The 243,567-nt window shown below is 35.9% G+C and overlaps 13 protein-coding genes, 2 long non-coding RNA genes and 1 other non-coding gene across 86 annotated transcripts; 9 read left to right on the top strand and 7 right to left on the bottom strand.

Annotated features, from left to right (window-relative positions):
* The first annotated feature begins 3,764 nt into the window (after positions 1-3,764).
* On the top strand, positions 3,765-15,011 carry LOC18437419 (beta-glucosidase 13). 6 transcript variants are annotated; one of them, XR_016047839.1, is made up of 12 exons: positions 3,765-4,002; positions 4,098-4,156; positions 4,386-4,461; positions 9,104-9,181; positions 9,324-9,411; positions 10,106-10,358; positions 11,173-11,284; positions 11,372-11,592; positions 13,186-13,217; positions 13,318-13,420; positions 13,982-14,090; positions 14,679-15,011. XR_016047839.1 is itself a non-coding variant. In XM_006847629.4 (12 exons), the coding sequence occupies exons 1-12, from the start codon at positions 3,792-3,794 to the stop codon at positions 14,908-14,910; spliced, it is 1,578 nt and encodes a 525-aa protein (XP_006847692.1). In that variant the 5' UTR covers positions 3,765-3,791; the 3' UTR covers positions 14,911-15,011. The 6 variants fall into 6 exon arrangements, 4 of the variants coding, with proteins under 4 accessions (XP_006847692.1, XP_020524843.1, XP_088712210.1 ...); XM_006847629.4 differs by having other exon boundaries at positions 11,173-11,288; XM_020669184.2 differs by having other exon boundaries at positions 9,101-9,181; positions 11,173-11,288.
* Positions 15,012-15,110: 99 nt separating this feature from the next.
* Positions 15,111-34,411, bottom strand: KU80 (Ku80 family protein). Of its 8 annotated transcripts, none has more exons than XR_016047834.1 (12): positions 34,044-34,406; positions 26,256-26,348; positions 25,969-26,020; positions 25,021-25,152; positions 22,580-22,983; positions 19,661-19,947; positions 18,947-19,142; positions 18,521-18,727; positions 17,155-17,322; positions 16,682-17,023; positions 16,380-16,532; positions 15,111-15,496 (listed from the first exon to the last, which is right to left on the bottom strand). XR_016047834.1 is itself a non-coding variant. In XM_088856075.1 (12 exons), exons 1-12 carry the CDS (start codon positions 34,056-34,058, stop codon positions 15,267-15,269), a joined length of 2,220 nt encoding a protein of 739 aa, XP_088712201.1. In that variant the 5' UTR covers positions 34,059-34,411; the 3' UTR covers positions 15,111-15,266. The 8 variants fall into 8 exon arrangements, 4 of the variants coding, with proteins under 4 accessions (XP_088712201.1, XP_088712203.1, XP_088712204.1 ...); XR_016047835.1 differs by having other exon boundaries at positions 16,417-16,532; XR_016047836.1 differs by having other exon boundaries at positions 16,682-17,020.
* Positions 34,412-37,182: 2,771 nt separating this feature from the next.
* On the top strand, positions 37,183-64,272 carry LOC18437417 (zinc finger CCCH domain-containing protein 14). Of its 3 annotated transcripts, none has more exons than XM_011626261.3 (5): positions 37,183-37,638; positions 38,032-38,127; positions 39,085-39,139; positions 62,401-63,165; positions 64,016-64,272. In XM_011626261.3, exons 2-4 carry the CDS (start codon positions 38,040-38,042, stop codon positions 63,110-63,112), a joined length of 855 nt encoding a protein of 284 aa, XP_011624563.1. In that variant the 5' UTR covers positions 37,183-37,638; positions 38,032-38,039; the 3' UTR covers positions 63,113-63,165; positions 64,016-64,272. The 3 variants fall into 3 exon arrangements, with proteins under 3 accessions (XP_011624563.1, XP_011624564.1, XP_088712200.1); XM_011626262.3 differs by having other exon boundaries at positions 37,316-37,638; positions 38,032-38,094; XM_088856074.1 differs by lacking the exon at positions 39,085-39,139 and having other exon boundaries at positions 37,371-37,638.
* Positions 64,273-66,431: 2,159 nt separating this feature from the next.
* Positions 66,432-69,477, top strand: LOC18437416 (glycine cleavage system H protein, mitochondrial). Its single transcript, XM_006847626.4, has 4 exons — positions 66,432-66,555; positions 67,335-67,423; positions 67,623-67,793; positions 69,108-69,477. Exons 1-4 carry the CDS (start codon positions 66,456-66,458, stop codon positions 69,234-69,236), a joined length of 489 nt encoding a protein of 162 aa, XP_006847689.1. The 5' UTR covers positions 66,432-66,455; the 3' UTR covers positions 69,237-69,477.
* Positions 69,478-70,223: 746 nt separating this feature from the next.
* On the bottom strand, positions 70,224-78,887 carry LOC18437415 (ent-kaurenoic acid oxidase 2). Of its 2 annotated transcripts, XM_006847625.4 has the most exons (8): positions 78,200-78,887; positions 75,783-76,260; positions 74,840-75,112; positions 74,435-74,524; positions 73,425-73,503; positions 72,158-72,264; positions 71,692-71,813; positions 70,224-70,586 (listed from the first exon to the last, which is right to left on the bottom strand). In XM_006847625.4, the coding sequence occupies exons 1-8, from the start codon at positions 78,430-78,432 to the stop codon at positions 70,484-70,486; spliced, it is 1,485 nt and encodes a 494-aa protein (XP_006847688.1). In that variant the 5' UTR covers positions 78,433-78,887; the 3' UTR covers positions 70,224-70,483. The 2 variants fall into 2 exon arrangements, 1 of the variants encoding a protein (XP_006847688.1); XR_002281516.2 differs by lacking the exon at positions 72,158-72,264.
* Positions 78,888-87,199: 8,312 nt separating this feature from the next.
* Positions 87,200-91,564, top strand: LOC148778927 (uncharacterized). Its single transcript, XR_016047833.1, has 2 exons — positions 87,200-87,323; positions 91,502-91,564. It is a non-coding gene; the product is annotated as an uncharacterized LOC148778927 (long non-coding RNA).
* On the bottom strand, positions 89,484-94,361 carry LOC110007568 (uncharacterized). The gene is made up of 2 exons (XR_002281515.2): positions 94,030-94,361; positions 89,484-90,228 (listed from the first exon to the last, which is right to left on the bottom strand). It is a non-coding gene; the product is annotated as an uncharacterized LOC110007568 (long non-coding RNA).
* A 1,288-nt stretch (positions 94,362-95,649) lies between these two features.
* LOC18437413 (serine/threonine-protein kinase BSK2) lies at positions 95,650-106,869 on the bottom strand. 4 transcript variants are annotated; one of them, XR_016047832.1, is made up of 11 exons: positions 106,677-106,866; positions 106,220-106,553; positions 105,540-105,760; positions 105,197-105,332; positions 101,670-101,803; positions 98,461-98,566; positions 98,099-98,184; positions 97,734-97,951; positions 97,090-97,248; positions 96,411-96,524; positions 95,650-96,253 (listed from the first exon to the last, which is right to left on the bottom strand). XR_016047832.1 is itself a non-coding variant. In XM_006847623.4 (11 exons), exons 2-11 carry the CDS (start codon positions 106,296-106,298, stop codon positions 95,975-95,977), a joined length of 1,503 nt encoding a protein of 500 aa, XP_006847686.1. In that variant the 5' UTR covers positions 106,299-106,553; positions 106,677-106,869; the 3' UTR covers positions 95,650-95,974. The 4 variants fall into 4 exon arrangements, 3 of the variants coding, with proteins under 3 accessions (XP_006847686.1, XP_088712198.1, XP_088712199.1); XM_006847623.4 differs by having other exon boundaries at positions 97,734-97,922; positions 106,677-106,869; XM_088856072.1 differs by having other exon boundaries at positions 97,734-97,922; positions 101,670-101,822; positions 106,677-106,864.
* A 28,678-nt stretch (positions 106,870-135,547) lies between these two features.
* NRT1.5 (nitrate transporter 1.5) lies at positions 135,548-140,801 on the top strand. Its single transcript, XM_006847622.4, has 6 exons — positions 135,548-135,620; positions 135,720-135,784; positions 135,986-136,118; positions 136,770-136,987; positions 138,638-139,200; positions 139,651-140,801. Exons 2-6 carry the CDS (start codon positions 135,731-135,733, stop codon positions 140,504-140,506), a joined length of 1,824 nt encoding a protein of 607 aa, XP_006847685.1. The 5' UTR covers positions 135,548-135,620; positions 135,720-135,730; the 3' UTR covers positions 140,507-140,801.
* LOC18437411 (pyruvate kinase isozyme G, chloroplastic) lies at positions 140,499-186,939 on the bottom strand. Of its 15 annotated transcripts, none has more exons than XR_016047830.1 (14): positions 186,408-186,939; positions 176,608-176,889; positions 165,542-165,707; positions 164,929-165,063; positions 164,675-164,785; positions 164,136-164,224; positions 157,049-157,111; positions 152,223-152,398; positions 151,566-151,668; positions 151,244-151,392; positions 150,843-150,951; positions 150,581-150,713; positions 140,955-141,151; positions 140,499-140,847 (listed from the first exon to the last, which is right to left on the bottom strand). XR_016047830.1 is itself a non-coding variant. In XM_020669171.2 (13 exons), the coding sequence occupies exons 1-12, from the start codon at positions 186,660-186,662 to the stop codon at positions 150,600-150,602; spliced, it is 1,752 nt and encodes a 583-aa protein (XP_020524830.2). In that variant the 5' UTR covers positions 186,663-186,939; the 3' UTR covers positions 140,499-140,847; positions 150,581-150,599. The 15 variants fall into 15 exon arrangements, 13 of the variants coding, with proteins under 13 accessions (XP_020524830.2, XP_088712194.1, XP_020524828.2 ...); XR_016047831.1 differs by having other exon boundaries at positions 176,608-176,886; XM_020669171.2 differs by lacking the exon at positions 140,955-141,151.
* Positions 186,940-188,530: 1,591 nt separating this feature from the next.
* On the top strand, positions 188,531-198,948 carry LOC18437408 (Pentatricopeptide repeat (PPR-like) superfamily protein). Of its 2 annotated transcripts, XM_020669175.2 has the most exons (3): positions 188,531-191,760; positions 192,797-193,371; positions 197,690-198,948. In XM_020669175.2, the coding sequence occupies exon 1, from the start codon at positions 189,193-189,195 to the stop codon at positions 191,302-191,304; it is 2,112 nt and encodes a 703-aa protein (XP_020524834.2). In that variant the 5' UTR covers positions 188,531-189,192; the 3' UTR covers positions 191,305-191,760; positions 192,797-193,371; positions 197,690-198,948. The 2 variants fall into 2 exon arrangements, with proteins under 2 accessions (XP_020524834.2, XP_020524835.2); XM_020669176.2 differs by lacking the exon at positions 192,797-193,371 and having other exon boundaries at positions 188,573-191,760.
* LOC148778926 (uncharacterized) lies at positions 196,785-198,948 on the top strand. Its single transcript, XM_088856064.1, has one exon. It carries the CDS (start codon positions 197,759-197,761, stop codon positions 198,767-198,769), a length of 1,011 nt encoding a protein of 336 aa, XP_088712190.1. The 5' UTR covers positions 196,785-197,758; the 3' UTR covers positions 198,770-198,948.
* A 9,497-nt stretch (positions 198,949-208,445) lies between these two features.
* LOC18437405 (tobamovirus multiplication protein 2B) lies at positions 208,446-220,728 on the top strand. Of its 7 annotated transcripts, XR_016047828.1 has the most exons (10): positions 208,446-208,745; positions 208,849-208,920; positions 211,782-211,898; positions 212,624-212,658; positions 213,239-213,339; positions 218,846-218,911; positions 219,025-219,089; positions 219,489-219,581; positions 220,004-220,079; positions 220,263-220,728. XR_016047828.1 is itself a non-coding variant. In XM_088856061.1 (9 exons), the coding sequence occupies exons 1-9, from the start codon at positions 208,633-208,635 to the stop codon at positions 220,023-220,025; spliced, it is 684 nt and encodes a 227-aa protein (XP_088712187.1). In that variant the 5' UTR covers positions 208,446-208,632; the 3' UTR covers positions 220,026-220,244. The 7 variants fall into 7 exon arrangements, 4 of the variants coding, with proteins under 4 accessions (XP_088712187.1, XP_088712189.1, XP_088712188.1 ...); XM_088856061.1 differs by lacking the exon at positions 220,263-220,728 and having other exon boundaries at positions 220,004-220,244; XM_088856063.1 differs by lacking the exon at positions 220,263-220,728 and having other exon boundaries at positions 213,199-213,339; positions 220,004-220,244.
* Positions 220,729-227,092: 6,364 nt separating this feature from the next.
* On the top strand, positions 227,093-233,668 carry LOC18437403 (ribose-phosphate pyrophosphokinase 1). Of its 26 annotated transcripts, none has more exons than XM_020669154.2 (11): positions 227,093-227,212; positions 227,620-227,739; positions 229,492-229,665; positions 229,800-230,048; positions 230,515-230,658; positions 230,859-231,026; positions 231,306-231,375; positions 231,662-231,743; positions 232,435-232,594; positions 232,956-233,102; positions 233,185-233,668. In XM_020669154.2, the coding sequence occupies exons 2-10, from the start codon at positions 227,635-227,637 to the stop codon at positions 233,055-233,057; spliced, it is 1,254 nt and encodes a 417-aa protein (XP_020524813.1). In that variant the 5' UTR covers positions 227,093-227,212; positions 227,620-227,634; the 3' UTR covers positions 233,058-233,102; positions 233,185-233,668. The 26 variants fall into 26 exon arrangements, 23 of the variants coding, with proteins under 23 accessions (XP_020524813.1, XP_088712173.1, XP_088712175.1 ...); XM_088856044.1 differs by having other exon boundaries at positions 227,124-227,175; positions 227,623-227,739; XM_088856042.1 differs by having other exon boundaries at positions 227,132-227,175.
* A 1,268-nt stretch (positions 233,669-234,936) lies between these two features.
* ENA (DnaJ/Hsp40 cysteine-rich domain superfamily protein) lies at positions 234,937-243,284 on the bottom strand. 7 transcript variants are annotated; one of them, XM_020669207.2, is made up of 5 exons: positions 242,754-243,282; positions 239,599-239,695; positions 239,459-239,513; positions 239,194-239,352; positions 234,937-235,037 (listed from the first exon to the last, which is right to left on the bottom strand). In XM_020669207.2, the coding sequence occupies exons 1-4, from the start codon at positions 242,937-242,939 to the stop codon at positions 239,226-239,228; spliced, it is 465 nt and encodes a 154-aa protein (XP_020524866.1). In that variant the 5' UTR covers positions 242,940-243,282; the 3' UTR covers positions 234,937-235,037; positions 239,194-239,225. The 7 variants fall into 7 exon arrangements, with proteins under 7 accessions (XP_020524866.1, XP_020524867.1, XP_020524864.1 ...); XM_020669208.2 differs by having other exon boundaries at positions 234,937-235,034; XM_020669205.2 differs by lacking the exon at positions 234,937-235,037 and adding an exon at positions 238,415-238,703 and having other exon boundaries at positions 242,754-243,284.
* On the bottom strand, positions 236,081-236,163 carry LOC148778925 (small nucleolar RNA snoR14). Its single transcript, XR_016048697.1, has one exon. It is a non-coding gene; the product is annotated as a small nucleolar RNA snoR14 (small nucleolar RNA).
* Positions 243,285-243,567: the final 283 nt, after the last annotated feature.

The following is a 243,567-nucleotide window of genomic DNA, read 5'->3' as shown; positions in this document are numbered from 1 at the left end:
AGCACACCATTACAATGCCAGATCGCACAAGTGCGAAACTGCCCTAAGACAACTACCGGACCGAAACTGAGTACTACCGGACCACCTTTTACATAATGTTGGATCCTTAAAATCCAGTAACATCTACTGCCAGACCACCCTTTACAACTATCTGACCATCCTTTTCAATTGTTGAACCACAATTTACACACTACCGGAGTCTTACTGTCGGACCGTACTTTACAGAGTACTGAAGCACTACTACCGGACTGTACTTTACACAGTACTGAAGCGTTACTGTCGAACCGCATTTGTACAGTATCGAAGCCCCTATTTTGGCTTGATAGAAGAGAGAGAGGTACGGATAATGTAAAAATAAGGAACGGTAGCTTAGATATTTTTTTATTTTTTATTTTAATTGGAAGGGTAGTTGCAGTTTTGGAAAAAACATAATGAGAGAAAAAGTTACATAGAGAGCGTAGTCTTGGAGGGTTTTTTTTTTTTTTTTATTGTAATTTCACCAAAACGAAAAGTAACAGTTGCTGATGTGAGGGAAAAGTGACAAAAGAACCAATGAGAAAAACAAGATCTCTGACTATTTCTCCGATTACGGATTAGAGGACTTTAAAGTGAGGGGACCACATGGAGCGACAGTGGCTTCGTCTTTTGAATAGTTCAAGCCTGCTCTTTGAAATTTGAAAACCTTAATAAAAAAAGTAAATTATTGTTAATATATTTATATTTTATTATAATTGAAAAAAAAATATTAATTTTTAAAACCTCACCTACTTGTTTTTTACAATTTTGAGTTTTTTTTCGAACCAAAATAACCTTCACAATAGTCTTTTTACTCTAATAGATTTTAAGCTTTACGGTAATTGAAATACCGTAATAAATTGAAAGAGTATGACAATAATTAAAATACTATAATACTTAGAGTATTACGGTAATTAGAATACTGTAATACTTTAAAATAATATTACAGTACTTTAATTACCGTAATAGTCCAAAATCTTCAAATCGAAATTAATATCAAGGTTACCACTCTCCTCCCACCCTCTCCGTGAATTTGAAAATTGTCCCTGTGAACTTGGAAATTGTCAAGCTGTGGTGGTGAAGTCGCTGGAAAATCAGCAGTAATTGAGGCTACTGGCATTGTGGCGGCCGTGGCTTGGTTTTTCCAGCATATGAGGTGAGGAGCTCCTTAATTGTCTCTGATAACGTTCACTGGATAAGTCGCCGGAAATTGAACTTACGGCATTTTCTTCCTGGAATCGTTTTCTCCACCATAGAACGTAAGTGAGGAAAAATATTGTGAAAAACCCTGTTATAGCAGCTGCCAGCGTGCTCATGGAGCTCATGGTTTTGAGTTTCTCTCTCTAAAAATTCATAAAATAATAATAATAGATTCTCTCTCTAATCTGATGAAGATGGTTCTGAAAATGTCTTTGAATAATCATCAAAAGCGAGCTTGTCTCTGCTAAAACTTTTTGGTTCTTTGGGGAGGGGCTTTGAACTATTGTAAAGAGAGAAACTCAAGAGAGAGAGAGAGTACACAAACATGTGGAAGACATTACGGTATTTTGAGTATCGTAATTTTATGTTAATACATTATGATAATTAAATTATTATATAAAATGTTTAAGAATTATGGTATATAAATTACCGTATGTATTTTTTTATAAATTACGGTATTTAAATTATCATAATGTTCTTTATGGTATTTAAATTACCGTAATACTCTTTATAGTAAAAAGACTACCGTGAAAGTCATTTTGATCCAAAAAAGGTCAACAATAGTGAAAAATGGTGTAGATGAGGTTTTTAAAATTTAAGAGTTCTTTTTTTTCATTTTTACTGAAATATAGATATATTTACGATAATTTTCTTAATAAAAGTTTCAAAACCTGACGTATGGAATACGTAATACAATTGAATGGCTCAAGACGATATAGACAAACAACATTTACCAATGGACCCGGTTTTTATGAGGCCAAGCCCTCATATGTAGAAATGCGGGCCTATTAATAAATCTGTTTTTTAGATGGATTTTTTTATTTAATTTTTAAGAACATGTAATCTCTAATATGGAGATCATGATTATAAAAAAAAATAAGTAAATTTTAAAAACTACAAATAATAATTCTTGTAATAAAACATTTGGATCGTTAGTTTTTATTGTTTTTAGATGGACCACCTACTTGCATATAGGGGTGGCAATGGATCCGGACCCAACTCGTACCCACCGGGTATACCCAACACAGGTCCGGCTATGGGTCCAAGTTTTGGACCAGCGGGCGGGTCAAAGGATAATCGAAAAGTCTTGGGTCCGAGTACAAGTCTTGCTATACCCGACTCGACGAGTACCTAGATGCGAATTTTTAGTTTACACAAGTATCAAAGCGCCAACCTTAAAATCGTTTCAATACTTTTATTCTTCTCCTAGTTCCCCAAAAGACCAAACCCCATCACCTTCCTCCCTCTCTATGATTCTCTCTCTCTCTCTTTCTTGGAGACATAGCTCTCTCTCTCTCTCTCATTGCCCACCCCTCAAAAAATCAGTTCTCTATTGTTCACTATCGTAGGCTATAAGAAAGGAAGCTCATAGTGAAGTGGAAATGGACCCGTCCAGACCCAGGACTTGACGTATACGGGTCCAACTTTTTGACCCGACAGGTCGAGTTCAGATCCAAAACCTAGACCTGAATACGCTTAGGTCTGGGTCCGGATCCAACCGGACCCAACCCATATCCGTCCCACTGCCACCCCTACTTGCATCCATCTTTAAGATCGATGCTTTACACTTTTTGGACCATATATGTAGTCATGCGGTGCAGCCCACATGAAACAATTTTCTTTTAAGAATAGTGGTGGACATATTTTGGCCCTCTATACATTTTTAATCGTTTCATGGGGACTGGACTGCATTTCTATAATATGCGGTCTTGGTCCCGGTCCTTGACCCATTGCCACCCCTATCTACTCCCTTAGTTAGATGACCTGGGAGATTTTCTCAATATCAAATTTTGGTATCCACCTTAGAACCGTTAGAAGATTGTTCTCAAAATAAATAAATAAATAAGTATTTGAAATTTGAGTTTTCTAATACAAGTACTTAGAGAGTGCAATTAGGAAAAATATTATTGAGGTTAATCTATATCCCCAAATTTTCGGGTCCTAAAACTAATCCTAGGTGGAGTTTTAGTCGAGAAAGTAAATGAATAGCATACTCCCGAGGGAGTAGAATATCTTCTAGCCCTTGAAATTACTCGAGAAGGTATTTGAGTGAATTGATTTGACTAAAGAAACCCCTATATTGGTAAACCGGTTGAGTTAATCACCATGGCTACTTTTTGAGGTGATTTGATTATTTTAAATGATATTTTAAGCACGTCCTTGCATTACATAAGAGTTATGATTTCGGAGAAACCAATGAAATGATCCACGATACAGTTAGAGATTGTTTAGGAAGATAATTGCTAGCCCGCACCTGTTATTATGCGGGTTTCGACATCTACACCATCCACCAAAGAAAGTTTATTGGTAGAAACATAAATAATAGTTTTCGAAAGAAAAAGTAAAATCAACAGTTTAAATATTTTCAATAAGAAATGTCATTTTTGGTTTTTAAAATTTATTTTGTTGTACTGATCAATAATTTACATAGATTATATATTTCCTAAAATTTACTATTAAATTATGTTTCCCCATTTCTACACGCGAGTCCGTGAAGTCATAGAGACCGCGTCCTTGGTATAAAATCGTGTCACTCCATAAACTCCACCATTGAAAGAGAGAGACTTGCAACGAATATGCAGATGAACAGTTTCTGGTGGATCATTTCATCGCTCATATGCTCGCTGTTTTTGGCAGGAACTATTGCCGAAAATCCTCCCGAAAGGTCAGATTTTCCGTCGGATTTTGTATTTGGAGTGTCAACTTCATCTTATCAGGTGGAAGGAGCGGTGAAAGAAGGAGGAAGAGGACCGAGCATCTGGGACAGTTTTACCCATGATCATCCTGGTATTTTTCATGGATTTCTCTCTAGAAAAAGGAAATAAAGGTTGTAAAGAATTGGTTTTGTCAGTTGAGCATAAGTTAATATTGGGTTTTTGCAGAGAAGATAGATGATAGAAGCAATGGGGATTTTTCCGCGGATTCTTATCACCAATACAAGGTTCCCCTCTCTAACATATGAGGAAAAAGAAGGGAGAGGCAAAACAAGAAAACAGAGAGATGGGGGCATAACATTTATCTTATATATGCTTGCATGATCATATCAGGAAAATTCTCTCTGCATAAATTAGAAACAAGTTTCATTTATGCAATCTGCTCCTCCATAATTACATGCTCTCTCTCCTGATTTGTTTTTACCATGATCTTATTAAGGAATTTGGTGTTTTCAGGAGGATGTAAGGATGGTTACAGAGGTGGGTTTGAATGCCTACAGATTCTCCCTCTCCTGGTCCAGGATTCTACCAAGTATGTTGCTATACCACTTCATCCTTGGGGTTCAGGGTGTAATAGTCATTTAATTACAATCTTAATTTGCAAACCATTAGAGGTAGGGGTGGCAATGGACCCGGACCCACCCGGGCCGGAGGGGTAGACTTGATCCGGCTCCAAATATGGGTCTTGGTATAAATTTTGGACCTTATTTGAATTTGGGTATGAATTCCAATATAAAAATATATTTTATTATATAGATTAAATATAGTTAAATACATCAATATTTTAATTTTTAAGTTGGCCGATCAAGTCCAAATCCGAGTCCCGATCGATATCTTTTGATCCATGTCAGGATCTGGGTCATTGTCACCACTAATTTTGGAGGGGTAATATGGTAAATTCAGTGTTAAGCAAGGGCTATTTTGGTCATTTGATTTCCTTTTTCTAATCATATATAATAATCGAAGTTCCCACTAACCTAACTACGTTTTTAATTGTTTATCAAAACTAAATTTAATAAAATATACAATTTTCTCTTGTTTTCTTCAAAAAAAAATCACGATTCCCAATAACCGGTGCTACGCTTTTCACGTGATCTCCATTGTTTTCCTTGTCGTTAAACCTCTTTCTCTTGTGCACCCTTTTTAATTCCTTTCAACTCTGGATCATGGGGGCGGATGAAAGCAATGTATCTTTCTTTTCAATATAAAAAGTAAAAATAGCCAAACTATTTAGTGGTCAAACCAATTTTGATTGTACCATATCCCTCATGAGCGTTTGTAAAATTGGCCATATTGACTAGTGTCCATTGTGGTTCCCAGAATTGGTCACTGTTGGGTGAGTGTGGCCATAAAAGCCTTATAAATGTTTGTAATAAACATTTTGATACAAAAGCAAATGATGTTTACCGATACCGGACTGAACTTGACGAGTTAGGCTAGTCAGTTAGAAAAAACCTATATTACTTGAGCATAAAAAACTATCTAATAAGGGTTCTAATAGATCATTCGTTGATGATGTTTGAGTATGCCCGGATGAATGAGCGGAGGGACTTGTGACCCTTGTGTATGATGGTGGCTTTCAAAGACAGGGGCAACATTTAAAGACAGGGGTCAAAGCATCATCCACGGTCGTTTCGAGAAAGTAAATCACCTTTCATAATAAAGCATATGCATGTGCAAGAGATACCCATTGCGCCATATGAGTTGTTGTCGCATCAAGTCTAGATGACCTTGGTACGCCTCCAGGGGAGAACCTGAAATCCACAAACTGAGATTACGACCCCTTGACTCATCAACCAAACTTTGGTGACCCACTAATGTGTCTCTGCCTGAACTATGGGTCATGAAAAACACTGGGTCGGTTTGATAAAACAAGTGTGAACCGTAGTCCACAGTTGAAGGTGGAGTGTCCCAATATTTATTTATTTAATTCTTAGACTATATAGATCCTTTTCCCATCTGATGAATTTAGTTATGTGAGTTTTATTGATATATGATTTTTAGAATTGTTATTTGAATTTTTTCTAAATCTCTGGATATTTTATTTATTAAATTTGGATTTATAAAAATAGATATATTTTTTTAAATATTCAAATTTGATTTTATAAATTTCTAAAAAATCATATAATTAATTTTAATATTGTATGGGAGGCTCAATATGTTAATAAGCCTACCATTGCATGTGGGTGCACCTATGAAGTACCACCTAAGGTGGCATTCCCCACCCTAATGAAACTTTCCTTGTGTTAATTCAAGTTTTGGCTTGAAGATAAATATTTGAAGTGTTTTGGAAAGATTTTGCCTTGAAGAAGCTTTCAAATGATGTTTGGAAAGCATGAGGAGGATTGTGCATTATTTTGGTAAGCACTATATTATGAATGAAGTTATTTTATTTAATTTCTATTAATGAGAAAATGGTTTATGAATGGGGATAAAAGTTTTAGCGCCTTCCATAATGGTAATGGTCCATCTATAGAATGATGGGCTCAAATCTCTCACCCTATAAGTCACCCAAGATCAATTGTTCATATTCAATCTCACGAAAAGAAGCAAGTCAAAGAAAACCCTAATCACCTTATCTCTTGCACCTAATTCATATCTCACTCTCTCACATCCCATAGAGGGGGCACGCCCCACTTAGTTTATCTCTCTTTTAAGAAAGATTCTCTCTCTCAAGAGACCCAAAAGTGCACACCCCACTCTCTCATCTTTAATATCTCTTTCATTATGGTTCTCTCAACTCTCTCATAATCTCTCATCTCTTATTGGGGTTTTAGGCTATAGGGTTGTAGCAGAAAAGTGAAACATCTCTCTCAAACTAAGTTGGTAAGGGGATTCGCCTAAGGGTTTGAGATTTGTGATAAAGGAGCTCATTGTTCCATTAAAAGGTTTAGCCTAAGCTTGCTTTCCCTGTTGAGATTGAAGAATGATCGTTGATCCCAAACAATCAAATGTGGTGACTCGGTATGTGGTGTAATAAGCCAGGTTGAGGTAATCTCCAGTACTCTCTTTTTATTTTTTGCTATATTTAATTATATTGTCTTTATATTCCCAAGCATAAGAATTGTGAATATTTTTTTTGTTCAAATAAAATTAATTTAGTGGCATCAAGGTATTTAAGATATTGGATTTGTTAGTTTTATTTTTTTTGAAACAAGAGTTATTATAATATGACTACTTGTAAGTGATTTTTGCCAAAAAAAAAAAAAAGGTGAAAAGAAGAAAAATTTAAAAAAATATATTCCCTAACAAGATCACATTAGTCTTTCTTTCAAGAGTGCAGTTTTCCATAAGGTTGCAACCTTAAACAATCCATCTAAACTGAACATTCAAATTTTATCATAATATATAATTTTGATATAAAATAGTCTTAGGATTATCTCAAAATCTATTTTTATATCTAATTATAAAATTTTAAATTTAAAAAATGGTTAAAATTAAGTAGATCTATAAACATATGGAAATTTTGAAAATGGACAGTATAGATAATATGTTGTAAGATGCACTATTTCTGAAATGCAAAATCTTTTTATTTTTCGTAGTCATACATCTCGATGTCGAGATGTTCGATCACAGGGTTTTTCAACATTAAAACAACCTTTTTGGATGGATCCGTAGTTCTATATTTTAAGGTTGCAACCTTATGTAAACTTTTCCCTTCACTGGCCATGGCCGGTTCTGGCTAGTTAGGGTGGACGAGCCATGACCTTAAAATATATATATATATATTGTAGTAGATTTTTAATGTTTTTTATTGTTTTGAAAAAGATTGCAAAATATTTTAGCCATGAATACTTATTTTAAAAAAAAATTCTTTTTTTTAGATTAGTTTTAAAATACCCATAGCACAAATTGATTTTTTAAAATCCATTTTTTCACAATTTTTTTAATTCCATTTGGATGCATTTTGTTTAATTATAATTTAAACATACTTACATATTTTTGAAGAATTTCTTTTTGTTTTTAACCCTTTTTAGCATGGGTTTTTGGGTGGGATACCCAGACCAATTCTAGATGACCTGGACCGTATGTATCTATGGCTCCCAGGTATGTTTTCTAGCACTGCCCCACACCAGATCGGTAGCGGGAGGATTTTGATGACTATGGATGACCTCTTTAAACCTTCTTTACGAAACTTACTTCATATGCACCTAGAATTGGAATGGAAGCTCTCAAGTCCCATCAAAGTTATATGGAAAAGGATTAGGTCATGGTGATAGCATCCCCACACCTAATTGACAAAGAAACAAACAGATAGAGGCCTGTATTTTTCATTGAAATGTCCAATAATAATAATAATAATAAAGTCCCATAAAGTTAGAGGCCTATCTTCCCCATTGAAATAACCAATAAAAAAAAAAAAATCCCCATCAAAGTTTGACGTGCACGAAACCGACCACGTAACATTGGACCCTCTACATAAAATATTTGTCTCTCTCTCTCTCTCTGTCAACTCTTACCCTCTCTGTCAAGTCTTACCAAATTTTCACGTACACCTAACCCACATGCATGCCGTTACTTTTGTTTGTCATAAAATTGAAAATTCCCAAATAGGGCTATTAAAGGGCCCCGACCGGTCGATGGACTTTTGGGTCGGGCTAGATTGGACCACTTTTTCCGGCCCAAACATTGTAAGCCCAAAATATTTTCAGGTTAATATTGGCCTGGCCTGGCCCGGCCTACAAAACTTTTAGTACATATTGGATTCTTGAAATATACTATTTTTCGTAAGCCCAAGCCCAGCCCGCTCTTTGTGGTCTGGACTAGGCTCGGACCATTTCATGAATTCAAAACAAGTCTAGGTAAATCCCAAATAAAAAATAAAAAACAAAGAAGAAAATAAAACTTGAGAATAATAAAAAATAGAATCTCGAGCTAGATTGGCAGGTTTTTGATAGAACCAGTAAGTTTCCGATATATGTTAGGAATCGGATCTCGCTTTTCCAATCCATATTGACATTTTTTAAAACCCTGCTTTTTCATTTATGACCATAAAGATTTTCCAATCCACATCGACATTTTTTAAAACCCTGCTTTTTCATTCTGACCATAAACATTTTCCAATCAACATCGACATTTTTTAAAACCCTGCTTTTTCATTTATGACCATAAAGAACATAATGATGTCATTGTATACAATAATCCACTTGATGCCATTATCTTTTGAAAAGTAGGAGGACATCTGAAAGGAGGAGTGAACAAGGAGGGCATCAAATACTACAACGACCTCATCAATGACTTGGTCCTTCATGGTAATAATATCAAGCACCCCTTTTTTCACATTTTATTCCCTTCAATTGCCCCTTTATTTATTTACTATTTTGTTGCTCCCCTTGGACACATATGAAACATTAAAATGTCCTTTAAAATGATTTATGAAAATTAATTGAACAGGGATCGAGCCTTTTGTGACATTGTTTCATTGGGATGTACCCCAAGCCCTTGAGGAAGAATATGGAGGATTCTTGAGTTCTAAAATTGTGTATGTATCTCTTCACAAGCCTAGTTTATTTAACTAAATAAGTATCTCAATTTAAGTATCAATAATATTAATCAATCATCATCATGGTCGGATCATCAACCTATAAAATTTTGGATCTCAATTCCATCTCTAAGATAGATTGTTGGAAGTGGACTAAACTTTTCTTCAATATTTTAGGCTTATTTTTATTGCATCTCTTCTAGGTTTAAAGGGAGAAAACAAAAAATCAAAAATGAAAAAGCCTTTACTGTGCATTAAGAAATTAACCAGAATCACTCTGCAACAAGAAACATGGAAGAAATATTGTGTTTTATATTAACATTGAAGACTAATGATCATAATCCAATCATCCACGTCGATATTGAGGCAAGGGGGACCCACCAAAACATGGCAGCATCCAAGTGATAGGTTCCACTCTCTCACCATCCACCCATTTATTGGAAAATAATGACCTTCTTGACCATATATTTATTATTTTTAGTTGCTTGAATCAATTTTTCAAAGATAATCAGATCTGCATTATTTTTAAAGATCAAATATGTTGACCTAAGGCAGCAATAGATTTGCATTGATTTAAAATGCACGTCAAGTCCGACATCCCTCGAGAATAAAACGGACAGGTGAGTCGAATCAAGTACTTCTCCTAAGGCCTAAACCTAATCAAACACTAACAGAAATGTAATGTGCTTTGCAGGGATGACTTTCGAGACTACTCTGATATTTGTTTTAAAGAATTTGGAGATAGAGTGAAATATTGGATCACCATAAATGAGCCCTTGACTGTGGCTGCAGACGGCTATGATTTGGGCATCAAAGCCCCAGGGCGTTGTTCGGTAGGCTTGGGGGATTGTAGGGAAGGGAATTCAGCAATAGAGCCATACCAAGTTGCCCATAACTTCATCCTAGCTCATGCAAATGCTGTCCAACTCTATAGAAACAATTACAAGGTATCTCTCTCTCTCAAATCACTTCTGAAAATGAATGTATCTCTCTTGGCACATAAAGATTCCGTAAAGGAAAATTGTTTCATCCGGGCTGGACTGCATTTCTACAATAATATGCAGTCCTGAGGAATACTAGGTGGTCCATCTAAAAACAAGTGTAACTAACGGTCCAAATGTTTTTTTAATATAATTAGTATTTTTAGTTTTCAATTTTATTTTATTTTTATATTCAAGATATTCATGTTCTAGATTATATATTCTCTAAAAATCAAGATCCAATTATATTTAAAAAATATATTTGTTGCCAAGCTCGTATTTCTACAGTATGCGGGCTGGACGCATAGAAACCGTGTCTTTTAATAAAAGGCTCCTATTTCTTTTGGATTCCAAACCCAAAACACATATCCTAATCATATATATATATATCCCAAGCTTGGGCCTTGATAATGAAAGGATAGCATCGTCAAGTGATGTAAATACCCATGACGTTTAGGTATAAGAGGCATGATGAAAAACCGTATTCCAGGTTTGGAACCTAAGACAAGGGGATGTGTTTATGTTCTTTTAGCTCAGCCCCATAATCAATTTTAAATTATTAAAATACTTTTACTTGTTCAGGCTCTTAACAGATAAAAACATGTATTAAAAAGATGGCTACGAATGTATTTAATTAAATCATCTTTTAAAAGTAAGCATTTCATTGACAAATCATTTACTTGACAACCTATGTGATTTTTTGAGGTGATCCAACCCGTTTATTTACCCATAGAATCCAAATGTTGCAAAACACCATTGAATCTTGAGGTTGCATGCCCAGGAAGTACAAAATGGAGAGATTGGGATGTCAGCTTCGTGCAGGTGGCTCCTGCCGCTCACTAACTCGACTGAGGATCAAGAAGCTGCCATTAGAGAGCTGGACTTCACCCTTGGTTGGTATGGACAATCGATTGGCTTATACACAGAGAGAGAGTGTGTGTGTTATGTAGCTTATGAGTGTCATTTTGTTGGGTGGATAGGTTTGTGGAGCCACTGGTTCGGGGAGATTATCCGATAACTATGAGAGAATACGTGGGAGAAAGACTACCCAAATTCACCCAAGAGCAAAGTGATATTGTGAGGGGGTCATATGACTTCATTGGGCTCAATTACTATACAGCAAGATATGCGTCTAATATTCCACATCTGCTGCCCACACCACCAATTCGCTACTCTCTCGACGCTTATGTTTCTAAATCTTGTAAGACCTACCCCCCCTCTCTCTTTTTCTCTCTCTCACCCCCTAGAAGTTTTTAAGGAATAATTAATCAGAGGGCTTTCTATGTGACTCCAACCACATATATGCTATATGTGACTCCAACCACATATATGCTATATGTGACCCCTGGTCTCAGCTATAGTAGATGGTTGAGATGACTTGAGTCACAATTCACAAGCTAGCGCTTAACTTGATCAGATGGCTCATAGTGCTTTATTTTTTATTTTCATATTACACATAATTTTCAAACAAAATTTGGGACATGCATAAATCTGACAGGAGCGCACATGACTAAAATATTAAAAAAAAAAAATTCCTGTTATGAATCATTATCATAATACCTTTGAAAATTGCAAAAGCATTTTGGTCATTTATTTTTTTATAAAAAAAAATTTATTTTTTCCAGATTTGGAAAGCCCAAAATTTCATCCAAAAATGTTTTGTAGAAAAATAATAAAAATAAAACAGTGTTTGACGTGGCATTATGGTATAAACAATTGTAGCCGTTCAATTAAAATCAAACAGATAAGAAGTGGGGTCACATATAATTTATATGTTGTTAAGGTCACATAGAAACATTTCCCATTATGAGGAAAAAGGATTGCTATAAAGAGAACAATTTATCTTTTGTACATAGAAATCACAATCATTCTTATTCCTAAAATTTTTAAATGGGTGGTTATAAAAGTGTCATTGGATAAATACAAAGTCCCCAAAAAAAAAAAACTTCTTAGACTTGGGTGACTCACCCCAAGACATCCAACTTGACATAAAAAAAAAAACAAGGTGGTTGTAAGAGTGACATTGAATAGACACAAAATTCTCAAAAAAAATTATGAGACTTTGTGACTTATCTCGAACAATCCAACTTGACATCTATTGAGTGAGAATGATTATGACTTCCATGTACAAAAAATAAATGTTCTCTTTACAAGCAATCCCCACATATTAAGGTAAAAAAAAGTAAAAAGCCCAAATTTTGACCTTGTAGTTTTGGTGAAATCAAAGTTTTGATATTAAAAAATCCGTTAAGGCTATCGTAGATGATCAAAATGGTACAAATTTGGGGGAAGAAAAAATCAAAAGAAAAAACTAAAGAGAAATCAAAAAAAAAAATACTCGCCAAAGTAGAGCAATCAGCCCCACTGAAGTTCAGCTAATTACTTTCTGTCGCTGTAATACCAAAGGCGAAGAATCAATCAATTTTTTGATGATCAGAATGATCGGTAGTGCTTCTGATAGTATCGCCTTCTTATAAACCCAAACAATTTTGAAAATACACAACCGAGTCCCGTTCCCATAAAGGAGACAGAATGGTCCGGCCAAGTCCAAAGCAATCCAATCTAAATCGGCTATTTTTCTAATGGAAATTTTGTCAAAATGCACGTAAGAGATGAGGCATATTCTTATCTTTTCTCATAAATCTGAGTCGAAATGGCTAAACAAATTAAAATGTTAAATATTTGATAAATTAGGATATTTCAATAAATTTCCCTAATCCTCCTTCAGACCTTATGCCATTTTCTTAAAAAATTTCAGTAATTTTTTGTTTCTAATTAATAAGACATTTTGCAGATGAAAGGAATGGCCTCCCCATTGGCCCAAAGGTAGGAATCCACAATCTCTCTCTTCTCTCTAAGTCCATTTCTCTTCTATATGGATCCAAATGTAAGATTCTCTCTCTCTCATGAATGTTGGTGTATGAAGGCTGCTTCTTCTTGGCTATACGTGTACCCACAAGGTCTGAAGGAGCTGCTGGTGTACGTAAATAAGCGTTATGACAACCCCATCATTTACATCACAGAGAATGGTAACACAATCTTAAACATTAAACATGATGTTCCACTCTTAACTCTATAATTTACTTGCACTAATGCATGCTTGAAGTTCTAGCCACGTCAAATTTTACAAAATTTATAAAATTATACTTCATCGCAAAATTGGGATCCAACCTTTGTCATGGCCTGTAAATCTGTTACTCCTATGGCTCTGGAATTTGAAGCGTCAAAATTGAAGCATTGATATGTGAAGATATGGACTACACAAAAATAACATCACAATATGGCCAATTTTTTCGGCTCAAAATCCTCCCTTTTTTCTGCTCTATGATTATTGAATTAGACAACAATTTTTCATGCGTCACAACTGCATTTTCCATTGACATTTGAACAACATTACAAAATACTTTTTCTTTGTATATTAGAAGGAAAAAAATCATACAATAGAAATGGCATGTATAATCACATGTAGTTCCATTGTGCAACTCTCTCCATGATGCTTTAGCAAAAGAATTCGAATTTAGTATTTTTTTTCTTTTTTGACAAAATTTGAACTCGAGACTTAAAGGAGTGAAACTTTTTGGTTTTTCCAGGTGTGGATGAATACAACAACCATACCATCTCCCTCAAACAATGCCTCAATGACACTTGGAGAGTGGACTACCATCGCTGGCACATGCCATCCATCCTAGAAGCCTTGAGGTATGAATGAGAGAGACATGAAAATCAATTATAGTCAATGAAGTACTACACGCATATACACATATACAGAGGTTGAAAGAAGTTTAGATAAGGATGCAACCTTACTTATAAAATGTCGTACTCGTACATGCCAATGTCAAGATGAACAATTAGAGTATTCTCCAACACCAAAAAAACCTTTTTTCGATGGATTTTTGAAGTGCAGCTTAATTTTAAGGTTGCAACCTTATATGAACTTTCTCCTTAGAAAAATTAGCAAGTGCTAAATTAAGGGCATAAGAACCTAGTGTGCATATAATTATCTCCACCATCATAAGAATTATCATCCAATAATGTTTAAAAGACTGCTAGTCCAACCTGTGGGAACCAAGCGATTCCAACCAAAGAATCTCAACCACCTGGATCAACCACTTTTTTAAACTTCTTTGTATTTCTCAGTATGTATCCGAGTCGGACTCACACCAATCAGATTGGCAGGCCTCGGGCTCAGGTGCCCAGCAAGTCAGAGCACAAGTCGTACTTTTTTAACATTGTTAAAATCACTACTTTTAAATCAAGACTCCCTTACTTGTGTATTTATGTGTGTAGGGAAGGAGTGAGGGTTAAGGGTTACATTATATGGTCCCTCCTTGACAATTTTGAATGGGAGAATGGGTACACTGTTCGCTTTGGTGTCTACTACGTTGACTTCCTGGACAATGCAAAGAGATATCCCAAATATTCTGCCTATTGGCTATCAAGCTTTCTTGGAGGAAAAATTCCAAATCCTAAATATAACAGGCATGACTTGAAGAATTTCATTACCCATGATACTATGTAATTTGTAATGAGAATGTATTAATAATGGACCTAAGTATATATTATGCCATATCCTTGTGTATTTTTTTGAGTATTTATAATGGACCTAGGTATATTATCCCATATCCTTCTTTGTTTATTGTGCTATTGACTAGAGAACCAAGGATGCATCATTATATGCAAGGGTGTAATTATCACACCATAGACTGGATGCATTCAAGCTGGATACAAAAATAACGTATATATTATACACACAAGCATAAGTACATATATCCCCATTCTTTTTACCCTTTTTTCTTTACCCTTTTTTCTTTGTTTTTGCTTCATATTCTTTATACACATTTTCGGAGTTTTTCATATCATTTATAAACCAAAATACTAGAGAACGCCAAAAAATAACAACAGGGTTTCTCCATGATAGAAAAGAGACCTAATTACTAAATCAAAAAGATCAGAAAACAAAAGCATCAAATTAGGTACCTCTGTCCTAGCCAGCCACAAGATCTTAATTGGCCTTAGCATCAGAGGAATAGGCATCTTACAGGTGATTCTATTGAAGCATCTCATCTTTAACAAGGAAATCTTTTGCATCTTCTTCGGACACATCACTATGTAAACAAAGATCATTATAAAACAAAATCTGGGCATCAGTTTCGTTAGTTGCACAATATATATGATTTATAAGAAGAAACGGGGTACAAAATACAGATGTAAATAACAAAAAGTTTCTGGTGAGTCCACTATCTCATGCCTCCAGCCTGGTTGTCAAGGGATTTAGGACCCAAAACACATTCTAAATCACTGCAAATTCATTTGTCTCAAACCATGAATTTGGAGCTCCAAAAATAGTGTAAATCTAATAATCTTTCAAGAATCGAAATGAACAATCCAAAAACGGTGCGGTTTGTATAGAGCCGAGGCTCTAAACAATCAAAGTAAAGCACAACTTCAAATAGTGTTGAGAAATGTGGTTTCCATACTGGAAATCTTTATGATAGCCTTAAAATATATTTTCATCTTTGATTATAAAATTTAACGCTTCAAAAATAGTGTAGATCGACCAGATCTATGAAAATCTTGAAAATTGACGATCCAAAAATGCATTACAAGATACACTATTTCAAAAACTTGAAATCCATTTTTTTCTCTTGTCCATGCATCTTGATGTTGAGATGGTCAATTTAAGGATATTTGGACATCAAAACAACCTCTTCTAGTGAAATTTTTGAGGTGGGCTCTAATTTGATTGTTTAGAGCCTCAGCTCTATATAAACTTTTTCCATCCAGAAAAGCTTACAAGAACTATTTTTAAGGCTCAAAATTCATTATTCTTTTCTACATTCATGAAGTATTGGATACTCAAGTCATCTCCAAAATAGATGTTGGAAGTCACTAGAATAGGTGTCCTAAAAACATACCCAACAATAACAACAACAACAACAACAACAATAATAATAATAAAGATCAAACAACACCAAATTTTATCTTTACCTATCAAAAGACTCTTTTTTGCTGATCAAAGTGATACCTTCAGACATGACATGCTCCCAAAAAGGCTTCAGACATTCCTCCTTGCATGCTCCCTTTAGTTCACGTAATAATTCATTGAAATCCCTTGATTTCTATACATGACACCAGCTAAATCTGAGTAAATTTTAAGAATAGAATATCATGTATGCATATAAAATATGTATACATGCACGTGTTAGTAGATGTGTATAACAGGACATTCAACTCTCTCTCTCTCTCTCTCTCTCTCTCTCTCTCTCTCTCTCTCTGCACTTGAAGTGTACCTGAGCATCTACACAACCTTTGCGGAAAACTACTAAAGCTTCCCTCTCCGTCGTATATTTACTCCCAGACCTCGAAATTTTAACCAAGGTGGAGATATAATTCTTCATCTCTCGAGTAGCTTTAAGGATCCATATCTCACCATCAGTGCGCGCCATCATAGCCTTAAAGTCTTCAATGCCATTCCCATACCCAATCGCATTCACTACCCTTCCAGGCAATTCCGTCGGTTGTTTGGCGTTAAAAAGAGGTTCATCATCTTTAATAGATGTAGCGGTAGTGGTTATACCCTTTGAAGTTGAAGACAAAGGTTTACCCCCCCATATCAGTTTTGCTGACTTCTTCTGTTTCAAACACAAGAAAGAAATAAATAACTTGATCAAAGAACTAGAGAGAGTGCACTAATGAAGAGATGGCCCACATGAAAACGGAAATGATTAAGATATAGAAGGAAGAAGATCATTGGGAGTTTAACCTTTGGGTTTGGCTTCAACTGGAATTGTGAACGAAAAGATGAGATCACTGACTTGTTCTGAGAAATAAGCTCTGGATCGGTTTTAACTATGGCCACAAGAGATTCATCAAGTGGAGGCACAGCTGCATCTGGTTGTTTTGTTTTCAGCTCAACAAATCTATAAAACCGCTGCAGAGGATATTAAGTTCAAAATATCACTATGTTGGGGGACTTGGGTCTAGCCATATTTGTTCATAAAACCATGAGAAAGTGGTGTACCTTGCCCCCTCCCTCCCTCCCTCCCTCTCTCTCTCTCTCTCTCTCCTGCCCCTCCCTCTCCCTTTCCAACCCCTCTTTTGTACTTCTCGTTTTCCTTACGAACTGCTTTGCTGGAGCAATTTGAAGTCAATCAGGCCCTTTTAGGCAGTTTTATTTGTTTGTTTTTTATTTCATTCCATACATATAGATGGTTATGGGTGTTTCTTGTTTGTAGGCCCCTGTTCTTGGTTAATAGTTTTAGACCAAATTGAGAATGAGGCTGGGATAATGGTGGTAGTACCACTTGGGCCCCAATTAAAGGTCACGACCTCCATTCTCACCAACACTTTCCAAAAACAAAAATGGGTAGGGGCCTGTAATGCCCACTGATCTACCCCAAAAAGAAAAAAAATAGTTTTAGGCCAAAGAGGTTTCCTTTTTTTTTTCCCATCACAAGTTTCTTTATTAGTTGGGCCTACTTTTGTATGGAGCTCCGAGTCTGTGGGATGCCATTTTTGTCTTGTAGTTACCAAACTTTTAAGTATTACAGTCAAATATTCCACCAAAAAGAAAGAAAACAAAAAAGAGTGGTCTAACTTGGTTATTCACAGATCTTCTTCACAAGCCCTACACTGTGGGTTTGAATCCTACACTTACGATTCAAAAGTAGTTCTTATATAATGCCTACCCATTCCCTTGAAATGTCCTAAACCATGTATACATCTACTATGTGAAATCTTAACAGCACAATGATGCCTATTTATTTTTATGTGCAAAGCAGTTGTATAAAAAGAGAAGTGATAGAAAGTGATGTCTATCTCAACAAAGTACATGCATTCAGACTTTAGAGAACAGGAAAGTATACTGCATCTAATGGACTGCGTAAAACAATAAGCCACTGGGTTCATCACCATCCAATGAGATGATGCACAGTGACATGCAGAGAAGCAGAGAGAGTGAGTGGGACCCACTGCTCTCTCCAACACCATCCATTTTATCAGATTGTAGCTGCACCACGATCCATCATTTCAATGGAATACAACTATACCAGAGTCCACTGAATTGTAGTTTATTCCCTAAGAGGAACCATCAACTATCGTAAATAGTAAAGAGTGAAAAGGTCATGCACCTCCAAGACAGGATTTGGTGTGACTTCAGGTCTCAAGGCTTCCCCTTTACCCGATGGCACAAGGTCAAGCATTTTGACCAAATTGTCTGCTGCCCCCTGTTGTTTCTCATTTGGCTGCCGTGATAAAGGAAGTTTGTTGAAAGAAGGGAAATGGAACTCCCTCACATCCTCAGCAAAAGGAAGTATATTAAAGTAAAACGAATCTGGCTGATCAAATAAAATAATTGTATGTTAACTTCCAAACAAGGACAATTTTAGTTAAATTTAACAAATCATTAAAATGGTATGATGAACTAACTCCATGGGGAATGAGAAGATCAAATTCAAGCTATAACAACCAAAACTTCATACATTGTATGTGTTTGTAGTTGGATACTCTAATAGGGGCACACATTCTTAATGCAGCCAATAGATGGCAGAACTTACAATATTATCAGAGGATGATAGATTCGGTGTCAAGACACCAACAACAACATTGCCTTGCCCTTGTCTCCATACACAACGAAGAATTGAAACTTTATTTGCATTTTTCATTGCTCGTGCCATTGTAGAAACAGCGAGAATGGCCTTTCTATTGCCCGGTTCAGGAATAAAGACATATGTGTCCCTCATGTATTGGTGCCTTAATGAATACAAAAAATTAGAGGCACAGATGACACCAACAACGGATGCAGAATTAACATCTATAAGAAAAAATTCCATAGGCAATAACATAAATTCCTGTTGAAGCTAACAATTTGATCTTCGATCACAAAAGGCAGTGTAATCGAAAGGACTAGGAACACTTCTCTATAAGAAGCATAGTACGCTGAAAATACATTTGATAAATGTAATGTAGCTGTTGAATTATCTAACTGTTCCCAAACTTGAAAGTTTAGAATAAAATGATATAGAAAAGGTGTTTGTGCCATTAGGCATAAATAGTAAAGATGTAATTTCTTTCTTGTAAATCATAACCAAAAGTGACAGCTCTGAAAGAGAATTTCCTCAAAGAAGCATAAATTTCCTAGTTGCCCAATACAAAATTGTTAGTGAATGAAGAAAAACCAACCTTGTCAGTGATGAAGTTCACTTTACAACGAAAAAGAGAATGATAAACACAAGAAGTTTTGACAAACTTATGTAAATTTAGTATTTTACCTCCTGATGTTGGAAGCATTAGTAAATCCCAAAAGCTTAATGCCCTTTTCAGGTTTGAATTTCAGAGCTTCCAGTTCTGCTGAAGATATAGGAACCACTTGAGGTCCATAACGGTAACCTCTAATTCTCTGCTCTGGAGGTACAATATTATTAGGATTGTCCTTGCTCTTGTACTCAAAGTCAACCTTGACCTCATGGGTGGAAAATTTGGAATTAGGTGGTGCTTTATCAGAATATTTCTTCAGAGTAGGAAACCTTTCTACAACACTTTTCTTGTAAACCCATACCTGAATCAGAAATACAATGACCCTTAACCTTTGTTCTTCTAAGAGATCAGGGAGACTATAGTTCAGCAAAAATATGCATCAAATATTTCAAGTGTGAAAAGTCTTTCCGTTTTTTTTTTTCGACTATGTGCATGGATTCAGTAGTGAGCACATATCAAACAAATTGCTACCGGTTAGTGAGCATGGCTTTCAGCGCTGACTACTAATGTTGTGCTTAAGTTAGTTGGAATGTGATTTCCCAATCTTAGCTATTATAAATTTGAAAAAATGTCAATGAAATAAAAGAAGTTCAAATTCCAACTCATAAAGGTTAACACTACATAAAATTCCTTTTTTTCTTTTTTTGTAAGCAAGTGCTAACAACTGTATTAAGCAGAACTCATATACATACAGCTTACACTATATACAATTATCTATGAGTTCTGTTAATAATGTGTATGATATGCATGTGCTACATTATGTATGGACAAGATATGATAGAATAGCCTATTAGACTGTATATAGATACAATATAATCCCTAAGCACAATATACACATGCAGTACACAGTATATTACACCATATTCAGGATAAGGAAGAATAGTACATTACAGATGCACATATAGTAATTGCTTGATAACATGAAGTTGCATAATACATGTGGCAATAGCATTGTGTCGATTAAAAAAAAAAAATTAAAAGTCAAAATTTGGTCTGGTTCTTAGCCATGTCAATTTGCCGAATCGTAAGCCAGGTCATGATCGCCCCAAAATTGGCAACAATCATGACATTTTATGAAATCAAGAAATAAGAATTTATGCATTCTGAAAGTGCAAAGGCTCTCTTTGCCTTTTCAGATGGGTGTGGTTTGAATAAGGTTGCAACCTAAAACAATAAAGGTAAGGTGCATCTCCAAACTCTGTCACAAGATATAATTTTGTTATCGAATTATTAGGATGGCCCAATATTCTATTTTCATCTCTAATTATAAATTTTAAACACCAAAAATGGTTCAGATCAAGCACATCTATAAATGTTGAAAATTTTGAAAATGGACAGTCCAGATAATTGTATTGCAAGATGTATTATTTCTTGGTACAATAGTACCAAATTGTACAATTGTTTCCCAAGCCAAAAGACCATGTTACGAAGATTTGTTTCAAACAAAAAAACGAAAATCATTTTCATTCATCTCTGAAAAATGATTTGGGGTTCAAAAGAAGCTCCAAATCAATTCCCCCTTCAAGATAAACTCTAGACCGTCCATTATATGGATGATTATACCGCGGTTTTAAGAACTTGAAATCATTTTTTTTATTTTTTCCACAAGACAATCAAAGATGATATGAAAAAATTCAGGTCAAAAAGATCCAGATGTATATGGTACTTTTTTCCACACAACTTGCATACATTGTAGTACCAAGGGACTAAGGTAGGAGAGCCTTAGTTGTGAGGATACTCATCCTTAACAACAAAAAGATGAAAAGGGTAATCTTTTTCCTTTTCTCTCTACTCCACTTTTGATTTACATAATCTCCCTCCTCCAGTGTAACTTGTGAGGGCATCTCCAATTAGACAATCTTGGTCTATCAAAGCTCAAGGAGTTCGTCAATACACATTTGAGTACTGGAAGATTTTTATCTCCACTTTTTATAATCCTTTCAGGTTATATTGAAACACAAAACTATTTCAGAGACCTTGAAAACCTGTCAAAGGGATTCTTTGGCCATTTTGTAAACCTCCACTCTTTGAAAAAGCCATGACAACTTTCCCTACCATTTTGTAAGCCAATATTCTTCAAGGAAAGCTTGTTCATCGTCATGCACCACATTTTGTGCCTTGTCAGCCTCGGCCTTCCGGTCAACCCAAGGCTTGCACACCCCTCTCAACTAGGGGTGTAGATGTAAAGAATTGGGTGACCAAGAGTAGCTCTTCCCACCAATATGGCACACGTGCAATATGAGCACCATGGAGAAGCCACATCCTTAGGCTGTTGGCCCAAAGGGGGTTCCCTGGCTCTCCCCTTCAACCAACACACATGCACCAAGCTAGGGGTCTAACACAAGGATGCAATGGATATTTCCTTGTAACGAGAGTCAAAAGCTTAGCCAGTAAACAATATCACAATGAAGCCAGCATCTAAGTGGAAACTCTTGCAAAAGAACATAAAGGAACAACCAGAGGAAGCAATTTTAAACTGAAAAAAAACTTGATTCACTATCCCTACTGAGTAATATTCTCAAATATAAGGATAAAAGGGACAAGAGATCTCTGATGCAGAACATAAATGCAGAAGCTTAAAATACAGCTATTCTGCTGGCAGAAGGAAAAATCTGTCATGTGATGAATCATAAAATCCAAATAAAAGAAGCCAAACCACAGTCCATATACCTTAATGCTAAAGAATATATCATTACTGAGGTCATGTTTTCTACAATCTACAATTCTAAAAGATCGCTTAACCTAATGTTAATCTGATAAAAGAGTATACTCTCAAAGGTTTACCTTAAAATGAGATCTTTAAAAGCAGGGCAATAACAAGTAACAAAACTGCAGGAGGCAACAAGAGTGTGACGGCAACCGACAACCCGCACACTTAAAAACTCTATTATAACTTCAGAAAGAAAGAAAAAAAGCGAGATTACATTTCTCACCTTGATCTTCATTACATTGCTTAATTCTAGGTCACCCCTGAATATGGTGACAGGAGATACAGTCCGGGTTTGGATGGCACCTAATAAGGAAGCCCGGTCCTCAACAAATACTGTTCTCGCAATTCCTTTCCCTGAAAATCTACTCAAAAGGTAGTCATTCTCATTTACTATCCTTTTGTCTGCAACCCCAGTAAATTTTCCTCTCGCAACAATACACTCCAGCTTCATCCCATGAGCTTTGAGCTGTTCACATAGGGCGTCAATCTGATCGTCTTTGGTTCCTTCATCTGGCTCTTTAATGGGGTGTTGTGCATTAGTTACAAGACAAAGCCGCTTCTTTCCCTTGTTTGTTGGGCCAAACTTCTTTATCAACAAATCCATCCCCACCACAATAGCATCCAAAACTATGACAGTCAAGGACATGGATATGTACCAAGAAGCAAAAACAGATACATCTTTGAGACTAATTGAGCACATAGAAAACACCCAAAAAATTTAGAAGTATTCTGAGTAGGAGAAATATAGTGTTTACTTACAAAATCTTTACCATATAAGAAATGACAAACGTCAAACTCAAAAACCAGGTAGCCTGAAAACTTCACAACTATCCAAGAAAAAATCCACAACCATCAAACTAACTCAGTGTCTCAGTCTCAAACATTGTTGCAAAATCTGGGCTGGCTAATCCAACCAAGCTGGATCAGTCCAGATCAGCGGTTCCGAGATCAGCTGGTTCATCCTTACAGAGCCCGTAAAATAAAACAAAAAAGTGAAAATGTGAACATGAGATTTAAACTGAATTTTCAGTTCTTTCTGTCAAAACATATTTCTTGATCAGATTTTGTGAAAGAATTCAAAAAAATCCGACTCTTAAAACCCATATTTTGATTTAATCAAATTTTATGAAAAAAATTTCTTTAAATTTTTTTTTGAAAAAGCCTCAAATTTCTGATTTCTAATTTTATCGAGCCGGGGTTTAGATGATTTAATCAGATTTTATGAAACAAAAAAATTTCTTTAAAAAAAGAAATTTGAAAAAAGCCCCAAATTTCTGATTTCTAATTTTATCGAGTCAAGGTTTAGATCCAAAAGTTTTCGTTATGGAAATGGTAGAGCAGTGAAAGAGGATCAAAACAAATCAATTTCTACACAAAATGGATACAAATCAATAGAAAATAAGGGAAACAGGCTGATCAGGGCAGAAAAAAAGGTGAAAAAGCCTAAAATTCATGGCTCACATTTCTTCAATTATTGGTCAGATCTAAAAAAATTTAACAGATATCAGATAGACGACTGAGAACAAATGAAATTGCACTAAATTTCAGAGAAAATGGATGGGAAATGCAAGGGAATGATGAAAAATGGTGAACCAGGCAACAGAAAAATGGATTGATTTCTTCGATTTGGAGTTTTGTTCCCAAAATATTTCACAGATATCTAACAGAGCAGTGAAATATAAACCAAATGCCTCAAATTTGAGCAAAAACTGATAAAAAAAGAGAGATTCATGAAATTTTCGAACATGGCATTTTTTATAGGTTCAAACATGGGTGATTTCCCCATTTCTTGTCAAATAAGTGGACCAATTCTGACAAAACCAAGTTAGTCAATCTAAATTGAACCAATTCTCGATTCCATAAAGGAACCTGGATGGTCCCCTGCTGATCCAGATCAACAATTCCTGATCCAAATTGGCGATTTTAAAACCCTGATTTCAAAACTTTCAATCCAACATCAATCTGGGTCTACCTACCGTCGAGAAGAGTAAAAATGCAATACACTATTGATGCAACAAGCAAACAAGAGAAACTTTAAATAAAATAACTTTATATGCAAATTTTGAGGTCCAACAATTGCTACATTGACAGGAACAAATAAATGGCCATAAGAAGGTTTATTCCAAGCGCTAGTAAAGTACCAACTTAAGATCATATCCTTCTTCTGTTAGAAAACATAAGTTTTGAAGCCACAACAGCAGGTTGAGAGAAAGAGATCATACCAATAGCTAGAGGATCCCAAATTAAAATCACTGAATATGATGCCTTTCAAGATGCCCAGAAAGAAATTTTATATCAAACATCAAGATCTCACAAACCAGTCAGACTCACTATTTGTTTTTTAAAATAGTTATTTAAAGAAAACAAAAGATAGCTAAATTCACCATAATATTCACACTGGTTTACATAGGACATAGTACAACCAAACCAATTTTTAAATCGGTTGGGACCAGATAGATGCAGTTTGGATTGCATTATTGACATTAGGACTGATTCAGCCTGGCTTTGGCCTAACCTTGGTAGAATGATAGGAGAAACCAGTTTGGATCCATGCCGGTAAATTAGAATATATATCCTACAAAATGGCTTCAGTTAACAAACACCGAACATGTCAAATGTGAACACAGGAAACCAATATGTCTAATCAGAAATGATCCAGGATACAATCCCCAGGCGTAGTTCCTCTAGGAAGATCGCTTAAAACTTCAAATATATCATCAGCAATAACTTTGATAGCCCGCACAACCACCACATGTTCATATCCACCCACTTCTTTTTCCAGCTCGTTATTCGTATCTAAAGATTCCAGAAATGAAGCTTCAGCGCTTTGTAAATTAATCAAACGCAGAGGATTAAAAAACCTCATAAAACCAAAAGAAAGAATCAAAGCATTCTAGTAGAGCAAAAAAAGCAGTTGTTCTGATGAAGAAATAAGAAAACATGCTCCATTATAACAAGAAAGATGTACAATATTGAACAAAATATCGTGACTATATTTTAACATTGTTAGAAAGTTTGAAGATTGTGGTTATTTATATTTATCCAAAGAAAAACATTCATGAATTAACTGAAAGAGTATTTAGGCCAAGTTCATATTTCATAAACAACTTGACAAGGAGTTCAATCTAACTACAAAATATAAAATTAAAGGGAGATTGCGGCTCACGGATTGATGGAGACCTTCAAATATGAGAAAGAAACGAAATTGCAATCACCTTCAGCCTAAACTAAAAAACCTGAGACTCCCCTTTCTATAATCAGACCCAATTAACATACAGATGTTGAAATAAACAAGTACAATGGTTAGCCATGCGGGTGACTGAAGCAAGTCTAGCAAAGTCATATCTTCATATATAAAATAAATAATTTGTTCTCTTTGAGTTAGCTAATATTTATTGCATGCCTTTAACAAGAAAAATTTTAATCGTCTGGTGACAAGGATTAGGCTTGAGCCATCAAGTATGCGGATATCTTCTACAAGGATGACAATCTACTTTAGAGGCATCCTAAATTCAAACAGTAAGAATACCAGTGAACCTACAGTGGATTTTCAACTAGTATGATAATATAAGCATGGATTCCAGAACTTCGTATTTTTGAGACAAACTGTACCTTGGGTACCAAAAAGAACAACTGCCACTTCATCACTCTTGTTGTCAAAAAACTGCACAAACAGAAAAGGTATGAGATAACCCTCGCTAGATTGCCAGCAGGCGACTCCTCTATCATATGAAGAGACTGAGCAATTATTCAGGTTACTTTACCGAATAAATAGTGCATAGAATTCAAGGCAATCAAGAAAAGGCTAACAAGTGGATCCTAAGGGACTTTTGTACATGCAACATGACTAAAAATATGCAGTTCTTAGGGAAATATGGATGTTCAATAAAATTGCGTACCTTCCTTTCAATAATCATGTGGCACAGTTTACTAACATCAGGAAGAAGATTGTGCATAGATGGGCTAACATCTAACAAAAAAACCAAAGCCTCCTGCAACATATTCCAAAATAAATAGTTCTATGAGAGAAAGCAACATTGATTAGAACACTAGCACTTATAATTTTAAATAAAACCCCACAATACTTAATTCATTTCCAACATTCCATATCAACCGAATGACCAGTTTTGCTCCTATAAAACATATGCTCATTAGTAAAACAAAAGGAATTACATGACAATTTTTTAAAGCACGTAACAATTCTACATTTGGCATATAGGGTCAACACGACTATAACAAAATCATCATTGAAGTGAGTAGCCGCCAACGAGTGAAAATAACCATTACCATGATATGAAAAAGATACCAAGCTCCTATAGGCGAAGTGCTACAGTATTTTACCCTATATGTTCCCAAATCCCAACCGTCCAAGCCAATGTCGTTGGTTATAATCGAGGGACACTATTAATTTTATTTTATTAAGCTGAAACTTTAAGGATGTGTGCATCTCAATTTCGCATACTATAAAAATAAATACGTAATTCTAAAAAGTAAAATGGCAAAAATTCCCTAGCAATGTTGCCGAAAATTTAAGAATTATTTATTTATATTTTAAACTGCACGAGGGTGAAAAGTATCATCATCATCAAAGCCGTATCCTAATTATATGGGGGTCTACTACATGAATCATGTTCTTCTTAGGATTCATGATAAGATGTGACAAAATTTTATACTGGTTGTTATACCTAACACAACCCACCTCCTTTACCCGGGCTTGGGATGGATTAAGGGAAAGTTACCAACGAGGGTGCAAAGTATGTGTACCCAAAATTTCAACTCATTCAGATTTATGTTAAGTATATTTGTAATTAACTCTGCCATTGCCGGTCCCTAGCTCTAATGAGAAGAAAGGAGGGTTGTGTTGGATTGGTAGTCAACGTAAAACGTTTGCCATATCGATATCATGAATCCTTATCCAGTATTACAAGCACATGTTAAGGCATTGCCTATAAGTGTTTTACCGACATCTGAGTTTAATAAAAAATGAGCGAGGCTTAGCTAGGCCGTTCCCTAGAAGCAATGCGCAGCAAAGGCAAAGGCACCCGGTTGCAGTGATATGTAGGCAGAAATTCCTATACCATTTTGGACAAGCTTTGGTAAAAAAGCTAGTCTATGCTGATAGAATTCGCCTAGCCACATAAAATATAGGAACTCTGATTGGTAAGAGTAGAGAGTTAATGGATACAATGAGATAATGAAAGTTAACATAGCTTGCTTACCTGAAAATAAGTGGAAAGGGGCAAAATCTAAAGAAATTGATGAATATAAACTTTTGTACATACGAAAAGATAATAATAAAAATGGCATAGGTATAATGGTAGACAAAGATTTAATTGATATAAACTTTCGTGTATAGGACAAGAGATTAATAGAAATTGCACAAGTATAATGGTAGACAAAGATTTAAAGGATAAACTAATGGATGTTAATAGCATAGGTGACACGCTCCTATTAACTAAACTTGTCTAGGGGATGAGATAATGTGATAAGTGTGTATGCGCTATAGGTAGGATTAGATGGTAGCAAGGTTTAAAAAAATGGATCGATGACCCAGATTGGCCACCTGAAAAACCGTGTCGGATTGGTGGATCGGCGATCCAGATCGAAGAATCAGTCAAATTCTGTATATTTAAAAATATTCTGTAAATTTTTTGGCCTAAAAAAAATTTTCAAAAATTATTATTTTTGAGTTTTGAAAAACTTTTGAGGGTGTTGCATTATGTACTTTCATTATTTGTAAAAATACATAAATATTGAGACGTTATTTCTTGTTTGGATGTCGGTATAACTATTAATTATGTTATAATATTGCATCAAAATAATTCAAAAAATATTAAAAAACGCTTCCATGTTATGAGATGAAAAAAAATACCCCTTATAAAATGAAATTAGTATCACATCAAATATTTATTTATTTTCTTTAGATATTAAGATTGTAATATTATCTTATTATCATATTATATAACTATAATAAGATTTTTTAACTATAATAAAAAAAATAACTATAATAAAAAAAGTTAAATTATATTTGGGACTTATATTGTGGACTATTGTTTTATGGTATAACTATTATAAGATGTCACATCGTAGTCCCACATTGTAGCCTTTTAAAATATAATAAGATTTACCTTAAAAATCTAACTACTATATTGTCTTATAATATCATCTAACATATGACATTTGTCATAATAAGAAGTTTCGCAATGGTAAAACTTCGGTAAAAATGGCATCTAACAGCTTATGGAATGGACATTCCATTATTAATTTACCATTTTACCGTAAAACTATTAGTCTCACATCGTTGCCAATAAGAAGTAAAGTTCGGTATAAAAAAGAGAGAACCCAACTCCTTGTAAACAAGCCACACGTGAGGCATGAAATAGGTGTGTGATGTGACATGCATTGGTACGTGGGGCCAATACTGACGTGTGCCATTTTGATAGTAATGATCCACCTAGGGGACAGGCTAGTGGAGGCCATGATGTGCCTAGGGGACATGCATAGTATTGGGCCGCCACAAGCTTTTTAAGTAATAAAAAATTGAAAACTATAAGAACCGGTTCAAGCGTCCAGTTCACTCTGATAGAACTGGGTACAAACCAATCCGACTAGCTGGTTTTGGGGGGACACGGCCGGTTCCTGATATATTGAGGGAACCAGATCGCCCAAAACGATTTTTTATCTGGATCGTGAATTTTAAAACACTGGATGGCAGATTAAAAACCGATTTTGGGATGACGTCGATGGACTTATCCCAGGCATACAAAATGGATAGATGACATTTTAAAAAAGGGACTTAGATGGTCATGTAAGAAAAGACAGCAGAGGATATACACAGATACATAAAGGATATGGATTTTGGGAAAGAAACGAGATGGGTGATGCTATTCTTGATTTTGCTCTAGCTTACGAAGTAGCAATAGCAAATACTACTTTAAAAAGCAAGATGAACATCGAATAACTTACAATAGTAGATAACATGAAAGCTAGATTAACTTGTTTCTAATTAAGAAGGCAAAAAGACCATGCAGAGACTGTGAGGTCATCCTAGGAGAGAGTTTAACCATGCAACACAGGCTCATGGTTATGGACATTAACATAAAAAGATTGAAGAATAGGAGCGAAATTAATTGGTGTCCAAGTACTATAGGTGGTGGAACTTAAAAAGGGATAAAATAGACTTATTTAGAAAATTGATAAAAGAAAGAAAATGGAACTCTGAGGATGAAGCTAACGTTATGAAATGGTTGATTGTATTAAGAAAGTGGCAAATGAAATTTTAGGAAAATCTAAAGGGAAAAGATATTCAAATCAAGTTTTCAAAAGACGCTAGGCGGCTGGCCTGCTGCAAGCACCCAATGCCTAGGTGGCCGCCCAAAACCTTGGGCTTCCTGTAGTAAAAATTATGCAAATATATGCATCTGTGTGCTTTCCAAACGCAGACATATGCATATATTTATGTTACTTTTGCAATGTTTAGCATTTTTATAAGTAACGTATTTCATACAAACAGATCACGTGTCTTAAGAATAAACATGTTCAAAACTTCAAATCATAGAAACTTTAGTGAAAAAACTCAAAACCGTATAAAGTGTATTACGGTATTAGTCTCCAACTATCCAAATTCCATAATCATATGGATTCCAAGTCTTCAACAGTACAAAACCAATAGTCCATAAAGGCAAAACTCCAAAATCCAAATGTTCAAACCAAGATGGTGCAATAAAGATGAAATACAAAAGTAGAGAGAGGACATCTTCATTTCTCCTCCAATCGTCATCCTTCAATAGATTTGGGCTTAGATTCTAATATTTTTTTGACTTTGGGAGTTTAGAATAACCTCAAATGCCTCTTAAGAAAAAAATGTGAGTAAAAAATGACCCCACTTTCTTCACAAAAAAGAGCGCAGGTCCTAGGCCTTTCCTATGATTGGGGGCCGGACACCCGCCTAGGCTGCTTGGGCGACATCAAGTACTGGCTCCTAAGCCTGGGCATGCACCTTGGGGTCTCGCATGTGCCTATGCAAGCGCTTAGGTGCCGGAAACGGACCATTTTTTGAAAATACTGATTCAAATAAAGAAACTTGGTGGAGTAATAAAGTTCAAAAGGCTATTAGTGAGCTTTGCAATAGAATAAAAAATCAAAACTTTTTCTCAAACAAAGAATGATGAAAATCAAAACTTGGAAGAATATAAAAATACCAAGAAAAATACAAAGAAAATAGTAACACTAAGCTTAAGGTATATGATGATCTATACAATAAATTGTGGATGAGAGGGGCGATGGGCACCCGCCTAGACCACCTGGGCGGGCACCCAAGTACTGAGGCCCCAGCCTAGGCATGCACCCTGGGGCCTCGCCAGTGCGTAGGCAGGCGTCAAGAGCGGACGATTTTTTAAAACACTAATTCATATAAAGCAACTTTGTGGTGGAGTGATATAGTTCAAAAGGCTATTAGCAAACAATTGAACATGTTACAAAGCTTCGTAATAGAATAAAAATTATCTAAACTTGGAAGAATATAAAAAAACTAAGAAAAACACTAACAAAATAGTAACACTAAGCTTATCGTATATGATAATCTATACAATAAATTGGGGACGAGAGAAGGTGAAAAATATGTTTTTAAACTAGCAAAATGAGAGGAAGTGTAGGGCTGTAGATCATGTTGAATGCATTAAAAGTGAGAATCAGAGGATCTTGATGCAGGATAAAGAGGTTAATGAAGGTGGAGAATTTATTTTAAAAAATTGTTAGATGAAAACTCTTGGAGCACAGCGCTAGGAGGAACTTTGACATAAATGAGATCAGAGGTCATGGACACATTCATAGGATTAGGATATCTGAAATGAAAGAAGCTTTAATAAAGATGAAGGTAGGAAAGGCTTTAGGACCAAATGGTATACCAATAGTGGTTCGGAAATGCATGGGAGATATCAGCGTATTGTGGTTGACCAAGTTATTCAACGAGATTTTGAGAACAAAGAAAATGCTAGACGAATGAAATTAAAGTATTGTGGTACCTATTTACAAGAACAAATAAGATATACAAAGCTGTGCGAACTATCGATAGATCAAAACAATGAGCCCATGCTATGAAGTTGTGGGAGAGAGTCATTGAGCAACGACTAAGATATAAAACGAGTATATCAGAAAATCAGTTCATGTTTATGCAAAGGTGGTCAATCATGAGGCTATTTTCCTACATAGGTAATTGATTGAGAAGTTTAAGGAAAAGAAAGACAAAAGACTTGGCCTTTATTGAGATAGAGAAAACAAATAGTAGAGTACCCAGAGAGTTAATTTGTTAGGTATGGTAGGGTACCTAGAGAATTAATTTGGTGGATGCTAGAAAAGAAATGAGTCTCTAAAGGATATATTGACATGGTGAAGGTTATATATGCGGGAGCCCTAACCAGTGTTAGGATAACTAGTGGAGAGACAAGTGAGTTTTCAGTGACAGTAGACCTACATTAGGGGCCAACGTTGGTCCATATCTCTTTGTGTTGATTATAAACAGCTTAACTAGATATGTATAAGATGAGGTACCATAGTATACATTATTTGCAAATGCCATAGCTTTGATTGATGAGACTAGAGACAATGTCAATGCAAATTTTGAACTTTATAGGGACGTTTTAGATTTTAAAAGTTTCAAATTTGTTGGACTAAGATAAAACATATAGAATGCAAGTTTAGTAATAATAAGAATAGAAACAAGGATAAGAATAGAAACGAGGAATTAGTTAAGATTGATGGCCCATAAGTACCTAAAAAAGTTATTTTTAATATATTAGATCGATAATCCATGAGAGTTGAGCGACTGAGGAAGACATCGCGAATAGAATTAGAGTTGGGAAGAGGAAGTGGATATGTGCTTCTGGAGTCTTATGTGGTTGTTGCATACCAATGAAATTACAAGGGAAGTTCTATAGGACAATTGTAAGACCAATCGTACTTTTTTTGACATAATGTTGGGCAGTCAAAAAACAAGATATCTATAGAATGAGTGTAGCTGAGTGAGGATGTCCAAACAGATGAATAGAAAGACAAGAAAGGATAACATTCGGAATGAATACATATGAAGGAACTTAGGGGTTGCTCCAATAGGTGTTGAGCTGAGGGAAAGTAGACTTAGGTGTTCTGGCCATGTGCAGTGTTGACCTAGAACAGCACTGGTTAAGAGGGGTGACTCGGTTCAAGTGGAAGGCTCTAAAAGAGCAAAGGGAAGCCCAAAAGGGCATTGATGGAAGTAGTAAGAAGATATATGCTGACTTATAGTCAAATTGATGATATGGCCCTTGAAAGAGCGAAATGGCAACGCAGGATTCAACTAGCGGACCCCAAATAGTTGGGATAAGCCTCGGATGATGATGGTGATGATGAAGGTATAATTATAATTCCAAATGTCAAAGGGCTTTTTAAAATTTAAAGCTAATTTTCGAAAGGACACAAAATAACCTTACCTATTAAAATTGCATAATACATTGTTTGGAAATTACAGAAAATGGGAAATTTGTAATATTAAATTGTTTCCAAAATTCAAACTCAGTTAAAAAGGGCAAGGTAATCTTCTTGAATTTGGAAGTTGAAACTTTTAGGGATTTGAAATGACAAAAATACCCTTCCTATAAAATACATGAACTTATTACAGTCAATAGTCATTTTTTAACATATCAAGGTATTTTAAGGTAGAAAACCGGAGTAGGGAATTCTACGTTCCTCACTAGATATCATAGAACAACCCCCACACACAAACACACACACAATCTTTTCATTTAATACATATGAACAAGTGATTTTATGTCCAATAGTGACAAGAATCCATAATTCGCAATGGGGACAACATAGTAATCACGTAAAAATTTGTATGGCATTGCGACAAATGATCAAATTTGTACTCCAAGACAATGAGCATCCATACTCCTAAATTAGTTGAGGGAAGAATTGGCTAATCCTAACTCTCGATAGGAGTATATAAATTCTTCAAATCAAAATCAAACATGTACATTATAGTCCACCTAAAGATGAACCGCTTAATCTAATTCTCAAGCATTTGAACCGTCATTTCCCACCAGTGTGAGAAGACAAGGACTTGAGTCAGGACTCGCTAGGGTACCAAGCCCCAGTCAGGTCTAGCAGACTTGGCAGAGTCTGTCAAAGACTAGGCAACTGTAAAAAATAATAGAAGAATATTAGGAACCAGCGGCTGGTACACATGTGTTTGCTTCTCGGATCAACGGGGTGCAAAGCCGAAGTGACTCATGAGTGTCCGAGTATGCCCACCTGAGACTCGCCTGAGTTTTCAGGTACCGTTTCCCATTCTTTGGGTTTGAAATTTAAACTCTCAAATACATAGCGTGTACAGTTTTCAAATGTTTTGATTTTGTGAATTTCATTACAAAGATAAAAAAAAAAAATCCATTCACTGTTTTCAGGAACTGTGTTCAGTTGAAATCAGTAAATGGCCACAAATCTTAACAAATGGAACCATATTGATAACAAACCAAACCTCGTTCCACAATATGAAAAATCATCTCCCAAAAAAAAGGTTAGTCTCCATTTGAAACTGGTTACATGTTGTTAGAAAAATGACATGGTGATATATTTAGACAAGGGGGTAGAGAGATGGGTTATTCTTCATTCAAAATTAGTGAAATATAAAGGAAAAAATAGTAGAAATATACCCTGTTTCGGGCCATTCTGAGACTCTGAAGCAGTGATAGTGGCTGGTACAAATCGTCGATAAAGGGAGACGTTGAAGCAGTTATCGTGGCTGAGAATGGGGACGAACAGTAGAGCGAGAAGGACTACAGAGAGTAGACTCAGTCGCAAGTAGTGAGAGAGAGAGAGAGAGAGAGAGAGAGAGAGAGGGAGTTTCAGAGAGTGGTTCGCCAAATAAAACCCTCCGCTCAAACTTTGACGGTGAAATGCAACTTCCCGCCTACGCATTGGGACATGGGAGGAAGCGGAATGAGCTGAGATTATGCAGTGCGCTCCGCACGTGCCAGTGAGATTCTAGAAGCTCTGCCTTATGCATACAATTTCTGGCGGATCGTTGACTCGGACCGGCTAGCCTGAAAATCGGGTTAAATTGATGGATTAGCTATCCGATTTGGATAATTTGCCGGGTGAGTCGGTTTAAATTCGATAAATTAACCGGATAAGTTGGTTCTGGTTTCAAAAAAAAACAAATTAAAAAAGATCAGTCGAATTTTTTAAAAACTTAGTTTTTTAGATTTTCAAAAAAGAGATCTTGTATTACAGATTTTTATTATTTTTAATAAAAATATGTAAATATTGAAAACTTATCTCATTTATGAGTATTTGTCAATTACAAACATTTTGCAAGCAAAATAAACTTTTAAAATGCTATAAATTGCTATAAAAAATAAATTCAAATTATTTATTTTTAGTATCTTTAATGTCACTTGTGCTTATGAGTATTAGGGGTCTTGCCTACTCATTTTTTTATTTTTCTTTTTTCATATAACTTATTTTATTTAATTAATTATCTATTTTCATTTAAGATAGAAAAAAAACAAAACCATTCCGAAGTTCAAAATAAGAGAGAGCATGTTAGAGTGAGATTTAATCAATAGCTCTTATTGCATGACAATGACATAAATACATGCAACCCAATAAATTTAATGTATGTGATATAAGTTAATCCACGGCCTGATCATATTATATATCGAACATTGTACCCATGTTTTTAAAGGGGTGCGGTTTGTATAGAGCTTAGGCTCTAAACAATCAAATTAGAGCCTACCATCAAATAGTATCGAGAAATGTGGTTTTACTACTAAAAATCTTTGTGATAGCCTTAAAATATATTTTCATATTTATTTATAAAGTGCAAAGCTTAAAAAATAGTGTAGATTGACAAATCTATGAAAATTTGAAAATCTTGAAAATTGGCAGTCTAAAAATGCATTACAAAATATACTATTTCTAAAACTTGAAATCAATTTTTTTCTGATGTCCATGCACCTTGATGTCGAGATGATCAATTTTAAGATATTTAGGCATCAAAACAACCTTTTCTAATGAACTTTTTGAGGTAGGCTCAAATTTGATTGTTTAGAGCCTCGACTCTATATAAACTTTTCCCTTTATAAAGTAAGACTTATGAATTAAAAATAAAATTTTATGTTTTCCTTGTTTTCACTCACAATAAAAAATTAAAAATAATCAACCACTAAACAAGCCTTCTCCGTTACAAGTCTAGTGCGTTTTTGAGAGGAACAAATAAAAAACTGCATTTGAAAATAGCAGATAAATATTTGAATTTTTTTTTTTGTTTTTTGTGAATTTTTGAATTTTTAGTTTTTCACGTCAAAAAATATTAAAAGGGAGATGGCCAAAACTCGGCATCGTGGACAACATATCTCTCGTGGTAACAATTTTTCTCAAATAATTCAAGGTTTCCGGGCACTAATGTGAAATATATTCCATGTTTTGTGCCATATTTCAACAAGATGTTTATGCTTTTTTATAACAAATGACACCACCCCACCTCAGCCAAAAAATAAAAAATAAATACAATTGTGGAAGATAAACTATATAGGTTAAGTTTGAGAAAAAACTAGAAATATGAAGGAGTACCAACCTAGTTAAAACATGGAGCGCACATTAAGGTTATATGCTATTGGTGTAAGAAATGTCACAATTTCTTCTCGCCATTAGATAAGTAATAATTTACGACAGAGGTGTGCCATTAACTACTTCAAGTTTGTAGCTACTTAGATTTTATATCTAATGATTAGGGTTGATTGTGAAAAAAAATGTACAATCCCATTACATGGAAAACTGTACCATAATACCAATATGCAAGAACTTAACTCGAGCTCAGGACTCAATCCTGGCCCAAGTTGAGCAACTCAGGCAAGTCCATTTACCCAAGTCATATATAAGCTCAAAGAAGGATTAAAAAATAAAAAATATATACAATATACTTGTTAGAAAAAATACAAAAAAAAACCGAGATCTCTAAACAACCGTAAAGGTTAAAAGGACTAAAATATATATATATAAAATACATGAGTTGCAAAAAATGTTTTATATCATAAACAAATCAAAGAATCCAAAAAAGGGGAAAATATAGCATATGAAAAGAAAATCTCACGTAGTATGGAAGCATATTTTTATGTCAATCAAGTAAAAAAGTATACTCTTCTAGTGTTTTTTGTATTTGGTTTGTGCATGCTTGGGAAGGTGCAAGTCCATTTAAGATTTTAAAACTCGTACAAGACTATTTACTTCTAATATAAAGTCAAAATAATTTTAAGTTGTTTGCTTGTTCAAGCAGTTAGGATGTCACATTGCAGCACAAAATACAAAAAAATGTACTCGAACTTCTGGCTAAATAGTAAGACAACCACAATTAGCTTGATTTCACATTCAATGAGTCGAGGCAATTGTGATTGTGAAACACAATAACTAAACAAACTTGTAGCACACATTCTCATTATATGAAATATGTACAAATTAAGTTTATTAACATCTGGTATAAAAAAGCCACAATCACTTGAACTTCTCATTTATAAAAGTATTGATTATCAAGATCTTAATATTTGTCTTAAATTTCGTGTAAAAAATATACATATTTGGTTACTTAATCTTACATATAAAATTGGGGTGATTGTGACATACCAAATGCTCGTAGTCATGACGAAGTTTTACTGAACTTTATGTTGAAAAGTAAGACACAATAAAATTATATCTCAAATTTAATTCCTACAACTGAATTATAAAAAAAATAAAATAAAATACAAGAATATTCATATTTGCATCGGATAACCAGAGGTGATTGAGATTCAATCGTACAATTCAATCCTTAATTAGATACATGTTATTTTTACTTTAACACAAAAATAACTAAGATATTCCCTCCATTGAAATTTTTATTTTTGGAAATATCCCGGACTTCAAATTTGCAACAAGCCAAAATGAAACCGACGCACAGAAATCCACAGATATTGGATTTTCTCGCCGAAAATATTTATAGAACTAGAACTAGGTTTTATTTTTTCTCCCACCCACGACCCGTGATAAACCCTAGAGCTTTCATTTTCTGTTTTCCCGCCTCCATGCCTGTTTATAGATAACCCTTTTGTCTTTCGAAACCCCATTCGCTCTCTCCGAATCCATCTTCTCTCTCTTCTAGTTTCGAGGCCCTAATTCCTGCTTCCTTTCTCTTTATAATTCTCCCCTCCATTTGAGGCCGTCTCGAAACTCTTGATTCATCGTCCAGAGGTCGAGTTTCACGCTTTGTTACAGGTAAGTCCGAAATCCTAATTCCAGTTTTATCTTTCGTCATTTGGTTTATGGTCTTTCATTCTGATTTCGGGTGATCGTTCTATTTTATTTTTTTTATTCTTTGGTCATGTTGAACGATTTATTTCCTTTCCCCCAGAGATTCACAAAGATTACCTTTGTTACTAGCTTCTGGAAATCATAATCTGGTCTCTTTTTTCTTTTTGTGTGGTATTGGTAGCCATCGTCGATAGATATCTGCAAAAGTCTGGTTGCGACTGTTTCATTTCATGTGCATTGCTTATCCATTTAATGTACATTTGTTATCTCTGGTTTTCTGCTTATAAATTATCACGAGTCGATCTCTTTTTGATATTGGTATTTTTCCTCTTTATTAACTTTTTGTTACTTTGCCAGTGCGATCCATGGATCCATTGGTACCCTATCGCAAGAAAGCAAAAGGAGATGCTGTTGCTAGTGGTAATGGATTTAATCATAACTCATCTTTTGGAGGTACTTTTTGTTGGTTTTGAACCTTTTGGTTGCCATGTGTTTTTTCCCAACATTATTGATATTGCATGAATGAATACCAAATTCATTATTTGGAACAAGTTATTTTTATGATCAGAGCAAGGATTCCATATCCCTCATTTTCTTGCTTAGCTTAACATAAATAGTTGATGAAATTTGGATTACGATGCCCATTCTAATGTTATAATCCGTGATAATTTATTCATGTGGTCACTATGTATGGTTCTAATGGGTGCCTACTCCATCATTAATTCAAGTATTATGGAGTGTACATTTCTTTGGTTAAAATGACCCTTTCAAGGAGCTGGGAGAAAGGCACCTAGTGTGTATTGGCCATCCCCACAAGTTCCGTTGTAGAAATTTTTATCCGCAAAAAAGGTGTTACATATGATTATGTTCTCAATTAACTGTCGCCCAGGACTGTTTTCTCCACCGCTGCATGCCCATCTCTGTTTACTATGCATTTTAATGGCTCTCTCTTTCTCATCCTCTCTCTTTCCCTCCCTCCCTGCCTCCTTCTCTCTCTCTCTCTCTCTCTCTCTCTCCTTGAGGAACTGATCTGTAGGTTCTGTACTGGCCATTACTGCGATTAAGTAAACTCGTTTGTTAGTTTTATAATTTTAAATAACAGTTGGAAGAAGCATTATTAAATTGCAGCTTTTAGACAATCTAGTCCCATGTCACTTGATCTTTAAAATTAATTACGACTAGGGAACATAAGCATAATTGCTCTGGATAGAATTACCATGGAGTTGAAATTTCTCTCTTTTTCGTATGTCTTTGACCAATATAATATCTAGTTAAAAGTATCATGCATTAATATATTTGCTAAAAGCCTTTGCTTATAACATGGAATTTTATTTTATTTTATCGATAATTGAAGATTTAATAAATTATCTAATGGTATTCTGAAATAAAGAACTTAATGTGCTGTAACAGAATTGGGTTTGGCTGGGTTAGGAAGCAAATCAAAGCCGTGTACGAAGTTTTTCAGGTTATAATCTAAACTGATCCAATTCAAATATGTAAAGTATGGTATCTTCTATGGATATGAAAACTTTGACATCATACTTTATTATTTATTTATACACTCAATAGCGATTTTTTGTTCCTAATTATCGATTTTTTAGTTTTTTACAGGATTATACCATCCTCATAATGAAGTCCATGAAGAAAATAATCAAAACCTTGTATCAAGTTGTTAGTCATTAATTTAGAACCATTCCTCATTCAAAATATAGCAAAGTGATCTAAACATTTTCCATGGACAATGGCCATATTTTAAGAAGCTATTCATCGTTCCATGTGTAATGTGGAAGTGGAGCTGTTGTTGGTTTATGTTTTTCCTTTAATTTTGATAGGGGCTTAGGTTATTCAGCCACCCTCTTGGCAAATAAACACTTCTTGTCAACTCCATAGTCACTTTGAGTAGTATCTTTGGCAAATAGACTTTGAAATACCCTAAGGTTGTCAAGTTTTAGACTTATTGAGTTCCTTTAATCAAAGGGAATACATTGGTCCTTTCATTCTCATACCTTCTAATATTTGGCTGAATATGGAGTGGATGAACAAGCCGGATTGCTTTTCCTAATCCAAAATCACAATACAAATTCTCTCTTTCTCTCGCTCTTTCAAAACTACTATCTCTCTATCTAGGACACAAAATCCTAGTCTTCCGCAAGTCTTCTCCTAGTTGGGGTTGGAGTTTGCAGTATATTTTCTTCCCTTAACTGTATTCCCCCATCTTTGCATCAGATTGGGGTATTTTTCACAATTGCCTCATGTGAGACTTTGAAGGCAAGGATTTAACTGTATGGAGGCTGCCTTTACGAGAATTTTTTTCAATGTGAATCAAAATGGGATTCTTTTCTCTTTTTGGGCTATGGCTGGAATTCCAGCACCAAGTGGTGCTACATGCCAAATGGTGCTCAATCCATATTTAAATTAGATTGCCGTCATTACTTTTGCTACTTTTCATTAATTATACCCTATTTTTCATTTTCACTATTTTGTTGAGGTTCCATTTTAGTAGACTAAAAGAGATAAGGATACTGTTTATAGCAGTTTATAAAGTCACTTCTCGAGCTAAAAGGCCATGCAGCTCCAATATTTATTTATTTTCCCAAAATAGGTTCTAATGAGAAGCTTGTAGATAAGTTGAATATTTGAAGGTTTAAGGCGAAGCTTGCCAAAAGCACTTAGATATTAGGAAGAGTGTGATATATGAAAGGGCCATCCCATTAAAACTATTGAGATTTTTGCCTAGAGCATCAAATGACGGGTGAGTTAGCATGGCGGGTGTAGTTACAAATAAAATGGGTGTAAAAACTAGCTCCCTCAACATCCTCCCACACACACACCCACCCACACCCACACCCACACCCACACCCACACCCACACCCACACCCACACCCACACCCACACCCACACCCACACCCACACCCACACCCACACCCACACCCACACCCACACCCACACCCACATACACGACCAAAAAAAATCCCTCTTTGGATATTATCTTTTTTCTCTTTGGGAAATGGCTATGTATATGCCTTATTAGTTCCCATTAGAACAAGACTAGGTGCAATTGGAATTGCTATACAAGAGTTTTAAGCATCAACTTTGCACTAGTGGTATATAATGCTATAGTATTTGTTCATTATTATGTTTCATGTTCATTGATATTGTGCAACTTGTTCCTCACAAAAGATCGACTATACTGGGTTCTGTCATGTATGTTATTAATTTTGTTGTAAACTCCATAAATCAGTGATTTAAAAAGTGGACTGTCCAATGCCTAGGTGTTCCAGAAGGCCTGGGCACATCGCCCAAGCGTAGGAAGGATATCCCTGGGCGCCTAGCAGCTGCCTAGGGAAGGAAATGCCCCTTGTTGCGGTCATTTTTTGTTCATTGTTTTAATACTAAAGAGCAAAATTGTGGGTTTTAGGTTCATTTGAAATCTAAAACCCATTAGAGCCTATTTTAGAGAGCGACAAACCCCAAAAATCTAGTTTTTGGTGATTTCCATAGGATCAAAGGGTTTCTCAAAGTTATGGTTGTCAAGAATTTATTTCATTTTTGTTTTCCTCCTCGTGGTTGTGTATTGTGGATTTGTAGTTCACTGGTTTGGTAACTTTGGTAATTTGGTTGGTAAATTTTAAGTTTTAATTATGTGTGGACTGTTGAGTATGGACTATCAGATTATGGATAATTAACATGGACTTATAGTTTTGGAGTATGGAGTGTGTGCTATGTGGAGTTGTGTACTATACATTGATGTGCCCTAAATCCTTAATTCTTATTTGTTATACAGTTATACTTATACTGTTAGACTATAGAGACATGTTTCTTTCTACTAGGCCACCTAGCTTCTCGGCGCCCGCCTTGGCGTTGGGCGGCTTGGAAACCCCCCGCAACCTAGGCGCTGCCCAACGCTTTTTGAAACATTGCCGTAACTTAAGCTTGGCATGGTGGCATCTTACTAACCCTTAGGCAAATATTTTAGGGTTATCAAAACATGTTTTGAATTGTCCACTCGAAGTTCGTACCAAATTTTCTACCTGCATTCATGTTTATGATTTTAAATATAGACAATATGGTTATATTGACTGTATCAGGTATCATCCTTCCTTTTGATTATAGTAGGTGTTTGGCTGCTTTGTATATCATCATCATCTTCCGAGCCTTATCCCAACTATTTGGGGTCGGCTACAAGAATGCTTTTTTGCCATTTTGCTCTATTAAGGACTATGCCCTCAGTAACACCATAAGCAATGCTGAAAAATTTGGCCGCCTAGGCAGTCTGGCTTTAAAAATGCTTAGGTGTGCTCCTTGGTAACCACCTAGCCGCCCAAAGGCGGCGGCTAGGCACTTGCATTAAGGTGGGTGCCTAGATGCAACTTGTGGGAGGGAAGAAAAATGCCCTTGGCCGAGGTAAAAAAGTAACTTTTTCCTCTTAAAAGGGGGGAAAAGGTTTTTTTTTCTTCCATTTTTTGGGTCTAGGCATTTGCATTAAGGTGGGTGCTTAGATGCAACATGTGGGAGGGAAAATAAATGCCCTTGGCCAAGGTAAAAAAGTAATTTTCCCCCTAAAAAGGGGCAAAAGGTAATTTTTTTGTGCCGTTTTTTTAGGGGGGGTGATTCTAGCTCACCAAAACTATACACGCCTAATGCCATCTCTTAGAAAAAAAGAGAAAAAAAAACAAAAGAAAGAAAAACATAAGTACCTCAAAAAAAAAAAAATTTCTCCAAAAAAAAGAATAAAAAAATAGTTGATGCATATAAATATGGTTGCGGCCCATATCTATCTTGCTAAATGGGCTCATTTTCTCTCTCACATATAAGAAAAAGAAGATAGCTTCCAAGTGATCGTTGGGAGTCCCCTTTCTCTCTCTCACACACACAAACACACACACTGGCCCATATGCTCTCTATACATACAATACATAATAAAATAAGGAGATACGAACTATATTGGGGGGGGGGGGGGGGGGTGCATTACAAAATAGGATCATGTTTGTCCCAAATTACGGGCGGCACCTCACCCCCCTCGCAACATTTTTTTCCCCAAAGTTACCCCCCTATAGGGTAATGCGAACACCGAAAAGATGAGATTTGTACCGTGCAAAGCAAAACAACTGTCCAGTGTTTGACCCTTCTCTCTCTTAAGCTCTCTTCCCCCCCCCCTCCTCAAACCATCTCTCTCTCCCGTAACCCCATCTCTCTCCCCTATATAAATTTAGACTAAAACAGTGCCCATATTGGCATTAGATCAAAAGACCCAACATCGTAACAAGAGAGAACTCACCGTAACTTCTAAATCTGGATTTGATACGATCCCATTAATTTAAAAGAACAATATAAATCTAATTGTTGTACACTAGGTAGGCCCTTTTGCAATGATAAGAAACTTCATAAAAACCCATGAATTAAAGAGCATACAAATTTCATGAAACATCAAAAGATGCCATCTTTATCTGATATCATACCATTTGTGGAAAAGAATTGTAGAATAAATCACCATTAAACCCCAAGAGAGAACTGACATATATATACTTTTTACCATTAAGTTTCACTCTATTCTTGTGAGAAAAGTGCAGAGTTGCAGCTACGGTCCTCACATTCCTTGCTTCATGAGAAGAAGCTTTTCAGCAAGGAAAATGGCGGCTGTCCAACCCTAAAGAACCATAGTGGCCACCATATTCCACGATGTTAAAATTCAAAAAACAGGGAATCTATTAGCCTATTGTAAGGTTTTGGGGGGGGGGGGAGAGAGAGAGAGAGAGAGATGGTTTGAGTGGAGAGAGAGCATGAGAGATAGAAGGGTTGAGAGAAATTATTTTTTTAAAAATTCAGAGTCACGATATTTGGAGAGAGAGGGCTTGCTGGTTTTGGTGATAGCAGATAGCTGTCCGGTATTTTAAATACCAGACAACTATTTTGCTTTGCACGGTATGAACTCCATCTGTCCGGTGTTTGCATTATTGGACCAAGGGGTGGGGGGTAACTTGGGGAAAAAAAATGCCGTGAGGGGGGGTTGTCGCTCGTAATTTTGGACAAACGTCCCATTTTGTATTTGACCCCCCCAATATGGTCTGTATGTAAATTTCTCTAAAATAAGAGGATGATCTCCAAGTGTTCCATGTGAGGCCCTCTCTCACAAACTCATATTCTCTCTCCACATATAAGAAGAAGAGAAATATATGAACGTGTCCACCAAGTGTTCAATGTGAGACCTCTCTCCTACATGCTCGGACCCATTTGCTGGCCCCTCCAAGGTGCACAAGTATCTAGGCGCCCGCCTAGGCAGTTGAATCCGCTTTTTTGACCACTGACTATAAGTCATCATTTATCTTCTTACTACTTTTACCCATGTTGATGCAAAGTTTCAAGAATGGTTTTTAGGAAAGGTGGCGTGAGATAGTTTTCTTTTAAACTTATCTTATTTTAAAGTTGCTTAACAGATTTAGTTAGATTTAGTGAGATATTTAAGGGGTATTCAAATAGGAAAAAGATAAGAGAGTTAGATTTGGGTAAGATCATGATAAATATTGAGAAATAGGGGTGGTACGTGGGAGAGAGAAAAGTGTGAGAAGAGAGAAATTAGGGAGGAGAGAGAAAATAGGGCAAAGCTCGTGGAAGTTAGAGAGAGGTCATTTTTTTTAGTTATCTGTTTTAAAGTCTATTTAAAAGGAAGAGGTTCCTCATTGTAAACAGATCAGAGAATGATCATAGAGAGTTGAATAAAGTTGATCTTGTGATAAGATCTTTTTGGGGTAGATTCGCATGCAGACCTTGTTTTTGGGGTGGATTCCCTTGCATACTTTGAGAGAGGGTATATTCTCTTAACTGTTTTTTTTTTTATTATTATTATTTTGGTTGTTATTTTCTCCCTGCATCACATGTCATTTTGGTCTTCCCTCCTCCCAGTCCCTCCCCTTTTTAGATACTTCTACTTGAACCAAATCACTTGTCTTATCTGGTGTTGTTCTAGGTCGACATTGTACATGGCCAGACCACCTAAGTCTAGTTTCCTCATCTTATCACTCATTAGAGTTACCCCTAAGTTTTCTTGAATATATTCATTCCAAATTCTATCCCTTCTTGTCCTACTACCCATCCATTTTAACATCCTTATCTCAGTCACACTCATTCTATGGATATGTTATTTCTTGACGCCCACTGTTCCTTCGCGTAAAGCATGGCTGGTCTTACAACCATCCTATTTCTCTGTTAGTTTCATTGGTATACGACGATCGCATAAGACTTTAGAAGCATATCTCTACATTCTCTACCTAGCTCGAATTCTATGCGCGACATTTTCTTTAATCTTTCCATTCTCATGGATTATCAATCCAATACATAAATTCTTGGCCATCAATCTTGACTAATTCTTCATTTCTATTCTTAGTATTACTAAAAGGGAAAAAGGATAAAAGAAACAAACATAAGGAAAAATGAGAAAAAAACATTCATGCTATTTCTTTGTTTCACTTAGATAAGCTCTCTCTGTCTCCCCCCTTGCTTCTCGTTCTCTAGTATCTGAACCCCCCCACCCCCTTTCTTTTTTCTCTTCTCTCAACCTACCTTCTACCCTCTCACCCCTTCAACCCCGTTTTATTTTTAATCATGAGAACTTTTTTCCCCTAAAAAATGGAGAATACATACACACACACGCATACACACACACACACATATATATATATATATATATATATATATGACATCACTGAGGATATGCCCTTTTAATAGAGTAGAATGGAGAACCGGGATTCGCGTTGCCGACCCCAATTAATTGGGAAAAGGCTAAAGGGGAAAAAGCAAAACGAAAAAAAAAAAGAAAAAAAATTTCCTTTGCCCTTTTCCCCCCATTTTTCTCTTCTTATCTCCTTTCCCTTTTTCTAGATCCTCGTTTCCTTTCCGCTACTCTAGATCCTTGCCTTTCTTCTTCCCTTTCTCTCCTCTTTGCCCCTTCACCCCTAGTCTTCCAACAATGAACTAGTAATGCCCTCCGACTATTCCTAGTTGGAACCCCCTTATCCTCTCTGAATCCCTCAAAGGGTTAGCCCTTGATGTAGCGAAGGCAGGGAGACAACCCCTAGATGCAGGAAAATAAAGCTTGACTATTACTGGCGTAGCGAAGGAAATCTGGCATCCAACGGCCTAGCCATTATCTTCTGTGCCTTCTGGCCCTTGAGATCATCCCATGTTTTGTAGCCACCCTTTCACCGTTCGGATCATCTCAGCCTTGGGATCTCGTCAGTGGATAATCTATTACAAACCTCTCTTACATTAGGCTCCTCTTATCCCATCTTTTCATCTAGGCCCTGTTCTTCTCTTTCTTATCTTTGTTTTTCTATGAAGTTTTTTTTAGATTTCACACTGTTTCGTCTTCTTTTCTAATTTTGTATATTCTCTCTCCCCCCTTGTAGTTTGAACACGCAATTTGTGGGATGCCATTCTTTTCTTCTTCCTTACCTAATGTATTCCAATGTTTCTCTTTCAATAAAGTTAACCAGCGTCAAGAAAAAGTATTACTAAACTTGCATTCCATATATTATGTCTTAGTCCGGCCAATTTTAAACCTTTAGATTTGAGAGCATCCCTCCAAAGTTCAAACTTTGCGTTGATATTGTCTCTAGTCTCATCAATCAAAGCTATATTATCTGCAAACAACACACGGTACGTCATCTGTAGATGCTTAATTAACTCGTCCATAACCAAAGCAAAGTGATATGGGTTCAACGCTAACCCTTGATGTAAACCTACTGTCATGATGCAAACCTACTGTCATTGAAAACTCACTTCCCTTCACTAGTTATCCGCAAACTAGTTAGCGCACGTTCATACATATCCTTCACCATGTTAATATATCCTTAGAAACTTCTTTATATTCCAACACCTAGCATACTCTCTGGGTACCTTACACGTATGGTTTCTGTGAATCAAGAAAGGCCATGTGGAGGTCTTTCCTCTTCTCCTTAAACTTCTTAATCAGTTACCTAAGTAGGAAAATCGCCTCCATGGTTCACCACCTTGGCATAACTGAACTAATTTTTTCATAAACTCGTTTCATATCGTAGTCGTTTAATCACTCTCCCCCACATCTTTATTGTGGCTCATAAATTTGATACCTTGATACTTCGTACAAAGTTTTATGTCTCCTTCATTCTTGTAATTAGATATCATGATACTTTTAATCTATTCATTTGGTAGTTTCTCTATTCTCAAAATCTTGTTGAACAACTTGATCAACTGGACCATGCCAATCTCTTCCATGCAGTTCCAGACCTCCAGTGGTATATCATTTGGTCTTAAAGTCTTTCATATCTTGATCTTTCTTAAAGCTTCTTTCACTTTAGATATCATAATCCTAGGAATGTATTTATGACCTCGTACAAGGGCTAAGAATAGATTGGATTAGGTTGGGATCCACTTGGATCAGGATTCGGATCCAAAAAGTACACGTGGGATCCAGATCTGTATTTGGACCCGATTGGAACAAGAATATTTGCATTTGGTTTTGGATCTAAAAAGTATACATGGGATCCAGACCTGATGGGATCCAAAAAACTATTTTATATGTTATTATTTTTCTATAAAATAATTTGTATAACAAAAAAGTACTATATAAAATATGTATATAAAATAAAATAAAATATTTTAATAATTGAGTTGAATCCAGATCAGACCCACCTGTACGTCGATCGGATCAGCATTACTATTCAGATCCACATTTTGGATCTGGATTCGACTTGTCGGATCCAAATCTTGGATCCATACCCGGATCCGGATAGGGTCCGAAATTCAGGTTTCAAATCTAAACTGTAAATTGTCAACCCTACCCAAGACCTCATACTATGTCAAAGGTTCCTCCTAACATGTTCTTAGAGCAGCCGTCATTTAACAAGTTTTGAAAATAAATTATCCACTTTTCATTGCCCTTGTCATTTGTCATTAAGAAAGACCCTTCCGTCCTCACTTTTAATGCATTTAACATGACCTAGATTCGTATACTTCCCCCCTATCATTGTTCTGGTAGAGGCATATATTTATTATGTTCAAGAGATGGTATTTGCTGCGTAAATTATTGTATTGTGGATCGATTCATACATCTTAAGATGCATGCGCACGCGTAAATTACTTGTTGATGCAAGGGAGTAGAGGAAAGAAAATAAATATATCAGGAATATAACAAATTAAAATAAAGAGATGAGAGATTATACCCTCTCTTAGGGTTTACGAGGGAGTCCTCCTTAAAAAGATCTCTTCACAAGATCTAAGATAAACTCTTATTCTTTTTACTTCATCCTATTCTGATCTTAGAGTTACTTATCTATAAAAGAAAACAGCCCTAGAGCCTAACTTGTTCCCTAGGGAAGTCTAACCAACCCATCATCTCCAAAAAAATAAAATAAGGTTCCAATTCCACACCTCAATTCTTTATAAATTAGAGAAAAAGACAAACACTCCTAAAGAAGATTAAAAATACAATATAATCCTAAATATGAATTTTAATCTCCTAAAAAGAATATATAATAAAAATAAAAAACCCTAATTACATTATTCTCTCGGGGTTGGGAGACGCTCTACCTCTAGGTTGTTTATTTATCATATCCTTGAGAGGCCTTTCTCATAGTTGGTGATGTATTCCCACCGTTTGCCTTGGTACTTTATCTTCTTCAATAAACCAATTGATCAAACACTTAATGTGCAACTTGTAAGGGAACTCTTGGATGTCAATCATAATGTCTGATTTCTTTTTTGAGCTCATCCTACTTGAAAAGATTGACTTGAATATCGAGATCTCGTGGATGCTCTACAATACATGGTCTTGCTTGCTAATTTGTACATTACGTTCAAGATCAATTTAACTAGACGCCTACAAGATGAGGTACTGTGGGGCATGTTGTTCGCAGATGACATAGTTTTGATCGATGAGACCTGAATCGGCGTCCATACAAAGAACTTTGGAGGGATGCTCTAGAATCCAAAGGTTTTAAATTAGCCGGACTAAGACAGAGGATATGGAATGCAAGCATAGTAATAAACTAATAATAGAAGTAGAGATAAGGAAGTAGTTAAGATTGACAGCCAGGAAGTACAAAGAAGACCTCACTTTCGATATCTTGGGTCAATAATATAGGAAAATGGAGAGATTGAGGAAGATGTCGCACATAGAATTAGAGCTGGGTGAGCGAAATGGAGATGTGAAATTGGAATTTTATGTGATTGCCGCATGCCAATGAAGCTGAAGGGCAAGTTCTATAAGACAATTGTGAGACCAGCTTTGCTCTATGAGGATGTTGGGCGTACAAATAACAATATACCCATAGAATGAGTGTAGCGGATATGAGGATGTTGAGATGGATGAGTAGCAAGACAAGCAGGGAGAGAATTCGAAATGAATCCATTTGGGATAATTTAGGTGTGGCACCAATAGGCGAAAAGATAAGAGAGAGTAGACTTAGGTGGATTGACCATGTATGGTGCCACTAAGTACAATACCTGTTAGGAGGTGTGAGTTAGTTTAAGTGGAAGGACTTAAAAAGGCAAGGGGTAGGCTCAAAAGGATGTGGTTGGAAGTAGTTTGGAAAGATATGGGGACTTATTGCCTTATTGAGGGTATGACTTGTAATAGAGCAAAATGGCATACTAGAATTCACGTTCCGACCTTAATTAATTGGGAAAAGATTCGTCTCTAAGATGAAATTTGGCACTAGATCTACATGGTTGTGAACACCCTCTCTTTCCAACTGTTGCAACTGCTAATTCATTATGCTGATCTCTCGTCGAATACCTTGCATGGATTGGTTAATGCTTTCGTCAAATGTTGTTTCACAGCTTCTATAATTTGTGGCAATAGATCATCATTAACAATAGTAGGTTTAGGTGGCATTATGATGGTTGGATCTTGTAAAGCTCTTATACCACTTGATGCTTGGAACACAAGAAATAAAATAAATAAATAAAAAATAAAAGACAAAAATTAAAGGGGTGAGAGATTATACCCTCTCTTAGGGTCTGTGATGGAGCCACCCTAAAAATATCTCTTCATAAGATCCAAACTAAACTCTTATTTTTTTTACTCCATCTTTTAGTAACATATTTATAAAAGAAAACAACCCTAAAACCTAACTTGTTTCATAAGAAATTCGAATTAAATCCGAACCCTTCGTCCAAAAGAAAGTTCCAATTCTACCCCTCGGTTTCTAAAACTAAAAAAAAAGGACTTAAACACCCAAAGAAGATTAAAAACCTAATATAACCCCAAATCTAAATTTTTATCTCTTAAAGATAACAATAAGATGAAAAAAAAAAAAAAAACCTAGAACAGGAATTTAAATTTTAAAAATTAATACATATAAGAAAATGAATTCTAATCTAATTAATTATGTAAAATGTAAAAAATAAAAAAGATGAAAAATGAGATTTTAGAGGTTTTCTTTTCTTTTATAGTTTTCTATTTTCTTGTATAGTTATAGTTTTTATAGTTAGTATAGTAAAGAAATAAAATATATAATTCTAATATAAGTGAGAATGAGTAAAGCGCAGCTGGTAGTATGTAGGATTTTTACTGTCTGTTTAACACAACCCCATACTCATCATCCCATTACATATTAAGGCAATGTAGGAGCACCTATTTAGGTAGTGTTTTGGAAGATGTGAAGGCATGGTAAGTTGGTAACAAATGGGTGAAAGAGGTTCTTGGCAACCATGTTATGCAGAGTTGTGGATAGAGAAAGCAAGGCAGCTCACGGGGTTGGGGGGGGCGGGGGGGGGGGTGGGGGGTGAAATATGACTATGGCTCCATTATGGGTAAAGGGTCCTATTATTTTAGTTGTTTATTAATACTTCTTTTGATGTTGTAAAAAGGGGAAGCTTTGAAAATTAATACGTTTTTATGAGTTTCTTTATCAGGTTTTTGCATTGTTGGGCTAGAGGCAGTATTTTCTAAAATATGCAATTGAATGTGGGTAGAGGATTGAATAGTGATGGCTTAAGAATATTATTTGGTAAATCTATAAATGAATGGGTCATTAATAATATCATATAAGATCTGTTATAATAGAAGTATTTAGACAAAGTAAAATTGATAGTGGGAATCCCCGTTAGTTAGGTATTTCAACAAGATCATGAAGTTGGAGCCGTCCATATTTTTCGAGAAGTTAGATGCCATAAGCATATCTCATTGGTATGGTTTTAACAAGTAATTTATCTTGCTATAATTAAAAGGACCCAGTTTCTATGCGGCCAAGCCCGCATATGTAGAAATGCGGGCCTCTTAATAAATCTATTTTTGAGATGGATTTTAAGACTCAGTTTTTAAGGACATGTAATCTCTAACATGGAAATCATGAATATGAAAAAATAAATAAATTTTAAAAACTAAAAACAATAATTCTTATAAGAAAACATTTGGACTATTAGTTTCCATTGTTTGTAGATGGAACACCTACTTGCATCCATCTTTAAGATGAATGCTTTACACTTTTTGGACCGCATATATAGAACTGCGATCCAGCCCCAATGAAACGATTTTCCTAAATAAAATAAATGAAGTTTTTGTTTGAAATCAAATCCACCTTTTTTTTTAGCTAGGTAAAGATGAGTAGGAAGAGAGAGCAATTGTATCCTTTGGGTTAAGACTGTTAGATTATTAGGCAAATACGGTTGTTCATTATATTAAAGTGACATTTTATGAATAGGAGTATTAGCCTAATAATCTAACTGACAAGCCAGGATCTGGCGTCCTTAGTCTTCTTAAAATATAGTCCTTTCAGTCAACGCTTTCCAAAAAAAAGAGTAAAAAATCCAACAGACAAGCTGCTTCGTTATCTAATATGAAGTTTAGGTTTATAAATTTTTTTACTACACCCTTCTGAAGATGCATTATCAATTTACAGTCAATAGCCATTTTTGAACATATAAAGGTATTTTATCATAAAAAATCGGGAGCGGGAAACTATAAATTCACCACTGGAGTGGTGTAACCTACAGTAGCCCTTTATTATTTTAATTCAATTATTATAGATTGTCATATAATATGTGCAAGTTTCAAAGTGTTAATGCTATAAAGTTAACATTCTCCAAAAAAAAAGCCAAAGTGTGAATGCTACTTTCTCTTGATTTATTTTAATGTGTTGTTGAATGTAATAGATCCTTGCTATGTTTTGGACACACGCACACACCTCTCTCTCTCTCTGTCGTTGCCTCCCCCAGCCTCCCTTCTTTTCTGTGCCTTCAGTAAAGTGGTCAATATCGGTGTGTGTGTGTGTGTGTGCGTGCGTGCATGCATGCGTGTGTGTGTGTGCGTGCGTGCATGCATGCGTGTGTGTTCATGTCCCCTCTTCTTCATGTCATGAGGAATCCAACACCCGTTGCCCCTGTCAGACTCTAACACACATAGCACTGTAAGACATTATTGGCTGAGTTGTGTGTGGTTGTATGCGTGCATGTGTTTCCTAGAATTCACCAAGATGACTGGGGAATCACCTGTGTTTTGTAGAACTTGTAAATACTTAATTCTTTTTAGAGTTTCAAACCTTGCTAGGTGGTTGAGTTGTATCAACTCAACTATAGCTGATTTTTTATCCACAAGGTGGCTGAGTCGTGTCTCTTACGTAGAGGTGACTCATACTTTTTAGAGGTGACTCAGACTTTTTAGTTCATATGGTAGCTAAGTTGTGCTCGTGCTGACTTTTTATTCCCTCATGGTCGGGAAGGCTACGGAATTACTGGAGGGGTAAACTCCGTGATTGCATTATAGAATTCTAAAAATGATAATGTGGTTAGGGATGGGCAGGATAGATAGATTCCTACTAGTTCGATTGTAGTATACGAGTAGGCCGTCTATCCTAGTGAAGTTGGTAAGGTGCGTTTTAATTTCACCTGTGATAGAGATCTTGCTTGTGTGTTTTTTGTTTTGGAAATAAATTATCTTAATTGTGTCAGTTTCATATAGATTCTCCAAATATTTTTTTTGTTTGCTCTATTATTTAAACAGAGCATATAAATTAATCACACCAAACTACTCCTCCATTTGTACAAAGTGTGGAAAATGAAGACATATGGTGGCACGACAAAGCATATACAGAGGGGAAAACAGGAATCGAAGAACAAAGTTTCCCTGGATTGAATGACTCGCAAGGAAAGGGTACTTTGGGGCCAGAAGTTTCCTTTTTCACACTTTTATCTGCTTGAGAGTTCGCCAAAGTATTAGCTTTCTTAAACTCTTACTGAAAAGTGACAGAATCTGTGATTGGCTTAAAGAATACCCTCCAAAATGGTTCTTTATTCTCCTAAGAAAAGCTTGCTTGAATTCGAACTGTATATTACCTTTAAAATAAACTTGCTCCACCATGGATGGGGCAGAGGAGGAATGAAACATGAACTTGTGACCGGGGTGGTGTGTGTCTCCAATTCCTGTTGGTCCCTAGAATACCCAATGAACCAACCCACAATGAATTCTGAATGGCATAAACCCCTCTTGGCTTCTCAGTTTATCTAAGAATCTAAATTGAGCCTCCCAAACCCAATTGATGGGGGTTGCCCCCGATTAAAATGTCTTTTTTGGTGTGGTGGTCTAGTCTATTACTTTGAGCACCTTGGGTAGTCCACTACTTTGAGCACCTTGGGTAGTCCAACAACAAAGGACCTATTCCATGGGCTGCTGGACAGATTGCAAAGGAGGCCATGGCACAAGCTGTGAAACCACAATGAAACAAAAGATAATTCGTTGTCCTTTTTGCTTGTCACTTCATAGGAATCTTTGGAAGTGGAGATAACAGTAGTATAATTTTTGTTTTTTTTGAAGTGGTAATGGTGGGAATGGAGCCTAAGACGTAATGTTGACGCACGTCCCCATTGGTTGGCCTTCTGTTAAATTGGCTGGCTTTCTCAAGTGAAACTTTATACAGTTTGGTTGATGTTTTGGTTGATGCCCAGTTACACACTAGGATGCTGACATGGATCATATGTTCCTATTTCATCTGTATTGAATTAGCCTGAGCTGCCCTATACAGAAGGCCATGGTGGGACCTCAATGATTGCTAGGCTGGCATTCATTTCTTAAAGGTATCAATCTAATACTTCACCATTCGAGGTGCGCCTCGAATGCATAGTCAATCATTTGCTGATGTAACTAGCAAGCAAGTTTTTGAAGTTTGTTAGTGAGAAGGCCAATGCATGCACACTACAATTGTGTGAAACTGGCGTATAAACCGTGTTTCGGACATGATGCAAGTCAACATTCATCTCGTCATATATAATTGCCACTTGTATGTGGAAAGTTGTTGGGGTAAATTCGAACTTATGCGTTGAATCACTAAAATCAAATTTCTTTTAGGTAGAGGGACTTGGATCTCATTAGATTAGCATTTGATTTGTAGTTGATATGATTGCCCCCCTTGTGGCTGTAACTTCCCATCCTGCAAATATTATACATGAGTGTGGATTGCACTTGTGAATTTAATAAAATAGTTCATGTCTTTCATCTTCAGGTTTTTCCTTAGAAATTGTAGTACACTAACTCCTGTACCAAAAAAAAAAGTTGCAATGACCCTTACATAATTCTCATTCTTTCTTTTGTTTTTTTAAATAATGCCCTATATATAAATTTTCTTCTTTCTTGTAATTTTTTGACACAAGATTTGTTAAGTCTAAATAAGAAACTTCTCTAAAAAGAAAAGTATGTCAGATACTTGAGGTGCAGGGACCATCATGATCATCATCATAGCCTTTTTCCCAATTAATTGGGGTTGGCTACACTTTATGCGCAGGGATAACGAATATAAAAGTCTTTCCTCCAAAATGTTGATCGTTATGAAGATTAGTATACTTTGTGCAGATGGGCCTTGTTTTCTAGTTTGCTTTTCTGCTTCAGTCTATATCGATTAGTTTTAGTTGATTTTAGATTTGGTAAGTTGTTTGCGGGCTAGCTTGCTGGCTCTCATAAAAACTGTCCCCCTTAGATTTTCCATGATGATGTTTCATAGAGAAATGAAATATGAGGAGACAGTGATATATAACATATATCAGGGTTTAAAAAATTACCGATCCAGATCGGAAATCATCCAACCCGAACTGGTTCGTGCAAATATTGGGAACTAGCTGTGTCGATTCGCTGCAGTGGAATCGCCGATAAAACTTGCTTTTGGATTTTTTGATCCGCTTTCTCACCTTTTTCAGTCTAGTATTGGTTGAGAAATGGCTATACAAACAGTTTTGTTGATTGAAACACTGATATGCAAATTTCTGCCCTCGATTTGGCGATTGAAATTGGGGGTTTGCCGGTTTTGAAAGGATCCACCTTTTTTGAGATTTGGCTTCAATTTCTATCCAAATTTTATGTATTTTGGTTTGAGTTGAAGATCCTCGAATCCTCCACAAAATTGTTTCTTTGATTTGTCTGATTAAACTACGATAGTGTATCGATTTTGCTTCGAAAGCCTAGGGTTCATGTGTTCTTCATAGTCAACGAAAATTAAAGAAAATGGTGTTGATGTGGGTCGATTTCTATCAAATTTGAGTGGGGTTTTTGATCCACAGAGCTTTAATTTTAATATAAATTAGGTAAGTTTGTTTTTCATTTCCTATATCTTTTTCTACATTTTTTCCCCTTGAATTCTACGAATTTTAGGGTTTATATATTTACACCCTGTCGAAGTAAGGAACCATGGCATATATGTTTAGATCATATTCCATTTTGAGAGATTTGAAAAAGCACTATCTTGTTGAAAGGTTCTATACATCTTTCGTTACTCAACGCATTTATTTAGACAAATATTCCTTTTTTCCTCTTTCTTGTGTTCTTCATAGTCAATGAAAATTAAACGAAGTGGTGTTGATGTGGGTCGACTTCTATCAAATTTGAGTGGGGTTTTTGATCCACAGAGCCTTAATTTTAATATAAATTAGGTAAGTTTGTTTTTCATTTCCTATGTCTTTTTCTACATTTTTTCCCCCTCCCCTTGAATTCTACGAATTTTAGGGTTCTGCCATTTTGTTTGGTTCTTCCTCAAATTTGAATCAAATTACTTGAAATTTGATTCAAAATGATCTTAAGGAAACTATCTTCAATATTTTAGAGTCAATTTAATGGATATAAATGGAAAAAACCATGAATTTTGGCTATTTTGAGGATTGGTTAAAGGGTTTGTGAGAAATCTTTTTTTCTTTTAAATTATTGTTTTAAAAGGATTGGTTAAAGGGTTTGTGAGATCTTTTTTTCTTTTAAATTATTGTTTTTAGAAGGATTGGTTACAGGGTTTTGATGCATTGTTTTCCAATTTTCTTGGAAAAGTCGTTTTTCTAATGAATTTTTTTAATGTTATAAACTGAAAATTTATAGGTTTTTTTTTTAAAATCTCATAATATGGATTTTTATTATTATTTTGGATAATGTTTAATTTAATATTATAATTATACATTAATAATATTGGTTGATTGAATAGCTCAATTTTCTCCACAAAACCAGTAGTAGCTCAAAATCCTACAGATCTGATCAGGAATTGATTTGGGCTTTCGATGGAGCGGGTCACCTAGGCAAAGGAGGATGTGGTGGTACCTGTTAATAAGTTCAGTAGGCGTCGCTACTTGTTCACTTATAATAATAGCTATAGTGACTTATGAGATTCGTTGAAGGAAGTGTCAGAGCAATTTGACTCTAGACAAATTCCTACGTGATGGATTGAATAGCTCAATTTTTTTTAATATAATTAAATTCATGAGACGAAATTCTAATATGAATTTGGGGTTTTAAATTCCTTTATCTTTGTTTAGAGAAATCAGGAATTTGGTCTAGAACTTCTGTTGTTGAAGTCCTTTTGTACTTCTATCTCTTTATGATCAAAATTAATTTACATACACAACAAGAACGAGTCGCTCAAATGGACCAGCGTTAGAGAGTTTTGTAGAATTGTATTCTTCTGTTCCCTCCTTAGCAAGAGCATCTACCTCAATGTTGTGCAAGAAAATTAAACTATAGCTTTCCTCTCCTTCAAAAGTTCCCATATTTTCTCCAAATTGTTGCATAAGTGTTCATGTGGCTTATTTTTGTGAGCAGCACCAATACGATGATGAGGAAGGAACAACACCGTATTTCATTTTGGTAATAGGTTGTATTTCATTTGTTGCATGCTCTATTTTGGACCATGTATTCATATTCATGATGAATGTAATGGTCAACGAACAGCAAGGGGAACGACGTCTCAACATTCACGTACTTGTGCAAAATAATGAAAGTACATAATGCACCACCCCCAATTTTTTTGGGAACTCAAAAAACACTATTTTTAGTATCTTTTGACATTTCTTTTGAGTTCGAAGCCTGACGATTTTCCCGATTCTCCAATCCAGATCGCCGATCCAGCGATCCAACCTGGTTTTCAGGGTGGCCGATCTGAGTCACAAATCCATTTTTAAACCTTGGTTTATATAAACAAATAGAACATCCATACTTCCTCAAATTTTATTCATGAAAGATGGTATATTTGATACATCAATATAAACACCTGTGTGTCAGTGAAGTTGATGTTTTATACGTGTCTCATAGTTTTTTTTATCTTTTCAAAGTTGACTTTATATAATTAACTTTATGTGGTTTACATGTTTCAATACCAGGCTGTCCAAAATTGTGGGGGGAGCAATTTGCTGTTTTGTACAAATTTTTGAAAAACAAAGGAGCTGAAAAAATATAAACTGCCTGATTAGTACTCTGGAAGCCACCTCCTTGGCTTGTTAATCTGCCACTGCATTGGATTCCCTCTGTCTGTTTGAATGTGATTTGTAAGGGACTTTATAGCTCAGCAATTTTATCAAACACTTACTTTAGAATCCAGGGGGCACTCCTAGACTCATCTCGGTTACCTACATCCATTGAGCCATCGTTGATGGTTAGCGAAGAGCCCCAGCTTCTCCCAAACAATTTGACATTTTCCAATTATGCCTTTGTCGCAGACGAGGTAGGTGAATTAACTCCTATGGGCCTTAAAAAGTGAGCTGCACAGTGGCTGAGCTATCTCTGATAATGCCCATGGTTCCTCATTTCCTCTTGGTCCTGGGTTGCCCTTGGAGCACCCATCAAAATTAAGTTTCATGGTGCCCACTTCCAGAGCCATCTAGCAGGGGGATTAACATGGGGATAGCTCAAGAGATGGATTTCCTTTTTGCTGCAAAATCCGAGGAAGAAGGCCCTAAACTCCTTTCGATTAGTAGTACAGAATATGACCATGGCCTTGATCCAGTCTTTACAGCCTTTACATGTGGCTCATGACTCTCAAAGGTCCTCTTGTTATGTTCCAACCTTATGGTTCATACTATGGCCAAGGTGGATACAAGCCAAAGAAACAAGCCCGTGGCAGTGAAGGGTCTGAGAAGTGGGTTGCAAACAATTGCTGCACAAACACAGATATAAGCCAATACACATTGAGTAGTTCCAGGAGTGAACAACAGCCCTGACTGGCAAAGGAATGGTTCAAACATAGATAGTTTATGGTCTACATTCTTCTTTGCACATATTACACCAGTTTGTTAAGCATGTTTCCCTCTGCTGGATGTTATAAACTTTGAGCACTCTTTTGCTTATAGGAAGCCGGTTAAAAAATTGGATTTTCGATGGTATGGATAAGTTTTGCATCTGAGTTACTGGTCATTGTAAAGCGATGCGACAAAGAAACAACCTGAAGGTCTAGGTTCCCGAGGTTTCCGCACCATTTTATCCCTTCTTGCTGGGGAATGAAATTGGCAATTAGTAGGGAAAACAATGTGTAATTCATGGATCACATCTTCTGTTAGGTTTCTAAAGCTCGGGGAACCAAACCAATTGGCCGCAGAGGATATCATAATCCACTATTAGAGTAAAAAGGGACGGGAAATTACTATCCAAGGAACTACTTGCATTCCACATTCTGCTTGGATTCTTGGTTTTTTATTCAAGAATCTCACTGCACTTGAAAAACATTAGTATCAAGAAAGAATACCTTTCTGGCGAGTGATATTTTGGGAAGCTGCAGCTCTGAAACTATAGGACTTCCATGTTTGATTTTAGGACTTGCTATGGTATTTTGGAAGCTAATAATGCTCCCTGTGGCTTCCAAAATACAATGAGAAATGGGAATTGGCTTCCATGGCCCTCCTTCCCCATGGAAGTCGCCACATCTGAAAATTTGGGATGATGCGGCTTCTGGCTACATCTTCCTAAAATCAAATGCACCCCTCAAGACCCCTGAAACTCAAGCATAGGAGATCTATTTGGCAGACACCTTGAGTTGTCAAGTCCGTATTTAAGTCACATGGAATCTTGCAATAGAAGACCTTGTGTGATGAAACACCATTACCAATTTCCTGTAGTGTTGAGTTCATGTACTCAAGTTTCCGTGTATCGAAACCACCTGCTTTTTTGGTCTTACAAATTGTCCCTGAATTTGCAAGATGGAATTTCCAAGTCCCACTGTTGTTGGCCCATAGAAAGTCTCTCATGAGGCGCTCAACTCTTTTGACCACATTTTGTCTCCGAATTTGCAAGATGGAATTTGTGATTGCCAGCGCCATTTGCCCATACAAAGATACTCTCATGAGGTGCTCGACCCTGACCGCAGTTGTGGGCAAGTTAAAAAGTGACATTTGATGGACATAATATTTGACAAAGTAACTTTTAACATTGCAAGCCTTCCTCTTACGAGGGGACATTCCTTTTCAAGCTGACAATCTCTGCTCCACCCACTCAACAAAACCATCCTCTTGCGCCTGACTTGGTTGGCTTATACATAGCAGCATAACTAAATGTTTTTTACGGATGAAGTTAGTCCAACACCACCCTATCCTTTTAGCGAGTTAGGTTCATGATCCAGATCAAGACTGGATGGATTCAATATTTTTATTTTGCTCAATTTTTGGGGGACTTGATTATTTCTTTATTTTTTTTGTGTATGTTTATTAGGGGTAATTGTTAGAAATAGGATCATTCTTGGGTTTTAGATTAGTTTGATAAAGTCCATTTTTTCTGTAAATTTTTTAAGATAAGTTGAGTCCATGGTTTTCGTTTGGAAGGATAAGTTTTTTTCTTTTTGGTAGGTCCTTTTTACTTTCTTTTGCATGGTTTACTTTTTAGGAAGATTCATCTTTAATAGGAGGTTACCATTTTTATCTTTAAAGAGGCTTATCTCTTGTATTAGCTTGGGGGTACAAGGGGAGGAAAAAGTGGAATAAATTAAGGGTTTGAGTATGATGTGTTTAGAAAATAAGAGCTCTTATTAAAGAGAAAAGAACATCAATTGTATGGGTAGTTAATTTTTATGTAATGAAATAAAATTTATTGGAGAGAGAGAGAGAGAGAGAGAGAGAGAGAGAGAGAGAGAGAGAGAGAGAGAGCTTCTTCTCTTTCTTTATAGTCTCTTATTTACTCTTGATGGGTGTGTGACGAGCTCTCGACTCCCTGTGTTCATTCTTCCTCTTGCTGATTTCTTTTTAGTTTTATTATTTCTCTCTAAATCACGTGGATTTGCCGGTTGTTAGCGGCCGGTAATTCAGTTGTGTTTGTACAAGCCCAGGGTCCATACACCCATGATAGTCTTGGCGATAACAATTTTGATTTTGTAGCTAGCTCGATACATCTTAAGAACAACTAGAGATTGTCCACATGGTGTGATGTGGTGTCGTAGAGCACCAGGCTGTCGTGTTCGTACTGAAGATGTGAGATTGACCTACCTCTTCTCGAGCTTTTGAAGCCCTGAATGAGATTATGGCTGTAGATGTTCGAGATGGACTTGCTGAATAGCTTGGAAACAATAGTAAGCAAGAAGGGGCATATGGTGTAGAGATACAGCCTGGTATAAAAAATGTCCTTATCTACATGATCTTAAGCATAGATGTTGGAACCTTGGGGCTCACGGTCCCACCTTATGAACTTGATCCCGTAGTTCCTCCATGGGATCTTAAAGGGAGCTGGGTTTTAGAGAAATAGGGATCTCACTCCCTATAAAATGGGATCTTGGTCTTCATGCTTGTAGAATCCCTCCAAGGAGAGGAGCTATACTATTAATTGAACTACTGGTCCTCTCCTTGGTATTATATATCTATGTCTTTAGAAATGTTAAACTGTGGTTCAAATCACATCTTGGGTATAGTAGGATTATGGTTTTAAAAACCTATATTTTACTATCATAGTAAACCAATTTATGATATTATTAAATTGTGTTATTGTAGTAAATTAGAGTACTATAACTATGGCTGTGGTAATAATCTAAGGTGTATGATAATGGATCGAGCTGGCATTGGCTCTATCCTAATTTTATCATATACTATCAATTAGTCTCGTTTTATATATAATGGAACCCAGAATCTCCAAGTCAAGACCTTGATCCCATTGACATGAGATCTCGCTCCCGGGTATCCTAGGATGATCCTAGTTCCTAACTAAATGAATGTACAGATGCCGATCCTAACCCTAGGGAGCTTCCACTCTATGGAAGTTCAGCGTTCCTCTAACCAATCCTTCTCCTGCCTCCAACAACTATGAACTTAAGCCTTCTCTCAATCCAATTTGAGAACAAGGCCAGGGACATTCGAGATGGTCCTAGTATGCATACACTCATTGGCCATGTCCATCTAATATTTTACAGTATTTGACAAAGCCACCTTGGTTTGGAGAAATGACACTGCTTCAGACCTGCATAAGTCAGGTAGCTAGCTCTTCTTGTTTCAGGATGTTATTGACTATCCCCCTCCTTGTGCCGCTGGACTCTTGGTACGAGAACACTTTTCCTTGTTTCAGGACCTTATTGAACTCAGCCTTGCCATTACTCTCCTGTTCGTCCCATCAGCTTTCAGGTCCATTGACTCGTCGAGTGAATTTAAGCCCTCAATGTCCCGCGGAACATTGTTCTTCTCACAGAGATGACCAAAATGATGGTATCTGAAGTCAGCGATTTACTTTTTAAAGTTAGACAGAGAAAAGGTCATAACTGAAAACCACAAAATGCTTTCCATTTTGAACAGTCTCTTGCAACTTCTGGTAACATCTTGGAATAATTTCGCAGAGATTTTACTTCAATCAAACTTGACTCCTACATTGTTGGCTCGTCATGGACATGTTACTAATGCTGCCTGGATATTTATCTTGTGTTTGTGTATTTCTATGGAGTGAAACTTTGTATGGTGAATCAGCATGAGATAGTTTTATATAACATAGTTATACTTAATGTTTTTTTCTGGGAAACATTTGATATTTTTAATGTATTTACATCTTTATTACTTGTTTGTCTATGCTCTGCTGTTCCCCATTTTGTGGATTAAGCTTTTGATTTGTTCAATTGTTTCTTTGATTCTTGTTTGTTCCTAAATGGGGCATAGAGGTCAGCACTGCATCCATAAGTTTAATGTTATTGTGGCTGGAATCCACACCCAGTTTGTCTGAAATCTGACTGAAAGCCAGGCTTCTTTGGTTAGTTTTCTTTTTCTAAATAATGATGCTCTTCTACTTCACTTCAGCCTGCCATTTTTTTAACTAAAAAATACAATATCTGGTAGATATTGTAGATGGTTTCAGCCTTTCAGGTAAGACCCGATTGAAATTCTAAGACCTGGACACTTGTCAAATGTAATCTTTTCTTAATAGAAAGATTTATCTTAAAAATAAAAGTATAAACTCCATTAAAATATAATCTTTCTATAAAAGAAAATGTTCTATTTGATGTTGCTACGATTTTCCTTCATTGCACAACTGGTCTTGAACTCGTTTCTCTGCTCATGGTGCAGCATGGTCGGATGCCCATTTGGTGAGGGATGCCACTTCTCTCACTATGTGCCTGGAGGCATCCATGCCGTATCCCAAGTGCAAGGTTTAGCATCTGCCACTAGAAGGCCAAACTCCATCACCAGCACTGCTACCCCTACTTCCGCCTCTCTTGTCAAAACCCGACTGTGCAACAAATACAACACCCCTGAGGGCTGCACCTTTGGTGAAAAGTGTCACTTTGCACATGGCGAGAAAGAACTCGGAATGTCACTCTCCTCCGACCGTACACGCGATCCGGCAATGGCTGTCGGTGGGCCCACTCGTGCAGTTCCCACAAGCTTTGGGGCATCAGCCACTGCTAAAATAAGTGTTGAGGCTTCATTGGCAGGGGCTATCATAGGGAAGGGCGGGGCCCACTCGAAGCACATATGCAGGGTCACTGGTGCTAAGCTCTCAATAAAAGACCACGAGACTGATAAGAACTTGAAGAACATTGAGTTGGAGGGGACCTTTGATCAAATCAATCAGGCAAGCGCAATGGTGAGGGAGATCATCATGCAAAACTCGGTGGGCAATGTGGCAACAAGGCCAGGCTTGGGGCCTGCTGTGGCTGCAGGGTCGGGGAAGGTGTCAAATTACAAGACAAAGATGTGTGAGAACTTCCCAAAGGGCTTGTGCACATATGGTGAGAAGTGCAGCTTTGCTCATGGCGCAGCGGAGCTGCGCGCCTAGTTTGTTGGTGATGACATGTGTTCTCTATCTCTCACACTATCCTTTCATTGCAGGTAAGATCTTGGTTTCTATCTTGTTTGTCTGGTTTTGTTTCATCTGTGTACCTAGTTGTATGCATATTCTTTCTCCAATTTTTGGCCCAGGCGAAAGCTGATGTTTATTTTCAAATGCTTGATTAGAGATTGATCTGATTTTTTGAGTGGCAGGGGGTTTTCCCCCTTTCTATATCTATTTGATTTTTAATTTAGGTACCTAGTTGGCCTAGTTGCATTCTTGGGCGTTATCTATTTTTATCACATGCTAGAATTTGGTTTATATTTCTTTTTTTGGCCAACCACGCTCCTAGTTTTTATTCATGGGTTGGAAATTTCTTTAGGTGGTCTGGGACTTTCCTCGTTTTCCTCATTTCATGTAAGATTTTCAGACATACCTGCATTTGTTCTGTGTTTTGTTAGTTTAAATCTCAGTTTTGTTATTATGAGTCTTTTTTCCTTGTTTCCTTTTTTGTCAGCCTTTTTCTTAGGTGATTTGGGATTTCCCTGTCTGGATATGTATATATGCACTGCAGCTTCCTCGAAGCTACAGATAGTTTTAATTTTGCATCCTCAAAGCTACATATAGTTTTAATTTTGCATGACCTTCCCATTTCCCTTCTGGAAATATTTATTTCCACTATGTGCTACTAGTTCTTGGCTTGGTGTGGTCTTTACTAAGTTACCGATTCCACTGCTATTTTCCTGATTTCATTTCGATTTTTGACCTTATTGGACTTACTTAGTATTAAACGAGCTGGACTATGCGTTCATAGAACACTGACTTCTTTGACAGTACTAGCTTGTGCTTTCGTTTTAGCTGGCGGACCGATTTTTCCCTTTCCTGAACTGTATTTCCTTGAAAATGCAGGGGCTACTGTAGATGGGGACTGGACGAGTGAATGAGGTAATTGAGGTCCTCAATTTTGATTTAGGCAGGACAGTTTTCTATTAATCACATTAAGGAAGAGTTTATTTTAAGACTGGTGTGACTCTCGATCCTGACCATGGCAATTACATCTTTGACTTATACACGAACAATTACCATACTGGAAAGCAACTATCAAATTAATTGGGTATTTGCCATCTTATGAGAATGTATTAGTATTAATATATTTGGTGTGCTCATTCATGGGTTTTTCTCTTACGGATTGCAGCTGTTTATTTTGAAGTAAAATAAGTGCAACCTATTATATATTTAGCTTCGAAAACCCATGGCCTTTAGTCGTTGATTTTATTGGATTAACAATGTTGTTTTCAGCTGTAAGATTGTAGTATGCAAAAGTATGCAATTAATGGGAATTTATGATTAAACCTTCTTTTTTTTTTTTGGGTGAAAAAATTGCATGCTCTCTTCGAATATCGTGGGCCTGTGTGCGTGTGTGAGAGAGAAATTGCCTGGTTGTTTCCAGCATTTGGAAATCTCATTGGCCCTCTGATGAAGTGATCCCGATAGACTGAATCGCAATCCAACACAAAATTGAAAATATTGTTGAACAAAATCAAGGAAAGAAAGAAAAGGTTATACAGAACTTGAAATGTTTCCTTGATGGTTTAAACTTCAAACCATCATACAATACAAAGGAAACATGGATTATTTGATACGTCAGTGCGATTCGGGCCAATACCAATTCAGGAGGGAATTGGCCTGATCAGCTTTCCTTCCTTTTTTACGGATTGGTTATATTTGAAACTTTGGTCTAAACAATGAAGAATGGATGCATAATTAAAAGAAATCTTTCTAAAAAAAATATGAAGAAATGATGCATATATGGCGTTAGCTGGGGTGAAACTCGTGTTGACATGAACATTTGCAAAATGTCTTTGATTTACCATTTGAATATATTCAAGGGAAAAGAAAAGAAACCATTCAAAATACAAATAATTCCTTGATAATTGAACAATTTACTCTTTTCAAATATTTCATATCGCGTCGTGTTTTTCTATGGTTAGTTTAACTAAAAAATTTGGGTTCTGTGGTTAGTTTAATTAAAAAAAAATTTGGTAAAACTTTTAAAACGGTCGATATCTTATGTGGGTTTTGATAAATTTTTAAAAATGGTTCATTTTATAGGTATCACAAAAAAAAAAAGAAAAAAAAAGAAAAGAAGAGATTTTGAGGTCCCAAGATCTGAATCAAGCAGGCCTTCAAATGGAAGGCAGGCCTTCAAATGGAAGGTCTAGCGGCTAGAGTCAGTTCTGGTGTGCGCATTCATTTAGAGCATATGCAGTTCTCCAAATCTTACGGTCATTTCTGGAGTTATTGGTGCTAAATAAAAGATAATCACAAAGTTTTTGGGACAATCAAATCTCTAAACCCGTAGATCTCCCGTTGGAGTACGCCTACAGTTTGCTATGTGGGCGCCACTAAACTCTTTTCATTGAATAGAGTTCACAAATGTTACTATTGTAAGTGACTCGCATGAACTAAATAAGAGAAACACATTACTTTCCCCTTATTTACGTACTATTCTAACTCAAAATTATGTTTATTTTGATGGGCATCTTGAAATTAAATCAAAACAGAAAAACAAAATGCTTAATTGTTGATATCTTTAAGTGCCTTCTCACAAATTTCCTATTTCAAGGGATTTTGTTCTTTTTTCAAATAGCCCATTTCTTTTCATCGAATTTTAAAGTTCCAATGGGGTATGGGTCCGGACTAGACCTGGACCTGACTCCAAAAAAAAAAAAAAAAAAAAAAAATATTAAGTTAAATATATCCATGTATTATTTATATATTATAATAAAAATATACAATTGTTTTTAATTAAATATTATTAAACTATTATATATGAAATATTATTTAAATAATAACATTAGACCCAAACCCGACTCGTTGGGTCTAATTTTTGGACCCATAGCTGGACCCGGGACATGTCCGGTTGTCTGGTTTGGGTGCATTGCCACCCCTACTTCTAAGTGGTTTTGATAAGTTCTTTTGATCCGCTAAGTGAGAGAGAGGAGAGTAGAGCAATGTTCAAAAAAAAGAAAAAAAAAAATAAGAAAAAAAAAGAAAGAAAAACAGAAAAAGAAAAGAGAGAGAGAGAGAGAGAGTAGAGCAAGATGGAAAGCAAAGGAGTAGCTACCCTAGTTCTACGAAATTTAGGAAGGGTATATATGCGAATTAACTAAATGGAATATAAAAATGGAATATCAGAAAAAATAAAGTAAAGGGATATTTTGCAGGGTATTAGGATATGGAGATATGATGAGACTTTGAACGTGAGCCAATCATCCTGTCTATCATCCACGTAAAATAGCAGACGAATTACAAAACAACTCCCACATCAGAGAGCAAAGCAGAAGCAATGGCGCTGAGATTGTGGGCGTCTTCAACTGCCAATGCACTAAGAATTTCCTGTGGCACCAACTCCACTGCCTTTTATCTCTCTAGAAGTTTCTCATCTGGTACTCTCTCTCTCTCTCTCTGGCCTTCTCTCTCTCTCTCTCTCTCTGGCCTTTCCTTTTGAATTTTGATTGAGCGAATTCATAGAGTTCGGTTTATTCCCTCTCTCTCTCTAGGGGACTCTGAACTTGGATATTGTGCACATGGGAAGGTTCATGCGAAGTGCTTGTTTTAATTTTCTCCATTTTAAAAAACTATTCTACTATATTTATGATATTATATTTCTCATCGTTTCAATTGGTTGTTGCTATTTAGACTTATCATAGTACTTACCTTTTCTTCATATATATTTTTTTCCTTTTGCAATTTTCTTCCCCCCCTTGATTGCTAATTTGCAATTAATTTTGCATTTATAGTTAGATTGGTTTATTTTATAACGCTCTTGCATTAGTAATGAAATTGAAAGTAAATTAGTCATTAAATCTTTTCTCTGTTACTAGACATGATTTAAGTGCTTGATCCAATTTCAAGCAAATGAACTTTTGAGATTTGTAAATGTAATTGCACTGGTTTACCATTTTTGCATCATAGCTCAGATTTAGTTCTTTCCTGCTTAAATGGCCCTGCTTCTGTTATCTCATTTCTTCCTCAATTACTTTCCTATGAAGCATGAATGGTTTTTCTCACTGGTATTTTCCTGCATTATTCAGAAGTTATTTCAGCACAATATGTAAAAATTTGTGCTTGTTGTGCTTCTTTGATTCATATTTTTTAGGTCATTTTTGGTGATGTAATATAGTTTGTTTTATATTGTTGTTCTTTTCTCTTAATGTTTCTACAGTTTTAGATGGGTTGAAATACTCTGAATCACATGAGTGGGTAAAGCATGAAGGACCGGTTGCTACAATCGGCATAACTGATCATGCTCAGGTTTTGTTTCTCTTTATTTGTTCCTAATCTCAATGTGTCAGAGAGATAAAGAGAGTTTATTGACTCCTAATTTCAAATATGAGAGAGAGAGAGAGAGAGAGAGAGAGAGAGAGAGAGAGAGAGAGAGAGAGAGAGAGAGAGAGAGATTTATCAAATAGTTGTCAAATGGCGTTTTATTTACATCGTGATTTTGTTGCAGGACCATCTTGGAGAGGTTGTGTTTGTGGACCTTCCGGAAACCGGCGTCTCTGTGTCAAAAGGGGGTGGCTTTGGAGCAGTTGAGAGTGTGAAAGCAACGAGTGATGTGAATTCACCCATTTCGGGAGAAGTTGTTGAGGTCAACACAAAGCTAAGTGGAGCTCCTGGTTTGGTAAATTCTCCCCTACTCACCCAATTTAAGTTCCCCTTCTCGCCATAAGTTAGTTGAATATTGCAGTTAGCCTTTCTTATTATCTTGCTGTCTGAAATCTTTGGGGGCTTTTCTTGGGATATTCCATTTTCGTTCAAAAGTTCTCGTTTCTTATTTGGTTGAATTGTGCAGGGTTTCTTTTGTTTGAACTATGTTACTTGGACCACCTTTAACTGCAAGTTATCTGCAATTTGAAGGGACTCATACATCTTTAAAATACTCTCATCGCTTCTATTACTGACCTCATTTCTTAAACTGGAAACTAGAGCTATCTAATATTGGTAGATGGATTTCTTGGATGGTTATAGTCCTCAACTTAGAAGCATCTTTCACTCGGTCTTGCTCTGTTCAGTTAATTTTTGTCTTTAATTTTGATAACTTGTACCATGTGGTATCCATTTGCAGGTCTTAGCAATCCTTGGTTCTGTATCTTTTTTTGATGGACTTGCATTAGGCTTTTCTATTTTACTTTTTCTACACAAGTATTCCCAAATTGTGGTTTGTGCTTATATATAATTAACATAAAATAGATTGAAATCTGAAGCTGTCACATATATGATGTCCTTGGAGTCCTAAGATATTTGGGGGGCTGCAAGAGCTTTTTTTTTTTTGAACCGTAACGGGGGGCTGCAAGAGCATTACATGAATCAAATTGATAAGGGGGGAAGGAAAAAAAAAAGAAAACAAAGAAGTATTGCATGATTCCATAATCTTGTAAAACTAACGGAGTAAGACTTCCAAGTTGAGATACACAGCACAAATCCATCAGATCTTCTTGTTACTTAAGGCACATTTGGTACCTGTGAAAATACTTTCTTCATGTGATTAGGTGTGATAATTTTTTCACACCAATTGGTTCTAGTGCATTTTTTCACTTTTAAGTTTGCTTTGTTCGAACTTGTTCTGGATTCAGTCTCTTTTTTATAATTTGCTTATATTACGTTTCAATTATTTGACCTAGTAAGATCATAATAATATAGTAAAATGCAAATGGATGCCACTGATGCTGGAATGGAGCAAATGGATGGGTGATAGGTTATTCGATTCTGGACCATGTGTAGACCATGATGTGCTTTGATAAATTGACTTCTGTTTTCATTCCCAAAATATTGGGCTTGGCTATAGCATAATGAGAAAGAGAATGGATATGTTTACAGTTGGATAATTAGTGTAGTATGTAAACTGTTAATGCTTATGGGGACTACAACTTATTTGGAGTACTCTGGCTTGCCTCCTCTGCTCCTTGTTTCGCTCCTTTTCCCTTTCTATCTCTAGATCAACTCGAGCCCGTATGAAGAGGGATGGATGATAAAAGTGAAGCCAAGCAACCCATCAGAGCTCGAGTCTTTGATGGGCTCTAAAGAGTACACAAAGTTCTGTGAGGACGAGAATGCCGCTCACTAAGGAATACTCGAGGTTCTGAATTCATGTATATGGATACTAGCAGTCGACTTTTCTTTTGGTTGTCATGTTTGTGTCATGTTTGTCAATAACCGGTCAAGTGTGATACCGACTCTCTCCCTCCATGTTCAAAATTTGTTATCAAAGGTCAATATAATCGTATCTGGGTTGCATATCTCAGCATTTGCATTATCTTGTACCTCATTAATTCCGAAGCTCATGAATGTATACATTTTCTACAAAACGATTACATTGTATGCTTAAATTTTTGAATTTCACATGGGGCCACCAGATACATGCTATGTATTCATTAATGGCCTCAATGGTTCTGATGATATAATCGACTTAAGATAATGCCCTTAGTGATGCGTGCTTGTCTCCCCCCTAATTGTGTGTATCCTAGGCTTTTTGACTAGTCTGGGGGAGTTCATGGATGAATCATTCTTTAGGCTTTATGAGTCTATGTCACAAGGACATAGGTGTTCACAGGTTTTGGCTTGTATCATTACACCATGGACATGATACTCCTGATGCCTTTGAAATTTTAGACACCAATTAACCTTTCATATTGAAATCTTCTTGAAAAATACCTTTGTCACCAAAATGTGCACCTTTCCCCTTATGTAGACCTTTTGTTTTCACCAAGTAAAGACATCATTGAAGTCGTCATCATTATTATCACAAATGATGTATGGATTTGTGTGTGAAATGCCAATTTTAGGGATGGCGTTTCGGACACTTTTACTCATACCGAACACGTACGCACGTATAGTCTTTGTAGCAACGAATATTGAACTCACTGTATCTCTCTCTCTGATTAACTGTTTTTGTGTGTTATTGTTTACTATAGATTAGGAGCATGCTTCCATAACATGGATCCATCTTAATAGGTCCACTTTTTTAGCAATGAGATGATTTTAAGAACCAGGCCTTCCACTACTAGTTTATGTTTAGGCCTTGGTGAATGAATGAAAATACCCTGCTCAAGAATTTGCATGGAATTTAGTGTCTATATTCTTGGTGTGTATTAATATAGTTCACACTTCACAGTGTGGGATACATGGTGAACCCATAAAAGAGCAAAACAAATCGGGAAGTGATAGAAAAACAAAACAATGTGTATATTTTCAAGAGCTCTCTGCGTTTTAGGTATTACATTTTCAAGAACAGATACTTTATTAGTAATGACTAGAAAACAGCCATTTTTATTGACCTTGAACATATTTCAAGAGAAGGGTGGACAATTTGCACTATGGCGACCTCCGTATTTTCTGGATTCTAGCAAGACAATTGTCCTTGGGTCGAGGATGTGGAAGATAATTCACTGCACAATCGGGATTAACACGCTCAAGCCTGCAAATTTCGATGAAAAATTATTAGAGAGAGAGAGAGAGAGAGAGAGATTTGCTTGTGGTGTACATGTAAATTTGAAACAAAATAGAATGTACCACGTATACACATCCATGGGAGCACATTGTACATTTACTCCCTCGGTCAACAGAACCAGTTATGAGAATTGAGCTCCAAATCACCTAGATCTGACTGTCCTAATATGGGACAGTCTCTGTTTAAGACACATTATTTTATCAGGGCACAAATGGATTCGAAGTTCTTTTTTTTTATACCTTTTTTGGTGGTCACTAGATGGACTTATACATCTCTAAATTTGGGGTCCTAAAAATACTTCTAAATATGTTTTTATCGGATAGAGTAAATGTAGTTTATGCTTCTTTGGGAACATAATTTTTTCCTTTTAGGTGTTTTTTTTTTGGTGAAACTTCTGTAGAACCACATGATCTTTTGGCTCACAAAAAAAATATGGATTATTTAATTTTAATTTTACTTTATGATGGGAGCAAAATTTTATCCCTGCATTTGTTGGTCAATTGAGTTTTACTCTTTGGAGACTCCCTACGACCCCAAAGGACCAAAAACAGGAAAAATTTGTTCGAGGACAAAATTCTGAAATTCTGGCAAATCTTTTGAGGAAATGACAATCCAAATAGTGTTCAAGGACTAGGCTGAGTAACTCGGTCTCGGCCTGTGCCCGATGTGAGATCAAAGACTTGCCTTTGTTTAAAATTATTTAGAAGTCCTAATTTTTGTTATTACATGCTTCAATTTTTATCACACGGTTTTTATCATGATTTGGGAACTTTTGTTATTACATGCTTCAATTTTTTTTTTTTTATGTCTCTGAATATTTCAAGGTATGAATCAAAATTTATAATCATCTATCTTTTATATAGACTCTTAATGATTTCTATTACTTATTTCACTTTTTGCTGATTTTTAATTATTTTTAACAAATTTGTTAGATTGCTCCTACGATTGGTCATTTCTACTGGAGCTGCCTAGAGATAAATTATGCCCAAAATTATTTTTTATTAGTTTAAATTTTTTTTGTTTAGAGGTTATTTGTGTGACTCTCTCGCGGTTAAAGAAGAGGAAGTCTTACTGATAATCGAGTAGAAAATAGTGGAGGAAAACAGAGATCTCTAGCTTGGCAAGATCATTTCCAGGGCACAACCTGCTTCCTGCACTGAAGGGAATGAAACTCCCTGCCTTTGGAGTATAATCCTACAAAAAATTTAATTAGAAACAATTATTCATACAAACAAATAATGGGGATTATATGCTATAAGACTATTTATCTTTGAGACAAGGAGGTCACAATTAGTAATATCTATTATATATCAACTTGGATTTCGGGATATGACACAAAGTTTGAGAAATTTTTTTTGAACTTTTAGTCATTGGCGCACACACAAACAGCCGATTTGAAATCTGACAGACAAAAGTAATTTTGACCTTCTTGTATTAAAAGTAAATGATCTCTTTATATATTTTGCCATATAAAAGTGTAAGTAATACATCTCCCGCTTTAGAGAGAGAGAGAGTGTGTGTAAGGGAGAGATGCTTACGTCCCATCTACTTGGATTAAAAGTCCCGGGCTCATGGTAGACCTTTGGATCCATGTGAACATTTCTTAACCACACTTGGGTTTTCCAGCCCTTGGGCACAATATAACCTGGAAAGAGTAAGGGCTTCATCATTTTCTCATATAACTTCTATAATTTAAACCCATAATTGGGGATTCCCGCTTCTATAGGAGCATTTCCTAAGGTAAAAAAAGCCAACGTAAAAGTGATATTAGGACCCCAATTTTAGGGATGTAACCCCCTGAACCTAGAGACCAATTTTTGAAATTACTTTAAAAAAGTACAAATCAATGTAATCACACATGTTATGGGCCTGTAAAAACAATGTCCCTGTCCAATGATTGAACATGGACAATCCAATTTTTAGAGAGCAAAGATCCTAGTGTTGATAGAAACTCAAAATCCATTTTCTTTTTTAAAACAATCACCTGGTGATTCTTAGATTGATCTCAGAATTTCAGATAGAAAAAACTCTCCCATGTAGATAGATCATCCGTTTTTTCATACATTTTTTATAAGGTTGACCTTTCTAAAATTGTGAAAGCCAGAAGAACAAATAGAGAAAGTCATTTAAGAAATAAATGGAATAGATTTAAAACATGTAGTTTGACCTGTCTATGAGTCTTTATACTCAAATAATTTATGTGTTCTAGAAATGACATTGTAGTCTCTTGATTAGATGGTCGACAATGACTTCAAAAAAAGTTAAAAACTAAGGCCGAAATTAATGTGTAGTAGTATTGTATGATTATTAGACACCTACAAGATGAGCTCATACTTTTGTCCTACTCATAGACGGTTTAATTAGGCACCTACAAGATGAGATACCGTGATGTATGTTGTTTGCAAACAGTATAGTTTTGATCGATAAGACCCGAAACAATGTCAACATAAAGGTAGAACTTTGGAAGGATGCTCTAAAATCTAAATGTTTTAAAAATAGCTGAACTTTGGAGGGATAGACCCAAAATGACATGGTTGAAAGTTTTGAGAAAAAATATGGGGACTTATGGCCTCACTAAGGGTAAGGCCCTTGATAAAGCATAATGATAGACCATGATTCGTGCAGCCAACCTTAATTAGTTGAAAACAAGTTATGATGATGATAATTATTGTGTGATTATTGCTAGCCGTTTGGACAAAAATTGACAATATTGGTCCCTAGACACTTGAGAACAAATGTATCAAACCCAATAGAAATCTTGCCCATGAAAATAAATGGAAAGTAAAAAAAGGAAATAAAACTGACCGTTGATCATAACATCGTTGACGGCTTGTCGGAAGACCACAAAGGAGATATTCACCACTCGTAGGGTCTCATCAATCACCTGCAGCATGCCAAAGCTCATCTTAATGGAAAATTAGATAAGAGGAAAAGGAAAAAGTTTATATAAGGTTGCAACCTTAAAATATAGAATTAAAGATGCACCTAAAAAGTCTATCGGAAAGAGGTTGTTTTAAACCCTCTAATTGATCATCTCAACATTGAGATATATGAATATGAAAAAAAACAGAAAAACAAAAAGATTTTGAGTCCCAGAAATAGTGCATCTTGCAACATATTATCTAGACCGTCGATTTTTAAGATTTTCATATGTTTATAAATCCAATTGGTTTTAACCATTTTTAGAGTTTTAAATTTTATAATTAGATATGAAAATATGCAAATAGATTTTAAGATAATCCTAAGAATGCTTTACACCAAAATTACATGTTACGATAAAATTTGGAGGTGTGCCTTAATTGGAATGTTTAAGGTTGTAACCTTATCGAAACCACACCCAAAGAAAAAAGCAAAATTCATAAGTTTTGTTTTTGATGAGTAGAAAGCATGGTCATTTTGACTAATAAAAAGATATTAGATATTATCACTTAAAAAAGAAATCACAATGCATTTTGTTTTAGTAGTGCAAGGGAAAGGGTGAACAAGCAGAATTCCCATGAGTCTCTACACTTATAATTTATGTATTTGTGGAGTGACAATTAATTGATCTGATCGAGTATTTTTTATTTGTTATGTTGAAAAGCAAAACATGCACAAATTCTGATTTATTTTGTCAATTACTTTAGAAGCTTGGAATTCGGATAGATTTGAACTAGGATTGAATTTCGAAAACTAAAAAAAAATACTAGGCTCTAAAAAATTTGACGTAGTGTTTTATTCATTTAAAATTAGAACAATGGCGTCTTTTTCTTTAAAGACAAGATGAAACTTTTAGCAATGAGGATTGAGTACAAATTGGTTGCAAAACAACTAACCTTTGATAGATAGACCATCTCTCTAGTCTCTTGCAGGCTCAAGCCCTTTTGGTTTGGTGGCCTCCTCCTCAATATCTCTTCTTGCTCCTCCTAAACAAAACCACCTTCTCATTATTCATAAGGTTGACATTAAGGGTGGCAATAGGCCGGCCGGCCTTGCCAGGCCCATTGCCGGCCCTAGTTGATAATGTTGGGCCGAACCGACCACGGTCCAGGTTGAGCTGGAGCCGATGATCTAGGTCTGGGCCCGATCCTGATCTTTATACAATATAACATATTATATTTCGAACTTAGACTCAAGACTCATTTGGTTGGGTCTGGTTGCAGGTCCAATCAAGCTGAAAACAACCGAACTCCTTATTATTCCGAAGATTTATGAAAGACGAGAGGAGTGCACCATCTTACCTTGGCTTTTTGAAAGGCGAGAGGATTTTGTTGAAGCAAAAGGGTTGCCCACATTGTGATATGGCCTGAAGATTCATGGCCAGCATTCAAATACATGATGAGGGTGTCTATGATCTCATCGTCCGCCAGATGCCGTCCGTTTTCGTCTTGGACGTCCATTAGAGAATCCAACATGTCTTTTCGTAATGTAGAAGATTCGTGACCTCTGCTTCTCCTTACCTCTTTCCTTTCATCAATGGTCCGTTGCATTACGGCCACTAACGTTTTCCTAGCCTGAAAACTCATTTGTGAGGAACTTCTTCTACTCTACTCTACTCACTTTGTGTGCTACATTCAAGTATGAAGGCTTGACCGTCTGATCGGTTTAAAAAGTGTTAAAAAAAATGTAATCGAAAACTAGTGAGGTATTTTTAAACCTTTTCAAAAAAAAAAAAGATGGAAAAATGTTAAAGTAAGTATTCTTTGCACGAACAATTTTCGATCTTTGCCAAAATGATAAAAAAAACATTAAAAAACACATTACAAACAAATCTTTTATTTTTTGAGATTTTATATAAAGTTTTTTTATTTATTTATTTATTTTTTTAAATACCTTGTCGAACAACCAAAATTGATCGGCTGGTTCGAGTTTGTGAACACTTATATGAAAAATAACATAGCAGGTTCCTAGAAATTATATTTTTAAAATAACAGCTTCCGCCTGATTTTAGTTACGTCACTTACCACGTTGTAAGGTTTAAAAAATAAACTGTTATGGACTTTGTGAGGGAAAATGTCACATTAAGCCATCTAATTTTGTATTTGATGGCAATTGTGACCTTATTGTATTAAAAGTAAAAAGTAAATAATGCTATTTTTTTCTTTAATAAAATATACAATTAGTTAAAAAATGTCATAACCATTTATAGTTGTCGGATGTGCAGTGAGAGAAAGAGATGCAGACCTTGAGCGCGTAATAGTAAGCGAATCCAGGGAAATTGATGGCCATGGCTCTTATCCCTTTGTTCAGTGCTGTGTAAACTTTCTCCAGTGCCACCATCGTCGTCTCCCCCTCTAAGCTGAGGAAAATATGCATTATTATCCTGAATGTCAACCTCCTTAACTCTGTCAAGAACTCGATCTCACCCAACTGTGCCCAGCTCTCTAGACTCGAAATCACCGAAGCTTCGATAAATTTCAAGTAATTCGAGAGCATTTCGTGCCCATTCACAGGAGCTGCAGTGACCTTTCGGAGCCATCGGTGCTCCTCAGGAGTAATTAAGAGAAATGATTTCTTTCCTATCAGTTCTTCAGTTGCCTTCGGCCAACCGGGAACAAAATTAGAGTCATCCATTAGTACTTGCTTGCAAGTTTCAGGGATGGTGACCAGGATCGTCGGGCTTCCAAACATAAATGCGCGATAAATTCCAGTGCGACCGAATCTGTGGCCAAAAGGAATTCATCTGTTTTCGTTAGAACTGAGGCATATAATTGCAAATTTTTGATAAAAAAAATCAGTTTATACCATTGCTTCGAACTGCCTCTCTCTCTTCGTTAGAACTGAGGCATATAATTGCAAATTTTTGATAAAAAAATCAGTTCATACCATTTCTTCGAACTGCCTTTCTCTCTTGCTGCCTAAATTTTGTGAAAATTATCCCACACGCGCACACACATGCACTGGTAACATACTCACTATGTAACAAACTGTAAATAGTCCAAGAAGAATTGGATAGCCCTGTAGAACTATGCTCACTAAGAACATGGATGTATATACTCACTGGGTAGCATACCGTAACAATGTTCCTTAGTAGTATGCATCAATTGTCAAGCAGGTAATGGATGGTGGAGATGAGATTATGGCCATTTGAAGGATCTGTACGTTTACCATGGTGATGGGCTTCCTCTAAGTCTAAACTCTACTGTTGTTTTAAGATTCACTGCGTAACATACTGTAACAATATGTTGACATTTTATGTTAGCATGGCCTGCATTTTTTATTTATTTTTACCGATTAATTTGAATTTTTTAACTTAATTATCAAACTCAATTCCAATAACCCATGATTGGTAAAATAATTATTCAAATTTTTAGGGTTAATTAATGACTTTTTGAAGACTTATTTTAGTTGAATGTCACCTGTTTCACCCCTTAATTGGTGTTTGTGTATTTCTTTTGAAAAATATTAAATCCCTTTTCTAGTTCGGACATTACGAATGTACATATACATCCACATTTTAGATGTCACTAAAATGTGAAACATTTTAGATGCCACTTGGTATGGACATTTTTAAATGAGCTGTGGCGCATATAATTTTCCTACACACAATAATGCTGTGAATTTGATCGTGATATTAATGGAGGCTCGCTCCAAGCATTCTACTCGATCTTGAACAATTGTGGGTATGGGAAAAGATATAAATTATGCTAACTCAAAGTTCTAAGAATTTTTTTTTTCTCGAATGGTGTAGGGTATTATTGAAAGTAGTATTGTCGAGCTTCATGATGATATCTTTGACTCATTCTCACCAAAATGGTAGAGGTTCAAATCGCTACTGACTTTACCACTTGTTTAGAAAAAGAGCGATCCCTGGCTTAATTGGTTAGAGCTTTGATTTACAAAGCTATGTCTTAGGCTCAATTCCTTTACAAAGCTACGTCTTAGGCTCAATTCCTACCGAGGGTGGGAGCCTTTTGCCCATCGACTCACCCACAAACACAGAAAAAGAAAAAAGAGTTTTAAACTAGGATAATATCTTTTATTTGAAAAATTCGATGAATAAGAATAATATATTTTATTTGAAAAATTCGATGAATAAGAATGATCTTTAAAGTGGTATTCTTTTGAATATTTATTTCAAATAAAGTGGTCTGAAAATAAGACAAAGGGTCCCCCAAAACTTAGCAGACATTTTGAAATAAAGCTTAACATTAAAAAAAGGGAAAGAAATAAAGCAACAAATCGGTACTGGGAAATACGATACGTACGCATCAAGGTAGGCAAATATTTCTTAAGAACAATTTTTTGTTTTTTCTCATCTAAATTTACTAGCACCCTCTGCTTCTCATTTTTTATTTTATTTTTAATTTTTTCTTCCTAGAAAAAAAGAGATAATATCCAGGACATCTTCCCTTGTTCCCGATGAAGGGTATTTAGGTCATTTGTAAAATAATATTCTCTTGGAGTATGATGGTACATTATTTATTTCATGAAGCATGTCTCTGTGGAATTGCAGGAGTTTCCCATTCATAAGTTAGAGAGAGAGAGAGAGAGTACCTTGTGGATGTGATTGTTTAGAGAGAGAGAGAGAGAGAGATGAATCTTATGGGGGGGAGGAGAGAGAGAGAGAGAGAGAGAGAGAGAGGGTTTTGCATACCCACCTCTTAACAAAGCTTGATAGGAAGGAATCAGGATTCCCAGACTTGAAAGCTCTCAAGAAATGGAACATATTTCCCATTAGAGGCCACCCCATGTCTCCAGGTGGAAGGAGAAACCGCCTTTCCCCAACTTTCCATTCACAAAACCACCCATTCACCTTCCTCAACAGCTGAAACAGAGCCCCAAAACCGCTCAGCAGAACCAGCGAAACGGCCATGAAAACCTCAACCCCCATCTCTCTCTAGAAAAACCCTAATACCCACAAGAAAGGTTTGTGTTTAAGACAAATGTAGGGTCGGGACTCTTTATAAATGCAGAAGTCCTCCCGTGCGCTGTCTATGAATAGGAACTTCTTTGGCCAATTTTAGGGGGTGGAAGTCGAGAGTAATTTAGAGAGAGAAAGAGAGGGATTATGCCGGCAGGAGTTGAGTGGGTTTGTCGTGTTGGGTGTTGGTTGATTCTCTGCGAGAATATGCAGGGAGATGGACAGACCTTAAATGTAATGCTTGTAATTGCATGGCCATGACACTCACTTCTTGTCTCTCTCCTGTCTAGAGAGAGAAAGTGGGGGGTTTTAGAATAGAGCGCAGCTCTTTGTTTGTATATGCTTGGACCAGGGTTGGGGCCAAAAGATTAGTTGGAGCTTTTACTTTTAAGCTTAGCCTTACATTTGTCTCGGCTCTCAGTGATGAGTTGTTAAGGGTTTCTCTCTCTCTCTCTCTCTCTTTTGTCTTTCTCTCTGGCTCACTTTGACTCTCATCAGCTTTTTTTTTTTATTTTCCTCCTAAAAGAAAATAAAAAGTACAAGTCGCAATGGATCGGTATATATAAATATATATTTATTGGATGCGGTTTCTATATGGTTCCAACCTTAAACAACTGCACCTTATATATATATATATCTTAGGCGCGGTTTTTATAAGGTTACAATTTTAAACAAGTATACCTTAAATTTTTATTATAACATCTAATTTTGTTATAAACAATTCTTAGCATTATCTTAAAATCTATTTTTATACCTAATTAGAAAATTTTAAATTCTGTAAATAGTTAAAATCAACTAGATCTATAAATATATAAGAATCTTAAAAATAAACGGTCTAGATAATGTGTTGCAAGATGCACTATTTAAATATATAAAAGTTTTCGGAAAGTATAGAATGAAATCATTTATAAGGTAGTCACATTAATCTTGATCATTCGATGTGAAATTGGATTGTTGCAAGTATTCTATTGACGAAGCTCAAATTTCAAATTTTTTTTTTTTTCAAACTTTGACACCTCTAAACTATCAAACATCACATCAAATAGTTATAAAGAATTGTGGACCACCTTGTATCAAAGATTAAAAGTCTCGTTGTTGTATATACTCTCATAAGTTTTATATTTTCCTTCACTTTTTCACTCCTTTCTAAACCCTATTTCTATTTCTCTTCACTCTCTCTTTTCTAAACCCTATTTCTCTTTCCCAACAAAAGTCCTTTTTCTATTCTCTCTTCCCTTGCAAAAGCCCCACTTTCTCACTCTTTTCTAAACCCCTATTTTTCTTTCTCAGCAAAAGTCCTATTTCTATTCTCTCTCTTCCCTTGCAAAAGCCCCACTCTCTCTCTCTAAAATGTGATTGCTATAGCCCAACTCTCTCTCCCCCCTTTATTTCTCTTCCTATGCGAAACCATGTTTCTCTTCCAAGTAGGATTTTTTATCAACAAAAATGACAAGTTTTTATTGGATTTTAGTGCTTTTTTTTTTATGCATCTTGATGTTCGATGGAAGATCAGAAAAATGACAAGTTATAATTTGATTTTCATGCATTCTTTTTTTGCATCTTGATGCCTGATGGAAGATCATCAAATCATTTTTTGCATCTTGATGCTCGATGGAAGATCATCAAATCTTTTTTGCATCTTGATGGAAGATAAGCAAAACTAGCAAGTTTTTGTTTGCATTCAGTGCATTATTTCTGTCGATCTTGATACTAGGTGGAAAATCAGCAAAAGTGGCAAGTTTTTGTTTGATTTTCGTGCTTTTTATTTTTGCATCTTGATGCTCGGCACAAGATAAGAAAAACTGGCAAGTTTTTATTTGATTTTCGTGCATTTATTTTTTTGCATTTTAATGCGGGTTTTTTTAGAAAGCTTCTCTCCATGAAAGAAGCTTCCTAAAGCATTAACAAAATTTGGGGGATCTTTTACATAATCATATAATAAAAAGGGGATCTGTGCATTTTTGTTCGGGATTCCACTTAAGATTGTGTACTTGATTAGTCACATGCGAAGTAGATGAATACAACTATAAATCGAGTGTGAGAAATAAAACAAACATAAAAATCACGCCACAACAATATACGATTTATGTGGTTCACCCTACATCCACAGCCTCGGCAAGTAGAAATCCATTATAACATCCACAACCTCGACAAGTAGAAATCCACTATTACAATGAAGAGTACATTTTTTTTGTTATAAGAGATAATACCTATATCTAAACATCGGTAAAAGATCATCACCGATATTCCCTTCTAAACTTGTTAGGACAACACCGCTGATTTATATATTCTTTTCCACGACAATACCACTATTGGAATGATAACATCAAGAGTAACCGAGAGACTCTCTCTCTAAAAGTGGAAACTTAACTAGCCCAAAACCCATGAGAATGTCGTCTCTCTCTCTTGGAGATACATTTCCATAACCCCCAAAGGGGTGACCCCAAAAACGATGAGTATTATGCTTTCATTGAGTCTCTTATATATATATATATATATATATATATATATATGAAAAAATGTTCCTAATGCTTATAGGTGAAAATAAGTAGTGATTTCGCCTACCCTCATCACCGTCCAAGTTTCATCGCGCGGTCATGATTGTCCGATAGTGTTTTATTTTTTATTTTTATAAATTAGAATGACCTGAAATTTAAAAAATATATGCCTATTACTGAGACGCATCTAATAAAAATATAAAAAAAATTATCCGTGAAAAATAATTGACCAAAATACCCCTAAAAATATTTTTGGGGGTATTTTAGTAAATTTTTATATGAAAAATACATTTTTTATATTTTTAGAAGATTCTTCTATTTTTATGAACACACGCTCCAAATTTCAGGTCATTCTAATTTATAGAAAAAAAATGAAAAATAAAATACTACCGGACAATCTTGACCGCGCATTGAACTTTGAACGGTGATGGGGGTAAGCGAAATCATTGTTCATTTTAGCCTATAGGCATTGCGTAGTTTTTTCATATATATATATCACTTTCTTGCTTCCCAATAAAATCTATTGTCTTTTTATCATAATACCCTTAATATTTAGAAGAAAATATGAGTATGGTGCTTTGGTTATCACCAAACCCAACAATCTTTACCTTGATAGCAAAATCATCATAATTGCCTTGGCGATCTTCATCAAATAAATTTCTTAATTTCTCCTCATTTGCCTCCGTTGTGGAATTTTCACAAACACTTTGCCTCTATATTTCTCCACCTCAAACCATGCACCCATCTAACTTTCCCATTCATCTTTTTCTTCTACAAGCCTTAGCGTCGTACATATCTTGTGCTTTGATACCAATTGCGAAACTGAGAATCTCAAATTTTGGCATTCCACCCAAAATCGTGCCTAAATGTGAAGTAGATGAATACAACTATAAATTGAGTGCGAGAAATAAAGCAAACATAAAAAGCACACCACCATAACACACGATTTACGTGTTTCATCCCAAAGGGCTACATCCACGACCTCGACAATTAGAAATCCACTATCACAATGAAGATTACAGTTTTGGGTTACAAGAGTTATACATCTCTTTAAACATCGGTAAAAAACCATCATCGATCTTCCTTTCTAATCCGCTCTTCTTACCGACCAACACTGTCGATCTCTATCTTCTGTTCGACCACAATACCGCTACCGAAAAGATAACGTCGAGAGCAATCGAGAGATTTTTTCTCTCTAGAAGTGGAAACCTTACCAACCCAAAACTATAGATACCGCTACTCTCTCGAAGGCTATATATCTCTCTTAGAGACCCATCTCCATCTGGGAGATCCATTTTCACAACCCCAAAAGGGTGCCCCTAAAAAAGATGGGAATTATGTTATTTTTTATCCCTTTTTATAAAGATTGTTTGAGCTTCTTTTTTGCTCCCCAAGAAACTCCTCATCTTTTTTCTATAATACCTTTAATCTTTTAATAAAAACACAAGTATGGTGAGTTTGACTATCACCAAACCTAAAACAGGGTACGGGTCCGGGTATAGGTCCATAAGTGGTATTTTGGGTTAGGGTATGGGTCCAGCTGGACCCGACTCGTTGCCTGCTCAAAGAAAGTTGTTTTATAAATTAGTGGACTCGCTAGCCTGTTGACTCACATACGTTTACTTTTAAGGTGAACCTTTACAACTAAAGATTCGTATCCGATGGATAAAAAACCATTTAAAAAATATATTTAAATTTTATTTTATTTTATTATAGTTATAATCATTATAGTACAAAAAAGAGTGCACTTTTAATATCTTAAGTTGATAATATCGAAAAATAGGGAGATTGGAGAGGATGTCACACATAGAATTAGAGCTGGATGGATAAAGTGGAGATGTGCACCCATAATTTTATGTGATTGTCGTATACTAATGAAGCTGAAAGGAAAGTTCTATAGAATAACTATAATATTAGTTTTGGTCTATAGGGCAGAATATTGGGCTATTAAAAAACTATATATCCATAGAATGAGTATAGCGAAGATGATGATGTTAAGATGGATGAGTGGTAAGACAAGAATGAATAAAATTAGAAATGAATACATTTGAAAAAATTTAGATGTGGTACCAATAAACGTGGTAGAGTTAATTCAAGTGAAAGGCTAAAAAAACAAATGATAAATCCAAAATATCATTATTAGAAGTAGTAAGTTAGAGGACATCCGTTTCCATTTATCGTCACTTTATTTCTAAGGCTTTCCCCACGTTTATATTTCCAAGGGTAAATGCGTAAGTACATGTCTAATGGGAAGGCCACCCTGAAAAAGGAAAATATATATATGGTACGCTAAAGTACAAGCATGGAAGGTCATTCTGAAAAAGGAAAATATATATGGTATGCTAAAGTACCTAACATGTAATGAATTTCTTTTAAAGGAAAAAAAATACAGCAACAAGCGAATGAATTGAATTCCCTGAAATAGAAAGTTATATTGTAGGAAAGTATAATGGGAATTGTATTGAGATCGTTGTGGTAGTACCACTAGAGTCTCATTCACTTATCTAGGTTTCCATTCTCACCGACATATTTGAAACCCCGATCGAGGCCAAGCTGAGCGAGGGTTGGCGCTATAGGGACTGAAGCTCCAATTTTAAAAAGCAACTCTCATTTCAAATTATTCCTTGTGGTATAATCATTGTTATTAATGGAAGTAGTGTTGGAAAAATTGAAAAGGACATGGCCCAAAAGCAACCGGCCTAATCAATAAACCGGCCGGTTCAACAAAGCTTGAGTGGTAAAAAAAAGTGTTTAAAAAATAAAAAATAAAATTTAAGGAATCCAGTTTTGCCAGAGGTATTTTTTAAATTTTTGAAAAAGATGGAAAAATATAAATATAAGTATTAATAGGGTAAACAATTTCCAGTATTTACCATAATGATGAAAAACATTAAAAAATACGTTATAAAGATGGGAAAATGTGAAAATAAGTATTAATAAGCTAAACAATTTCCAGAATTTCCCATAATGATAAAAAACATTAAAAAATATGTTACAAATAACATCTTTTGTTTTTTGAGAATTTACATAAAATTTTTATTTTTATCTTATTAAAATACTCACCAAAACCGACAAAACCGAAACTAGCCAGTTATCGATTAGAACGCACGATTTTCCCTTGAGAATCCCCAAATTGTCAACCCTTCTAATCGCCGGTCGAATGGTTATGGAGAAGAGTGGGGATGATGAGAGCATGACATGACTCCCCATCACCATCAATCCCTAGATTGGGAGGTGGTCGCCAACATGGCTCTGATTATAGCCTATTTTACCTCTTTTGGAAAATTTTGACCGTTTAACCATTTTTGGGTTGTTTTCATAGGTCCTTTGGCACCAGAATGGCATCTAAAAAGTAAAAACCTGCTTAAATTCTATTCTTAAGAACTTTTAAATTCGAATCATGTCAGGGTAGTGTGCCAGAAAAAGAGGGATGACTCTTTCAATACATTAGAGAGAGAGAGAGAGAGCATGTCCAGATAGTGTGCCAGAGAAAGGCAAGCTTTCTACGCTTTCCCTAAGAAATCTATACTTCATTATAAATGGGCGGTTTAGATGACCCCAATAACAATGTCACTTTTTATATTATTTTTTTAAATTTTGTTTTATACGTAACATTTTGACACTAAAATTTGGACATCCAATCATCTTTTGAATTCGTACCTATAAAAAATATTTCCAATCAAATAAAAGGACTAAAATGCTTTTGAAAGTTTCAAAGGTATTTTGGTCATTTTATTTTATCAAAAATATTTTTAAAATATTTTATTTAAGCGCACCCCATTGAAGTGATGACACATACCAAATTTTATATTCATATAGTTAGTAGAAATTTTTTTTAAAATAAAATATTTTGAGACGTCGGATCTAAATTAAATGATTAGTGGCTCGCTTGATTTAAATGGAACGGCTGGATGAATAGTAGGTACATTTTATAGTTCGATTTAAGAGAAAATATATGGTAAGATCATTTATTTTTGGTACATATAAAATAATACATAATCATCTTCAGCTGATAGATGCAAAATTGAGTGATGGGAGGTGTGCTAATGAAAAAAAGTTCTCTTCAACTTTAAAATGCACCACTAGCTACTTGATTTCAAGTATGAGGCATAAGGGTTAGTGTGTGGGTGTAAGTGAATAAAAACAACTACTAGTTACATGTCAAATTATAATGAATATATGATATTGTTATTGACTCTTTCTCAATATGTACGGGTGTAAATGAATAAAAAACAACTGTCATTTACGAGTCAAATTATAATGAATATATGACATTGTTATTGACTCATTCTCAACCATCCGATTACAATCAGGTTGGTGAATGTCTCCAAAAACACATACATTGGTGGAGATAGAGATGCATATAAAGCCTTTTATTTATTAGTGGCCTTTTAGAGAGAGAGAGAGAGAGAGGAAAGAGAGACAGAGGGATGAGTACTATCAAATTGTTTTTAAGTCCCAAGAGAGATGAGTACAATCACTTCATTCATTCATGTGGCCTTGTCTCTTTGGTTATTCTTCTCAATTTCTCCATGATGATTGACCAAATTTATCATATTCTTGAATTGTTTACAAGTCAAATTATAATGAATATATGACATTATTATTGACTCATTCTCAACTATCCGATTACAATTAAGTTGGTGAATATCTCCAAAAACACATACATTGGTGGAGATAGAGGTGCATATAAAGCCCTTTATTTATTAGTGGCGTTTTAGAGAGGGAGAGAGGAGAGATGAGTACGATCAAATTGTTTTAAAGTCCCGAGAGAGATGAGTACAATCACTTCATTCATTCATGTGGCCTTGTCTCTTTGGTTATTCTTCCCTATTTCTCCATGATGATTGACCAAATTTATCATATTCCTAAATTGAAATTTCTTGATTTTTTTTTGTTCTGGGCAAATATTACATCCACCCTTAGGCTAATTGCAAACCTCAAGGCATATTTATTCTGCCCCAAATTTGGCTTATATATTTTCGGCTCCAAAGTGTATCTATTTCTTTTTAAAATGCGCAATGAATTTCTTTTTTTTTTTTTTTTTTGAACACAGCAATAGCAAGTCATCCATTTCTTGGGCAGAAAAATCTAGTCCTCTATTTTTTTTTTTTCTCGATTTTCACTATCCATGAATTGGATTTTCTTGATTTTCTTGATTTTTTTTTTCTTGATTTTCTTTCCTAAAATGACATTCACTATATTTTCTCTCGTAAAAGTCCATTTTCCAAAGCAGTTATTTAGAGATTTTTTACCATCTTCTTCCTCATTATTAAAAGAATATGTGTGCCAAATTTGAGGCGAAATAAATGACACTACTTCCCCCAAAATGAGGGAGGCCATTGACTGAGAGCAGGGGGACCAAATGTTCTCAGGCCTTTCTTTTCTTTTTATTTACCATTATACAACATTTTGTTAAGGGAAAAGTTTATAGAGAGCCGAGGCTCTAAACAATCAAATTCGAGCCTACCTCAAAATTTCAGTAAAAGAGGTTGTTTTGATGCCCAAATATATTCAAACTAATCATCTCGACATCAAGATGAATGGGCATGAGAAAAAAATGGATTTCAAGTTTTAGAAATAGTGTATTTTGTAACGCACTTTTGGACCGTCAATTTTCAAGTTTTCATAGATCTCTTGATCTACACTATTTTTGAAGTTTTAAACTTTATAAATAAAGATGAAAATATATTTTAAGGCTATCAAAAAGATTTCCAGTATTGAAACCACATTTTTCGATACTATTTGAAAGTAGGCTCTAATTTGATTGTTTAGGCCCTAGGCTCTATACAAACGGCACTCTTTTGTTAAATATGCAACTTGAAAATTATTGAATCAAACAAGGCCCTTCATAAATAGCTGATTGATTACATAAATAACTGATTCAACTCACTTAAGTCTTGCAATGAACATTCCTTGGAGTTTGGAAAGGACAAAGAAGTTGTCAAGAACTAGGCCCTAAAGGTCGCAATGGACCGGGTGGCCCAGTCAGCCCAGCCTTGAAAAACTAGAGCCTACGCTACAAAATGTAGCCCCAAGGTCAAGCCATGGCTGGGCAACCACAACCCAAGGGTAGGGCCGGATGGAGGATGGGCTATGGCCGGCCTGATTCTGCGACCTTTTTTATTATTTTTTTTTCATTTTTTTATTTGGCTCGACCTAGGCTAGCGCCTCTTTAACCTCGGCAGAGCCTATGGCGAATAGGGCCAAGCTGGCCCGGCCTAGGCTGAGTCAGTTGCCACCCATACTATGCTCTTGGTAAACCCAATGCCAGATGGACTATGAAAAACCATGGTTCATTGGGTGCTAGACCATCTTACAAGATGATGCAAAATGATGTAAGAGGAGTTTGGCCAGAATAAGGTATGTGTCCTTTCTCCATAGCTATCATTGAAAAGACTTGCCTTTCCATCCCTATCAAACTTTTCTCTTTCCCCATTCTTTTAGTTATTTCATGAGGAACTGGGTACAAATATTTAAGTTACTTCATATGAGAGAGAGAGAGAGAGAGAGAGAGAGAGAGAGGTTTGTCTGGTGCTAGATATGGAGGGAAGACCAAAAGGTGATCTGATTGATAATGGGAGACATTGGAACCGACTTGATCATGTTATATGGGTGATTTGATTGATAATGGGAGACATTGGAACCGACTTGATCATGTTAGATGAGAGAGAGAGAGAGAGAGAGAGAGAGAGACACCATAGTGGGATTCCACCTGGAAGGACACACTTTAACCACAAAGAAACTGAAACAAGGAGACAAGCTCAAACTTGTAACTTAGGATAATGGATATCCAAATAAAAGTCAAAATGGAAGATCAAAAAAGATTAGAATGCATTGTTTAGTCATCATCAAAGAGAGATCTAGTGAAAGATGAGAGGCCCTGGAGACTTGACATAAAGAGGGAGAAAGATTGGGTCACAGAGGATATGAAAAGTCAACCAGCTTAGCCATCCAAATGAGGAGAGAGAAAAATAGGGTGTAAGTGGTCTTAGGGTTCCAATCCTAATTCACCCATCTAGAGAGAGAGAGAGAGAGAGAGAGAGAGAGGAGCGAGAAGATATGGTGACAAGTGGTTGTAAGCTTTAAGTCCTAATTCATCCATCTAGAGGGAGTCCCATCATTCAAAAAATGAGAGAGAAAGATATGGTGACATAAGTGGCCTTAAGGTTCAACTCCTAATTCACCCATCCAGAGAGACTGCCATCATTCAAACAATGAGAGAGAGATATGGTGACATATGTGGTCTTAAGGTTCAAATCCTAATTTACCCACCTACAGGTTGTTCATCCACACAAGGAGAGAGAACAAAAGTGGTTTTAAAGTTCAAACCCTAATTTACCCAGGTGACTAGACTCAATTTGGGATGGGGATGGAAAGCCGATTGAAGTGGTGATGTTATGCTTTGTCACAAGGTCTGATAAAAAAAGTTGGCAAACCCAAACTAAGTCTTATGTCATTGCTCTTGGATACCTTTGTTGGTTGAAAGGTGCCCACTTCCAATGGATATTTTTGGTAAGGGATGAGTGTCTCATTTACTCTCTCTCTCCTCCAAGTGATAAAAGATGCCATTTCCCTTCTGCGCTTTGAAAACATGAATGCATATCCCAGATACCAACAAGCTCCTAAAGAATAAAGAGTGTGGTGATGGCTCACTCTAAGAAGCTAGGGACCACAAAATTTTGGATCACTCATGCCAATAAAGCAAACTTATTGCATTATATGCATACTAATATATCCTCATGAATAAGTACATCCATAATACACAACATCATTCCCAAATAATTCATCATTCGAACTTTATCTCAACTAATTGGGGTCGGTCATTCCCAAATAACTATATATGCAAAAAAGTTTACGTTAGCCCAATATTGAGAAATCACGAACCAGATAGGGAATTGTGGTCACTACACCAGTTCTTTGTCTGATGGTTCTACACTTTATATCATACAACGTAGATTTTTTATAATGTAATTGCACCCTTTTTGACCTCCACTACATTTTTCATTAAGCCAAGCATGCACGCACGCACGTGCACGCACACACACACACAATAAAAAGCTAGCTGCTGAAAGACTCCTTAGCATACTCTAAAGCATTAGTCCCCCTTAGAATGTGCATTACATCTAAGATACTTACTCATAAGATTGGTTAAAGATAATTATTCATTAACGGGGGAGTTTCCTTTTTCAATTTGCTTTCCTATTATATTATATTTTTAATAAAATGGAGCAAGTATTTATTTGAAGAGAGAGAAATAAAGTTGGATTAGGACGTAGATTACCTTGGAAATAAGATAGAAATAAAAATGGATTAGGAGGTAGATTACCTTGAACTTCCACTTTGTAAAAGCCCCATCAATAGGTACCCTACCCTAAAACCTCTTGCTCCATAGCGTCCTACTCTAGTTGAATGCCATGTGTCTCAACACTTAACTGTGACTTAATACATGTAGAAGAGTTGATTGGTTAATGTAAATCATCTGGTACTATCCTGTTTCATTCTTTTCTCATGTTCACTTCATTTAAGAGTAAGATGTGGTTGTTTCTATCCATTTATTCACAAAAGCAACGAGGCAGTTGTGAAAATGATCTTTGCAATCCCACAACCTCAAGCAATTCACGGCCAAGTGTAACATCAGTCATAAGCATCAAGCTACAAGAGATGCATAAGTCAATGCATCATATGCGTGCGTGCGTGTGTGTGCACGAGAGAGAGAACCAAGAACCAAAGAAACGTTCCTTTACATGCATTGCCTCAAATGATGTTTTCAGGGCCAATGCGCACTCAGTGCTGTGAAAGAAAGCCGAGTCTGATCATTTAAGACAACCAACATCAACAAATTTTACAAAACCAAACAACCATTATTTGCATCCAGACCTGTAGATTTCTTTTGCTAAGATGCCAAGCATAAACCAGTTGAGGGTAATATGTATATTGGAAAAGTCATAAGGAAAACCAAGCTAACCTCATGGTGAGTAGCGGTCAGAATCAGATCTTATTGTGGTCTTCTGGCGACTGTGTATAGGATATGGAAATGAGCTTCTGCCTGTATTCTTCTGCCCCACCACTTCCTTTGTCCGTGGCAGCGGTTGAATTGATGAGGAGTTTGGATGACGGGTCAGAAGCTAGGGTTAGGTTTTTATCTGGATCCAACTGTGAGATTGCAATGAGGGACTCACGAGCCTTCTCTTGGGAAACTTCAGCGCTCGGAAGTATGGTTTCCATGGAATGTTCAGGACCTTTTGAATTTTAAGCTCCTTTCTCTCTGTAGTCCATAATAGTCAGAGTTAGTGGGCATTAATTTTGTTATTTTACACAGGTTTTTAGAATTTTCAATTTGTACATGTCAGCCATTTTCATTTAACTGTATATTATAGAATAGAAAATAGAGCAGACAATTGGCTTTCAAAACCACTAAATGATTGGACATATAAAAAGAAAAATAGTTTGGGGAGCAGCAGTTATACAACCACAATACTAAAACTAAGTTCTTCCAAAAATCAAAATAGAAGCAAGGAATAACTCTTCTTTGTATGAGTTTACAGTACAAAAAGAGTAAACACAGGACAAACCTACTATTGTCATCTTGTGATGGCAGGTGATTTCGAGATCCATAGAACATGACGCCCAATAAACACTGACCAAGCATCACCCTATTGTTTTCAAGTATTGCAATTGGCTGAATGCAACAGTTAAGTGAGCACCACAACTCATAAGAAAGAGTTATTCTTAAGGGACGGAATGGAATTGATCTCAAATGTATTTTGGTGCCCATGGCCAAAATGACGCCTATCCAGCCCCTCCTTGCTATAGTCGCAATTTGCAATCATCTAATTTTCAAGTCAGATCTCAGATGTGAGGGCCTACCAAAACAAAATATGCAAAGAATGTACTCACTAAAGGAATCTACATGAGAAAGCATATTAAAATGTCTCATTTGCGTCTCATATCATGATCCTATCTTCACTAGACTCTAGATGAGTCTATATATGCCCCTCAAAGAAGCTTTAGGGGTGAGATGCAGCAATACTGCTCTCGAGTATCTAGACAAGAGAGATAAGCTTAAATTTTACTAGAGAAACTGGAAAATTAGTCATCGAATCTGTCCTCTTATGTTTTTTTATTTATTTCTTCAATCATTTTATTCACTTAAAGGCATAAGTAGTAATTTCTAGAGTCTTTTATGCATTTTTATTCACAAGAAGACTTTTATAATAAATGGGTATGATTAGATTAGTTAGATGCCCAAGATTAAATTTTTTTTAGGATTTTTTTATACAAGATATGTGCTAAAGCATAATGGATGATCTTGTTATAGGCTTTTATTTAAAACCCTAGAGCAGCAAATGCTCCTTCGTTTATCTCTAGTTTTTGTATCTGAGCACATTGGATGATCTTGTTATGGACTTTTATTCAAAACCCTAGAGCAGCAAATGCTCCTTTTTTAATCTTTAGTTTTTCTATCTTTCTCTAGTTTTGGATCTTCCCTCTCTCTTCTTTTGCTAAATCCTAACCCAGGGTACCACGTCTACGTCAAGGTGGGACAGGAAGGGCTTTCAAGGACAATGCGGTGCAAATGAATTCCTGGTATACCAAAACCACGCCCACATCTTTAGCAATGCTACATGTATAAAATCTCCCCAAGGGCATCATTCTCTCAGATACCAACCCAAATGCAGCCCATCAAGACAGCTTCCCAACTTGTTGACCGTCATGCTTAAGGTTTGTGCTCCTTTTAAAACTGAAGAGATGATAGTGAGTGCTATAGGGTCTCTTCTTCTAGGGCTGATGATACTGTGGATTCTACACAATGCTGGCTTCCTTGGTCAAAAACAGGGAAAAGGAGCCTGCCAATTGATTAGATGTGGGAACAAATGACCATGGTAGAATTTCAGATGACTCCCTTTCATACAAAGGAGCCTGCCACTTGATTTGATTACTGTTAAATATGTGAAAACAGAATGTGGATAATCTAATACTCTTTCACATTCTTTACAAAAAATTGGGATTAAGCTAATATCAACCAGGCAGATTACTACATTTTCCAAAGACTATAAATTTCTGATTCTTTGTCTTCTTGCAAAATAATGATACTAATGCCTTGTACTGCAGAAACGCATACAACAGACAAACACACACTTCCAGTAGAGTTTGCTTTAACCATGATGTTCATGATATGTAAGGTCCAGCTTCGAAGCACTCTAATTTCTAAGGAGAAATCCATAGATCACGTTTCTTCTCTCAATTTAGGGTCTATCTCATGAAATTCAAACCCAAGAATAGCATAATTTTCTTTCCATAAGTTGATCCAACTTAATATAGAACAACCATAAGATATCTTCACAATGATTCTGGAGGTGAACACATGTTTTATGAATTTCAGAACTCCATAAAACCACCGGGAATTAGTCATTAAAGAACACAACCTCACACTATATAGAAAAATGGTATTATTTAAAGGAAGAACAAACACAATCGAGACCGTACAAGAGCTACACCTCTTCATCTTTCTATAGCTTATGGATTTTGTTTGAGCAGAAGCTCTTTTTAATATGGTTCATGTTACCATAGAATACCATCATTTCTTTCTACAGGTATTACTCTACTAAAGTCTTTTTTTCACTAAATAAACCAGTGCCAACTCATGAGATTCGAACACTGATCTTCAAGCATAACGGGGGTATTACTCTACTTAAAAGTCTTTACATGTGGAAATCCATGTAATTGACATCTAGAAGAATGGCGTATGCTTTATTCTTTTGATCCCCCAATCAGAATCCTAAACCTAAATACCTCAAGCATCTCGCTTTAGTTTCTCTTTCATGGAAAGTCCCTTGAACATCCCATCAGGCCAATCAGTTCTAGGAGGTGTTCCTTTCACTACCTCATATCATCAAACTTCTGTGTCTCTGTTTCATATTATCGAACTTCTGTGTTTCCTTTATATCTTTCACACTTCCCATACAACATGAACAAAACATCAAAACAGTAATCCAAGTAACTTACATCCATGCAAGGTCCAAATCTATTACTTTAATGCAGAGATTAAAAATCACTGCCTCGGGCTCAGAGTCACCTGTCACTCAGACTTGGAGAGGTGCTGGGTCCGGATAACTAACCCTAGAGTGAGTCTGACCCAAATCCTAAAAAATGCATAAATGTTTGTATTTCTTGATCAAGATTCAGTCAAGTTGGGCAGCCCGAGAAGGCTGAATCAGCCTGTGTCTCGGGCTAGGGACCCTGGTGAGTCAGAGCCTGAGCCCAGGTTTTAAATACTGCTTCAAAGACTCATGGTAGGTGTTTGAGGATATATTCTAGTCCACCCTCAAAAGATACCAGGCTTGGCATGCGGTCAAATGATACATCCAAAAGTATGAGGTTGATTAGGAGCAGATGTTGAACTCTCAACCAGTAAGAAAATGTACTGCCATATGAGCTCTACTGTTAATTGCAACCATTCAAGTGTGGTCGCACCAGTTAGGAAAAATCGAACTGGAAAGCAGTTCAACCGGCCTAACCGGTAAACTGGCCGGTTCGACTGTTCTAACCGGGCAAGTCTTGGGCAGTCAAAAAAGTGTTAGAAAAGCGATGGTCTACTAGATAGATGTTAAGCCATTGTTAACAGTGAACTCATACAAGAACCGAGTCTGGTTTGAGAATTTTCAAATTCATAGAGATATGAACAGTCCATTACAAAACCTAGTATTAAAACTTAGGCAATCACACTTTCTGATCATAGCTAATAATACTGGCAATAAAACAGCTAAGCACCCATAACAAAAGGAGTTTCAGAGAACGGCTATGGATCATATTTGTTGAGATTTGAACAAATCAAGAAAACAAGAAAACACGAGTGATTATGAATCACGAGCCCTAAATGGAAGAAAAATCAATATTCAAAGAAATTAGGGCATCCCCCCAGCTGTACAAAGCTGTCCTTAAATGGAAAAGAATACCAGTAATTACTCTGCTTAATAAGCAATTGGAGTCCATAAATGAGAAAATTTAGCTACAACATGGAAAAAAACACACAAATATTAATCAAAATTGATGGCATATTAGTTACCTGAAGACAAGCTGTCCGTACAATACGAGCGATAGGAGTTTCACTGAGAGTAAACGCCGGACCTTTTAAAGTCCCAAAAAATTCATATTTTATTATTAAATTAAATTAAATGGGGTACTATAACACGTGAAGACTTGGGATTGGTAATTCGCGTCGCCGCTGATGTGGACAGAAACCGACCTTTTAACTTTATTCGAATTTTGAATTCAGGACAGTTTTCGGACAACGAATTTCGGGATCAGAAAATTTGCCGGAAATTGCTGTTCTGTTCCCGGCAAAATAGCTTGGATCACCTTATGTTAAAAAGAGCTTGTATGCAAGCTTCCCTGGTCAGAAGACCTGCCTGAGAATTTTTTCGATCTGAAATTTGGGGAACCACTAAAGAATTAGCATTATTTTAAAAAAATAATGATAATTAAATTTTAAATTTTTTAACACTTGTATCTCACCATCTAAAAATTAGATGTCTCTGTTCAATCTCAAGTCACTATTTTTTTTTCCAAGTGCATAAAAGGTACAATTATAAATTCTAAATTGTTTTTATTGAGGCTAATTTATAAGTTGAAAACCCAAAATTTGGGATGCTAACATTATTTCAAGGTGGGTTTTACTTCAGGGAGTAAATGAACATTCTCCTCCCATAAGAACAGAGTATCTTTTGCTATTAGAGGGAGAGAGCATCTCGACTTCAACAATTACACACGCAACAAAGGTAAGTTTTAAGCTTTAGATAGCCCCTTTTAAAATGTATTTAGACTATTTTCAAGACTTACAATTTTATAATTAAAAGTAAATAAAAATTTTTAAGCCAGGGGTTTTTAAGCTAAAAGAGCATTTTTAGGGTTTTAAGGTGCGGATCTACTCTTTATTATAAAGCCTACGCCTTGCACCACACTGAAGAAAAATATGGACCTTACGCTAAATTCATTATTTTTTATTATTGTTTTGTAATAAAAATAATGAGAAGCAATGATGCCATTTTTTGGGCATTTTGGAATAAAGTATACAATATGAATGTCCACCTTTAGTGCAAGGTCATGATCAGTATCGTTTTGCTAGGAATAATGGCATCGACCTTCCTTAATGTCCAAAAATGCTTTTAAAAAAAGACACCCCTTCAAGCAGATTTCTCGAGAATTTTTTTGAACTTTTGCCGATTCAAAATCTAACCGTCAAATATGATTGTGTCCCATATTAAAAAGTAAATAGTCTCTTTGTATACTTTTCCATGGAGGAAAGGCTCACCTATCCTTTAAACGTAAGTATGTCATCCCATGGAGGAAAGGCTCACCTACAGACTAAGCTTTGACTGTAGCTATGTCATGCACATTGGTTGCTCATGCTGCATTATATAGTACCATCAGCCATATCCACCGATGATGATGAAATGGATGGTGTGTATAAATTGTTGATCTGCAGATGGAAATGGCGGACTGAAAGTGGACCAACTGTTAGATGATGGCTCGATTGCCACCGTCCCATCTGTGGATGCTCTTATGGTTGCATTAATATATTACACGATGTGTTTACAGCATATTTGTTTCTTAGTGTTCATGATAAAAAGTTCGTGGAGAAAGTAGGACAAACATCTGATTTTTGGCGTTGTCCATCACTGCAAACTTTGAACACAGATGGGGATTAAATAATGAATAATACCATTCTCACATGTTTTTCCTCCCTGCAACCATTGCAAATGCAAGGCAAAGAAATCCCCCTCAGCTCTCCCTCTCCCCCCCCAAAAAAAAAAAATAACAACGCAAAAACTTAAATACAAGAAGAGAAAGAAAGGAAACAAAAGGTGGGCTTCTCCCTTTCTCAAACAACCTAAAAACAGAGAAAGGCCTCCTCCCCCCTAACACATCTTTTTACATCTCCCCCACCCTTTCTCTCACCTCCATATTAACAAAAACATTTTAGAAAGAGAGGTTATGATCTCCCTCTGTCTCTAGGAAGAGTTGACAGAGGAGGAGCGCCAAGAAGTGGTATTGCTGTGTCTCTTGGCTTCGAGGGCAGCGCCATCATTGAGCATGTCTTGAGAGTCGGTGTCCATTCCAAGGTGAGAGAGAGCAAGTGCCTGCATGTAGAAGGCGGTAGGCCATTCGGGCAAGCAGACCTGAGCCTGCATAGCATCCCTTAGAGCAAGCTCCGGCTGCTTGTTCATTAAGTATGAGAGTGCCCTCCTTGCAAATAGAGTCGGTGAAGGCACTGACATGATCACCACGAGCTGCAAAATTAATCAAAAATTTTTTATTCTTGTTTTTTTTTTCCCAATTTTGGGAAAACCACCATCATTTGTTATTGATGGTCCAAGTGGAAATGAGCATGTTCTATTTGTTGTATGGAATGAAGAGTGGGCAGTGAAAGGGAATGGATGGTGACACCTTAGAATAGTAATCAATGGCGGTTTTGAAGTCCTTGTCCCTGAATGCGATGTCTCCAAATTTCTTTGTGTTCAGCATCTCTTGAACTTGTTGAGTCCATTCTTGAAATGACAGCTTTACACACCACAATTTAACATAATTTCACTGATTCAGATTGTGCCCAAACCCAAAAAAGTCTTAGCAGCTTAGTTTTTGTGACATCCCAAGCACTATGGGAAAATTTTCCGGTAGAAGATTACTTTGTGCCTTTTTCTAGGACTAATAAGACATCAAAATGTAGGGATTATGGTTATTGTAAACTATTAATAGGTAAGCATGACAACCTCAAATTTGTAAGGAAATGATTCACTACCGACAATATGCTTTGATTACAATTAATTATTTCCCGAAAAGTTAAAGAAGCAAGGGATTCGGCCACTGCCTTGATTGGAGACCGTGCTGATGACTACGGCCTAGGTCTAATAGGGATCAATCAAGACTTTGGTCCCAGAGAAAGTGATGCATAAATATTATAAACTCCGCAAAGGATCACATGATTTTGAACAATAGGACACCGGGTACCTTGTTGTACATTTTTAATAAATAATATTTTTATTTTATATTTGAACTCTCACAAAAAATAATACCATAATATACATATCAATTTTGAATATACGACTCATGAGTATTGACTACTCACCTCATTTTCAGCACCCTCGTCATCCTTGTATCCAGTTTTAAGTAAAATATCATGTACAGCTGTAAGATCCATCCGGGCACAAGCTTTTCCAAGAGGAGAAAGCATTATAGGCAAAGCCACTGTATTTTTTGTTAGGCCCATCAGAACATGTGATGCCACCTACACAGAAAAGAAAGCAATATTATAATCATGTCTCTAACTATGAGAACCAGTGTTTTTGTGTGAAAACAATTCACATAAACCTCGGATATGACCTGCACACAATGGTGTCATATAGCACAATATGTTTCCAGAGTGTACAGGACTTTTTGCTATTTATTGCATTACTAATAAAACTATAAATTAATTAATCAACTAAATGAACTCCGGACGAAGCTCCAAAAGAAAACAAATCCAAGAAATCAGCCCAAATAGGATTTTTGAGATCAGCGCAGTTGCAAGTTGCAAGAATGTGTTTCTCAGATAGAATACAACAGGTAATATGCCTGTAATTGTTGATAATTTCTGAAACCTTTTATATTACAAATTTCATTGTTCAGAAAATGTAACAAGAAATATGAAATCATCAACACAATATTTCCAAGCTGATATTGCATTATATGGATAACATAAAGACACTTAAAGAAACAAAGATAGGGATATACCTCCACTTCCTTTTGAAGAGGAGCAATAGCTGTCAGAAGAAACTTATAAGTTGGTCGGTCCCTAGGTTCAAACTGAAGGCATCTTGAGGCAAGACCCACTAACTTTGTGGCATCTTCACTTGCATATTGCCCCTCTAGTGATGAGTCCATTAACAACAGCAAGTTCTTTCCCCTTATCAAATCTAAAGCCTGCATCAGAAAATGCCATAGGATCCAACCTACAGGTTTCAGATCCAAATTTTTGGCTCATCCAACCAAGTTACAAAGAGAAGGACAAAATGGGGACTTAGTAGACTTTAAATCATTTTTTTTTCCGTAACACAAACTTATGAAGCTATACAAGTTCCAGAGGAATTGCATCATACATGGCTAGGGGGAATATGCTTTCCACTCAAAAGGTCCAAAAGAACTGTTCCATAACTGTATACTACACTCTCCGGAGTGACTCTGCCTGCATAAGAAAATCCTAATCAAAGAGGGTTCAAGACAAAAGTACTTATCAACTGACCCAGTATAACTTATCAACACAACAGTTCTGTATAAATTTGAAATGAAAAAATTAGTATATAACCATAATGACTCTAAGAAAACAAGATCTAGCAAGGTGAACTTTTCTTTCTTTTTCGATTTTTAGCAAGATGGCATTTTCTGTATTCAAACATAATTTTAATATCTGCACCTGTGAATCTAGGGATTGAAATGAGAAAATGGGTGCATAAATATCAACCTGTCCGAAGAAACTCAGGAGGAGTGTAGGCCAAGTTGGTACTGTAGCTTTTTCCATCTCGGCTATTTTTCATTACTCCAAAGCTTGACAAACGAGGATCCCCATCCTGAGAATGTACAAGACAGTGTCATGAAATCTCCAAGGGAACTAAATCTAATTGAAACCAAATATTTTAAAAGACATACTCAACAACACAGAAGTTAAGGGCTGCATGACCTCTTTCTAATTTTTTTATAATTACAGCTATTTGACCATTCCCAAGATCGGTAACATAACAAATCAGATACCCGTGTCAAATTGTAATGAAGATGGAATCAGATTGTTACATGATTATTTCCATTTATTTGTAGCAACAATATACTCACAAAGGTCAAAACTTCAGCTATCCTCCCAAATGAGCATTCATTGGTGGGAATAGGAGCAGTGGAGACATACCACAAGAGCAGGATGTCTTACCATTATAATGTAAGTATAATGTAACCATTACTGGTAAGCTCCGTCCTTTTGATCAAATTTCCAATATTTAACTAGATTACAGCAGTGTTACACGAACGCCGAATGTCCATAAGTGTCAAAAGTGTCTAAATACTTCAGCTAAAACTACCAATACAGCTTTACAAGTTTGTATTATTGTTGTTTAAAAATAAAATATTACTTTTTTAGTATATGTGATATAATTTTCCATCCTATACCACATAAGAAACGGATGGGGAGGCAGTAGAATAGGAGATGGTACAGCCAAAAATGGCTTGAGTTCAAGTCCCACCATGAGCCTCTTCATAGCTATTTTTTTGCTTTTAATATACCAAGGTTTCCTCAAGTGTCACACGCAACACCAGCCCAGGGCTAAAATATTGTAACACTGGATGGCCAATGCTCATAAGGAAGCACATGATCAGACCTAGAACAGTATATGCTCCCCTATTAATATAAAAAGGTCTAGATTGTTTTTATAAAAAGTCATGAAAAGTTCAAACAAAAGAATTCCATTTCTTCTATGAGTATGTGGACGTACAGGCATGCAAAGGGCTAACACAACAACATTACTTCAACAACTGGGTTGAATTTGGCAAATCTGATGGCCAGACACCTCACTTTTAGTTGCTTCTATAGTTTGAAAATTTGGCCGCCCAGCCACCTAGGTGCCGGGAGGCCAAAACTCCTGCGCAGCACCTAGACCCATGTTGGAAAAACCAGGCAATCTAATCGATAACCGCTAGATTAGATTGGAACCGGCCACTGGCCGGTTCCGGTTTAAGGCGGTTTTGGTACTTGACCAGTATTTTTAAAAAATAAATTTAAAAAAATGTATATAAAATCCCAAAAATAAGGAATTTGATTTGAATACCTTTTTTAATATTCTTTACATTATGGTAAAGATTATAAATTGTTTTGGTCATTAATACTCACTTTTATATTTTTCCATCTTTTTTAGAAAATTTTAAAATACCCCTAGGCACCTTTAAATTCCATTTTTTCATTAATTTTCAACTTCATTTGAATGTGTTTTATTTTAATCATCCTCCGTAGGGTGTGGTTTTTATAAGGTTGCAACCCTAAACAATCCAATTAAGGCGCACTTCCAAATTTTATCATAATATGTAATGTTGGTGTAAAAAAAGTATTGGGCTTATCTTAAAATCTATTTCATATCTAATTATAAAATTTTAAACTCCAAAAATGGTTAAAATCAAGTAGAGCTATAAACATATGAAAATCTTGAAAATGGATGGTCTAGATAATTTGTTGCAAGATGCACTATTTTTGGTACTCAACAATTTTTTTTTTTTTCATATTCATACATCTCATCTCGATGTCGAGATGATCAATTAGAGGGTTTTTTAACATTAAAACAACATTTTCCGATAGATTTTTGAGGCGCATATGTAATTCTACATTTTAAGGTTGCAACCTTATATAAACTTTTGCCTTCTTTGTATGGTTCTCATATTTTAATAGATTTTTTTTTGTATCTTTTTTAATTTTTTGGAAACTTTTTTGACCATGCCATGACTTGCCCGATTAGAACGGTTGAATCGGTCGGTTTACCGGTTAGGCCAGTTAAACCACTTCTGGCCACATGTTTGGTTAACCGTTCCGGTTCGATTTTGTGAACACTGACCTAGACAGACCACCAAGGTGCCATCTGTCTAGGCGCTTGCCTAGGTGGCGCTCACTTTAAGACAGGCGCCTAGGCGTCGCCCCATGAAAGGGACTTGAGGGCGGAAAAATGCTATAGGCTTGGGGATTTTCGAGATCCCCCCCTAACGCCCAAGAAAAAAAAAAAAAAAAAACAGAAAAAGGTGGGGGGAAGGATTTAGGGGGACATTCTAGTTTAGAGAGAAAAACATTAAAAAAACTTGGGATTTGAGATTTTTCACAAGACAAAAAAAATTTCAACTTTACTTCGAAGTAGTTTTTGGAGCTTGGAGTGGTCACATAAGAGTACTTTCAGTGACTGAAGATCACTGGTTTGGGCCGTTATCAGTTTCATTTTGAAAAGGTTAGTGCATTACAATATTTTAATCACGGTTTTCTTCTGTTTTTTTGGTATAATGTATTACGATTTGAATCATTTGATTTTTTTTACTTGTTTTTTTTATTTATTATATTACTACATATTTGTAGTTGAAAGCTTGAAATGTTTTGTCAATATTTCACGGTTTGAACCTATATCGAATTTCTTTTGAAATTTGAAAAGCGCAGTGCAATACAAGATTTGAATTAGAGTTTGATTAATCTTTTGTTTTTCTTTTTTGATATTTTTATTTTACATGTTACTTTTTTGTTTTCTTTTTTTTGATATTTTTTTATATTTTTACATGTTTGTCTTTATATTTTTACAAAAGAAATCCGCCACACCCCCCCTTCCCTGGGAGGAGGGGGAGGTACGCCTAGGTGCCCCCAAACTGCCTAGGTGGCCACATCCGACTTCTTCAACATTGGATGCTGCTGATTATTTTGGGTGGATAGTCTAAGAAGATGAGATTATCAATGCCCATATAAAAAATTGAGGCAATTTGAGTTTGCTTCTTGGAGCCTGCAATTCATAACTTCATATGCTGACTCATGAATCTGATCACTATATATGTTACTGTAGAACCAATTGGCAAGAGTAACAAAGACTAAAAGACCTTAATTAAGATACGCAAATTCAAGAGAACATAGCTCGACTTTGTTCATCAACAAATTACAGCAAACAAATTTACCTCATCGAAAAGAACTCTAAATGCATTCAAATCATGATATATTCTCCGATTTTCAGTGTTGCAATGGTCTAGTGCCTGTGCGATATAGTATGCAACCCTCAAACGCATTGCCCATGGCATTGGCTGCTTCTCCCCTATCACAGAGCAGAAAAACTACTCGATGCATATTTACATATTATTATAGTAATTTAAACATGCCAAACACAGTATACCACACATTTAACTGTTCAAGTGCAAAAGACTGTAGCAGATTAATTGAGCAAATGTGAGTGAATTTAAAACACTTACACATGCCGAATACACATTAAAATTCATTTCTCTCTAAAGCATTAGCAGATTGCATCCATATGCATGCAGTACCCCCAAATAATCATCAAATGCAGTAACCATAACCATACCATGTCAAATGAAGAGGTAATCCATACTTTAAGGTGAAAGGAGAGAATTGTAGAAGAATATGTAAAAAGCCACTTAATTATCCGAAAAACACATACACAGATAATTCAATTTTTAGATTGTAGGCACATTATAGATATGTCAAGGAAATTACAAAAATCATGCTGAGCACGTACATGACAACCATAAGAAAACTGCTATACTTTTTCCATGCATTCAGCAATGGTTAACGGTAAACCACTTCAGCAATTGGACAAGGAAGTTTTAGCTGTGGCAAGAGGGTCACATGATAGAACTATAGAGATTTCCTGAGCTTAACATGGATGGAAGAGCAAGGCTAATCAAGAAAAATAAGTTTATGTGAATCTTCAGGATCCAAAGGTTATAAGAGTTGGATGAGTTGGATGTTGGAACTCGAGAACAAATTCCTTCATATTTATTTTTTTGCTAAGCAATTCCCCTAGTTTCAGATAGACATGATAACATTTTTGTGACAATTCTAAGCCTGAAAATTTTCTAAACTACAAAACCAAAACAGTAGCTGATGATTCAACATTTTAAATTATGGATCCTAAATAGATCCTTTCCTTTATCAATCATAATTATGTAGAACCAAAGGACAAGTACTAGCTGATTGAAAAAGCCTAATAGTCAAATTTCCAGGGCCTTACTCTTTCTCACTGTTCAAAAGCTTAAACTTCATCCCCATACAGGAAATGTCAAAAATGAGTGTAGCTCACCCGTTCAACTTATCAACTCAGAGAAACTCGGCAAGTTTCTCAAGTATTGCAAACAAATGTCTGTACCAAGATTTGAACTTGATGCCAAGTCGATAAAGGGAATACACACTGCAACAATTCCACAGTCATTGGGAGTGGGAGCCAGAGCAAGAAAGTGTCACATGCTAGAAGCTCCTAAATTGGGACCTCATTCCTTACAATTATTTGATTAAGAAATAAAAATTGAAAATTTATTAAACATAAAAGACCAATAACCTAAAAAAAAAATTAAAAAAATGGGCACAAAAAATGGGCAACAGAAAATCAACTATTATCAATTAAATTTATTTGATTAATAACTAATATTGATTACTAACTAATATTTCTATATCCTGTTGAGGTGTAGTTTATGTAACAATAATCCCACAAAATACAATATAAAAATGTTATGATGATGCGCCTCATATAACTGGTAATAATATAAAGGAGCTGATTTTTATTGATAAAATATACTCTATTTACATTTCTACACTTAACAGCTTCCAAAAGAATTAAGAGAACGAGAGAGTATGATAGCAATTAAGATCCAAAAGAATCATCTTCTTGGCCTCGTGTTGCCCCTTGGGGCTACGAGCGACTCCTAAAATGTGGGGATCGAGATATCCAAATTTACAGATAGCAATCCCATGGAGATCTCTATCCTGGAGCACCGGAGTGAGATTCTAGAATGCATTGGCAACTAGGTTGGGAGATCCCGGTAACTATAAACAAAACCCATGATTCATCTTGGTATTAACTTTGGCATATTGATTTTATAAACTAAAAACGTTCACCCAAACCCAAGATTTTCATAATAGAATTTATTCATGGGTCAAACCAACTTGACTTGGCCCCTCTGCAGCAGTTGAGGAAAGACTGTTCAAGGGCATTGCAATGAGCAGAGACCCTGTGCACAACTGAGTTGGGAGGAATGTGACAAAGGGAGCCATATGGAAGGAGTTTCTCAAGGCCCTTCAGGTGAATGAACTGTGCAGAGAATGAGAGCCTCTCATTGAGAGCTTTTCCTTAAAGCGTAAAACCCTAAGCTAACCCACCCAAGTGTTTGTCCTAAAGTGATACTTTGCAAGCCTTTCCTATTCAAATATAGTATCTAAGGAGGCCAGAAAGAAACTATAGGTGGTCAGTAATCACAGAAAGGTTATTACAATCCTAATGAAATCCACACCTTTTCTCACTAGTTGGTTTCAAAGCTTTGTCATCATGGAAGATGGGCATTTCATAGACAATATCCAATGATTCCCGCTAAGAGTATTGACCATGGGAATCGCTACCTAAAAGTTAATAAAACCCAGTAATGTGCTCTAAACTAGAAAGCTGGCAGGATACCCTTGAACACAATAGTTCAATCATCCGAAAATAATGCTTTATTTTAGGACCTTTTTTTTTTAGGATTCAATTGACACGGACTTCTTACTTCTCTGAATAATTTTCTTAATAATAAGAGAGTGAAGGAAAGTTTCTTCATGTTAATGCCAATTGAGGGGCTATAAGCTCAACTTAGACAGCATTTCAAGACACTCAGGAGTAAAGAGTTATTTAGAGGAGCAGCTTCGGGGGAGTTAGGAAGGTCTTCATGTTGTCAAGAGGATGTATGACTTGGCATAAGTAGAAAACTAGAAGCCCGAGCACTTTGAATTGGGTCTTAGACAGCCCTCACAGTTCGGCTGAGGCCCTATGAGAGTACATCATGATTCTGAGAATACTATTCCACTTCAGATAAACAGAGTGCCAATGGTCTTGAAGGGACATGAGTTTTCCCAATAACTATAGATTCCCAGTTTGATTCAAACAAGTCACCCTAAAAATCACAAATTCCAACTTTTGGAACCTATTTTTTATTGTTACCATTCCAGAACCATAATAAGTGTTATGTAGAGCAACTAATTTAGGGGGTAGCTATTTCCTTATAGAACATTTAAGACATAACCAAAGTGACCCTACTCCAGCTTCCAAAATTACTGGTTCTTAAGTGATTCTCAAGACATCTTGTTTCTGGAATTGGATTCTCGATACATTCCTATCCAAACTTTGATACCTTTTATGTTCTTGCACTCCCATTACATTTCAGGCTTCTAAGGATCAGAGAGGATCTAGTCCATTGCAAAGTTTGACTCCCAAATCATGCATACAAAAAGGAAAGAAAAAATTCAAAATTCCAATTCATACAAAACTCCAACGTCGAATTACATATTAAACAGGAACTTACAACATCAAATTATTGATTCATATTATTTTCCAAGCAATAGACTCTTATTGGCACTTTCTTCAAATAGTTAAGTGAGCAATTCAACATGGTAAGCTCAGAAAGAAAAGTCTATAAAGCAATAAAATCAACAAGAATATAGTACGTACAGTGAAAGAGGTGCTTGGAAAGAGTATCATTAGGCATGTATTCCGCAACGAGGAGCCGTTCATCTCCTTCAGCACAACACCCAATCAGATTCACTAACCGTTTATGCCGGACCTTCCCAACACCTGCAGCTTCAGCCTGTTTATCTAAAATAAATCAATCACATTTTATACATATTTCTCGTTACTGTATGGGCACAATATCTATAAGAATTTTGCACTAAAAAATTCCCATTATTTTATAAGATTAAGAATAAAAATTTGCTTAAGAACCATAACATAAACTCCTAGCAATACAAAATATTAAAAATATTGTACACCCAATTCGTGGATAGGGAAATTTTACTGCAAATTGTCGTGCATCTGGCCATGACTCCTTTGAGAAACGTTTGATAGCGATCAAGCGATTGTTGTCGAGCTTCCCCTTGTAAACAACATTGGGAGCTTTCTCACCACTCTCAGATATTATTAACTCTCTACTGAACCCATTTGTAGCAGCACGCAGCTCAGCAAGACCGTACTCTTTGAAAGCCGCAACCTTATCTTCCTCAACCCCATCCCCATTTGCTAAAAACCATAAAGTTCAAAATTCAAGAGAATCACCCTAAAAAAATTAACCCAAAGGAATAACAAAAAGCATGCACCTATTTTCATCAATGTGATCCATACATGAAAGGAATTGGAAAATCGAGAAAGAGCTCATACACTACCAGAAACAAAATATGCATTTTGCTAATACAAAAACCATACGCACCAACCAAAATAGAATTCATATAAAAAAACTGGCATACACATCCCAGAAGAAAAATTAAAAAGAAAACAGTAGAAGAACAAGCAAGCACCGAGCAGGTAAATGCCAGAGCTATAATTAACCCAACAAAAACAATGATTAAATAACAGATACCAGTGCATAATCAACTTCATGATATTTTTCAAAAAAAAAAAAAAAGGGCAAACAGTAAGCAAAGAACGAAGGAAAATGAGAAAACCCAACAACTACAGAGACAAAAAAGGATGGAGATTTACCTAGATCTGGTTTCTCTGCCTCTAACAATTCACCATCAGGACTTCGAAAATTGTTTGGTTTTGACGGAAAGCACCCCATATCTATCCCTCCACTCCCAAAATCTCATACAATCAAACCTTATTCACTCTTCCTTGAATATCATTGGAATTTATCCCATGAAACATCCTACGTTTCACCAATAAACCCGAATTCAACTTTGAAAAGCCTTCAAAATCCGCTTTCTCACTCTAGGAACAAACACAGCAACAGCTCAACTAATTTCACAAGGTTCAACCAATTAACTGTAAATAACTACCATTCAGCTTTTAGCTGAGCCCTATCATAATGGAATTCCTGCAAAATGCAAGACATCAATGCGAATATTTAAGCCTGGAACATGGATTATGAGAGAAAGTGAAAGAGTTTGAAGTGCAAAGTAATGAGTTGTGGAGATTTTCTAGGGTTTCAGTACGTTACCAGTTTCTTAGCAGATGGTCACATGATGACTGCATGAGGGAGCATGTGATGAGAGAGAAGAGACAGTTTTCTGTACACCGGTTTTAACTCAGTTCGAGCTTTCTCTCTCTAAATTCTAAAACAACAATATACAGTATACACTGTGGCGGTTTTTCTCTCTAAAACGTAATGCACTGGAAGAAGTGGAACAGTCAAATTAATTACAGTTAGGAACCCTAAGATTCAGGTGTTTGACGCTGGTAAAAGTACTAAAATGCCCCTAAACTTCCAAATAATCTATGTCATTTCCAAGAAAATGTACAAACTATAAAGACAATTTCTTTCCTTTTTTTTTTTTACCACTAAACAAATAGTTTGTTACTTGTAAATCAAATATGTATGTGCGAGAAATATATTTTAAATTTAGAGAAAATTAATCTCATACCTCTTAATATATAGTTATATAAAATTTATCTAAAAGTTTTCAATTTTATATTTATATCTCTTTTTTCTATAAATTTTATATATTCTGGATCTTCAATATCTGAAAAATAAATATTTTAGAAATTAATTTATATTCTAAAGCATGGGACATCCAAAATTAGTTGTGTTCAAAATTTGTGAAGTTTCAACTTGATTTTCGGACGACGAATATCTAAAATACAAAATTTTGGACTTTTAAGGTCCGAACTAAGGATACTTTTTTGATGATGTGGTTGAAGTCATGTCCAATATCCAAATTTGTTGATTTATAGAATTTCAAATTTTCAATGTCCAAAATAAATACGGTTCATGAGCAAATAAAAAATAAATCACAAAAATTACGAGAATAAATTACAAAAAATTTTAAAATTAATCACAAAAATTTCCCTGAAATCTATGCATTGAGTTGATTAGGGTTTAGGTCCAATATATATAAAGAAAGAAGTTGCACAAATATTTGGAGAGAGAGAATGGTTGTAAATTATTAATTGCTAAAAGGAAAAGAGAATGGTTGTAAATTATTCATTGCTAAAATGAAAAGAGAATGGTTGTAAATTATTCATTGCTAAAAAGAAAAAAGAAAAAAGCAAAAAGAATGGTTGTATATTCTCAAGAATGATTGTATGTTAATTCTTAATAATTTGTGGCGATGATAACCATCAATGACAAGGTAAACCATTGTCAACTTTTTTTCTCCTAATCACCCTCTAGTCCTCACCTTTTCTTGATAAAATACTCTTTACCACTTAAAGTTTTGTTAGATGAATGGTTGCATCTCAAAGTCTTGTTAGATGAATTGGATCCAACATTGAAAACTTTGTGATGGCCACTTAAAGTCTTGTAGATTGCATCTAAAAATCTTGTTAGGTGAATTTGATCCATCACTGAAAACTTTGTGATGGCTTGCAAATCTATTTTCCCCCCCTTTATCCCACCCAACCCAACCCAACCATATCATATAATTTGAAGCTTAAAAAATGGTGCATGTTTAGCAGATCTATAAATTTTGAAACAAACGATCTGAAAGATGGATCACTTACATAGCTTCAAATGCATTTGTTTTTTTGTAGAGATGGAGGCGATCAATTTAAAAGTTTCTGGCACTAAAATTTCATTTTCTTGTAAGATCCGACATGCAAAAGCTCTGATTTTACAAAATACTTTTGCATTTTTCACTTACCTATATTTTTAAGGCAAGGTACCTTTAGGGGTTGTAATGGTCAATTTGGACTTAAGCATATATAATTGTTATTTTAAAAGTGATTGGGCATCTCAAACTTTTAACTAAAGAACCATTGTTTCATGCCGGTTGGACCGCGTTTAGGGGTCAAGAGGTATAAAGCATCCATTATGGATGAAAATAGGTGGTCCATCTAAAAACAATTGTAACTAACGGTTCAAATATTTTTTTTAAGATAATTATTATTTTTAGCTTTCAATTTTATTTTATTTTTATAATCATGATATCTATATTACAGGTTATATATTCTCTAAAAATTAAGATCGAATTATATTTTAAAAATATATTTATTGCCGTCCATAACTAAAATGTGTGTGTGGCTCTCTCAATCTATTAATTTTCAAAAAAAGAAGAAGAAAAAGTATTGACCAATGAGTAGCAAAAACCATTGTTTAATAATTGGTTGAAGGGAAAGGATGCTAAAAAGGATAGGAAAATCAAAGGACAAAAGGTAACATAGGGGGTCGTGTGCACCTTTTATAAGCTATGTGACTCACTAAAGCTTTGGAGATAGAGGGCCTGTGTGTATGATTTGGATTGATTCTCTAAAGGGAACTTTTGGGGTACAGTGATTTTCTTGAGTCCACACTATGGGGTTGCTCTCTCTCTCTTCTCTCTTTTGGGGGACACAGATTTTCTTGAATCCACACTATCTTTCCCTCTCTGTTTTGGGAGTGATTTTTTTGAATCCACGCTATTGGTTTATGTGAAATATGTATATATATATACAAAATTTAAATATTATAATTAAAAAACAATAAGGTTTGTACAGAGTCGAGGCTCTAAACAATCAAAATAAAACGTACCTTCAAATAGTATCGAAAAATATGCTTTCAATATAGAAATCTTTGTGATAGCCTTAAAATATATTTTTATTTTTTAATTATACGATTTAAAGCTTAAAAAATAGTAACAGAAGTAGATCTATAGAAACTTGAAGATCTTTAAAATTGATGGTCTAGAAGTACATTACAAGATGCAGTATTTCCAAAACTTGAAATCTATTTTTTTTCTTATCTTCATGCGGCTTGATATCGAAATGATCAATTTGAGGATATTTGGGTATCAAAATAATAACTTTTAATGAAATTTTTGAAGTGAGTTCTGATTTGATTGTTTAGAACCTCAACTCTATATAAAATTTTCAATTAAAAAATATATGATTATATTTATTTAAATATTATTAAATTATTATATATTAAATATTTTTAAATAATAACTCTACTCGGTTCAGGTTCAGGTTCAGGTTCAGATCTAATAGTGTTCACGTTGGACTTACCGAAATAGTATCCGCATCTAATATTTGGACCCAAACCCAATCCGCCGGATCCAATTTTTGATCCATTGCGAGGTTGCTCTCTAAGAAAATTTAACGTCACGTTCTTGTGTTACTTTAGGCAAAGAAATGAGGAGTATTTAATGCAAGAGGAGATAGGGGTAGGTACAAAATGGAATGCAGCTTTAACTACAATATTTATGAGCCACCATATGATAGGACTTGATGTTTGCCCAATTGATGCCCATTATTAACCCTTATAACTGTACTTCATTTATAGGTAAAACTGGCCCGGGTGCAGTCTATATAAGGCGGCAACGGTAGAAGAAACATTGCGGTGTTTTTCACTTCCTGTTTAGTTAGATTGCTTAGGTATGAGACATCTTTAAAATAATGTAAGAAAAAAGTGGTATGCTTTTTGAAACAGTGTTAAGTCCACGCCATTAATATACAATAGACTGCACTACTTCTACAAGTATGATTGCGTCCTTATATAAACTTTTTCTATAATTTGATATATACCGACTATAATTAGTTATGGCCAAGTTAGCAAGACTTTTTTATGTTAATACCTCAATTAAGGGAGAGGGCATCTTAACTCGTCAAAAAATGGACAAAAAAATAAGAGAGATGGGGATCTTCTTCGAATTTCAACATTTATCATTGGACATCATTCGTTTCACGTTTTCAAGGGCTGAGAATTTTTTGGATTGGGTTTGGATCCACCAAGATTTGGATCTGGATCTGGATCCAAAAAGTATATGTGAGATCCAAATAGGAAAATATACATGGGAACTGGATCAGGTCTTCTAAAAGTTTAAAGTGTATATATATATATACATATATATATATAAAATTTTAAAAATTATGTTAGATCCATATCGGGTCCACTTGTACCCGGATCCTATCCAAAATACTACTTGGATCTAAATTTGGGATTTGGATCCAGATTTTAGATTGAAATCTTGGATCCATACTTGGATCCAACATTCGGGTTTCAGATTTGGATCGGGTAAATTCTCAGCCCTAACGTTTTCTCCATTTTGAATTATCAATCAATTTTAGTAGTTAATATGATCTTTACTTTTAAGATACGGTTATTGGGCTTGAGCTTAAGTGTTAAGCAATTTAACTTTAGAAATACTACATCTCAAGTTCGATTCTTACCATTGAACTACCAAAAAACGTGGGCTTTTCGTGTGTGTCAAAATTATTCACATGTCGTTCCCCTTCTAAAATTTGTCTTAAACAATGGATTTTGGAGAATGAAGATGATTTTATGTTGGGTGTGTGTGGCCATTAAAGGCCTTGTGCATGCTTGTATGTGATGGACACCTTTAGAGATGCGGCCAAAGCCTCATCCATGTATCATCACATGGTATGCATATTGATAGTTATTTTCAAGAAAGCGAACCACTTTTCAGGGTGAAGCATGCGCATGTGTGAGAGAGAACCCCCGTACATCATCGAGCAATGGATTGCATAAAGGTCTGCGATCTTGGTTCGCCTCGAGGGGAGAATCAGAAATCCATAAATTGGGACTACGACCCCTTGCCCATTGGCTAGACTTTGGTGACTCACTAATGATCCCCTACATAGATTGTAGGTCATGGGCAACGTTGGGTCGGTTTGAGAAAGCATGTGTGGTAAGTGATTCACAGTTGAAGGTGGCGTGCCCCAGTGCACATTTATTCCTAGACCATATGGATCATTTTCTCATTAAAGTATTTAATTTTGTTTATTTTAATAATATATGATTTTTAGAACTGTTATTTGAATTTTTTTAAATCTTTGGATATTTTATTTATCAAATTTGGATTTATAAAAACAGATATATTGATTTAAATATTAAAATATGATTTTATGAATTTCTAAAAATAATTTTATTTCAAATATTGTATGAGAGGCCTAATAGGACTTTTGGGCCCACCATTGCAAATTAGGTGGGGCCCATTATGTGCAACAATGGATGGCACGCCCCACCTAGGAGACTTTCTAATTTATGTTGGTCAAGCTCTAAAGCTCGAGGGATAAGAAAGTATTGTAGTTTAAGCCTTGAAGAAATTTTGAATGAAATTTTGGTATGTATGAGAACGCTTATGCATAAAATAATAAAGTATAATATCATCATATATTAATTTCTTATTTGAATTAATTGATGGCAAAATGGTTTAGGAAGTGGGGGATAATGGTTCTAGCACCTTCCATATGATGTTGATAGTCTATCTATGAAATGGACGGCTCGTATCTCTCACCCCACAAGTCATCAAAGATCAATGGTGCATATTCAATTTCAAAAGAGAAACAAGGTAAGAAAAAACATAATAAACTCTAAATCTATTTAAGCACTATAAAAAAGGTGAGTACCCTACCCAACATCTCTACATCTTGAAACTTACCATCTCTTTCTCTCTCATCCAACAATAGGGCCACGCCCATCTCTCTTGGAAAGTCTCACATCTCTCTCTCTTGTGAAATCAAAGGGGCACGCCTCACTCGATCTCTTTCATGGTGATTGTCTCATCTCTTCCATCTCTCATCTCACATTGGAGCTAGGCGTTTAATAGAAAGATAAGCTATCTGTCAACTAGGCTATCAAAGGGGTTCACATAGAGTTGAGTTTTGTAATTAAAAAGGTATTCATATTCCATTGGTATGGCTTGTCCAAAACTTGCTTTCCCGATTGAGATTGAAGATAGACCATTAGATCCCGCATCATCGAAAGGTGGTGACTCGGTTTGGGGTATAAGAAGCTCAGTTGAGGTAATATTTGATACCATCTTTTGTTTCTTGCTTATTTGCTTATTGCTTTCTTCATTCCCAAGCATAGGTTGTCTTTTCTTTGTTAATGAAAACTGAGGTTTTGAATGGTTTCGAGTTTTTGAGATCTTATTGTATTCTTTTAATTTATTTTATTTGAAGTTATTATATTGTAAAGGATTGCTTGTGAGTGATCTAGGCCGTGAAGAAAAGAAAAAAAAATACTCTAGCTAAATTGCACGAGTCCTTCTTTCATTTTAAACCTTAAAATCCTTCATATTGTTTATTTATCGTTCAATTTTAATTCTTTGCATAGCAACAACTTACAAAATCATGGATTGAAAATAGAAGGAAAACAATTATATAAGATGTCAACCTTATATATATATATTGCATGAGTAACATGCACTTAAAAAACCTACTAGAGAAGGTTGTTCCTATCTCGGAAAAGCCTTAAATTGACCATCTCGACCTTGAGATTCATATACATGAAAAAAGTGGATTTTTAAGCCTAAAATTAGTTCATCTTCTAACACATTATTTAGGCCATCAAGTTTAAAGATTTTCAAAGGTTTATGGATATGTTTCATTGTCACTATTTATGGAACTTCAAATTTCATCATTGGGAGCAACAATAGATTTTTATATCATTGCAAGGCTTTGCAACACCAACATTTTCAACATAGTTTTGAGGTATACCTTACTTCAATAGTATAGGGTTGATACCTTATACAAACCTTCCCCAAAATAAAAACAAGTCAAGAGAGATGTTGAAGTTGTGACATGTTTCATATTCAAGGGTGCAGTTGGCATACAGATGTATCCGTAGCTGTAGAGATAAGGTGCACCTTCAAATTTTATCATGGTATATACTTTTGATGTAAAATGTTCTTAGGATTATCTCAAATCTATTTTATATCTAATTATAAAATTTTAAATTTCAAAAATGGTTAAAATCAAGTAGATCTATAAACATATGGAAATCTTGAAAATGGATGGTGTAGATAATATGTTGTAAAATGCACTATCTCTGAGACTTTAAATCTTTTTATTTTTCATGGTCATACATCTCGATGTCAAGATGATCAATCAAAGGGTTTCTTAACATTAAAACTACCTTTTTTAGATGGATTTTTGAGGTACATCTGTAGTTCTACATTAGAAGGTTGCATCCTTGTATAAACTTTTTCCCGTATTCAAAGCCCATACAAAACCAGGGTGGACACATTTGTCCAGGTAGGGCCGTTAAGACCGGGCTCGGGGCAGGGCTTCTGGTCTCAGCCCAAAGCTATGCAAGCCCCTAGCCTGAAAATTTTGCCAAATTCAGGATTAGCAAGTCCTGAGCCTGACCTAGCCTGAAAAGAATCTAGCAGAGCCTTAAATAAGTTTCAAATTCGGTCAAGGCTAGCGTGTGCATTGCCTAAAAATATTTTGGGCCTACTAGGTCCAGACTGGGCCCAACACATGGACCTTAACACATGGCTAGAACCTTTCTTGAAACTAAGCCCGGCCTAGCCCGTTAACAATCCTACATTTAAGTCGTACAATGAAATTTTCCTTGTTTTAGTACGATGTTGGTGGTTAACATGCACTTCAAATTATTCAAGGTTCCAATAAAGGGAAATGTTTTTATACTTCCCCTACTCTATAGAAGCTTTATAATCGGCACCCCCGCCTCACACCACCCATCTGTCTAATTTAGATCAAATAAGCCATTGACCATATAATCATCCAACGTTTCAGAGTATTTTATTTTTATTTTTTATTCTAAAAATTATCTATATATGAAATTTTGTGTGTGCTATCATCTCAATGGGACGCACCTAAAAAAATATTAAAAAATAATTTAATAAAATAAAATAACCAAAATACCCTTGAAACTTTCGAAGGTATTTTGGTCTTTCTATTTTATTGGGAATATTGTTTTTATATTTTTTCTGGTGCTAGATTAAGAGAGGAATGGACACCCAAAATTTGTTGTTGAAATATTATGTAAAAAAATTAAAAATAAAACAGTGTAGAAGCATGACATTGTAATTGGATCCATCTCAGCCGTCCATTCAAATCTCACCGCTTGATAGGAAGAAGTATATAACTAATAGAAAGCTTGCCCTCCAATAAAAATAATCAACCCATTTTTGGTTGAATCTCTTTTACTTTTTTATAATCAAGTATCTCCAAACTTCATAAAAATAGGTGAGCGATGCACATTTATAGAACCCCATCATTTCTAAAAGTCCTAGGTCCCGTTTGGACATCCCAAAGGATCTACTAAACACGTGAAGAAAAAATTAGTTTTATAGCGCTTTGGGCATTCAAACAGGCTTCCAAAAAATCTCTCAGCTAAGTGAAATTGGATTTCGACCAAAATAGATGCCCAAAGCCAGGAGGGAAACCTATGTCAATTTATAGCATTAGTTGAATCTTCTTCCACTACCAGCTGACTCTCTTCATGGGTGAGTTTAATGACCCTTGCTTAAGGGCCATAGTTTTGCCTTATTGATTTCACTATAAGTTCAAAAGTTGTTGCCTTCACTATAAGTTCAAAGGTTGTTGCCTCAAGCCATCTCTAAAGGTTGTTGCCTTCACTATAAGTTCAAAGGTTGTTGCCTCAAGCCATCTCTAAAGGTTGTTGCCTTCACTATAAGTTCAAAGGTTGTTGCCTCAAGCAATCTCTAAGGGTATGTTTGTTTTTTTCAAAAATATATTATGGAAAGTTGAATGTTTTGTTCTAGAATGTTTAAATAAATTTTGGGTAATGTGTTTGATAACCTGTTGGAATGTTAAAAACTTATGGGTACTGCGTTTGTATTATATATAATATATAATATAATATTTATTATAATATAATATAAATATTTATATATTATATATAATATAGGATAATATAAGATATTAATATATTATTATTTATTAATATGAAATAAAATAAGAAATCATTCAATAATCCCTTCGAAAAAAGTGTTTCAGTTAATGTAATTTATATTATATAATATATATTGATTATATATTATATGTAATATATAATATTACTATATAATATATATAATATTAATATAATCCTATATTTTAATGAATAATATATGTATATATATATACATGTATTATATATGAAAATATAATATAATATTAATTATATATATTATGTTATATTAATATTATATTATATTATATCATATTAATAATACTAGTAATTATATATTTAACTATATATATTATACATTGTGAATAGTGATTAACACAAAGTTCTGAAAGATTAAGTTCCTATTCACCCCCTTTAGGAACTTATTTTTTCATTTTTTAACAAAAGAACGAGAAATTTTGTTGAAAGATTAAGTTTTGAACTTTAGATGGAAAGTGTGAAACAAACGCAATTTTTTTTAAAAATCTAAAAAAATACTTTCACAAAAACAAACACGCCCTAACGGTATGTGTGATAACTGAAAAATGTATTTTTCTGAAAAAAATATAGGTAGAAAACTCTGGTTGGAAGATGAGAATCCATGTTTGGTAACATGTCTTGCAAAAATCGGAAAAAGCTCGGATGAGATATAGGGCAAAGAGAGATTGAAAGGGGAGAGAGATAATGAGGTTAAAGGCGGAGAAAAGCGTGGAAACGCATAGAAATGTGGGGCTCCTTGTTTCCACTTTCTCCCATTTCTAAACATGAGAAAAATGTAGTAACTGAAAAAACAAGTCATTTTCTCATTGCTTCTCAGTTATCAAAACACGACCTAAGTGAATCCCTATATCCAGCCATTACTACTTCACTCCTAACGCTACCATCAAAGTTAAACTTTAGCGGGCCCATGGGGGTGAGTCATCCATGTAGAAGGTTTGATGTTTGTGGGTCTTTTAACAAGTAATAGCTCGTGAAAATTGTAATAGAAGAATTATTTGTAGGCATTTTTAAATTTGGAGTGGTGAAGTTATGGTAATAGAAATTCCTATGAGTGTTTGAAATATATCTCCACCCTTAATTATGAAATTTCAACTCTAAAAAACGATGTATATCGAGTAGATCTATAACTATTTGAAAATCTTAAAAATAGAAGGTCTAGATAACATGTATAAGATGCACTATTGTTTTAGACTTGAACACAATTTTTTTTTCATATCCATGTAGCTCGAGGTCGAGATGATCAACTAAAAGGTTTTTGAGTGTCCAAATAACTTTTCCCAATGAATTTTGAGGTGTGCTTGATGCCTTAAATAAACTTTTTCCTTTTCTGAATGTTGACTTGTTATACAATTACACCAAATGTTAAATAAATAAAAAAACATTTAGAAGTGCATCAAAAAATGTTGTACATGTTTCAAAATCTTTTCACTATCAAAGACGTTTGAGTATAGGGGTGGCAATGGACCGGACTAGAACCTAGGAATCGACGGGTAGACCTGACCTCGGGTCTGGGTATGGGTCAAATTGTGACCCGAAAGGTTGAGTCTAGGTCCAAAACCTAGACCCGAATGGTCCAGGTCCAGCCGGACCCGACCTGAATAATATAGGTGTATGTGGGTATTCATAAATGTTGCCAATATGTTGTTTCTTAGGAAGTTCCACTTATTATGTAAAACAATAAGGAACGTGGGTATTCATAAATGTTGTGCAATACTATATATGTTGCCAATAATATGGGTATATGATGGTTAAACAAGGGGAGAAAAAGAAAAAGCTCATAGTCATAGGTGGAAATGGACCCGACCAGACCCGGGACCCGATGGGTAGACCTAAATAGTTTTTGGACATGAAAGATCGGATCTGAGTTCAAAACCTGGACCCAATTACTTTTTAGGTCTGGATCTAGCGGGACCCGGCCTATGGCCACCCCTATTTGAGTAGTACCCCATCTCTGCCATGTGTAACTCGATGTTTTCCAAGCTTTCAAAGTCCCATAAACATCTTCTTGCCTTTTGAGACAAAACACATGTTCCACAAGGGTGTCTATGTGGGATGGACCATGGGTTGTCCATGCCTTTCCTTAAATTATTAATGTGGACATCCCACTGCAATCGTGACACTTCTCATTTTGTATTGAGGCTGCAGCAAAACGCATGTTGGATACCAATGTATATCTAGCCTGGACAATAGGTGGTTGGTGGGCTAGATGCCTCAAAATCATCCCCATGTTTATCAGAGAAAAAAAATGTCTATGTGAATTGTATGGCCATAAAGTTTGGTAGCATGGGCCCTATTAGTGGGTGTCTTGATCATTTTATGGAAATGCATGTTTAATTTGTGTTACTGTATAACATAATAGTATGGAAGTTAATTTTGCATGCCCGCAGCTAGGGTTGAGAATTTTTCAGATTAGGTCTGGATCAACTTAGATCCGGTTTTGAATCCAAAAAGCATACATCAGAATCAAATTTGGATCCATATCCGTTTGGATCCAAAATATTTGAATCCGAATCTAGATCTGAATATATATATAGGATCCAGATCCAAATTTGGATCTGGATCAATTTCAATTTTGTATATTATAAAATTAAATATAATTATAAAAATTAAAATAATTATATATTATATATAACACATATGTTATATAAATAAAATATATTATTTTTAAAACTTGGGTTGGATCCACCTATACCCTAATACTATTTGAAGTACTATTCAGATCTAGATTTTGGATCTGGATCCAAATTACGGATCCAAACTTGGATTCGTATTCATATACATATGGGATCTGAATTTTGGGTTTTGGATCCGGACCGGATAAATTCTTGGCCCTACCGGCCGCCTTAAATAGTGCTACCCCAAATCTTGTCTTAACATGCAAATCGATTATCTCAACTTTGAGGGGAAAAAATGGTTTTTATGTCAAAAATTAACGCTCTTATAACACATTTTAAGAACCATCAAGTGTCTACATATCATCGAGGGGAAAAAATGGATTTTAAGCTAAAAATTAGCGCTCTTATAACACATTTTAAGAAAATGGATTTTAAGCCAAAAATTAGCGCTCTTATAATACATTTTAAGAACCATCAAGTGTCCACATATCAATTAGATCTGTACAATTTTGGAACTTCAAATTATACAGTCGGCAGTGGAATTAGATTTGCAAGCCATCACTAGGATTTCTGATACGAAAAATGCATTTTGCTGCAAGATCTTGAGATTTAGCTTTACGAAATGAGTAATGATCCTATGAGACTCTTCCTTCTCTAAAAACGTTATCACATGAGTGTGAGACTTGACTTTTTTAGAGATCTGTGTCAAATTTAATGGTGATCATTTGGGGTCCTACACATATGGGTGTGGGAGGGTCTCACAAGGTCATTTCTCTTACCAAAAATTGCAAAAGCCATGCCCCGAAAACTGCACCCTAAACCCCATGAGTATAATTTACATTCCCAATGTGCATAGCCATAGATTTATATTTTACAATGTTTAGGTTCGTCCACCACCAATGGGTTTTTCTTCTGTTCCAAGCCCCAAATACGCCAGTGCTCATGGCCAAGTATGCATTTGATGCGAAGGAACTCTTAAGGCGGTGAAAGTGCCTGACTTTTCTTGTTAATGTAGTTTTCATCTATTTGAGAATCGTAAAAATGGGAAAAGTCCGAACACAAGTTCTCCCCATCCATTATTTCCTTAAATAAAGCGGCTGCTTTGGGGTACCCCACTGCAACTACTTTTACCAAAACTTAGGCCATCAATGAACGTTAACACTGGGACAGTGGTGTAATGATAATATATATTACAATATTATAATAATATTATATATAATATAAAAATATAATATATATGCAATATAATATATTTTATATATATATATATATATATATTATTTTTATATATTATATATAATAATATTATATTATATTATATTTATATATAATATAATGAGTGTGGTTTCTATAAGGTTGCAACCTTAAACAATCCAATAAGGCGCACCTCCAAATTTTAACATTAACCTGTAATTTTGGTGAAATTTTTTTTAAGATTATCTCAAAATCTATTTTCAAATCTAATTAAAGTAGAGCCGAGGCTCTAAACAATTAAACAATATTTGAAGGTGGGCTCTAATTTGATTGTTTAGAGCCTAGGCTCTGTATAAACCGTACCCATTATTAAATTCTAAACTCCAAAAATGGTTAAAATAAAGCAAATATATAAACATATGAAAATCTTGAAAATTGATGGTCTAGATAATGTATTGTAAGATGCACTATTTATGGGGACTCAAAATCTTTTTTTTCTTTTATATTCATACATCTCGATGTCTAGATGATCAATTAGAGGTTTTTTCAGCATTAAAACAACCTTTTTCGATGGATTTTTTTGGTACATATGTAATTCAACATTTTAAGGTTGCCACCTTATATAAACTTTTTTCAAATATAATATAATAAATGTTATATATAATATATACATACTAGCTTTCCCAATGCCAAACATGCAAAAATACTAGCATCACAATTTATCATACATGATCCCCACCTTTCCGGCTACTAATTTTCATATGCTTTTCAAAATCTAGAAAGTTAGCAACATGATTTTCGTAAAAAAACTGCAGTAAAAATTATCAAACGCCACCTTAACTTGTAAGTAGCCATATGCAGTAGAGGTTAAGCCCATTGGGTCTGGGGTGGCAGTGGGTTGAGGGACCTGGCCTGGCCGGTGCCATTATCACAGGACTTGGGCTCTTATATTAGGCCTTTGGGCCAATACCATAGCCGAACCCTTCATGCACAACATGGTTTTAAAAGTTTGGCCTAGCCACGACAAGTAGAGCAATGAAAGAAGGAAAGCCACACACTCGACCCATTGCCTTACCTATTTGCCAGAGCAGAAATAGGAGTCAGGTTCCAAGCATGACGTGGGCTTCCCTCCATAAGCCCTCCTCAGGCTTGGGCCTAAACCCTAAACTTCCAGGCTCTTTTCGGGCCACTTCTAGCTCAGATTCGGAACTTTTCCGTGATCTCTCATGCCCAATTTTGCCATTAAAATACAACAAATGAGCCTTTTGATTCAGAAAATGCATTTGCCTTTTATCTCTCTTTCGCTGAGATTGGACTTGTAAAACCCAAAAGAACTATAGGAAAAAAGAACAAACAAGGACAAGCAAAATGAGAGACATTAGAAGTGAAATATAGGTATTTAATAAGAATACGGAGTAAACAACGTTTCAAAAAAGGGTGCAGTTGGCATATGGATGCATTCTTAGCGGTAGAGGTAAGGTGCACTTTCAAATTTTATCATGATATATAATTTTGACGTAAAATGTTCTTAGGATTATCTCAAAATCTATTTTTATATCTAATTATAAATATTACATTTAAAAAATGGTTAAAATCAAGTAGATCTATAAACATATGAAATCTTGAAAATGGACGGTGTAGATGATATGTTGTAAAATGCATTATTTTTGAGACTTAAAATCTTTTTATTTTTCATGGTCATACATCTCGATGTTGAGATGATCAATCAAATGGTTTTTCAACATTAAAACTACCTCTTCCGATGGATTTTTGAGGTGCATCCGTGGTTCTACATTATAAGGTTGCATCTTTATATAAATTTTTTCCTTCTGAAAAATGGCCTTCGATCGAATTTTGAAATCAATATGTGAAAGATCTGGATCCCAATACCCAATTCCCTTTCAATCCAAATATTTTAGCCACTTTATTTATAGTTTTACACTAATTTACCCAATTTAGATTGCCAGTTTGGCTGATCTAAATCTATATAAGTAGGTGGACAATTATTCCCTTTTTTTTTTTTTTTTTTTCTACAAGAGTATTTACTTTTCATTCACTAAACAAGAATAACAATACATCTATCATACAAATCAGATGAAACTAGTAACAAGCATAACGAGACACCTTTCTTTGCCGATTCATCTGCAATCTCAATCACTTCTCTATACTCTTTATACTTACTGACCAAGTCGATGTTATATCCATAACCTGTAACCACATGGATCTAAGACGCCATTGATCTGTGTTTTACAACACCGGAAGCAAATCAACAGCGCTTAGAAAAAATATCAAGGGAGACCAAGACCATATATGGGAAAGGCCTAGACATTTTTATTGAACTCTTCATTATTTTTAATATATTTAAACTTCATTTTTTATATATTATTTTATCAATAAAATAGGGTGGACTCAAGGCTAGTGGTCAAAGTAGAGGATACCACAACATGATGTATTAAATTCTATTTCTGCCACGATAAAATAAGCGATCCCTTCCCATCTGATCTACCAAAAAAACACAACTACGTAAGGTCACATATAATTAAATCAATCTCAAATAAAAGTTACTATCAATGCAAGAAATCATCCATATCCATTCCATAAGGGACAATTAGAAATGGGAATTTAAATAGGGAAAATCATTTCATTGGGGCTGGACCGCATTTCTACATATGCGGTTTAGAAAGTGTAAACCGTCCATCTTAAAGATGGATGTAAGAAGGTGTTCCATCTAAAAACAATAGAAACTAACAGTCCAAATATTTTCTTACTAGAATTATTATTTTTTTAAAAAAAATGTATTTATTTTTTGATATTTATGATCTCCATGTTAGAGATTACATGTCCTTAAAACTTAAGTCTAAAAATCCATCTCAAAAATAGATTTATTAAGAGGCCCGCATTTTTTCATATGCGGGCTTCCCCCGCATAGAAGATCAAACCCCTCTCTCTCTCTCTCTCTCTCTCTGTGCGTGTGCGGAAAAAACTCAAATCGCAAATGATTTCAAAACACTTGCAAACAAAACCCTTGTGTATTTTGGGTGTACACTACGTGCAAATAAGTGGTCCAGAGCGACCACATAAAGTGCCCATTTATCTTCAATGCACACTTCATTTTATAAAACACAACCGGTGTATTTGGGTGTTTTGGCTACCAAACAACTTAAAAGACTTGTAGGCCTAAGAGATAGGATCGCATATTCCAATGATTGTGCAACAAATACCCAAGTTTCTAATGACATGCTGATAAGTTCCAAACACATATAGAAAAAGGCAATTTATTTATTTTATTCAAGGAGGTTACAATTACTTTAGTGTATATTTTAAATTGGGTGGTTGTAACACATCTCAAGCAATTCGGTTTAATATCTAATAGCTAATAGTAATTGTGACATCTTAAAAATCATAATGCACCACCTTTATGTTTTTGAAAAACTCAAAAAGTACTATTTTTAATGATTTTTTGAAAAAAATTTGACACCAAAACCGGCCGATTCTTCGATCCACTGATCTGACCTGATTTTTGGGATGGCCCATCTGGGTCACTGTTCTGTTTTTTTAAACTGTGATAGCAACCAAGACCATGCCGTTTGGACTTAACCTAATTCTACAAGCATGACAATGTCTTTACTTCCGCACATTTAAGAGTAAAAGATAGCCGAGCTTGGTCCACTCTACTATTTATGAATGTCTTCCTTTTTCTAGTTTTTTTTATTAATAAAAGGGGAAGCTTTCTATGTTTCTCCTACCGCATAAAACTTATATACTTCTCCCTATCCAACTGTCCATTCTGAATAGACGGTTGAGATGGCTCCAATCACAATGTCATGTCTCTACACAATTTTATTTTTAATTTTTTGATAAAATATTTTGACACCAAATTTTGGACGTCCGCTCCTCTTTTAAACTCACACCTATAAAATAAAATATAAAAATAATATTCTCAATAAAATAAAATAATCAAAATATCCCTAAAATTTTCAAGGGGTATTTTGGTCATATTTTATTAAAATTTTTTAATATTTGTTTTAAGTGAGCTCCATTAAGATAATGATATGTACCAAATTTCATATTCATATAATTTGCAAAAAAACTAAAAATAAAATACTCTGAAGTGTAGGATAAAGTTCACACAATCAGTACCTCGCTTGATCTAAATTGGACAGCGGTATCTTCTACGCAGTAGGGGTAATATAGAAACCTTCCCCTTAGAAAAATGCCCACCAAAACATTTTCAAATAGCTCCCTTCAAATTCCCCTTATTTTTTAAATAATCCCCTCTATATTTAGAGTCAATAACTCATCTGATTAAGGAAGCTTAATAAATTACCCTTGAGAGATGAATAATTTACCACCTTACCTATATCTTTTGATTCAATTTCAAAATATTCATAAAAAAACACATCATCTAAAGTTCGAATAGTTGCAATGAGTAGAATGTTAAATTGTTCAACTCTTATAGGCATTGAGCTAAATTTTTGTGTTAAATCTAGGAGTATCGTAGGACTCATCTGAAAATCTAGGATTATCTTAAGCAATTTTTTTCTTATTTTTAATCTTATCTTGAAAATTTTTAAGCAAATTTTTTTTTTTTAATCTTATCTTTCAAAGGCATTCAGGATAGGCCTTAACTAAATAATCATTTAACACAATCCAATTTGAGGGATTGTGCTAGGTAGGTGTGAGTGCTCAACAGAGAGAATGAGCTAGTAGAAAGAATGAAATCTTAATAAGCATCCAATGCTTCAATAATAGAAGAAATCGTATTGAGCCTAGACAAATAGGAGAGAAGAATTTGAACCTTCCTCCCAATAATTAGAGGAGACAATAAAATTTGGAAAAAGTAATATTCCCTAGTTGCATTTATTTAAAAAGGAACTCCATTTATTGGTACTAGAAAGTATGTTTTATGATCCGTCTATCATTGAAGAATAACTGTGAAATTATTAAGGATGCATCTTTTAAAGCATAGAATTTTAGAATAAGCCAATTTGGATATTCTCAAATCCCTAATCTTTAAGTTTTGGATGAAGGCATCATGGATTATCTTTAACCCTTTTTACTTTCTTACTCGTCAATTTTCTTTTCTTTTTTATCTTTTTTTTTTTTTTGGTCATTAAAATTCCCTTAATTCCTGTTAAATGGCTAAAGAGTTTTTGTTTCATATTCAACTAGCTAAAAACTCATTTATAAATGGCAAGAATTAATTTTTGCTAATAATTGATAATTTCAAAGTACACAAAAGCTTACTTTCAAGTTTGATCCAAATGGATAAGAGAGCCTATGCTATACCATATATTTACCTTTGAAAGATACAATTAAGGAATGTTTTGTACGTATGAAAATATTTTCTTGAAAGTATTTTCACATGAAAATAACTCCTTCATGTGATTAAGTGTGGGAGTTTTTTTACACCAATTAATTCCAAATATATTTTTTCACACCAATTAGCAAATCTCCCACCAGACTTCCTCATAATAGTTATTATGCTTCTTTTTTTTTTGTCATAAGGCTGATTTTTGAAATATCGGACTGCCCTATTAGCATGCAGTTCGATGTTGGACCGGTCCAATATTACAAGCGGACATCATACCTTCTTTAAAACGAACGAAAGGGCTACCAAGGCTGTCGAATGTTTCAAATCTCGGCCTGACCACGACTACGATAGGGATGTCCAATGTTGTGGATATCAAACTGCCCAATTTTAGGTCAGTCTCATGTTGCAAACATCAGACAGACCGCAAATTGTCTCCCAGCCCAATGAACAACCCTACACTTCAAAAAAAAAACCGTGGATATTTAGAACATGAGATTGGGGGGCAATATTGGAGAATATAAAAATGGGCATCCTCAGTGGACCTCAATGTGAAATTCACATAAATATCGAGCACCACATAACAACCCTATTATTTGTGGTAGGGACGTAATTTTTTGTTTTCTTTAATGCTAACAATCAATTCCAACAAAAGTTATAAACTACCCCATAAGCACCCACACTAGTTATACATCTAGGCTTTCCCAGTGCAGGCAGAGTCTTGAAAGTGATATAAGAGAAAATAAAAAGAAGCTTAAGAAAAGAAGAAAGCACATGTGCCTAGCAACACAAGACTGTGAAGAAAAAAGTGCCAAGGATCTGGCACTAGGATCTCACATGACCAAATTAGGCATCATGTTTAGGGGCATAAGAATCAGATAGCAACCCCCACTAATTTGATAAACCTCATTTAATTGGGCATTCCCAACCCCCACTAAATTTATTAAAACCTTAGCTGAAATTAGGCATCCCCAACTAAAATGGCTGTCACTTTAACAACAAGCTTTTAGCCATTTTTTATTTAGCCTGACCACTCCCACTATGAACTAATGCTAGTCCTATCTACATTGGTTTCTTTTTAGTACTGCACTAATTTAATATTACATAAAAATTTTGCAGTTGAGTGAATGGGAATTCACAAACACCTTTAATGATACAAACAAAATTTCCAAAAATTTAATATTTCATATATTTTGGAGTTATAAATTAAGGGGCATTCAACAAACACTTTTTATGGTACAAGCAAAAGTTCCAGGGCATTTAAGTTCTTAATATGTAATTTAAATGACATAATCATGCCACATATTCAGGAGACCTTTTACTTTAAAATCAATGGCTCTTCTAATATCAATTTATTTCAGTGTTTACAAAGCTTTATGACCCACCTGACTCACTCCGAATAGGTACCATGTTCGACCAGAGTAATCTTGAGTCTAACCCGACTCTTCAAAAGATCCAGAGAATATTCTTCAAAAAGTATAATCTTCCAAAGATGGGGTTTGCAAGCTGACTCACACGGGGTGCAACCCGATTTCGTTTCTGGATCTCGGTTTAAAATGACTGATTTTTATTTGATACAGCTAGAATATCTTTGCCTCATGGGCATGTTATATGTCGCATTTATTTGTTCATATTCTATGGAATATGTAAGTACTCCATCTATAGAAATAAAGTAAAACATAACAACAATTCATCCTGCAATCTCAAGAATGGCCCTAAAAGTTGCTTCTAAAAGTTTATATGGCTCCTTCATGAAAGCAAGGGTTGTTTTATTTTCTAACAGCAGCCAACCATTTCACAAGCCTAAATGTTATGTACCAAGAAGACAATAAGAGAATACAAAAAAGAAATTCAAAGATCTTACATGACATTTTGATGCAAATGTACTGTCACTCTAATGGAAGGTAACATGGTCCTTATCCTGGTCCTTATCCTCTTCCAATGTGGTCTTAGGTGGAAGGATTAAGCCTCTTGGCTTCAAAGTGCAAGGGATAAAGTTTAGGTCTAAGGTTTGACTTCCAGCAACCTTTGGGTCTAAGGTTTGAATTCGAGCTTATCAACTAAAGAAGAATCACCCCATATTTTTGGCTTCAAATGAATCGAAATCTTACTAAAGTTAATGGAACTATGATCAGGGTTCAACATGTGGAGTTAATGGTTAGAGTTGCAATGTTGGTATATTGGGTTTGTATCAGTGTTTTAAAGATTGTTGAGCTGATCCAGACTCGCTTAAGCATCAAGAGCTGGGCTATTTCAGGCTCAAAAACTCTAGAATCGATCGAGTCTCCTTTTTTTCATTCTTTTTAAATTTATTTACTTGCCAAGGGGACTAGGGCCCAATGCTGGCCAAGTTGAAGCCTTGAGTCCCACTTTTTGAAAACTGGTTCAAGTCACATCCGCCAACTCAAGAAATCGATCCGATAGTCATGCTTATATGTCATTTTACCACTCCTAATTTTAGGTGACATCGATTGAAATACGACACAAAAGAGTTTTGCACACTCATCTTTTTAAAAGGAAATGGTACACATTGAGACTGATTCAATAGATAAAGTTCACAACTAACAAACAACTCAACCCATCAGAAGCAAAATCAAGTAGCTAGCTGGGTTGTAACATCTTTCCACTTAGAATTAAACACAAATTTTCTCGCACTTCGAGTTTAGTTAATGACGCATTTCGAGCTGGTCAATCACATAGTAGGAGTTTTTTTGAAGGTTTTGTATAAAACGTAAATTACTTTGTTGTATGTTTTCTCCTTTTTTACCAAAACTATTGCAATATAGAAACAGAAAATTCCACTTGTTCTCCATAAAATGGCACTAAAACATCTACAAAATCTTGACCATAAAAAGAGGAAAAAAACAAAAATAGTAGACTCCACTTATATTTGGTGACAGCTTATCTATGATTTGATAAGTGGTGGTGGCGTATTAGAATATGAGCACTTCCTTCTCATGCTTGAATTTTTGGGCTGTCAAAAGTCACATCCATGACCAATATTCAAACTTCGCGATGTGACATGTTGGTTTTTAAGATCCTTTACGTCCTTTCTTTTCTTTTCTTTTCATTTCTCTTTCTTTCTTTTCTTCGTATAATGATTAAGTTTTTGGGCGCGTGACGAATCATGTATCCTCTAGTTTTGAAAGATTTTAAGACTAAAAACACAACCTAAATTATTGCAAATTCATTTTCACCTCAGCTCTGTCCATATGAGGCTCCAAAAACTAAGTGAAGTTTAATGTTGTTGTTTCGGTTAGTTTCGTGTCGTTTCGATTTGCTTCGGACCAATTCAGCTGAAGTAAAAAAATATTTATATAAATCTTGAATAGGCCGAAGTATCGAATTATTTCGTTTTTCTTATCAAACCGAAAAAAGGCTCTGAAGCAAATCTGACAACATTGTTTTAAAGAGTTGAAAAGAATGATCCAAAAAAAGGAAAAAAAAAAAAAAAAAGTCCCTTTTAAAAGATTTTTTTCTTTGGATTTAGCTTGTTCACTATTCAGAAGCCTCTTTGCATCCAAAATCCATTTTGGATTTTGGAAGAATGGACTCACCAAAATAATGTGCCAAGCCTTTATTTAAAAATATTTCTATATAATTTTGTTTATAAAACCTTTCCCTCTTTGAAGTAAAGTTTTATAATGTACGAAGCCTTTGTTTAAAAATATTTCTATATAATTTCGTTTATATATGCTTGCCCTCTTTGAAGTAAAGTTTTTGGTAGGTAAGCTGAGTTGCACGAGGGACAAAACTTTAAACTTGTGACTTATTGGTGTGTCATCCCACTTAGTCCAAGACAAGAGGATACCACTTTGTTTTCCTGAGTTTTTTAATTGTGTATTATTTTATTATTTGATGTTTTAATGTACAACGCATGTATACCATTAAACATCATTTCCATGGGGGTTAATGGTCATCAACCAACTTGTACTCAGCTTTTCAAAGGCAGCCCAAATTATTCTTTATACACATTATAACAAAAAAAAAAGAAGATCATTTTCATCATTCGAACCTTATCCAACTCTTTGGGATTATCATAAAAAAATTCAATAAGATTAACATGTGTCATCATACGCATTCCCTAAACATAGTTGCTCATAAGGTCAACCTCCCATTTCTCCCTTTTTTTTTTTTTTTTTCCTTTTATGTTAGATACAAAAATTGCTATATGTATAAGTAAATGGCATTTCCAAGTAAAACTCTGCAAATTGGATAACAAAATTGATGTATAATGAGGATTTCTCCACTCTTTGGTTTACAAATTTGTCCGCCTCCTCCGGATTGGACTTGCAAACATTGTCAAGAGGTTAGCCAGTATCATCCGTGTTGGATATGGTGATATTAAAAATCACTCACATAAAGAAATCCCATATTATGTGGGATTAAGATTGATATTGATAAGTTTCCTAAAAGAAATAAAAATCCAAATCGATTAGGACTCTGAAATATATCTCTTGATTCTTGATGTATATGTAATACCTATAGGACGTTTCTTATTTGGTGTGGACTCCTAACCTTATATATATATGAGATGAAAGTGCAGAGAATTTGTGTGCCCTTTTTGGATCACCATATGGGACCGATGCCTTCTTCTAGAGAGAGAGGCGGCCTCATCAATATCGGCAAGGCCTCCCTTAAAGAGAAGAAAGCTTCTTACAGAGATAAACGCCGTGTATGTGCCTCATGTAAATTGAGAGGTTGGTTTCTTGTAGAGAAGCTATTCCCATGAAGATTTTGTGCGGTTTCCAATTTAGAGCGAGAAAGTCTCGGTTGCTCTCAAGGTTCTCCTCTTGGACAGTGGTTTAACTGTGGAATGAAGATGGTCTATTCCTAGACAGTGGTTTAGCTGTGGAATAGAGATGAGAGATAGACGGGTGGTGCCAATCGGGAAACTGGGTCTAAAAGAGTTTGCTCGACTGAGTTTTGTCGAGGGTTATAGAAGTAACTCTATGTCCCAAAATCTGTAATGCAACTTTCATTGGTATAATGAATTTCAGTTTGCCATGCCCGTGAATGTAGCCATTTTGGGGTGAACCACATAAATTTTTGTGTTCTTGTGGTGTGTGTGTTTTATGCTTTATTGTTTACATTATGGCTCGTGCTCTCGCCTATATTTTTTCGAACTGTATAAGTACACGATCTTGATCTAATATTTGAGATTTTTGTTTTCACATCTAAGAGGGTTCTTAATTCCTAACAATCTATACTTCTTCAAACACTTGATGTCTCTCTCTTTGGGTATTGAATTTCTAAAGTTATATTAATCTTTCTCTTTGGGTATTGAATTTCTAAAGTTATATTAATGCAAGTTCAGAAATGGAATGGAACAGCCGGGGTGCAAGGGAGCAGGCCAGCCTCCAACAAGGCATCCACGACATACGTGGGCATCGCTTCGTGCTAAAGTTATTGTACAAATAATGGAAGCTGCTCGTACCAAGAAAGACCGATTTGTGTTAAACCTGAATTCGCACTGCCTCCTTCCTCTATGGAAAAAAAAGGAGAAGATTAATGTATGTGCCATCATGGTATGTTTTTATAATCGATAAGAAGTTTAAACTTTTTTGGGACAAGCTCTTTATACTTCCCCTCATGTATAAACCTTATATGCCTCCCCCTATCCAACCGTCTATTATAAATGGACGGCTAAGATGGCCCCAACCACAATGTCATGCCTTTGCACTATTTTATTTAAAAAAAAAATTTATACAAAACATTTTGACACCAAAAGTTTGGCGCCCACTCCTTTCTTAAACTCATATCTTTTTTTTAAAAAATAAAAAACATATTATCAATAAAATAAAATAACCAAAATACCCTTAAAAGTTCTATGGTTATTCTTGCCCTTTTATTTTATCGAAAATATTTTTTTAATATTTGTTTTAGGTGCGCCCCATTGAGATGATGGGGCTACCAAATTTCACATTCATATAATTTGTAGAAAAAATAACAAGTAAAATATTCTTGAATGTCGAATCTCGGATCTAGATCAAACAGTTAGTGGCCCACTTGATCCAAATTAGACGGCTAGATAGAGGGGGAGGTGGGGGAGGTACATATCTTCCATGCATTAGAGGATAGATCAATTGTGGGAGTTGAACTTGAGATATAGTACTGCTAAATGTCATCCGCTAACGGCTTATGCCTTGATGTCTTGATATGTATACTCATCATAAATAGGTAATTCAAAGCTTTTAGTAATACATTTGCTTTGTAGGCAATTAGCATATAATGCCACCCCAATTACAACGAATTTAATAACCAATAAATATAAAAATAAACAAGAACAAGAAAAAGACTGGGGAAGTGTTGACTGGTGGTATGCCTACCCAATTACAAATCATTTAATAACCAATAAATATAAAAATAAACAAGAACAAGAAAAAGACTGGGGAAGTGTTGAATGGTGGTATGCCTAAGTGGACTTTGAGGCGGCTAGAAGATGGATAGAGCTCCAATTTGGTTTGAATTTCATGAATCATAAAACTTCAATTTGGTTTGAATTGTGTTCAAGGTTGGCTAGTGGACGTCAGGGGGTCAAAGCTCAAACTCAATACACGCATCTAGCTACCGCCTAAAACTCTTTTTTTTTTATATATATATTAAATTTATCTAATATTTTTTTATATCCCTTTAAATCCCCACCTCACGAACTCTTATTTTTATTTTATTTTATTTATTTTTATAATATGTTTTAGATTATCGATCTGAACTTAATTTGGATTGTTGATCCAACAATCCGACATAGATTTGTGGGTGAACGGTCTGTCCTACCATGTGGGTTTGAAAACTTTTGCATGCACTGTTACCCTTGTAACGTCATTTCTCGAGATGAAGTTATGGCACGTACACGACTTTACTGTATTTGCTAATGCTGCACCTCAATATACTATCAAAAACTGCAATTCCTTGCATTGCTATTTGCTGCCCTAAATTGTGGAGTTGAAGCTTCAGAAATGGTGCAGATCTGCTTGATCTATAAACACTTGAATAGACGGCCCCAAAGAAATTGTCGAACCATAATACTTTGAGAATATTACAAAAAAACTCAAAACTACACTTTTTATGTAGCTTAGCCCCAACTTTAACCTCACTTTTTTTCCTAAACTATATTGTCTATGCAAAATCCCCCCCAACCGAATAAAAAAAAAAAAAAAACTAAACTACACTCCCTTACTTTTACATTACCCACGCATCTCTCTCTTTTATCCACCAAAATAAAGGGCTACCTAACTTTTTTTCGCACTTTTTTTTCCCAAAATATACTTTCTTTGTAAAAACCCACCAACCAAATAAAAAATAAAAAAATACTTAAATTACCCTCCTTTACTTTTATCTTACCCACACCTCTCTCTTCTCTGTCCCACCAAAATAAGGGGCTCGGGCACCATGTAAGTGCAATCCGGTAGTAGCGCTACGGCAATAAGGCTCGGGCACTGTGCAAAGTGCGGTCTGGCAGTAGAATTCCGGTACTATATAAAGTGCGGTCCAGCAATTGAAATGGGCGAGAGGGCATTCTGGCAGTTACGGTTCGACACTTATGTGATCCGGCAATGTGATGATGCACTTTGACGATGTGCTACTGGGGTCCAAAAGTCAACATCAAATCTGTCCAAATTGTTTTTTGTGTATCGAAAGGGCATTTCCATCTAAAAAAATGAATTTTGCATAGAAAGTTTGTTTTGGAGAAAAAAGTGAGAAAAAGTTAGATTGGGGTAAGTTGCATAGAAATTGTGGTCTTGTTTTTTTTTTTTTTTTTTTTTTTTTAATTTTCCCTAATACTTTTAGGGCTTGAAATTTTTTTTTCTTTTTTTTTTTTTTTTTTGTAATCCGTTATTGTTAGGTAGAAATAATTATTATTTCTAATGCCCATGTTCCAAGGAGAAAATACTCTCTCTCTCTCTCTCTCTCTCTCTCTCTCTCTCATTTATATACGACAATAAACGTTTTTGCATTAGAAAAAAAAAAAAGGAAAAATTATAGTAAGGGCATTTTTGTCCAAAAAATTACAACTTTTTCTTTTGGGGGGTTTTTGCGAAAAAAGCTTGTTGAGGGGAAAAAAGTGTGAAAAGAAGTTTGGGTGGGGGTAAATTGAGTGAATAGTGTATTATGTGTGGGTTTTGTAATTTTCAAAAAAAAAAATATGCACATTATCATCACCTCCCTTTTCCAGCTCCTTGTAGTTTTGTTTCTTTTGCATAAATGGAAGTTGAAGAATTCCATACAGATGAAGAAGGAAAATTTTACTAACGAACATAAAAGAATGGAAATTTTTTCTTTTCTTTAAAAAAGATAATCATGCTGTGGCACTCAAAAAAGAAAACACAAGTTGCCTCTATATTAGTTCCGAAATAGAATTGGAAAAGTGGCCATTTCAAATAACCTAATAATACACACCCCAAAAAGGGGTAGGTCCCTTTTATTCCTTGCCATACTTAGATATCAAAGCTTGTTTGTTGTATAAATAAAGGATAAGGTTTTTATAAAGACTAGGTTTTATGGAAACATACTAAAGCCGCACCTCAAATCCTCATACTTTTGCTATTGGAAATCTCCATGATGGCTCTAAAATCAATTTCGAATATTGAAAACAAAATTTGAAACTAAAAAAATCATAAAAATAGTGTAGATACATGAATACTTATTTTTAGGACGAAATGGACGGTCTAGATGATTTGTTGCAATATAAACTACTTTTCAAAATTGAAATCTATTTTTTTTCACAATAATAATGTTCAAGCCGAGATGATCGATTTAAAGGTTTTGGATGCTTGAATTTCAATTTTCGATGAATTATGAGGTAAGGCTAAACCATTTTCCATAGATAAATGGATAGCAAATTTCCAATTCCTAGTGCAAAAATGAAAATCTTGTGAATGAATCATAATGATCAGAACTTCTTTCCATTTATCTTGTACTTCATCAAAAACAGGATCTTCATCAAGGATCTTCATCAAAGATGGGTAACATGTGACATCAAAGAGTGATGATTTTGATTGAAGATCCAAACCTACTTTTTCTTCATCTTCAATGGGTTTTTCATCAAACTCAGGTAAATCAATCTCCAGACCATAAGAAAACATATCATTCTTCGGACCATGAGGCTCCCGACACAAAGCGTTGGTATGGAACGGGTTTTCGAAAATAATGTCCGACTCATTACCGTCATCATAGTGTGTTGATTCGGAGGTTTCGTTCGTGTTGAATATGTTGAATGGGTTGAGTCCTGATGCCCGGCCATAGACCTTGTCCATGAGCCATGATAGCTATCGAAAAATATCACAATCTACAAGAATCGACTACACTATAATACCACCTGCCGCAGTATAAAATTTACCGGCAAATACTACATGGCAAATTACCCACGTTTAAGAGAGAAGAATAAACCTCTTGAAAGAAAAATTAGGAAGAAACGATCTACAAGAATCGACTATGCTCTGATAACACTTGACGCAATATAAAATTTACTGAAGACTATCACCTGGCAAAGTACTTGCAATTAAGAGAGAGAAGAATAAAAATCGTGAAAAAAATCACAAGAAAAAAGAACAAAAAGTGCATATACGAGTATTCTGACACATGCTCATTAACACAAGAGAAGAAACGATACGAGTATTCTGGCACAGGCTCATCAACACATGAGAAGAAACAACACCCACAAAGGGTCCCTCTCTTTCTACAAAGAAAGACTTATTTATTTCATCAAATTCAAATCCAACTTTCTAAAAGATAACTATAACTCTCTATTTCATCATCTTCACCTATGTAACCTCTAGTTTCAACCCAACACAAAAAATATAACATTCCCTTTAAAATAGGAAACAAAATATATTTCTTACAAACTAAAAATAAACACCTTTTACCCCCAATTAGTACAAGAGATAAAATTTTCTAAACGTGACCTCCTATCCTCAGTCCTACCAAAAGAGATCTCATCTCTTGGTGGTAGCACCCTGCATCCTAGTCACTAAATTGTATTTTTCATTCCCACCACTAACACTTTAAAAAAGCTAACTCCTAATCTATTTGAAAAAAATAGGTAAGGGCCTGTTTTTCCCATTAAATTACCTTAAAAAAAAAAAAATCCAAAAGATAAAAAAATAACCTACTTTCTTAAGAAAATACAGACCACAAAATAGAACTCAACCTTCCTAAATCAACTCATAAAAAACAAACTTTATCAACTAAACTAAAAAAACTCATATCAATCCTATTTCTAAAAAAAGAATTAACTCTAATAAAAAATAAAATAAAAATTTTATATAATTTTTAAAAAATAAATTAAAATTTTGTAACAATCAGATTTTCATAGATCCCCTCTTCCATTATCCAATCGATCGAAAGCATTACACCAGCCAAAGGTTTAGCAACGTGGACGAGAAGGAGCCCTGTCTCTCTCTAAGCAAGAATCAAGAACAAAAGTTTCTCTCTCTAAAACACCAAAAAGGGCCCTCGTATCCTGTTACCACCTCGCTATGTTTCATACACGCGTGCATGGTGATACAATACATAACACCGCAATTAAGTCGCATCCTATTCGTTGCACAACTATTATTGCTATTAAACAAATAGTGACATAAAAAATTAATCTCCTACTAATAATAAAAAGACAAGAGCGTTATTTGAAAGGGACGCTCTTGGATGATCCCCTTGCATAAGCACAACAACCTTTATGACGTGACATAAATTTTCTAAACATCTCTCTCTCTCTCTCTCTCTCTAGGAAAATTCTCATAACACACACACTCTCTCTAGGAAAACTCTCTCTCTCTCTCTCTCTCTCTCTAAACAGAGTTCAAGAAAATACTTGTTATAATATTAATAGTGGATCAAAACTGTCTCTCTTTCTCTATCTCTCTCTCTCTCTCTCAACAGAGTTCAAGAAAATACTTGTTATAATATTAATAGTGGATCAAAACTGTCTCTCTTTCACTATCTCTCTCTCTCTCTCTCTCTAAACAGGGAGTATGTGTCTCTCTCCATCTCACCGACTGTGTCATGTGGGTATTTGATAAAGTTGAGATGGACGTGTTTGTTCTTCTCGAATCTGTTACTGTACGTCTCCTCACTCAACCCTTATATATTCATGCTTCCCCCTCCACCTCCTTCTCACATTACCTCTCTCTCTCTCTCCTAAGTTCCCCTCCCTTTCTCTCTCCTAAGTCCAGGCCTAACATCAAGCAGGTGAGCGTTTTATCGGCATTTTTCTTTCTTCTCGACAGAGAGAGAGAGTAATGCAAATAAGGTGTTTTTAAGTTTACTGAAAGTTGGGGTGTGTTGCAGGTGTTGCGGTAATGGCTGTTTCTGAGGAAAATGGAGTTCATGCAACAGACACTCACTATAATAAGGTACTTTTTATATTGGTTCATAGAATCAACCTACAATTCATTTGCAAAGCTGCCATTCTAGCTTGTCAATGAACAAAACCGAATTGCTTTGTGGAGAGAGAGAGAGAGAGAGAGAGAGTTTTTAGTTATTGCTTTAGAGAGAGGAGAGATATGTGAGTTATTGATAGTTGAATATTGTGATGTTGTTTTATACATGAGAAGGGTGGCGCTGAGTTTGGAGGAAAGAAAGAGAGAGAAAGTGAAATGTACACAAGAGATGGCTCTGTTGATAGGCATGGAAGGCCAGCCATAAAGGCCACAACTGGGGGTTGGAACGCTGCAATTCTCATATTGGGTATATGCCTCTCTCTCTCTACAATCTCTCCTTCCTTCCTTTCTAAATAAATGCTCAAGTCGCTTGATTTGTAAGCACCAGTCAGGTTGGTTACCATTCAAAGTTCAAACAATAAAAGAGTGAATTATGTAGGAAACAAAAAACAAAATGAGCCAATTTTGAATTAAAATTACGCACCCGACTTTTTCTTAATTAAAAAAATGGTCCTACTGAAATAAAATAAAATAAAAAGCAGCTTGGACTGAAGGATAATTTTGAAAAAAACATCTTCCATATAATTTTTGCTCAAAATTAGCCTCTCTTTTTTTTCTTCTTCTCATGTGCGGCCACAAATTACTCAAAAAAAAAAAATAAATAAATAAACTTTACAAGGGATGGTCCTTGTCCACGTGGATGTTCTCACTAAAATTTGTTTTTCTTCCAAGTGGGATCTCTGTCTCTCTAAGAAATGGGTAGTTTGAAGTCAATTTTTGTCCTTGTCTGTGTGTGTTTTTTTGCTTGGAGTTCATCATGTTTTGGTCTCTTTAACTTGTGGGCTATGAGCATTTGGAAGTTACGGGTCTGTCTCTCTCTCTCTCTGTGTCTCAGCCACAAATTGAATTTAGTGTTGTCATTTCTTCTGAACCACAAATTGAAATTGTGAACAAACAGTGAACCAAGGGTTGGCAACGCTGGCTTTCTTTGGAGTTGGAGTGAACTTGGTGCTGTTTTTGACACGAGTCTTGAAGCAAAGCAATGCGGAGGCAGCCAACAACGTAAGCAAGTGGACAGGGACTGTTTACATATTTTCATTGGTTGGAGCCTTTCTAAGTGATTCTTATTGGGGGAGGTACAAAACATGCGCCGTTTTCCAGCTTATTTTTGTCCTTGTAAGTATAAAACACCACCCCCCACTACTTACTTCTTTTTTTTTTTTTTTTTTTTTTTTTTTTTTTTTTCATTCTATATATATATATATTTATTTATTTGTATTTACTAGAGAAAGAGAGAGAGAGACTTGTATCTATTCCCTCCATTTTTTTTGTCTAAAATATTGGGAACCTTAGAAGATAATTTTTGAATTTGAGTTTTGTGGCACTGACATCTAAATTGGATAAAATTTGAATTTTGCGTTGCATCTAACCCTCCAAACACTTGAGACATCATTTTGTTCAAGTGGGACTACAATTGAGAGTTTTTATATTGAGGCTAATTTATAGGTCAAAGAGGTTACATCCCCTGAATTTTAACTCCTAAAATTACTCCTAGAACGGGTTTTATATTCAAGCCCTCAGATGTTGCCATGCGGGCTTGGAGATCTACACCGTCCACCAAAATTGAGTCCGGTAATAATAGTACTCTAAAGAAAAAATAAAATAAATGGTTCAAATATTTTTTGATTATGTTTACATATTAATAATCTCCATTATATATTCCCTAAAAATTAAGACCAAACTCTATTTCAAAAATAAATTATTAAGGGGCCTGCATTCCTATACGTGAGTCCGTGGGCATATAGAAACCGTACCGTGTCCCTTATCAGGAGTAAATAGACAGTATATTCTTATCAGACTAAAAAAAGTATTATAGCTTCTTTTCTATCTTTGAGTTTCGTCTTTCCATTTCTCTTTTCACTTTTAATTTGGACGAATAATCTTTTTTCAAGAAAAATAATATTTTTTGTTTTTCAAAAAAGCAAGATAGATGATTTGAGCACCGTGTCCAATCCACAAGTGTGGTCAATTTTTTGTGCATGCTATTAGGATTATAGTCCGCACGTGGCACACACAAGCCACGTGTTCAAAGATGGCGACCGTTCCAACATGTAGCCTTGTGGGTTGGGAACGGCAAAAGAGGGATTTTAGGTAGAGACTAGAAACATATAATGAAAAAAAAAAAAATTGCTTCTTTGATAGAGAGGTACACCGTTTTTTTTAGTTAGTTATCATGTGTGTATATATATAAACACACATGGTAACAACTAAAAAGAGTGGTGTCTATATATATATATATATATATATATATATATATATATGGATATATGGATTTAAAGATTTATTATTGTTTGATCTTGATTGAACAATTGGGAATGAACTGTAAACGATTCTCCAAACTAATGTTAATCTTAGTTGACAAGTATTAATTAATATGTAAAATTGTTATCGCTTTACTCCTAGCCATTTTATTAAATAAAACTAATTTCAAATGATTAGAGATCTCCATACATACATGCATGAAGGCATACCTATTTTTCATCTACCGTCTAAACCCAAAACTCGTAATAAAATATGTTTTGAGAATTGTAACATAATAAGTTGAGAGAGAATGTGTGTGAGTTTCATGGAACATCAATTTTTAATTTATAAATATGCCTAATGAAAATTTGGAAGGCTTTGTTGCTTTTATTCTTTCCTTCATTTTTCTCATTTGCATGTTTTGAGTCATGTTATTACTATAAATGCATGCTCTATTTGCAAATACCCCCTTTTGAATCTAAATTTAGTGACCTTATTTTTGCTCTTCCCTTCTTTTGTTGACAGGGACTGGTGATGCTATCTATAATCTCTTATCTTTTCCTTCTCCATCCTTCTGGTTGTGGACATGTGGGTTCCCCATGTAAGACCCCTTCAAGCATAATAATTGGGGTATTTTACCTCTCAATTTATCTAATTGCCTTAGGTAATGGAGGATACCAGCCCTCCATAGCCACATTTGGGGCAGACCAATTTGATGAGGAGGACCCACAAGAAGGGCATGCAAAAGTGGCCTTCTTTAGCTATTTCTACTTGGCATTGAACCTTGGATCTCTCTTTTCCAACACCATTTTGGGATATTTTGAAGATGAAGGGAAATGGGCTTTAGGGTTTTGGATGTCTAGTGGGTCAGCCTTCATTGCCTTAGTATTGTTCATAGGTGGGACCCCATGGTATAGGCATTTTGCCCCTGGTGGAAACCCTTTGTCTAGGTTCTCTCAAGTAATGATTGCTTCCTTCAAGAAATGGAGGGTCGAGGCCCCATCTCGTGATTCGGAGCTCTTTGAAGTAAATGGCAAGGAGTCAACTATAAGCGGCAGTAGAAAGATCCTTCACACCCACGAGTTCAAGTAAGTGTAAGCAAGAGTGTTTCTTCTTCCAATCATTCTTACAATGTAAAACAATATGTGCCCATTTTAAGTTTAGGGGAGTTGGGTCCTCGTACATTTTTATTTTATAGGTCCTAGTACACCTTTATTTTATATACGTGTGGGAACCAATAGCCATTCACTCAAGATTGGATGTTGCTTGTTGGATACTGCTTGTGAGCTGATAATAATGTCACACATTAATTGCAACTTAAAAGGAACAACGGATGTTGTATATGACATGACTTACTAACAATCGTCTAATTAAAATGAGATGGTTGTCGGTTGGCTACCATATAACACAGATTATATATATCTGATATAAAAGTTCCCCTTTTAGTACATCTCGATTAATGTAATAATTGAAACACCGGCTCGTGCTTTTTTATGGCCAGCTATGCTCATTATGTTGATCTTTCTCTTGATCTTTAGGTTTTTGGACAAAGCGGCCACCGTAACCAAGAAAGATTTCACAGAAGATCGATCCACTCGTGATCCATGGTTCTTGTGCACCGTAACACAAGTAGAAGAGGTAAAATGCATTCTAAGACTACTTCCCATTTGGCTTTGCACCATTATCTACTCGGTGGTCTTCACCCAAATGGCCTCCCTCTTCGTAGAACAAGGAGCAGCCATGAAAACTGACATCATTGGCTTCCACATCCCTCCCGCAAGCATGTCCATGTTTGATATACTGAGCGTTGCAGCTTTCATTCTCTTTTATAGAAGGTTTCTCATCCCTTGTCTCCATAAGATCATAAAGAACTCTAAAGGGATCACTGAGCTTCAAAGGATGGGAGTTGGATTGATCATCGCAATTATCGCTATGATATCAGCTGGAACCGTTGAGGTAATGAGGCTTAAATATGCCACAGAGGTTGACAAACCAAGTTCTTTAAGTATACTATGGCAAATTCCTCAATATGTACTAATCGGGGCCTCAGAGGTATTCATGTATGTTGGGCAACTAGAGTTTTTCAATGGCCAAACCCCAGATGGACTAAAGAGCTTTGGTAGTGCACTTTGCATGACTTCAATTTCTTTTGGGAACTATGTTAGCAGCTTGTTAGTCAGCATTGTTATGGACATCACTAGGAAGGACCATGAGGCCGGTTGGATACCAGGAAACCTCAACAAGGGCCACATGGATAGGTTTTACTTCCTCTTAGCAATTTTAACGGCTGTTGATTTCGTTCTTTACGTGATATGCGCCAAGGGTTACCGCCCAATTTCGCTCGAGATCAGAGATGAAGATGAGGAAGATATTGAGATGCACCGGGTAGTCTAGACCATCCTCAAACTTGGCATAACTTTAAGTAATTATGTTACAAATGTAAGAATGATGCAAGGTTTGTACTTGCCATTCAAATTAGGCATGATATGCCTTAATTTAGTTGTTACCTCAGGGTGCTACTGTTTTCATGGTTCCTTTGGACTGGTGCATGTACAGAAGAAGAATGTAGTGATGTCACAACCAAGGGTAACATTTGGATTCCCACCCAAATTTGTGAAGTGGGTTACCCTCATATTATTGTATTCCTATATTAAAATAACATGGAATAATAACTTTCCTTTGATCTCCATATGTCACTTTTGCACCTTTGCTATGACATGCCCCTAGCAAATTTTCTGCAAAAGATCAATGAACTTGCAATTTTATTTACCAATAAGAAAAGAAAAAGGGAATCAGGGATAACAATGGGAACATCATGAAGAAGAAGAAACGAATAAGTTACCATATCATGCCTAGCTGACCTCTGTAGTGTTCTCCGCAACCATGTAAATGGTTTATTGATCCCTTAAGAGAACTATTTTCATTTTTAAAGCCAAAACACTATAAATCCCAAAGGAAGCATGCCATCCATTCACTCACTCGGGTAAAGTTCTAAGAATATTTTAAGGATCTCATATTTTGGGATGTGTCCTTTTGAACCTAACAACCAACCACAAAAAGAAAAGAAAAGAATAATTACTCTATGTCACCATAACCATATGTGCCTCGAAAAAAATAAGGTCCTGAGATTCAACACAACGGGGCATATAAATTATTTGTAACAAAAAGGTTATACCTTTTTATAGGCTGTGAAGAGTTTAACCATAGATAATCTCTTAACCCTTCTATCAAATAAGTGGAAGATTCATTAAATTTTAAAGCATTACCCGGACATAAATTGATATGCTTTCAATGCCAAGAAAAAGTATCCCATCCCACCCATCCCATGATACTTAACATCCAAAAAACCGTCAAATAAAATGCATCCCAAGATGAAATATCATAAATACAGCCTTGTCCTGGACCATCGCAAGGAAAATGACCCAATTTATGATTGCCAAATCTAAGTGTTTAGGAACTCAAAATCTAACTCTCCCAAAAAAAAAAAAAAAAAACTCTAGTAATTTTAAAATGGATCTCAAAATTTCAAGGAGAAAAAACTCCTCCTATATAGCTCTTATGCCTGAGGTAGTAACTGTACATTGTGCTTCATTTGAAGTACTATGCGCGAGCTCTTCTTTAAGAAATTTGTGATGAATGCCAACAAAAAGTTTCAAATATTCTATAGAAATGAAATAAGCACTTATCCAATATATTGCATATTCTAAGCTACCTGTGCCTTTTTACTTAGTATTTTATTCTTTGTAGGACAATCCTAAATATTTATTCCTTTTCCTTGTCCTTGTCCCTTAAAGTGAAAATTGGCCCCCAAGATGGGGATTTTTCTTCTCCTTTTTGGGTGGGTGAGATGGGTCTTGGACCCTAGTGCTACGTCACATTTTTCACAACTACAAATCCAATAGGCCAAATCCTTTATTTGTGTTTCTCCATCACATCGCACATTCGTTTTCTATGCAATGCTTATACTGAAATAGTGTTACTAGTGTAGTAGTGAAAATAACCAGCAAGAACCATCAGCATTGACAGCAGCAACACATATTATTGCTACTAACAGTGTTGCACTATTTTGCAGCATCAAAGCGACAAGCACCATTTGATTTCCACCCCAAATTTCAATTTGGGCCGTTTTCAAATTTTGCCAACACACTTTTGAGTTTGATTTTTTAATTTAAATTTATTCCCAATAGCTATTGGGCCCCTTTTTTATTGATACGATGACTTAACCCCTACGATAGTCTTTTGAAATTTTCAGAAGGGATTGTCTACAAAGAGATTACCTATCTTTTGTACATGAAGATCACAATCCAGTGAGTGTGAATGATTGTGACCTCCATATACAAAAGATAAATGGTCTCTTTGTAGACAATCCCTTTCAGATACGATGTACCACATGTGCATGCTCTTTAAATTGGGGCACTCATTTCATATCTATTCTAGTGCTGCTTTCTCTCATTTCTTGAAAGGAGTCCCATGTGCATGATTAGAGAACTTTCTAATCATCAGGTTATATTTTTGTCACTGTTTTAAAGAATGCAACTCCTTAGCAGATACCTTGGCCAGATATGGAGCCTTTATACCATCTCTAGTGCTAACCAAAGCCTTTTTGTAATCGCGCGATGAATTTAAGAAAATGTTCGAATGATTTTCCAAAAAAAAAAACAAAAAAAGAAGCAAACAACACCTCCATAAAAAGATTGAAATTCCAGTTGTACTACCCCTACAACATTTCGCTCCTTTTGCTTATGCATACGATTTGAATGGATTGTTCAAATCAATGTCTAGAAACCTGAATCGATAGGGTGTACTTGGTCATTCAAGAAATCTAAGTTTGCTTTAATACAAGAAGGTCACAATTACCCATAGCCTGAAATCTAAAAGTTTGGGATGTGTCATAAAATTTAAATTTTTTTTATTTTTATTTTTTAAAATTTTGAATCTAATCAATACGATGCCCCATAATACCATGATTTTAGATTCAATGGGCTATAATTAACTACGACCTCCTTTTATCAAAATAGTCATTTTGTATATTTTTCCTTTATAAAACCAAATAAAAGAAAACTCAAGATCCAATATGACCCAATATATCTTATGATTGGACTTCTGAGCCTATGGTAGTTTTACACATGGGATATTGTAAAGATTCTAGCCAGGGCTGATCAGTTAGCTATAATTAACTACGACCTCCTTTTATCAGAATAGTCTTCTTGTATATTTTTCCTTTATAAAACCAAAAAAAAGAAAACTCAAGATCCAAATATGACACAATATATCTTATGATCGGACTTCTGAGGAGTCTAAGGTAGTTTTACACATGGGATATTATAAAGATTCTAGCCAGGGCTCCATGAGGGCCGCATTTGAAGTAAGCACATGGCTAAAATCGGGTTCAGCCTCTTGGGTCGGTAATCACAGATGCAAGCGTACATCATCATGGTCTGTTTTGGCCTCAAATTCTTGAGAAAATTATACACAAATTTTTAAATAGTATTTGAAATGAGATTGTTTACAAAGAGACAATTCACCTTTTGTATAAGGAGGTCACAATCATTCTTTTCTTTTAGATTCTAAAATGAATGGTTGTAAGAGTATCATTGATTATACCGTTTAAAAAAAAAAAGAATCCCGGACTTTGTGGCTCACCCCAAACCATCCAATTTGACATCTAATGAGTGGGAATAGTTGTGATCTCCTCATACAAAAGATAGATAGTCTTCTTGTAGACAGTCCCAATCAAAATTCCTTCTACAATTGATACAATCATGAATTATTGCTTGGTGCATTTGAAATTTGGCCAAGATTAGCTCAACAAAATTTTTAGAAAAGCATGCCAAATTAAACAAACTAAAAAGGTATGGGTGGTGGCTCCCATATGGATGGGTATTTGGCATATTCTATTGAGTAAAAAATAGAGACAAATAAAGAGGGCTAAAGTGGTAACTTGGTTTTCATTAAAAAAAGAAAACCACGATATCGATTTCTACTTCCCCACTTAAAACCCTAGAAATTGCAAGACTCTTATATATCCATGTGACACCCAAAAGAGGCACTTCCTATGGCCACCCAAAGAGAGCAAGTCACAATCCATTAGACCTATCATGTCCCCTTATAACTAAATCATATAAGTGGGTGACACCCAAAATTGACTCCTCTAAGCTTTAAATGCCACAAATTACTAGGTAGGGGCCCCACTTTGAAATGGGTTCCACGTGGCATCCATTAGGAGGGATGGGGTCCACTTTGCATGGTTGTGTAAGTGCCATTGAAAATAATTATGCTACTAGTTTATTGTTTTTGTAATTCTAATGGTCCACCATTACATTATCATTATAAATTTTAAATCATGTCAAGCTTGAATTGAAACACATAATTTACTAAGGCTCTAAGCCCAAAAGACTCAATTATGTGGAGTACCCATGCAGAGTTTTATTTTCTTGGAATAGATCCTTCTTCAGTTACCCTAAGGATCACCACCACTTGACTTATTAATGGGGTTTGTAAGGAACCCAATGCCCCTCTACATGTGTCCCATGCTGATCAGTTATTTGGTTTGGAGAACAACATTAGTCAGTCCATGAACTATTCGCTGGAAAACATTTATACCCCTAAACAATCAAATTAAAGCACACTTCAAAAATTCACCAGATCAAAAATCTCAAAACGATCAACCTGACTTCAAGATGTATGGACATAACAAAATAACAGATTTTAAGTTTTCGAAATAGCGCATGCATTTTTTGAACCATCAATTTTCAAGATCTGATTGATCTACACTATTTTTAAGCTTTAAATTTTACAATTAGATATGAAAATAAATTTTCATACCATCAAAAAGATTTCGTGAAACAACATCTTTCGACACCATTTAATTTGATTGTTCAGAGCCTCAGCCTTATACAAACCACACCCTTGTTTGTTTGTTCAAAAATTTGGAGAAAGTTGCTTGGGCCCATGTAGTCCACTACCTCACAAGAAATCCTTATAATTATTTTGGAGACTCTCCCTCAGAGGAAAACCTTATGATTATTTTGGAGACTCTCTCTCTCTCTCTCTCTCTCTCTCTCTTGGGGGATTGGAGAAAGCCACTAAGCTCCAATAAAGTCCAGTGGCTCGCATGAAGAACTTATACTTGGCTTAGACCATCGCACAGGAATAACTTGAAAATGATTCAGACACTTGTATGTGGTTTAGACCATAACCTCCAAGCACAAAATTACAATATGATTAAGACACTTGCACTTGGCTTAAACCTCCATGTTCCTGTCACACTTGAGTATCCCACTTATCGCGCTCTTGACAACTTATAACCAATTTTATTTCCTAAAATTAGGGCAGCTCCTTTTTACCCAAATCTTTATTGAGGATAAAAAGGATTTCATGGAGTATTTAAACACTCACTCCCCCTTTGGACAATATCGTTAAAACAGTCGAACCACCTAAAAATATTAGTGAGACGGTTAAATCAATATTTTGACCAACTTAGGTTTACTTTTTCAAAAATTTTGCTAAAAAACACTCAAATAGGTTTGCAACCTTCAACAAGCGATAATATTTTAGTAATTTGACTTAAGTCAATGACTTAAATGCTCCTACTTGTTCAAGGTTGGAAACCCAATATATGGTTTTTTACAAATGAATATTGGTTAGTCACGCGAGTCAAAATACTTAAATAACCCAACTTATTCCAAGCACCTAGCCTAAAACAAGATTTTTTTTAATGAGAACATGCTCAAAGTTTGCAACTATGGGTATTTAGACCACATTTGGATACCTAGAAATGTGTATCCAAGAGACCCATTTCCATAAAGACTAAGCATTTTCGCATTTAGATGCCATTTGGAGATAGAATATACATATTTTAGTGGATATCTATCTCCATGTTCTGAGGCCAATACGTGGAAATGTATAATATTAACATTTACCATTCCTATATTAATGGTATTATAATGCAAATAATATAATATTATCGTGTAGGCTGTTTAGATCACATCCGGTAGAAATCAAAGAAATGTAAATTTCTTGTTTGGATTGCTTGCAATATCTTTTTTTTGGAAATACAAATGCTTTCTCTCTTTAAAATTTTTGAGATAGTTTCTCTCTTTAAAAAATTTCTCTAAAATTTTAATACACTCTTTCAAAAACTTAAAATTTGAAATTCTCCCTCTAAAAATTTTGAGATAGTTTCTCTCTCTAAAATTTTTATATACTTTCTCTCTCTAAAATTTGATAAAATTTCTCTCTAAAATTTTGAGATACTTTCTCTCTCTAAAACTTAAAATTTGAAATAGTTTCTCTTAATAAAAATTTTCTGATAGTTTCCCTCTCTAAACAATTTCTAATAGTTTCTCTCTCTAAAATTTTCAAGTAGTTTCTCTCTAGAATTTTAATGTGCTTTCTCTTTCTAAAACTTAAATTTGAGATAATTTCTTTTTAAAATTTTAAGATAGTTTCTCTCTCTAAAAAAGTTTAGGTACTTTCTCACTCTAAAATTTGATATGGTTACTCTCTCTAAAAATTTTAAATGCTTTTTCTCTCTAAAACTTAAATTTTGAGATAGTTTCACTTTCTAAAATTTTCAAGTAGTTTCTCTCTCTAAAATTTTAATATACTTTCTCTATCTAAAACTTAAAATTTGGGATAGTTTCTCTATCTAAAAATTTTAAAATAGTTCCTCTCTCTAAATATTACTTTATCTAAAATTTGATATAATTTCTCTCTAAGTATTTCAAGTACTTTATCTAAAATTTGATATAATTTCTCTCTCTAAAGTTTTAAGATATTTTCTCTATCTAAAACTTAAAATTTGATATAATTTCTCTCTCTAAAAATTTTAAGGTAGTTTCTTTATCTAAAATTTGATATAGTTTTTAATCTCTAAAATTTTAATATGCTCCCTCTCTAAAATTTTAATATGCCCTTTCTCTAAATGTTTTGAGCTCTCTCTAAAAAAATTTAGATAGTTCCTATCTCTAAAATTTAATTTAGTTTCTCTCTCTAAAATTTTAAAATACCCTCTAAAATTTAATATTTGAGATAGTTTCTCTCTCTAAAATTTTAATATGGTCACCCTAAAACTTTAAATTTGATATAGAATCTCTCTCTAAAATTTTGAGATAGTTTTTCTCTAATTGTTTTTGTATATTTGCTCTCTCTAAAATTTGAATTAGTTTCCTTCTAAAATTTTAATATGTTTTCTTTCTTTTAAATTTAATATAGTTTTTCGCTCTAAAATTTTAATATTTTTTTTTGCTCTTCAGCAGCAAAATGGATCATTTTCATAAAATGTCAATTCCAAGTGGAATTGAGATTTCCAAAATTTAGGCTTAAAGTGAGTATTCAGGAATCCCACGTAAATCTCAATTGCAACGGAAATGTTAAGCGAACCAAACACGATTGGCCTAGCTTTTCTAAGAAAAGTGACTCCTGTAAATCTGAATCCAATGAGCCAAACGGGCTCTAATGGATCTTGTTTTAGCAGATTTAAAAGGATTGCGAACAAACACTTTGTTTCATCAACTCATAATGCTCTTAGACAGTTGTTTGCGGCTGGTTTCTATGATATTTAGGGCCCTTTATATTCTGGTTTCAAGTATCCTCTGGTAACTAGCAAGTTATTGAAGAAAGCGCAAAGTCTTTATTGTGTAGCATACTCCTGAGAGAACATGCTACACACTTCTACTGCTCCTGAAGAACCACACCACACACTTTTTTTTTAACAATAGTGAACTGGAGCACATTATACATTTATTCAGATCTGAAATTTTGAGATCCACTTCATAATCCACCCCATTAGCATTGTAAAGAGTATACATGTGCGTTTGCGCAAGCACTCGTGCGTGCATATTATATATATATATATATATATAACCCCTCCAATTCCCAAGATTTCAAATATAAACCCTCCTGTTGGCATTCTATCCCAAATTAAATCTTCAAAGACCCCCTTCTGTACAATACAGCCCACTCTTCTATTTTTTTCTTCTCATTATATACCCCTGTAAATTTCTTTTTTCCTCCTAAGTCACCACTACACCAAACCACAAAATATGGTGATCTCTATCGGCCATGGCTGCTCTGGTTTTGTTGATTGAATCATTTGTTTCATTGTCTTGTTTGAAGGTGCACTGTTAAAGACTTGTAGAGAGTAAAGACATTTAGCAGAGGTTTCAGACATAGGAAAAGAGAGGCTTCCCATTGTAAATATCCGTTTCCGTGATGCCCAGCTTCTAGTTTTTGCACAAAATTTCCAGTGTTTCACATTGGCTTATGGAAGAGAGAGAGAAAGTTCCGAAGCTGACCCTAAATGATCAAATATCATTTCTTTTGAGACCAACTTATTTTGAGTCCCAAACTCATGCTGAGTGCATGATCTGCTTCTTTCTTCCTCTTCCCTTGTGTCTCCATCTTTTATATTAGCTCTCTCTCTCCCCCTTAACAAATGCTCACCAAGCAAAAACCCTCGAGTCTTTTCTTTCATTTTCTGCTCTTTCCCATATATTTCAGGACTCATCATCCCTTGCTCCATCAAAAATACTTCCTTCTCTCACCAAACACAAAAGCCCTGAACCATTCTCTAGCTTGCCCAAACCTACAATACAGGGGCACTTCTCTCATCAAATGATAAGATGTCAATCTTATATTGCATAAGAAAAGGTCACCTTAAAAATCCACTTGAACAAGGATGTTCTAACATCAAAAAACCCTATAGTTGATCATCTCAAGATGTAGAGATATAAAAAAGTAAACATTTCAAGTTCTAAAATTTGTACATCTAGTAACACGTTATCTAGACTGTCAATTTCATTTTAAATTGTTTATAATTATTCTCAATCTAGCGGCTGTCACTTGATGTGACAGTAAAAGGCTCGGGTAGCCAACACAAGAGTGCGGGTTCGAATCCTAAAAGGATTTCAAGTTCTAAAAATTGTACATCTTGTAACACTTTATCTAGACCGTCCATTACAACATTTTAAATTGTTTATAACTATTCTCAATCTAGGGCCGTCACAGTAAAAGGCTCAGGTAGCCAGCGCAAGAGCGTGGGTTCGAGTCCTGACAGCGCCCACTCTGCGCATAAAAAGCCAAAGGTTACGACCGTTTCCAGCTAACCCCTCCCAGGACCCTGCATAGGCAGGACCAACACTGGGTTACAGCTTTTTTATATAACTATTCTCAATCTACACCATTTTGGAGCTTTAAATTTCATAATTATAATAGAAAATACATTTTTTTTTTAAATCATCTTAAGGGTTTCCGACATTGGAACTGCAGTTTTTAGCAAGATTTAGAAGTGAGCCTCAATGCCTACTACAAACCAGCATTTAGATACACTTCAAGCCGCCATAAGATTTTCTCGAGATCAAATTCTGCCCATGTACCTACAACATGATTTCATTTGAGTAATCAAAGCTTGAAAAATATTTATGCTTAAGTTTCACAGAAAATCATAATTTCTCATGAGCATCATGGAACAAGAAATGTCGTACATAGAATTAGAGTTGGCTGGGCAAAGTGGAGATACGCAATCAAAATTTTATGTGATCGCCACATACCAATGAAGCTGAAGGGATGTTCTATAGGGCAACTATGAGATCAACGTTGCTTTATTGGGCGACATATTGGCGGTTAAGACAAAACATACCTATAGAATGAGAGTAGCTCAGATGAAAATGTTGAGATGGATGAGTGGCAAGACAAAACGGGATAGAATTCAAAATGAATACATTTAGAAGAACTTAAGTGTGGCTCCAATAGGTGATACGATGATAAAAAGTAGACTTAGATAGGCTAGCTGTGTGCAGCGCAGACCCAGTACAACACCTATTATGAGGTACGAGTTGGTTCTAGTGGATGACTCAAAAAAAGTACGGGTTACGCCTAAAAAGACATGATTGAAAGAAATGAATAAAAAATATGGGGACTTCTAACCTCACTGATGGCATAGCCCTTGATAAAGTAGTAGAATGGTGAACCAAGATTCGTGTAGCTGACCCCATATAGTTGGGAAAATGCTCAAATGATGATGATGATGACCATGGAACAAGAAATCCAAACCCGATATCGTAAATATTGACAAGAAGCCCTTCAATATCCAGGAAACATACCCACACCCAATAGTCTTATCCAAAAATCTTTAAACGCTTTGCCATTTGTCAATTCCCAGGTACTCAAGTTGAAACATCATTTCTTATGCTTGTTTCCTTTTCTTTTTCTTTTTTGCTATTTTTTTCCCCTTTAACCTCTCTCATTTTCCTTCAACTTTTACAGGCAATGCATGTTTAGGTCTACAAGAATAAATCAACATGTTCTCTTTCTACAATGCAGAAAAGCCCTATAAATAAAATGAAATGCAAGTAAAACTCTTCCTGACTTTTCTAGGATTCCAATAGTTTCTTTCTATCAAAATTTTTTGATAATTTAAAAAAACGTAATAAATCATTGGTAAGTACTATCAATAGAAAAGATTACCACTCTAGGATAGCATGCTTCATCCTTGGACGTTCCGAACTTGGATGTGGTGAGAGGACTCTTTACGCCAGATCGGTTGTGTACCACTCTGGACAAGGGTGACCTGCTCGCCCCCTTTCATCAAGCCTTGGCTCTAGTGAAACACAATTTAGAAGACAAGTGATAGAGAATTTAATAAATGAAATAAGAATCAAAACCAGATCTTTCACAAAAATATTGAACTATACAAAAAGACTACGGTACTCGAAAACTACTTCATTACCAGCAAGCACGAGAGGGCCTTAGTAAATGTTTCTTCTGCATCATTTGAAAAATGCATATATATGGGATGCACTCCATGATAAAGAGCCAGCCTGTGCTTTATTCTTTCTCTGGAAAACATATTAGGCCAAAATTTTATTATATAGAAAAAGACAGAACTGAGGTCTGTGTCAATTTCTAAAAATGTATATATGCATGCATGCATCCATGCACTGCGTGTATGTTTATATGCATGTATAACCACGAAGTAATTCACTACATAAACATAGTTTCATCCACCTCACACATTTGATTGGAAAACCCTAGTCACCTAATAACAAACTTTTTGCAAAAAAAAAAAAAAAACATACCAGTCAGTTGAAGCCCATAGATAAGAAAAGTCATTTTGGGGAGAAAACTTACACATTTGTGAAAGCAAAGATCGGTGCAAATGGTCGATAGTGGCTCAATAATATGGCCATAGATCCAGTTCTTGTGAAGACAATGATGGGTGTTCCAAGCGTGTTCGCCATTGTAGTTGCATGAAATGCAAACATTGTGCCCATGTGACTCTGTTTAAAATCCTCCAGGTCAAACAATTCCTAAAAGATACACATGCACATATGCACGTGCACGTGCACCGACACACACAAAGAAACACACGCACACACACAAGCATAAAAAAAAAAGGAAAAAAGAAGAGATGTTTCAGTCCCGATATAGTGAATTCAGAATAAGTAACCACCTGGAAGGTACTGGTGGCGACTGTAAGCCTTGAACCATTTATAAGAGTTGTTTCTGTTCTCAAAGCTACTGTGTGCATAACTTTCACAGCTTTCAAGGGATACCTGAAACCATGAGGCAACAATCAGAATGGGTTTCAGACTCACTCCCAGTCATACATATAACATTCATCATAGCTCCTTAAAAGACTCCAATAAAAATATGTCCATGGATAGCAAGGAAGAGTCACTGCTACACTAAAACATTGTATATGAGAGTTTTATTTAAATCCATTGTGTACATAATGGGGTGTATGCAATGCTCCCGCTATGCACCAGAAACTATTAACCGAGAATAATAAACTGTTAATTGTTTCATGATGCAGACTGAGACTGACAATAACATCTGGACAAGTACTTTTAAGAGAACTCAATTAAGAAGATTTGAGCTCAATTGTCATGTAATTGACAGCAGAAATCAATGTCTTCAGGTTCTCCAATTCTCCAGTTGTCACCCATGTGACAAATCATCTATTGAATCAAATATTAACAAGAGGCTCAACAAAAGATACTCGAGAGCAAATACTGATTTAATGAAAACTGCATAAAGGACCCAAGAGTTTACATGTCAAAAAAGGATTAAAGAGTTCTACAAAATAAAAAAGATAGGGAGAACCTACTTCCCATGTGCCGTTTCACCAGACAACATGATTGCATCAGTGCCTTCTCGAACAGCAATTGCAATGTCAGAAACCTCAGCCCTCGTCGGAGTTGGGTGGTTTATCATGCTTTCTAACATGTTGGTTGCGACTATCACTGGCTTCCCCATGCTACGACACCTTGTAATGATTTCTTCCTGATTAACCATTAGGGCATGATAAAATGGCTTTCAAATATAGACAAGCATAAGAGAGAAGCACATAATAAATTATCCCATAATTAACTCGTAAAGGTATTTGTGAACTGCCACAGTCGAAAAAGTGTGGCACCCCCTCATTTCTCCATGATTTCAGATGTTTGAGAAATCAATACCCTGCAGATCCGTTTGTTTCCCACCTATATCATAGATTGAAGAAAAAGGATCTCGAGCCATAAAAAGGCTCCATCTTGAATGTCATCACATGTGTCCTGGACAATCAATTTCAAGTGGAGCCCAGTACAGTTAGATCTAGGCTGAGAATGAATCAGATCGGCGGATCCACCGGGATCTGAATTTGGATCCGAAAAGTATACATGGGATCCAGATCCGGATCCAGACCTGAACGGATCCAGAATATTCGAATCCACATCTGGATCCGAAAGGTATATATGGAATCTGGATCCGATCGGATCCAGAAAAATTGTTGTATACATTATGTAATAAAATAATATATAACAAAAAATACTATACAATATATATTTAAAAAGTACTATAGAATATATATTTATGTATATATATAAAATAACATATAATATTTTAATAACTGGGTCAGATCCAGATCGGATCCACCTGTACTCATATCCGATCTGAATTACTATTTGGATCAAAGATTTCGATCCAAATCCGACCTGTCAGATCCAAATCTTGGACCCATACCTAGATTCGGATCAGGTCTGAAATTCTCGGACCGGGTAAATTCTCAACTCTAGTTAGATCCGCATCATTTTAGGAGCTCCTAATTAAGTTTCCCATGAAGGAAAAGGATTTGCATTTAGAATGGTTGTTGGGTCCTCAATCAATCAAGAAGATAAACTATTGTGGTCCAATGGTTGAAGATGTGAGTCCAGTTGGTTAGAAAGTTCGATCTTGTGATGCCTTTGAAGTGGCGATGATTAGTGGCCCAAAAGGTGACCGAACCCCTGATGGTGTCGATAAGTTTTAACAGGGGTTTATCTCCCCTTGGAATATACGGTTGTTGCGTTCCTTCCAAATGGTCCACAAAGTGGCATCTACCGTAGCTCTCCAAAGCAGAGCACCAGCTCTCGGCCAAGGAAGGAAGGACAAGGTGATGGCCAGGTTTTGAGGGGTCACCCAGGACTAGCCAAATGGAGAAAGATTGGAGCTCCAAATTACTGCTGCTACATGGCAGTGGAGAAAGAGGTGAGCATTGGTTTCCTCAGCCTCCAAGCACTTCACGCAGTGATTGGGTATTGGAAGGCCTCTCCCTTGGAGAAGATCTACTGTGAGAACCGTACCCTACAGAGCCAACCAGAGGAAGAGCTGGATTCTGGGGGGGCAGTTATTGTCTTAGGCACAAGGGTTACCTGGAGCAAGGGAGGAGATAGAGCGAAAGAGTGAAGCCACCGAGAACCTCCCAGAGTGGGATGCAGATCAGATGATGCAATCCTCTCCCCTCTGGGAGCTCGGCATCCCTCAACGACTGACGAAAGTCAGGATTCCACGTTCTGGGTCCACTCTCAAAGGGGAAAAGAGAGAGGATAGAAACAGACTGGTCATGGGCCAGGTGGAAGAGAGAGGGAAAATGAGCAGAGAGGGGAAAGGATATAAGCCAACGATCCAGCCATAAGCGGATACTAGACCCATCGCTAGGGTGGAAATGAATACGTTCCTTGAACAGGGTGAGTAAATTTAAAAGTTAAAATCTCCTTTTGACACAATGTTGACTTTGTTCATCGCCAAATTTAGGATCCTCCAAACTACCATTAGTAAACACATAATATATACCCACAATTATGTCTCCTTTGTCAACAGGTTAATCTACAAATACACCTACCCTTTTTTCATTGGATTTGAGACCTTTTGCATGTTTCAATCCATCAACCTTCAAGGTGACAAATCTAAGGTTTTCTTTAGTCAAGAAATCACATATCATTGTCTTTGTACTTGTGTGATGCTCATGTTCCAATTTTGTTATAGGAATAGCAATTCCTCGGGTTGGAGGTGTCATTCTCCTAACATAGGATGATCTTGCTCCAGGGGTGGATCTTTATGTGGTAAAATTCTTTCTCTGCTCATCTCTATGCTGATTTCAGTCTACTCCCCTAAGCCAATCACATCCGCTTTGGTGTAGCCAGTTACCCAATTTTTCTCTGCTTTTAAGCTCATGTCGATGTCGTCGTGCTCAAACCCATAAATGTGATCAAGCATAACATTAGGTCATTCCCTTTAAAACTTGTGTTCTGATTTACGCCGATCTCCACAAAAACTGGTATAAGGTGGATCTAAAAGCATAGATCTCATCTTATTCGATATGTGTCTGTTGCAATCTTTCTTTTTGCAACTTTTCAACCATTGCCATCATGATGCCAATTTTTTGTATATTTAGTCCTGCCCGGCATTCCCCCGGTTGCAACCTCCACCACCAGCATTCGTAGTTGCTAACCCTTTTCGAACCGTGGTCTAATACCAAATGATGCGAAAGGAAAATAGAAAATTACATCCACCCTCTTTTCAATCCGTAGACAAATAAAAAATAGCAACAAAAGGAGTAAATCAAGTCAATGGAAGAAGCTCTCTTCTTTCTTTCACAAAATACCCAAGTGTCTATCTAATGCGAACATCCCCTCTTAAGTACAAAATAATGATTAAAAGAAAATCTAAAATTAAAATCTCTCTCTCTCTCTCTCTCTCTCTCTCTCTATATATATATATATATATATATATATATATATATATAGATATATATATCTTTTCAGACTACTTCTAAACACGTCCTTTTGGACCTGCCCCTTGCCCTTTTCAATCCTTCCACTTGAACTAATTCGCACCTCCTAACAAGTGTTGTACTTGATCGGTGTCACACATGGCCAGCCCACCTAAGTCTACTCTCTCTCAATTTATTGCCTATTGGTGCCACGCCTAAATTCTCTCAAATAGATTCATTGTGAATTCTATCCCTTCTTGTCTTGCCACTCATCCATCTCAACATCCTCATCTCCGCTGCACTCATTCTATAGGTATTTTTTTTTTTGTCTGCCCAACATTCCACCCCATAGAGCAAAGCTAGTCATATTGCTATCCTATAGAACTTGCCCTTCAGTCTCAATGGTATACGGCGATCACATAAAATTCCAGTTGCACATCTCCACTTCTCCCACCTAGCTCTAATTTTGTGTGCGACATCTTCCTCGACCTCTCCATTTTCCTCGATTATCGACCCAAGATATCGAAAGTGCGGTCCTTTTTGTACTTCTTGGCCATCAATCTCAATTACTTCCTCGTCTCTACTCCTATTATTACTAAATTTGTACTCTAATACTCTGTCTGAGTCCGACTAATTTTAAAACCTTTGGATTCTAGAACATCCCTCTAAAGTTCTAATTTTTTATGACGTCGTTTTGGGTCTAATCAATCAAAATTATGTCATCTACGAACAACATGCACCACGGTACCTCATCTTGTAGGTGCCTGGTTAAGTCATCCATAACTAAAACAAAGACATAGAGGTATGGGCCCAATGATGACCCTTGATGTAGACCTATTGTCACTAAAAACTCACTCAAAATAGGTCTACGTATTTATAGGTCTATACAGACACACACACACACACATATATACATATATACATATATAGTAAACCTTACAATAGCTTGGCAGCTATAATGAATAGTAATATAGGTGGAATCTCAACCATCAGTTATTCGAGTGGTTCAAAATACATATCACTATTTTTATTTTAATTGTTTTTCCATAAATTTCATTAAGATGAAATTTTGGGTGTATATACCTAACACTATTGTGCACCATATAAAAATATTTTTAAAAAATTATTTTCAATAATTTAAAATGACCAAATTACCCCTATCATTTTTCAAGGGTATTTCGGTCATTTTATATTTTGGAAAATATTATATATATATTTCTTAATTGTGCACACTATTTTTTAGTACACACATCTAAAATTTCATTATAATCTAATATCTAGAAAAAATATTAAAATTCATATAGTGATATGCATTCTTAACCACATGATGAAGATCTGATAGTTGGGATTCCACTTATATTACTATTCATTATAGCTGCCCAGTTATTGTTAGCTTTTTCCATATATATATATATATATATATATATATATATATATATTCACGTGTTTCTCTCAAATCTAAATCAAATCTATCCCTCTCTCAACTCAATGAGAGAGCTCCATCCTACTCAACACATTAAATAAAATCCCTTTTCAAGCCCTTTCATGCCTCAAATCCTAAACCAGCCAACAGAAAATTTCAAAAAATTACACCCATGCCCTGAAAAATAAATTTTCTTGATAAATAAAATAAATATTTCTATCAGCCTAATTCTTCGGCTTCCCAGATGAGATTTATATCAAGAACTCACCCCCACCATCTCCCTTTTGTCCTATTCATGGGGCTTGAAAATAACTGCAATAAGTTACACACGTCACAGAAAATCACCATCACCTAGAACTAAGAGGATTTAACATTGTGAAGTATGATCAAACCAAGCAAAGCAAATTCAGTTTTTAGAAATGTTACGGTGAATACACATAGCATGACAAATATTTCCAGAAAATAACTCAAAAGTAACATGTTGAAGAGCAACACATACCTGCAATAAAGGAACTTCCTCAATTGGGAGCTCTGCTCCAAGGTCTCCACGAGCAACCATTGCCTGACAACAGCGGAGAGATTAGTACATCTCATGATAACAATAAAAATCCTCTTAATTACGAGGTGCAGAAATGTTGAACATGGGAAAGTATATGAACCATGAAGTAATCTCATAGGCAACCATATTGAATTCAAACCAAAACCAGTTTAATCAAAGACATAAGTTAATTGAACACCAAGCTAGAGAGATAAAGAGGAGAAAAGGAAATTATTACTAGAAAGATTTAACGCAGGAACCATACATGAACACAAGTTACTAGATAAAATTCCAGGTTAAGAACATGCTCTATGCTAATTGGCTGTCTTATTCATTGAATAAAATGTAAAGTAGCAGAGAAACCGAATCTATATGAACAATCTCATACCATTTAATTTTTCCTAGTTATTGTTACATGGAACCAAAATGAATTTCAGTATCCTGCAAGTGACTTTGGTCTCTGATATTTCTGCCCAAAAATCGTGTAGGGCGATTTTTATCAAGCAAAACTGTACATTTTTAGTAATCAGAACTATCTAGTGAGTTCAGTCGTTAACGCAACACCAAAGCCCTCAACAATGACAGTTGTTTGCTGCGCGAGTTCAGTCATTAGCGCAACATCAAAGCCCAACCAAACCAACTACATAATTTCCGGGAGGAACAATTTCCGGGAACACATGCTATGGCCCTACCTAAACCCACTTCGGACCACTGGCCCATTCTTACTCTAGTTGTCAGGAGAGGACCGAAGCCTTTTAGATTCAAATTAGCCTGGCTTGAAGAAAACTAGCTTTCCACTCTTATTCCTACCTGGTGGAACTCCTTTTCCCCCCTGGTTTCGGGTAGAGCTGGGTATAGGCTCTAAACCAAAATACAACTTCTCAAAGCCTCTCTCAAAACCTGGAGTAGTTCAATCCTGGGGAACTACTCCCTAACCAAGTCCTCCCTTCTGAATACCATTCAAGATCTAGACCGAACAGAGGAATTCAAACCTCTGTCAGCCACAGAAGCCAACCTCCGAACCCAAACCAAGATGGATTACTTCTGCACCCTCAAAAAGGAAGAACTATATTGGTTTCAGAGGTCCAGAGTAAATTGGCTAAAAGCCGGGGACCAGAATACGGGCTTCTTTCACCGAACAGCAAATTGTCGAAGAAGAGACAATACCATCTCCACAATCAAAGTTGGCAACCGTATCCTAGACCAGCTTGCGGAATCGAGTCGGCCATCCTCTGTTTCTTTCAGAAGCTCTACTCTACTCCCTTGGGCCCCAAACCTAGGATGAGCAATCTCGATTTCTTATCTCTTCCAAGCCATTGGTCACTTTGGCTAGAGTGCCTCTTCTCTAATTTAGAAATCGCGAAGGCTGTCGACGACCGAGCCAAAGACAAGGCCCCTAGCCCAAACGGTTTCCCCATTGCTCCTTTTAAGATCTATTGGGAAACCTTCCAAGCAGATTTCCAAAGTTCCGTCGATGAATTCTTTTAATGGGGAATTCTTCACAACATCAACGCAACCTTCATTGCTCTAGTTCCTAAGATAGAAGGGGCAGAGGAACTCAAGGATTTCCGACCAATCAGCCTTGTTAACTCTTTTTACAAAATTCTGGCCAAGGTCCTGGCATCTAGGATGAAACAAGTCCCCCCCCCTAATTATAGCGCCGCCTCAGTCTGCTTTCATTAAAGACAGTCAAATCCTAGACGGGGCTTTAGTGGCACATGAATGCTTTCACTCTAGGCACATGTCCAAAAAACCCGGCCTCATCTTCAAGATAGACTGGGAAAAGGCATATGACCATCTCGACTGGTCAATATTGGACGAAACAATGTCTAGAATGGGGTTTTGGGTCCTTTGGAGAAGGTGGATGAGAGTCTGCTACTCTCATCCACATTTCTCAGTCCTAATCAATGGGACTCCAAAAGGTTTTTTCCCATCCTCGAGGGGGCTTCGCCAAGGGGATCCCCTCTCCCCTTTCCTCTTTGCCATCACAGCAGAAGCATTCAGTCGCTCAATCACTCGCACCAGGAAGGCCTTCTCACCGGCTTCAAAAGCAACGCTCAAGTCCAAATTGTGTTTCATCTGCAATACGCAGATGACACATTGGTGTTCCTTGATGCGACACCAGAAGAAATTGATAATCAAAGGGTTTTTCTAAAATGCTTCGAATTAGCAACCGGTTTACAGGGGTAGCCCTCACAAACACCGAAACCAGAGCGATAATTCCAAATTGGGAATGCAAATGGAGAACTTTCCCACTACCTACCTTGGTCTACCCTTGGGAATGGGAAAACCAAAAAAGAAACAGTGGTCTCACGTGATCGGTTGGCAGGATGGAAAGGGAGATATCTCTCTCTTGCAGGCCGCACCACGTTAGTAAAAGCAACCCTAGCTAACTCCCCTGTCTACCTTTTGTCTCTTTTCCACATGCCAGCCTCATTGGCTAACGCCTTGACCAACTAATGAGGAATTTCCTTTGGTCAGGTCAGGCCAAGAAAACCAAATGCCAACTCATCTCATTAGACAAGGTCAGTCTCCCCAAACTTCAAAGAGGGCTGGGGATCAGGATCCTCAAGAAACACAACCTGGTTCTACTAGGGAAATGGTGGTGGAAGTTAGCCACTCAGACTAACTCCCTTTGGGCTCAGGTCCTCCATAACAAATATAGGATTTTGGAAGATGTGTGGGTGCCTGAGGGGAGATCCTCGAATAGGATTTCAAGTGCATGGAATTCCTTCATGTCTTCTCTCTCCTTGCTCAAAAAATTCATCCGCTTCATCCTAAGGAAGGTACTAGAGTCAGATTCTGGTCAGATCGCTGGCTAGGCCACACTCCTCTAAAGGACCTCTTCCCCTCCCTTTACTCCCTAGGAGGGATTCTCTTGTTTGGACTCCCTCGCCTTCCGGCATTTTTTCGGTGGCCTCGTTTTACAAAAAACTTAGCCTCCTACCTTCCCACTCAACCCCATCTCGATCCTCTCCAAGGTTTGGTCGACCATCGCCCCTCCTAAAGTGCAGACCTTCAACTGGATTGCATGCTCCCAAAGGGCTCTCACAGTTGACCAGATCCAAAAGAAGGGATTCCAATCCCTAAAAGGTGTGTGCTATGTCTAAGCGAGGAGGAATCGAACCCGCACCTTTTCATCCACTGTAACATAGCACACGACCTGTGGGGCCTCTTAATCTAGCTGTTTGGATTCCAATGGGTCACCCCACCTTCAGTCACGGTTGTAATCTCCTCGTATCTCGCCTCTCACTAGCCGAAGTCTAGAAGAACCTTACGAAAGGTTGTCGTTGCAGCAACTTTATGGGTCATTTGGTTAGAAAGGAATGCCAAGATCTTTCAAGGCCGCAAAAATGAAGTTCTAGCATTTTTCCACAAGATTACTTCTTTAGTAATCTTTTGGGCCTCCAACCATAGGGCCTTCTCTAGGATATTGGCAAACACCTTCCTCAGCCAATGGGTAAACATCCTCCACCTCCAACTACAAAAGATTCAAAGATCCAACAATTGGTTGGCCCCTCCAGAAGGCACCATCAAACTTAACTTCGATGATTGATTCTAGGGAACCTTGGCCCAGCTGGAGCTGGTGGAGTCTTCCGCGACCATCAACGCAACATCCTGCTCACTTATTCTAAGAACTTAGGCCATGAAGACTCTCAGTTCGCAGAAGCCATGGCTCTGCTCTTGGGAGTTAAACGCTTCAAACGTACTTAGGAATCACACCTTTGTGTGGAAGGAGACCCTCAAAATATTATTTCCTGGGCAGCTGGGACCTCACCACCTCCATGGTACCTATCCTCTATATTTGATGAGATTGCTTACGCTTGCAAGGATATGGTCGTCTCATGGATGTATATTTGGAGGACGTCCAAAGAGTTAGCCGATTTTCTGGCGAAAGACAAAAGATGGAGCTAGGGCTCTAGCATAAGACCTCGCCTAGACTAGTTTTTTTGGGGTTGTAGTCGTTCAACAGAAGCCGCCCGTCCATCTCTTGCTCTGGACCACAGTGGGCGTACCTTTGCTTATTCACACTTGCTGTAGTTCTAAAGTTGCCGCCAGTCTATCTCTTTTTTTGCTCTGGACCACAGTGGGTGCAACCTTGTTTACTCACGATACAATACACTCCTTGTAATCGAGCAATTCTATAAGCCCAAATATTTTGTATAGGGTCTTTTGACCTATTTTTTGACCGAGAGACCTGACTTGTGGGTACTCTCGAATCCCCTTTCTGTATCATGTTACTCTCACAGCAATACAAACGTTAAATTTATCAAAAAGAAAAATAACTACATAATAAAGAGCCCTTTGTGCTATGCATATTCAGTCGTTAGCTGAGTCTTGTCAAAACCCAAGTAGTAAAAATCCCTTTTTGTTTTTGCCCTAGGACTGAGTGCCAAGCAACATCAAAGCATTTTCTCGAAGTGTTAAATGATAAATCACAATTTACAAGGTTGCAATTTCGAAACCCATCAAAGCCATGCATCTTTTTCATAAATTCTTCTCCTTGTAATCGAGCAATTCTATAAGCCCCAATATTTTGTATAGGGTATTTTGACCTATTTTTTGACCGAGAGACCCGACTTGTGGGTACTCTCGAATCCCCTTTCTGTATCATGTTACTCTCACAGCAATACAAAAGTTAAATTTATCAAAAAGAAAAATAACTACATAATAAAGAGCCCTTTGTGCTATGCATATTCGGTCGTTAGCTGAGTCTTGTCAAAACCCAAGTAGTAAAAATCCCTTTTTGTTTTTGCCCTAGGATCGAGTGCCAAGCAACATCAAAGCATTTTCTCCAAGTGTTAAATGATAAATCACAATTTACAAGGTTGCAATTTCGAGACCCGCCAAAGCCATGCATCTTTTTCATAATTCTTCTCCACCTCATGGAGTGCTGAAATGAGACGCCAGCCCAAAGGCCAGTACCACAGTAAAATTGTTCCTAGTCTTGCTATTGTCTAGACAAAAAGAAAAACCTTTATAACTAAATGGTTATACTTCAAATCAAAGATAAAAGCATTCATTAAAGTGTTTTGGCAGCTATTGCACAAAAATGATCAACAGCACCACGATTTACAGACTTGATATTTCGATTCAAGACTTACCAGAGGCAACCTGGCTCAAACCAGTCCGAAATCCCTTCAACATATAAAATGAAAAAGAAATCAACAAGAGAGATTTGACAGGTTCTTAGTGAAACTCAGTGCGCATTCATTGAAGCTTATGAGATGCAAGCAAGTCCTGTAAGATACATATGAATAGCATGAGGTAGAGCAAGTGACATGAATCTCAAAAAAGTCATAGTTTCATCCTTAGTGGCTATCTCAGCCTGATAAATTTGGAGATGGGTTCTAAGTGTTTTATTTCCTGTCCAATTTATCATTTTAACTACCAGCAACCAACTACAAATCAAGGGTTCCAATTTCCTAATGGTTGCTTCTGTGCAAGGAAGAAGTAGAAATATAGACCACTAGCTTGATTTTGCAGCTTCACTTGGAGGATATGGACTTTGGATCAGAAGTTTTGTACAAGTTTCCTACGCCTAGTTTCCTTAGAATAGGTGCTAGGGGTGAAAACAGGTTGGGTGTAGGTCTGGTAGACCCCGACCCAATCCCAACCCAAATATTCATTTTTTTCTTTCTGTTGGTCTGGAGGGAAGGGGGATTGGTGGTGGGGGGTTGGTCAAGAACCAGCTGGGTCTCAACCCCCCTACTAGTAGAGCCCAAAGATCCCAAATCCAACCTGGGTAGGGTTATAAAATATTACAATAATAATATAATAATTTTACTATATTGATATAATACAATGATATTATATCATCATCATCCGATCCTTATCCCAACTATTTGTGGTTGGTTACACGAATCATATCCCGTCATTCCACTCTATCAAGGATCATACCCTCAAGCAAACCATAAGCCACCATATCTCTTCTTACTACTTCCAATCATGTTCTTTTGGGCTTTCCCTTGCCCCTTTAGAGCCTTCCACTTGAACCAAATCGCCCATCCTAACCAATGTTGTTCTAGGTCGATACTGCACATGGCCAGACCACCTATATTACTATACATTATACATTTTATGGGTAAATGTATAATACATACATTTTTATACATAACATATTATATATGGGTTATGTTTGGGTGCTCACTATAGAATAATTTATTATTGTACTCAACAAAATTTGGACACTTATGTACCCTTGTTTTGTACATGGAGCATTTTTTTAATAAGGGTATTTTTGGTCATTAGGAGGGGTGTGACGTCATCTAAATAGGGTGTGACATCACCTTCATGGGAATTTAATGCTCCATGTGGGTGATGTCACACCCCATGTGGATGATGTCACACCCCTCCTTATAACCAAAAATACCCTAACTAAAAAATACTCCATGTACAAAACATTGGTACATAAGTGTCCAAAATTTATTGAGTACAATGATAAATTATTCTATAATATGAGCACCCTAACATAACCCATTATATATTATCATAGGTTGTATATTAAACATTATATATTATATTTAAATAATACTTATTATATACTCATGTTAGGTCAGGTTGGATCGACCCAACCCAATAAGCACCTCTAAAGAGATGTGCTTTACATACTTCTATAAAATGACCACACTTTCTTAAGAATTTAAAGAGCTAATCAAGTATCCTAATGAATTATTAACTTTGTAACTATACTTGGGTATAGTATAATAGGTTTTATAGGTCAGCAGGATGTTGCTAGGTTTTGGAATCAACGATTATCTCATAGTCATTGTCATCAAAGCATATTTTTTCACAGCTAACCTCATTGTTTGATTTGTCTGAGGTTTCAGCTTACCACCCATTTGACTGATAAGTATAACAAACAAAAGGAAAAGTTCACCAGAGTGATACAGACAAATAACCAAGAGAAAAAAAAAACTCCCCCATACAATTTGTTCTTCAACAAATATCTTCTCAAAGTTCAAGATATGGAAATTAATTATGTCATATCATGCAGCACAGTCAACAAATAAGTTGCCAACATTCCTGAATATAAATAGTGGCTCACCCCATCTGATGCCGAAATAATTGACTGAAGATTTGGTATTGAATCTGCACTCTCAATTTTAACGATCACATGAATATCAGCACCACAACCTACAAAAGAGAGTCCTTTTAGATTGTTTCTTTCAGATACATAAAATTGCAAACATCAAATGTTTGTCGCATACATACACAAATACTAGTGGGGATATGTAGGCAATCATACGAATGTATGCTTAGATGAAGTTTGAGATGCAAAGAAGTGCAGAAAAATTCAATTCCAGAAGGGTATAAACCAGGTACATGCACATGTACTGCATGACAAATATGACCAGCAATAGGAGCAAGCCATACTAATTCTCCATGAATCATTGCTTCAGATTCACAGTCACTTTGATGAGAAATTCATCTATGAAAGAATTATTTTTGCTTCTGAAGTTCTGAACCATCCATTTCGGTATCAAATAAGAGTCATGTTACACATGCACAAGCTCAAACGACCACATGCTGATAATAAGAAGAGAGAGAGAGAGAGAGAGAGAGAGAGAGAGAGAGAGTATTCACTTTTAAGGTAGTCCTTCAATTCGTGAACTACTTTAGCATCTTTTACAAATGAAACAGCATAGAAGTCAACGTTGTTATCCACCCCAAACTTGATATCTTCCCAGTCCTTCTCTGTCCAAGAACAATAGATGAGGACATAAGACACATTGGCAGTCTACAAATTTCACCAATATATCCTTACACGAGAAGAATCGCAAAAGAAAAGACATTGAAGTCTCAAAGAGCTTCCTTGATAGATAAAATATTATGAATACCTGTTATTGAAGGCAGGGTTGCACTTTTTCCCCGCACATTCAAGTGACGCCTAGATTTAAGTTCTCCCCCATCAATGACTTCACATGTAACTGAATCCAATGTTTTTGATTTTACCGCTAAACACATCATTCCACCTGTTCCAACACCAATATGAAGCTTAAGATTCATGCAAATTCGTCCTTTAGTATGAATTTTTGTTTAGAGTTAATAATTGTAAAAACTATCCCACTCAATGATAAATTCCTTAAGAAATTGAGCTTATTCCATAGTTTACATTTACATTATGATTGCATTATACTAGCATCGATAAATTGGAGAGAGAGAGGTACATATTGCTTATGAATACAGGTTTTCCTTGAGAACTCAACAAGTCCCATAATAATTAAGCTCCCAACATAACAGCAAAGAGAATCATAGCTACCACCATAGACTATGCCAACAAATTAAAGGAAAACAAAATGTCAGATTAACTACATTTAAGAAGTATATTATCAGAACATACACTGCAACTAACGACTTTTCCCCAAATCATGCTCTTCCATGTTAAAGATAAATAGTATTTAGATCAGCAGTAAGCCTTACTTTTTATGATAAAAAAATATTGAAACTTACCATCAACCAAGAGAGTGTCCCCCTCCTCAACATCATTCACAAAATCATCGTAATTTACACTAACAACGTTTTCTGAATTGACTCCTCTCCTGATTGTGAAAGTGAACTCCTGACCAGCCTTCAGCATTATTGGTTGAGGTAAGTCTCCACTTCTAACCTCAGGACCCTGAATGAGGATCCCAACAAGATGCATAAATTGTCTTCAATAAATTAAGATGCACAAAAGAAAAGACGAAGGTTCTTGATCAGGCAAAAAGCGAAACAAACATGAGCGAACCAGTTTGCTAAACTAATTGACATTAAAAAAAACACCTAATTTCATCGGAATATATACCTGTAATCAAAATATTTACTTAGGGTGAAGCTTGCAGATAGAGTTTATCCAAAATACCAATTTTATATTTTAAGAGATCAGTGACATGTCATAGAACATCATGCAGATTCCACTTCTCACAACAAATACCTCAGCCACGCTGGAACTACCTATTCTCTTAGTTCTCACCTATAATGGACATTTATAATGTAATCAACACGTGCCTAGAGCCAATTCATCCTCAAACTCATAAGAAAAAGTGGGATGCGAGGACCAGATGGGTCCCATCCCCATGTGTGGAATTTCATCACTCTCTATTAGGAGATGAAGGATCACAGCCATCCCCTCTTTTGTGGGGAGGGGAGCTAGTTAGTGCTTCATCTATGTCTTCATATAAAGTGGGGCATGGGGGCTAGTGTGTACCCCCCCATGGAGTTCCTATTAAACCCATCCCCATATATGGATTGGGGTTTACCAATAAAGTTAGTAACAAAACAAAGGCACTAGGGTTTAGAAAGTCCCCCATTGTCTTTTGTAGGATGGAAGATTACTTGCCCAATTGTTCCCTCGAAATGCTAAATCTAACTTTAGATGAAAATTCAAAGCAAAAATAGAACATCTAATGATGCAGAGAGAAATTAGGAAAATTCAAAATTTTAGAGTTATTATTTTTTTGTTTATTTTTCTTAGGAATAGGAAGCTTGGTGCATGAGTTTGGGTGCTTGTGTTGTGCGTGAGTTTTAGATAGGGATAGCTTCGTATTAGTTAGTGGGGATAGTATGGTATTAGTTGAGATAAGGACAACATGGAACTAATAGAGAGATAAGGAAGAGTTGAAAAAAAAGATTTACAAATATATGAAATTAGAGAGAGACATAAGGGAGGAGAAAAGGTGTCGCATGGAAATTTGAGAGAGAAAGATAATGGAGGATGAGAAAGGTGGTATGGAAGGATAGGTTTTTTTTTTTTTTTTCACTTGCTTCTTTTTTGTTCTTTTTTTTTCTGTTGCATGCATTAAAAGAGGTGTGGCCCCTCTTTGAAACACAAAGATTGGAATTGAGTAAAGAACTTGGGTCTTCTGAAAAGATCTTTGGGGTAGACTCCCTTGCAGATCCTGAGAGAGGGTATATTCTCTCACCCTTTATTACTATTTTTATTTTAATTATTTCTTCCCTACATCTTCCCTACATCAATTGATATCAGAACAAGTAAGATCCATCAATCACAATGCCACTAAAACCTGCTTTTACACTCGAGGATATATTGGCCGCAAATCATGGATTTTGTGGGTCAGCAAATTCAGGAGAGCATGAACACAGGCTTGGAGGGTATCCGATGAGACATAAATGAAACTAGTAAGAGGTTGTAACAGTGGGAGGATGCCATTCATCGAGAAGAGGGCGCTCGCAACCACGTGGATTTGGCACCAAATCTCACTGTAGAGACAAATCGAGTTTCCCGACTGACTCGAGCTACTAATCCAGAACGTCAAGAACAAATTTGCAAACAAGATCCATGTCCTATAAGACACCCATAAGATTTCTGTATTAAAGTCGATCTCCCAGAATTTCATGGTAAGCTCCACATAGGGGCTTTTATTGATTGGTTAAATGAATTGAAAATTATTTTGAATGGAGTGAATTATCAAAGGAACATAAGGTTAAACTTGTTGCAACGAAGCTCTGCGAGTATGCGACGACATGGTGGGAGCAAGTTCAACAATCCCGATTTCTCAGTGAAAAGGGAAAAATTACTGCCTGGCAAAAGATGAAAAATAAATTGAAAGAAAATTTTCTTCATGTGGATCATGAGCAAATTTTCTTTCAAGAACTCCAAAATCTTCGACAAAATGAGAAGAAAGTGGGACAATTATACTAGGGAGTTTTATCGATTAGTAGCTCGAAACAACCTCCAAGAGCTGGACGAACAAAAGGTTGCTCGATATGTAAATGCGCTTCAACCAACCATTAGGGATGACTTTTTTTTTACATCGATCATGGACTTTAAGTGAAGCTTTTCAAATTGCTTTATGAGTAGAGACTAAATACCAATGGAGCACCGATAAGCGATTTTACACTCAGAATGAGGTTTCACGCCAACCAAAATTTAATGAAGAAAAAAGAGATATTTCAAAGAGTACATATTACCGGTGCAATTAAACAGGACACCGTGCACATGAATGTGCCCAAAAAAGAAGGTGGAGGTGCACTTAGCACTTAGCTAAGGAAGGGGATGAAGCTCAAGAAGAAGACCAAGTTCCTAAAATAATCATGCATGGTGATGAAGGGGATCCACTTTGAATCAATCTCAAGGTCGAGCTTCTCCCAACTTCGAAAGAATGACACATAAAGAAATTCGAAAAATTCAAAACTTTAGTGTTATTATTTTTTTGTTTATTTTTCTTAGGAATAGAAGGCTTGGAGTGAGTTTTAGATAGGGACTTGGTTGGTATTAGTTAGTGGGGATAGCATGGTATTAGTTAGGATAAGGAGTACGTGGACATGATAGAGAGATAAGGGAGAGTTGAAAAAAAGGACTTAAAGTTGGAGAGAGAGAGAGAGAGAGAGAGAGAGAGAGAGAGAGAGCTATATATATATATATATATATAAGGGAGGAGAAAAGGTGTCACATGGAGAAAGATAAGGGAGGATGGAAAAGGTGGTACGGGAGGATAGGTTTTTCTTTTTATTTCATATTGCTTATTTTTCTATTGCTTATATTCAAAGAGGTGTGGCCCCTCTTTAAAGCACAGAGATAGAAATTGAATAAAGAATTTGGGTCTTGCGAAAAGGGGTAGAGTCCCTTGCAGACCCAGAGAGAGGGTATATACTCTCACCCTTTATTATTATTTTTATTTAATAATTTCTTCTCTCCATCTTCCGTGCATCATCTAACAACCAAATGACACCCATGAGCTTCGTTTTTATTCATGGGGATGACCCAAAAGGTGAGTATTATGGGCATCTTTGATCCCCCTTATATAGAGATCACTAGGGTTTCTTGGTTGCTCCCAAAGAAACCTCATAATGTTTTTGCCCAAAAGACCATAATACCCCTAATCTTTTAAGAAAACATAAGAGAAGTGATTTTAGTTGTCATCAAACCTAACAATTTCCACCTTAATAGCAAAATCACCATATTTAGATTCCTTGATTTCTTCCTGTTTGCCTCTATTTGGAATTTTCATAAACACTTTGCTGCCATACATATTTTTCCACCTCGAACCATGTACCAATCTAACTTCATCATGAATCTTTTTCTCCGCCAAAAATACAAACGTTGGCCCCACGTACACCTTGTACTCTGACACCAATCTGATGGAGATAAGAGCACAAGTAGCCACGAGTATCTTCTATGGGAGCGACAAATTCCTCCGAATTTCGAATCATATTTGAAGGACGAAAACTCTAGGAGGGCTTCCAAGGAGAACAAGAAGAGCAAAAAATAGTTTTAGTGCTTTTTTTGTTTTTAAGGCTATTTTAGATGTTTTTTATTTATTTTATTTCATTGTTGAACCAATTAGGGACTTTTTAGATATTTTAATTAAAGTTAGGGAGTTTAATTTCAAGTTATATTTAAGTTAGGGCCTTTTGATCAAAAGTTAAATTGAATGGACAAATATTGTCTAAAACAATAATTTTTCAATATAAATAAGGGCATGGATAGGCTGGAGAGTCATTCATATATTCCTCTTTAAGAAAAGAAAGATTTTGTCTTGTAAAGGATTCAGCCCTATGTGGAGAAAACCCTAGAGTTTCTCCAAAATTGTGTGCTTCTTGCTGATTTTTCTTGGTTTCTTCAAATTCTCCTACATCAAGTGGTATCAGAGCATGGTTCAAGGACGGTTGAAGATTGCGATGGCTTGTCGCGGAGGTCTTAGCCGTAGGGATGCCGATCTGATCCAAGAAATCAACAACTTGACAGATAAGGTTACAGAGCTATTGTTGTGCAAGCGGTGCCAGCAACAGTGTGCCCCAAACAAAGAGGAATCTATATGGATAGATCCAAATCGTGATTATGGAGAATGGCACGAATCAAAGTCCGACTCAGAGTTGGAGCGGAATGATGAAGCTGCCTTCAACCACCCGTTCTATGCACACGCTCCGTGTTGGGAGCCTCATGTTCGGGAGAATAAATCATGGGATTTAGTTGATCTACATGATTTGAAGGAAAACGAGGTTGATCTTGGTGTATGTCGTATCGAAAGTCAGAAGGTTGTAGATTGGGATTTGCCACCAATTTTCGATACATACTTATATGATGAAGAAGATTTTGGAAGAGATCTAATCTTGATGGCAATCAAGATTTCGTGGGTGAACCGATCTTTGACGAAGAAAAAGATGAAGATCTGGAACATTTAGGAGATTTAGGGCATTAGAATCTGAGTAGCGCAATGGAAGTGTGGTTGACTCAGAATCAGCAAATTGTGGCCTTGATTTCAAAAAGTGATCAAATAAATGTTGAGAAAATCTCTAAAGGCCAAAAAATTGAGTTTGGAGTATCTCACATGATTTCCAATGGGAATTCACGAATAACTGAATTTGATAAAATTGCATGGATTCCTCAATATCCATATCAGAACCCATTTCTTGAGGATTTTTTTTTACCTTGAATAATATTTGAGCCGATAAAGAAAAATAAAGTTAAAAGAATGTGGTTTTGATGTTGAGTTCATTTTAACACACTTCAAAACTCGAAGACGATTTTTCTCCAATAAAGGAAAAATGATGGAGGGAAAAATTCTTCTTATTTTGTATTTTTATTGAATTTCAATGTTTTATATTGTAGTTTTAGTTTTAGGGTTTATTTCAAGGGTTTTTAGGAATTCTAGGGCTTTTATTTTTTTTATTTACTATTCATAAGTAGTATTCATTGTACTGTTCATAAATACTGTTCACATGTTTCTATTCAAGAGTTACTGTTTACAGGGGTATTTTGGGAATTTTGGTATTGTCTTAGGGGTATTTTGGAATATTAAATATTTACTTGAATCTCATGTTAAATTAGGGTTTCATAGGCTAAAAGGTTGGATGTCATAGTTTGGGGAATATGTTATTGGAATAAATTTTATTTTATGAAAGATAAAAGTTCTCTTGGATTGATTTACAGCCATGTTCTTTCTCTCTTCTTGCAGATTTTACTTGTTTAAGGTTCAGGAGAATGGTGGATTCAATTTCCCACATTTTCTCCCTGCATCAAGTGATACTAGTATGATAGACACACCATACACCATGGATTTAAAAACACTTATTCCTTTGTTAAAGATGGGATAAAAGTGGTTTTAGGTCCATCTAAGAAGGAAAGTGCATCCAAATCAAATGAAGGGTGTGCTAGCCTTTTTTCTTTGGCTGAGTTTATGGGAGGATTGGAGGAGTCGAGGATGGCGTTTGCAGTGGTCCAAGTGGAGGAGCAACCTATTTGTTCGGTTCCACCAAAGGAAAGTGCATCCAAATCAAATGAAGGGTGTGCTAGCCTTTTTTCTTTGGCTGAGTTTATGGGAGGATTGGAGGAGTCGAGGATGGCGTTTGCAGTGGTCCAAGTGGAGGAGCAACCTATTTGTTCGGTTCCACCACAATTACAGCCCTTAATGAGGGACTATAGTGATGTCACTCTATGAGGGACATCCAACATCACATAGACCTCGTTCCTAGGTCTAGCCTACTGAACAAGGCTGTATATAGAATGAGCCCAGAGTTGCAAAGACAGGTTACAAACCTTCTACAAAAGGGGTTCATACGAGAGAGCATGAGACCTTCTGCTGTCCAGCCCTTGTTGACGCCTAAAAAGGATGGGACTTGGTGCATGTGTGTGGATAGTAGGGCAAGGCAATTAATAAGATCACAATCAAGTACCTCTTCCCAATTCCGCATCTAGATGATATGTTAGATATGTTGGCTGGTGCTACTTTGTTTTCAAAGATAGATTTAAGGAGTAGGTACCATCAGATCCGTATTCGACCAAGAGATGAGTGGAAGACTGCATTCAAAACACGAGAGGGCCTTTATGAGTGGTTGGTGATGCCATTTGGCCTCTCCAATGCGCCCAGTACTTTTATGAGGGTGATGAATCAGGTGTTCAAGTCTTTTATTGGGAAATTCGTGGTGGCATACTTCGATGATATTCTAGTGTACAGCACTGGTGAGCAGGTGCATATGGAGCACTTATGGTTGGTGTTTGACTTGCTACGGGAACCACAATTGTATTTGAATCGTAAAAAGTGTGAATTCGGCATAAGGCATAAGGCATGCAGTCAGAATAGAGTGGCAGATGCTTTGAGTAGAAGGCCAACTCTATTAACTACCATGGCGACTGTTGTTACTGGGTTCGAATTTATGAAGGACCATTATGCAGATGATGACGACTTCAAGGAGATATGGGACCAGTGTCGCAGTGGAGTTGTTGGGGATTTTCTTATTCAAGATGGATTTCTCTTTAAAGGAAATTGCCTCTGTATTCCTGTGGGTTCCCTTAGACAAACCCTAATAGCATCGCTTCATGGGGGAGGTCTTCGTGGACATTTTGGTCGAGACGAAAACATAATATTAGTGGAGTCTAAGTACTACTGACCAAAATTGAAGAGAGATGTTATGCGATTCGTTGAGTGGTGTCGTACGTGTCAACTGGCAAAAGGTCAACGACATAATACCGGGCTTTATTCTCCACTTCCTATTCCTAATGCACCTTGGGAGGATGTTAGCATGGATTTTGTTATGGGACTTCCAAGGACTCAAAGAGGTGTATAGATTCTATATTCGTGGTGGTGGATAGATTCTCAAATATGGCTCATTTTATACCTTGCAAGAAGACTCCGGATGCCACACATGTTGCTAACTTGTACTTCAAAGAGGTGGTGAGGTTGCATGGTGTTCCAAAGACAATAACTTCAAATCCGGATACGAAGTTTCTCAGTCATTTTTGGGGAACTTTGTGGAAGAAATTGGGCACTCGGTTACGGTTTAGTAGCGCTTATCATCTGCAAACAGACGGCCAGACTGAAGTGGTAAACCGTACTCTTGGCAATCTTTTGACAAGTATTGTGAGAGAAAAGCAGAAACAGTGGGACCTAGCACTGCCTCCAGCTAAGTTTTCCTATAATAGTATTTGCCATAGATCTACTAGTAAGAGTCCTTTCGAGGTGGTATATGGGAGAAACCCTACTCATTCGCTTGACTTGGTTCATGTCCAGGTCAATGGGGAGGGTCATGCTATTGTTGAGGACTTGGTTGAACGAATGAAAGGAGTGCATGAACATGTGCGTGCTAGTCTAGAAGCCAATACAGCCAAATAAAAGGAAGCAGCGGACAAGCATCATCGTTTCAAGGAGTTTAATGTGGGAGACTGGGTAATGGTGTATCTCAGGAAGGAACGACATCCAGTGGAAAAATACAGTAAGCTGAATGATTGCAAGGCAAGACCATTCAAGATTTTGAAGAAGATGGGCAGCAATGCTTACAAGGTTGCTTTGCCTTCACACATGAAGACTTCTTACATATTCAACATTGCTTATCTGTCAGAGTATCATGGTATGGAGGTGCATGAAGATGAAGATGTGAACTCGAGGGCGAGTTCTCCTCAACTCAGGGAAAATGGTGGAGACCAGAGCACAAGTAGCCACGAGTATCTTCCATGGGAGCCACAGATTCCTCTTGATTTTCGATCATATTTGAAGGATGAAAACTCAAGGAGGGCTTCCAAGAAGAACAAGAAGACCAAAAAAAATAGTTTTCGTGCTTTTTTTTTTTTGTTTTTAAGGCTATTTTAGATTTATTTATTTATTTATTTCATTTATTTAATTAAAGTTAAGAAGTTTAGTTTCAAGTTATATTTAAGTTATAACCTTTTGGTCAAAGGTTAAATTGTATAGACAAATATTATCGAAAACAATAATTTTTCAATATAAATAAGGGCATGGATGGGCAGGAGAGTCATTTGTGGATTCCTCTTTAAAAAAAGAAAGATTGTCTTATAAAGGAAGCCTAAGGATTGAGCCTTAGGTAGGAGAAAACCCTAGGGTTTCTCCAAAATTGTGTGTTTCTTACTGACTTTTCTTGGTTTCTTCAAGTTTTCCTACATCACAATCGTAGGATCAGCAAGAACCCCTCACCTCAAAAATAAGTAAACCCAAATACTGGGATCTCACCTAAGCTTGTGTACATGGTAGGCCAAAATGTAAAATGCATGAATACAACGACAAAGAAAATGTGAGATGAAGAAAACACAAATGGCATACAGCAATGACACACGATTTATGCGGTTCACCCCAAAGAGCTATGCCCACAGCCTCAGCAAGTCAACATCTACTATAAGATGAAAATTGCTTTAGGGTATTTCATAAGTCGTTTCATGTGTACATCTGATGTTTTATGACAACAATACCATTTTGCCGAAGTTGACTGCACATAAGGACAGAGGCCATATTTATGTCTAATGTATTGCGCATAAGGACAAAGACGATTTTGAGGGTTAATTGCGCAAGTATCCTCTATAAAATCATTCCTATAGCACATTTTGCATGCAGGAAACTGTATTTGAGTATTTTTTAGTTCAATTCCATCAAAAATAAAGTCAAATTTAATGTATAAAAATGGTATCAGAAGTTGACTGTGGATAAGCAATACGAGTCAATCCAACCAAAGAGTATTTGGATCAAACTACATCATTGACCTTTGGTGGTCGTGTTTATATCAGCCCTCAACTTATTCCTTTGAATGTCAGGAATGAGCACATATAAAGCAACACTCCTATCATGAATATTTTCTAGTGGATCAACAGCAGAATGTAATGACTGATGAATGTTTATTACAATCTATCTTAAATCCTGGTTGTGGACAAGGGTTTTAGGGCTGAAAGGGATCAAGATTTTATCTGACAATCTCTCATCAAAGCCACCATTTTAATCCATAGAAATCATACATAAGCTCATTTGATAGGTTGAGGTCTTCTTGAATCTTGACCTCAGATTATCCCTATTCAGCTTTGAGAGTAAGGATGATTAGGAAACCACCCAACATGAAATGAGAAAAGGGGCTACCTTACTAAAAAAAGTTATACTTTGAAATAGAAGTACCGGCAAAAGTGTTTCGTAAAGGTGGGGGAATGGGTTCCGGAGAGGAGGAGAACAGCTCCTTAGGGCAACTAGCAATGCATTTCCAAAGAGCAGTTCAGACACCCACCTTGAATTTTGGCTAAGGGAATTCCCAAAAACCTTCAATCCTGAACCCTAAAGCATACTATCTCAATACACCATAGAACACACTGAACCATAGTCCATACCCAGACCATGATCCAGCTTAGGAATTTTCCTAAGATTCCCAAGCTATTCCAAAATATCAATTTAGGAAGAATGTCGCCCAAAACAAGCAGGTTTCATGAGGAAAAGAGAGAAAATATTTCATATTTGTTGAAACAGTAATATACAGACCCGAAGAGCCAGCAAAAGGTTGTGCTGTCTAGAGCCAAACAGCTGTCAGTGATGCGAAGAGTGTTGCTTGGCCTAGAAGACCAAGTGACTCATACCGTGTCGCTAACACACGGACAGTCTAAATTGATCTCGGGCCACCGGCTTCCTGTTTTTGGGTACTTTTTGCTATAAATAGGCCTTTTCCCAGCCCTTTGGTATTGATCCACAGTGACCAAAAAACCCTAGATCAAGCACTAACCCTGGCCTCTTATACTAAAATCTAAGCCCTAGACCTAGACTCATGAATCCCTAGATCTTGGACACCTTTTCCAGCAAAAATTCAAAGATGAAACAATCTTTTCATTCAATCAAAATCCCTAGAAGTAAATTCCCAGGCACTACTCTCCCACGGCTTACATTCTTACTATATGGATCTGCAACCTCGAGGATCAAGAAGAAAAGACCCAATCTTTGTCGGCTAATCCAGGCATGAGAGCCCAGCCTCCAGGTGCATTCTTTCCTTTTTTCTATTTTCTTTACTATCTTTCCCTAGTTTCCTGGGTATTATTTGTTTCTTTAGGAAAATCAATTTAAATTTGTTGTTTCTATTTCCCTTTTTACTAATGTGTTTTCCATGTTCTAAACAAACCTACCCGGCCAAGGACCTGTGAAGGATAGGTCTTTCAGACTGATTTCTTTGTGGATCTGAATTTGATAGAACCTACCTCTTCCGGTGTTTTAAAAGTTAAGTTTGAACACGATCTAAGACAGCTCGGACTTTGAGTAGTCTGATGAGTCTTGGAATCGCATGTAAACAAGAGGGAAATTTGGTTTCTTAAACGATCCCATTTGAAAGTCTATCCTGAGTGGAACTCATGCATTCTCATGATATCAAGAGAAAATGAGGTGGACAGCCAAGTTTTGGGCATAATAATGTATATTGGGAAAAGAATAATCATATCTTAGTGATCAAAGCAGAAATTTTTATCAATAAGTAAATCACCAGTTCTTTCATGAATATTTTCTAGAGGTTCAATAGCAGACTGTAATGACCGCTGAACGCCTAAGCATGAATTTCTGGAGGGTGCAAATAAAACCAGTACTTCAAGAAAAAAAGTACGTCCTTATAGTTTAAAATACAATTAAAACATATAAAAAAGTGCAAATTTTTTGTTCTTAAACTTATCAAAATCCACAAGAGATACATTCTGCGAAAGAAAAAGCAATCTTGGTAACAAGTAAAACTCTCTACAAGATAGATAGAGCACATTGTTTCTAGTCAAGTGATACATTAAAACACAGCACAGAAGACATTAATCGATTGGGGAACTGTGTGAAACAAACTCCTTGTACCTTGGTATCCAACATTATTGCAATCACATTATCTTGGGATTGAGCATTGTATTCCTTAACAAGATCAATGGTTTTTTGGTGAGAAGCATGGTCTCCATGGGACATATTCAGACGTGCAACATCCATTCCTGCATCCGCCAACTTCCATATCATTTCACGTGTACTTGTAGAAGGACCAATTGTACACACAATTTTTGTCTTTCGTTGTGGATTAGAAGTTGCCAGTGTCTCCATCAAATGTTTATCACCCATTTGACTCCCAAAATGAGGCGTAAACTGCTGCTGATCATATGAAGCATAATTAGAAATAAGAGCTAAGTAAGAAGGATCTGTAGAAATGATAAACTGCTCTTCATCAAATGAATCATAATTAGAAATAAGAGCTATGTAAGAAGGATCAATAGATATGATACAAAATGACATTCCGAAGATGTAATCAATCTCTATTTCAATGACCAATTACCTTCAAAAAAGAAAAAAAAAATAGACTAATTACATCATCATGACAAGATGAAGACAAAAATAAAAAAAGGAACAAAATACTTGAAGCCGTTTGGCTGCTGTAAGCATTCTCAAATAGGCCCAGTTTCCACAGAAGATAATGAAAATGGGTGCAACTTATAACTGCACTAATGGAGTCAAGACACTTTATCTCAGTTGGTTAGTAGATCACAATATTAGCTCATGGAAAAATTCCAAAATAAAATAACCTATTTCGACATCAGGTAACCGAAGCAAGATGTCTTCCAATATATCCGTCAATCTTTGTCATTTTTACTGAATAGAAGTGCTTGTCATTTTTTCATGGAATATACTATTGACACTCCATGAATGATGTCGAAAAAGTTTTACGATGGCTGCCAACATAACACAACCGTCCTTTCTCTGGTTTGAGAGAGATTGGCATATTCCGTTGACCAAGTTGCTCAACAATATTTTGAGAACAAAGAAAATACCAAACGAATGGAGAAAAAGTATTGTGGTACCTATTTACAAGAATAAAGGAGACATACATAATTCTACAAACTATCAATAGATCAAACTTATGAGCCATGCTATGAAGTTGTAGGAGAGAGTGATTGAGTAACAACTACAACATGAAAAAAGTGTACCATGGAGGTCAACGATTGAGGCTATTTTCCTTTTCCTTCTTGGGCAATTCATTGATAAGTTTAAAGATAAGAGAGAAGGCCCCCACATGGTATTTTGATTTAGAGAAAGCATACAATAAGGTACCTAACGACTTAATTTGGTGGGTGTTAGGAAAGAAAGGAGTCTCTAGAAGATATATTGACATGGTAAGAGATATGTACGAGGGAGCACTAATTAGCAAGACGACAACTAGTGGAGGGACAAGTGAATTTTCAGTGGCACTAGGCCTCATCAGGGGTCAGTTTGAGCCTATAAAATTTTGTTTTGGTTATGGAAGAGTTATCTACGCATCTACAGGATGAGGTAGCCATATTGTATGTTGCTTGTAGATGACATAGTTTTGATTGATGAGACTAGAGATGGTGTCAATGCAAAGTTGGAACTTTGAAGGGATACTCTAGAATCTAGAAGTTTTAAAAGTAGTTGAACTAAGACAAAATACATGCAATGCAAGTTTAGTAATAATAGAAGTAGAAAAGAGGAATTCGTTAATAACGATGGCCAAGAACCACCTAAAATAGATTATTCCGTCGATAATCCATGTGAATGGAGGGATTGAAGAAGATATCGCGTATATAATTAGAACTAGGTGGATGAAGTGGGGATGTGCTTCCAGAGTCTTAAGTAATCGTCGCATACCAATGAAATTGAAGGGAAAGTTCTACAGGATGGCCCTAAGACCAGCCATGCTTTATGAGACAGATGTTGGGCGGTCGAGAAACAAAGTTTCCATAGAATGAGTGTGGCTGGATGAGGATGTTGAGATGGATAAGTGGGAAGATAAGAAAGGATTGAATTTAGAACAAAAACATCCAAGGGAACTTAGGGGTGGCTCCAATAGGTGATAAGATGAAAGAAAATAAACTTAGGTAATCCAACAATGTGCAGCGTCGAACTGGAACAACACTAGTTAGGAGGGGAATTCAGTTCAAGTTAAGGCTCGAAAGGGCAAAGGGAAGGCCCAAAAGGATACAGATGGAAGTAGCGAGAAGAGATATGGCAACTTATGGTTGATTGAGGGTATGGCCCTTGAAGAGCAAAATGAAAGAACATAATTTGTGTAGCCGACCCCAAAATAGTTTGCATAAGGCTCAGATGATAATAATGAAGATGATGATATTATTAACATTCCACTGCCAATGAGCTCAAGTATTTAAGTTTAAATCCCTTTCCTCTACTTGACCAATAAGTAACAACCATGATTGTGAAAGTAACATTTGTGAATTTGAGAGCTTGAAATGAGTAGATGCAATTGGGCTATTAGAAATTAGATGGAAGGACAAAATGTGACAATGGAGTTAGTCAAGGACAAGATTTCCTTCTGAGGCCTACCCACATGACAATGAAAATTATACATGTTTATCTAGGTATGGAGGAGACAAGATACATACAAATATAAACACACATGTGTATGTCTTGTGGTTGTTTGTGCAATGATGCTCTAAGCATAGAGACAACGGCTCAGTGTTTCAAAAAGCGAATCGCCCAGCGCCTAAGCGTTCCAGGGGGCCTGGGCGCATCGCCAGCGAATCGCCCAGCGCCTAAGCGGTCCAGGGGGCCTAGGCGCATCACCGGGCCTGGGCGCATCGCCGGGCCTGGGCACATCGCCGAGGCCTGGGAGTATCGCCGGGGATTGGGCGCATCGCCGGGGCCTGGGTGCATCACTGGGGTCCTAAGCGCATCGCCAGGGCTCAGGCGCCAAAAAAGGCAAAAATCCCTGGGCACCAGCCTAGGCCCCCTGTAACCCGCCTTGGCAGCCTGCCCAGTGCCTACGCCCCGCCCAAAGGCGGAAAACTCATTTGCTAGGGTTTTGTCCTTTTTTTTAATACTAAGGGGTCAAATTTGTGGTTTTTAGGTTTATTTGAAACCTAAAACACATAAGAGCCCATTTTAGAGATAGAAAAACCTCAAAAAACTAATTTTTGGTGATTTTTAGGATCGAAGGGTAAGTTATGAGAAATTGATCAAAACATCACCCATTGATAGTAAATTTGATTTTTTATGTTTTATAAATTTACTAGAGGGTTTTTTAGAAAATTTTGGGTCCTTAGAAGCATCTTTGAGGTGGAAGTTTGGATATCGAGTAATCAAAGTAAGTGTTTTTTTTTTTTATTGATTGCATAAGTTGTATTATTTTGAGATGTCTTCTTCGGGATCTAATAGGAGTGATGATACGGGTTGGAAATATGGCTACAACCTAGATCCTAATGATAAAAATTGCATAAGATGCAAGTTTTGTGAAAAAGATACAAACGGGGGCATAAACCAGTTCAAGAAACATCTTACCGGTATCAGCGGAGATGTTGCCCCATGTAAAAAAACTCCTGATGCTGTTAAAGAGGAAATAAACAATTTTCTAAGTCTTGTAAAAATGAAAAAAGAAGAGAAACATGCCTCTATAGCAGCGATTAGGTCTGGGTTCGCGTCAATTATGATGATGATGGTGATAGTAACGAGGACGGGGAGGGATGTCAGGAGGTAGAACAATCCATTATTAGGGGGAAGCAAAAGGGAGTTGTAATTGCTTCTGGTTGTGGATGTAAGAAGCCTCGAGGTTAGAGGCCCTATGGATAGTTTTTTGCCTCGGCCTGACCCTGAGGTTGCAGGAGGGAAAACAAAGAAGCAAACCACCATTGAAAATATTATGAAGAAGGAAGAGAGAGATAAAGCTACTTTTTATATTGCTACATGGTTTTATGAGGTGAGCATTCCTTTCAATACCGCTCGCCTAAGCAGCTTCTACGCCTTGGTAGATGCAATTAGCCGATTTAAGCCTGAGATGAAACCCCCAACCCCATATGAGCTTTCAAGGCCTCTTTTGAAAAAAGTAATGAGTGTCACGAAGGATGTCGTTGAAGTTAAGAAGGATACATGGGCTCAATATGGAGTTTCTATTCTGACTAATGCTTGGAGTGACATGAAGAGAAAAAGTCAGATGAATTTTCTTGTAAATTGTCCTTTAAGGACTATTTTTTTGAGGCCTATTGATGCCTCTGATTATAGTCATGATGCCCATTACATATTCCAAATTATAGAGATGGGAATCAAGGAGGTTGAGGAGCATCTTGTTGTACAGGTTGTCACAGACATTGCTGCTCCTAATGTTGCTGCTGCTAATTTGTTGCGCATAGCTTACCCTAGAATCTTTTGGACACCATGTGCAGCACATTGTATAAACCTCATACTTGAGGCTCTTGGCGGTTTAACCGAGATATCAAGTGCAGTGAAAAAGGCAAAGTCAATTACAAATTTCATTTATAGTCACCATCTCACCCTCAGCATGATGCGTAGATTTACAAAGAAGAAGGAGATTGTGAGGCCTAGGGTCACAAGATTTGCAACCTGGTACTTATGCCTCGATAGCATACATTCAAGGGGAGTGCAGTTGAGGCAGATGTTTGCCTCATATAACTGGAGAGGAAGCAAGTAGTCCAAGGATCAGGTTGGGAAGGAGGTGAAAGATATTATCTTTTCTAAGGCTTTTTGGCGAGCGGTGGAAGGCACTCATAAGGTATTTTTTCCTCTTGTCAAAATCCTTCGCATGGTTGATAGTGACGAGGCTTCTATGGGCTACAAATATGAGGCTATGGAGAAATACAAGAGAGAGATAGCCCAAAATTTAGATGATAATGAGAACCGCTATAAGTCTGTTTGGGAGATTATTGATGAGAAGTGGGATAGGCAGCTACATTGGCCATTGCATGCATCTGGCTATTATTAGAACCCAGCATTTTTTTATGTTGATAAGGATATACACACAATGACACAATTATATGTGCTAATCCCAGATCCAAATATATTATATGTGTTGATGAGATGATAAATTACAAGTGCTCATTAAAGTCTTTTAAGAGTCCAATGGCGATGAGGCAAAGGACCAAAATTGATCCAGGCAATAATATTCTTAACTTAAGTTCATCAAGTTCAATTGTTCAAGTTAACCAGTTTCATTTCTATAGTTCTATTATTTATTTATGATTTTATTCTATAACTTTGCAACCAATTGGTGGAGCCAACATGGGTGTAGTTCTCCAAATTTACAAAAGTTGGCCATTCAGATCTTAAACCTAACCACTTCCTCGTCTGGTTGTAAGCAAAATTGAAGTACTTTTGAAGGGGGTAAGGGTAATTTGTATCGGTAATTTAGTACTTTAGTAGTTACTAGTTTTGATTGTTTTGTAGTATTATTATTATATATCTAATTATTTTAATTATTTAATATTTATATTACTTAGTTTCATTTTATTTTGTTAGATTCATACAAAGAAAAGGAACAAGCTTGAATCAAAGAGGCTCAATGACCTAGTCTATGTCAAGTATAATCGATTCTTGAAGGACAGGTTTGCTACGAGATATAAGAGAGACCCCCTCAAATCAAAACATATGGACAATGCTATGGAGTGGTTGGTTGATGATGATGAGGTCGAGGGCCATGAAGGATTGACATGGGACATGGTCATGGATGCTTCAAGGACATCAGCCGACCCTCCAAGGGCCACTAGATCTTCTGCATAGAGGATGAGGGTGGAGGAAGAGGAGGAAGAAGAGGCAAATTCAAAAAAGACAGAGGAGGATGACTAATATGTCGAGGAGGGTGACGACTCTGATGCATATGATGCAATGCAGCTGACCCTACTTTTTCTGATGATGAATGATGATTAAAATTTGAACAGAAGATTCTTTTGAGTCTTCAAATATTTCTTTCATTTTTGTTTTTCTCCTCTTGGTTGTGTATTGTGGATAGTGGATTTGTAGTTCCACTGGTTTGGTATTTGGTAACTTTGGTTGGTAATTTGGTTAATAAATTTTCAGTTTTAATTGGATATGGACCGACTTATAGTTATTCTTATGGAGTGTGTGCTAATGTGTAGTATACTTTTGAATTTTGATGTGCCCTAAATTCCTAATTTTTATATTTTATACAATATATAGTTATACTTGTGCCCTAAATTCTTAATTTTTATATTTTATATAATATATAGTTGTACTTAAATTGTTTTTTTTGAGAGAAGGTTAACTTGAATTAAAGAAGTAAGTAATTACAAGAACACAGTTCCACAGTCACCTACAAGCGGGGACTTGGTAAAAAATAGAGATGTCAGGTTTATACAAGGATAATACAACAATGCTCGGTTGCTTAGTAAAGCAGTGAGAACAAACAAAACCAAAAAGAAGGGCTTATAGAGCCGCCCTTTTACAGTGATGGACAAAAAGCTTTCAAAAGTAAGCTCCTGTGAAAAGAAAGCACAAAAGGTTGGGCTAACTGTCAGGCTGCCCCCAGTCCTGTGTGGCTAGAAAAAGGTGGGAGTGGAAGGAGGAGTAGGTGGAAACGGCAAAGGGGAAGGATGGGGGCCAAACTACCTAGATCGTTTGGAGGCGACGGATATGGACCAGGTGAGGGACAAAGGTGATGTGGGGGGTCAGCAGGTCCGAAAGCAAAGCTGGGTCGGGAGGGATCGGGTCCATGGAGAAAGCTGCAACTATTTCAAGAGGGACCGAGTCTTTGGGAGGAACAGGGTTCGAGAACTTCAAGCCGGGGAAAGTCAGATCTTCAGGGGAAAAGGCCAAAAGGAGAGAAAGAAAGAGTGTGGGGGAGGAGTGGTTAGGGGGGGAAGAAGGGAATACCTGTGGCTGAGGAGGGGAAGAGCTCAACTCATTTGGGACTCCTGGAGCTTCTACTGGAAGGAGGGAGGAAGGAAGTGAAGGTGAGAGGGGAGGGGAGGAAGAGGGAGACGGCGAAGGGGACACGCTTCCCGGAGGAATCAAAGACACGTGGCCTGGGGGTGAAGGGGACTCCAACACGAGGCGTGGGGGCGGCATGGGGGGTGATGGCAAGGGCAGCGTTTCGTACCCAGGAGGGGACAGCTGGACTGCGAAGGGCAGCTGTGTCAGGGATAAGAAGGTGGGGACTGCCTTATCGGCTGCCAGGTGGTCGGGGGTAGGTGAAAAGGTGGGGCACGTGGAGGGCGGCGAAGGAGAGAGAAAGACGAGAGGCTGAGAAGAGAGAGAGTCAGGCAGGTTGGGTCTTCGGGCCAAAAGTTGCAAGTTGGGTTCCGAGGGAACCTCTTTAGGGGTGTCAACTTCAAGAAGGGTCCAAGAGCCTGAAGGGCCAGGTTTTTCCTTGAAGTGGGAAGAATGGGGGTGGAGGGGTTAGAGTCCTCGATGACTTCCTTCCCGGGTCGGTGCGAATCAGATGGCCACTCTACATGGTAAGTTCCAGGTGGTACTCCCTTGGTCTGGAGAGTCGAGTCAAGGTCATGTTGCTGAACTAACCTCTTAAAGGAGGAGTTAAGCCTTTAACAGCCCGACTGAAGCGAGCCCGAGTCATGGGGATGTCTCAGAGGCCTACGACTGTTACACTTTCTTCTTGCCACCACCCTCCAGGATGTTGGGTTTTCCGGTACCGGAATAGGACTCTCCTGCCGCAAGAGCCTGGGGGAGGTAGGCGAGGCATGTGTCCAAGGGGTAGAAACAGGGAAAAAGAGGCCCTCAGCTTCAAGCCACATTGTTTGAGGGATCCGTTGTGGGTCAAGGACTTCCAAGAGCAAGCGGATGGCTCCCAGGGGGAGTGATTCAATGGAGATCTAGTGAATGGAGATGAGAGACCCATAGGCAGCCGTTATTCTCCTGAAGGTTTCAAGTGACCACACATGAAGGGGGATATGGGAAAGGGTTAGCCAAATCCGTTGTTTCTTGAAGGAACCATCTTCAGGAGACGAAGGTCGTATGGAGCAGGAGGCCCCTTTGAAAGAAAGAGCTACTGATTTCTGTAAGGCAAACTGAGCTCCAGATGAGGATGGGAAGGAGAAGAAGACCTCTTCGCTGGAAAGGCGACTGCAAATGATATTAGGCTCTTTCCATTGGCCTTTGGCCCAAATCTCTATACCTGTAAGGTCATCCCTTCTAGGCTTAAAGCAACCCACGAGGGAGGCTGCAAGCCTGGCTTTGTAAGCCTTTGAGCCCGCAGGGGAGGAGGGAACACAGAAAGGGAGGAATGGAGAAAGACAAGGAGGTACAAGAGAGGAAGAGGCTGCGGGAGAGGAGGGACAGGGTTGGCTAGTTTGGGGGCAGCAACTACTTGGGAAAACAGAGGCAAGGCGGCTACTGGTTTGCTGCGAAGGAGGTTTCGGAGGAAGACGAACAAGGGGAAAAGTAGAAGAGGAAAGAGGAAGGTACGTATTAGGATACAAGTCGTAAATGTGATTCCAGGTTAGCAAAGGCCAGTAATGGCGATGCTTGCCCTTCATCCCGTTGAGTTGAAAGAGAACCTATTCCCCACGTTAGTGTTGTGCTACCAATTATACTTATATTGTTAGAGACTATAGAGTTCTTTTTTTTTCTATTGGGCTGCTCAGGTTATGGGCGCCCGCCTAGGACCCGCCTAGCACTTTTTGAAACACTGCACCGACTTCAAGGCTGGTTTGTAAATTTAAGTATAGGTCAAAGGGAATTTTGTTCTTCTCTATGAATTCATCGATGCTTAAGAAGTCAAACAAGGACCCCAACTTGCCAGGGCCCAAGCCTGAGTGCACCTGGCCCAACTCATGCAAGTCAAAGTCGGACGGACAATTTTTAATAAGAAAATTTTCAACACTCTTAAAAAATTGGGAGATTTAGGCCATTCCCCCCTCTTCTTTGAAATGTTGCCTATAAATTTGTATTATTGTACCAAAAAACTACAGTGTATGGTGTAGGCCCACACAAGGGCCTACTCAATATGGAATCGTCAGGCTCTTGATGTGGGCTAGCTTATTGAGTCCCGAGTCAGCTCAACAATATTTTGAACACTCAATTCAAGGCCTGGTTACCCATGGAGGGTCAAACATAGCCTCTACCACAGCATTTATAAGTCGGTTACCCATGGAGGGAGCCTCTACCACAGCATTTATAAGTCCAAGGCAATGTTGAGTGAGTAGTTACAAAGGCCCAATATTAAAAGGAAATGTAGTTAAAAAGACCCACCATAGTCTAGCCAAATACTCGAACCAATTGAAGGACACATTCAGAATCTGGTCATAATAAGTTTATAGTGAAGTTTATTTGACTCATAAGCAAATACACATAACATAACAAAAGCATACCAATTGATGGTCATAGAAGCTTATGCCATTCATCGAGAAGCATAATGAATCTTATGCAATTTCATGTTAATAGACATTTGGAATATCAACTAAGCTTCAATGGGATCCCATTCCCATGAAGAATATGGACTACGCTTCATCTCATCCCCGTATAAAATATGGACTATGCTTCAAATTTTCTCTCTGTACAATTGATCTGCTGATGAACGACTGCTCCAATTTCCCAAAATCAAAACAAAAAAAATAGTGAGATATAGCTGATGATGTCCTTTAGCCCCAAATTTCTACTGCATTTTCAGATTATAATGGGTTCTACCAGTTTAGATTAAAGGAAGAGAACCAGTGAACAACAATGGAGTAATCCTAATTTGAATCAAAAGAAGATGGCCACTGAAAGACAATGAAGAGATAACAAACACATAAAACAACAATGGCGAGCCCGTGGATGAAATTAAAAGAAGATTGAAAGTGAATAACCAGTAACTGCTACTCAAAACTACATCTTTGGTCTGAAATAAACAGAGATTGGAACTCGAGAAAAAACACAAAGCAAGAAAGCAAGCTTACATGGTCTGAGGGATCACGGGTTGGAACCTGGTCAGTTGATTGATATCTATCAGCCATCTTCATGGAACTGACATTCAATCTTTTGCTCAGATACCTCTTGCCGCCATCCTTAATTATCAGTGATCTCGTTTCAGGGGAAACTGCGCTGAAATCACGCAAGAGCCCGCAAGAGTTATCAATTGCAAAGGGCCTTCCCTGAGAAGAGTTTGGGATTTTCAACGCAGGGACATGAATCCGAGGACTGATAACTGCCATGGTTTAACGAAGCACAGCAGGTTTTTATGGAACCTTTCAGTTGTATATAGAGATATCGAGAGAGAGCGAGAGAGAAGTGTTTGAAAGAGAGATAGTACTGAAGTTTGGCGATATGGAGAGTTTGAAAGGGAGACCCGCAAGAACAGGGCTCTGTTTTCAGGAAGCTTCTGAAATTTTAGAGAGAGAGAGAAAATAACCCAGAGTTCCGGGAATGTTTGCGGTGGAAAGAGTGAAAGAAGATAATGACAGAACGAGAACACGGATGGAAATATCGGATGAGAGAGCGAAACAACAAAGCAGATATTAGAGAGAAAGAGAGAACAGCTTGTCGTTATCACAAGTGTAGAGAGAGAAACGACAAATGGTATGGCAGAGCGAGAAATGAGGGAGGTCTGCGGAATGTTTGCTGAAGCCTTTTCTTTGGTGACAGGAAAAGAGGAGAGATTTTGGGGGGAAGTAAGAGAGAGAGAACCGGGGGAAGAGAGGGTCAATCGCGGGCAGTTAAACGCCACGTGCGATCTCGCTGAGCATTCGATGCCTTCGTTACACGTGCCAAACATTCCTCAATTTGACATCGATGGAAACCTTCAGCGCGTCAAGCGTACTCCCGCAGGTGAAAAGAAAAATCGGCCCAAGTGCGTTACACGTGCGAAACATTCCATTTGACATCGATGTAAACCTTCAGCGCTTCCAGCGTACTCCCGCATGTGAAAAGAAAAACCTTCGGCCCCAAGTGCTTTGTGGTGCAAAAGAAAACTTGTGGTCAGTCGGGCCAAATATTGCTTCGCGTAAAAGAAATGCCGTATAATAAAACCTCTAGGCCCAAAGTGTTGTGCTCTACAAAATAAAACCTCTTGCCCAGTGCCACGCAAAAGAAAACATCTCGACGACGGCCCAAGTGCCACACAAAAGAAATCATCCCAACGAAAGGGCCAAGCAAAAAAAACCTTCCAAAACTTGAGGGGAGTCTTAAAGATAATAATAGAACAACAAGTGGGAGTATTAAAGATATGAGGAGACCAAGTCGAATTACTTGATCATCAAGTTTGTTAAATAGTCTTAAAGATAATAATAAACCAAACAATTGGGAGTATTAAGAGAGAAAGTCAAATTACTTGGTCATTAAAGTTGTTATTTGATGATAAAGCTTCTTATAATTTACTTTTATCTCTTATGATTGATTATGATTGTTATTTATATATAGAAACACATATTTGTGTAATTTTTATCCAAATAGTGAAGATGTAGTTATTGGACTTTGGATCCGTATGACGTAAGCTCTGGCCTGAACCAACGTAAATCTTGTGTTATCTCTTTTCTTCTCTCTCCATTATCTTGTGTTGTCTCTCTTCTCTCTTATTTTATATCTATATATACTTTTTCTTCTCTCCATTATCTTGTGTTATATCTCTTCTCTCTTCTTCTATCTCCATATATACTCCCACTAATTTTAACATAATGGAAAGTCGGGTTGTGTGGGGATGAGAAGAGCACAACGAAAAATACCTTGCCTAGTTACAACAGGGCATTTGAGTGGAAATGAGAGAGAGGTAGAATGTGAGATGGGGGCTTTTGAGTGGAAATGAGAGAGAGGTAGAAAGTGCAACGGGTGGGTAAGAGAGAAGAGAAGGGTTAGAGAAAAGTGAAGTTGTTTACTGCTTGACCTGGTTACCTGACATTCAATTTAGATGCGAATGAGATCCTACGATTGTGGATTGGGGTCTATAGTCTTCAGGTGTGTGAGGGTGTTATAGGAACACGATTTATATATATATATATATATATATATATATATATAAATAATAAAAAAAGCTAAAACAATGTTTTACATTTTTTTTTATTGCTATGGACCTAGCATGGAAATGAATGAATATTAAGAGTGAAGAATAATGGTTTCATCATCTCTGTAGATACAGACATGGTTGTTGGATCTAAGTACCCCACTTTTATCCCATGATTCCTGAAATATTCCATATTTTCTGCCCATGGAGTAAGTGCCTCCCGAAGGACTATGGCATTTTTTATTTCGCGAAAAAAAGAAAGTTGGCTACTTCAATTCAAGGGAAAAAGAACCAAGAACATGGTGAAAAACTTTAAATAGCAGATGAAAAGAGGGGGAATCGAAATTCAGGGGGAAAAGAATAAAGAAAATGGTGAAAAACTGCAAATAGCAGATGAAAAGATGAGGATATATCGAAATTCAGGGGAAAAAGAACAAAGAAAATGGTGAAAAACTGCAGTAGCAGATGTAAAGAGGAGGGAAATTTAGGAGATCTCTCTCTCTGAAATTTGAGAGATCTCTCTCTCTAAAATTTGAGAGATCTCTCTCTCTAGAGATCTCTCTCTCTAAAATCACCATTCCGAGACTGTAAGTGGAAAAAGCCGTCTCTCTCTCTTGAGCGCAAAGAATGGTACTTCATCTTGTGATTCTTCGATCCCCTATTATTCACCTCTATTACCAACAAATCACTCTTATTTTTTCCTGCAAAAGTTCCCTTTTCAAAGCTATTAGTACTCTCTGCAAAAAACCATGTTCAAAACTCTCATTGCTTTCTCTAACATCTCAAAAAATCCATTTACAAAATCACCTCTCACTGCTTTATCTCGCGTAATCTCTACAAAACCATGGCTAAAAGCTCTCTCTACTTTCTCTCACTTCCCCCCACCGTTTGCTCAACACAGCGAGGGGGGTTTTCCTGATAACCCACCAGATATTGTGAGAAGAATGTGTCATGTAGTTTATAAAACCTATGAAGAAGGGGACAAAAGGCTTTGTTCTGTGCCTCTTCTCTCTCCTAAACTGAGTCCAGAACAAGCAGTTACGGTAATATTCATGCTTTCAGAGAAAGGGGGTTCCATGATGGCCTTGAGCTTCTTCTATTGGGCCATTGGGCACCAAGAATTCATGCTCCATTTGCGCCTGTACATAACAATGGCTGCCTCTTTAATAACTACTGGTAATTTAGAGAGAGCCCAAGAAGTTATGAGGTGTATGGTTAGTAATTTTGGGAGTGCAGGGAAGATGAAAGACGCCATAGACATGGTTATTGAGATGCGGAACCAAGGTCTTCCTCTCAATCTACACACCATGAATTGGATTCTCAAAGTTGCAGATAAATTGGGGTTTGATGATTTGGTCAAATACGCATTCTCAGAGATGAGAGACAATGGGGTCAACCCAACCGTTTGCAGTTTCAAACCCATAATTAGGGTTTACTGCAAGGAAGGGAAGATTGCTGAATTAGAAAACGTTTTAAGAACTATGCAGGAGAACAAGTGCTCCTTAGATGCTGCTTCATTTACCCTAATTGTGAATGCTTACTGTGAAAATGGCCTGGAGGGTCGAGTTTTCAGGCTTTTCGAGAAGGTTCCAGAGATGGGTTTAACCCCAAACGTGATAAACTACACAGCTCTTATCAATGGCCTGTGCATCAGAGGGAGAGTTAAGCAAGCTTTCGAAGTTTTAGAGAGAATGGTTGCCGAGGGCCACAAACCCAATGTTTATACTCACACCACTCTGATCAATGGGCTATGCAAGAAGGGGTGGACAGAGAAAGCCTTTAGATTGTTCCTGAAACTTGTTAGGAGTGAGAGTTACAAGCCCAATGTTCAGACCTATACCTCCATGATAGGGGGTTATTGCAAGGAGAATAAGATGGGTCGAGCCGAAATGCTCTTAGAGAGAATGAGAGAGCAAGGACTGGTTCCAAACACCATGACATATACTACTTTGATTGATGGGTACTGTAAAGGAGGGAATTTCAGCAGTGCTTATAGTTTACTGGAAATTATGGTCCAGGAAGGCTTCGATCCAAATATATCTACCTATAATGCCATAATCAATGGGCTTCTCAAAAAAGGGAAGGCAGGAGAGGCATATAATCTTCTTGAAGCTGGCCTCAAGCGAGGGCTTAAACCTGATCATGTCACCTATACCATACTTATGAGTGAACAATTGAAGAGATCTAACACCAGACTTGCTTTGGCCTTGTTTGGTCGAATGATTGAAGAGGGTTTTCTACCAGATATACACACATACACAATGCTAATCACCTCATTTTGCAAGGAAAGGAAGGTTAAAATTAGTGAGAGAATATTCGATGAAGCTCTTAGGATGGGTTTGGTCCCTAGCAAGGAGACTTATACTTCTATGATAAGTGGATTTTCTAGAGACGGAAACACAAGCTCTGGATTGAAGTTTTTTCAGAAGATGACTGCTAAAGGCTGCTTACCTGATGCAGTCACTTATGGTGCACTCATTAGCGGGCTGTGTAAAGAGTCGCGACTGGAGGAAGCAATCTCTATCTTTCATGCAATGATGGAAAAGGGACTAATTCCATGTGAGGTTACTTGTGTCACCATAGCATACGAGTATTGTGTGAAAAAAGGGGTTGAAGATACCATGGGTGTCTTGGAAAAGTTGGAGAAGAGGTTGTGGTTTCGGGTAGTGAATATTCTTATTAGAAAGCTCTCTAGTGAAAGTCACGTGGATGCTGCAAATGGGTTTTTTCACAAGTTCTTGGATGAAGGTGGAGCACCAAATTCAATCACTTTTGCGGCATTTGCAAATGCATGCTACAGTAGCAACCAATACTCAATTGCATCGCAATTATCATCCAGAATCGCTGCAGTGAGTTCTTAGATGTTAGTCACTAGCACCTAGATTTGAGCTTCCAGTCAGCGGTTGAGCCTAAGAGTTTGTTTCTTCTATGGTTTAAAAGGGCCTGGAACCATTTGTCTCCTTCTTGGGTATTGTCTTTTGCCATGGAAGTTGTCTGCTGCTGACTTTGAGATTATGGCAACCAGTAGCTGCAGACAGAAGATCCATTTTTTAGCTGAAAATAATTTGATTGTAAACATCTACTGTTTTGATTTCCCCTCGTCTACTTCTACATTCTTGTTTGAGTTCTTAAAGGGAAAGAAAAAGAAGGAGAAGAAGCCAGTTAAGTTTTAAATGGATGGATGCTTCGATAGGATGTATTCTGGCCACTGTTGTGCTTTATGCCAGGCCCGTGCTCTTGGGGACCAGCTTGTCATGGGTGTGCTCAGCATTACAGAGGTGATCGTGAACAAGGGCCCCCCTGTTATTCCCCTCATGGTAAGTGGGTAATTGAGATTTACAATTTGGCTCGGTAAAATTGTAAATTGTTAATTGATGCGCTTCTATTTATATTTCATTCATATGTGAGTATTGTGATCGGCATTGCCTTTATTATTTATTGTTGTTATTGATTGTTGTCACTATGATGATGTTTCTCAACAGTAGAATGAATTAAGGAAATGAATCTAGTGCTGCCTTCTTGATGAAGTATGAACGGAGTGAATGACCTCCATATTTCCTTACAGAGTAAAGTGTATACTATATTTGTTTTTCAGCATTAAAAAATAAATGCATGCTCTATTTCTTTTGCAGGATGCATTAATAGATGAACCTTACTAGCTCTCTTTTTATTATTCTATTCCATAGTGTTAGTGATAGCAATCTAATTTCTGAAATGAGATACTTACTCCAACTTAAAATCATACTTACTCCAAACTTAAAATGATTTATTTTGTTATTTCCAGCATACAAGAATATAAAAAATTGGGGCACCATGCAGCTAAGAAGTAGGTAAATAAGAAAATTGGTAAGAAAATTGGTGGACGTGAAAATAATACCAGTAATAAATCGAGTAAAAGATATCCTCTGGAGCTGTTTATTCACTGGGATTTTGTTGAACACAATGACAGGTTTTCACAAATGAATGGTGAAGATTTGAATTAATGACAATATAAATTAAGGATAAAAGAAGGGATATGTTGTCTTTGGCAACAGAAAAAACAATGAATATATTTGGAATACTACAATTATGCATTTATATGTTATTTAAGATGTTATTTTGTTATTCAATCTCAATGTTGTCAAAATTATGAGCCTGCCAGTGATTGAATCTGGTTGCTAAGTTATTTACTAATTCATAAATACCTTCTTCACACTATTATTTGTAGTTTTTGATGCAACTCTTCTTTCTAATAAATTTGATACCTTGGAATCTTAATTAAATGTAGCACAATTACTTTTGCATTTTGTTTCGAGGTGTCCCTGATGATCAATGTTCAAGTATATGTTGAAGTTTTTTGGTGTGCCTTTGCAGGATGATAATGGTGACAGCTGTGAAATGGGTTGATGAGGTTATCCCATCGGCTTTTTTTGAGAAGCGGTTGACTTAATTACTATAACATAAAGTTTACAAAATCCCTGATTCGGCAACCCACAAACGGGGTGCTCAAATATACATAAGGGTTCCAAAGTGCAAGCCTAAAAGAACCAATAGAAAAAAGTCTCTATCAACAGCCCACAAGAGGTAGACTGCAAGCAAAAACAAAAAGCATCTGAGATAGATAAAAAAAGGAAGAGGGGGAAGAAATAGAATGATAAAGAAGGAGAGAGAGGTGTCAGAGATAGGTAGAGGTGGAGCAGATAGAGAGAGATAGAGATTGGTGGGTGGAGATAAAGAAGACGAAAGAGAAAGGTTATCCGTGATTCTCCTTATGCAATCATGGAATAGTTTATGTATTAACACTTTGATGAATACAAAATTGGTTACATCATTCATGGGGATGACCCTTGCCTCATTCCCAATTGGACCGATTCTTATACCCTGCAAGGAGTCTGGTCTGTATAAGCAGATCAAGCAGATGGACGAGGTCTTGAGCATTGATGTCGTTGGTAATAATTCTGTCATGTTTCCTTGCATCATGTGTTAGTTTTTACCTGTGTTTTAAAACGTGGATTGGTGGGGTGGATCATTCACTCATAGATCTGTGTTGGAACGTTGATCCATATCGGATATGAATCGGTCCAAATCGGTGATCCAAAAAATAAATGAAATAAATACACATTAAAATAGGGGTTTATGGAGTGTGGATTTAGAGGGGACCTAAGAAAACATTAGATAAGCTTAAAAAAAAAGGAAAAAAATATTTAAAAGGTTTTTTTTTTTTTGGGAGGGAGGGGGGGGGGGGTGGGGGTTGGTTAGGCTGGGACCGATACCATCCCGGAACTGGTTCGGTCCCTACTGATTCTCATTGGGATCGGCGATCCAGATCAGAAATTGTTGGGTTTTAAAATACTGGCTTTTACCATTTATTTAGTATATATATCACTTAGAAATGCAAGTTTATGGTTTTCATATTGACGTATATCAAGATCTTGCTCATGCAAAGGAATCAATGTTCAATGTTTACACTTTTTATTCATTGTAAAGTGGCAATCCGCGATCAAACCTACAGATACAACATTTATTATAGAATTGCAGTTGAATGGCAATGCATGGATATCTGTGTGTCCACATATTAAATTTCTGATACACCAAATTTGCTATTACAAGCCATGCTCATAGTGTTAAGTGAATTAATCTCCAAACTCTAGATTTGAGCAGTTATTGAATGCATGACAACATAAAACCTAATGCACATGATATTTGTGACTGACATGTGATTCGAAAATTCTATTAGGAAGAGGGCATCTCCATTCACTCCCTGTTTAGTTAACAGTTCGGCCACCTCATTGATGTTTATGAAAGTGTGGTTGAAGGATGTCACGAATGAGTGGCTAAATTCAAGTATCTCATTCATCAGGTTTGTATTCCCATTTGGAAATGTCATCTCTTGGTCCCTCGCAGCAACTTGTAGCTAGGCACCTTCCATTAGAATTCCTTGACAAAAACTAGGATAATACACTGAGGCTTGTCAAAGGGGCACATGGCTTTGACTTGGTGGAGTGGCGAATATGCATTGGACCAGCAAAAACCTTCAATACCTCTGGAGTTTATTCCTGGGAAATATTCTAGGCCAAGTTGGCAAATGCATGTACAATATAAAGAAGCCCCCAATGGCAAATTACTACGAATATTGCCCTTTCTCCCATTTGGTTTCATAACCATCCTCCTATAGAACACTTGAGAAAGGGAGGTTGGTGTGGATGAATCTATGTGGATTACTCACAAAAGAGCCATGAGCTCCTTCTTTGTCGCTGAAGGCAGAACTCGCCATGTTACAGGGGGAGCTGCTCTCGAGGATCAAAAGACCTTGCATGCTACATGGTGAAAAACCAATGGAAGTCCCTAATTGAGTTTTGTTTTCCCTGTGTAGCTTTCCTGTGGATCTGTTTTGGTACATCAGGTCGCATCTCTCGCAGTTAGCCTTCTTGTTGATCCTTTTTGTCATGGTTTGTCAATAACTGAGTCCTGCAATTAGGAACACCTCTAAGCTTATTTGTTTGAGAAATGCTGAACTGTGAACATGCACCCATAAGAATGAAAAACTACCCAAATCGGAGTCAACATCCCCCATAACTTGGATTTGCCCTTTAGGGGGATGATTTGTGTAAACCAATGCATTTTATGTGTTGTCTCTGTGTACTTCGAGAAGTCTTGCTTTTCGATTTAATGGTGTTACACCATTTCTGTGTTGTTATGTGTATAGTTTTATATCTCATGTATCTTTTGTTTCATAACAATGATATGAGGATTTCTGGATAAGTTGTAAAACTTGTTGGACACGGGTATTGCAGGTGAATGTTTTAGCATATGGGATCATGAGTTCAAATTGTGCCATATATTCATTTTTATATACTTAATGCGAGCACCGCTTGAAAATGCATGGTTTGTAGCAGTAGTTGGCAGTTGGACTTCTTGGGTAATTGTCTTTTGCCATACAATTTGTTTGCTGCTGAGTTCTAGGTTATGATGAGCTATAGCTGTACACAACAAATAGTTTTTAGTTGAAATTCACTTGATTGTATAGATCTAAGCCTTGCTTGTTTGATGTCTGTCACTCTTTCATCTTATGGGGGAGCCATATAGAGTCCCTCAGCCTGAAATTCCTCTGTTCAGGTGAACCGGGGCAATATTTAATTAAATAGACCTTCTTGAGTTTCTTCGAAGCAGGCTTGCATGCCAAAATGAGGATGTCTGGGATTGATAAGCTAGAGATACTAACGACAATACTGATTTGGATTGTTTGGCTAAAGTTTGATGGAGCTTCATACTTCGATAGTCATTGTGTAGGACTGATGGTTGGTAAAACCTCATTATCACATACTTTTGATCCCAGAACCAATGTTTCCCACACATGGAAAGAGAATGAATTTTGGTGTATGGTCCAAGGAATTCTAGATGGATCATGGGTTATTTCAGGATAGTTTTTCTAGCATGATAAATGGTTAGAACTTAATAAGACCCCACTTTCGCTGATATTATTATAGGGAAAATATCTCCATATCTCTTATTTTTAGGTTTTATTTATTGATAAACTCAAGGTTTTTAAAAATGTCTTCTAACCCCCTGGCAACTTTAAACATATTTTTTAACCTAAATAAATGTGTAAAATACATGCTCTATCTAAACCCAATCATTTCTCTCTCTTCACTTATATACCTCAAATTTCTCTCTATCTCTCTCTTCATGTGTCTCACTCTCTTTCTCCTCCTGTGTTTTTCCAAACACATCTCTCTCTCTTCTCTCAATAGCCTATCACCTCCATGAAACCTTTCTCTCTCTCTCTTTCTCTCTCTCTCTCTCTAGAAGTTTGAGAAGATGACTTTTAGAAAATACATGCCTTTTTAAATTTGTTTGGCCTAAAAAAACAGGTTTAAATTACCTCAAGGGGAATAAAATCCAAGTTATCTTTTAAAATATTGGGTCTATTGTGAAATGAAACTTAAAAATAAGATATATGAAGATATTTTTTCCAATTTTATAGATCGAGAATCTTCTGGATCAAGCAGACGTTCTTTTTTTTTTAGCCAAGTTCAAATCAAGCAGAGGCCTCTTTATCAATTCATGCATCCTCTTACTCGATTTGGTTTTACCATTCTCTATATTTAGGCTGACTTCTAGCTGTGCTGGATATGCTTGTTGCTCTGAGTTTTCCCACAAGTGCATGTAGGCTTGACTAACCTGGGGATATTCATCTCATTAGTATGCATACCCGATTAATTTTTCTTGAAATTCATTCCTTGGCCAGCATAAAAAGAAAGGAGGAAGAAGAAGAAGACCAGTAGATTTCTTTTTCCATTGTTACAAGAAAATTTGTGAGGACTGACGGAATCTTGAAAGTTGTCAGATTGGTAGCTTTTTATTTTCTGATAATTGGATTTTGGGTGGCTTTAAAAGCCCCTTCAGTGCTTTCGTTTGCTTGTGTTTCTTTTTTGTTTTGCCAATTTGGATCTTGCTATTCACAAAGAAAAAGAAAAAGAAAAAAATAAAAAAGATATAAAGTTTTGTGAAGAGTATATTAAACATATTAATATACAGACTTATTTTTTATAGATAAATTATAAATGACAATAATAGAAATTAAATCATAAACACTCATAATATACCTAAAATTACTATACAATACAAGATATGATATCGCTTTTTCCATATATATTGATTACAATATACACCTTCCATGATAACCTGATATACAATATATACTTTCTTTTCACAAGTTCAACTTAATTTTATATGCATTATGCAAGTCATTACGCTTAGATATTCTTTGTATGTGGAAACCCCTTTGCAGACAGAATTATTAATCTTTTATAATTTTCTGTATAACCATTTCTTTTCTTGATTGAAATCTTTTCGCTTGAATGCATGAGAGTGCAATTAACTGCCATCAGCATGTTCCATGTGTTCCCAGGGAAAGTGAGTGAGAGAGAGACCGCACACGTGAAACGTGAGATAGAAACGTTTCCGTTGCTTTTTTGTTGGACTTTTTGCTATTTTGGATGCCTATTATAAATATTATTAGATTTTCCCTATATTATTAATTCATTGATTGATAAATCAAAATGTGACAAAAATACCCCAAGCCTGTTATAAAACTTACGAAAGCTCATTGCATTAGAGCATGTCATTGACGTACATGTGAGGGTATGCGCCCGCCCCGCCCAAATCCATCTTCTCTCCCTAAAAAACTAAAAAAGCGAGTGTTTCACTTCCCAATTCCATTTTCTCTCACTAAAAAAGCCCTAATCCCTATCTTTAAAATCGCAGGAACCAGTTTCCGGTACCAGGTTCTCCACCTAATTCAAGTACTGGTTTTTGGGGATCTTTCTCTGAGCCATGAAGGCTTCTTTGAAGCTCAGAGAAGGTCAGATGCCTCTGGTTAGGGCAAAGATCCCAGTGAGTGTTCATGGGGTTCCCTTTATTTCGGGAATTGAAGCAGGAGATTCAGAGGAGCTCTCCTTACACCTGAGAACGGCTTGGTCCGCTGGCCCAGCCATTAAAGCCTCTTATAGCCCTAACGATTCATGGAACCCCTTTGGGTTTGTTATCAAATCTGGAATAGGGTTATGGGGCTCGCCTGAGAGGTCCCCGTTGTCCATGGCTGTCGAGTTCAGTTTGTTGGGGAGAGCAAGTCCTAGGTTCACCCTCCAATTCAGGCCTGAATCCGGCGATTTCATGGTCAGGAAGTCGGTCAGGTCCTTCCAGGCCAAGAATCCGGTGGTTTTCAAGCAAAACGGCAGTTTTCAGGTGGGGAACGGTGGATTTCAGGTGGAGGCAGAGAGGGACAAGGAGAAGGAGAACATCAATGGTGGTTTTCCTGATATTAAGGAGGTGGTTTCAGGGGTCAATTTGAATGTGAGGAGCGGGTTCCCTCTGAGAAAACACGCGGCTTTGAAGCTCAGATGGGGTGTAAATTTTCCAGCAAAAAGGAAGAGTTTCCAGCAAGAAGTGGGCGGAAATGGGCTCCCTTACCTGACAGTGGATAAGATTAGTGTGGAGTCAGTGAATGAGGAGGAGGAGGAGGGGAGGGCGAGGGAATATTGCGGCAGTTGGTTTGGTTTTCCGGCGCCGGAAAAGGAGGTGGAATTTGTGAAGGGCATGTGCTTTGTTATGAGGAGCGAGGTGGAAGGGTTGAAGAGAGAGAACGGGGCGATGAGAGAGAGTATTGAGGAGATGAGGAGGTTTGTTGGTGGCGGTAGCAATGAGAATAAGAAATTGGGAATGGGGGGTGAAGGGGAGGAGAGATTGAGGAAGAGAGGAGAGGAAGGGGTTAGAGCAGGGAAGAAGACGACTGGTGATGTGAGTGAAGAGTTGAAGAAGGCCATCAAAGGGGCTTCCGGTCTCTGATCTCCCAAGTTTATCAAGGGGCTTGGCTTGCTTCTGGTCTCCGATCTCCATTGCCTCATGTCGCTCTCTTTGATTTTGAATCAGAGGAGCTCTTGTTTTTTTTTTTTTTTGTCAAGGTTTGTTGAACATAAAGAATGGTCCTATTTGCTTCCATTATAACTTCATCATCATTGTCAAAACTTTTTCCAATTCTTCCAGTATTATTTCATTTCGGATATTATCAATTATCCCATAGGACCCTCCCATATAAATTATTTACCCATATAAATTATTTAATATTTACTGTGTGCGCTTGATTTATGATACATGATCATGAGTTAAATGGTATCAAATTTGAAATGGTTGATGGGTATTGCAATAAATTTCTCATGAAATTTTCTGAAAGTTTTTAAGGTGGGAGAAGTGTCGTCCCTCGGGCCACACCAAAAATTAAAAATATTACTTGTAAACAAAATATACTATATTTAATATATCTTACAACCCGGGAGATCCCTTCCATCAATTTTTTACCTAAATAATCACCAAAATAACACCTTGTCCAAACTTTTATTCTCTCGAAATTCCAGCACCTTCTAAAACCCAAAATTACAGATAAATTCCCCACTACGTCTTATCTTTCTCCACTCACTCTCTCTCAAAATTATCTATCACATTTTCCCTAAAACTTAATCCCACTCTACTTTTCATCTCTGAAATTCCTTAAAACCTCTACCACCTACAGAACCAATTCAATTTTGCAGATCTCTGCAACTTAGGACCTTCCACATGGCGCCATTTTCATTCCTTTTGTCAATTTTGATGGAAAATAGTTTAATACAATAAATTGGAAACTAAGATACCATCGTTTGGGGAATCCGGTGGAAAAGCATGGCGAAGAAAATCATTAAAAGAAATAAATGGGGAGATAATGCAGTGGCTTGAATATTGTAATTGCAAGTTCATCTGAAAGATAGATGGCTAATGCTCTACAGGAATATAAACATCTCCATTGACTCTCAGCTTCAAAGGTTCAACTTCAAAAATAACAGAAAAGCATTCTCAAAAAGGACGGAAAAACCATTAACGAGGAGTTAACCCACCGGAATCCCATGATCCGCTGTATTTTCACCGGAATGACTCCAAAACCGCCATATTTGCCAGAATCCGACTATCTCGCCACTGCCAATCTGGCGTAGTTCACTGAAACTAGTCAACAAATACTTGGGCAAAAACTAAACCCTAGAAATCCATAACCTCAACAGCTAATTATAGCACAACCAGAGTCCCAAAAAAAATAAAAAAACCTGCAACTTCCCACTCACTTCTGTTTCTTGCTTCAAAAATGAAGCAAAATCCTTTTTCTTCTGGTAATCAAATCCCTGTTAGAGAGAGAGAAATAGGGAGACAGAGGAGAAAGGGACGATACGTTGGGTTTTAGAGAGATTTGCAAATTATTTAATTTATATTTTTTTATATTTTTTTATACAATTAAATAAAAATTTAATATTATTTTTTATAAAAAATTATATTTTTTTTCGTGTTCTCATCAAGTCAAACCTAATAAAAATATATAAAAAATAATAATTTACAAAAAAATAACTAAAATACTTCGAAAACATTTTGGGGGTATTTTGGTCAATTTATTTCATGAAAAATATTTTTTTGGTATTTTTCGAAGATTCACATATTTTTTATGTACACATGTTCCAAATTTCAAATGATTTAGATTTGCAAAAAAAAAATTAAAATTCAAATATTACTAGACATCAGTGATCGTCAGATCGGCCCAGATTCAATCTGGACCGTTGAGCTCATTTTTTCCAATGAGCTAGTGGAGCAACGGTTGCAACAACTTTCAAAAACCATATTATGGCCATTTGTTTGAACCAAATTTTGAAATATACAATATTTTCATTCTAATGAACAATCACAAAAATAAATAAATAAATAAAATTGAAAACATGACTTATAAAGTATTTATTTAGCCCAATTAACATAGGTCGTTCATTTTGGTGAGATACTTAGATTTAAGCCAGGATTGTTTCATTTTCAATCTTTTTGGATGACTTTATTGTCATTAGATGAACAATATTACAAAAGAAAAAAATGATTTTGAGTTTATAAAAGCTATGATCTTGAAATTCACCAAATGAATTGTCTAGATTCATATTTGGTAGGGATTCATTTTGACCATATCTAAGATTCAAATTGTTTTTTTTTTTTTTTTGGATTGATAATTGAGATGAAGAGTGTGTGTACCAAATTTTGGGTCATATAAATAACACAAACATGATTTTTTAGAAGTGTCGTTGCGTTATAGTATGTTGCAACCGTGCATGAAATCATTGTATTTATATATATATATATATATATATATATATATATATATATATATATATATATATATAAACTGTTAAGAGTAAAAGTTACAATATTACTGTAGAAACCTAGTTAAATTTACATCTAAGAAGTTGGTACGAGAATTAAGACAAGAGACGAAAGGAAAAGTCTAGGCAAAGTACCCGCCAAGGCCAGGAAGAGCCGCTTAGGGGAACACGCTGGACCCATGATCGTCCAGATTGTCATTATCTGCAACCTATAGATGGCAAATTTAATTAGGAATCTTAAAGGTAGTACTGCAACTCAATCTCAGACATTAAGAGTTAAAAATAAAGAAGAGATTATTATTAATGATATTGAAAATCATATCCAAAATTGGAATATTCCTAAGGTACCAATAAAATATATTTATCACAAAGGATCATTTAAATTCAAATTAGGTTATGTTATAAAAACAGTAGAAGAAAGTCTATCTGTAACTCAGAACCAAGAAGACTTTCAATTATTATCAAGAAAAATTATTGAAAAACATAAAGAGAATAATTATAAATATTTGCACATTGGGTTAATCCAAATAGCTATTAAACCTTTAACCCGACTAGGGTTAAACACCTCAGTGCTTGTATGCCTAAGAGATACAAGACACAATAACTTCTCAGATTCACTCCTAGGCATGGTAGAATCTCGCCTATGTAGTTGACCGATATATTTTAATTGCTTTCCAAATTTTTCTGTTTCTTTAACAGATCCAAACATATTAGATATATTATCTATAAATTTGAAAACTCATGGATTTAACATGATACATGGTTATCATAATTTAGCAATAGTATACAGAATTTATTATAAGGTGATTTCTAATATTATGCAGGCTGATAAAAAAGATCAAACTATATTATTTCAAACAAATATAGAAAAATCAAATACAATTATACCAAAAATAATTACTTGGTCCGATATTATTCTACCTCAATCATGGGCATTACAACATGCAAACCAACCTCAAGAAGCACCTAGAAATAATATTCCAAACCAAATATTGAAATAAAATTCCAACAGTCTATAGTCAATGATGATATAGATATTACTAGGAAAAGAAATAAAAAACCACTAATACCTGCTCGAAAATCTTGTCATACTACTCCTGATGTTATCATACTTCCTTCTACTTCACAACTTACACCATCTTCAGACTTCCAATTACAAGGAGTAAAAAGAACAGCTGATCATGTAGTCATTCCTACATATACATCTGAACCAGACATTGAGGAATTTCAAATACTTACATTACAAATAGAAGATGATATAGAAGAAGAGATAAATACTAATAATGCATATGATGATGCATATATAGCAACATATTTAGCTGCTAAATTAGAACGAAAAAAGAAAAAAATTAATATAGATTATCTTAAAAAAGATTATCTTTCTTTAGAAAATCAAGGTATTAGGGAATGGTATCTTCAAACCTTCCAACCTAGGTTAATAAATTTATTTCATAAAAAATATAATAAATTTCTCAAAAAAGAAAGAGAAACAAAATGATTTTTTATATGGTTACAAGAAATATGCATTCAATATAAAATAAACATTCATCCATTTGATAATCTTCAAACCTTAGAAGAAAAAACATACATTAGCACGGATGGTACTGCTACTGCTAGTACACACCCTCCTGAAAAAAGTATAATATTCAAATGAGTAACCCCATCAAGTAAAGGAGAACCACCATAATCTCTATATGATATAATTGTCACATCATATAAAGTCCTACCTAAAGAAATAAGTAAAAAACAAGAACTTATTCCCCATATTGTGGAACAAAACAATTATACTAATTTATATATGCAGTCTTTAGGAAAACAAGCAGAACGTATAAAAAGATTAGTTTCTAAGGAAGTAACTCCTTCTCTTTCTAAAGCAGTTCTGTTCAAACCACATCCAGAACTTAATAAAAATAAATTTCATATTGGTGAAAATAATAAAACCTTAATGGATCAGTTAATAGCCAAATTAACTCAATTAGATATTAAAGGAATTCCTTCTCCCAAACTCAGTATTCATATACCAAATATCTCTGTTCCTTTACCAGAATCTTCAGATAAAGGAAAATCAAAAATACCAAAGCATGAAACAATGATGCTCCAAGAAGTAGAACCAGTTATAGAAGACACCATACAAAACCAATAAAATGCTTTTATGGATACTACACCTATTGATATAAACAGAATAGCCTATGGTAAAACATGAAAATCAATTACAACTTTACCATATTATAAAAGACCTACACCTGTTGATGTCCAGCTTGAAGAATATGTCATCCAACAAGTTGTTTCCTATTCAGGAAGATCAATAGTTAATTGGACAATAGACTGTTTATCTGAATTAAAAATATTAGATGTCATGAGACATATGACTATGTTTGCCTCTGCAAACAAAATGGCAGGCAATCCAGACCAAGAGGTTGCTAAAGCAATAGTCAATGGATTTACTGGTTGGTTAAGAGGATGGTGGGATTTTTATGTAAATGATGAAACTAAAAATAGAATCCTTACCAATACAAGACAATGGACCGCCAGAAATGAGCAAAATCAAGAAATAATTTATATTGAAAGTGATGCAGTAAACACCTTAATATATACCATCACATTACATTTTGTAGGAAGTACTGCTTTATTAGCAGCAAGATCAGAAGATCTGCTATCCAATCTTCGTTGTCCTACATTATCCCATTATAAATGGTATAAAGATGTTTTTTTCTCAAGATTATTAATACGAGAAGATTGTCAATTAGACCATTGGAAAGAAAAATTTATTGTTGGTCTACCCTATTTATTTGCAGAAAAAGTCAAAGATAGATTGAGAAAGAAACATAATGGAATTATAGTATACTCAGCATATACACTTGGAGAACTTTTAGCAGAAATATGTGCTGAAGGATTAGCTTTATGCACTGATCTTAAATTCAAAAGACAGTTAGGTAAACAGCAAATTACCAAGCGTAAAGAACTTGGTGATTTCTGTGAACAATTTGGATATCATATAGATAGAAAAAATAACCCTGAAAAGTTGTATAAGAAAAAGAAAAAATATAAAAAAGACAAATATAAATCCAAATCCAATAAAGTACATAAACAATATAAAAAGTCTAAACAGAAATTTATAAACAAATTTTCTCCAAATACAAAAAATAAAAAGAAACTTCCAGTATGTTATACATGTGGAAAAGTTGGTCATTATAAACACCAATGCAAATTAAAAAAGAAAATAGAATCATTACACTTAGATGACTAAATCAAAACAAAATTATATAACATAATCAATTAATGCTTCTGTCTGTAATAATCACCAATGTATTAATACACCATTTATTATGGTCAAAGGACTAAGCCAAGCAGTTATACTTGGAGTCCCGTTTCTTACACTTCTATATCCTTTATCAATCGATCAAACAGGAATATATTCAAATTATCAAAATGTACCAACACACTTTGACTTTATTCATAAACCAAAATTAAAAGAAATCAATAATGTCAAAAGCCAGTTACATAATAAAGAAAAATTTCTTTGTACTCTAAAACAATAAATTAAATGTAAACATATAGAAGAACAAATACAGGATTTTTTGATCCAACAAACGATTCAATCAATTCAACAACAAATAGAAACCTCTATATGTAGTGAACATCCCAATGCTTTTTGGGAAAGGAAGTTACGAAATTTCAAAGTGATATTCTCAGTCTACAATTTCTCATTAGAACTGATTGCAAAGCAGCTAAAGATATTCTGCAAAAAGATGTCCAAAATCTTGTTGCTAAACAAATAATTGCTCGCTGGCAGGCTATCCTGTCCGCTTTTGATTTCACTATTGAACATCTTCCCGGGTCTTCTAATTATCTTCCTGATTTTCTCACCCGTGAATTTTTTAAAATAATACTACTCTATCACATCCACCTACTCTCATGGGTTCTCGAAGCAATTCTCGCAATGAGAAATGCCCACTGAATATAATACCATTTGAATGTGAGTATCCGCCTTTGGCAACCATTTCACCTTTCAATTCTCCTATCCATCAAATCACTTACCCAGAAGCTAATACATCTACTCCTGCTTATTCTCAAGCACAGTCCAAATCAAACCAGAAGCCTAATTTTCCTCGGTCTTCATACATTGAAAGAGCCTACCTTATGGACATTACCATTGATGATCACCATACGAATATGGACCCTATCAAACTTGCTCCATTATACCTGATAAACCATTTGAATCCAACCAATGGAGTCAAAACCAGAGAATATTATAAAGTAATCCTCATGGAAACAAGATCCATATCTGTTGTCCATTACTATCAACAAAATACTAGAGTAATTGCATACTCCAAAATCCAGATTAAGAAATTAGTCTCTTATGATGAGTGGGGTTGCAATCCTGCTCAAGAAAAGAAATTACATAATCCTGATTTTTCATATAAATATTATAAGTATGCCGAATACATAGAAGCATGGCATAAAATGTTTTATTATCAAAATCCAAACAATACTCATAGTTGGTATATTCAGTTCCGATTACCTATTTTCGAACGATTCCTTAACTGGTTTAAAAATTGGTTTTTAGTTTGGGGATCAACTACTGCAATTTTACCTCCTGCTTTTCAAAAAGTGCAGGAACAATTTGTGAGATTCAATAATAGTGATAATAATACAGACAATCACCTATACTTTATTGCACTATACCAACTCCCATGGGTTATGAAATGGGAATACTCAATCTCTGTTAATAATACAGCCGACCATACCTATATTTCAAGATTGGGCAAAACCATCTCAGTTAAATGGTAGGACATCTTTAATATGGATCCCACAACCATAGTTCCCAAAAGAATACCTCCACAAAAACCCATATATAACCCAAGTCCAAGTGAACATAATATAGCCAATACTTCATTTGACTTTCCCACATATTTACGAAATATGCTCCAATCAAACCCACAAGCTTCCAAAGAAACCTTAGAACAACAAATGAAGGAAATCTTTGCAGAAGCAGGAAGAAAATCGGTTTCATCAGATGAGACCGTACAATCCTCACCATTGCACAACAATAAATACTTCCCATTAGAAGAAGCAGACCCAGAAGAAGAAGAAACAGACCCATAAGAAGAAGACCCTAATGAATTCAGCCAAAGGCCATAAAGATGATTCACAGTACCATGTCACCTCATAGATGTCACCACATATACTATACCAGGATGCTTTCCGTCCACATGTCACCTCAAGCCCCTATGCTGCCGACACATACGACAATCAAGATGCCTTCACTGTAGCTGCCGACACATACGACAAAACAGGCATTGTGCTGCCGACATAAGACGACAAATATATCATTGTTTAAAGATGCCTCTTTAAGCATCTTTCTTTTTCTTTTGTCTTTTCTTTTTTACTTTATGTCTTTTCCTTTTTCTTTAAGTCTCTTCTTCCCCCTTTTGGTCACATCAAGTCATTCCACTTCCTTTGCTTCCTCGCTAAGCAATCCCAACCTTCGCCTATAAAAGGAATGTCCCTTCCTCATTCTAAGTAGGTCTCAGAGCTTCTTCCTTCTCACACTCTGCTCTCTCTGCTCTCTTCATCTCTCTGCTCTCTGTTCTCTCATCTCTTTGCTCTCTACGCAAGACCACAACTGTTGTCCTGACCTCACAGCCAGAACCTGTCTCATGCTATCCAGGTTTTTCCTATCTTTTTGATACATCAAAACCAAGTTCTCTCTCTTATCTTCTTATCTCAGTTTCCTATCTTAGTTTTCTTTGTTTAAAAATGTGTGACTGTAACTTCCTTACACTCCCATCATACTGTCCTCACAACTGGAAGTTATTCTCCAGTTATTGTATCTGTAAGCTGTAAGTGTTTGTTTATGTTTTCACTGTAAGATTTGTTTCAGTTTGTTTATTTCAGTTAGTTGGTTTGATTATAGTTTGTAACAGTTTGTTTATGGTTGTAATCTGTGATACATATATATAAGAACTAATGATCTAAATGCAGTTTAAAATTGTCTTCAGTATTAAAATAGGTGATCACACACATACATCGTAGTTTGTTATTGACATTTCAGTTATCCCTTTTATTATAATAATCTTATTTTACCTTAATTATATTCGTATATTACAAGAATTAATCAAATATAATGGTATGCTATTTGCTTACTTGTTATAAAATAGTTGGTTCAAAATCACTGTAGATCTAGGCGCGTTTATATATATATATATAAACAATGATTTCATGATATCCTCCCACATCCATGTGTGTAGGATCCCAAATGATCACCATTAAATTTGGTATAGATATCTAGAAAAGTTATTACATGATGTGTGATTTGATTTTTCTAAATATCTGTACCAAATTTAACGGTGATCCTTTGGGGTCCTACACACGTGGGTATGAGAGGGTTTCATAAGATGATTAATATATATATATATATATATATATATATATATATATATATATATATATGATTAATTAATATATATATATATTAATTAATGTTGATATATATAGATGATTAATTAATATATATATATATATATATATATATGAAAAAGTCTTTCCAACACCTATAGGTGAAAATAAATATATATGAAAAAGTCTTTCCAATTCTTAGAGGTGAAAATAAATAATGATTTCACCTATTCTCATCACCATCCAAATTTCAACGTGCGGTCACGATTGTCTGGTAGTATTTTATTTTTAATTATTTTTTATAAATTGGACGACCTGAAATTTGAAAGGTATGTACATATTACTGAAGTGCATCTAATAAAAATATAAAAAAAAAATTATCTTTAAAAATAAATTGACCAAAATACCCCTGAAACTTTTCGGGGGTATTTTGGTCAATTATTTTCATATAAAATATATTTTTTTATAATTTTTTAAGATTCCCCTATTTTTTATGAATACACGCTTCAAATTTCAGATCATTTCGATTTGTAGAAAAAAATAAAAAATAAAATACTACAAGATAAATCGTAACCGCACGATGAACTTTGAACGATGATGGAGGTAGATGATATCGCGTTCATTTTCACTTATAGTAGTTGGGTAGTAGTTTTCTATATATATATATATATATATATATATATATAAAAAGTAGAAAGTTGTCATCTCATGGACCTTTTTTTTACTTTATATTAAAATTTATTCACTTACGATTTAATTGAATGTATTTGAATAGAAATCTTACTGGAAAATAAATCAAGTCCTTCACCCTGTCCAAGCTCAAGTGTAAATTTTTAGAAAAAATGAAAAGCGGAAAAAGCGATTGTACGCTCCCGTGTTAAGCAGAGCGAGAGAAGGAGGTCGAGCGATTGAAGTCTCGACTAGTACCTGTATTTTTACCTATACTTTCCTCACTCTTCTGAGAGAGAGAGAGAGAGAGAGAGAGGGAGAGATTGAATTACCCCATTTGTTGTTTAGTGAGAGAGAGAGAGAGAGAGAGAGAGAGATTGAATTACCCCATTTGTTGTTTAGAGAGAGATAATAATTGGAAGTGAAGGCATGGCAGGCAGGCAGAGAGCGGCTGCTGCGTTGCCCCTGCTCCTCAGAACGCTTCGCAATGCTTCTTCACCCCCACTTCCAAAGCCCTTAACCAAACCTCTTCCATCTCTCAGGTTCTCTTTCTCTCTCTCCACCCCTAAACTTTATTAATTTCATGTTTTCGCTGTCCTCTCTTCCAAATCATTTTGTGCTTAATTGCTTTCTCAATTGTTGCAGGCATGCTTTCTCTCTATACGATCAGATCAACCTTATCAATCGAGTTTCTGAAGAGCAATTGCGTTTTGAAGGGTAACCCATTTCACCTTCCATTTTCCTCCGAATTCGACCTTTGGGGTTTATTTAAATGTGCATATATATTATGTTCCTTCGTTGTGATCATTCATTTAAACCGTTATATGATTCTTATTGTCTCGTATTTGTTGTTTATTTGTGTTTTGATTTTGTATCTATTGATTTCTGCCTTATTCATTTCCCCCTTGGATGATTATTTCATTTTTTTCATTCTGATATTTTGATATGAATGCACAATGCTATTTTGGTGCTATTTGAAAAGCTATATTTGGTTGTATTTTTTATTTAAACATTTGGATTCTTATTTACACTATGGCAATAATTTAAGAGCGCTTTTCTGGAATGATGTCTTTCCTTTTCCATTTTTCTTTTGTTATATTAGAGATGCAGAGAAGCAATATAGCTTTTTTTAAAATTCATAATTTACTTTCCTACTCTTTTTTATAGGAGAAAAAAAGAAGAAGAAGATTCCACTTTTCTATGTGTTAATTGCATGGAACTTTTTTTAAGCTGTGATCTGTGTTATTTGATATTTACGGAAACATGTTCTTCCTTATTTGAGAGGTAAATGTGAATGATTAAGCAGCTCTGTAAATGGGTATGGGTTCTTCTTTTTAATAGTTAAAGAACTTATTGTGTGGCAAAGAAATGCACCATTAGAGAGGTGATGAGGAGGCATCTCGACAATGAGAGTAATTACATGCGTCGAGAAAATTACATGCGTCTGTAAATTATATATATATATATATATATATATATATATATATATATATATATATATATATATATATATATATATATATATTATTTATTTATCATTTTCTGCTTTTTCTTAATTGCCTGGTATCTCATGAAATTTATTTACTTATTGATCCTGAACTTTCCTTTGAAATGGCTAAAACTTCAAATTATTTTGCTCTCTTGGCATGCCCAGGATGGGCTTCTAAGCAAGTTGAAAACATAGGGTGAAGATTTTGTGCACTAGTTAAGGCCCTATTTTGAGTATGTTGCGTTGGATTTTATTCAATGATTCAGTGTCTGCAGATTGACTGTGCACATAAAGTGTCACATGTTCTTGATATGTTTGGACCTTGTTGTTTTATGAAATGGATGAAACTTATCATTATTATTTCTAATTTTTTGATAACTTTTATTATTCGTTTTTATGCTATAAGGGAGATCCTCAAGTGCTAAAGCTCTTATGCATCTTGTACATTAAAGATACTGGCCCCAATCCCATTCATAATCATGTTAGATGAAGGACAAATAGCTTAAGATTATATAGTGGGTTGGACTTTGGTGCTTAATCGCACTTGTCATAATGTTAGATACTGAGGATATAGTACATGTGATGAAGCATTTACTGCTGTAAAGGATTTTGAGAGGAAACAGAGGGTCTGTGCTTTACTTGCTTTGAACCTCTAATTGATCGTTGTTAGTTCATATAAAGGAATGGAATCCTGGTTACATGGGAGTGTAACAATAAAATTTTGCACCTTGTTGATTTTCATTATGTTTTTTACAAAACTTATCTTTGTTGTCTGGATATTAGCAATCGAATTGTTAATATCTGAAAGAAAATACTGTCATTCAAAAACGATTAACTTCGATGTACGCACAACATGGTTAGGTCAATAAAACAGGTGCCTTTTCAAAGTGAATGGTGCAATTGTGAATATCTACCACTTAAGAAACTATTGATCTGGCCTCTGATAATCTGATGAGAACCATTCCTGCATTAGATAAAAATGATAGAGAAATTGGTTCTTCTAAGGAGAGTTGAATTGCTTTACCTGAACTCTCGTCTCTTAGGGAAATTGATGTGGGAACAACTTCAGGTCTCCTATCTCTGGTGTTACATTGATACCCAAGATAAAGCAGATCGTGCAAACTGCTTGGATGGCAAAAGTGTCTATCAGAAAAATTAAAGATTCCATTACTCAGTCTAGATAGGATCTAGTAGAGGATTAAAAATTGCCAATACATTTGTGTCCAATATATTATAAATGGGCATGATGATTCTATAAGAACCCTGAATCACCTTTCTTTGAGGAACTCCCAAGATAACGATTATTTTTTTCTTTTACTAATTTTTAAAACTTGGGCAAAGATATCCTAACCCTTGTGTTTGGTGCAAATGAGCATGGCCAAAGTAGGCTTCTGATTCCTTGTAATGAAAACAATCTTTATGTGAAGTCATGGTTTTGTTATTAGTTGAAATGAAGTACCTTGGTAATCTATTTTACTTGGTATAAATCCAGGCTGTGCACCCAAGGGTTTTTCCTTACGTCTCTAGGCAAGTCCCCGAGACTTGAAAGCCTTTTTAACCCTGATGGAAGGTAAAGCTATGGATGTGTCATTAGAGCCTAATATATTAGTCTAGTTAGGTGATTGGCTTTCCATTCTTATGCAATATCTTCCTCTTTTTTGGCAATTTGTTACTTATACATTGCATAGTTTGTTATTGCCCTGGCAATAAGTGCTCTATTATGGAAGCTACATTGTCCTGGAGATTTGAACTTTGCTTTATGACTCCATCAGCAGTTGGGTCTCTTCTCATGCCATTGTTTCATCATTATCTATCAAAGAACATTTATTATTTTGTCGATGGTCCATTTGACCTTTACCTCCGCATAACCTTTTGACCTTTATCTAATTGTTTGTCCATGCGTGAGGGTGTTTTGGTTATTCTGCTCTCTATTTCAGTTATATATGTCTTTTACGTTGCATTATACATTTCTAGTATTCTCCTTTGTCTTCTTCTGCTATGGTCTGTTGAGGAACTTACGTAAATTGTAGTTATCATTTGAGACTGTTGAGGCTCTTCTTGCACTCTCCTCAATCTTTTCTCTCCCCAGATTTTCAGACACAGGCTTCACAATAAACGGAGTTCAGTATGAAGGCAGCGTGCTTTGTGTTGGCAGTTTGGTTTTGTCATGGAGCCCTAAAAAGTTGTCAGAGATCACTGCTGATAGGTTTGTTCATTTGTTTTTCTCTAAGTTGCTGAGTTGCTGATTGATTTTTATTTTCTTGGTTCACTTGATGTGATTTGGGTGCATTTTTTATCTTTTGGGCAACTATCCTGAAGTCCATTTTTAGTGACGGAAAAATGCTTTATGCATTGGGGGATGCATAACTACATTTGCGTCCCCCGTGGTATCACACATCCATCTTAAAGATGGATGTAGAGTGTTAGTCCCTCCAAAAAAGACAAAAAAACAGCCTAAAATTTTTCTCTAGAAAATTATTTTTAAATTTTTTAAGTTTATTTATTTTTACATAATATTGATCTCTATGTTAGAGATTCTATGTACGTGAATGATTAAAGTCCAAAACCCATCTCAAAAATGGATCAGGAAGAGGGGATGCATATCTACATACGAGTCCTAGGACTCATAAAACCGTGTCCTGTAGTGACATAGGGAGTATGTGTATATAATTACATAATATGTTTCGTTGCTCTCTCTCTTTATCTCTCTCTTTCTCTCTCTCTCAAAAATGCCAATGGAAAAAATATATCACATCATGCTTCTTTAAATTCAAGAGCATTGACCTTGTTGCTTCACTGTAAGAGTGGCATGTTTTCAGTAGTTTCTCCATTGGGGAAATTTTTCCATACATTGCAGTTTTTAATAAAGTTCTCTGAGTTCCTTTTTGATATATGTATAAACTTTTAACAGTGTTTTGCTTCATTTGCCAGTCTATCGGTCCTTCAACTGTTGCGGCCTGCACCAGGTGATCAGTCTTCTTGAATTCTTATTTGTGCAAAACCAGTGGTGTCTTGGAAAACTTAGTATGTTGACTATTTGTAACATCACGGATTACCGCAGCATCTACATTGCTGAATTTGAATACTTTTAGTTTAGCATCTTCTTATTCTGATTGGATGATGAGACTTTCATTCCTAAACTCCATTTTTTCACACCAGATTCATGAGCCTGCCATTTTGTTCCTTTCCTATTATTTCCACATTGTCAAAGATCCATGTGTTCACTTTCATTGGAATGAGATTTTCATACTCTTCACTTGGATTAGAAATTCACCCTTCCCATTCTGAAATTTTTAAATTGTCCCCTGCTGATCTACATAGATATACTTTGTACACATGCACATACATGTAGCACACAGTTAAATGTGTAGTGAAATAACTAGATAGCTAGATAGACGAAAAGTGTTTGTGTGTTTTTATGGGTGTCCTTAAGAGAGAGAGAGTCGAGCGCTTGATGAAGATACACAGTATTGATCTTCTGCTGAAATTATGGAATGTTTTCTTAGAATGTAGAAACAAGTGATTATATACTATTGCTGTTATCAGAGATTTTTGTTCTTGGATGTGGGAGGTTCACTGTGCCTATTGATCCGGAGCTCATGCGCTTCATTCGGTCAAATGGCATGAAGTTAGAAGCAATAGACTCGGTACTCACTCTCTCTATACATTTTTTTATATAAAGAAAGTAGTGCCTTTGTTTTTTGGTGAGTGGGCTACTTTGTAAAATGATCTCATTTCTACTTTCCACGGTTTTCTGTGATAGAGAAATGCTGCATCCACTTTCAATATTTTGAATGAGGAAGGGAGAATGGTGGCTGCTGCACTACTTCCTTATCGAGTTCAAGAATGAAAACATCCCCTTGGATATCCATTCTCTTACCTGAATTCCTTCATAGTAGGGCCATTTAAACAAAGAAAATCCAATGGAGTTGTATCCATTACAGATCAGTGTTTAAGGAAACATGCTTTCTATGTATTTTGCCTCTGCGAATGTTCACGAAGGAGAGTGGGAGATTCCAAATGGGAGCACTTCTTGGGACTTAAATGACCCTGCAAGGGACAATAATAAGAAGAGAACGAAGAAGAGTTCTTCTTTTGTTTTGGTTTATTTATTTATTTATTTTATTTATTTTTGGGGGGCGGGGGGGGGGGGGGGGGGAGGGGAAGGAAAGGAAGGGAAGGGAAGGGGACAGAAAAATCCTGATTTATTGTTGAAATTTCAAAACAGTCCATTATATTTCAAATTCTACTATCAAGTCCCACTTTTTAAGAGAATAAGTGTTTTTTAATTAGGATTGTCTAATTATTTGCACATGGAGGTCACAATTTTCTCCCACTTTTAAATTTCCCTGAATCTTCTCAACCTGGTTAAGACTACAGTAGGTCACTAGCAGACGTTGCGAACCAATGTTCGACACGAAAGAGAGACAGAGCACACAGGTGTAGTTTATGCAAGGCTCTAATCTCATATCCTGCTAGAAGATGCAATTTTAGTGGCATAAATTTTCAAATAAAGCATGAAAATTTATTTTTAACCCTAATAGTGAAATTTTAAGTTCCAAAAATACCGTAGATTAGCAGATCTATAAATCCAAAAAAACCTGGAAATTATCAGTCCAGACAATGTATGACAAAATACACTACTTTTTGATACTTGAAATTCTTTTTTTTTTTGGATCCATATATATTGATGTCCAGATTATCAATCCAGATTATCAATTGGAGGGCTTTCTAAAGTCAAATCTACCACTTTGATGGTTTTTGACATTCACAGTCTACTTATGAGAAATTTACGTGCATATTCTTCAAAGTTTACCAATTTTTTTTCCATTATTACATCTGTACCCTTTTTCTATAATTTTTTTAATATTACCAAATTGCATGTCTTTGGTATCTCAAGATCCGAAAATAAATATTTTAGGAATTACGTTAGATTTTTTAAAATTTGCATGTTGAAAATCTGAAATTAGTGTCTCCAAAATTTGTAAAATTTAGGCCTTATTTTTGGTTTTTAAATATACAAAATTCAGTACGCTGATATTTGAACAATATCTTAGGTTTTCAACATCCAAAACTGTTGGAATGTTCAGATTTTGATATCTTCTCATTGGTCTCGAGGCACAGCTGTTGCCTAGTGACCAAAAAAAAAATTCTGGACTTTCAACCTTTGAAATTTTTTTAATTTTGGGAATCCGAAGTTATGCATGTTGAAAAAAACATAGTTAAGTTCCCATCTAATACCCAAACTTTTAGTTTTGGAACAAATAAAGGAAATTGAGAAGCTTAGGTATGTAGTTCAAGGAAAAAGTTTATATAAGGTTGCAATCTTGTACTATTAAAGTAAAGTGCATATCACAAATTCACTACGTTGTACTGTTAAAGTAAGGTGCATATCACAAATTCACTAAAACATAGTGTTCCAACATTGGATATCCCTCCAATTGATCATCTCCACCTCGAGATGTGAGGATGGAAAAAAAAAACATTTCAAGCCCTTAAAATTGTTCTTCATGTAACAAGCTATTTAGATCGTCTTTTTTTAAGATTTCTAAATATTTTTAGATATACATTATTTATATAAGTTTTGAAATTTTAAATCTTATAACTAGAGATAAGGATAGATTTTCAATTGTCCATATAATTTTTTATATCGGAACTATATCTTCAAGGAGGTGCGCTCATTTTTATATTAGAACGAGGTTGCTTGAGCTCACACATACAACATTATAATCATCATAGCCTTTACCGACCTCATTAGTCCATAGATTACATAAGGGATGAAGTTTCTATGGGGCCTAGGCTTTATGAAAATAACACATCAATTCCTCATTTGAAAAACACTTTTGACAACAAAAATCTTCATGATAGATCTATATCAATTTTCAACATCAATAATAAATTTTGAAACTCAAAAAATGAAAGAGATCTTACAAATATATGAACATTTTATTTTAATAAGAGTAAATTGGATCGTCTAAATTATTTTTTATAATATACATGAGTTTTTAGAGCTTAATTTTTTTATTTTTTATTTTACAACTAATATTTGTTAAAGCTGAGATGACCAATAAAGAGGTTTTCCATAATCGTAATTTTTTATGTTTTTCATGAGTTATGAGATGAGGCCCAAACCATTTTCCATTATATAATTTAAGATGAAATCCTTAATGACGTTAGGAGGATTGCATATGCATTACTCAAAACTTTTCCATTTATTTAGCCGGTGTTATTATTCAGGGAGACAGAGAAGAGAGAGAGAGAGGGGGGGAAACAACAGCGTGATGAAGATGGAGTTTTGAGATATGGTGAGATTAGAGAGAGAAAGAGTGTTTAGTGTGGTGAATTGGGGGGATGGCATCGCGTAGAGGAGGAGGAGGAGAGAGAGAGGGAAGCGTGAAGAGTAGGGTGGGGGATGGGATATCGCAGGCAGTTCAATCCACCTCTAATCTCCTCCGATTAATGCAGGAAACCTCTCCCACTCACGTAATCTCTCTCTCTCTCTCTCTCTCTCTCTCTCCACTGATCTCTCTCTGTCTTCCTCTTTCTCCTCTCTCTTTCAGTTTTTATATATTTGGAATTGACGATGATATCTCTTTGCTAGTTACAGTGAAGAATTAGGGGCTATTGTTAGATTCAACATCTATGTTTGATCACAATTCTTGGTTTCATTTTAAAAATTTATTGTCAAATATAATATAAAAAATGAAAGTAGTTGTGATACAAACTAGTTACCTTAGGGTAGTGTTCCTCGATTTCGAATTGGAGCGTTTTGGAAAAAAAAAGGTTTTTAAATTGAAGGATGACATTAAAGAAAAGGACTTTGAGTTGTTACTTGTACGAATGGTTCTGAATTGGAGCGGAATTATGAAGATATGGAAGATAGACGGGTCGAAGAAGATTTTAGTTTTTCTATTGGGTGGTTTGAAACTGTGTAAATATCTCATGTTTTCTTTGATTATGGATATTTAGGGAGAAACATGCTAACTAAGTTCTACTTTTTTGAAGGTAATGGTAAGGTATGGATGGTGACGTTTTGGAAAATGGGGAATTGAAGGTTCCAAAACCAATCCAGATATAAAATTATTGCTCATCTATATTACATAGACCCATGGTTTTAAAACTCACACGAGTCGACTTGGACTCAGCCGAGTTACTTGGACTCAGCTACTTGTATTCCTAGGCACAACCATGGTTATGAAAAAAAAATCATAAAACAATGAAGTTTTTACTAAATCAATGTATAAATATTTTATGCATAATTTTGATATTTTTATGATGATTGATGAATTTTTCTTTATCATATGCTTAGTTTTGTATTTTCGCCTTTTTTGTGAATATTCTGAATTGTTTCCAGCTGTAAATCAATTTTTTTCATATTTAATCTTTCGTATGTTTGTTCCATCTTTTTTGGACTTTAGTGTAGTTTATTTCTTACTTTTTTTTATTTCTTTATTTTTATTTTTTAGTCCTATTTTGGGCTTGTACACTACTTGCACAATCTACTCGGACGCTCCCCAAATCACTTGGCTCGGGTAGGGTCCAAGTTCTGGGCCTGAGCTGAGTAATTGAACATTGATATATATATATATATATATGCATTTGACATGGATACGATCTAAGAAACACCAATCTTAGAAATGGCGTATCAAACACTATTCTGTACATTTGAAAAGGGGGGGAGCAGAGCTTTTAAGTGACATTGAGTACCTTTATAGTGAGATTTTAAGAACTAAGGTTAATAACAAGTGTCTATGTTTCTAAGGTGTGGCTCCAATAGACGATAAAATGAGAGAAAATAGACTTAGATGGGCTGGCCATGTGCAGTGCAAATCCAGTACAACACTTGTTAGGAGTTGCGAGTTAGTTCAAGTGGAAGGTTCAAAAGAGCAAGGTGTAGGCCCAAAATGACATGGTTGGAAGTAGTGAGAAAAGATATAAGGACTTATGGTCTCATGAGGGTAAGATCATTAATAGAATAGACTGGCGGACAAAGATTCCTATCTCTGACCCCAAATAGTTGGAAAAAGGCTCTGATAACGACGATGATAATGATGATGTTTCTAAGGTTTCAAACATAGGTGTCGCATCCTTGGTGTATAGCCATGTGCAAAAAGTCATGGACACGACACATGTGTCCATGTTACCACATTTGCAGACATATGACAAAGAGAAGTGTTCATGCAGTTTTGGTCCATGTTGGCCAAATGTGTAATGTTCCAATTAAGAAGTGTCGCTCAAAGACGTATGTTCTCCTGAAACAGAGTGTCTGCCCGTTAAATTGTATTAATTTTGGTGACTCCTCCTTTGAAGCTTCGGATGTACTCAAATTGTAGGCATTATACTCGAATTGTAGGAATTAATGTTGGCACCTCCTCAGAAGGCTTGTGCACTTTGTTATAGGTGTTGATACCTACAACAAACATCTCGACACTTCAAATGTTGAGACTGGCAATAGAGACATGTTTTGTTCCCAAGTATTTTAACATTTCTAAAATTTTTTGCTTAGTTTATCTACATTGGATCTAAAAGAAGATATTTAAATTCTTCAGGATTTGGTATAGGGTCTGCATTGTCTAATTTCACTGTTGCTGCTCATATCAGTTATACCCTTCACAAATGGAAGGGTACTTGTTGCATTCTGTTAAGCATCTAGATGAATGTGCAAGATCAACCACAAGAGTGATCTGGTTTGATAGTGAGACTGGGATCTGTTTGATGTTCAAAATACTTTTAGTTTGCTTAATGCCAATAGATGTTAATGTGATGGAGGTGAGAGTAGTTTTGTGCCATCAGATATCTCGTGTTTGCTTTTGCATCTACTGACTTTCCTTGGTTGTGTTTTCCATCTTCTGTTCTTCCCATCTTACTTTCTACCTCCCTGATTCAGATCACAGTATGGTTCCATTCTAAACTAGAAGCATGCCTTTTAGCTCCTTTCTACTTTGAAATGATATTGGAGTGAAGTATTGGATCATCATGCCTTTTTCATAGCTTTACAGCCATAATGCAATTGTCTTACCCTTTCTGCCCAAGCGTTTGACGTGTTGGCTGTTTTCCTTGGTTCCCTGCCTCTTGTTTCATGTGGAACTCTGGTTTTTCTTCACCTCTTGCAAATGTTCATCATATTTGTTTCAATTATCTGCTTATTTGCAGGCCCGGCTGATGAAACTCCCTAAGAACCTTCTCACAAAGGCTTCCACTATTAGAAACACTGGGCAAGTATGTGTTCTTTGGGGCTTCTCAGGTTCACCATTGAAAACGATTCGGATCTCAAAGTTACTCTGCCATTATCTGACCATGTGTCTTCTGTAATTGTTTGGACTTTGGACTAGGTTTTGGAGAAAATGCCTCTAGTTATTTCATCCTTGGATGCAAATCTAGACAATGGGTTGCAGAGGTTGGTCTTTCTAGTTCTCTTTCTGGTCTCAAGAATACCTTTGTTTCTTAAAATTTATCAAAGTTGCAAGAGACCCCTCTGCTATTTGTGCATAAAGGGTTAAGTCATGGGGTTTGTTATTTGCTTGTTTATTAAGTTGAATGTTCAGGATTTGTTCTTAATCGAAAACTCTTTGGCCCATAATAAAGTTTATGCTATAGCAAACACACATTTATGTGTGTGCATGCATGTGTAGATGCTCCTAGCTATTTACATTTAGTTGTGTTCCTATAACTAGTTTATAATTTTAATTGATGTGTGCATGTCTTTATGATGTATGCCTCTATGTGTGTGTCATGTCCAGTTGCCCTAGAGGTAATTGGGTCATTTTCATGTAAGCATGGTTAATTTCTCTTGCAGTGTTCATCATCTCCAAACCGTAATCCAGTTACTCGAAAAAATTGAAAGTATTCATACGAATTCTATTCCTCCCAACCTCATCAAGGCAGAGAGGTATGGTCTTAGTTCAGATGGTGGTATTCTTTTATCAGATGGTGGTATTCTTTTATTATGTTTTGGGATGGTATACTGTAAGACCATTTACCTTTGGTACAAGAAATTCTAGCCATCAAATGAAAAATATGGTGGCCGAGTGTGTGTCATTTATCCATGGTGCAGTCAATGGCATATGCACGTGCATGATTTCACATCTGAAACGGTCATACAGTATACTTTTCTTGGGTTTTTATTGATTATAATTACCAGCTGGTTATGAATTTCCAACTACCGAGGTTGTTTATGGTCCTGGCCACATCCGACAAGGCTGATATGGCTTCCGAAAAATCTGAGCTTTCCATTCACCCTTAAACTGTATTATAACATTGTATGTTCCAAAGAATGAGGATGCATTCTCACTCATGCTACTCTTTTTACAGGACCCAAAATCTAACTGATTGATTGGAGAGGCAATTATGAGAAACGAGTTCTTCCTCTCGTGAAGGGTTTGATTTAGTAAGAACATATTCACTCCCTATGATAATTGATGTGAAATAGGAGAACTTTATTCTTAAAGCATAAACTTATCTAACTTCATATGAGTTATCGTGTATAATTTGCATGGGGGTTTATGAATTTTGGATACAATTAATGCATGGAAAACTGACGACTTACCTGTCATTGTTGCCTTGCTTGCAGAGAGTTACACATTAGATGTAATGTACCTTTGGATGAGATATACTCATGTATGTTTCTTTGCTTCTTATGTCCCCCTTGAATCTCTATATATAATTGAATTATTGATAATTTGATGTGTGAATACTCCCACTTCTTTTGAAACATGTTGCACTAATAATTTTAGATATCGTATACTATCCTATAATTTATCTTTGGTACAAAAAAGTTGCTTTAATGTATAAACGGAGTGGTCTCTTTTGATTTCTGCACTTGCATCCTCATTGCAGAACCATAGCAACATCCCCTTCAGGAGAGAGATATACAAATGGATTTTTTGTAATGGGACTTGTATCTTTTGTACACAAAAGTCGTACGCACGTAAAATTTGGATGACTGAGGTGCGTCGTTTCACTGCACAACGTTTGAGAGACATTTGCTTATGCTTGAGTTACAGTACGTGATAAATCCTCATCCCACCGATTTCACATCTAATCGTTAACGGTGGTTGTCATAATTTTGTACCAAGTATTGATATATACGTACCTTCATATATATATATATATATATATATATATATATATATATATATATATATATATATAAATCCATTATTCACAACTCTCTTTATCTTGAATTTTTGTAATTTGAAGGGTTATATATATATGAAGATGTTAGGGTGAGCTCACTAGCTCACAGGAAAAAATGAGCTCAACAGCCCTGATTGAATCTGGGTCGATCTGACGATCATGGATGTTCGGCAGTGTTTGAATTTTAATTTTTTTCTATAAATCTAAATAACTCGAAATTTGGAATGTGTATACATAAAAAATAAGTGAATTTTTGAAAAATATCAAAAAAATATTTTACATGAAATAAATAGACCAAAATACCTCCGAAAAGTTTCGGGGTATTTTGGTCCATTTATTTTTTGCGAATTATTATTCTTAGGTGCGGCTTAATGAGAATAATACACGTTTAAAATTTCAAGTGCTTTAGATTTGTAGAAAAAAAATTAAAATTAAAATACTATCGAATATTTGTGATCTGGCTCATTTTTTCATGTGAGCTAATGGGTTTACCCAAGCTTTTTTTCCTATATATATATATATATATATATATATAGGATAATCTAAACTTCACAACCGAGAGAGTTGTGAAGGGTAGATTTATTAATTTTGTAGTCTATTTTTTAAAAAAGGTTACTTTTGTGAAGCAATTTTGTAAATATTATTACAAGACAAAGGGTATTTATGTAATCTCTATAAGGGATAAAGTTGAAATTTTAACTAGAAGACAAGAGCACTTTACAAATAAAATTCAATGACACTAACTTCCAAAATGGCATTGTATTTTTGTGAAAATTTTAAATTTGTCTTTGTTTAATAGTAAAATTATTTATTTAAATAATTTTTTAATAAAAAAATAATGATTGTTTTGATAAATACATCCATCACAACTCTTATTAATTTAAACTTTGTATTTTGAGAGTTTGTTAACTGTAGACAAATATATATATATATATATATATATATATATATATATATATATATATATATATATATATATATAAACTTGTTACAAGATGCACTAGTTTATGGACTTAGAATTCGATTTTTTTCTTTATATCCATTCATCTTAATGTCAAGATGATTACTTGGAGGTTCTCCAAAGCCGAAACACTCTCGTATGTAGGATTTTTGAGGTGCACTTTACTTTAACAGTGTAAGGTGGCAACCTAATATAAAACTTTTCCTTAGAATAAAATATTTTTTTGTCACTATGATAATAGCAAAGTTGTATTTCCTATAATTCTTTAATTTTTAAAGATATATCGTAGTTCCATTTTTAACTAAAATTTTCAAATCTTAAAGAATGTGTTATGTTTATTAAAAAGGAAAAGTTTTATACTTCCCCTACAGCATAGAAGTTCTATTATCTTTTTACTATCCAGCTGTCCAATTTTGATCAAGAGAGCCATTTGGTTTTAGATACGACGTTTCAAAGTATTTTATTTTTAGTTTTTTTTGTACAAATTGTATGAGTATGAAATTTGGTACGTGTCATCTTTTCATTGGGGTGCACTTACAAAAAAAATTAAAAATAATTATTCAATAAAATATAATTATTCTCTAGTGCGAGTTTAGTAGAGGAATGGGCATCCAAATTTGGTGTCAAAATAGTTTATAGAAAAAAATGAAACATAAAATAATGTAGAGGCATGACATTGTGATTGGGGCAATCTTAGCCCTCCATTCAGAATTGACGGTTGGATAAGGAGAAAGATATAAGTTTTGCTGTAATTGACAGTTGGATAAGGGGAAGTATATGAGTTTTCTGCTGTAAGGGAAGCATATAAACTCGCCTTTTGTATAGAGCCTAGGCTCTAAACAATTGCCTACCTTCAAGTAGTGTCGAAATCTTTGTAATAGCCTTAAAATATATTTATAAAGTTTAAATGCCTATGAAAGCTTGAAGATGTTGAAAATCGATGGTCCAAAAATTCGTTACAAAATACACTATTTCCAAAACTCGTAATTCTTTTTTTTTTTTTTATGTCCATACATCTTGATGTCGAGATGATCAATTTAAAGATATTTGAGCATCAAAACAACCTCTTCTAGTAAAACTTTTGACATAGGTTCAAATTTGATTGTTTAGAGCCTCGGCTCTATATAAATTTTTCCCTTATTAAAATGATTTATTACAATTTTATATATTTGTATCAATAGAGTTAAAACGATATTTCATTGATGCAAAGCCATATTTTTACCTTCCATCAAATTTAAATCTATTATTTTCTCTTAAAAATAAGTACGACTAATTTTAACGGCTTAATTCAAATTTTTACAAATATTTGAAAGAAATTACGTCGTCTTGCTATTGGAAAGGGAAATACCTTTGTTCATTTTTAAAAAAATTTAAACAATTTGTAATTCTAAGTACAAAGTTTTATGCTTAAGAATAATTTGTACCTTTTAATTACTAAATTTTGAAAACTTCAAAAATTTATTAATCTGGACGATAGCGTTTAATACCTGCGACTTCCGATCTAGATCACCATCTGGACAAGAATCGGCCGAGACTAAATCCAGACTGAGATGGTATGAGTCCTGGTCCACTTTCCCTGAAACCCTTGTACATATGTTTTCAAGTTTATCTAACATTTTATTAGATTTCCTCTAAATTGCTATCCCATAAACTCTTGTTTTAATTTTATTGGTTGATTAATATTGTTGTTTGAATAAGCGATTCAAACCTGTCTATACCCGATCCTCGAATTGCCAATCCAGTAATTTGACAAAGATCTACGGGTAAATGATCCGCCACACCGATGCGGGTTTTGAAACAAAATTTTTACATGTAATAATTCTAGAAGAGAGAGTTTTCAAAATATACTTATCTACTATTTAGGATATTACACGTATTTTTATGGAGTTCTCCGAATTAAATTGCAATATATGATAAATAGAAAAAGTTTATATAAAGTTGCAACTTTAAAATGTAGAATTACAGATGTACCTCAAAAATCTATTGGAAAATGTTGCTTTAATGTTTAAAAAACCTCTAATTGATCATTTCGACATCAAGATGTATGAATATGAAAGAAAAAAAAAATTTGAGTCTAAAAAATAGTGCATCTTGCAATACATTATCTAGATCGTCCATTTTCAAGATTTTCATATATTTATGGATCTACTTGATTTTAACCATTTTTTTAGTTTAAAATTTTATAATTAGATATGAAAATAGATTTTCCCATAAGGTAAAATTACAAATAACCCGCAATCATAGACTTCCTATGCAACTTAACCCAATCATACTTTCTTTCTCACTTTTTACCCCAAAATATACTTTCTTATCAAATACCCCTAAGTAAAGAAATGTTCATTTGTTTGGTCGAAAATACCCTTTTCCGTACATATGGCTGGACATTCACGTAGGCTTACACATTGTACCAAAAGCTACATGGGCTGCCGGACCATCATGTACCAATTGTCGAACCCCGTTAAACTTAAAAAAGTGCTGAACTGTTTTTTGACATTGCCCGACCACATGGGTTTGTTGCCGGACCGGATGGGTCTATTGTCGGACCACTCTTTGGCAGTGTCAGACTGCATGGGCCTATTGTTGGACCGCTCTTTTGCAGTGCCAGACTACATGGGCCTATTGTCGAGCCGCTCTTTGGCAATGCCAGACTACATGGGTCTATTGCTAGACCGTTCTTTGTCAGTGCCAGATCGCTTTGGGATATTGCTAGACCGCCTTTTGTGTTTTATGGGAAAAGTTATGTAGTAGGTTTTAGAAGAGAGAGATGGCATTTTGGTCTTAAAAACTTTAACTTCTTGCTTGGGGGTTGTAATTTGCTAGAAAAGCTTCAGTAGGGTAAATATAGCGATACAAAATTTTAGTTGGGGGTACGTTGTAAACATGTTCGATGAAAGGGGTCTTTTGTAATTTTCCCTTAAATGAAATAAGGAAAAGTCACGCGAATAGACGGTGTAGAAATTTTTTTTAAAAAAACTTACATTTTAAATATTGAAAAATTTATTGTTTTTCATACTCATGATCATCTTAACCTATATCATGAATCACTAAAAAGTATGGATTAAAAAATCCATTAAGATAGATTCAAGTGGGGCGAACAATCAATCCACTTCTCATTGAGAGCGATTCGTGGATTCTAGTGCATTCCCTTCGCGGCCGCTATAGGTCTCCCCTTGAATCTCTGTACTACGACAATAAAGTGCCTTTACCACTTCGATGCCCGCCCATGGAGTATTACGCATATCTATCGAGAGGCCAACTTAGTGCCCGATCACTTTGCCAAGAGTGTTGCAAGTCTCTCTGAGGCCACAGTTTGGCTTGCTGAGCCATATGATTTTCTTTCTCCATTTATTTTTTTTGATATGGCCACGACTTTGTATGAAAGAACTGTGCCATAAACTTTGTATCTTTTTGCAACATTGTTTCTTATTGATGAAAAATGGGTAGGGGCTCAAATCCTCACTTACTTACCAAAATATACGTATTTAAACCAGCGATTTAAAAAACACTAGGTCGGCACAGAATGGCCTGGTCGGACCCGGGAATCGGTCACCCTGTGGTGATTTTATAAATATATAAGAAATCGTCGGGTCTAGAAGAGAACTAGCGATTCGCTTAGTAAAACGGAGTGTTGCTACAGTAAAAATGTTGATTCACCGATTCAAACCTATTATTGATCGGTTCACAGTTTTTGCATGTGTTTTTTTGCCGGTTCACTATTTTTTTTGTACAATAAAATGGCAATCTAGACTGGTTTTTGCGTTGCTCGATCCCAGTCACCAATCCGTTTTTAAAATCACTAAATAATCAAATTAAGGTGCACCTCAAAATTTTATCATAAATGTAACTTTGATATAAAAAATTCTTAAAGATGACTCGAGAATCATTTTTTATTTCTAATCATAAAATTTTAAAACTAAACAAATAGTTTAAATCAAGTAGATCTATAAATACATAAAATATTGAAAATAGATATCTTTTGCTTTTCATATTCATACTTCTCGATATCGAAATGATGATCAATAAAAGAATTTTCCACACTAAAACAACCTTCTATGATGGATTCTTAATGTGTACCTTGAAGAGCCATTTGGAAACCTGTAAATCTATTACATAAAAATAGATTACATGGAAATATGACATTCTCATAGTTTGAATATACTTTAATGGTAAGGAAAAGAAAAAAATTACTTGAGATTTCCCAAAAATAAAATTAGCAAATGGTAGAGGGCCTTACCTCAAAAATCATATATTAGCCCCATCTTCTACGATTAAAAGCTAAAACACCAAATATCACACAGTAACCCCAACCCCTCAAAAATCACATAAGAGCGACATCTCCTTCAACCCGAAATATCACACAGTATCCCCATCACCTCAAAAATCACATATCAACTAGCCACTAAAACTCGAAATATCACACAACAACCCGAGCCTTATTTTCTGCGACTTTATTTTCAGATATCCAAAATAAAAAAAATAAACGGATTTGGGTTCTTTGCTAAGATCAATTTGTTTATTTTTTGGTTTTTTTTTTTTTTTTTTTTGCTGCTACTATTTATTGATAAATTCGAAATACTTGAGTTCACTCATAGAGAATCTCAAATCAATGCGTTTGAATTGTTTTTTTTTAAAAAAAATTAATTTACCTCTTCAATCTTCTCTAATGCCCCAGTATAATTTCTCCTCCAATATATCTCATTTACTCATAAAGCCTTTTAGGTTACTGTCCAAATTTTTTTTTATTCTTTTGAATTTGCCATATAAGTTTTCTGGAGAGAGATAATAGCACAAGAAAAGAAAACATAAAAAATATAATAACATATATCTCATTTACTCATAAAGCCTTTTAGGTTACTGGCCAAATTTTTTCAAACTTTTTTTTTCTTTTGAATTTGCCTATAGAAGTTTTTTGGAGAGAGATGATAGAAAGGCTTTAACACAAAAAAAAGAAAACATAAAAACTATAATGGCTTATCATAATAAAAGTATGTTATTTCAAAGTTTTAACATCTTGAAAATATGTGATTTCAAGTCAAGACACAAAAGCATACAAAAGGTGTGGCTAATTCTTAGGTCTGTTGCAATTATAAAGTTTAAGCTGCATATTAATGGGGATTGTACCTTCAACCATGTCTTGGATATAAAGTAAAAAAAAGAAAAAATTGTTGGTTAACATTTTTTAAATTTCTTTTAATATAGTTAAACAGTAACAATGTATTTATCAGGTTACATCTACATCTAAAGTTGCATTTATGTACTACTAAACAATAAGAATCTATTTGCAATAATGTATTAGGCAGTAATCTACCATATCCGTAATATATTTAAGAGACCGACGATATATTTGCAGGTATCCAAACGCCCCTATTTCTCCATATATTTGCAGGTATCCAAACGCCCCTAATTCTCCATAGAGTACATTGGTAAGAATTTCGCACTCTGGTATGTCACGTGTGTATGATCATCTTCTCCATGGGCAGGAACTTGCACGTGCTACCATCGTTTATTCTTCTGGTCCCTATCGTCGTCTTGGGTCCCCCACCCTTAAATTTTTGTGCTCTCTCTCTCTCTCTCTTTCTCTCAATTTTATGTGCCGGCGCTCTCTCTCTCTCTCTATTAGTTGGGGCTTACTTGAGTTGGAAGAGAGGGTGGGTTTGTTTTCTTCAATTCGTTAGGTGGGTAATGGTCCTGCCTTTTTCTTGAATTAGGGTTTTCCATCTCCTCACCGGCTTCTTCTTCTTTATCCTCTTATTCTTTTTCTTCGTGTTCATCATAGTTCATGGATCCCTTTGTTAATGAATGTCTTTTGTGTGGTTTTTCTCTTTAATAGCAGGGAGTTTCTATCATGGCTTCAGTGGCATTTTTATCTTCTTCTCTGTTCGTCTCCCGTTCGTCTCCTTTCGCTAACAATAAAAGGACGGAGAATCGCACATTCCTTCAGGGTGGAGTGGTAAAGCCCGTTTCCTTTCTCAATGGCTCGCATTTGTACTCTCTCTGTTCTCGATTCAGATTGTAGTTGTTTCTTTTTGGATATAGTTTTTCTTGACATGTGATTAGTTAATTCAGTTTGAATAATAGTTTTGATGTATAGTTGATAGCACAAGTGACTGCAAATGTGCTTTTTCTGTTAATTTTTTTGCGATTCCATATTACAGGTTGTTTTATTTTCTTCATTGCTTTGAGGGTTAGAAAATGACAGTTTAACAGCAATAAGTTGTGTTAATTCTTATTACCTTTTGCGTTCAGTTGTGCTGTTGATTGTGTATTTAATTTTTTGAATGGACAAAGACACTTGTCATTCTGAAATGCTTATTCACCTTGATGGACTAAAAGAAAGAGCAGAAGTCGTCTATAAGGAATTTTTTTGCACTGAGTGCACCGCTCAACATTTCCATCCTGCATGTTGGTCAGAGGGGCAATAACACTGCTGATGGCCTGGCCCAAAAAGGGGCCATCAGCAATACCCTAATTCTGAATCACTCATAGGTGGGGAAGCCAAACTCAAATTTGTACAAGAGTTTTACTGTTTTTCGAGACCACATAATTTGTATATGGTCATGTGCATAAGATTAATATGCTCTTAGTTTGGCAATCTGTATATGGTCATGTGCATATGATTAATATGTGGTTATTCTATTTTAATTATAATACAGTCGAGTTCTTCAAAAACAAAAAAAACAAGCAGTTTTGAATTCTTATCATCATTTCCCTATATCGGCAAAGTATTGAATCATTGGCAATTGTAGTGAAACAACAGGTTAGTGGAAGAATAACTTTTTTTACCAGTGGTGGCTGTTTGTTTCTCTACCGTATCTTATTTGTTTGTTTCTCCACCGTATGTTATTATGACTTGAACTACGGTTCTACTTTCTCTTTTTTTTGCGATAACTGAAATGCACTTTTTTTGGCCCGAATATTAATTTCTAAGAGTCTCAATTCTATAGCCGTTTCTTTTTTTCTTAAGTGTAACTGATTTGTGCGTATGGCTATCCATATTACTGTTGCTTTCTGGTATCATTGCCTTGAAATCATTCAACTGACACTCTTTAAATTTTGCTTTTGATGACTAATGTCTTGCTATGTGTTCCTGTACTATTCTGGGAAACTGTTCCCCAATTGCAGGTCATGGAGAATGATATATCCTTTTAGTTTAGGGCAAGTGTGCTATACACTCTCTATTGAATTAAGTGATGCATGTAGTGGAGAGAATGGAAACCGCTATTGGGGTCATTCTTGTTTTTTAGGTCTCATTCCATAAGCCTCCATTTCAAGGATGAATATCAATGGATATTGGTTTGAATATCTTATGCTTATCCTGCAGTTTGTGTTGACTTCAACCTAGCCTTGTCATTTGCATCTTGTTTTACCAAATTTGAATCTTAGTGGCTGCTTCTGTAAATTCATAATGGGACAATACAAACCTGTTGTTTCGGCTTTGGGGATAAAACTAGATATTTTGTTATTTCTATGTAGTTTTTGAACTTATTCTCTCCTTGCTTATGCATTTGTGGGTACTTTGTGGGCTTGGGAATCACTCATAATCTTTTAGGTAATGTGCTTCTCTGATGGCATTCTCTCTCCCTAAATTTTCTGTTCTTGGATGCGGTTTTTCCACTGAGATGTTCTTGTTTTGGTTTCTACAGAGGTGTAAATTCGTGGATGCTGTTTTTCCACTGAGATGTTCTTGTTTTGGTTTCTACAGAGGTGTAAATTGGTGGAACCCTTGCAGTTTTCTAATGGAAGCCCATGCATTCCAGCGTTCAATGATCTATGTGGACCTGATTTTTTGCCTTTGAACTATTCTCGTGATTTTCTTTCAAATAACGATAGAAGATTGCGCATTTTCTCGGGCACAGCAAATCCTACACTTTCCCAAGTAAATCCCTCTATATTTCAAATTTGAAATAAGTGGGAAATCTGATAAAAGATAACCATGAAGACTGTATTTCATTCCTTATCATGTGAATGTATCATTTGTTGCTCCTGCATTTCTTTGTTATTTGCACATAGGAAATTGCATGCTACATGGGCCTGGAACTCGGGAAAATAAAGATAAAGCGATTTGCTGATGGTGAAATCTATGTTCAACTGCAAGAAAGTGTAAGAGGATGTGATGTGTTCCTAGTGCAACCCACCTGCCCTCCAGCGAATGAGAATCTCATGGAGCTTTTAATAATGATTGATGCATGTCGCAGAGCCTCTGCCAAAAATATAACTGCTGTTATTCCATATTTTGGATATGCAAGAGCAGATAGAAAGGTATTTCTAGCTCTAAATCTGTAATGAACTGATTAGCTTATTTATCTGATTCAATAATGAAGTTGCAATTTTTTCTTATACATTACTGACCTGAGATACAGTGTTGCTGTACCATCTACTTTTTATATCTCTCCCACGTGACTTGAATTCATTGATGACTTATATCATCCTTTCACGTGTATTTCTTCTTTCTGCTTTATCATGTCAGTCACTGCATGGATTTTTTCCCCCCTTTTTTCTTCTCTTAAACCATCAACTTGATTGGATCTTGGTCATATTGATCATTAAGTTGATGGAACTAACATTACATTAGCTCAATCATGTTGATCATGCCCTGATGGTTCTTATGTTTATCACTAACTTTAGGCATTTTATTCACACCTTAAAGTTGGATTATGTGCTACTTGTATGTTGTAATCAGCTAATTATATGCATACACTTTTCTCTGTTAACTTCTGCTGTTCAGACTCAAGGACGTGAGTCCATTGCGGCCAAGCTTGTCGCAAACTTAATTACAGAGGCCGGTGCGAATCGTGTTCTTGCATGTGATCTTCATTCTGGCCAATCCATGGGGTACTTTGATATTCCTGTGGATCATGTGTACGGCCAGGTAATTTGTTAATATTCCATACTCGAAAGTTAATGCTAGCTATGTTCTAAATAGCCATTTTTTAAAAAATGAATAGACCGCCATACCTGTATGCAAGATTTCGCACATATTTAAATTCAATTAAGTTTGGCCTCTTCAAAAGATGAAAACCTAGTAGTTGGGATTGTTTGGTCATTTACTATTTGTGGGCATCTGTGTAGCCTGTGATTCTGGATTACCTGGCTAGTAAGACGATTTCATCGAATGATTTGGTTGTTGTCTCACCTGATGTGGGTGGTGTTGCTCGAGCTCGCGCTTTCGCCAAGAAACTATCTGATGCACCCCTTGCAATTGTGGATAAGAGGCGCCAAGGACACAATGTTGCTGAGGTAATGGAAGCTACCCAAGTAGGACAAAGTTTACGTCTGAACTACCCTTTCCTGGTCATATCCTGTTATCTTATGCTTGTTTTGCATTATCTTTTAGTTGCAGAAGTGTGGCATTTGGAATAGTCTTGGTGAACTTGGATAATTTTTTGGACCTTATATTGACCTTTTGACCTTGTCTCACTTGTATCCTATGTATTTTCTCTTTTTTTTCGATTTTTATGCTTTCAAAGTGTTATTGAGAAGTGATGAAAGGAGTGTATCTAACTTGGCCATATGCAGGTTATGAACTTGATAGGGGATGTTAGGGGAAAGGTTGCTGTAATGGTGGATGACATGATTGATACTGCAGGTGGGCCTATCTGAATTCATGCCATTAGAATTCATCGGCCTATTACAAAACTTCCCAAGAGCCTTGAGATATTACTCTCTGCACTTGCTGTCTAACCTTGCTTGCATGTGTTTTGATTGTTGTGGTGTTTTATTGCTTGCCCACAATGCCAAAGATTGCGCTGAGATAGATTCTAATTTAGATTTTTGTTACTTTTTTGTGGTTTTGTTTTTTAATTAAATTCTATCATGCACTATTGTCTTTGTTGTCTAGAAGAAAATGATTAGTAGATAACTGGTGTTTTTAGGGACTATTACAAATGGCGCTGCGCTTCTACATCAAGAGGGTGCAAGGGAAGTCTACGCATGCTGCACACATGCTGTTTTTAGGTATTCACAAGCCATTACATACTTGTTCTGTTAGATTTTGTAGTTGTTATCTTTGAGTTAAAGTGCAAACACAAAATATGAATTTAAGAAACCATTTTTGAACTCCCTAACAAGGTTATTAAATGCGGGATGTGGTGGGAGGTGCAAAGGGGTCTGATGCACACTGTGTCTCAATGAGGCTGTGATGGGGATGCATCACATCCTACGGCACAATAAATAAATTAAAAAAATTATGAGATTTATAAGAACATAAAGAATAACACATATATGTAATCATGTGATAGTTATCATTGTAATTTATTATTCATCTCTAATGTGGACCTTAGAGTTGCTGGTAGATTTACTGGGACATTTTCTATCTATATTCTTTAATGTAATTCACATGTAAAATGAAACGATCTAATCCATTTAACCCTGCTCATGGGTCATATTTCCTTCCACAAGTGCGGCAAGGGACATGCTGCCTCAATGTTGCCGCATTTGATTACTATGCTCCCTTATGGCCTTATGTTTCAGACCCCAGGCCTGGCTGAGCATAGATGAACTTCTTCTTATGGTGCTTTAAAAAGTGACCTTCGAGATTAGGTGTAATGTGGCTTTTTAATACAGGCAATAATTTTCTCGAGTATCTTCCCGTGTAATGTGTCTTTTTAATACAGGCAATAATTTTTTCTGTTCTGTGAACTTGTAGCCCTCCTGCTATCGAGAGGTTAGCAGGAGGTCTATTTCAGGAAGTCATAATCACAAACACCATACCTGTGATGGAGAAGAACTATTTTCCTCAGCTTACCATCCTTTCAGTGGCCAACCTTCTTGGCGAGACCATCTGGCGTGTCCACGACGACTGTTCTGTGAGTAGCATTTCCCACTGAATATCTCTTTCTCCCTCCTCTGATATATAGGAATAATACCATTCCTTAGAAAATTATATATGCTGCTTTGTAGTTTATTAGTTTTCCTGGTCACCCCAGTTCCATTTTAGTTATTGTTTTGTTTTGTATCTTTCTCATCCTGTTCATCCACCCCACTTATGGTAGTTCTTTCTTTTTAAAGCTTCCCGTATGCATTTGGGCTTTCCTGGTTTTGAATGCATAGATTTGGTTCTCATTATAATTGTGGTTCGTTCCATTCATAGATTATCTTCTTCCAATCTGTCTCTAGTTGCTTGATTTTTAGACAATATAATAATCAAATGGGATTATATACTACAAGACTATTTGCCTTTGTACAAAGGGGTTACAATCTCCCCTAGCTGGGCGGCAGGGGTGTGCTATTTCCTCTTACAAAGTTAAAAAAGACTTTCTGGAACCTTGAGCAAGGTCACTGGTTAGGGGTGCTTACGGCCTATTTGCACCGAAGGTGAATAGTCTTTCTGTATACTTTCCTTAAATTATTGAGGGTGTGTTGACACTACATTGCTTATGCGTATTTCTATTGTTAGGGTGGGTTTGAACCCTATTCAAGCTTGGGCATTGATTGATCGCTCTGGTGATGATGAACACGAAAAATCGATTTCCTTCACTCTCATATATACGATAATTTGTATTTGCCCCTCAGAGCTTGCTCTCTCGTTCTCTCGGCTTGATTGGAGTGAAGCTTTTGGATTGAGGGGCTTATTGGTTCTGGTCTTTTTCTCAGGTTTTAGCTATCAGTTGAAGCTCAAAAAGGAATTATAGGAAAATGATGTTTCTTTTTTCATCATTTGTTTTTTTTCGTCCCATCTTTTTGTCAATGGAATTAATTAGGGGAAATTTTGTGAGACACTGAACTATTTTGTACATGATCAGCATTCACCAAGGTGGTGTACCGACTTGGACCTTTCTTTCTCTCTCTCTCTCTATCTAGGTGTACAGTGAAATTTCTGGGAGCGCACTTGCTTGCTCTCTTGGGAAAGCTGAAATAAATTGTGCCATGAATTATTTTCATTTTCTTTGTTATTTTGAAGTGATGATGCTGAATTTGTCTTTCATTTTTCCTTTTTATTGAAATGGATTTTTTTTTTCTGATCGGTGATGGAATCTAAGAGGAGGGGTCTCGTTACCAATGGACTGGTGCTTATTTTACAATAGGAAAAGATTTATATAAGGCTGCAACATTAAATGTTGCAGTAAGACGCACTTCAAAACTCTCATCATAAAAGGTTATCTTGGTGTTTAATCGATTATCTTGACTTCAAGATTTATGAATATAAAAATAAAAAATATATTTAAATCCTAAAAATAATGTATATTGTAAGACATTATTTAAATTATCCATTTTCAAGATTTTCGAATGTTTATGGATCTATTTGATTTGAACTATTTTTTGAAGTTTTAAGATTTCCGTCCTATGAATTTTTGCCACCAAAATTATAATTATGGTAAAATTTGGAAGTGTGCTTTAATTTGATTGTTTAAAGTTACATCCTTATACAAACTACATCCCTCAAAAGGGTTTGGCGTAAATAATTAGTTGCAGCTCACTAACAAATTGTGTATGGTCCCATGGATTAAATGGTGTCAGTGCTCTGAATGAACGAGAAGATTGTAATCATGGTCGTACACTTTTTAAGTAGTTAGTAGGAAAGGATCACATGGCGCCGCTCAATTTCCCAGTTCAAGAGATATTTTACAGAAATTAATATTTAACATTTGGCATTGTATACACAATTCATTAAAACCACTTGATGTGAAATTTAATATTTTAGATAGTTTGAGAAAATTTCTTTTGAAAATTGAGCTTAAACAATGGAGTAATTATAGCCACCCAATTTCACATCCCAAGGTTAAATTTAATGTGATCATTTTATATCAAAGATAAATGGTCTCATTTTATATTTAAAATTTTATCATTTTTCAACTACTCTTTAACACAGGATTTAACTTTGATGCCTCTTTATGAAATTAAATCAGAACATATGAAGACAATTTAAATAGTTTATTGTGCAATTGGATAAATTTCTCAGAATTTAAAGAAAAAGATAGGGCATGTTACTCTAAAGTCTCAACTAATAATACGTAACAAAAAATATTAATAGAAAATTCAACTTTTGCTGCTCCAATGCGCGCATCCAAGTCATCACCCTTTCAAAGTCTGCCTAGACTTTGGAATCCCATTTCTAGATAGGAGAAAGACTCAGAGAATTTTGCTTCGAAACAATGTCGGCGACGAGCAAATTTAATATTTTATGTAGGAGTGAGACTCGAGAATTGTGGTTCGCGGCAAGGCAACGCAGCACTCCGATCCGAGGGCTTTGACAAGGCTTAGCCACACGGTTGCTCGCTGTAAACGATGGCTGAGGCTTGGGCTTGGCTGCTTTTGAATAGAAATGGGAGGCCACCACCCGTAAACGATTAAAATTGATTTTATACAAAACATTACATCACACTTATCTATATTTACTAACACATAATTCATCACACTTACTAACACATATAATATTAGTACGCATTTAAGAGCCGTTCAAAAGATTCTAGCCAATTTTTCCACCTCAATGTAAATCTACTACTTAAGAACGGTATAAAATGAAACCTCTGATCACAGCGGATTCACTATTTTTATTTAAAAAAACTATTTATTTGAGAAAAATTTGTAACCCCTAAAATATATATGCCTAAGCATAGTCCCCCCAATACTTGTTAAACGCTGCAACCAAATAAATTACTATCCTCGATCCTTTTACCTAGTTTTGCTCATAATTCTCTCCTTAAATAAATAATTTGAGATGGTTTCTCTCTCTCATTGAAAATTTAAAATTTTAGATAATTTCATGCTTCAAAATCTTGAAATAATATCACATTCTAAAATTTCAATTTTGTAGTTTCTCATTCTAAAATTTTAAACATGTTATTTACTACCCTCCAAATAAGGAATCTGTGGAAATACAAACTGATTCGTCAGAATTATTAGTTCGATCCTCCATGCATCCTCCGCCGCCGGTGATCCCCAAAGATTACATGTATATTCACCATTTTCTGATCGTTTTAAAAATCAGTTTCTATCACGAATTTTTTTTTTTCTCAAATTTTTAAAATATTTTATCTGGTTCTATGAGCCAGCTAAATTGCCATCCGACACACCGATCAGAACCAGCCAGTTATTAGGACTGGCGTTCTTGGACACAACCATGTTTTTAAAACTTTGTTTTGAAGTTTTGAACAAAACAGATCCGTTATTATCATGAATGCTTCAATTCCAAAAAGGCTGTAACAACATGCAAAGAAACAAAAATGAATGTTGAGAAAAGAGAAAAGACATGGCAGGGAAAGGGGAAGAGAGGTTTTTTCTTTTTGAGGCTAAAGAGAGTTATTATATTGATGGGGATATTAAAAAGGATTGAAAGAGAGAGAGAGATGGAGGCAATCAGAACCTGTTGGGATATAAAACGAGACATCATAAATTGTCAGTGGATTGACAGACGTTTTTCTCATCATCACTTTGCCTCCATTCTCACTCACTCACTCAAATGAAGATATGATAAGATGAAGAAGAGGGGTTCTCACTCAGAACTTCTTAGAGGGTTGTGTAACCGTCATAAAGAGAGAGAGCTCATCAGGAACACGTACGTTGAGCATCATCCTTGTGAGATAAAAAAAGAACCAGATTCAAAATAAAAGGAAATTGTTAAAGAAACAAGGGGAAGGGGAAGGGGAACGATAGAAACATTAAGCAAACGAAAACAAAAAATACGCCAAAAACACAGAGACAGAGCAGAGCAAAAGGCCCGTCCAGAAACACCGAGCCAAAAACCAAAGGGAACTCTGAAAGAGAAAACCGCCGCAGGAAACTTATATAGAGGCACGCCAATCCCAACCCTAAAAGATGCCCAAGTAAAATGCCCCTCAGAGTTCATTAAATCTCAAATATGACCTTCTCGGCCGTCCTGTCCCATTCTTCAACAGGTTCAAATCGTTCCATCCTTTTACTTTCGATTAAAACTCACCAAAACATTATGGTGAAACCTTTCAAATCGATCATTTCAATCTTGACCGTCCGTTCGTTGTGGTTGTGAAAAGGGTAACTCATTATCTAAACTCTTCATTTCGCCTCAAAAATAAGTTTTCATAGATCCTTAGGATTTTTTTATATATATATATATATATATATATATTTATTTATTTATTTTGTTTTCATGAAGCTTGGGCCTCGAAAAAACTACATCCTTTAACTTTACATATCTCACTTGGGTACAACCTTAAACATATCTTAATAAATGATCCGTTTGCCCCAGTTCAAGATTGTGAGTCATTCCAGTGATTTGTCTTTGGTTGAACTTGTGTGTTCACAGTAAACCCCATCATTTGACTCACTCAACTTATGTGCGTCAATTATCAACAGTACCCCTTACTTGTTCAAAGGTCTCGACGGCATTTTAGTTATTTTTATATTTTTTAAAGATGTATCATGACACTTAAAATGTAGCTATCCAAATGTCCATTTAAGTGCTATTTTCCCCATAAAAAACCCCAAGTTAGGAATGTTAATCCCACGAAATAAAGGTATGTCAAAGTAAATCGAAATGTTTTTAAAGCTAAAACCAATGGAAATTTCAGGGCTTCTGGGAAGGTAAACCCAAATGAAAACATATTGCATTAAACCAACAACTTTTGACAACTAATTCTTGTACTAACTAAATCTTGCATCACAGACGCCCTTAAAGCTGAGCTAATTGATTTTTGTAATTCATTTCTAAGAATGGATAATTTGACGTTTATAAGTTAAGATAAAAACTAAACCTTATGAATGGGCAATTTGCCATTTATTTTTGAAACAAAAAGCTCACAATCTCACTCGTAGCTATCAAACATGAAATTAAGCAGCTAGGAGTATGTCGGAAAATTCGATAAAACGTTTTAAAGGATTTTGAGCACGGTAAATCACAGACCCCCAACCACCTGATTTCAAGTCAAATGGAAAGGGGACTGCAATTTTGTTGTAGTATACTCTCTCCATGTATTTTAAGATAAAACTTCATTTTCTCCAAAAGTCTGATTTCACGTCAAATGGAAAGGTGACTGCAATTTTCTTGTAGTATACTCTCTCCATGTATTTTAAGACAAAACTGCAATTTCTCCAAAAGTTTGCACCATTTGTCTCACTTAAGCTAACCTAATTGATTTCTGTAGTCAATTGTTAGAAATGTATAATTCGGTGTTCATGTATTAAGATTAACAAAATATATATATAACTTTTTAATTAACTTTTGTGAATGGATATTTAACATTTGTGGGCGACTACCAACCTTACGTAGGATCGACCAAGTTAATCTTGAATTGCTGAGGAAGTGGATGGTTACCGTACTATTGGGAGCATGCATATCAACATGTGCCAAATTCAAGCAAGCAGATTCTTTGACAAAAAATTTATGTTGCTCGCGGTTTTCCAAGTAGTAGGCTTTTCCAACAAACTATCATTTTCCATCCTTTTATATGCTTTTTTCTGTTCTCTCCTATATTTTACTTTTGACCTTTTTTAAGTTTTTTACTGATTTTTCTGAATTTTCCTATTTCATTTTCTTTGGGGCTTCTTTCAATCTCGGCGTGGGCTCCAACGAGTGGACTCAGACTTGCCCAAGTAACTCAGCCAATCTTGGGCCTGAGGTCCAAGCCCAACTCTAGTTTTGTAGGCATTGGATGCAACCAAATGTATCAAAATGTATTGAGAAGCCATCAATTTGATATCTGAACCCAGACTGAATAACAAATTGTGAAGATTCATTGGTAATTAACAACCATACTGCATTTTCAAGTTCTCTATCTACAGGTGCATTTTTTTTTAGAACACTAATAGCAATACAAAAACAGCAAAACAGGACAGAAAGAAATTGTGGAAAGAAAAAGATAACTGTGAAACGAAGGCATAAAAAGAAATCTTAATTTCATTAGATTCTCTTCTTTTAATGTGTGTAACCTCTAGACCACCAAACTTGAGAATCAACTGCTGCAACCCACCTGAAACCATCTCTTAAAACAAGAGAGATTACTGTAACAACTAATCAGGATATATCATTATACAGAGAAATAGCTCAAGCAAAGAATTTCGGAGGATGCTTCATGGATTGTAAATTGAGATAATGTTTCTTTAGAGAAAACTATGATGATAAGAAGTAAAACATGCATCCATTTTACAATGCTAATTATTGGTCTTCTTTTTGTTAGTTTTACAATTTAAAGTCTCTCATGGAAATTCAAATGGTCGGATTGCATTTAATCAAAATATCAGTGGGTCTTACAGATTAAATGCATGCTGGCAAGGCAAGCAAATAAACCATGTTGGATTGCAAAGGCTCCCTGAATTCAGAATAGGAATGTGATATAGAGATACTTTTCTCTGTAGCTCTGGCTACTTCCATTGACAGAGCCACCACTGAAAGTGGTATGGAACTCTCATTATCCTTTTATGATTCCATAAACAATGAGAGAGAGAGAGAGAGAGAGAGAGAGAGAGAGGAGTTCAAAGTCTGAAGCTACACCTTATTTTGTTTGACTATTGATCTGAGAAATTCTATTGGTGTTTCTTATATGGATTGCTGTCCAACTTCATGAAACGAAATCCCATTATATCTCTGTATTCCCCTGTCCCTAGGCATCGGGAACAATAATCCAGGCCACTTCCACCACAAATCCTGCACCTGCCCAAATTTGGGTCACACCATTAAACACCACAAAGGCACAAAGATTGCAAGCGAAACATAGACCAGTCTACAAGGAGCAGAGCATGGGGATTTGCTACCTCACCATTTAGGCCATTCTCCTTTAGGAAGCATAGGAAGATGCACACAATTAGTCCTGCCTGCAAAATTCCAGATATTAGATCATGATGCAGTCTCACGTGTCTGCACTCCTACACACACAAACATGGAGAGAGAGAGAGAGACCTCTTCCTAGACAATGGCGGCAATCTACTCTTGCAGTCCCTTTGCAAGTATCACAAGGTGGATCTGGCCTCTTTCTTCTCTCTTTCCAGACATTTGACTGCATTACCATTGCTATTGTAGATATCAGAAGCACACATATAAAAGAACCATAGACGATCAAGCGTGACAATTGAATAATTACTAATCATAACCAATATAGTGATATTCATCAATTATGAAAACTAAAACCCTTGAAGTCTCATACATTAAGAACTCGGCAAGAGTAACCTCTTGGCATCATGCATATAGCATATATTTGGTTTGAAGTTGAGTAATAAATAAAGAATAGTCAGAGGATGAGATAAAACTCAGGAGGCACACTGAAGTTTTTGAAAGAAAGACCTATGTGATCTTTTACTGGGAAATACATTTTTTTTTTTTTCTTCACCCTTTTCTTTTGGCAAAAGATCATTTACATGTGGTCTCTATTATAATAAGATAAATTTCAAAATAAAATGAACATAACAATAAATCCAAGATCTTAACAACTTGATGCCATTGAAACAACTATGTACTGTGCTTGAAAATAAAAGATAAGATTGCAAGAAACAAAAAGAGGAAGAGTGCCGGAGATTACCTCAAACGGGCTTATAACACCCCACACCGTGTCACCACCATCCGATGGCGGGATCAACGGTCTAACTTCAATCTCAAACCGGAAAAGCAAATTGCAGCTAAGCCACACCAATGGAACATGAACCCCTTTGATCACAAACTCAAACCCTAGGTGAATTATCTTAGCAACCTAGTTTGAGAGAGATTGGTTCTCTTTTTGCTAAACCCTAAAACCTTTAGTCATAAATCCATATCTGAGAGATAGGAGAGAAGAACTCCATAACCTAAACCCTTAGGTTCTTTCACAATGTGAGAGAGAGATCAAATATGAGAGAGATAAACTTTCTTAAGAGAGAGAGGTAGAAAGATAAGGTGTAGAGATGTTGGGTAGAGACAATATCTTTTTATAGGCTTTGAATAAGATTAGGGTTTCTTAGGGTTTTTTTTTGGCTTGCCTCGTCTTGTGAGATTGAACATAGACCGACGATCAAGGGTGACTTGTGGGGTGAGAGATCTGAGCCATCCATTTTATAGATGGGTCATCAACATTATGGAAGGTACATGAACCATTATCTCCCTTTCTTAAACCATTTTTCCATCAATAAAAATTAAATAAATTAAATCTAATAAAAAATATTGTGCATACCATAAAATAACACAAGTCTACTCAATCTTTCCACAAAATCTTTCAAAGATATATGAAGTCAATATTTAGTCAATATCTTCCAACAGTATGGCCACATGCCATATCACCAAAAAATAGGAAAGAGAATAAGGGTGAGGCGTGCCACCCAAGGGAGGCACTCATGGGCCCCACCTTCTAAAAATATGGAGGGTCCATGTACACAATGGGCTCCCATGATATTTTTATATATTTAAAATTAATAAAAGGATGTTAGAATATTATTTGAATATTTAAACAATTGTAAAATCAATATCTTTAATTTTATAAATCCAAAAATTATAAATAAAATATCCAAGGATTCATAAAAATTCAAATAATAATCTTAAAGTAATTTTCATCATAAAACAAATGCAATTAAATTAATTTGATGGGAAAAAGATCCATATGGTTTAGGAATCAACAATCATGGGGCACTCCACATTCAACTATGGACTACAGACCACACTTGCTTTATCAAACCGAGCCAGTGTTTCTCATAACCCACAGTCCAAGCAGGGGCTCATTAGCGGGTCACCAAAGTCCGGCCGATGAGCCAAGAGATCGCAGTCCCAGTTTGTGGATTTCAGGTCCTCCCTTAGAGACAAGTCAAGGTTACTAAGATTTTATACGACCACAGCTCTATGGCGCATAGGGATATCTCTCGCACATGCATACGCTTCACCCTAAAAGGTGGATTTCTGGCTTTCCCGAACGATCTATCGATATGCATGTCGTGTGATGGTACATAGATGAGATTTTGGCCCCGGTCTTTGTAGGCCACCATTACACACAAAGGTCACACAGTCCCTCGGCTCACTCATCCGGACATGTTCTCCGACCTCATCAAGGGCTAACCTATAAACCCTCATCGGTTTGTTCTTCATGCCCAGATAACATGGGTTTTTTCCAACCGAATGGCCTAGATCGTCAAGCACAGTTTGGTAGCTGCAAACATCGTTTGCTTAGTATGGCTCACGAGGGACCACACTCCCATTGAGTTCATGTTCCACTATATCATTTCATTTTACAAGCATGCATAAGGCCTTTAAAGGCCACATAAACCCAACAGTTTTCATACAAAATATTTGCAGCCTATCAAAAAGAACCATATTCATCAAATCGTGCATACACCACCTCCTACTCTTACACCTATAATATAATAAAGGGCATGATATCAGAGCACACTGCACATATGCATCTTTGAGCTTACAATTTGCTTGATGGATTTATACAAGACCATGCTGCTATTTTTTGCATAGGTTGCATTGGTGTTCCTCAAAGAAACTTAATCTCTGACTTGTACCGGTTGCGTTAGTCTTTGTTTATGGGGTGAGCTTTTAATTTGTCTCCATAACATAAATGTGTTTAGAGGCATCAAACCATCTAATCTTGATTGAATAAGAGTGAACCCATATCAATGTTACACATTAATTATAGCCTGACAGATATAAGAGTTTTGAGTACAATATTACATATTGATTATAGCCTGACAAATATAGGAGTTATGAGCCTAAGATTTTATTTTCATCATTGTTTTTATCACAATGCCAGCCATGCAAACATGAATGGGTGGCTATGGGTCTTTAGACACATATATTCTAGAGCCCGTTCACTGTCTCAAATATACATACACTTGGTAGAGCTCTCATCAGGAATTTTGGGTTGTTGAATAATGGCTTTTGAAAATCTTCCTTTACTGGTTATCATAGTAAAGAAGAAATATTCAGTGTCTATTGGAGGAAAGACAAGACTTGAAAAACAAGAGAGAGAGAGTAAGATAAGAAGCTCTCTCTCTAAATTCTTTAAGCACCTAACAAAGAACAAAATGAAAGACCGAGATTATTAATTAAGCAAGCAATCAAAGATGCAGAGATGAGATAGGAAGAAAGTAAGTAACCTCAGTCCTTACAACCCACGAGGGTTTTGAAAGCCGCGAAGAAGAAGAAGAATGTGGAGGAATTCCTTCTTCTTCTTTATTTTGCTTCCGTGGGAAGAAAGGAGAAGAAGAGATGATATTGTTGTTGTTATTTTCAAGTGGTACTGCTGCTGCTGCAATTGCAGATGTAAATGTCGCTGCTGCCATTTTCTTTTATGTTATGTTACCCTCTTCCTCCTCGTCTAGAGTTGAGCTCTCAAACTCAAACCAGTCCACTCATTGTAAAAGTTCGGTAAGTTCTTGATTTGAAAAAAGTTTGTACATGGTTACAGCCTTGTACCATAGCTCAAAAATCATAAAAAATAGTGTTTAGAAAACTTTCCAAATGGACCTTGAGATGTCTACATATACGAATATAAAGAAAAGGGAAAAAATTTTACATAGAACTGGGGCTCAAATTAGAGCCCCCCTCAAAAACTTAAATAGAAGAGGCATTTCCCAAATATCTTCAAATTTCATTGGATTTTGGAAATAGTGCATTTTGTAAGGTATTTTTGGATCGTCAATTTTGAAGCTTTCATAGATGTTCCATCATTATTTTTTAAGCTTTAAATTTTATAATTAAATATTAAAATATATTTTAAAGCTATAACAAAGATTTCTAGTATTGAAACCACATTTTTGGATATTATTTGAAGGTTCGCTTTACTTTGATTGTTTAGTGCCTCGGCTCTATACAAATTACACCCAAAGAAAAATAACTTTCTAAGTCCTAAGACTAATTCTAACAAGTTAATTATAACGAGTTATCTACATGATCTATTTTTAATATTTT

Source organism: Amborella trichopoda, chromosome 13, assembly GCF_054954075.1.
Source record: "Amborella trichopoda isolate Santa Cruz 75 chromosome 13, AtrichopodaSantaCruz75HAP2 v2.0, whole genome shotgun sequence".
Classification (NCBI taxonomy): Eukaryota; Viridiplantae; Streptophyta; class Magnoliopsida; order Amborellales; family Amborellaceae; genus Amborella; species Amborella trichopoda.
This window is presented reverse-complemented; position numbering and strand designations above follow the sequence as displayed.

Excerpts from the sequence above, each read along its gene's own strand:
- ENA (XM_020669205.2), bottom strand. The coding sequence starts at position 242,939 with ATGGCAGCAGCGACATTTACATCTGCAATTGCAGCAGCAGCAGTACCA. Across the intron at positions 239,514-239,598 it reads CCGCCATTGTCTAGGAAGAG|GCAGGACTAATTGTGTGCAT; the intron begins GTCTCTCTCTCT and ends GGAATTTTGCAG. Across the intron at positions 239,353-239,458 it reads AAAGGAGAATGGCCTAAATG|GTGCAGGATTTGTGGTGGAA; the intron begins GTGAGGTAGCAA and ends AAATTTGGGCAG.
- LOC18437408 (XM_020669175.2), top strand. The coding sequence starts at position 189,193 with ATGTTCAAAACTCTCATTGCTTTCTCTAACATCTCAAAAAATCCATTT.
- LOC148778926 (XM_088856064.1), top strand. The coding sequence starts at position 197,759 with ATGAAGGCTTCTTTGAAGCTCAGAGAAGGTCAGATGCCTCTGGTTAGG.
- NRT1.5 (XM_006847622.4), top strand. The coding sequence starts at position 135,731 with ATGGCTGTTTCTGAGGAAAATGGAGTTCATGCAACAGACACTCACTAT. Across the intron at positions 136,119-136,769 it reads CGCTGCAATTCTCATATTGG|TGAACCAAGGGTTGGCAACG; the intron begins GTATATGCCTCT and ends GTGAACAAACAG. Across the intron at positions 136,988-138,637 it reads TCCAGCTTATTTTTGTCCTT|GGACTGGTGATGCTATCTAT; the intron begins GTAAGTATAAAA and ends TTTTGTTGACAG.
- LOC18437417 (XM_011626261.3), top strand. The coding sequence starts at position 38,040 with ATGGATCCATTGGTACCCTATCGCAAGAAAGCAAAAGGAGATGCTGTT. Across the intron at positions 38,128-39,084 it reads TCATAACTCATCTTTTGGAG|AATTGGGTTTGGCTGGGTTA; the intron begins GTACTTTTTGTT and ends GTGCTGTAACAG. Across the intron at positions 39,140-62,400 it reads CCGTGTACGAAGTTTTTCAG|CATGGTCGGATGCCCATTTG; the intron begins GTTATAATCTAA and ends CTCATGGTGCAG.
- LOC18437416 (XM_006847626.4), top strand. The coding sequence starts at position 66,456 with ATGGCGCTGAGATTGTGGGCGTCTTCAACTGCCAATGCACTAAGAATT. Across the intron at positions 66,556-67,334 it reads CTCTAGAAGTTTCTCATCTG|TTTTAGATGGGTTGAAATAC; the intron begins GTACTCTCTCTC and ends ATGTTTCTACAG. Across the intron at positions 67,794-69,107 it reads TAAGTGGAGCTCCTGGTTTG|ATCAACTCGAGCCCGTATGA; the intron begins GTAAATTCTCCC and ends TTCTATCTCTAG.
- KU80 (XM_088856075.1), bottom strand. Across the intron at positions 19,143-19,660 it reads AATGCTTCCAACATCAGGAG|GCACCAATACATGAGGGACA; the intron begins GTAAAATACTAA and ends GTATTCATTAAG. Across the intron at positions 15,497-16,416 it reads GGAGCATGTCATGTCTGAAG|TGATGTGTCCGAAGAAGATG; the intron begins GTATCACTTTGA and ends TTGTTTACATAG.
- LOC18437403 (XM_020669154.2), top strand. The coding sequence starts at position 227,635 with ATGGCTTCAGTGGCATTTTTATCTTCTTCTCTGTTCGTCTCCCGTTCG. Across the intron at positions 230,659-230,858 it reads TGGATCATGTGTACGGCCAG|CCTGTGATTCTGGATTACCT; the intron begins GTAATTTGTTAA and ends GCATCTGTGTAG. Across the intron at positions 231,027-231,305 it reads AAGGACACAATGTTGCTGAG|GTTATGAACTTGATAGGGGA; the intron begins GTAATGGAAGCT and ends GGCCATATGCAG.
- LOC18437405 (XM_088856061.1), top strand. The coding sequence starts at position 208,633 with ATGGCAGGCAGGCAGAGAGCGGCTGCTGCGTTGCCCCTGCTCCTCAGA. Across the intron at positions 211,899-212,623 it reads TCAGAGATCACTGCTGATAG|TCTATCGGTCCTTCAACTGT; the intron begins GTTTGTTCATTT and ends TTCATTTGCCAG. Across the intron at positions 218,912-219,024 it reads CTATTAGAAACACTGGGCAA|GTTTTGGAGAAAATGCCTCT; the intron begins GTATGTGTTCTT and ends ACTTTGGACTAG.
- LOC18437413 (XM_006847623.4), bottom strand. The coding sequence starts at position 106,298 with ATGGGGTGCTTTCCGTCAAAACCAAACAATTTTCGAAGTCCTGATGGT. Across the intron at positions 101,804-105,196 it reads TTCCAAGCACCTCTTTCACT|GGGAGAAGCAGCCAATGCCA; the intron begins GTACGTACTATA and ends GCTCTGTGATAG. Across the intron at positions 98,185-98,460 it reads TCCTGAGTTTCTTCGGACAG|GCAGAGTCACTCCGGAGAGT; the intron begins GTTGATATTTAT and ends TTTCTTATGCAG.
- LOC18437419 (XM_020669184.2), top strand. The coding sequence starts at position 3,792 with ATGCAGATGAACAGTTTCTGGTGGATCATTTCATCGCTCATATGCTCG. Across the intron at positions 9,182-9,323 it reads CAATGACTTGGTCCTTCATG|GGATCGAGCCTTTTGTGACA; the intron begins GTAATAATATCA and ends TTAATTGAACAG. Across the intron at positions 10,359-11,172 it reads TCTATAGAAACAATTACAAG|GAAGTACAAAATGGAGAGAT; the intron begins GTATCTCTCTCT and ends TTGCATGCCCAG.
- LOC18437415 (XM_006847625.4), bottom strand. The coding sequence starts at position 78,432 with ATGGGGGTTGAGGTTTTCATGGCCGTTTCGCTGGTTCTGCTGAGCGGT. Across the intron at positions 73,504-74,434 it reads AGATGGTCTATCTATCAAAG|GTGATTGATGAGACCCTACG; the intron begins GTTAGTTGTTTT and ends GGCATGCTGCAG. Across the intron at positions 70,587-71,691 it reads TATTTTCTACTCGATTATCA|GCTTGAGCGTGTTAATCCCG; the intron begins GTAAGACTTCCT and ends CGAAATTTGCAG.
- LOC18437411 (XM_020669171.2), bottom strand. The coding sequence starts at position 186,662 with ATGGCAGTTATCAGTCCTCGGATTCATGTCCCTGCGTTGAAAATCCCA. Across the intron at positions 157,112-164,135 it reads TTATTTCGGCATCAGATGGG|GCAATGGTTGCTCGTGGAGA; the intron begins GTGAGCCACTAT and ends CGCTGTTGTCAG. Across the intron at positions 152,399-157,048 it reads AGGAAGTTCCTTTATTGCAG|GAAGAAATCATTACAAGGTG; the intron begins GTATGTGTTGCT and ends ATGGTTAATCAG.